The sequence below is a fragment of the Pelophylax lessonae genome, assembly GCF_965119305.1.
Source record: "Pelophylax lessonae genome assembly, chromosome: 2".
Taxonomy (NCBI): domain Eukaryota; kingdom Metazoa; phylum Chordata; class Amphibia; order Anura; family Ranidae; genus Pelophylax; species Pelophylax lessonae.
The window spans coordinates 560,784,116-561,072,473 of NC_138769.1; the positions used below are offsets into that span (position 1 = coordinate 560,784,116).

The window sequence follows — 288,358 nt, forward strand, 5'->3', positions numbered from 1 at the left end:
AATGTAAAAATCTAATTTTTTCATCATTTTTGGCCAATTTGTATTTTGCCACATATTTTTGGTTAAAAAAATCCCAATAGATGTATTTTGATTGGTTTGTGCAAAAGTTATCCCGTCTACAAACTAGGGGAAAGATTTATGTCATTTTTAACTAGTAATGACTGCGATCAGCGATTTTTAGCGGGACTGCGACATTGTGGCGGACAGATCTGTCCCCTAACTGACATTTTTGACACTTTTGGGGGGACCAGTGACATTAATACAGTAATCGGTGCTAAAAATATGCACTGTTACTGTAATAATAACACTGGCAGGGAAGGGGCGATCAAAGGGTAAAATGTGTACCTAGGGGGTGATTCTAACTGTGTAGGGGCCAGACTTGGTGGATTGAAACAGGGCTCCTGTGTTCAGAAATAACAGGAACACAGGAGCCCTGTTTCAATCAGTGACAGATGAGCGGTGTGCCGTGTTTACAACGCCCCTCCTACTTCTGTCAGTCCCTGCAGCGATCACCGGGTTCCTGGCGGCCATCGTGGCCACCAGAACTGTTGCGTAGCTGCAAGGCTAGAGAGTGGGCGCGCAATCATGCCGCTGGCGGCGCGCGTGGCCCCGAGACCCAATCCAGCGAGCTGCCGTAAAGGTACGGCGGTTTGTGCCGGAGAGCCAGCCTGCCACAATATTGCTGCGGCTGCTGGCCTTTAAGCGGTTAAAGCAAAAGAGACAAAGCATGTCTCTTCAAATCCTGCCTGTTTGACATTTTTTTTTTTTTGTTTTTAGCTAAGTTCCACTTTAATTGAATTGAACCGATATAAACTGATGTGAACTAAACAGAACGGATATAAAATGAACTGAAGTGCAAACTTGATGTTAAAGGATGAGTTCACCTTTTAGAAAAAAAAGTATAGTAAATGCACATTTTTTGCAGGTAATCTCAGGCTCCTGCAGACTGTCACGATAGCTCTCTTCCTGGGATACAGGCGGGCAGTTACTTAAGAGGAGGAAGATCAATGAACTATGAGAGCGCTCACCAGCACCCTTCGCAGTTCAGTGAGAATGTGAGAGAACCACAAGCTGTCAGCAGCAATGGAAAATGTGAATGAATGACATGGCTGTGTGGGTGGATCCCTGCATGATCGCACTGTTTTTAAATTGTGACAGTGGGTATAGGGAGTGGAAAAAGTTGTCACGGAGGAGGGGATCAGGGGGTGCATGCTGAACATGTTACACCCAGTGCTTTAAGTGGGGCGGTACGCACCGGTACTCAGTACCGCCACTTCCAAATATAGCTCTTGAGCATACCGCCACCTCTCCGTGTGCCCAGAACGTGCTTTTAGCGTACCGGTACGCAGTGGCATCACTAGGGGGGGGGGCAGATGGGACCATGGCCCCCCAACATTAGTCTGTGCCCCCCCAATTAAAACCAAGACAGACAGAACAGTGCAGGTGCCGCCGGAGTCGCGGCGCCTCTACAAACAGGCCGGCGCCCGGCGGAGGGGGCGTGCACAGCGGCATGACATCACGCGGCCCACGCCAGCAGAGGGAGAGTGCGCGCAGGCGCATCTGCGCACCAAGCCCCATCAGCCCATCCCAGGCCTAGAGAGCGCGGGACTAGACAGGCATGGCGTGGACGCACTCACTGGACGGACTGACTGGGATAGAGTCAGAGTGTCGGTCTTGGGAGTCGGTCGATGGTCGGTGTGGTGAGAGTAAGACAAGGCAGCAAGCATATGCCAGCACCCAGACTGCAGTCGGCGAACACCACAGAAAATTTGGGTGTTCAGCGAAAACCTGAACGGGTGATGTTGGGGCCAAACTTATGCTCCGCCTGAACTTTTCGCCCATTCCTAATTATGTAGGTAACACGATATAGTTGTACTTTTCAATTGACTTAAAAGAGAAGTATGGGGTTTAGTTTTTCCCCCAATTATATTTACCTAGGTGAATGCAGCATTGGTCCGATGTTACATCTGTCCACCGGTGTCTCTACACTGAGCGATCGAACACCGCCGATCGCTCGGTTCTGACAGCTTCCCGAGCAGACAGCTGCTGACTGTCAGTCACAGCTCTCTGCTCTGCCCCCTCCTCGCTCATTGGAGCGCTGGGCTGTGGAGGGGTGGGGAGCGGCCGGCTCAGGCTCTCAGTGGCTCGCGGAGAGGCTTAGCCGAGTGTTGGTCCAGGCACCTGGCAGATCCCGACTTCCAATGTCATGATGACGCAGAGCCTGGACTGACTTCTGTGATGTCAGCAGAGAGCAGACTTCAGCCAGCTCTCTGCTGAAAACAGATAACAGGACAAACTGCTCTCCTATGACCCATAGGAGATGTACAGCCGAACGAGCTTTGGCTATACTTCTCCTTTAAAATGAAACCAACGGCTCCACACATTATTTGTTTACCATTCGGTTCCAATTATCACCGGCAGATGGCACTGTGCTGGAGTTTAGAATGTAAACGAACCTTCTTGCCCTGGCACAAGCAGCAGAGGGCGCTGTGCCTGCTGCTAGTAGGCGGGCCTTGGCTTCCCGCAGCAATAAGAAAAAGGATCGAGGGAAAGAGGCGCAGAGTGGGTGCTTACAGCGGCCTTCTCTAGTCAGTCCTGCGGCAGATACCGCCTCATGAAGGGATATCCATGCTGACTGACCGCAGGACATGGGAGTCCTCGAAATTACTGACCAGGTGAGCCGTGCTACGTGCACAGCCGTTGAGCGCAGTTTTGCGGCCTAGTCAGCGCTGCAGGCCTTGGTGTGTGGAACCAGTTCTGCAGCTGCGATGTGGTGGGAGAGGGGAGGGCGAGTGTAGTCATGGTAACCCTGTGCCGTTCCCCTGTACGGGCGTGTGCGTGGTGGGGTGGGGGGGCGCTGTACACGGAAACCTATATTTGTACATTGTCAGCTGCGTGATACTGCGGGGCAGCCTGGCCGTGCTCCATCCTCTCCGGGGCCCCAGGCTGGCCTGGCTCTGTCCGCTTCCTGCAGTCATCCGTCACGAACAGGGGGTGGCGCTGCGCTCTGGTGACAGACTGCAACCTCATCGTCTTCCCTTCTCTGTGTTTATCGGGATTTCCGGCCCCCCACACTGGCTGCAGGGCCTCTGGAGGATCAAGGGCTTTACAGAGCAAGTCCAGCCTCTTCAGGAGGCGCCTAGATTTAGTTCTGATTGGATGGTAGTCACTTCAGCTCCTTTCTGATGTCACTCACATACGTTTTACCACTTGACCTCTGCAAGCTTTTCTTTTTGACCAGGCTATTTATTTATTTTTGCTGTTAGGCACTGTGCTACTTTAACCACTTCAGCTCTGGTAGGTTTTACCCCCTTAATGACCAGGCCATTTTTTGCGATTCGGCACTAAGTTACTTTGACGAAAAATTGCGCAGTCGTGCGATGCCGTACCCAATTACAATTGATGTCCCCCCCCCCCCCCCCCCCACAAATAGAGCTTTCTTTTTGTGGTACTTGATCACCTGTGCAATTTTTAGATTTTGCGCTCTAAGCAAAAAAAGCAACAATTTTGAAGGAAAAAAAAAAAATATACAATATTTTATTCTGCTATAACACATTCCCAATAAAACATTTTTTTAACAGTTTAGGCAAATTTGTATTCTGCTACATATCTTTGGTTAAAAAAAAAAAAAGAAAAAAACGCAAAAAGCGTATTTTAATTGGTTTGCGTAAAAGTTATAGCGTTTACAAACTACAGGATAGATTTGTGGACTTTATTTTTTTTTTTTTTTATTAGTAATGGCGGCGATCAGTGATTTTTAGCAGGACTGCGACATTGCGGCGGACAGATCAGGTCCCGAACTGACATTTTTGACACTTTTTGGGGACCAGTGACACTAATACAGTAATCAGAGCTAAATATTATGCACTGTTACTGTATAAATGACACTGGCAGGGAAGGGGTTAGTACTGGGGGTGATCAAATGGGTTAATGTATGCTTACTGACTGTGGGGGGGGCTCTGTGACAGGCACACACGGGGCCCCGGGTGTTTCAGGTTAGCTGAAACTTCCGATCGCTCTCTCGCTGTCATTTTTTGTGAAGATTGCAAGAGGCCGGCGGCGATTGCCACCACTTCTCCCTTGGTCTGGCCCCACTGCGGGAGGGCGGCGTGTGCGGCCGAGACTACGTGCACATAATCACGTAGATCTACGTGATTATGCACAGCCGAGCCGCCCTGCCGCAGTAAATCTGCATGGGGCGGTTGGCAAGTGGTTAACTGACATTTGCAACACTGCACTTTAGAAATTTTACACAAATAGAGCTTTTTTTTTTTTTTGGTGGTATTTGATCAACCCTGGACTTTTTATTATATAAACGAAAAAAGACCAAAAAAAAAAAAAATCAATATTCTGACTTTCTGCTACAGCTTCCAATTAAAAAAAAAAAAAAAAAAATATCTCTTAATAAATTTAAACTAAAATGTTTTCTGCTATACGTCTTTATTGAAAAAAAAAAAAAATCCCAATAAGTGTATATTGGTTTGTGCGAAAGTTATAACGTCTATAAACTATGGTACATATACTGAACATTTTATGTAGCTATTATTATAATTTTTATTATTATTAGGCCTCATGCACACAGGGCGTCTTTACAGCTGCTTTTAGGAGCGTCAGACGTGTTTTTTTTTCTTTTTTTATTTGCAGCTTAACCACTTGCCGACCGCTGCACGACTATCTACGTCGGCGGTCAGCCCCTCACAGGCAAAGTGACATAGGGCTACGTCACTATCTTGTGAGGTTCTAGGGAGCGAGCGAGCGCACGCCGCCGGAGGCGCACTCCCGCGTGGTCACGGACCCCCCCCCCCCCGCGCGTGTGACCAGCGGACCCGATGTCCGCCGGTCACTCTGCGATCGGCGGGGGAGAGGGAGAAAGTCAGGCGGCTTGTGTAAACAAGCCGCCTGTCATTTTCCCCTGTGTATGAAGGATGATCATACAGTTCTACTATGTAGAACCGTTGATCACTCTTCATACATCTGAAGCTACAGCCAATCACAGTAAAAAGCAAATACCCCCTGGTCGTTTAGCAGCTAAATCCTCCGGGGCTTAAGTGGTTAAAAACGCTCCTCCATGTTATTCTATGGCCTCATGCGCGCACACACATGCTTTTAGGAGCTGCAAGTGGCATAGGCTTTTATAAGCTGAAAAAAAAAAAAAAAACCCGGAGCCAGTGCGTTTTGGAGCAGCAGCGTTAGGCTGTAAAAATGCTTAACGCTGCATACAGTGTTAGGCTTCATGTACACGGGACGCTGGAAATGGCCATTTAGGAGCAGTTGGGCGTTGTTTTTTAGAAGCCCCTGAACCCAAATACATTTTATCTTATCTGTCCATGTACACAGGGTCGTTTACAGTCATTTGCAGGCAGTTGAGTTCAGGGACTTTTTTTGCGTTCGAACGTGTGTTTCCCGGCGTTTGAAACGCAGAAACGCGGCCAAACGTGACTGAACGTGATGAACATACGTTCAGCCACGTTCTACGTTTTTTTTCTTCCATTCAAAATCAATGGTTCCCTATGGGAGCCTGTTGATTTGAATGGAAGTCGAAACAGGATGATCCGACTTGCGGCACGACTTGCCCTGTGAGAATCTTGAGGGGGAACTCAAAATGGGGGAAAAAAACGGCGTGGGGGTCCCCCCCAGGTTCCAAACCAGGCCCTTCGGGTCCGGTATGGAATTTGAGGGTAGCCCCATGCCGAAAAAAACGGCGTGGGGTCCCCCCCAAAATCCATACCAGACCCTTATCCAAGCATGCAGCCCGGCAGGCCAGCAAAGGGGAGGGGACGAGCAAGCGGCCCCACCCCCCCTGGACCATACCAGGCCACATGCCCTCAACATGGGGGGGTGTTGGTGCTTTGGGTCAGGGGGAGCTCTGCACCCCCCACCTCAAAGCACCTTGCCCCCATGTTGATGGGGACAAGGGCCTCATCCCCACAAACCTGGCCGGTGGTTGTGGGGGTCTGCGGGCAGGGGGCTCATGGAATCTGGAAGCCCCCTTTAACAAGGGTGGCCCCCCAGATCCCGGACCCCCTCCCTATGTGAATGGGTATTCACCCCATAAAAAGCAGTGTATGGAAATAATGACAGGAGACGTTTTGGAAATTTTATTAAAATTCTTCATCTGGACTTCTCCGCTCCGGTCTTCTCCTCTCTTCTTGTCTTCTGCTCTTTTGCTGTCCAGTCTTCTGCTCTTTTGCTGTCCAGTCTTCTGCTCTTTTGCTGTCCAGTCTTCTGCTCTTTTGCTGTCCAGTCTTCTGCTCTTCTTCTTCCTCCTGTCCTCCTCCGGCGATTATTCCGATCTCTGCAGCTTGTTATATAGCCAATGTGGGCGTGGCCTCCCGGTGACGTCATCGGGAGGCCCCACCCCCTTATGTCACAAATGACGTCATCTGTGACATAAGGGGTGTGGCCTCCCGATGACGTCACCGGGAGGCCACACCCACAATGGCTATATAACAAACTGCAGAGACCGGAGACCGGCATAATCGCCGGAGGAAGAAGAAGAGCGGACAGCAAAAGAGCAGAAGACGAGAAGACAGGATGAAGATTTTTAATAAAATTTCCAAAACGTCTCCTGTCATTATTTCCATACACTGCCTTTTATGGGGTGAATGGGTAGGGGTACAGTGTACCCCATACCCATTCACATAGGGAGGGGATCTGGGGGGCCACCCTTGTTCAAGGGGGCTTCCAGATTCCGATGAGCCCCCTGCCCGCAGACCCCCACAACCACCGGCCAGGGTTGTGGGGATGAGGCCCTTGTCCTCATCAACATGGGGGCAAGGTGCTTTGAGGTGGGGGGTGCAGAGCTCCCCCTGACCCAAAGCACCAACACCCCCCCATGTTGAGGGCATGTGGCCTGGTATGGTCCAGGGGGGGTGGGGCCGCTCGCTCGTCCCCTCCCCTTTGCTGGCCTTCCGGGCTGCATGCTTGGATAAGGGTCTGGTATGGATTTTGGGGGGGACCCCACGCCGTTTTTTTCGGCGTGGGGCTACCCTCAAATTCCATACCGGACCCGAAGGGCCTGGTTTGGAACCTGGGGGGGACCCCCACACAGTTTTTTTTTTTTTTTTCCCATTTTTTGCGTGGAGTTCCCCCTCAAGATTCTCACAGCGCACGTCGCACCGCAAGTCGGATCATCCTGATCCGACTTGCGGTGCGACTTCCATTCAAATCAATAGGCTCCCATAGGGAACCATTGATTTTAAATGGAGGCAGAAAAAACGCTGCTAAAAGCAAACGTGGCCAAACTTGCAATAACGCAAATGGAAAAAGCTACTGAAAGCACGTTTAGCAGCTGCTTTTTCCCGGTGTCAGAACTAGCCTTGCAGCACGTTTTTTCTAACGTCCCGTGTACATGGAGCCTTAGGCCACGTCAGACTTTTTTAAGCGGTAGTAGTTGGATTTGAGGTTGGGAAATGGAAGAGGGCTAAACATGGCTAAAACGTGCATTAACGCCAATACAAAACGCTTCTAAAAGCACGTTTTTACAGCTGCTTTTTCCTGGCGTCAGAACTGACTTTGCAGCTTGTTTTTTTTTTTTTTTTTTAAACGCCCTGTGTGCATGAGGGATTTATTATTTATACTTTTTTTTTTTTTTTTTTTCATACTAGTAAAGGTGGTATCAGTGACCTATAGGGCCTGGCCTGTGATAATGTAGCATGCAATCTGACACTGGGTGGGAACTGACACTATCAGTGAGACTAATAAAAGTGATCAGTAATAATACTAAGCACTTGTCACTGTACTAATGACACTGGCTGGGAAGGGGTTAATGTCTGGGGCTAACAGTGTGTAAAGTGTGCCGTTTTTACTAATGGATGTGTTCCTTTTTTCCCTCCTGCTTTACATCACTGCTCCTGTATATAGAGCCCTATGTTTCACAGCCATAAATCATTGGCTGGGGCCTGCTGACTGACTTGTGCTGTACCGAATCACAGCACAGATGGGGTGGCACGCACTCGCCCCCTACCCGAAAATGCTGGATCACATGCATAATACGATTGCAATGTTTTTGCTATGGGGGGCTCCCCTACTGGTTTGAAGAAAAAAATAAAAGAACAGTTAAAGGAGTTTAAAAAACTAACAAATTATTTTCTTTTTAATATACGGTCATCGGTTGGTATTCCTGATCACCGCTGGTCATATGATGATGCACTGGTGACAGTGGGTTCCATTTATAAAGCGGTATTTTCTTCTTTAAAATTTTCGCTAAAAATCTCATTGTTTTTTGACATTCACTAAAATACCGCATGAGTTATTTTATGAAGTCATGTGGTATTTTAATAATTAAGACGTGGCAATGGAACGCCTGTCGGTAGCCAGCTATTTTATTAACCGTAGTAAATGCCATGTTGTTAAAGAGCGGGTGGCCACTGCGTCCTTTAAGAACCAATGAGTCATCACCTGACAGCAGGTTCCCCGCTGACAGCTGAATGTAAAAAAAAATAAATATCAGCATTAAAAAATCAGGGGATACTGGTGTGTGGTCATCCCCCCCCCCATATGCCGTGTGTGTTGTTGTGTTTTTTTTTTTTTTTTATTATTTATTTTTTTTATGCCAGTCATTCTTTCTGTTGCATTCAGCTGTCAGTGGGGTATCCCGGCTGACTGCTGTTGACTCAGTTGTTAAGGATGCTCCTTAACAGCGAATAAGTCATCGGCTGTCACAAAAAGAATTGCCATCATTAAAAAAAAAAAAAAATCATGGACATGACAGTTACTAGTTAAGGATGCCCGCTCCTTATCAATTAGTACACATTCCCTAAATACTGTATGTCTGGGCAACTACTTAATTTCCGCATGTATTTAATTATTTCCTGAATTTCCTGTGAATTGAGGTTAATGCCTGTTCATGTGGTATTTAGCAAGCGTGTCAATTGACACAGGGAGGCGCTCAGCATCGCCACCTTCTCACTGGCTGTGATAACAGTAGTGGGAGGCAATGGCTTTTTTGGGGCCAAAAACACACATTGAGGCACCAAAATGGTCTGTGTATTTTTCCTGAGGCATTAATGCACAGGTATGAATAAGCCCAATAGAAATCCTCCTGTATGTTGGACAAATAGGGGGCCATTATGTGTGCAGTAATAAGTGTAAATGCAGGTCTCAAGACTATGCCTTTGATGCACCTTGGTGCCCTTGTATACAGGTCCTTTATCAGAAACCACTTATTCTGCTTAGTAACATGGCTTCATTTGTGTTTCAAAAGGTGGCTATGTGCTGGAAGATGGTTTTTGTGTAATTTAGTATTTTGGGAACATTGTGTACAAGTGTGTGGCAGGAATGATTCTGCATAAAATGATGACTGGTTGTCTCTGGTGTGTATTATTATGTCTGAACTATATAAATATTGGATACAAGTAAAGTAGCCACTCTGAAAATATGTAACATTGTAAAAATTGGCATGGAAAAACATGGGTATGTTGTCTCTAACATCATTCAGCTGTTTGCTTTCATTTCGTGGTAGTTTGTGGTAATGCAGAGACCGGTGGTGTGTGAATGTGCTCACGATGCTTGGATTCACGCAGCTTGGGACCCCTTTGAGGAAAGAGGAGGGGTTGGATGTCAAAAGTGCTGAAATTCTGTTTACCAATCTTCTCTGCTGTATGAACTTGTTAGGCTCCATTCATATGAGCAAGTACATATGCTGCAACTTCCAGCTTTTCCAATCTCTGGGTTCCTGCAACTGGAATTGATTTGTGTGAGAAGCTGCAGTGACTTTTCGCACAGCCAAGGAATTACCTACAGTAATGTGGCTGGATGTACTTTGTGTCCAACTACAATCATCACAGGGAATTCCGGGTTGTGCGAACAGTAACCAATGGCTGCAGCAGCTACTCGCACAAACCTTTCAATTCCAGCTACAGAAATTTGCTGATTCTTACCACTGGAAATCGCATTGTTCATGTGAATGGAGCCTAACAGGTTCTTGCAGCCTAGAGAACATTGGTAAACTGAATTTCAGTGCTCTTCACACCTAACCCTTTCTATTTTCTCATTTTATTTTCTTTCTGACAGTTATTTTAGCTTCTCAACTTGCTGCTCTGTGTTTTTTCTACATTTGCACTTGTTCATGTAGTATGGTTTTTTTTTTTTTTTTTTTTTTTCCCCATATCGTTTTTTTTATCATTTACGGACTGACATTCTTCACCATTGCTGATTCCTCTTTAGACTTTCTTTCAATCTGCACATTTTCCTGCTCACTTTTTATGATTTTTCTTTATCTGCCTCTGTTACTCTTTAACCACTTCAATACCAGGTACTTTCACCCCCCTCTTGCCCAGGCCAATTTTCAGCTTTCATCACTGTCACACTTTGACAATTGCGCGTCATGCAACACTGTACCCAAAACATTTGTTTATCATTCTTTTGAGACAAAAAGAGCTGGTGGTAATTAATCACCACTGTTGTGGTGTTTTTTTTTTTTTTGCTAAACCAATCTGGGGGGGGGGGGTGTGGATCGTCTCAGTTTCTGATATACAGTGCCTTGCGAAGTATTCGGCCCCCTTGAACTTTGCGACCTTTTGCAACATTTCAGGCTTCAAACATAAAGATATAAAACTGTAATTTTTTGTGAAGAATCAAAAAGTGGGACACAATCATGAAGTGGAACAAAATTTATTGGATATTTCTAACTTTGTTAACAAATAAAAAAACTGAAAAATTGGGCGTGCAAAATTATTCAGCCCCTTTACTTTCAGTGCAGCAAACGCTCTCCAGAAGTTCAGTGAGGATCTCTGAGCCCCCGTTCACACTGGGGCGACCTGTCAGGCGACCTGGTCGCCTGACAGGTCGCCGTAGGTCGCCTGGCATAGAGAAGCTGTGGACCCGTTCTAATAGGAGTGACACAAGTTGCTCCGACTTAGAAAAAGGGTCCGGAGCTTCTTTGGGGCGACCTGCATTGACTTCAATTATATGAAGTCCGTGCCGGCCGCTCCGAGGTCGCGGTGCGAGCAGCGCGCCGCGACCTGTGTGGTCGCCCCGGGAAGTCGGATCGCCCCAGTGTGAACGGGGCCTGAATGATCCAATGTTGACCTAAATGACTGATGATAAATAGAATCCACCTGTGTGTAATTAAAGAGGAAGTAAACCCTCCTCTACAACTTGTACCTATAGGTAAGCCTATGATAAGGCTTACCTAATAGGTACTGTAAATATCTCCTAAACATGTACCGTTTAGGAGATATTTACCTTACATGCAGGCTGCAGCCAGTGACGTCACTGGCGCATGCGCTCCTGAAGGAACGGCCGCTCGTGACGTTCCTTCAGAGTCCTGTGCCGTGACTGTTGGCTCTCGCGCGCGTGTCGGAAGACGGGCGACTGGACATGTCGCCCGTCATAGAGGTGAGTGAGCGGCACGGCGGGGGCTCTTTCTAAGGTAAGTATTGCATAATGAGCTAGTATGCGATGCATACTAGCTCATTATGGCTTTCCTTTCAGGGTGAAAAAAAAATGCACGGGTTTGCAACCTCTTTAAGTCTCCGTATAAATGCACCTGCACTGTGATAGTCTCAGAGGTCCGTTTTAAAGCGCAGAGTGCATCATCAAGAACAAGGAACACACCAGGCAGGTCCGAGATACTGTCGTGGAGATGTTTAAAGCCGAATTTGGATACAAAAATATTTCCCAAGCTTTAAACATCCTTTAAACATCCCAAGGAGCACTGTGCAAGCGATAATATTGAAATGGAAGGAGTATCAGACCACTGCAAATATACGAAGACCTGGCCGTCCCTCTAAACTTTCAGCTCATACAAGGAGAAGACTGATCAGAGATGCAGCCAAGAGGCCCATGATCACTCTGGATGAACTGCAGAGATCTACAGAGGTGGGAGACTCTGTCCATAGGACAACAATCAGTCGTATACTGCACAAATCTGGCCTTTATGGAAGAGTGGCAAGAAGAAAGCCATTTCTTAAAGATATCTCTAAAAAGTGTTGTTTAAAGTTTGCCACAAGACACCTGGGAGACACACCAAACATGTGGAAGTAGGTGCTCTGGTCAGATGAAACCAAAATCAAACGGGGGGGGGGGGGGGCAAAGCAAATAAGCGCAAGTTCCACTTTTTGGTGGAACTCCGCTTTAATCCTAAAAAGCCTTCTGTGTGCAGCAGCCCACCTAATACCTTCCTGAGTCCCTCTCCATCCAGCGATGTGTGGTGTGTGTGAGAGAGAGAGAGAGAGAGAGAGAACTGGACAGGAGGGTGGAGCCAGGAGAGCTGAAGAGGAATCCGAGGAGGATCTGGGCTGCTCTGTGCAAAATCACTGTACAGGGCAGGTAAGTACAACATGTTTTTTTTTTTTTTTTGAGGAAAAAAAAAACTTGACTTTAAAATTTATTTTTTAATGTCTGCTTGCTTTTTAATCCTTGTAAGACTTCTGTGCCTTATTACATCCACAGGGTAGAAACGTTTACTTTTTAATGAATACTCTGTTTGCTTTCCCCATAGCATCCACTGGTCCAAGCAATATTTAATCGCAACTTAGAAGAAATACAACTACTTTTGAGCCAGAAGGAAAATGTCAACGTTTTGGTGAGATTTGCTTTTTCAGATCATGTTGTCTATGATTGTAGTTTATTAGGGGGGGAGGAAGACTGCATGGTGTCCTTTTATCAGACTTTATTTTAAAGTGGTTGTAAACCCTTATGTATACCTACTAAAGTGACTAGCCTCAGGTGATACATTGAGGTGAAACAAATCTTTTGTACAGAACTTGCACCTGTTTATCTTCAGTCCTTTCTCTACAACCTCCTAAAGCACACCGTTTACACAGCACTTCTGAGCTTTAGAAGGTAGGGGGCAAGGATGCGATGTCCCACACAGCACCGCATACAGCAGGGAGTTGAGCAAAATCTCAGACCTGAGTGGAACGCACACACCTCACTCTACACAGTCTCGTTAGGAAACATGCACTGCTGAGATTGTCAATCACCTGCTGTGTGCTTGGGGGTTGGGCCTTTGAATCAAGGCAAGTTCACACTATAGAAGGATATGCTTTGTTTTTCCTATTTTAGAAGTTTTTATAACCAATTTAACCATACAAAGAAGCTCTGGGCACCAAGTACAGGAGTACAGGCTGGGAGCTTCCTTACTGCCCACTGTATCTATCTTCGCGGAGTCGCACACACTAGGGGTGGCTTAGCCGGAAAGGCGTCATAGGATGGGCAGCGCTACTGGGTGGCGGCCATCATGGACTACATTCCTTTTGGAGTCTTCTGAGAAGGGACATTGCCAACAAGGAACTGATGCGACCTGTAGTTCCACAGCCTGCTCTCCCCAAGAGTAGGACTGCAAGTCGCAGCAGAGCCTGCAGTTTTGGATTACCAACAGCAGCAGTACAGCACAGTTGGGGACTACAAGTCACAGCAACACAGTGCAGATATACAGGTTTCAGCAGTGTCTTGTGGTGGAACTACTGGTCACAGCAAGTATATGGAGACCCTTCTAGGAGTTAGGTGATGGTGTCCTAGCAGTCTGACAGCAGTTCAACTTCTAGGATACCAGCACACTGGTGGTCTTGTGACTTGAAGCCTCTCATCTGACTGGGACCACTATTTACTAGCCAGGGTCCCTATTTACTCTGTACAGTATATTCCCTGGAGGTCAGTATCTTCTTTGTTCTATATCCATCTGGTATCTCCACTACTCCAGGCCACATTTCTTTGTGGCAAGGGAGCACTCTTTCTGGTGTTTTTTTCAGCAGCAGCTTTCCAGAATACTTTCCGTTTATATCCAAGGTGATCCAAACCAGCATCATTCTCCCTCTTTTCCCCCTCCTCCTTATTACAATGGGTCCAGGGAAAGACCAGATAGAGGAAGATGAGCATGTCTCTGGTAGAAGGAACGAACGAACGTGTAAGAATCCTTATCCAAAAACGCTTCTTGGGCACCCCAGGATCAGCGTTTTATCCTTTTTGAGTTTTCTCATGAAAGTAGTTCAGACTATTTTATAGTTGCTGCTTCATGAGTTGGGAAGGTTACATGATCGGGATCATGGTGTCCGCCACTGCATTCCCAATCATCCATGTACATACTCCTTTAAAGTGATGATAAAGGCTTGATTTTTTTTTTTTTTTTTTTTTTCTTTTTTTATCTATCTTTTAAAAGTGAGTATACCTCTTGCATTTTTGTAAACATTTTATTTTATCTTTTCATGTGACAACACTTTGCTACAATGTAAAGTAGTGAGTGTACAGCTTGTATAACAGTGTAAATTTTCTGTCCCCTCAAAATAACTCAACGCACGGTCATTCATTTCTAAACCGCTGACAACAAATGCGAGTATGAAGTGAAAGTGGATAGTAATGCGCTTCAATAGTAAACCAACAATATTAATGTGTAAAACCATCAAATCTTGTAGGTGCAAAAATAGTGCACAAAATTGGAGGACTTCAGAATCATGTGTAAACAAAATACAGTTTATCAATTAAAGTCCATAATCAAACATGTGCAAATAATATGTTCAGTGGCGAGTCCACATTTAGATGGTGACTGTGTTCAAATTCCAACGTAGTGAATGGCCTCTTACCATGTGTTGGACAAAACAGCCTCCAAATAAACTTGACAATGTGATAATAAAATAACGCCCAGTGATAAAGATGGACTCTTACCAGAGATGATGGAGGTAAAAAGTAGGTAGATGATCCCGTGTTAGCAGGACTGAAGAGGTGGAGCACTCTCCTTGAGGATCCTCCAGATCACGTCCACCCACAGCATCCAGAAAAAAACTTGGTACGGCTCAAGATGAAATGGCCCAAAGATGCATTCCCAAAAGAAAGAAAGGGACTAATAGTGCATTATCCTTTAAAACCAAATTTAATAAAGGCAAATACACTTACAGCAATCCAAGTTAAAAAGATGCAACAAGCTGAAGAACGTCACGGCCGTCTGCAGAACGGTATCGTGACAAAATGACAGCGCGACCAGCTCCTTCCGACGCGTTTCCACACAAGGGGTCGTCTACTGGGACTCCAGTAAACTGCTGTATAGTCTTGGCCACCGTGCTGCAGCTCAGCTTCAGGGTCTTGGCAATCTAGGCCATAGGCAATCTTGGCCTAGGCCATCTTTATGTAGAGCAACCATTCTTTTTTTATTTTTTTTCCGATCCTCAGAGTTCTTTGCCATGAGGTGCCATGTGGAACTTCCAGTGACCAGTATGAGAGAGTGAGAGTTAGAACACCATATTTGACACACCTGCTTCCCATTCACACTGAGACCTTATGACACTGGGGAGGGAAAATGGCTAATTTGACTCAATTTGGACATTTTCACTTAGGGGTGTACTCACTTTTGTTGCCAGTGGTTTAGACATTAATGGCTGTGTGTTGAGTTATTTTGAGGGGACAGAAAATTTCCACGGTTATACAAGCTGTACAATCGCTACTTTACAATGTAACAAAGTATAATTTCTTCAGTGTTGTCACATGAAAAGATATAATAAAATATTTGCAAAAAATTGTCTCACTTCTGTGAGATACTGTATGTGTGTGTGTGTATGTATATATACACACATTAACCACTTAAGCCCCGGAGGATTTGGCTGCTCATAGACGAGGGCCTATTTTGCGATTCGGCACTGCGTGATTTTAACGGACAATTGCGCGGTCGTGCGACGATGTACCCAAATTAAATTGACGTCCTTTTTTTTCCCACAAACAGAGCTTTCTTTTGGTGGTATTTGATCACCTGTGCCATCTTTAGTTTTTGCGCTATAAACAAAAAAAGAGCATCAGTTTTGAAAAAATAACAATATTTTTCATTTTTTTTTATATGAAATTCCCCCAAAAAATGTAAAAACTTTTTTTTTTTACATTTTAGGCCAAGCCACTTCATAATCTTCACTAATGGGGTAATTGACCTTTGCTCCGCAGGAGTAGCTAGGCAACAAGATTTGTTAATATCAAAGCTTTTAGCATATCACACCCCTAGGGGGTGGTCCCCTCAGTCAATACCTCCCTGCTTCCTGCATTCTCAACTCAGTTTCTAATGCCTAGCTTAGGAGTAGCTGGCTGATCCTGTGTTGGGGCTTTCAGTCTCAGCCTTCTATCCTCTTTGATTTTATTTTGAGTATTTTTCTCTTTCTTTTACTTAGCTGTTCTTTTTTTTCAGCATTAGTTTAGTTTCTTCGGATGAAGATGATCATGCGGAGCTGGGTCTCGGACTGGCCGCCCTGGATCCCAGGGTTCAGGGCCAGGGGCTTCCCAGCCTGCCATCGAGCGTTCAGCTCAGGTTTTCCCTGGCATATTGAACGACCCATCCCTGTTCGCTGCAGGGATGCTGCCTGTGAGGTGGCTACCTCACCGGAAGCCATTTGCGGTTTCGCACCGCAGTTCCACTGCGTCCTGGCTGCGACACTCCCTGTCCTCGGTGCAGCGGTTTGGTCGCTGGAGAAGGCTCCCCACGCCATCCGGACTGGTAAGTGCAATTCTATGTGGGGACCTGTCTGTTTTGGGTGTCAGTCTGTGACTGTGTGACCCTGCATGTCTGTGTATGTGCTGAGCTCCCTGTCAGATTCCTGTGTGGAATAGCTGCCTTTCTGTGGGCTGAGGGGGGGGGGGGGGGGCCTCTCCCGCTCTGCTATGTGATTGTATGGGGCAGACTGGATTTAGACATGCTGTGCGGCGGCCGCTACTGTGGCCCGCCATTTTTTTGCGGCAAAATTATGGTGACCGGCCCTGTGTGGTACGGCGCGGTGTTTTGGCGCCAAACGCCCCCATTTTGGCGGCGATCGATCGTACGGCCACATGTCGGCGCCATTTTCTCATTGCCTAATATGTCTCAGCCGAGCGGCCATGTTTGTGTAGCCTGCAATAGGCTTTATAGGGCGGTCAGTCATTGCATCATTTCCTTTTGCTCTGGAACAGCGATCGGTGGCAGCAGCCTGTGTGGTCTCTCCAGGTTTTTACCTTTCCTTTTCCTGTATTTCCTTGCTCAGTGTCCTTATCCCTGTGGGGGTCGGTACATACAGTAGTGTGCGGTGGGCTATGCTCGCCGCGGTCTTAAAGGGGCAGTCCTCCTTTTTTTTTTTTTTTTCCAATTATTGCTGGGGCATGGATTCTCAGGATTGCAAGTTTCCTCCCACCTTGGTGGGGGGCCAAGGGGCTGCTGCATCCCCCGAGGGGGCTGATCTGGCTGCTATTGTGGCGAACTTGGCTTCTCAGGTGCAGATGCTAATGGCTGATCGATCCGCAAAACGGCCCAGATTGTCTATTTCCTCTGATTCAGAGGACGATGGGGCTGCTATGGCTGGAGTGCCCTTCTCAGGGTCTCGCTCATCTCTGGACCTTGGGGGGTCTGAGGGGGAGGCTGAGGTAGAAGGGGTTGATAATTCTCCCCCTGGCTCGCCTGAAGAGCTTGCACTCATGGATGAGTTGGTTGCTTCTATCAAGGAAACACTGCGTTTGCAGGATGAACCATGTCCTCCTGCTTTGATGTCCTCTTATGGGACGCAAAGGAAACGCAAACAGCGCAGGTTTTTCCCCGCCCTGCGGAATTTCAGCGTGCTGTTGATGAGCAATGGCACAATTTAAAGAAGCCCTTTACTGTGCCAAGTAAGTTCAAGCTGCGTTATCCCTTTACACCCACCACTGATGAGCGTTGGTGTGTGCCGCCTCAGGTGGATCACGCGGTGGCGGTTTTGAATAAATCTACTGCGATCCCTGCTGAGGATACCCCGGTGTTCCGGGACCCTACGGACAGGAGATTGGAGTCTCTTGCCCGTCATGCTTATACGGTTGCTGGTTCTATGCTGAAGCCTATTTTTGCTTCCATTTTGGCAGCCCAGGCTATTGCGGATTGGGCGCAGGTGCTCAGGCGCGCCCTGGTGGCTGACTCTGCTCCACCGACAACATTGGCTATGGTGGATCAAATTCATCAGGGTGTCATGTATTTGTGTGATGCGGACTTGGATTTAGTCCCTTTGGCTGCACGTCTCTCAAGTGTGGCGGTATTGAACCGTCGACTGATATGGCTAAAATGTTGGTCGGTTGACCAATCCTCTCGCAAGACTCTAGCTAATCTTCCCTACGCGGGATCTCGCCTTTTTGGCGAGTCTTTGGATACTCTGATAAAGGGTATTTCCGGGGGTAAGAGCACTCTCTTACCCCAAACTCACAAGAATAAGTTTGTTCGCGGTAAGAAGAATACCTCGTTTAGACCCTCTCAGGGGTCCTTTCGTGCCTTTCGGTCGCAATATAAGGGAAAGCCCTTCAAGGGCCAAGGCTCCCAGAAGAAGCCGTGGGCAGGTAAGCAGAAGTCCGACCAGTCCGGGTCCGCTGCCCATGCAGATTCGGCCTGAAGGGGCGCCCTCACCCGGTTCTGGGGTGGGGGGACGTTTGCTCGGTTTTCTTCAACCCTGGCTGGCCCGCATTCGGGACAGGTGGGTTCAGGAAATCGTTCGATCCGGATGCAAGATCGAGTTTCTCTCTCGGCCGGCGAGCAGATTTTTTCCCTCAAATCTTCAGCTGTCTCCGGAGCGCTTGCAGGATCTGCACCTGGCGGTGCGGGACCTGCGGGCCCAGGGAGTGGCGGTTCCGGTGCCTCATCGGGACAGATTTCGGGGGTTCTATACCAATCTGTTCACTGTGCCCAGAAAGGAGGGCAAGGTACGTCCGATTTTGGACCTAAAAGCTCTGAACCGCTTTGTGCGGGTTCGCAAGTTCCGCATGGAATCCCTGCGCTTGGTGGTGGCTGCCCTGGTTCCGGGGGAATTCATGGCCTCCATCGACTTGAAGGATGCGTACCTACACATCCACATTTTCGAGGGTCACCAGAAGTACCTTCGATTCGCCACTGCGGAGGATCATTACCAATTTGTGGCGTGCCTTTCGGTCTCGCTTCGGCTCTGTGGGTTTTCACCAAGGTGCTTGCGCCGGTCCTGGCTTTACTGAGAGCCCAGGGCATCTCTGTCTTGGGGTATCTGGACGATATCTTGATTCGGTCTGCGACCAGTCAGGGCCTGGTGAACGACCTGTCCATCACGATGCAGACTCTGCAGGAGTTCGGTTGGACGATAAATTTTCCGAAGTCAACACTGGGTCCTTCGGTTCGTCTTCCCTACCTGGGGATGATCCGGGACTCTGTTCAAGCGAAGGTCTTCCTGCCGGAAGACAAGCTCCGGACACTTCAGGACGAAGTCAGGTCCCTCAGGGACAATCAGTGCTCGTCCCTCCGGACGGGTATGAGGTGTCTGGGATTGATGGTCTCGGATTTCGAGGCGATTCCCTTCGCCCAGTTTCACTCACTGGATCTTCAGGCGGAGATCCTGGCCAAGTGGGACGGGCGTCCGCAATCTCTGGATCTGCGGATTTCGTTGAGCCGCCACACCCGAAGGGGTCTTTTGTGGTGGCTCCAGTCCCCGGCGGTGTCGGGGGGGCAAGTCCTTTCGTCCTTTGTCGTGGACGGTGATCACCACGGATGCCAGCCTGTCGGGCTGGGGTGGTGTTCTGGGCGTTCTGTCCGCCCAGGGAATTTGGTCGGAGGAGGAATCCTCCCTTCCGATCAACATTCTGGAATTGCGAGCGATAAATCTCTGCCTTCTGCATTGGACGGACAGGCTTCAGGGCCGTCCGGTTCGGGTGCAGACGGACAATGCCACAGCTTTGGCCTACATCAACCACCAAGGGGGCACCAGGAGTGCCCGAGCGGCTCGGGAAGTAGCCGAAATTCTGTCTTGGGCCGAGACGCACGTCCTGGCGATATCTGCAGTTCACATTCCGGGGGTGGAGAACTGGCAGGCGGATTATCTGAGTCGCCAGACCCTGGACCAGGGGGAATGGTCCCTTCACCTGGATGTCTTTCAGATGTTGTGCGCGAAGTGGGGTTCCCCAGATGTGGACCTGTTCGCGTCTCGTCTAAACAACAAGGTGGAAAGGTTCGTGGCAAGGACACGCGATCCTCGGGCAGACGCCTCAGACGCGTTAGTGGCGCCCTGGCATCAGAATCGTCTGATGTATGCCTTTCCACCGATTCAGCTGCTGTCCAGGCTCCTTCGCAGGTTGGCCTCGGAACCGCACACAGTGATTCTGGTGGCGCCGGACTGGCCTCGCCGGTCTTGGTACGCAGAACTCATGAATCTGTCGGTCGACGCTCCGTGGCGTCTGCCTCTTCGAGAAGATCTTCTGTCTCAAGGACCGATATTCCATCCTGCTTTAGTCGCTGGCTTTAACGGCCTGGCTGTTGAAAGCCAGGTCCTGAAGGATAGGGGTCTCTCCCCTGTGGTCATTCCCACTTTGATCAAGGCTAGAAAAGCCTCTTCGGGGAAGATTTACTACCGTACTTGGAAGGCGTATTTTGCCTGGTGTGAGTCCAGGGGGTATTCCCCTCGCTCATACTCGGTATCGAGAGTGTTGGCTTTCCTTCAAACAGGCGAGTACCAGCGTTTGGCGTTGGCCACGATTAAGGGTCAGATTTCTGCGCTGGCCGTTCTCTTTCAACGCCCTGTGGCGTCTAATTCTTTGGTTAGCACCTTTGTTCAAGGGGTGCGACACTTGGCCCCTCCTCGGAGGGACCCTTTACCTCCATGGGACTTGAACCTTGTTCTGTCCGTGTTGCAGCATGCTCCCTTTGAGAAGATCAGGGAGATCTCGTTGTCTCTGTTGTCCAAGAAGGTTGCCTTTTTGGTGGCGATCACTTCGGCTCGCAGGGTATTGGAGCTGGCGGCCTTGTCCTGCAGCTCTCCCTACTTGGTGATTCACTTGGATAAGGTGGTCCTACGACCTAACCCTTCTTTTCTTCCGAAGAGGATCTCGGAATTTCACCTCAATGAGGACATTGTCTTACCTTCGATTTGCGCGAATCCTAAGCATCCAAAGGAGGTGGCTTTGCATTCCTTTGATGTTGTTCGGGCAATCAGAGTTTACCTGTCATCGACAAAATCCTTTCGCAAGTCGGATTCTCTATTTGTCCTTCCAGAGGGTTCTCGTAAGGGCATGGCGGCGTCGGCTGCGACCATCGCCAAATGGATCAGACAGACGATTGTGCAAGCCTATGCTTTGAAGGGGAAGGTTCCTCCTTTCCCTGTGAAGGCGCACTCTACCAGGTCTCTGAGTACTTCTTGGGCCTATCGTCATCAGGCTTCTGTGGCCCAGGTGTGTAAGGCGGCGACTTGGTTGTCCGTTCACACCTTCTCAAAATTTTACAAGGTGGATGTTCAGACATCGGCAGATGCTTCTTTTGGCCGCAAAGTTCTTAGTGCGGCAGTGCCTTAGGGTCCCCTGTTTGGGTCCTTGGCTGTTGGGGTGTTTTTACCCCTAGGTTACTTGTTCATCCTGGGTTGTTGCTTCTGTTGAGCACGTTTTCCTGTTGCCCAGTTGGTTCTCTTACTTTGGTAAGGTTCTTTTTTCTGATGTGGGTACTGCGTTGCTTTAGGCGCGGCTGCGTTTTTTTCCCACCCCTCATGTCTACACTGCTCTGGGACGTCCCCATTAGTGAAGATTATGAAGTGGCAGCGACTGTCGGAGGACTCAGAGAAAGGAATTTTACGGTAAGATTTTACAAAAATTCCGTTTTTTTTTTTTTTTTTTTTTTTTTTACTTTACATTTTAGGCCAATGTGTTTTCTGCTACATATGATTATTAAAAAAAATCGCAATAAGCGTATTTTGATTGGTTTGCGCAAAAGGTTATTATCTACTAACTATGGGAAAGATATTTGTCATTTTTATTGGTGTGTTTTTTTTTTTTTTTTTTTTTTGTGGGACTGCGACATTGCGGCGGACAGATCGGACCCTTGACTGACATTTTTGACACTTTTTTTTTTTTTTGGGGGTACTAGTGACATTACTACAGTAATCAGTGCTATAAATATGCACTGTTACTGTAAAAATGACACTGGCAGGGAAGGGGTTAACTTTATTGGGGATCAGTGGGTTAAGTGTATCCCTAGGGGCATGATTCTAACTGTGGGGGGGGGCGTGGCTTCTGATGTAACCACAGAGACATACGATCCTACATAGCAGGATCGTATGATCTCTGCTGGTACACCAGGGAGAATGACAGGCGGCTTTGTTTACATTAGCCGCCTGCCTTTCTCCCTCTCCAGCGGGAGATCGTGAGTGACCGGCTGACATCGGAGCCAACGGTCACTCGCGCTGGGAAGGCAGGGAACGGGAGCGCGCCTCCGGCGGTGGGCGTTCGCCCGCTAGAGGCTCGTGGGCGAGCGACGTAGCCCTACGTCACTTTGCCTGTACGGGGCTAACTGCCGCAGTAAATAGTCGTGCGGTGGTCGGCAAGCGGTTAAAAAAAAAAAGAGAACTCCTTATACTCTATTTGTACAGTGGTTTTGCATAGTGCAGCATCAGTCTATATTTGGCTTTGGCAATTTTCTTCCAAAGGCCGTTGGCAGCCTGTTCCCTGGTGCGTAACTTCTTCCAGAGGATGCGACTCTTGGTTCTTCCGGTGCGACCTCCGTCACCAACTGGGACCTTGCTTTGGTGCACTCGGTTCTTCAAGTCCCTCTGTTTGAGAGTATCGAGGGTATCCCCTGCCTACCTTATTAGAGAAGGTGGCGTTCTTGGTTGCTGTCACTCTACACGCAGGGTGTCGGCACTGGCGACATTGTCCTGTGGTTTTCCCTATATGTTGGTTCATGGGGCCAAGTGGTACTTCGTCTGGATCCATCCTTTCCTCCGATGGTGGTTTCTAGTGTCCACTTGCTCGAGGACATTGTATTACCATCTTGTGCCCTAAGCCCCCACATCCTAAGGAATGTGTGTTGCATACTCTGGATAGATTTCGGGCACTCAAGGTGTACTTGGCGACTATTGAGTCTTTTCGTAAGTCAAGCTCGCTCTCTGTACTCACGGATGGCCCAAGAACAGGGCTGCCTGCGTCTGCTGCGTCTACTTCCAGATGTATCGGACAGTTGGTGGTGCAGGCTTACTCAATTAAGGGTCAGCTCCCACCTTTCCCTGTTTGTGGCGCATTCTACTCGAGCGCCTGGTGCTTCCTGGGCTTTTTGCCAAACAGGCATCTGTGCCTAAAGTTGCAAGACAGCTACCTGGTCGTCTGTTCACACCTTTTACCACATTTTTGGAGGTGGATGTACTGGCATCTGCAGATGCCTCTTTTTGGCTGGAAAGTTTTTGCTGGCTGCTGTCTGGAGGGCTTTTGGCCTTCCTTGAGGGTGTTTACTGTTTGTTTCAGGTGGGCCTCATCTTTTGTTCTGATGAGTCCTATGTTGCCTGGTCAGCTATGTTTAGCCTTGGGGATTTGTTTTTTTTCCCACCCCCTTTATTTTATGGCACTGCTTTGGGAGGTCCCTACTGATTATGGATCGGAGAACTGTGTCCGTCAATGAACAATAGAGAACTGGATTTTTGACTTGCCATAAAATCCTTTTCTCTTAAGTTCATTGACGGCTGCAGTACCAGCCCCTCTATTTTGAGTTGGGTTGTTTTTTACTTTTTCTGACACTGCTTTGGTACAAAACTGACATCCTATGCAGGAAGAGAGAGGATGTACCCTCCGAGATTGCCCAAAGGCATAGCCAGAACTTTATCTGTCTAGTATCCTTCTCCTGTAGGGGGCAGTATAACCCTACTGATATGGATCAGAGAACTGCGTCCGTCAATGAACTTAAGAGAAGGATTTTACGGTAATTCAAATGTCCAGTTATTTCGCTTTTGTTCATTGATGGTCAGTCTTCTGATCTTCATATCAGTAGGGTTATGCTGCCCGGTACAGGAGCAGGACACTAGGCAGAAGTAGGTTCTGGCTATGCCTATGGGCAGTCCCAGGGGGTATACCCTCTTTCCCTGCTATAGGATGTCTGTTTTAATCTGCCTGGTCAGGAGAAAGGACCTACCTAGTTCCTTGCTGGGATCTCTGGCCCTGGCAAATTTCTTTTTTTTTTCTAGTTCGCTTTTTCTCTGGATTTTTTTTCCTGTGAGATCTACAAGAAACTATGCTGGATCTGGGCGACTGGCTGGATATATAGATCCAGTGATCACCCCTGCCGGCCAACGAGCGTGCGCAGACTTTAGCTCTGCGCTAGGTCAGCCGTGACATAGTCCCACTGGACGGGGACTGCCCCTGTGAGTTAAACATCTCACCAGGATGCACACGACAGGGTCTAGGCTTATGTTGCAGCTTTCCAATTTGGCCGACAGCTGCCCCACTTCGGTGGCGTGGGGTCCTGTCAGGAGATGGCACCTACCTGTTCCTGGCTTGGTGAGTAAATGTTCCCCCATCTTCCCCTATCGGGTTTTCGGGTGGACGCAGGCCCCTCCCTTAGGACGGTCAGACCCTCACAACCACAGGTTCCCCTCTGTCCTGTAATGCACCCCCCACCTACCTGCCCCTCCTCTTACTACTGGGGCTATTTGGACGTTTGTAACTACTCCTGGGGGCTGGGTCCGAGCTTCAGGCCGCAAATGCGGGGGGGTGCGCTCTCGCCGACGGACGACCAATCCTGCGGGGGGGGGGGGGGTTTCTACCTGTCACTCCAGGGCCCACCTTCCAATCAATCCTCAATGGCTCCGCAGGCTGCGCAGTAGTGATTGACCGATATCGGTTTTTCGTTGCCGCTACCGATATTTTGGCCATTGCATATCGGTATCGGCTGATATGGACCGATATTTTGAACATTTAAAGTTTGGCAAAATAAACACAAATCTGTTCGAGCCGGTTCACACTGGGGCGACCTGTCAGGCGACCTGGACGCAGGTCGCCTGCCATAGAGAAGCTGTGGACCTGTTCTAATAGGAGCGACACAAGTCGCTCCGACTTAGAAAAAGGGTCCGGAGCTTCTTTGGGGCGATCCGGAGCGACCTGCATTGACTTCAATTATATGAAGTCCGTGCCGGCCGCTCCAAAGTTGCGGTGCGAGCTGCGCACCGCGACTTCACAGGTCGCCAGGCAAAGTCGGCTCGCCCCAGTGTGAACGGGGTCTTGCTGAACATGTTTACCATTTTTAACTCTGCAGTCAGCGCAAATTAAACAGCTAGAAAAAAAGCTAGACAGTGGATTGGAGGAGTCACTGCTGCAGTAGTGCACTCGCCGCAATGATTTTAAATCACTAACTGCAGTAAGTGCAAAACTGCTAGAGAAAAAGCTAGACGGTGGGAGTCAGTGGACTACTGCTGCAGTAGTATACTCACTGCAAAAATTTTTAAATCGCTACTGCACTTCTGCAGTGACTGCACTGCAGTAGTGATTTAAAATGATTGCAGCAGTGAGTGGCGCACTACTGCAGCAGTAGTCCACTGACTCCAATCCATTGTCTTGCTTTTTTTCTAGCAGTTATACACTGTAGCACCAGTGGATTGGAGTGGACACTAGTACTATACTACTACACTTTCAATACTCCCAGTTAAAGTGGAGTTCCGCCTCCCCCCTCCAAAAATTAAGTCAGCAGCTACACATACTGTGGCTGCTGACTTTTAATATTAGGACACTTACCTGTCCTGGAGTCCAGCGATGTCGGCACCGCAGCCGATGTTTCCGTCGGGTGCTGCTGCCGCCATTGCCGGTAAGGGAACCCGGCAGTGAAGCCTTGTTCCTTCACGGGCGGGTCCCTACTGCGCATGCGCACTGCACATTCCTACTGGCTTGGCAGCGGAGGAGGAAGGAGGGGGCCGAGCTTCCGATGGAAAAAACAGGTACCCATCCCCCCTGAAAGGGGCCAAATGTGGCGGGGAAGGGGGGGGAGAAACAAAAGAGCCAAAGTTCCACTTTTGGGTAGAACGCGGCTTTAAGTAGAACAATATTACAGTGCACAAAGCATAACATTTCAGCATGTTCACCAGTTAAACGGCTTCTGTTTCTTCATAAATTGCTGCCACTTCACTAAAAACACGCTCACTTTGTACCGAGGAAGGAGGAGCAGAAAGGTATCTTCTAGCATGAGAAGCAAGTGTTTTGTAGCGTGCCTCCAAAATTTTCTTTCCACCACTGAAGAGGATCACCACTTCTGTCAATTACTGGTTCCTTCAAATAGAGATGAAGTTCATCATCCAGGCTCATTATTGCAGATTTGGAAGAATCCTCCGCATGAGGTCCCAATAAAACACTGAACATGGCATCTATTTCACCACAATGAAGTTTCTCTTCTGACCGTTGTCTTTTTGAAATTTTTTTCTCATTTTGAATCATCCTGCTCTTCCACGTTAGAAACCTGCTCTTCTTAACTTTTTCTTTTCGGCAGGAACCTCCGTCACCTCCTGTTGAATATCTTCTGTCAGCCATTGTTTTGCGTTGGCCAATACATTATCAGAAGAGAGAGGATGGTTCTTGTATCGAGGATCCAAAGGACCTGCAAGCACAACATTTTTATTCTCTTCATGCTTCTCAAAACGTTTGGCGAGGCTGTCCCTCATGACCTGCCTACATGTTTTAGTGCCATGTGTGTTGGGTCCTTCATTCTGTTGAGGAAGCATCTTCAGCACTCTCACACATGGGATGACAGATGACACAGATGAGTCGTAATGACTCTCCTCTAGTGTCAGTTCCTCTATGGGGAGGATGGTCTCAATGACATTGGCTTCAATGTCCCACTGATCAGCAGTAGGGCAAGAATATCATCCAAATTCACCTGAATATATGGTAAGAGCTCGCTTCTGCTCCAGCATTCTTTGCAGCATGTTAAGTGTTGAGTTCCATTGTGTTGGAACAGCTTTAATCAAGTTGTTTTTGGGTAGGCCAAAGTCTTCTTGAATGCACCTTAGTCGCTGCTTGGCAAGGATTGAATGGTGGAAATAGCCTGCGCACCTCTTCAGCATGCTAATTATGTCAAGCAAAGCTCTCTGGTTTGACAGACCATCGTTTGCCACAAGTTGGAGGGTGTGTGCCATACAACTGAGGTCTGACAATTGAGCAAGTCTCATTCCTTTCACCATTTTCTGCTCCGCTGTCTCGAAGCACAAGCATCACTCGGTCTTTGGTGATTCCCCGTTCTTCTAGCATGCCTAGAAACCTTTCTCCAATGTTACTCCCCAGTGTGGGATCCTTGCATCACTTTTTTTGTATTCAACACCAAATGCCTTGTTGTCCATCCGCTGTCAATGAAGTGGCATGTAAGACTCATTAGTAATTCTGTTTGTCCTGACCAGCAGTCAGTCGTGAATGAGAGTGAGTTGCCAGCATTCTCTGGTTTCAGAATAGCCATCTTAACGACCTTTTGGTGAATCTTTCCCAGCATTTTGGTTTGATACTTGTCACTCTTCAGTGTGTACCTTGGCTCAACTATGGACATCAACCGCTTAAATATAGAGTTCGACACCTATGTAAATGGCTGGTTATCAGTGACCTGTTGAGACTGTGATTAGTCTGTCCAGCAGTTGGGATCTTTCATCCGATTTTTAGCCACCTGTTTTTTTTTTTTTGTTTTTTTTTTCTGAAACATATCTGTTATTATTGCCTGGGATAGTGATGTTTCACCTTGTGATTCATTTTGTTTTTTTCTGTGCTGCATGATACATTTCAACATGATGAACTCTAAGATGGGCCCACAGATTACATATTTTTGGTTTTTGCAGTTATTGATCCCATGCTTACATTGTTTGTGCAGGTGTTGCACACCGCTGCTGCTTTTCCTGGAGATGGAGATGAGAAATAGTCCCAGACCACACCAGTTTAACACCTCGGCGGCTGTGTTAAACACACTGTGTACTGTATGAGAATCACTCTGTCCTGACTCCAGTATGTGGCTGTGGCAGCTGTGCTAAACACACTGTGCACTGTGACTATAGTGTACACTCACTGTCCTGACTCCAGACGAGGCTTATGGAGGGGGCCTAAGAAGGCAGATGACGTCCCAGTGTGCGGAGGCGTGTGGAGCTACATACGCAATGACGTCACGACAATATCGGCAATCGCCGGGGCCAATTCAGATATATCGGGGAAAGTGCATATCGGCCCACGATATATCGGCTTTGCCGGTAATCTGTCGATCCCTACTGCGCAGGGCCACCATTTTCTTGTAGTTCATGGATCCCAGCTGTCAATAGATGCACTTTTGGCGGTCCTGGAATCGTTTGTGTCCCAGGTGAAGGTGGCCTTTGAAAGGCGAGGTGCTAAAAAACATCCTTTGCCTACCCCTGCCTCATCTGATGTCTCAGATTCTGAGTCTGACTCAGTCACCGCAGATGCAGGTCTCCCTGCCTGGCCTACCTCGCCCCCTGTCTCCTCTGACAGTGAGGATGACATCTCTACCTCCATGACTGCGCAAGAAAAGCGCTGGTGGACGCACTAGTTGTATCTGTGCGTGAGACCCAAAAAATGGAGGACACAGCTGCGACTGAGGCGCAGGTTACGTTTGGCACTCACGAGCCATCCAGAGTGGCAAAGGTTTTTTTTCCCCTTTCCTGCGTTTTTTGACATCATGCTCAAGATGGAATGGGAGTGCCCAAAGCGTTCCCCTGGGGTGCCTAAGTGGATTGATATACGCTATCCCTTTTGAGGAGTCCCTTTTATAAAGAAGTGGACTGTGCCACCTATGGTGGACCCTCCCAGTCTCCAGACTGAATAAAGCTACCATCATCCCAGTGGAGGATTCCCAATCCTTTTAAGGATCCGGCGGATAGAAAGGCGGAGTCTATGGCCCGCAAATATGTACTCCTTGGCGGGGTCTGCACTCAGACCGGTGTTTACAGTTGCCCTGGTCTCGCAAACATTGAATGGGCTAAGTTACTACGGTGTGACCTGGAGGGGAAACCTCTTCCTCCTGCCTTTTTAAGGAGCTGTTGGGTCAGCTAGTGCAGGGGCTGCAATTTGTTTGCGATGCCGCGCTAGATACTGCTCCCATATTGGACCGACTGTCGGTTTCGGCAGTGGTCCTCCGGCGTATACTTTGGTGAAAGTGCTGGTCTGCGGATCAGACCTCAAAGAAGGCCTTGACTGATCTACCTTTTCAAGGCGATCACCTGTTTGGGGCTTCCCTGGATGACATTATTAAAAGTCTCACAGGGGGTAAGAGTACCTTTCTCCAACAGGCTAACAAGGGTAAGGACCCTCATCGCAGACGGGGTCCCTCCTTTTCAGCACACAAGTTTTTTTATCCCTCTGTGTCAATCGATAAGGCAAAGCCCTTCAAGACTCCCTCGGGTGGTTCCAAGCGACCTTGGTCTGGCAAACAAAAATCTAGCTTCTCCAGACCTGAGGACAAGGCCACTTGGTCCTGAAGGTGCTCCCTCACCCGTATCTGGGGTGGAGGGATGTCTTTGCCGGTTCTCGGACCTCTGGCTATCCCAGATACAAGACAAATGGGTTCAAGAGGTCGTCATATGGTCCGGTTACAAGATCGAGTTTCGATCCGTCCTGCATGCCCAGAAGCTGTGCAGGGATGACGCTGCAGCCCCGGAAGTGACGGCGGGGCCGGCGCAGTGCATCGTGGGACCGAAGAGGACGCAGAAGAGGATCGCGCTGGCTTCAGGTGCCCACACCTGAGATGGCAACGCTGGAGAAGAAATTTTGAAAGTGAGTATTTCTTCTTGCAGGTAAGTGCGAACCGGGACAGATCAGAGGCTATCCATTGTGGAATGTACTAGCCCTGACTGTCACGGGGGGTTTTTTCATTGAAAATGTTTTTTTGTGGCCGGAACTCCGCTTTAAAGCGAGGAAAGCGACTTCTATGAAGATCTATCATCGTACATGGAAGTCTTATATTGCGTGGTGTGAGGTCTCTTGGGGTTCCTCCTCGTTCTTACTCGGTGGCTCGGATCTTGGCTTTCCTTCAACGGGAAGTTGATCAAAAGTTAGCCTTGAGTACTATCAAGGTTCAGGTTGGGACCTTAATTTGGTGCTGTCGGTTCTCCAGAAACCTGCCTTTGAAAATATTTGGGAGATTCCTCTGCTTATCCTTTCCCAGAAAGTGGCCTTTTTGGTGGCTATTAGTTCTGCACGCAGGGTGTCGAAAATGGCGGCGTTGACCTGTCGTTCTCCCTATCCGGTGGTTCACAGGGATAAAGTGGTACTTCGTCCGAATCAGTCCTTCCTTCTGAAAGTGGTTTTCACTTAACCACTTACCGCATACTAACGTAGGTCTACGTCGGTAAACTTTGCGGTAGTGTACCGGGATGATGCCTCTAGCTAGAGGCACCATCCCGGTACCGTGGTTTAGAGCCGACGGCTGGCTTTCCGTCGGTACCGACCGATGCGGCTCGGGAGCCGCTCGATCGGTACCCGGGGGGGCGGGAGGGGACGTCCCCCCACCCCCCCCCCCTCCCGCTGCCTTCCGTGGCTTTGCCCGGGGCTCCCGTCCCGCCGGAAACGGCATCGATCGGGTCTCCGATGACGTAACCCGGAGGCGGCGTCCATGACGTCACTTCCGGGTTACTGTGCTGCAAAAGGCGGCAAATTTGAAAAACGGCTGTATGCAAAAATGCCGTTTTCGGCGTTTTGCATACAGGGAAGTGTAGTGGAGGGGTCTAGGGTCTTTTAGACCCTCGATCCCTCCATAAAGTGTACCTGTCACTACATATTGGTGTCACAAGGGATGTTTACATTGCTTGTGACAGCAATAAAAGTGATCAGATTTTTTATTTTTTTTTTAAGGCTCCATGTACACGGGACGTTGTTAAAAGTCCCTTTGAATGCTGGAATTTTTAGGACGTTTGAAACGTCCGTTCGGTCGCGTTTGTACCCGCGTTTAGCGGGCGTTTAGCGGCGTTTACGGGCGTTTGCGTTTTAGAAGCGTTCCTAGAGGTAAAAAAAAATTATTCCCCTTTAAAATGGAAAAACGCTAAACGCGGGTCATCGCGTTCGGACGCGTTCAGGCGCGTTCGGACGCGTTTGTGCGTTTGAAACGCCGGGAAACACACGTTCGAACGCAAATAATTGCGTTCTAAAAAAAGTCCCTGAACGCAACTGCCTGCAAATGACTGTAAACGACCTGGTGTACATGGACAGATAAGATAAAATGTAGATGGGTTCAGGGGCTTCTGAAAAAAACGCCCAACTGCTCCTAAACGGCCATTTCCAGCGTCCCGTGTACATGGACCCTTAAACTTTAATAAAGTTAAAAAAATAAATAAAATAAATGGGGAAAAAAAAAAAAAAAAATTTAGCCGCCCCCGTCACCGTTAGCTCGCGCACAAAAAAAAACGTATACGGAAGTCGAGCCGCAAATGAAATCGCTGTTCAAACCACACATGTGAGGTATCGCCGCGATCGCCAGAGCGTGAGCAATAATTTAAAAAAAAGAGCTACACTCTAACTCAAAACTGGTAACCGTTAAATAAATTTAAAGCGTCGCAGATTGAGATCTCTATTGACCGTAGTTTGTCGCGATCCCACGGGGGGGCGCAATTTTAAACCGTAACATGTTGGGTATCTATTTACTCGGCGTGACATGTTCTTCCACAATATACAAAAAAAATGGGCTAACTTTACTGTTTAGTATTTTTTAAAATTAGTGAAATGTGATTTTTCAAAAATTTTCCAAAAAAATGGTGCTTTAAAGACCGCTGCGCAAATACCGCGTGATAAAAAATATTACAATGACCGACATTTTATTCTCCAGAGTCTTTGCTAAAAAAATATATATAATGTTTGGGGGTTCTAAGTAGTTTTCTAGGAAAAAATACTGGTTTTAACGCGTGAACAAAAAGTGTCCGAAATGGGGCTGGGGCTTAAGTGGTTAAATGAGGACATTGTTACCCTTTTTACCCTAAGCCTAAAGATCTTAAGGGAAATTGCATTACATACTTTTGGATGGGGTTTGGGCTCCCAAGGTGTACTTGGCAACTATTGAGACTTTTTAAAAGTCAGATTCGCTCTTTGTACTCACAGATGGCCCCAAGAAAGGGCTGCCTGCATCTGCTGCAACTATTTCCAGTTGGATCAGACAGTGGTGCAGGCTTATTCAATTAAGGGTCAGGTTCCTCCTTTCCCTGTTAAGGTGCATTCTACTCGGGCGCTTAGTGCTTCCTGGGCTTTTCGCCATCAGGCATCTGTGCTTCAGGTTTGCAAGGCGGCTACCTGGGTGTTTTGAGTAAAGTGTAGATTTTAATTGACCAGCAGAGAATGTCTTTTGTATAGGAATTAAGAAAGTGTGTGCATATGATCAGGGCAGTCCAAAAAAAGTTTTCCTGACTTCCAAAAGAGGGAGAATTAAGAAATTCTTAATCCTATTTTTTTCTGAGGTTCTAAACCTTCTTCACTTAATGCCGTCAGTATTTTGATTAAAGGAATTTTAAACATGCTGTTTTGTATTGGTGACTGCAACATTTCCTGAAGGTTTGACTTTGGTAGATCTGTGTGGTCCCATGCTTTTGTAGCTTTTTTTTTTTTTTTTTTTTTTTTAAATTGATTTTTATTTTACAGGACCAAGAGAGACGCACTCCTCTGCATGCTGCTGCCTACTTAGGAGACATCCCAGTGATGGAACTATTGATACAGTCAGGTAAATTGTCTTCCTGGTTTTTGCAGACATGTCACATAATAGAAACCTATCATCAATTGGACCTAGTGCAAATCTGACCTAAAATGTAATTTTGTATTTCTTTCTAAATTTCGTAGGTGCTAATGTTAATGCAAAGGATTCAGTTTGGCTAACTCCTCTGCACCGAGCTGCAGCAGCAAGAAATGAGGCAAGTTTTATATATAACAGTACCTTCTCGTATTCGTGTCACTAAACCTGTTATTAGTAGGAAGTATTGCTCAGCACCTCTATAAAATCCAAACTTTCTCTTTCCTTAATTGACAGACACAGCTCCTGATTCTTCTTAACCATTGGGTTATACTGCTTCCTACAGAAGTAGGATACTAGGCAGGAAAAAGCTTGACTATGCCTATGGGCAGTCCCAGGGGGTATACACCCACTCTCAGCTATAGGCACTCAGTTTTGCAACAAGCAGTGTCAGAAGAAAGCCAAGTCCACAGAGTTGGTGCTCTGTCCGTCTATGGACAGAGAAATGGTATTTTTTTTTTTCTGCCTAGTCAGGAGTAAGGACCTAGTTCCTTGCTGGGATCTCTGATCCTGGCAATTTTTTTCCTATCTTTATTTTGTTCTTGTGAGAATCTACAATGAACTGCCGGACTGGATAATCTAGATCCAGAGGGATCCCCCCCCCCCCCCCAAAGTCTTGCCAGCGAGCATGCGCAGGCCTCAGCTCTGGACAGGGGCTGGCCTGCAAGTTCCCCTCTTAAGCTACCTTAATTCCATATAAACAAAATACCGTGTTAGTGGCCCATACCCCTAATAATATACAGAAACAGGAAAGAAAAGATGGGGCCAGTTGGGAGGAGGAGGATCATGAACCACACCAATTTTATATAAAATGCATATTTATTGAATACATATTAAAAACATATACATCAGGGACATGAAAAGGTCCCAAACCGAAACACAGACAGTAATTAAAAAAACACAAGTGCAGAAATACATTCCCTTGGGGGGGAATGCCGATACTTAGAACAGATGTTGAACGGGTCTCAGATGAAACACAGTCCAGGGGTCCCAGCAAGGCAACGCGTTTCGCATAAGGCTTCGTCAGTGCCAGAGAGACCAGACAAGACCGGTATTTCTGCAGTATCATATATACAACAAAGAAAAATAACAGTAAACAATAGTAGAAATATCTCATGCTATTAATTAGTAAACATATTTGAAAAATACACAGCTCAGCATATAAAGAATGTAGATGTGGCTAATACTGACCCCACTGTGTGTAGAGCTAGAATTGGCAGGGTGAACCAACAGGATCAGTAGGTCAAAACTGGTGGTTCGGGTGTAGCCTCCATTTTAGAAGTTTTCATATTTTAGCACTCCTCAGAGATATAGATACATCCTCAGGATAACTGGCATTTGGACTACGTTGTAATCCTATTTGCACCAATCGGGGTAAATGATCACTGTGATTCAAATATATATTGTGTATAATTTAATACCAGATAGCTAGGTGGTCATTTTCATAACATTAAGTAATGAACTAAAAAGATACCCACCTTACTCTGCTTTAAGTGTTTTTTTAGTGGCCTTATATCGTATTTCACTCAAGTGTTTTATATACATCTGATGGTGACATGGACAAGGTCACAACTCCCACTAGAAAAATGGAGGATAGTACAGGTATTTTATTAACGAAGGAATATATAGACTGCCCCCCTCAGATTTAAAAACGCCAAGTTATTAGAATGTATTGGCGCCCCTTATCCTAATTTTAGAGAGAAATAGTCACTGCAGATACATACCTCAGTCTGATCCAAAGAGGGGAATGATGCTGGGGACTTTAATGTGCTGTCCGCATAATTCAGGAAAAGGGTAACTGGCTCCTGCAATGTCAGGCAGGGTAAGCCTAAAGGATGTAGATTAATATTGTATCCAAATTAGTATAAAGCGCTTCATAGCTGACTAATATATTGTCATCACAAAATAAATCCATACCTTCTAGTGTGGTCCCGCTGGTGTGCCTGCCTGAGGGTCCTAATCTGCCTTGTACTTTAGATAGTACTGCCAATATTCCTAATGGCGCCACTAGCGGCATCCACTGTTGTTCTTTTCCGGTTCCGGCGGAGGTAACTCAGCCCTCCCGTTGGATATGACATACTAGGCTTCTGGGCGGCGACGCGGCGTACATAGGGCCCGGAAGTTACCGCGTGAGTGCGTTCCAAGACAAATCTATCTCAAACCAGCTGAGATACCCGCCTGACAGGGAAGTGAAGGGCTCACTTAGTCACAGCTATTAGCGGCCGATCGCCCGCCCGGTGTGTTAGTTCATTCATACACATAGTCGTAGTAGTGACATCACCGGGAGGCTGGCCGCCGGCCAGAGGCAGGATTTTTGAAACCTGCGCTGCGCCCGCGGCGGCCATCATTAATTTCGGCATCTTTAATCCATGTTTGGCCGAAATTTCGGTGCACCACTAAATGAAAGAGAAAATGGGATTTTTGACTTACCGTAAAATCCATTTCTCTGTCCATTGACGGACACAGCACCAACTCTGTGGAGTTGGCTTTCTTCTGACACTGCTTGTTGCAAAACTGAGTGCCTATAGCTGAGAGTTGGTGTATGCCCCCTGGGACTGCCCATAGGCATGGTCCAACTTTTTCCTGCCTAGTGTTCTACTCCTTTAGGGGGCAGTATAACCCAATGGTTAAGAATAATCAGGAGCTGTGTCCGTCAATGAACATCAGAGAAATGGATCTTAAGGAAAGTCAAAATTTTTTTTTTTTTTTCCTAAATCTTCACCTCCTTTTTGAGGATGGTTACATTTTTTTCAACATGATCCCAGTGTAACTATGAATGTAGCCACTGTCCAGTGCTCACTACCAACATATAGACTACAGGTATATGCATACAGCACTGGCATGCAAAAACAAATGCTTTTACATGAACACATTTGTAGATTTATTTTGTAGGACTGACTGGATTGAATGGCTTTGAATCGTGGTGCATGCACAATAGAGACTGGTTGCTGGGGATTGTAGTTTGATCAGAGCAATGCACATGACCACAAGGAACATGCACTGGTCATTTTTATAGAGCGGTAGTTAGGAGATAGATGCTGTTGATGTTGCACATGGAAGTCCGGTTATACCATCAAACAAAAGAATACATCGCTCGGAGCAGTGGAACCATCAGGTAAGTGGAAACGTCTGTCAGGTGCACAGGCTGGGGTGATCTCTCGAAACGCCATGAGACTGAAATCTCAAGCAAAAGGACAGCCAGCAACTCTAAGAATTTTTAATGCTTTATTTTCACTTCCCATTGAGTAAACAGGGTGGCTAACGCGTTTCGGTGACACACACGCACGTGCGAAAGTGTGTATTTGTATAATGTGTATGAGATTGCTCTACCCCTGCATAAATCAATGATTCAATCAAATGCTGTGCTGACCAGTAAAGGTTCAACAGCTGTTGGAAAATTGGAGAGGGGAAGGAGTCTCCAGTCTGTTACCTTGAAACGGATGACAGTAATAATACAAAATGTATGTGTTTAAAATACATAAAGCCTAAACCGGTCTTATGCTAGATTATTTTAGAAAAAGATTCACATCAGAACAATCATTCATTCCCACAGGCATTCTCGTTTGGAAGTTAAATATCCACCATACCTCACGAGATAGGAGCTTATGGTGGATATCGCCTCCAAGAAGACAACTTCACCCTTTCCAATCCTAGAAAAGGATACATTGGATAAATTCTTGTCAATACTATATGTGGCTCCTTGGAATTGTTCACTTATTCTAGTTGTCAACTGTCTGGACGTGCATCTCCTATACGGTTTGTGACCAGAAATGCATTCCACAGCATAGATAACATTACTAGTGCCACAATTAATATACTCTCTAATTGAGAATTCTTTCCCAGTTGCACATGAAAATATACCTCTATGCTGTTCAGAATGCTTGCCACAAAAACGACAAAGATTTATACCGCAAATATACAAACCAGTAGTCTGCAACCAGGTTTTAAATTGGTGTCTAGATTCATATAGGCTCGGGGATATGTTGGCTAAAAAATCTGCAACCTGCTGAAATTAAAGGGGCCATATCTTTATCTGTTGAAAGTAAAGGTAAGTACTTGAATATGATGATCTTAATTAAACCAAATTCTAATTAATAAGTGGTGACAAAAGTAACAGGGTTTTTATCAATACTAGACACTGGCATTTGTTTAGTATTGCTTTTATTTCTTTTACTGCGCCAATCATGCACCAATTTTCTAAGGGAGATATTCTATCTCTTTCAGAGGCCAGGTCAAATGCTCCACTGATGCGCTGTTCATTATACTGTCTCTCTTTGAGTCTTGAAGTGATAATCTCACATTGATTCACAAACAAATCTTCAGTTGAGCAGCTGCGCCTTGCCCTGACACTCTTATTGGTATGAAATGCATCATATGTACTGGATGGCAACTGGAATTAAGGCATTTCCTGCACATTCCTTGCGATAAGTGTGAGTGAGGACAGTACCATGGGCACTATCCCCTACTAGGGTTAAATATAAAAAAAATGAAAGTATCCTCTGAACATTCAGAACTGAATTCAAGGTTCAGAGGATTATCATTGACGTAAAAAGCAAAGGATGTCAGGTCCATACCATAACTGTCCCAGATCAAAAGCAGTAGCTGATGAAACGCGTTAGCCACCTTGTCTGTTTACTCACTGGGAAGTGACAAAGCATTGGAAGTTTTACAGAGTTGCCAGCTGTCCTTTTGCTTGAGATCGGGTTATATTCCAAAACAGGGGTCTCCAAACTTTTAACTTTACGGGCCACATCATATATTTTCCACATAGTTGCTGGCCGAAAAAGTAATTTCTAAATAAATCAGCAGCAGCCTCCAGCTCTTCTGGGTTTGGATGCTGTTCTTCCCTGCGCAGAGCCCTTAATATGATTTGTAAACATAGGGTTTTTATTTTAAAATCACAAACTTGTCATACTTGCCTGCTCTGTGCATTGTTTTTGCATTGTTCTTTTGTATATATAATAACTTTATTTATTTATTTTTTTTTTTTCATACTGTTGTCAAATAACTTGTTTGGCAGGGATCAAGAACAACTGACTGGCGACCATAGGAAAAAAATAATTTTATTACAATTTATTTTATTTTTTTCATACTGACCAGAGCAAAATAATGTTACCATAGTAACTTTTTACTACTCTGGGGAAGTGATCAGGACAGTGGCGGAACTACCAGAGTTGCAACAGTCACCATTGCGACTTGGCCTTGGAGTTCCGCCTTTGTGGGGGGCCCGACCGCCTGTCAGTCCATTCGTTCTTTTGTTCATTCAGTCCGTTCGTTCATTCATGGGGGGGTGTGGGTGGCCGCTGAGCGAAGATGGAGCTGAGCACTGGTGCCTCAGGAGTCTGGAGCCCCGCCTCTTCAGGGGGAGAGATAAGCCATGTAGGGAGGAAGACTACGCTGAAAACAAAAGTTAGCTAACCAGCTGACACCAATATAGTTAAGGGGGAGTAGCTCTGCCTTCTGCAAGGAAATCCCATGGAGGCACGTGTTAATGCTGAGGGAGTATTGACTGACTGACAAGGTAAATGACAAACTGCTAGTGCAACTGCAAATCCCTATCCCCCCCCCCCCATTACCTCTACAACAGATAGAAATGAGCTCTGTGGTGGTGGTGGGGGGGTCAATAAGAGGCAGAAGTGTGTGGGGGGGGGGGGGCAATAAGAGGCAGAGGTGTGGGGGGGGGACGGATGGCATCATCGCGGTCACTAATCCCACCCCATCACCACTACCGCTGTCACTAATCCCACCCCCCCCTCACCACCACCGCTGTCACTAATACAACCCTCACCACCACCGCTGTCACTAATCCCACCCCTCCCCCTCACCACCACCGCTGTCACTAATCCCACCCCCCCCTCACCACCACCGCTGTCACTAATCCCACCCCCCCTTCACCACAAACGCTGTCACTATTCCTACCCCCCCCCCCTCACCTCCACCGCTGTCACTATTCCTACCCCCCCCCTCACCTCCCACCGCTGTCACTACTCCTACCCCCCCACCGCAGTCACTAATCCTGCCCGCCTCACCTCCACCGCCGTCCCTAATCCTGCCCGCCTCACCTCCACCGCCGTCACTAATCCTGCCCGCCTCACCTCCACCGCCGTCACTAATCCTGCCCGCCTCACCTCCACCGCCGTCACTAATCCTGCCCGCCTCACCTCCACCGCCGTCACTAATCCTGCCCGCCTCACCTCCACCGCCGTCACTAATCCCGCCTGCCTCCCCACCACCTCTGCTGCCACTCATCTCACCCCCTTCACCACCACCCCCGCCTCTCATATCATCCCACTGCAGCTGGCATTGATCCAATCCCACCACCACCGCTGCCACTCATCCCATCCTTCACCACTGCCACTCATCCTATCCCACCACCACCGCTGCTGCTGATCCTATCCCACCACCGCTGCTACTGATCCTTTTCCTTGCGCATTGCTTATAGCAGTGAATTTAATTGTTATACGTAAGTGTATTACTGAATGGAATGGATTCATTCTGTTTGTTTTGTTATTACCTGTGATTAGCCAGAGCTAATCCCATGGTAAAGATGAGCTGTGATTGACCCTATCTGTACCATATGATCACATTGACCAATCGCAGCTAGCAACGCAATTGTACTGCCCAAGTGAATGCAGTCGGAATAGGTTTATGGTGATTAGGAGCACCTGGGTCACTGTGTATTCTATTACTTTTACCATAGTGATTGCTGATCTTGTTGAAATTATTATTTTTTTTTTTTTGCAAAGTTTTTTTAGATTACTTAAAAATCAGCAGTTCTACCTCCAATGTGGTCCTTTTGAGATGTACACTACTGTGCAAACGTTTTAGGCAAGTGTGAAAAATGCTGTACATTAAGAATGCTTTCAGAAATGTGTTACTTTCCATTTTGTTGATATAAATTCACTGAACAGAGGAGAAATTCAAATCAATCTTTGGTGTGACCACCCTTTCCCTTCAAAACCGCATCAATTATTTTCAGGTACGCTTGCACACAGTTTTTGAAGGAACTTGGCATGTAGGTTGTTTCCGAACATCGTGAAGAACTAACCAAAGATCTGTGGACATAGGCTGCCTCAAAATTCTTCCTTCTGTTCATGTAATCCCAGACAGGCTCGATTATGTTGAGATCAAGGCTCTGAGGGGGTCAAACCAGGACTTCCAGACTTGCTCTTTACACTGAAGATCATTCTTAATGACATGAGCTGTATGTTTTGGGTCATTGATTAGTTGCAAAATAAATTTGGGGGGACAATCGCACTCCTCCCTGATAATAGGGCATATATGATAAGTATTGATCCTGAGTGGATCTTCAGCTTTGTTTGCAGAAATGAGGCCCCAAACTTGCAAGGAACCTCTACCATGCTTCCCTGTTGCCTGCTGACACTCATCATTGTACCACTTTCAGCCCTTTAGTGATCAAACTGCCCCTTGCTACAGCCAAATATTCCAAATTTTGACTTCAGAGGACCTGCTGCCATTTTTCTGTACTCCTGTTTCCATTCATATTTGACTTGCTTGGCTTTATTTCCACATTAGAGGTATGGCTTTTTGGCCGCAATTTTTCAGTGAATACGACTTTTGACCAGACTTCTGTGGCCAGTAGATGGGTGCTACTGAGTCCCACTGGTTTCCTCCAGTTCTGTGCTGATGGCACTGTTGGACATCTTCCGATGTCGAAGGGAATGAAGCATGATGTGTCTTTTATCTGCTGCATTTAGCTCTCTTGGCCGACCACTACGTCTACAGTCCTCTGTGTTTCCCTAGTCTGCTTTGGAATCTTTGCCTGGGGGAGACCTTACTGATGCAGACGCTTTCTTTTTGCTGTGCTCAGTCTTGCCATAGTGAATGACCCCTGACATGAAACGGTATTCCACAACTCCGCTAGTAACAAACATTTGGCTTTTACTCACCCAGTTTTAAAACTCCTACACAGCTGTTTCGGTTAACCACTTCCGGACTGCCCACTGCAGATATACGTTGGTACTTTGACTTTAAATACCGGGGTTATGGCAGCAGATCGCACATGCTAGGAGGGAGGCGTAAAGCCGAAACGTGCCAGCATTTGTCATGTTGTCATCGCTATCCATGTTGGAATAAAGAATTTTACTTGGAAGAAGCCTTTTCGTTTTGTCGGCTTTATTCGTATAACAGCTGCCATAACCCCTGTACTTTTTGAATCTACGGGCGGTCCTCTTCCACACAAGGGTGGACCCAGTGGCGGATTCGCGGGATCACCCTTGCGGTGTGGTAGGAGAGGTTTTTCTTTTTTAGTGTAGATGTGAAATCTGAGGTCTTTTTGACCCCAAAACTCACAATAAAGCGGTCCTGTCATGCTTATTTCTATAACAAGGGATGTTTACATTCCTTGTAAAAGGAATAAAAATGATCAACTTTTTTTTTTTTTAAACTGTAAAAATAAAATTTAAATACGGAAATTTTTTTTAAAAGCGCCCTGTCCCTGTTAGCTCGTGCGCAGAAGCGAATGCATATGCAAGTCCCGCCCACATAGGGAAACGGTGCTCAAATCACACATGTGAGGTATCGCCTTGATCGTTGGAGCGAGAGCAATAATTTGAGCCCTAGACCTTCTCTGTAACTATAAGTTGGTAACCTGTAGAAATTTTTACAGTGTCCCCTATGGGGATTTTTAATTACTAATGTTTGTCGCCATTCCACCAGTATGCGCAATTTTGAAGCATGACATGTTAGGCTGAGTAAATAGATACCCAACATTATCTTTCACATTCTAGAAATAAATTGGGCTAACTTCTTATTTTTTTTTTTTAATTCAAATCAAAAAAGTTAATTTTTTTCCAAAAATATTGCGTTTATAAGACTGCTGTACAAATACGATGTGATAAACAATATTGCAACAATCTCCTCCATTTTATTATCTTGGGTCTCTGCTAAAAAAAATGCCCTGCTGGGTTTAATTGGTTAATCATAAACCTGACTCTCTAATCCTAAAAAATCCCTGACTTCATGAAAGTGTAAAGCCTCGTACACACAATCAGATAATCGGACTACTTTTTGTCCGTTTTTTTGTTGCATTCTAGTCTCCTACCGAAAGTGAAGAGGTTACTCAACATGCAAAAATTCTCAAACTACAGAATTCAACTTCAGAAGTGTTGTCATGTGTTGAATTGTTTTGTATGTGTTCTTTTGTTTCTGAGCATGCGTATTCTTGCTGTTACAATGGTTTGTTTGTTTATTTGGACAAAAAAACTGTATTAATAAAACGAAAATTGGACATGTTCACATACGATAAAAATTTTCATCAAATTCGGAATCTGCTGTCGAAAGCACCATACTAACGATCCGAAAATTTGGCAGATCAGGTGAAATTTTACTTACAATTTTCCTGTTGTGTGTACGGGCCTTAAGAATTGATGCTGGTTTGAAGCCAAGAAGTAGTCGCACCAAATTTTGATTTGATTTAGATTTTCTGTTCCCTCCCTTTTTTGTAAATTGTTAAAAATAAACAAATGTATCTCTAAAAGCATTCTTACTTTACAGCATTTTGTTTACACCTGCCTAAAACTTTTGCACAGCACCATATTTCAATTATCATTTTACATTTGACAGCCAAGTCTTGTTTTAAAATATTTTTGTTCTACTGTTTTTTAAGATGTTTGTTTTTTTTCCTCTTACAGAGGGCTGTGTCCTTGCTCGTAAAACATTCTGCAGATGTCAATGCTCGAGACAAGAACTGGCAAACTCCACTACATGCTGCTGCTGCTAACAGAGCAACTAAATGTGCAGAGACCTTAATGGGTCTGGTTAAAAATGTTAACATCGCAGATCGCACAGGACGTACTGTACTTCATCATGCTGTGCTTGGTGGCAGTGTCGAGGTGTGTATTTATCACTCAAGCTTGTCAGTGTGCATAACCCTATTATATTGTACAAGCAGTGGAGAAAAATCACAATACTACATTTTGTAATTTTGTACTTTTGCAGATAGTACTGATGTTGTTGAACAGAAGGGCACACCACAGCATATGTGACAAAAAGGAGCGGCACCCTATCATGTATGCATCTTACCTGGGTAAGTGAAAATTCGTACATTCTTCGATTTGGCCAGCAGAAGTTGAGCAATATATATATTAAACCTATATACCAATAATCCCACCTGATTTTAAATCCATATTCTAGGACAACTACAGCAGTATGTGCAATTAATGAATCCTCCCCCCACAAAATGAAAATTACATTTGGTCTCCAGCAGACTAAAAGGGTCTGTTTGATTTGATACAAATGTGATAGGTTGTTTTGTTGTGCCCTCATGTTATAGTTTTGGTAAAGCTAAATGCCATTGTACAATCAGATTTCAGTGTGTGCGTGTGCGTGTGTGTGTGCGTGTGCGTGTGCGTGTGCGTGTGTGTGTGTGACTCCCTGCACTTTATAGCTCCTGTCGTGACTTTGAAAGTTTACCTTGTTAACGATATTTCTGTGAAACGCATGTTCTGTCTTGCTAAGTTATTGTCAGATCTTCCATTTCATATATATAGTTTATTTTATGTATCTTAATTTTGAAACCTAGGTGCAGTACCCTGTTACCAGTATAAACATACTTGCTGCATTTATTTTATTTTCAAAAACCGAGGATCTAATTTTAGTGTGTGTGTGTGTGTGTGTGTGTGTGTGTGTGTGTGTGTTTTGTGTGTCCTTTTTTTTTTTTTTTTGGAATGCGGGCACATAAATCCTGGGGAACTGGGTGTCTCATGTCTGACATTAGCTTCACAGTAGCAGTCTTCTAATAGTGATGTTTTTTTTTTTTTTTCAAGCCAAAACTGTTTTAAGATAATCCCGATGCCTCATTGCATCGGCTTGGGGTATAGCATCACTGCACCAGGATTGTTCCGCTGGATTCTCGCATCCTAGCTGAAGAAGTTGAGTTTATTAATTCAGTTGTCTGAAACCATATCCCATACAAATGTTTACTCAATTGTGGTCCAAATATAGTTTTTCATAAACTTGGATACAATTTTGTCTGTAGGCTAACTTCATCCAGACATGTATGTTTCAGTCTTGGGTAGTTGCTTGCAATCGAATCCTATTCCTGCTTTATAAATGTCTTAGTACCTGTCCTGGACCATTGGGTGCCATTTACAAATCCCTACTTTCGGTGCCTTTTCTGCGGAAGGGCGAACTTTGCGGGACTAAGCATTGATTTCATCTGCTGGGTGGTGTGTTACGCGTGCACACACTCTCTACTCTTGCCTGCCATTTAGTGTAGATAAAGCACCCTTTTCTACCGCTCCAGTCTGCTAGTGACAAATTAACTTCTTCTTGGTTTGTCTCTGCTGCCTGCTTACAGGGACCTGGATACGTTCGGCCATCACTGACCACCTGGAATATTGCCCTCTGCTTAAATGACTCCATCCTTGGAGTCTTCCTTGGCTCCATTGGGTGTGGTTCTTTCAGTTTTATTCTGAATGACTTTATGGGCCAGATGCAGCATTATTGCTGACTGCAGAGGTAGTCAGTGTGTTTCCATAACTTCCCCTGCAAAATCTTTACCTGATTTGTCTGCAGCATTAGTGGCCCTGAGTCTTAAAGGTGTTATAAAGTCAAAGTTTTTTTTTACTTTAATGCATTAGGATAAAAAGCCTTCTGTGTACAGCAAACCCTCTAACATCTAACACTTACCTGAGGTCCCTCTCTGTCCTGCGATGTCCACGAGTGTTTGCTGTCCAAGATTCTCCCTCCTAATTGGCTGAGACACAGCAGCGGGGCCATTGGCTCTCGCTTCTGTCAATCAAAGTCAGCTAGCCAATCGGGGGAGAGGGGGGGGCGGGTCTGTGTGTCTAAATGGACACAGGGAGCTGTGGTTTGGCTCAGGTACTCCCATAGCAAGCTAGGGAGGGACCAGGTTCACAGAAGGATCCGAGAAGAGGATCCGGGTTGCTCTGTGCAAATCCACTGCAATAGAGCAGGTAAGGTATAACATGTTTTGTAAAGTCCCGTTTTTCTTTTTTCTAATAACAAAATAACCACTTTAAGCATTCCAAGACTATCGGATCTCCCAAGTTCTTGGCTGGTGCTACTACTGATAAGTTGTCAGCTACTGTCATTACTCTTGGGTATAAAGTCACTGTAGCATATTGACTTGGGTACCACCACTTTATTGAAGGATAGGCCTGCCTTTTTTACAGCATTGGTTCATTCAAGCTCCCCAAGACTATTCTGGTATGTCTTCCAAGTCTCTGTAAAGAACGCAAGAAACAAAATGGTCGTCCCTCCCAAGTGACTATCTGCCCTGTAAAAATAAGCTGCTTTTGCTGTGAATCTGGCAGTTTTCCATTTTCACAGAGCCTTAACTATCCCTCTGAGAGGGGAGCTTGTTTTCAAGGACCCCATTGACAAGCAACAACTTTTTCTGTGGTAGACTCAGCCTTGCAACCTTCCTTGGCTGCATTTTGAAATGGGAGTCACATGACCTTGGGGAGGGAAAATGGGTAATTGGGCCCAATTTGGACATTTTCACTTAGGGGTGTACTCACTTTTGTTGCCAGTGGTTTAGACATTAATGGTTGTGTGTTATTTTGAGGGAACAGCAAATTTACACCGTTATATAAGCTGTACACTCACTACTTTACATTGTGGCGTGGCAAAGTATCATTTCTTCAGTGTTTTGTCACATGAAAGGTTATAATAAAATATTTACAAAAATGTGAGGGGTGTACTCACTTTTGTGAGATACTGTATATTGACCTTTCTGCTATTCGGCCTAGGTCACCATTTGGCCTTGAGTATCAAGGGGGTTGATTCAAAACTTGCGATCTTGTTCCACAAACCGCAAGCTTCACACAGATTTTAGAGCTTTTATTACAAAATAAAGTTTTATACTTGCCTCCTGTGTGAAAGTGTTGCACCACGGCCCTTTTACCTCTTCTGAAGTCCTCCCCCAGCGCTCTAGCCCGCTGCTGCCTGTGCCCCTATAGCAAGCTGTGTGCAATAGGGGCAGATGCGCTGGCATGCTCCCAAGCCAAACTGTGTGCGTCCTTCAAAATACAGCGTGGCTTTGCCCCTCCACTCCCTTCTAACAGAATTTTGACTGACGTGGCTCCCGCTGCTGCTGGAGTTTCCTCTAAAACTAGGAAGTGTGCCGAGAAGAGCTGCAGCCGAGTACAGCACTGGATTGAGAGAGGACTCTGGAAGTGTTTGGGGGGGGGAGGTGGTCTCAGCTAGTGGTAAAAACGCTTTTTACCTTAATGCAGGGAATTCATTTGGGTAAAAAATGTTTTGACTTTGGGACCACTTTAAGACCTTTTGTACAGTTTCTCATGTGACTCGCCATGTGCGCTCTCTTGTGACTCCGTGGGATGTGAATTGCGAATCTCAAAACACACATAAAAAAACCTAACCAGAATGTTCCCACTCTCAATAACAAGATTGCTGTACTTTTTGCAACTGTACTTTCAGGCGGGTGTCTGAACTGGCAGTTTTGTCCTGTGGAAAAACCTTTCTGGTTTTTACGCAGGGATAAGGCGATTTCGTCCTTTTCACCCAGACATTTTGTTCTCCACCATATCTCAGCGGGGCCCACCATATCTCAGCAGGGCCCCCAAGCTTATGGTCTAGATCTCTACCAGATCTGTGGTGTGCTTTTTGTCCTGTGGCTATTATTTCTCAGAATTTCAAGGTTGCCACCTGTTTTTCTATTCGCACATTCTCAAAAGTTTAACCAGTAGGATGTTTGGGCCTCTTGATTTCAGCTTTGAGGTAAAGTCCTTCTGGTGCCCCTTTTTGAACTGCTGGCATTCACCAATCCTGTGTGTTTCTGTAGGCCTTTTATAGTTTTGTTGTTGGCCGCCCAACATTCCTGTGTCCATCAATAAATTAAAAATAATTTATTATTTATTTTTTTGTACTTCCCTCTGTTCCCCCTCCTTTTTTTTTTTTTTTTTAAATATATTGAGAACTGCTTCAGGAGAGCGAGAGAGAGGGCCAAGTAAATTCTGACTGCTTAGAAGGGGAAATGCATGTGGGTGCTTCAGGCTGAATTAAAATGTTTCACCTCATCAAACACCTAATATCTACTGTTGCCCTTTGATAATTGCCTATTTATCAGATGCACTTTGCAACTTCTTTACAGGACACCTGGAGATTACAAAGCTGCTGATCTCTCGGGGAGCAGATGCTATGTCAAAGGATAAAAACGGTTACACACCCCTCCATGCAGCTGCTTCTAGTGGAAGGATTGACCTTGTGAAGTATTTACTGAAATTAGGTGTTGAGGTAAGATGATAGATTTCATACATTTTGCTTCTGTTGATTACAAAGCTGGTAGAAGTGATTCAACGTTTTACAGTACAAACCTAGATCTTAGGTTTGTGTGTGTTTTTTTTTTTTTTTGGGTCATATAAAGTTCAGCTTGTGGGAAAAATAAATGCACATATTTTGCAGGAAAAAAATTGCATTTATTATATTTTTTTTTTATCCCATAAGGAGCCTGGGAGGCATTGCACCAGTGGTCAATAGATCAGGGGTGCAATTTCAGACTCCTGCAGACAAGCCATGCAGCTTTCAGCCTTTATCATATGTGCTTACTGTTTACAAGCTGCAGGGCTTGTGAATGAACTACGAGACCGCTCATTCTGCTCTGCCTGTGTGTGCAGCGCTGTTTATACCTCTAAACAGGAGCACACACAAACTGGAAACTTCAGTGGGACTCCATAGGTCCCATCAGGCTCAGGGGGCATCTGCATACCTGAAGTTGGCCAGTACAGCCAGGGCACTGTTAGTGAAATAAGAAAAGAGGAGACCCTCCTTTTTTTTTTTGTAAAGCCTCGTAGGAGCATTTAAGTCACACTACAAGTATCTTCTAAGCCGCAAAAAAAAAAAAAAGCTTGCTTTAATGTCTCTTTAACCACTTGCCGACCGCCGCAAGTAAATTTACTGCGGCGGTCAGCCCCTGCCAGTCAGAGTGACGTTAATTAACGTCACTAGCCTGGGAGGGTCTGGGGAGCGAGAGCACGCCCGCGGAGGCGCGCTCTCGCGCGGTCACGGACACCCCCGCGCGTGTGACTGGCGGACCCGATGTCCGCCGGTCACTCGGCGATCGTCAGGGGAGAGGGAGAAAGTTAGGCGGCTTGTGTAAACAAGCCACCTGTCATTCTCCTCGGTGTAAAAACACTGATCAGACGGATCTACTATGTAGATCCGTTGATCGGTGTCCTTACACCTCAAGCCACAGCCAATCACAGTAGAAAGCATGCCCCTAGGGACACACACAGCCCCTCCCTCCCGAATAAAGTTAACCCCTTCACTACCAGTGTATTTTTACAGTAACGGTGCATATATATAGCACTGATTACTGTAGACATGTCACTGGTAACCCCAAAAGTGTCAAAAATGTCAGTCAAGGGTCCGATCTGTCCGCCCCAATGTCGCAGTACCGCAAAAAAAATCGAGATCGCCGCCATTACGCGTTAAAAAAAAAAAACAACAAAAATGACAAAAATCTTTCCCTTTGTTAGTAAACGCGATAACTTTTGCGCAAACCAATCAAAATACGCTTTTTGCGATTTTTTTTTTTTTTTTTTTTTTTTTTTTTTTTTTTTTTTTTACCAAACATAGGTAGGATAAAACAAATTGGTTGAAAATGTTAAAAAATTTTGATTTTTACATTTTTTTTTGGGGAATTTCATATAAAAAAATGTGAAAAATATTGTTGTTTTTGCAAAATTTACGCTCTTTTTTTGTTTATAGCGCAAAAAGTAAAAAGCGCACAGGTGATCAAATACCACCAAAAGAAAGCTCTGTTTGTGGGAAAAAAAGGACGTCCAATTCGTTTAGGTACAGCATTGCACGACCGCGCAATTGTCTGTTAAAGTCACGCAGTGCCGAATCGCAAAATACCCCCTGGTCGTTTAGCAGGAAAATCCTCCGGGGCTTAAGTGGTTAAGAGCACTAATCTTTTAGATGAATAACAGGTAAAATTTTTAACTCATTTCGGACCGCCCACTGTATATATACGTCATTAGTTTGACGTTAAATACTTGTGGGTATGGCAGCGGCTAGCTGCCTTAACCCCAGTATTTTTACTTATTATTTATTATTTTTATACAGTGTGCGATCCTCTTTCACATATAACTGGTCCTGGTGGCGGATTCGCCACAGGATCACTTTTATAGGCAGCGGGAAAGGTGTCCCTCCTCCTGCCACTTCCTGGCCGTTACGGGAACTATCCGATCCCCCGGAACGATTGAAAGGAAGTCGAGTGAGGGCAAGATGCCCCCCCTATGACTCTGGCCTTGGAGGACCAGAGGGACATCTGACGTCCCTTCCCCTTAACGGCCTTTAAAGGGCCAAATGTAAAACTTTATTTTTTTTTTCCTCCTTTTTTTTTCTTCTTTTCAATGTAAATGTGAAATCTGAGGTCTTTTTGACCCCAGATCTCGCAATAAAGAGGACCTGTCATGCTTACTTCTATCACAAAGGGATGTTTACCTTCCTTGTAATAGGAATAAAAGTGCTCAAAAAATAAAGGGACGGTAAAAATAAGATTAAAAAGTAAAATAAGAAAAAAGCAAAAAATAAATGTAAATGAGCTCACGCGCAGAAGTGGACGCATATGTGCAAGTCGCGCCTACATATGTAAACGGTGTTCAAACCACAAGTGAGGTATCGCCATGATCGTTGGAACGAGAGCAATAATTCTAGCACTAGACCTCCTTATGTAACTCTAAACAGGTAACCTGTAAAGATTTTTAAACCTCGCCTATAGAGATTTTTTAGTACCGTAGTTTGTTGTTGTTCAACGAGCATGCACAATTTTGATGCATGACATGTTGGGTATATATTTTGTTCTCTAAGGTCTCTGCTAAAAAAAATTATATAATGTTTAGGGGGTTTTAAGTAATTTTCTAGCAAAACGATACTAATTTTAAACTTGTAAACAAGTGTCAGAAAATGGTCTGGTCCTTAAATAGTTAATTAAATATTACACCGTACCGGAAAGTTCAGAAAACCTAGTTTGTAAAGCTTGTACTTTACAATTACCTACAGATTTACATACCACTTTAGGCAGAGCTTAAAAATACATTTAATGCTGCAGTTTAAAGAGGAAGTAAACCCTCCTCTACAACTTGTACCTATAGGTAAGCCTATGATGAGGCTTACCTATAGGTACTGTAAATATCTCCTAAACATGTACCGTTTAGTAGACATTTACCTTATATGCCGCCAGTGACGTCACTGGCGCATGCGCTCTGAAGGAACGGCCGATCGTGCCGTTCCTTCAGAGCCCCGTGCCGTGACTGTCGGCTCCCGCGCGCGTGCGCAGGAGTGACGTCACCGCGGCTCCGGCCAATCAGATGGCCGGATGCCGCGATCCCGGAAGATGGGCGACTGGACATGTCGCCCGTCATAGAGGTGAGTGAGTGGCACGGCGGGGGCTCGTTCTAAGGTAAGTATTGCATAATGAGCTAGCATGCAATGCATACTAGCTCATTATGTCTTTCTCTTGCAGGGTGTAAAAAAAAAAAAAAAAAAAAAGTTTACAACCTCTTTTAGTGTGATTTTTTTTTTTTTTTTTTTTTTTTTTTTTATTGCATGGTTATGTTGCTCCAGCTTGGACCTATGTACATATGCATATCTCATAAGTGATTAAGCCCTGTGTAAGCTGCAAGTCGCCAGTAATCACCACTACTACATTCGTAGCAGCGGTCTTCTGGGTCCAGTGCTGTGCGGGTGCCTATCTGCATAGTAGCCACAGGGGATTGCTCACTCTGCACTGTCGCCTTTTAGAGAGCCAGAAGGGAGATGGACATAAAGTAGAACTTCCCTCTTTAGGTGACGTTCCATTTTAAGCCTAGTCTACTTAATCAATAAACCCGGTCATACCTGTGAGCCTTTTGGGCTCCTCCTGGAAGCTTGGCTTAAAAAAAAACTCCCAGTTGACAATCCCTATGCCCTATCTTGTTAGAATGCAAAAACAGTTTGTTTTTCACTCCTTGGAGTGAACGTCGAAACCTTTTGGGGCAGTTTACCAGGGAAGCCTGAATGGCCTGTAGGTATGACAATAACATGATGGCTTTACAAATCTGTACAGTTTAATACAAACTGGACCTAATTGGCTGCATAGGCTATTTTCTATAGAAGTTGAACTTGGCCTCGTAAAAATAGAAAAGGTAATAAAATACTAATTAAGTATGATTTTAAATGTATTTATATTACGTTAACAAACTGTTTTTTCTTTAGATTGATGAGCCCAATTGCTATGGAAACACTGCCCTACACATTGCCTGTTACATGGGTCAGGATGCTGTGGCCAATGAACTAGTCAACTATGGCTCCAATGTCAACCAGCCCAATGAGAAAGGTTTTACCCCTTTGCATTTTGCTGCTGTTTCCACAAATGGGGCTCTGTGTCTGGAGCTGCTAGTAAACAATGGAGCTGATGTCAATTATCAGGTTGGTTTTGCTTTTATTTATTTTTTTCTGATCCCACCCCCCTATAGATTAGTGGTTTTACCTATCTGAGTATCAGTTTTAGTTTATACTGTACAAAGAAAGTTCCATGTGTATGTGTTAGCATCCAGTACGCAATCATTTCCACATTAAAGCCAACCGAACTTGGGCATCTCCTAAAATTAGAATGTCATCAAAAAGTTAATTTATTTCAGTAATTCAATTCAAAAAGTAAAACTCATATATTTTATATAGATGTGTTACACATAGTGATATGTTTGAAGCATTTCTTTGAATTTTGATGATTATGGCTTACAGCTAATGAAAACCTAAAATTGAGTATCTCAGAAAATTAGAATATTACTGTAGCACTGCCCCCTAGAGGACTGCTGGATATAATGCTTTCTGGATTTCCCTGGGTTACCCGTAGCAACTGGTTGCAGAAACGTATCACTTAAGTTCTTGGCTCAGTCAATAATCACTCCAGGGGATGTTGTTTTATAGTTTTATTGAGAACTTGGATAGGAGAAGGGATGAGTGGGATACTCAACTAATAACTATTCATAGTATTGAGGACAACTGGCTTTAAGATGTGGCAAGGCCGCTGCTTCACTCTGCCACTGAAGTGAAGATATTTTAAGTGTTCCTGCTTGCAATTCTCTTCAGGATTCTAAACTTGGCCACCCCTTTTCTCTCTCACTGTGTGTGCTGACACCCGTCCATTGACTCTATCCTCTGGAGTGGTCCCCTTCCTGGGCAGACCCCCGGGCAAGTCCCTCTGTACTCACGAACACGGTTTTTCCAGAGTTACTGCTGCCTCCAACTCCACCAGTCAGCTTTCCTGGACCTCTGGATTCAGCTCCTTCCAGGACCTGGCTTCCTGCCCAAAGACCCCCCTGCCTCATGTGCTCCTGGCTTTAATACCCTATCCCATAATGCACCACTATGTGCCAAACCCATGGGACGGTATCAAAGCCTGTGTGTCATTGGCTGGGTTTCCTCTATTGTCCAATGTTCCTTTTCATTGGATACAGTGGGGATACTCCCTCAGCCCATATGAATCGCACATGGAACACATAGAACAGGCCTATCTAATAGATCCAGCTCCCTGATAAGCAGAGAGCTCCTATGCTTTACCTACTGTTTTCCTGTTAAGCAGAGAAAGCTAAAAACTATCCCTACTATCTAGCACCTGACTAGGAGGGTGCTACATTACATAGGTCCATATGATGAAGGGAAAAGTCCACAATAAATAAGTGTCCACTCCACAAAGAGGTGTAAGAAACTGTAAACCAAAAGAACCGCCACCGAGCCCAGAAATCACACTGCCTCTTACTAGATAGCCGGGACCTCTTTTCGGTGGGGAAACACACAGATGCGGACCATATGCGGAGGAATCGCTCAATGCTGTCCTGACTACCACAATGTAAGCATTTTGTAAATTGGTGTGTGCAATAAAACCACTTAGACATATTACGCTATGAGGTTTGCCCTTTTTTTGTCTTTACCTGAGCCATCCAGTTCTGGAGGGGAATTTTACTTGTCACCCTATAAAATTGGAGGAGTTGTATGATCACCGATCTGACTGCTTTCCATGACCTTTGTAATGAAGGTCCCAGCTATCCGGTAAGAGGCAGTGTGATTTCTGGGCTCAGTGGTGGTTCTTTTGGTTTACAATTTCTTACACCTCTTTGTGGAGTGGACACCTATTTATTGTGGACTTTTCCTTCATCATTTGGACTTGTGCATCTGCCACCTATTAATTAGATTAGAGCTACACCCTTAATGTTTGCCTATTGTTGATCTACTCCTCGATTCAAGATCTGTGTCAGCTGCTTTTCGCTCTTGATTATATTATTGTGTTTTAGATCATTTTTAGCGCAGCAATACCCTTGTATATTGCATAGGACCAATTAAAAAAAAAAAAAAAACATTAATACAGAAAATCAGAAATGGCTTACTGAAAAGTATATCCATGTACAGTATCGTATGCACTCAATACTTAGTCTGGGCTCCTTATGCATGAATTACTGCATCAATGCTGCGTGGCATGGGGGTGATCAGCCTATGACACTGCTGAGGTGTTATGGAAGCCCAGGTTGCTTTGATGGTGGTTTTGAGCTTGCCTGCATTATGGGGTCTCGTGTCTCTCATCTTCCTCTTGACAATACCCCACAGATTCTCTGAGGTTTAGGTCAGGCGAGTTTGCTGGCCAGTCAAACACAGGGATACTTGACTGTGGAAACTTCACACTGGACCTCATGCAACTTGAATTCTGTGCTTCTCCACTCTTCCTCCAGACTCTGGGACCTTGATTCCCAAATAAAATGCAACATTTTCCACAGTCCATGATGATTTGGGGAGCCATGTCATCTGCTGGTGTTGCTCCACAGTGTTTTATCAAGTCCAAAGTCAGCGCAACCCTCTACCAGGAAATTTTAGAGCACTTCATGCTTCCCTCAGTTGACCAGCTTTATGGAGATGCTGATTTTCATTTTCCAGCATGATTTGATACCTGCCCACACTACCAAAAGAACCAATACCTGGTTTAATAATCATGGTATCACTGTGTGCTTGATTGACCAACAAACTCGCCTGACTTAAATCCCATAGAGAATCTGTGGGGTATTGTCAAGAGGAAGATGAGACACAAGACCCAACAATGCACATGAGCTGAAAGCCACTATCAAAGCAACCTGGGCTTCTATAACACCTCAGCACTGCCAAAGGCTGATTACCTCCATGATGTGCCGCATTGATGCAGTAATTTATGCAAACGGAGTCCTGACCTGAGTATTGAATGCATACTATACTGTACATGGACATACTTTCCAGCAAGCCAACATTTCTGTATTAAAAATGTAAATTCCCTTTTCTCTGTCACTCATTCATAGACGCAGGACTCATATCTTTTTTTTAATATTTAAAATTTTAATTGCATATAATTTTACAAAACATTTCTCAGTATAAAGACAGTTGAGAGAGACACATTTTCCAAGTATAAGTATACTCTAGGAAATAAGCAACAGTTATTACTTATAAACTTTATATTACTTTATCCCCTAACTACCTCTATCCCCCCCCCCTCTCCCTCCCCTCTAGTCCCATCCCTTCTCTACCCATCTTGCCTTCTTCCTCCTGTTTCCCCGGCCATAACAATGTTTATGCATTAATTTCGGTATACTTCGGTGATTTTTTTAAGGACTCATATCTTGATATCCGTAGGGTTATACTGCCCCTTCAGGAGTAGGACACTAGGCAGAAAAAAAAGTTCTGGCTATGCCTATGGGCAGTCCCAGGGGGTATACCCTCTTCACTTCCTGCTATAGGATCTCAGTTTGTTTCTGCCTAGTCAAGAGTAAGGACCTAAGTTCCTTGCTGGGATCTCTGGTCCTGGCAAGCTTTTTTAGATATTCCTTTTTTTAGCTAGTTTTTTTTTCTCCGGATTGTTGCTGTGAGATCTACAAGCAATTATGCTGGATCTGGGCGACGGGCTGGATGTTGAGATCCAGTGGTCAACCCAGCCGGCCTACGAGCGCGTGCAGGCCCTAGCTCCGCGCTGGGTTGGCCGCGACATAATCCCACTGGACGGGGACTGGCCCGCGAGTTAAACATTTCGCCTGGTCGCATACGACCGGTCTTCGTCAGAGTCACAGCGTTCCTATTGGCTGACATCCCCCCCCACTACGGCGGTGAGGGGTTTCTGTCAGGAGCTGGTGCCCGCCTGTTCCGGTATGGTGAGTAAATGTTCCCCCTTTTCCTCATGTCGGGTTCTGGGGTGGACGCGGGCCCCTCCCTGGGACGGTCGGACCCCCAATTTTCCGGGTTTCCCTCTGTTCCACTGTGCACCCCCCACCTATGGTGCTTCCCTACCTCCCCCCCCTTCCCCCCTCCTGGGGGGTCTCTGTCGCTACTGGGGATATGTGGGGAGACTGGATCTGCATGCAGGTTGCTGAGGGGGCGGGGGGGCCCGCCGGTGCAGATGGCTGTTGTGCAGGGAGGGTTCCTACCTGACTCCCCAGGGCCCACCTGCCGGTCGATCATCTGTCAGTCAGGAGGGGGGTCCCCCCGGGGGCCTCCTTTACCGCCACAGTCGCGCGGGGCCACCATTTTCTTGTAGCCTCCGTGTGCTTCACATGGTGGCCATTTTGGTACACCCAGCTCGTTTTTTCTCGGAGCGGGGCTTCTGTGGGAGTTCCTGGAGGCGTGTGAGGGGGTGGAGCCCCTCCCTAGACCCAGGCACATCACTCTACAGGCCTTCCCTTTGTGAGGACAAGCGCTGCCGAGAGTGATCCTGGGATTTCTGGTGCATCTTCCTGTGGGTGGTGAGACTTTGGGGGTCTTTCTCTCCCTCTCTGCGGGGTTTTCTAGGCACGCTGCCTGGCCACTGGGGGGCGCTGTAGCGCTGGGAGAATTTTTTTTTTTTTTTTTTTTTATTAAAAAAAAATAATAAAATTTCCCGTTGTCAAATTTTGCTAAGGGGTTCCTTTGGTGTCCCATAGACCCTGCTGATCATGTGTTTCCACCTGATCCCCTCGTGGTGGCTGCAGGGCCCTCCAGTTCCCAGCTCACTATTGATGCACTTTCGGTGGTCCTGGAGTCATTTGTGTCCCGGGTGGGGGTGACCTTTTAGGGGCACAGTGCTAAACGACGACCTCCGCCTACCCCTGCCTCGTCTGCTGCCTCAGATTCGGAATCTGAACCAGTCGCTGCTGGCGCAGGTCTCCCCCCTGGAGCTGTTGTCTTGCGCCAGTCTCCTTTGATGGTGAGGGTGACCTTTCTGCCTCCGCTGTCGCGCAAGATAAGGCGCTGGTGGATGCGCTGATTGTGTCTGTCCAGGATACCCTAAAGCTGGGGGACGCAGATGCGACGGTTAAGCAGGTTGCCGTTTGCACTCGCAAGCCCTCCAGGGTGACAAAGGTTTTTCCTTTTCCCGCATGCCTAACGTGGATTGCTCGGCGATATTCATTTGAGGAGTCCCTCATTAAAAGAGTGGACGGTGCCGCTTACCCTCCTTTTGGGGGATCTAGTTGATCGTAGGGCATAGACTGTATCTCGCATGGTCTGCCTTCAGGTTCCTACGCTGTGACCTGGAGAGGAGAAACCTTCCCCCTGCCATGTCAGAGTTACTGGACCAGATGGTGCAGGGGCTGCGATTTGTTTGCGACGCCACACTGGATACTGCTCCAATGCTGGGGCGTTTGTCATTTCGACGGTGATCCTCCGGCGCATGCTGTGGCTGTAGTGCTGGTCGGTGGATCAGGCTTCTAACACAGCCTTGACTGGTCCCCCCTTTTTAGGGGGATCACCTGTTTGGTGTTACCTTGGTTGATATCATCAAAGGTCTCGCTGGGGGCAAGAGCACCTTTCTCCCACAGGCTACCAAGGGGTAAGGATCAAGAAGGTTTAAAACCTGGTAGAGAAAATGGATTCTCCTCCTTGCAGCCACTGCAGTCAAGGAGTTATTTGACAGTGCCTAGCGGTCTAGTTTGGACCGGGAACCCTAAGCAACCACTTAAAGTGAAATCCAAAAAATAGAAAATTAGATGGTATAGGCCAATCTCAGAAAGGTTGCATAAGAATGGGCTCACAAAGGATAACTGTGCAAAACTCAATTTTATTGGTGATGATTATTTATAAATATCACTGAAATCCACACCAACATAGTGTGTTAATTGCAGATGTAACTTGGTGACCCTGAAGACCCTGGTGGGTGTCAGGATGGTGTAAGACGGCTCTACACACGCCACTGCTCCACCCTCTCCAAACGTCCAGTAAGGCCCAATTTTCAGATGTGGGGAGTGATCAGTCACTCAAGAGACTTGATGTTACTCCTACCTTCTCTGAAAGATAGGTGCCTGGCATGCCAACTAAGTATGAATTCAGGATGTCATTCCGAATCAAAATAGAAATTCCTTAATTCAAAAGCTGTATGCTGTATGGCATATCTGCTGTGTGGCCTCGATTCATAAATGCCTAGAGCGGTGCTAAGCTAGTAGTCCAGTGCCATAAACCATGAGATGTATCATATAACATGAAATAGCTGTTTGGTTTTGATAGTATATCCAGAGAACATAAAGTTCATTCTAAATTGGTGGAAATTAAACTGTCCACTCCACCATTGGTAATCTCGCACAAAGTTCAAAGTGTGGAATGTGGTATGCTCAGGCAGCTGGATAGAGATGTCACATACATTGGAGGATATCTTGACCTCGGGTATACACAGTGGGTGACTGGGAGATAGAGCAGTTGCAGACTAAATGTCAGATGGTAAGGGTACAAGGGGCACATATATCCGGGCTATCTGAGTGGTCCGTAACTAGAGGCTTTCCATATCAAGGATAAGTAGATCGCCAGTAAGTTCATCACTTTATTCCGGCAATCAGGTAATGTCCTACTGGGAAGTAAGTAAAGCGTCTTACCAGTTTTCCTCCTTGGTGCCTCCACAGATCCAAACTTTCCAGTGGACAGCAGTCCATGTACAGCTCCGATAGTCAAACACAGATATGGACAATTGTGCTCACCGCAGTACCGCTGGCTGCCTCCTCTGCTCTTGGTTAACTCCTGTTCCACGGAGAGAGTTGTTTGCTCCCGCTTAGTCGCTGCACCGCACTCGGGTCCGGAACCCGGAAGTGTATCCTCTGTTGTGACGTAGTCGCAACAGCTACCGTGTCTGGCTTGGTCCACAAAGCGATGGGCGAAAGGACATGGGTGGGACGTTGGCGTGTGACGTCAACGCATTTCGCGTGCGTGACGCACGCTTCCTCAGGACGTCATGACGTTGACTGGTCCTTGTTTAAATACCCGTGCTCTTCAATTAATTATACTTCGGATTGCAAACACCAGTGGAGGTTAAGTCTGAGGCCATCTGGTGATACTTTAAGATATTGCCAGTCATGTTTGTTGAATATTCTAATGTCATAAAGTTACCATGCATCTAATAAACAATTGTCTAAAACAGCAAGCATTTGCCTAAAATTTAAGGAAGAATGCAGGTACATTATTAACCTTGATGTAGACATAAAGACATCTGTTTCTTACTGGGCGTAATTTTCATCAGCTAACTCATACTGATACAATTTGGAATATTTGGCCAAGTCGGGCAGGGATTATTGCATACGTAAGGCAACATACAGTTTGCCCACTCCATAATTGATGTGGACAAACATGGGGCTACAGTTAAAGGAGACCTTGAGGGTTTTGAACAAGTGCGGGGACACATTAATTTTTGAATAGAGACCTTTAGAGAAAAATCCTATACTTTTGTTTTTTGTTATTGTAGTCCTATAGAGGAAGAAATTTTTTAACATGCAGCCTAGAACCCTGAGGTTACACAGATTAATTTTACTGCGTAATCGATAGTTGTTGTTTTTAACACTTAGTTTTGGCACATATGTTATTTCTATAGAATCTCAACAAGAGAGAAATAAAGGTACATAGACATAACATTAAGAACGATAACGTTATAATTATCTATATGTGTCGTATCCCTTACCTTTTCTAAATAATCTTAATGAAGCCTTGAAAACTTGGTTATGGATCCAGAAAGATTTTTAGACTCAGTTATGGATCCAGAAAGATTTTTAGACTTTTTTAGATTTTTTTTTAGATTTTTAGTTCATTGAGTCCAAGTGGTGTCAAAGTACATAATCTAAAAATCCACGCTTTTTCTTCGCGTAGAAGCACTTTATCATAGTCTCCTCTACGGGGAGAGATGTTGAGGGCCCAAAAGCCTTTGACCTTAAGTCCTTTTGGATTACCGTTATGTTTTTCAACGAAGTGTTGCGCTAAGGGGGTCTCCTCTTTTAGCCGGATGCTCTTAATATGTTCCCCTATCCTGGTACGTAATTACCTTTTTGTTTTGCCTACATATAGTTTATTGCATGGACATTTAATTTGATATAGTAGGCGCGAGGTGCCACAGTTGATGAAGGAGGTTATATTGAACATCTTAGTGCCTGTAGAGTCAGCAAAGGAAGTTGTTTTTTCCACGAATTTGCATATATTGCAGTGTCCACAAGGAAACATCCCCTTGAGTTTCGGTAGATCTGTCAACCAGTTTCTTTGGGACTTCTTTTTGGTGAACTCGGAGTGAGTGAGCTGATCCCCTAGGTTTTTTGCCCTTTTTGCAACCATCAAAGGCTTGGGGCCTACAATTCCCTGTAGTCGGTCTGTTTTCTGTAGGATATGCCAGTGGCGCTCAAGTATTTTTTGGATCTCTTGCCACTAATTACCATACCTCGTGATTAATCTTGTGGGGGCTGGGATACCTTTACCTGTACTGGGTATGGGTGTTAGAAGTTGATCCCTAGTTTTTTGCCCTGCTCTACGTTTTGCTCTCCGAAGGGTACGATGGGAGTACCCCCGTTCCCGGAATCTAAGGTACAGTTTTTTTGGCTTCTTTGAGATATTCACTGTACTTAGAGCATTTTCGCTTTAGCCTAATAAACTGCCCTACTGGTATCCCCTTCTTAAGGGGGTCCGGATGTGAACTATCTGCCCTCAGAAGCGTATTTGCAGCCGTTTTCTTTCTAAAAGTAGCGGTTACTAGGCTACCCCCTTCCAGGCAGATGTTAAGGTCCAGAAAGGAGATCTGTTTTGAATCCATTTTGTAGGTGAGGTGAATGTTACGACTGTTGTTATTGAGTTCGCCCATGAACTCATGGAGTTGGGACAGCGTGCCACTCCATACCAGGAACACGTCATCTATGTACATCAGCCAGGTCAAAGCATGGCTGAGGTACATAGATGAGGTGTACACCGTCTCTTCCTCCCAGAAACCAAGACGAAGGCAGGCATACGATGGGGCCCAAGGTGCCCCCATCGCTGTGCCTCTTACCTGCTGAAAATATTGTCCTAAAAATTGGAAAAAGTTATTTGACAATGCTTTTGAATTAAGGAATTTCTATTTTGATTCGTAATGACATCCTGAATTCATACTTTTTTGGCAAGCCAGGCACCGATCTTTCAGAGAAGGTAGGAGTGACATCAAGTCTCTTGAGTGACTGATCACTCCCCACATCTGAAAATTGGGCCTTACTGGACGTTTGGAGAGGGTGGAGCAGGGGCGTGTGTAGAGCCGTCTTAACACCATCCTGACACCCACCAGGGTCTTAAGGGTCACCAAGTTACATCTGCAATTAACACACTATGTTGGTGTGTATTTCAGTGATTTTTTTTTAAGGACCCTTGTCGCAGACGGGGACCCTCCATTTCAGCTCACAAGCTGTTTTTTCGTTCCTCTGGAGCGGTCAACAAGGCTAAGCCCTTCCGGGCCTCACGAGGTCATGCGATCGGGGTACAAGACCGAGTTTCGATCGGTTCAGCCCGTGAGGTTATTCTCTTCCATTGTGAGGTTGTCCCCGGATTGCCTATGGGCTCTGTTGCGGGCTGTACAGGACTGGGTACAATTAGAGAACGTTTTTTCTGGGTTTTTACTCGCATCTGTTTGCGGTGCCCAGAAATGGTGGCCTCCCTGCATCGGGGGACCTTTTGGCCTCTATTGACATCAAATGTGCCTACCTCACATTTCCCTTTTGAGCAGGACACCAACGTTTTCTGCGCTCTGCAGTGGGAGAGGACCATTATCTGTTTGTGGTGTTACCCTTTGGTCTCGCCTTTGCTCCCCGGGTCTTCTCAAGGTTTGGGCTCCGGTTCTGGCACTGTTGCGGCAACGGGGGATATCGGTCCTGGGCTACCTCCAGAAAATCCAAACAGTGACTCGGCTGTTGCTGTCCACCAAATGATCGTCCCTTCGGACCTGCTGGAGCGTTCTGGGACTGATGGTGGCGTCTTTTGAGGCGGTGGCTTTTGCTCAGTTTCATACGAGGACCCTCCAAAGGGAGATCTTCTCAAATGGAACGGGAATACCGATTCTCTGGACAATCTGTTCCTTTCTGAGTGAGCGGACCAGGGGGTCCCTGCTATGGTGGCTTCGGTTTCCATTGCTCAGTCGAGAGAAATCCTTTCTTCCGATCTATTGGACGATTGTCACCACGGATGCCAGTCTATCCGGGTGGGGAGGGGTTCTCGGCAGGTTTTCTGCTCAGGGAATCAGGTCCCTGGAAGCATCCAGGTTGCCGATAACTGTATTGGAACTGAGAGCGATCAGGCTTTGCCTGGTTCACTGGACCGAACATCTTCGGGGCTGTCCAGTGCAGGTTCAGTCAGACAATGCCACGGCCGTGGCTTATGTCTCTCACCATGGAGGCACCAAGAGTGTCCTTGCGGCCTTGGAAGTGGCCGGCATCCTCGTTGGGCAGAATGCTTGTTCCAGCTCTTTATGCTGTTCACATTCCAGGCGTGGAAAATTGGCAGGCGGATTTTCTCTCAGCCGACAGACCTTCGATCAGGGGGGGTGGTCTCTTCGTCCAGAGGTGTTTCACCTGTTGTGCCTTTGTTGGGGCACCCCGGATGTGGATCTGTTGGCGTCCCGGCGCAATAGGAGGGTGTAGGGGTTTGTAGCCCGCTCCCGAGATCCTCTGGCAGACGCCACAGACGCGCTGGTGGCCCCGTGGGGGCGGTATCAGTTGCTGTAGGCCTTTCCTCTTAAGTTGCGGCTGAGGCGGCTTCGCAGGATAGAGGTGGAAGGAATTCCGGTCATTCATGTGGCCCTGGACTGGCCTCGTCTCGTCGCGCCTAGTACACCGCTTTGGTCAGGCTGGTCGCAGACACTCCTTGGAGGCTTCCTCTCAGGGAGAATCTGCTGTCTCAGGGGCCGATCTTTTATCCTGCTTTACGGTCGCTGGCTTGGCTGTTGAGAGCCAGGTGCTGAAGCACAGGCGATTGTCTGCTTCAGGTATGCCTACTCTGCTTAAAGTGAGGAAAGCGACTTCTAGAATGATCTCTCATCGTGCATTGAAGTATTGTATTGCGTGGTGCGAGTACCTCGGAGTTCCTCCACATTCTTACTCGGTGGCTCGGGTCTTGGCCTTCCTTCAATGGGGGGGGGGGTTGAGCGGAAGCTGGCTTTTGAGTACGATCAAGGGTCAGGCCTCAGCCTTCGCTATTTTCTCCCAGAGGCTACTGGCCACACATTCCCTGGTGCACACTTTCATCCAGGGGGTGCGGCACCTGGTTTCTCCGGTGCACTCTTTCTTATCGCCCTGGGACCTTAATTTGGTGCTGTCGGTTCTCCAGAAACCTCCCTTTGAAATGTACTAGGGAGATTCCCCTGCTTACCTTATCCCAGACGGTGGCCTTTTTGGTGGCTGTTACTTCTGCACGCAGGGTGTCGGAGCTGGCTGCGTTGTCCTTTTTGTTCCCCCTATCTGGTGGTTCATGGGGCTTAAGTGGTTCTTTGTCCGGATCCGTCCTTCTTTCCTAAGGTGGTCTCTGTTTTTACTTAAATGAGGATTTTGTGTTGACTTTCCTTTGTCCTCAGCCCAGCCATCCTAAGGAATTTTCACACCTTGGATGTGGTTCGGGCATTCAGGGTGTACCTGGCCACTGCTGACTCTTTTTCGCAGTCGCATTCGCTCTAAATGATCGCGGATGGCCCTAGGTAGGGGTTGGCGACTTTCTCCGGGTGGATCAGGCAGACGGTGCAGGCTTGTTCGATTAAGGGTCAGGTTCCTCCTTTCCCTGTTAAGGCGCACTCTACTCGGGCTCTTCTGCTGCTTCCTGGGTTTTCTGCCATCAGGCTTCTGTGCTTCAGGTTTGCAAGGCGGCTACCTGGTCGTCTGTTCAGACCTTTACTACGGTTGTTGGGCTGGCATCTACGGATGCCTCTTTTGGCCACAAGGTTTTGCAGGCTGCTGTTTGAGAGGACCCTTGCTCTACCTTGGGGGTTCTGTTTTTTGTTTTCAGGTGGGTCTCATCTTTTTGTTTCTGATGAGTCTTGTGGTTCCTGGTTGGCTATGTTTTTGGCCTTATGGAATGTTTTCTTCTGCTATCCCACCCCTCAATTGTGGCACTGCTTTGGGACGTCCCTACAGATATCAAGATATGAGTCCTGCGTTTGTCAATGAGCGACCGTGAAAACTGGATTTTTGACTTACCGTAAAATCCTTTTCTCTTAAGCTCATTGACAGATGCAGTACCCGCCCCTCTATTTTGAGTTGGGTTGGTATGCTTTCTCTGACACTGCTTTGATACAAAACTGACATCCTGTAGCAGGAAGTGAGCGGGTATACCCCTGGGACTGGCCATAGGCGTAGCCATAACTTTTTCTGCCTAGAGTCCTACTCCTGTAGGGGGCAGTATAACCCTATGAGTCCTGCGTCTGTCAATGAGCTTAAGAGAAAAGGAATTTACGGTAAGTCAAAAATTCAGTTTTTTTTTTTTCCTTGGTCTTATGTAATTTTCTAATTTCTCTTCTGTTCATTGACATTCGTTTCATTTCTTCTTTAACCCTCGGGTTATGCTGCTTTCCTTAGGAGTAGGACACTAGACTGAAAATAATTGACTACGCCTATGGGTAGTCCTAGGGGGTATACTCCCACTTCCTGCTTTAGGACTTCCGTTTTTTTCTGCCTAGTCAGGAGTAAGGACCTAGTTCCTTGCTGGGATCTCCGGTCCTGGCATTTTTCCCTTTTTTAAACTGAATTTTTTTCTTTTTTCTGTTCCTGAGAGAACTACAGTCAACAGCTGGAGTTTCTACAATGAGGTGTAGATCAGCATTTGGCCCTGGGCACCATCAAGGGTCGGATTTCCGCCTTGGCAATCTTTTTCCAATGGCTGTTGGCCTCTAATTCCTTAGTTCACACTTTTTGTTCAGGGGTATGCCACCAGGCACCTCCGGTTAGGTCTCTGTTGCCTCCATGGGACCTCAACTTGGTACGGTCAGCTGTTCAAAAACCGCCTTTTGAAAATATTTGTGAACTTCCTCTGCCTACCCTGGCACAGAAGGTGGCCTTCTTGGTGGCTATCACTTCTGCACGCAGGGTGTCGGAGCTGGCTGCATTGTCCTGTCATTCACCTTACCTGGTTGTTCCCAGGAACAAACTGGTGCTTCATCCCTGTCAGTCATTCCTTCCTAAGGTTGTCTCGGGTTTCCATTTAAATGAAGACATTGTGTTGCCTTCCTTGTGTCCTAAGCCGAAACATCCTAAAGAAATTATACAGTGTTAATCCTGCAAGCTAAAATGGGTAGCATAATTCTAAGTAATGGGGCGGGCACAGCACTCTCTCATAAGTGTAAAGCAGAATAAAACAAAAAAGTGCAGTGCAAAACAAATGAGGAAAATAAATCCAGAAAATGTGTGCAATAAATACAAAGTGAATAGTGTCAAATATTATAAATGTGAACACATAAAAAATAGGTTAAAATATTCACAATAATGAAAATAAGGTGCAAATCGTGCACATATATTAATAATAATAATAATAATAAATCTCTATATATTTTCACTTGGTTTTATATAGTTACACCTATTGTGTTCACTTCTGCACACTCTGCACTTGATATCATTGCATACAGGGTGGTTACTGTATACATATTTTCAGTTGCATTTATATTCACTAATTTTGGTGTGCACGATTTATTTTCATTATTATATGTGCACGATTTGCACCTTATTTTCATTATTGTGAATATTACTTTTAACCTGTTTTTTTATTCACATTTATAATATTTGACACTATTGCACTTTGTATTTATTTGTACACATTTACTGAATTTATTTATTTTCCTCATTTGTTTTGTGCGGCACTTTTTGTTTTATCCTAAAGAAATCGTTTTCCATTCCCTGGATGTGGTTCGGACAATCAGGGTTTACCTGGCGGCGGCTGAGTCATTCCTAAAATCAGATTCCTTGTTTGTCCTTCCGGATGGACCTCGTAAGGGGCAGGCTGCATCTGCGGCGACCTTTTCCAGATGGATCAGGCAGATAGTGGTGCAGGCCTATTCCATTAAGGGTCAGGTTCCTCCTTTCCCTGTCAAGGCACATTCTACGAGGGTGCTTGGCACTTCTTGGGCATCAATAGTACAGGTTTGCAAGGTGGCCACCTGGTCGTCTGTACACACATTCTCAAAGTTTTACCAGGTGGATGTACAGGCATCTGCCTATGCTGCATTCAGCCACAAAGTTTGGCAGTCTTTTGTTGCAGACGCTCCTGCCTCTTGAGGTTGTATTTTTTCCTGGTAGGTAAGCTCCAGTTGTTCCTGGTTGAGCTCCTGGTTTACCTGGTTGGCTGAGTTTAGCCCGTAAGGGCAATATGTTTTTATTGCTGTGTTTTTTCCACCCCTTATGTTGACACTGCATTGGGACGTTTCTAGGGTCAAAAAAGATATGAAGCGGTGTCAGTCAATGAACGAAAGAGAAAACTGGATTTTTGTCGTACCCTAAAATCCTTTTCTCTGATGTTCATTAACGGACACAGCACCCACCCTTCTGATTTGGGTTAGGTATTCTTTTGACTCTGCTTGTTACAAAACTGAATTTCTATAGCAGGAAGTGGGAGTATACCACGTGGGACTGCCCTATAGGTGTAGTCAATTATTTTCTGCCTAGTGTCCTACTCCTAAGGAAAGCCGCAGAAGATATGTAGTGGTGTCCGTCAATGAACATTCGAGAAATGGTAACCCAAAAATCCAGTTTTTTAAAATACTGAATTTTTGGTTTTCACTAGCTGTAAGCCATAATCAATAAAGTTAAAAGAAAGAAATGCTTGATATATATCACTGTGTGTAACGCATCTATATAAAATGTGTTTCACTTTTTGAATTGAATTACTAAAATAAATTAACTTTCTCTATCGTCCTTTGACAGACGCAGCTCTCTTCACTATTGGGTTATGCGCCGTCTACAGGAGTAGACTAGGCAGTAAAACATTTCACTGGACACGCCTATAGGCGCTGTCCCTCACGGCCTAACCCCAGACACACTGTGCTCTCAAATCAGTTTATTGCTGCCTAGTTAAGGAGTAGGACCTAGGTTTCCCGCTGGGACTCCGGTCTCAGTTTTTATTTTTATTTTTGAGAATGTTTAAGTTTATTTATCTTTACTCACTATCGCTAGCTAGTGTCAGGGGGATCCTCCTGGTGAACTACAAGCGACAGCTGGGCTGAGGTTTCGCGCTGGATAATCTAGATTCTTAAGGTTTCCCAGCCTGGCCAACGAGTGTGAGCAGGTTTTGGTCCGCCCAGGCCTCGCCACAACGGAGCCCAGGTGGATGCTTTGCCGGGACGCATCTTCCTGGAATGCCCTGAGTCGCAGCGTACCTCTTTTGGCTGGCAGCACACCCACTCTGGGTGTGAGGCGAGCTGCTTCGGAGCGGAGCCCTCCCGGTCCATGGTATGGTGAGTGATGCAAAGCCCCCCCATGTCCCTGAAACAGACCTCTGAGGAGGAGATGTGGGCCCACTCCTGGGGATAACAGGGCTGTGTTTCTCTGAAAGATCCCCCAGGCCTATCAGGACAGGCCCTGCCCTCCCTGCTCCTGTTCGGGGCGCTATTGTCGGTGTCTGGCGCCTGGGGGGGGGGGGGGAGGGGGTGTTTTAATAAATGTTACATTGTCCTAGGTGGATTCCCGCGGTGGCCTCATGCCTGGGTCCTTACTGCATGGCAGCGCTGGCGGCCACCATTTTAAGTGTGGGCATAGGCTCTTTCTGTGTAAGGGCAGCGGCCATTTTCCCTAAGCTTCCTATACTTTACTATTGGCACCGTTTTTTTGTAACCTGAGGCTACACAGGCAGTGTGCGGCCTCTAGTTGTGATATGTCACTTCCTGTCAGACGTTTTCATGCTGGAGATTACACTACAGAGCAGTTACTTCTCAGAGGTGATAAAGTAAGGGGTTTATTTCCTTTGGGTATTCCTCGGGCACACTTTTGCTCCTGCCAGCCTTTAAAGGGGGATTCCGGATGCAACGCGGTATATAGGTGTGGACCGCTATCTCAATTTAAAGGGACAGTGCACTCTTTTTTTTCTGATACTTGCAAAATGGAGTCCCAAGGTTAAAATTCCCCCTTAGACTTTATTAGTGCGCATGCCGGACCATCTGGATCGCAGTCTCTCATGTCTGTCTGCAGCTTTGAAAAATCTGGCGTCCAAGGTGGACTTTGTGATAAAACAAGTCGCTACCCAGACACGGCCACTGCCTTCTCAGTCCTCTGATTCAGAGCTTGATATGGGCGCCATGGACAATCCCATCCCTGAGGGATCCCTTTCCTTGCAGTCAGATGGTCAGGAGGATATGTCCTCCTCAGCTGCAGCGCGGGAACACGTTAAAGTGGAAGCACTGATTTTCAGTAAGGGAAACCTTGAAAATGGATGAAGAGCCCACACAGTCAGGACAGCGGGTAGTTTTTGGCTCCCGCAAAAGCCCAGAAGTCGGGTCAGGTGCTCCCTTGTCTCGAAAACTTTCACGATATGGTGAATGAGCAGTGGCGCATTAAGCAGGTGCTAGTGGTGCAAAAGCGCTTTATACGCCTTTATCCCTTTGCTGACTCAGTCTCAAATAAGGTGGATCCCCCTGTTTCCAGAACAAATCTACTGTGGTACCTGTGGAAGTCTCCCCGGTGTTTACGGATGCGGTGGACTGATAGGTGGAATCACCTGCATTCGCGTCCGTCCTGGTTTCAAGATGGTTACAGAATGGGTTGCAGTGCCTAGGGGAAACTTGACCGCTGAGGCCAGTTCCCCCAGCTCTGATGAGCTCACGGACAAGATGGCCCAGGCCCTGGTGTACCTGTGTGCTGTGGCCCTGGACGCAGCTCCTCTGGTTGCCAGAGTGTCAGTGGTGGGGATTGCCATACGCCGCATGGTGTGGCTGCAGAGCTGGTCGGCGGACCAGGCTTCTAAGAAGGCCTTGACTGATCTCACATTTGTGGGTGAACGCCTGTTTGGGGACTCCTTGGATGAGTTAATCAAGTGCCTAACAGGGGTAAGGGGGTTCTCTGCTACCCCAATCCTCGCAGTAAGGCGTTTTTTTTTTTTTTTTTTCTTGCCGCAAGGGCTCGAGTAAATGGTAAACTGTTCAGTGCCTCTGGAGGAAACAGGAAGGCTTGGTTGGGTAAGCCCAAGACTAGCCAGTCCGGTTCAGCAGACAAATCCTCTTCTACATGAAGGGGCGTCCTCACCCGATTCTGGGTGGGTGGGGGGACATCTGCGTTCCTTTCAAGAACCTTAGACGTCTCTGATTCGGGACAAATGGGTTCACAAACTAATTAGTTCAGGGTACAAGATCAATTTTCGGTCTCGCCCAGCAGGTTCTTTCCATCAAATCTCCGGATCGATTGAAGGATCTCAGGGAGGCAGTGCAGACTCTCCTTGCACGTAGAGTCATTGTGTTGGTTCCTCAGCAGGAACGATTTCAAGGTTTTTATTCAAACCTATTCACAGTGCCCAGAAAGGAGGGCAAGGTGCGTCCAATTCTGGACCTCAAATCCCTGCACCACTTTGTGCAGGTGCAGAAATTCGGGCGGTGGTAGCATCTTTACATCAAGGGGACTTTCTGGCCTCCATAGCTGTATCTCCGTTTCGCGATGGCGGAGAAGCTCTTTCAATTTGTGGCATTGTCCTTTGGTCTAGCTTCTGCTCCCAGGGTATTCACCAAGGTTTTGGCCCCGGTGCTGGCTTTGCTACTCAGAAAGGAAATTGCGATCCTCGGCTATCTGGACGATCTCCTGTTGAGGGCTCGCTCTCATGTCACCCTGTCGGGCAACCTGGCATTTATGGTTCAGACACTTCAGGAGTTCGGGTGGACCATCAACTTCCAGAAGTCTGCGCTGACTGTCAGTGCGCCTGCACTACCTGGGCATGATCTTAGACTCCTCTCAGGCGAGGATTTTTCTCCCAGAGGAAAAACATCAGACCTTGCAGGGCGAGATCAGATTGCTATTGGGCAATGATCCCTCCTCCCTGCGGACATGTACGAGGTCCTTGGGGCTGATGGTATCAACTATCGAGGTGGTCCCATTTGCTTAATTTCACACAAGGCCTCTACAAACAGAGATTCTTGTCAAGTGGGACAAGGACCTGCAGTCCTTGGACAGAATATGTCTCCGATGTCTTATGCGGTCGGCGCTCTCTTGGTGGCTTCTGTCGCCCTCTCTGAGCAAGACCAGGTCCTTTCTGCTGCTGTTGTGGACGGTGATCACCATGGATGCCAGCCTGTAAGGCTGGGGTGGAGTACTAGACACTCTTTGTATCCAGGGAACGTGGTCGCCGGAGGAATCCTCCTTACCGATAAATGTCCTGGAGCTAAGGGCGATCAAACTCTGCCTGCTCCATTGGACGCCTTGGCTGCACGGAATCCGACAATGCCACAGCTGTGGCCTACATCAATCATCAGGGGGGCACCAAGGGTGTTCGGGCGGCCAGGGAAGTGGCCGAGATCCTGATTTGGCCCGAGGCACATGTTGCGGCTCTCTCCGTTGTTCACATTCCAGGTGTGGAGAAATGGCAGGCGGATTACCGGAGTTGCCAAGTCCTGGATCAGGGGAAATGGTCCCTGCATCCGGATGTTTTTCGTCTCCTGTGTGCCTGATGGGAAACTCCGGAGGTGGATCTGTTCGCATCTCGTCTGAACAAAAAGGTAGAGCGAGTTGTGGCCAGGGCTCGAGACCCTCTGGCTGACGCCACAGATGCGTTGTTGGTGCCTTGGAACCAATATCGGCTGATTTATGCCTTTCCTCAGATACAGCTCTAGTCCAGGTTCCTCCGCAGGTTGGCTGTAAACAGGTGCCGGTGATTCTGGTGGCCCCAGACTGGCCTTGCCGGTCTTGGTATGCAGACCTGGTAAAGATGGTCGTCGAGCCTCCCTGGCAGCTGCCTCTGAGAGGATCTGCTGTTTCAAAGGCCGATCTTCCATCCTGCTTTATGGTCGCTGGCTTTAACAGCGTGGCCGTTTTGAAGGCCAGGTGTTGAGAGACAGAGGCCTCTCTGATTCTGTGATTCCTACCTTGTTTAGAGCTAGGAAGGCTACCTTCAGCAAGATTTATCATCGTACTTGGAAGGTGAATATTGCCTGGTGTGAGTCACAAAAGTTGCATCCTCACTCGTTTTCGGTGGCGAGGGTCTTAGCCTTCTTGCAGAAGGGATTTGAGCAACGCTTGGCTTTCGGTACCATTTTAAAGGTCAGAGGTCGGCCTTAGCCATTTACTTCCAACGCCCCCTGGCGTCTAATTCCTAGATCCGCACCTTTATTCAAGTGGTGCGTCATCTGGCTCCGCCGAGGAGATCCCCTTTGCCGCGGTGGGATCTGAATTTGGTGTTGTCCGTTAAACGGTTGGTTAAGTGTGTCACTGGCGGCAAAAGCACTCTGTTGCCCCAGAATCCTAGGGGTAAGTCCTTCCGCGGTAAGCGGGGCCCCTCCTTTAAACCAAACCAGGGGCCCTTTCGTGCCTTCAAGGCGCAGGGCAAGGGGAAACCCTTCAAGGGCCAGGGTGGCCAGAGAAAGCCCTGGGCGGGCAAACCAAAAGCTGCCCAGGCTGGTGCGGCGGCCCAGTCCACCACTGCCTGAAGGGGCGCCCTCACCAGTTTCAGGGGTGGGGGGACGTCTGCGCGGTTTCCTTCGACCTTGGGTGCTCCGGATTCCGTACAGGTGGGTTCAGGAAATCATTCGAACAGGTTACAAGATCGAATTCCTTTCGCGACAGGCGGACAAATTCTTTCCCTCAAATCTTCATTTGACCCCAGATCGGTTACAAGATCTTCATCGGGCGGTGCAGGATCTGCTCACCCAGGGGGTGATTGTCCCGGTGCCACATCAGGACAGATTTGAGGGGTTTTACTCGAATCTGTTCACTGTGCCCAGAAAGGAGGGCAAGGTGTGTCCGATTCTGGACTTGAAAGCTCTGAACCGCTTTGTGCGCGTTCAAAAGTTCCGCATGGAATCGCTCCTCTCGGTGGTGGCCTCTTTGAGTCCGGGAGATTTCCTGGCCTCCATCAACCTGAAGGATGCGTATTTACACCTCTCCATATTCGAAAGTCATCAGAGGTACCTCCGATTCGCTATCAGTTCGTGACGTTCCCTTTCGGTCTCGCTTCGGCTCCAAGGGTCTTTACCCAAAGTGCTGGCTCCTGTTCTGGGCCTGTTGAGGGCACAGGGCATTGCGGTCTTGGGATATCTGGACGATCTCCTGTTAAGATCGAGTGCCAGTCAGAGCCTGATGCGCGATCTGTCCACTACGGTTCAGACGCTCCAGGAGTTCGGATGGACCATCAACATTCAAAAGTCGACTTTGTCTCCTTCGGTTCGTCTCCCATATTCGGGAATGGTCCTGGACTCCGCCCAAGCGACGGTGTTTCTGCCGGAGAACAAGCTCCGGACCCTGCAAGACGAGGTCGGGTCCCTCAGGGACAAAGAGTCCTCGTCGCTCAGGACCTGTAGGCGGTCCCTGGGATTGATGGTGTCTGCCTTCGAGGCGATACCGTTTGCTCAGTTTCACACGCGGTCTCTCCAAGCGGAGATACTGGCCAGATGGGACAGGCATCCTCAGTCCTTGGACCTGAGGGTGTCTCTGAGTCGCCAAACCAGAGAGGATCTTCTGTGGTGGCTCCAGTCTCCGGCCGTGGCGAAAGGAAATTCCTTCCGGCCGCTGTTGTGGAGAGTGATTACCACGGATGCCAGCCTGTCGGGCTGGGGTGGCGTCCTGGGCAACCTGTCTGCCCAGGGCACTTGGTCGATGGAGGAGTCCTCTCTTCCGATCAACATCTTGGAATTGAAAGCGATCAGGCTGTGCCTGTTCCGTTGGTCAGATCGTCTTCCGGGCCGCCCTGTACGGGTGCAGACGGACAATGCCACTGCGGTGGCTTACATCAACCACCACGGGGGCACCAGGAGTGCCCGGGCGGCCCAGGAAGTGACCAGCATTCTGTCTTGGGCCGAGACTCACGTCCCGGCGATCTCGGAAGTTCACATTCTGGGTGTGGAGAATTGGCAGGCCGATTATCTGAGTCGCCAGACCCTGGACCAGGGGGAATGGTCCCTGCACCCGGAGGTGTTTCAGAGGCTGTGTGCGAAATAGGGATCCCCGGATGTGGATCTGTTCGCTTCCCGGTTGAGCAACAAGGTGAGAAGGTTCGTGGCAAGAACGCGCGATCCTCTGGCAGACGCCTCGGATGCGCTGGTGGTGCCTTGGCACCGATATCATCTGATGTATGCCTTTCCTCCGATTCAGTTGTTGTCCAGGTTCCTCCGCAGGTTGGTCTCTGAAACTACGTTGGTGATTCTGGTGGCACCGGACTGGCCGCACCGGTCTTGGTACGCGGACATCATTCAACTAGCCATCGAGCCTCCATGGTGGCTCCCGTTACGAGACGATGTCCTGTCTCAGGGACCGATCTTCCATCCTGCTTTACAGTCGCTGCCTTTAACGATGTCACTGTTGAAAGCCAGGTCCTGAGAGACAGTGGTGTCTCCTCGGAGGTCATTCCTACCTTGCTCAAGGCACGGAAGGCCTCGTCTGGTTAGATTAATTACCGTACCTGGAAGGCTTATTTTGCCTGGTGTGAAGCCAGGGGCTTCCCTCCTCGTTCCTATTCGGTGGCGAGGGTGTTGGCTTTCCTACATTCTGGTGTGGACCAGCGCCTTGCGTTGACCATGATTAAGGGCCAGTTGTCCGCACTGGCTGTTTTTTCAGCGCCCCTTGGCGTCTAACTCTTTGATTCGCACCTTTTGTTCAAGGTGTGCGTCATTTGGCCCCTCCTCTGAGGGCGGCTCTACCTCCATGGGACTTGAACTTGGTTCTGTCCGTTCTACAACGTTCTCCTTTTGAAAACATCAGGGAAATTTCTTTGCCTCTGCGGTCTAAGAAGGTTGCCTTTTTAGTGGCGATCACTTCTGCCCGCAGTGTGTCGGACTTGGCGGCTTTGTCCTGCCGCTCCCCTTACCTGGTGGTTCATAAGGATAAGGTGGTCTTGCGACCTAACCAGTCTTTCCTTCCAAAGGTGGTTTCTGACTTTCACCTTAATGAGGACATTGTTTTGCCTTCGCTCTGTGCGGATCCCAAATATCCTAAGGAGTTTGCCTTACATTCCTTGGATGTTGTCCGGGCAATCAGGGTTTGCCTGTCATCCACTGAATCCTTTCGGAAGTTGGATTCTCTTTTTTGTCCTTCTTGAGGGACCTCGGAAGGTTATGGCTGCGTCTGCGGCGACCATTTCAAAATGGATCAGATGGACGATTGTACAGGCCTATTCGATTAAGGAACGGGTTCTGCCATTCCCTGTCAAGGCGCACTCTACCAGAGCGGTGAGTGTGTCCTGGGCCTTCCGGCATCAGTGGCACAGCCCCCATAGGTGTGTCTATGTAAATTGCTTTGTTTTTAACAAGTCTTATGCCTAGCTTGCTCCTATGGATTAAGAGGTCAATACACATTGGTGAAGACTGTATGAGTGGGCGGCGACTGTCAGAGGACTCAAAAGAATTTTTACGGTAAGATTTTACAAAAATTCAGTTTTCCCACCCCTCATGCCTACACTGCTTTCGGACGTCCCAATAGTGAAAAACCATTGAGAGCTACGTCTGTCAAAGGACGATAGAGAAAATTTGGATTTTTGTAAGAGTCCTTTGACAGGCCCAGCTCCCGCCCCTCTAAAATGTGGTTGGTTCTTCTTTCACTGCTTGATACAAAACTGATTTGAGAGCACAGTGTGTCCTTTTTTTTCTTTTTTTTTTTTTCTTTTCCCTTTTTATCATAAACTTCCTTTATCATCCATTGACAGATGCAGCTCTCATACTACTTAGTCATTGTTTTATGCTGCCCCCTGCAGAAGTAGTACTAGGCAGGAAAAAAAGCAATTCACTATGTCCACGGGGCTGTCCCTATAGGCATAACCCCACACACCCTGCTCCAGCAAAACAGTTTGTTTCTGCCTGGTGAAGGAGTAGGACCTAGGTTTTCTGCTGGGACTTCGGTCTCAGTTTGGAAAACAAGAATATTTTGTTTTATTTATCTTTGCTCACTTTGCTAGTTAGTATTCAGGGGATCCTCCTAGTGATCTACAAGCAATGCCGGCTGAGGTTTCGCCCTGGATAATTTAGATACTTAAGGTTTCCCAGCCTGGCCTACGAACATGAGCAGGTTCTAGGCCTCGCCACAACGGAGCCCCTTTTTGGATGGGGAGGACGAGCCTGCGAGTGGATGTCTTGCTGGGACGTGACGACCTGGAAAGCACTGAGTCACAGTGTACCTCTCGGCTGGCAGCACCCCCACTCTGGTTGGGAGGTGATCAATCCGGAGCGGAGCCCACCCGGTCCATTGTATGGTATGATTAACTGCAGCCCCTCCTTGTCCCTTGGTGGTCTTGGGGGAGGGGGGGGGGAGAACGTGGGCCCTCTCCTGGGGATTAATTGTACCTGGACTTAAAGATCCCCCAGGCCTGTCAGGCTACCCAGCCCTGTGCCCTGCCCCCCTCTCCTGCCCCCTGGGGGGCACTATTGTTGTGGCGCCTGGCACCCTGGGTGGCTGGAAATGGTACCTTTTCCTGCTGGGTCTGGTTCTAGATCCCTTGTAGCCTTCATATTGGGGTTCCCTGACCGCATGGTGTGCCGCCATCTTTGGTGTGGGCAATAGAACTTTTTTTTTTTCCCCCATTGACTTGTATGGGGACAGCTATTTTCCCTGTGCTTCCCATAGACTTGCATTGGCAGCCATTTTTGTGTAGCCCTATAGAGCTACACAGGCAGCGTGATCTTCCTCATACCAGGCTGATATCATATCCTGTCTCTCACTTTCCTGCTGCACAGACCGATTTCCGGAGTTTTTTTTCTGAAGGTGGTAAAGTACTGAGGTCTTTTGTGGGCATATCCCTGTGCACTCTGCTATCTGTATATATTTAAAGGAGACTCCGCAGTCCGCAGTGATAGGGGGATTGCCTTGAGGCGCATGGTTTGGCTGAAGAGCTGGTCGGCTGACTAGGCTTCCAATAAGGCCTTAACAGATCTTCCTTTTCTGGGAGAGCGATTATTTGGCGACTCCCTGAATGAGTTGATGAAGGGTCTGACTGGTGGGAAGAGTACTCTTCTTCCTCAATCCTCCAAAGGTAAAGCACCCCGTGATAAGTGGGGACCTTCCTTCACCGCTCATAGACGTTTTTTTTCGTGCCTGTGGGGCGCAAGAAAAAGGTAAGCCGTTCAGAGTTTCTGGAGGGACTAAGTCTGGTTAGTTCTGGTTCTGTGGACAAGTCTGCTTCAGCATGGAGGGGTGCCCTCACCTGGTTCTGGGGCGGGGGCACTTCTGCGCTTCTTTCAGGTTCACGACAAGTGGGTTCACAAACTGATTCATTCCAGGTACAAGATCGAATTTCAGTCCCAGGTTCTCTGTCAAATCTTCGCCGGTCTCCGGGTCGTTTGAAGGCTCTCCGGGAGGCTTTGCAGGATCTCCTTGCTCAAGGAGTGATTTTGCCGGTTCCTCCGAAGGAACGCTTTCAATGTTTCTATTCAAACCTGTTCACGGTGCCCAGAAAGGAGGGCAAGGTGTGTCCAATCGTGGATCTCAAGGCTCTGAACCGCTTTTGTGCGGGTGCAGAAATTTGGAATTGGAGTCCATTCGGTTGGTGGTGGCTGCATCTTTGAATCGGGGGAATTTTCTGGCCTCCATCTATATCAACGATGCATATTTACACGTCTCCATCTTCGAGGGACACCAGCGATGCCTTCGCTTTGCAGAGGAGCATTTTCAATTTGTGGCGTTACCTTTTTGGTCTCGCCTCCGCTCCCAGAGTTTTTACCAAGGTCCTGGCCCCGGTGTTGGCCTTGTTACGTCAGAGTGGGATTGTGATCTTGGGATATATGGACGATCTCCGGTTACGAGCAGACTCTCACTCGGATCTGTTGGGTGACCGCTCAATTATGGTTCAGACCCTTCAGGAATTCGGGTGGACGATCAGTTTAAAAAAAATCTGCTCTGACGCCCTCCGTACGGGTGACTTATCTGGGGCTGACTCTAGACTTGGCGAAGTTCTTTCTTCCATTGGAAAAACTTCAGAAGTTGCAAGGGGCGATCAAGTTGCTGATTGAAACCGATTGGTCTTACCTACTGACTTGCATGGGAGCCCTGGGTCTGATGGTATCGACCTTCTGAATTGGTCCCGTTTGCTCAGTCTCACTCGAGGCCTCTGCAAAAAGATTCTGGCAAATTGGAACAGGAATCCACGGTCATTGAACCAGAAGATACGTTTGAGCCATCTTACGAGGTCGGCTCTATCCTGATGGATCCAGTCGCCAGCTTTGTGTCAGGGCAAGTCCTTTCTGCCGCTGTTCTGAATGGTGGTCACCACAGACCCCAGTCAGGCTGGGGTGGAGTGCTGGGGAAGCTCTGTGCCCAGGGGACTTGGTCGACAGAGGAGTCTTCCTTGCCGATCAATATTCTGGAGCTCAGAGCGATCAAGCTTTGCCTGTTCCACTGGACGAGTTGACTACGTGGTTCTCCGGTTCGGATACAATCGGACAATGCCACGGCTGTGGCTTACATCAATCATCAAGAGGGAACCAAGAGTGTCCTGGTGGCCAAGGAGGTGGCCGAGATTCTGGTATGGGCAGAAGACAATGTTACGGCTCTTTCCGCAGTCCACAATCCGGTTGTGGAGAATTGGCAAGCGGAGTACCAGAGTCATCACGTGCTGGACTCCGGAGGTGGATCTGTTTGCATCTCGCCTGGACAGAAAAGTCCAGAGGTTTGTGGCCAGGTCTCGGGATACTCTGGCCGATGCCACAGGCGCTTTGGTGGCTCCTTGGAGCCAGCATCGAGTGATTTATGCCTTCCCTCCGCTCAAGCTCCTGCCGAGGTTTCTTTCGTAGGGTGGCGGTGGAAGGAATTCCAGTCTCTCTGGTGGCTCCAGACTGGCTTTGTTGGTCTTGGTATGCAGACCTAGTAAAAATGGTCGTCTATCCTCCGTGGAGACTTACTCTGTGGGAGGATCTGCTGTCCAAGAGACCGATCTTCCATCCTGCTTTACGGTCACTGGCTTTAACGGCATGGCTGTTGAAAGCGAGGTGTTGAGGGGTAGAGGTCTTTCTGACTTGGTGATTCCTACACTTTTGAAGGCCAGGAAGTCGATGTCCAGGAAGATCTATCATCATACGTGGAAATCGTACATTTCCTGGTGTGAATCGCTGCACCCTTGCTTGTTTTTCCTTTTAGCTAGGGTTTTGGCCTTTTTCCAAAAAGGGGTTGAGCAGCGGTTGGCTTTGGGCACTTTCAAGGGCCAAGTGTCGGCCTTGGCCATTTATTTCCAACGTCCGTTGGCTGCTAATGCCCTGATTCGCACCTTTATTCAGGGGGTGTGTTAGTGGACTCCCCCGTGGAGATCTGTTACCTCCATGGGATCTCAATCTGGTTTTGTCCGTTCTTCAAAAGCCTCCTTTTGAGAACATTAGAGAGATTTCTCTGCTTTGTTTATCCAAGAAGATTGCCTTTCTGCTGGCAATTACTTCTGCACGCAGAATGTCTGTTGGCTCTGTCCTTTCGTTCGCCTTATTTGGTGGTCCACAGAGATAAAGTGGTGCTGCACCCTAAACCGTCTTTTCTTCCTAAGGTGGTGTCAGATTTGCAATCAAGACATTGTGTTGCCTTCTTTATGTCCTAAGCCTCAGCATCCCAAGGAAATTGCCTTGCACGCTCTGGATGTGGTTCGGGCGATAGGGTTTATCTTGTGGTAATTGAGTATTTTAGAAAATCAGACTCTTTGTTCTTACCGAAGGACCTCGTAAAAGTTTGGCTGTGTCTGCTGCGACTATTTCCAGATGGATCAGGCAGACGGTTGTTCAGGCTTATTCACTGAAGGGTCAGGTTCCTCCTTTTCCTGTGAAGGCACATTATACTAGAGCGCTGAGTGCCTATTGGGCTTTTCGTCACTGCAATAAAAGTGAAACAAACATCAATGAATTAGGGTGCATAAAGTCCAAAACAAAATCTGTAGCAGATATAAAGATATCCAGGTGAAATTCCACAGCAACTTCAAGTGCAGGTGATCCCACCACCAGGTTAAGGACCGGCCCCTTACCAGAAAGTAGAAATTAAGGGCGTATAGGAAGAATCCAAATGAGGGAAAGGCGCTTAGATGTGGAAGGAAGCTAAAGAGCACCTCTCAAATGAGAGGATTAGCCTCTTACCGGATCGAGGATGGTATAGGGCTAATCATAAGCTCTCCTGGGTGGTCAGCATCTTCTATCCTGGGCAACCTCAGTCTGGATAATTCCCCTCTGGAGTCAGTCAATTTATCCCCATGGTATCTCATAGAAATAGAGACCAGACAATTGTGCAGTACCTTGTTGCTATTTATTAAAAAAAATTACAGGGTGCACTTACATGAGTCGTGTAAAATCAAGCCTCAGGACTGGACCGAAGAGAGGGTAACCGCGGCCGCCTGCAGTGCGGTCTGCGGCAATGGGTGATTACGATGCGGCGCTCCTCTCTGACACGTTTCCTCCTAAAGCGGACGTCAACGGAGACAGGAGATGGCACGCATCGTCATCTCCGCCCTTAAGTCTGGAAGTGCCGGGCGCACTTCCGGTGTCTGCAAAGGATGTGCCTCCGTTCACTATAAACAAGGAAGTCATCTTTTTAACTTATAATCTTCACATAAATCACTGGTTGAACGTGGGTGATCTACATCGGATGGTATTAAAACAAGTACCATAAGTCCATAATTAGAAAATACTAATTCTGGATATTATCGTTTATATATTCAACGCTTCCACCGGAAGTTGCACTCTCTCCAGATCTATAATAACTGGTATACATCAAAGGTTAAAAAGATTAAAAAGAAGGAAATATCCTGCAATTAAATATTAATGTAGACAAATGTCTCGCATCACAATTTAAAATATCTGATACTTAAAACAAATAGGTTAATATATCCACTATAAAAACCGATAAAAATGTCATATGACATATAATATTTAATGTTAAAATAAAACTCTTAGGGAAAAAATTCCACAAAATTTCAAGATAAAAAATACTAAGACGCATAGGGTCTAAAGTATGCAAGAAATATAAACAGGAACTGGGATTGATCAAAAGATGGGAGGATATCTAATGGATGGGACATACGGTGTAAGCGCTATGATCTCCTTCAGGTTCTGGGCCTTCCTAAATCTCATTTGTGGTCCTGTAGGAAGGACTAGGCCCAGAACTTTGTCCTGTTGTAATATACCCCAGTGTTTGCGGAAGACATAGTTCATCCACCTGTAGTTACTGGAGAATTGTGTAACGAACGCAAAATCAAACTTTTTCTTTGGCATTTCCTTGTTCCGGGGAATAACCAATTCTGTTTGTCTACAATCCTCTAGTTCTCGGATATCTTTTTCCAACATGGTAGGGTCATATCCCTTTTCTTCAAAATGCTTTTTCAAGGTATCAACTTGCGTGTAGTAGTCAGTGGTTTCAGAGCAATTTCTCCTTATTCTCCTAAATTGCCCTTTAGGTATTGATTTTAGCCATAGAGGGTGATGGCAGCTGTCTAAGGAGATGAAGCCATTTTTGTCTGTAGGTTTCCCTGGTCACAGTTTGTCCCAACATTTCCTGACACATCACCATAAAAACCATTCGGCTTTAGAAGTGATTGTGATAGAAAAGTAAACTCCCCACTGGCGTGGAAGCAACCTTAAGAGATCTATCTCTAGAAGAGAGACCTTTTGGATATACAAACTCAGAAGCTCCCGCCCCTTCGGACATAATGTGGAATGGGACATTAATTCATTCATCAACAACAGATTCTTAGATGCATATGTCCCATCCATTAGATATCCTCCCATCTTTTGATCAATCCCAGTTCCTGTTTATATTTCTTGCATACTTTAGACCCTATGCGTCTTAGTATTTTTAACAGACACATAATTTTTTTATCTTGAAATTTTGTGGAATTTTTTCCCTAAGAGTTTTATTTTAAAATTAAATATGATATGTCATATGATGTTTTTATAGTGGATATATTAACCTATTTGTTTTAAGTATCCGATATTTTAAATTGTGATGTGAGACCTTTGTCTACATTAATATTTAATTGCAGGATATTTCCTTCTTTTTAATCTTTTTAACCTTTGATGTATACCAGTTATTATAGATCTGGGAGAGAGTGCCGATGCAACTTCCGGTGGAAGCGTTCAATATATAAACGATAATCTCCAGAATTAGTATTTTCTAATTACGGACTTATGGTACTTGTTTTAGTACCATCCGATGTAGATCACCCACGTTCAACCAGTGATTTATATGAAGATTAGAAGTTAAAAGATGACTTCCTTGTTTATAGTGAACGGAGGCACATCTTTGCAGACACCGTAAGTGCGCCCGGCACTTCCAGACTTAAGGGCGGAGATGACGATGCGTGCCATCTCCTGTCTCCGTTGACGTCTGCTTTAGGAGGAAACGCGTCAGAAGCGCCGCATCGTCATCACCCATTCCCGCGGACCGCGCTGCAGGCGGCCGCGGTTACCCTCTCCCGAGGCTTGATTTTACATGACTCATGTAAGTGCACCCTGTAATTTTTTTAATAAATAGCAAGAAGGTACTGCACTATTGTCTGGTCTCTATTTCTATGAGATACCGTGGGGATATATTGAGTGACTCCAGAGGGGAATTATCCAGACTGAGGTTGCCCAGGATAGAAGATGCTGACCACCCAGGAGAGCTTATGATTAGCCCTATACCATCCTCGATCCGGTAAGAGGCTCATCCTCTCATTTGAGTGGTGCTCTTTAGCTTCCTTCCACATCTAAGCGCCTTTCCCTCATCTGGAATTTTCTTATACGCCCTTAATTTCTACTTTCTGGTAAGGGGCCAGTCCTTAACCTGGTGGTGGGATCACCTGCACTTGAAGTTGCTGTGGAATTTCACCTGGATATCTTTACATCTGCTACAGATTTTGTTTTGGACTTTATGCACCCTAATTCATTGATGTTTGTTTCACTTTTATTGCAGTAGCATTTGGACTTTTACACTGTTGATTGACTCACTTATTTTGTTCTTTCTGACATATCAGAGTACTCATCAGTTTATTCACCATATGTATTAGTTGATAGTTTACCTAATTGTTGCACCCTATTGCATTTGTTCACTTCAACCTGATTGGTTGACACTTATAAGTTTAGCGCACCTGCTTTTTTCATATCATATATCACATTCCCCGATTTGGTTCTAAGGTTGCAGCTTTACTTTATTTTATTCAGTGCACTTTTTCTATATACACATAATGCTTTTTATATTTTAATAACAAACTATTTATGCCAGGCGCAGCATAATTTTACTTGTATAAGCAGGAGAACGCACCGTGGTCAGTTCTCTAGCTATGCTGGGAACTCTGTGTACTCTCCTCCAATGATCAGACTTGTTCTGACACGCCACTGCTGCACAGCCATCCACAGGGAAGCTCAGTGTGCTGCTGCTCCCCCCAGCTCTTATGCAGCTGAGAAGAAAGGGAATGTGATCACTTCTAAAAAAAAAAAAAAAAAAAAAAAAAAAAAAAAATATATATATATATATATATATATATATATATATATATATATATATATATATATATATATATATATATATATATTACATATAATATTTTTTTTTTTCAAAATGTTAATTATATTTTATATATTTATATCTTTACAAAAAACTTTTTCCATTCATTTCTATTCTTAACTAAATTGGTTGTTTTACAAGGTGATCATTCACAATCACTTTAAGATTTAAAAATGTAGCATAGACACTGGTTTACCAGTTTGGTAAATGGGTTTGGCATTGTATAACTATTACCAGAATGGCACTGTTGTTTTAGTTGTTGTAGTTAGCAGCTCACAGACTGCTGCAACAGTCTCCCACTCTCCTAATTGTAATAACTGATGCTTCATGAATGGCTTATTCAGAAAGTATGGCTTATTCAGAAAGTAACAGCCACTCCTAAAACCTAGTCTCAGCAGTCCAAATGTCAATTGTTCCCAAATTGAGGTTCCTTTTATAGGGTAGTGTGCCCCTTTATGTAATCCTGCCAAAGGATTGTTGCAGATAGTAGGAAGGTGATTTTTCTCTGCACCAGAGGGAATGGCTTCCTATCTTTTCAATAACTGGAGATGGAATTCAGCTACCAGGTTGCGGTTGCCATTGAGAGGCTGCTGGTGTGTGATTTAGTTTGACCGTTTTATTTGTTCAACCACATAAACTACCATTAAGTGATGGTTTTGCAGTCTGGGTTTTCATAGAAGACCTAGTATAAGCTATAATTTACCTTTTTATCTTTATCCCTTGTGTTTGCAGAGTAAAGAAGGAAAGAGCCCTTTGCACATGGCTGCCATACATGGAAGGTTTACACGTTCCCAGATTCTGATTCAGAATGGTATGTTTCTTCTCCTTTACAGAGCCAGCTTTTCTAATGTGACCATGCCTTTTTTCATGACTGTCTGTTTCACATGTTCTCTGCAGGTGGTGAAATTGACTGTGCTGATAAATATGGCAATACTCCTCTGCATGTTGCTGCTAGATATGGGCATGAGCTGCTAATTAGTACGTTGATGACAAATGGTGCTGACACTGCAAGGTGAGGTTTCACAGCTTCCGATTTATGTAAAAACCGCAAAAAGGAAAAAAAAGTGCTTATAAAGTGTCAGCTGGGTTTCAACTTCAGTTTAGTGTATCTAAATCTGTTAGTACATCTAACACAGTCTGTCCCCAGACCGACAGTGCTGCTCTCCAAAGGTTCCCCTTTGCTCCCTTATCCAGAGTACACTCTAATAAAGGAGGTATGTTACTGGCCAGATCACCAGGTAAAAACAGGTGGAAAAGCCTAAAAAAGAAACCCAATGCTGCTGCCACATCCAATGATTGGTAAGCTGCAATATATTACATGTTTTCTTTTTTTGGGATTAATGCCACTTTAACATGATCCTTCTAATATGGCATTGTTCTTTGTTTGGTGGATGTTGACTCCTATAAAAGTCAGGATTTTTTTTTTTCTTAGAACTTTAAGGATGAATTGCACAATGAAACCTGCAGGTATAGAGGTCATTGGGGTTTTTTTTTTCCTTTTTAACTGCTTGCTAAGAATATGTAAATAGTTGAATGTCCATACTCTGGTCATCGTGGTACCTTTTTTAAGGGTCTGGGTAGCTGTAGTCTGAGAAACATTTTGAGTTTGCTGTCTCTGAACCGGTATCTCTGCAGCATAAAACAAACTAAATAGAGCTGGACATGTGATCGGGTGCCTAAAGAGATTGTATTCTAACCAGAAATTCACTATGTGGAGAGCCATGGTGCAGATATTCTGGAATTCATTGGGGAGCCTCCATGTCGTTTTACTGTCCTTAGCCGTTCACCTTAGCCTGTTGCCATGTTACATCTCTATTTGGATTCAGAATTCTAACAGTCAATATCTTGAGAGACTGTCTTGGAGGTGTCACAGTCCCCTGCCAATGATTGATATTTACTGGGAGGTTGTTTCAAACCTTATTGATGCCTTCTGTTCCTCTCTAGTTTAAGACATGATCTTTTTTTTTTTTTTTTTTCACTGCCTAAATCCTTTTCCAGTAGGCTGAGTCTACTCAGATCAAGGGTCTGAACTTGTTGCCAGATACTCTGGTAGGCTCTTTATTTTGGTTGTTTTTAGCAAGTTTTACACTGTACCTGCGAGTTTACCATTAGGCACCCACAGGCTCTCAAACCCGTTCTCTTAGAAATGCCAGCAAGACACTACTCTACTTTTTTGCCTCTCAGAATTCCCCTCAACAAAATTGCAGTTGTTGCAATCCATACACCTCTTTCTCTTTTTCTTATCTGCTTGTGTTTTTCTGTTCCTCCCCCCAGAGTTCCTACGTAGATCCTTTTTGCTAACTAATACTTTTTTATGTGGAGTTTTTCTCCATTTCTAGCAAGGCCTAGATAATAGCCCCAAGACAGACTCCCTCTCTATTGTGCCTTGATCCTTACTCCTCTCTAGAGAGAGCCTTAACCATTTTTTCTGAAACTTAGTTACAATCCAAGACACAGGTGAAGTCTTTGTAGATTCTGAGTCATAACCTTTAGGTGTTTGGATAAGCCTTTGATGACCCACACACACAACACTTCTCCACTCCATGAGTCCTCTGGGTTTTTTTTTTGTGCTTCTGTCTTCTTTTTCAAATTCTCTTGTCAACTCCTCACTGCCTTCTAATGCCACTAATTTAAGCAGTGAATCTGGATCAGCGCAATCTTGGGAGCCATACCTGGACCCCACACTATAGGGACAACCTGTAATGTTGCTCCGAGCACTGAAAATCACCGTGGCTCTTTGTGCAATACAGTAGTCGGCCGCAGGGCGCTATACAGGTCCAGGGCCGTGGTCCATCCTTATGGAACCCGGTCCCTGAAGACCCATTATTGGGTATATCCACCAAGAGAAGTGAAGCCTGGACTTATATAATGTTCAGCATCATGTACAGGTAAGACAGGATAACCCTGTATGCTTCTGACTGTTATATAAGACTAGGGTGGAGTTTTAATTTTATTTACTAGTTTTGCCTGAAACTCAACAGCTAAGAGCTTAGTTTCAGGTGACATGACTAGGGGTGAAATATCATCACAGTTCACACACTTTACCTCCACTTCCTCCTCAAGCCCTGTCGTACTCAGGCACTTCCTCCTGCCCTTTTGCAACAAGGTTCGCTACAGGACAGACTACATCTGGATTGTTGCGTTCTACTTCTGGACACACTTACCTTATATTCCACACCCTACTCCATGAGCACCACCAGGGAAATATCCTTGCACGTAACTATTAGACCAGAGACCAGGCGAAAGGCAGCCTTTGGAAAACCGCAGGTGAACATAACTCTGCTGAAGGCCAGCACAACACTGAAAAAGCAGTAGCTGGCTCGAACACACGTCTCTGCATCCGATTCTAGCTCTATTTCAGGCATACTCGAACCAGCCTACCTGAAACTGAATTTTCTGCATCTGTGACACAATTCCTCAGACAAATGTCTTTAATGCATCCATCATTGCTCAGGGTTCAAAAATACAAAGAAACGCTACACTCTTCTGAGTCGGATCTTCCTAGGCATGCCCTAGATGAGGCACACAGGAAAGGGAACGATGATGACGTTGAGGCTGTATTGAAGAAAGCTGCAGAAGATTTTCCTTCCCCAGATTGTTGCTTTATTGAAGAGGTAGCGTCGTGCGACATGCTTGCTAACGTGAAAAAGCTCGCCACTGCTGTCCGTAAAATCCTTGGCATTGTGCAGGTTAATTCTCCTGTCTTGCCATACCCCTTTGGATACAAGGAGACCTGCAAAATCTTAAAGACATTCCCTGTTTTATAAACAGAATGTGCAATCTGACAATTGAATCACTCCAGAAAGGATTAGCCTCTCTGAGACCAGGGAAATGCGTGGCATTTGTAGACATCAAAAATGCTTATCTGCATCGTTCCATTTATCTACTTCATTAGCACTTTCTTGGCTTTGCAGTGGCAGACAATTACTTCCAGTTTGTAACACTGCTTTTTTCTCTATTCTGGCTTACAGAGTATTCACGTAGGTCATTATGGTAGCCACCTTCAAGGATGTACTGTTTGCCCAATTTAATTCAAGAACTTTCTATCTCAACATCTCTAACTTGGTTAAAACTTTTGCAAACTGGTACTGACTAGTATGCCAATGTTTCTTTTCTCCCTCAGTTTATCTCCATCACTCAGCTAATGTGACCCCAACGCTGATAGATGGACAGAGGGACAAACAAGAATGCTATGCAGATAACTAAAATCCTCATCAACTGATGATGCCTTCGTTTGTTAGGACGCCAGCAGCTAGAAGGTTGTGTTTGTGCACAATGAAGACCTGTGGCTTTGTGTAACTAAAAGGCAGCCTTCATCCACACACCAGCTTGTATACAAGTTTTGAGCAATTTTTAGGCTGTTTGCCAAAGCACCCCAAGGTGCCTTGGCACCCTGTTTGAAAAAGGCTGGCTATTATCAAACAACAAGGGGGCACCAAGAGTCCTGTAGCCTTGAAAGAAGCAAACCAGATAATCGCATGGATGGAAACCTACTGTCCAACCATCACTGTGGTCCACGTCCCAGGATGGAAAACTGGAAAGTGGACTACCTCAACTGCCACTCCCTGGATCAAGGGGAGTGGGCCCTTCACCTAGACATCTTCAATCTGATATATCAGAAATGGAGGACTCCGGATAAAGACGTCTAGCCTCCAGATTCAACGACAAGTTACCACTGTTTGTAACCAGGACCAAAGAACTCCTGGAGCTAGCCTTGCATGTGGTGAGAATTCTCTGGTCCCAGTTCAGGGGCCAGTGGCTCCTGCTGCTGTCAATCTCCCCTGTGAGGAGCGAGAGAGCATAAAGAGCCACTGTTCAGGGCAGAGAGCTGGATTGAGATCAGGCTCAGATAAGTGTAAGGAGGAGCTGGCAGGGAAAGCTGCACACTTTTTTTTTTTTTTTTCTATTAAAGTGGTGCTAAAAGGCAGAAGGGTCTTAATTTTTTTTTTTTAGCTTTAATGGCTATAGTGGTTGTACATTTCTGACATGTAATGTGAACAAAGTATATCCTTCTATGATGTGTACCTGTCTGTCTGGAATGCTAAGTGTCAATTTTTGCTGTTGCCTGGTTCCTCTGCTATCTGCACGAGTCGCATCTGACAGGTTTTCCTGGTAAAAAAGGTGACGGGGAGGGAGCTCCAGCACACAACCTGTGATTGACACCCTCGGCTCTGTTCCTGTGAGAAGGGTGGTGTGTCCATTCCCTCCAATCAGGTCTCCACAGATCTCTGCAGGGTATAACTTCAGTTCCCTGCCCCCTGCTTTCTGAAAGCTCAGTGAAGCTCTATACTTTCTGCATTTTAAATGGATGTGTAGAAGAGAAGACTGCAGGTAAAGAGATGCAACTTATACTGGCGCATTTGTTTTAGCTCAACCAATCATTTCACAGGGTATATGTAAAGGTTTACAACCACTTAGAGCGCTCTGAAAGGACATGTCTTGGTCTTGTGTGTTCTATTTCAAAGACCTGGCTTTATTGTCCCCTGTAAAAACTTCTCTTCAAGGTGTATCTTACATTAAAGTGGTTCTAAAGGTAATTTCAATACTTTTTTTGTTTGTAGGAAGAATGTTTTATTTGAATATTAATTAGAAGTTACACATGTTGACCTACCAAAGAAAAGTAATATTGTGTTGTATGCATCCTGATCAAGTAGTCATCTTAGGCTTTTTGTCTTTTACAGACGTGGCGTTCATGGCATGTTCCCCCTGCACTTAGCTGTTCTTTATGGGTTCTCAGACTGTTGCCGTAAGCTACTTTCCTCAGGTAAGTGGCTTTTGTGTAAAAAATGCAGTTTGTTACTGTTATGATTTAATTTTGCTATTCTGAAGTTACCGTTGTCTTCTTTGTAAACTTTTATATCCTTAACATAACCCTTTCTGTTTGCCCTTGTAGGGCAATGCAAAAGGGTCCACTAATGCCCCCCTTCTGCACAGCATTTGCTGAACTTATCTTTCTCCCCACAGCTTTTTTTAAACCACAGTACTGAGAAGGAAGGCCTTCTATAAGCTCTAAACAAACTTAAAAAGCTCACACAGGGCTGGGGGGTTATGGATTACTCCCTATGCTTCTATGTGAGCGTGCTTAGCTAATCACTAGTTTTTTGGGGTTTTTTTTGGGGTTTTATTTTTCTCGACTAACAATAATGGGTTTATGAACTACTTTACAGTCTCTTAACAGTCAATATTCCTTTTTCAGGTCAGTTGTACAGTATAGTGGCCTCGCTGAGCAATGAACATGTGCTTTCTGCCGGCTTTGATATCAACACACCTGACAACCTCGGGAGGACCTGTCTCCATGCTGCTGCTTCAGGAGGGTGAGCCACTAATGAATTGTTACCCTAGCTACTTTATTACCTTTTTATTGATATATATTATATTATATTATATATTATAAAAAAAAAAATTATAGAGAGACCCAATTCACAATTCATGTGACAACACTGAAGGAATTATACTTTGCTACAATGCAAAGTAGTGATCTTGCAGCTTGTTGAACAGTGTATATTTGCTGTCCCCTCACAATAACTCAACATACAGCCATTATTGTCTAAACAGCTGGCATCAAAAACGAGTACTCCCCTTAGTGAAAATGTCCAAATTGGGCCCAATTAGCCATTTTCCCTTCCTGGTGTTGTGACTCGTTAGTGTTACAAGGTCTCAGGTGTGAATATGGAGTAGGTGTGTTAAATTTGGCGTTATCGCTCTCACTCTTTCATACTGGTCACTGGAAGTTCAACATGGCACCTCATGGCAAAGAACTCTCTGGGGATATGAAAGAATTGCTGCTCTACATAAAGATGGCCTGGGCTATAAGAAGATAGCTAAGACCCTGGAACTGAGCTACAGCACGGTGGCAAAGACCATACAGCTGTTTAACAGGACAGGTTCCACTCAGAACAGGCCTCGCCATGGTCAACCAAAGAAGTTGAGTGCACATGCCCAGCGTCCTATCCAGAGGTTGTTTTTGGGGTAGAGACGTATGAGTGCTGCCAGCATTTCTGCAAAGGTTGAGGGGGTGGGGGGTCAGCCTGTCAGTGCCCAGACCATACGCCGCACACTGCATCAATTTGGTCTGCGTGGCTGTCTAAAGAGAATGCACAAGAAAGCGGGCAAACTGTTTGCTGAAGACAAGTAGACTAAGGAAATGGATTACTGGAACCATGTCTTGTGGTCTGATGAGACCAAGATAAACTTATTTGGTTCAGATGGTGTCAAGCGTGTGTGGCGGCAACCAGGTGAGGAGTACAAAGACAAGTTGTCTTGCCTACAGGCATGCATGGTGGTGGGAGTGTCATGGTCTGGGGCTGCATGAGTGCTGCCAACACTGGGGAGCTACAGTTCATTGAGGGAACCATGAATGTCAACATGTACGGATACATACTGAAGCAGAGCATGATCCCCCTCCCTGGGCCGCAGGGTAGTATTCCAACATAACGACCCCAAACACACTTCCAAGACGACCACTGCCTTGCTTAAGAAGCTGAGGGTAAAGGTGAAGGACTGGCTAAGCATGTCTCCAGACCTAAACGCTATTGAGCATCTGTGGGGCATCCTCAAATGGAAGGTGGAGGAGCGCAAGGTCTCTGACGTCCACCAGCTTGGTGATGTCCTCATGGAGGAGTGGAAGAGGGCTCCAGTGGTAACCTGTGAAGTAGAGCTGCACGAATAATCGTATAAAAATTACGATCTCGATTCCCCCCCAACTATCTTAACATGACATTTGCTCGATTCTTTACATAGCTGTGAGGGAGCAGAGGACAGCTGTCAAAAAAAAAAAAAAAAGTGCCTCCCACAAATGCCTATCAGTTGAGTATAAACACAATGAATACAATGTATCTTTTCGTCTGCGGAGAAGGGAAATTTAACCTCTTGAAGACTAAACCTTTTTCTGGCACTTGTTGCTTGCAAGTTAAAATCTGTTTTTTTGCTAGAAAAGTACTTGGAACCCCCACAGATTTATATATTATTTTTTTTAGCAGACCCTACAGAATAAAATGGCAATTGTAATATTTTATGTCACATTGTATTTGTGCAGCAGTCTTTCAAACGCAATTGATACACTTTAATGAATAAAAAAAAAAACGAAACAGTAAAGTTACCCCGATGTTTTTTTTTTTTTTTTTTTATGTAAAAGATGTTACGCAGAGAATCGTGATCTTTATTCGAAGCAAAAAAAATGTGATTCTCATTTTATCCAGAATCGTGCAGCTCTCCTGTGAAGCGCTGGTAAACCCCATGCCCAAGAGGGTTAAGGCAGTGCTGGAAAATGGTGGCCACACACAATATTGACACTTTGGCCCAATTTGTACAATTTCACTTAGGGGGGTACTCACTTTTTGTTGGCAGTGGTTTAGACATTAATGGCTGTTGAGTTATTTTGAGGGGACAGTAAATTTACACTGTTATACAAACTGTACCCTCAGTACTTTACTTTGTAGCAAAGTGTAATTTCTTCAGTGTTGTCGCATTCATTTTTTTTTTCTTTCTTTCTTTAGAGTTGAGAGAGATTAGAACACCTTCCTAGTTTTTAATGCTGTCTGTAGCTCTGTTAGGGGGATTCACTCTGTTTGTCCTGTTTACACTTCTCAATAAAAGTGAAAGCAAATAAAAATCTCAAATTTTGGGTTGTCCCCAGTGCAGTAATAGAGGGGAGATCTTCCAGTGGGCACCCTAGTTCTGATGACAACCAGGGTTTTACTTTGGAGGTAATTTCCCTAATTTCCTGTTTTGGCTGTAGGACAGGAAGTGAAGGGAAATCATCTTCTCAATGGGACACAGGTGGCAAAAAAACAGAACCGGGATTATAACCCTCCCTTGCTTTATCTAAAATGGGGGAAAAAATAAAGTTTTGCCTTTTGAGTTATACATTAAATAAATATGTACAACATACCAATTTAATCGTATGAGGAAACTTACAGTGGGTATAGAAAATTAATCCCCCCCCCCAAGTTTTTTAAAACTCATTTGGTTTTGCTTTGCAGCCTAAAATGAAGAACGTTTAATCAAGCTGTGCAATTTTGAACATCCAAGTGAAAGATAGATAAAACCCTCACAAGTCAGGGGAAAAAAGTCACTGAGTTGGAAAAAGGATCACCCCCTAACTAAAAATGGTCAGATAAGTCTAACATTTGTTTATTTGACCTCAACACCAAGCAATATGTCTGGTGGAAATCTATTAGAGCTCACCATCCAAATAACACAATTCCTTAAGTAATGTAGGGAGGTGGTTATATCCTGTTATTGGGGGGTCTTCTGCAGCAGGGACTAGAGGATGTGTCGGGATAGAAGGAAATATTGATGGGTTGGTATAAAAGGAAAAATGGTTGGGACAAAATACCATCAAATTCTTGAGGAAAATCTGCTGCCTTCTGCCAGAAAGTTGTCAATGGGAAGAAGGTTTACCTTCCAACATGACAATGACCCAAAGCACACAGCAAAAATTACCACACAGTGGTTGAACGAAAAAAGGGTAAATGTCCTTGCATGGCCTGGTCAGAGCCCAGATTTAAAACCCATTGAAAATCTGTGGAATGACTTGAAGATTGAAGTCTATTAACGGTCACCATCAAATTTTCCTGAACTTGAGCAGTTCTGCAAAGAAAAGTGGGCAAATATTGCAAAGTCTAGATGTGCAAAGTTAGTAGAGACCCATCCCAACAGGCTAAAGGCTGTAATTAAAGCAAAAGGGAATTCAGCAAAATACTGACACAAAAGGAGGGGTGATCCTTTTTTCAACTTAGTGATTCTGTTTTTGATTTTTTTTTTCCCTGACAGGTTTGTGTTATATCTGTCTCGCGCACAGGCATCATAGGTTGGACTTGTGTCTTTTTTTTAAACCTCACTATGTAACTTGGATGTTCTAAGTAAATGCAGCTGGATAAAACAAAAACTGTCTACATTTTAGGCTGCAAAGCAATAAAATGGGATTTTTTTTTTTTTTTTTAAAGGGGGTGGATTCATAACACAATGCATACCATAACAGTTATACTTATTTTATTACCATCTCTGTTTTCAGAAACGTTGAATGTCTTAATTTGTTGACTAGCAGTGGCGCAGATCTGACAAGAAGAGATAAATTTGGAAGGTGAGGTTAATCTAACACATGGTTCTCATAGGTTAATGTAGATTTTGTTCATGATTAAAGGGGAAGTCTCACCCTAACACTAGAATCCGTACATCTACAGGCACCCACAATGGAAGACTAACCTATCTAGCCCTGTAAAGAAGAAATCCTTGTACATACCATTTCTCTATCATCCATTGACAGATGCAGCTCTCATACTTCTTATCCATTGGATTATGATGCCCCCGTGCAGGAGTAGTAATAGGCAGGGAAAAAAGCAATTCACCAGGCCCACGGGGCTGTCCCTATAGGCATAACCTTACACACCCTGCTCCAGCAAAACCGTTTGTTTTTGCCTAGTGAAGGAGTAGGACCTAGGTTTCCTGCTGGGACTTCAGTCTCAGTTTTTTTATTCTTTTAAGAATGTTTTTGTTTTATCTTAACTCACTTTGCTAGTAAGTGTTCAGGGGGATCCTCCTAGTGATCTAAAAGCAATGCCGGCTGAGGTATCGCACTGGATAATTTCGATCTTTAAGGTCTCCCAGCCTGGCGTATGAGCGTGAGCAGGTTATAGTCCCGCACTAGGCCTCGCTACAACGGAGCCCCTTTTTGGATGGGGACGAGCCTGCGAGTGGATGTCTCGCTGGGACGCAACGACCTGGAACGCCCTGAGTCGCAGCGTACCCCTCGACTGGCAGCACCCCCATTGCAGCTGAGAGGTGGTCTGCCTGGAGCGGCGCCCACCTGGCCCATGGTATTGTGAGTAAATGCAGCCCTCCCTTGGTGGTCTTGGGGGGGACGTGGGCCCTCTCCTGGGGATAATGGGACCTGGACTTCCTAAAAGATCCCCCTGGCCTGTTAGGCTACCCTGCCTTGTGCCCTGTCCCCCGCCCCCTGGGGGGCCCTGTAGCTGGGGCACCTGACTTCCTGGGGGGAGCCCAGGAACCGTTTTTTGTGTCTGTTTTGGTATCACAGACGGTTACGGAATGGGTGAAGGTTCTGAAGGGGAACTTGGATCCTGACTTGGTTCCCCCGGGGCTGATAGAACTTATGGACCAGATGGCTCAGGCCCTGGTGTTCCTGTGTGATGCATCCTTGGATGCGGCTCCCATGGTGGCCAGAGTGTCTGGTGTGGGGATTGCCCTAAGACACATGGTTTGGCTGAAGAGCTGGTAGGCTGAACAGGCTTCCAAGAAGGCTTTGACAGATCTTCCTTTTCTGGGAGAGAGATTATTTTGCGACTCGCTGGATGAGTTGATGAAGGGTCTGACTGGTGGAAAGAGTACTCTTCTTCCTCAATCCTCTAAAGGTAAAGTACCCCGTAATAAGCGGGGGCCTTCCTTCACCACTCATAGATGTGTTTTGTCATGCCTCCGAGGGTTCAAGAAAAAGGTAAGCCGTTCAGAGCTTCTTGAGGGACTATGAAGCCCTGGGGCACGCCCAAGACTAGTCAGTCAGGTTCTGCAGACAAGTACTTTTCAGCATTAAGGGGCGCCCTCACCTGTTTCTGGGGTGGGGGGGACGTCTGCGCTTCTTTCAGGAACCCTTGACTTCCTTCATTCAGGACAAGTGGGTTCACAAGCGGATTCATTCTGGGTACAAGCTCGAATTTCGGTCCCGGCCGCAGAACTGGTTCTTTCAATCAAATCTTTGCCTGTCTGCAGATCATTTGAAGGATCTCTGGGAGGCTGTGCAGGATCTCCAAGGTGTGATTGTGCCGGTTCCTCCGCAGGCACACTTTAAAGATTTCTATTCAAACCTGTTCACAGTGCCCAGAAAGAGGGGAAGGTGTGTCCAATCCTGGACCTCAAGGCTCTGAACCGCTTTGTGCAGTAGTTTTGAATGGAGTCCTTTTCGGTCGATGGTGGCATCCTTGAATCAGGGATTTTTTGGCCTCCATCGATATCAAAGATGCGTATTTGCACGTCCCCATCTTCGAAGGACACCAGAGATTTCCCCCCTTGGCAGAGGAGCATTTTCAATTTGTGGCATTACCTTTGGTCACACCTCCGCTCCCAGAGTTTTCACCAAGGTTCTGGCCCCGGTTTTGGCTTTGTTACGTCAGAGCGATTGCGATCTTGTGGTACCTGGACAATCTCCTATTACCCCCACCCCCCCCCCGGCAGCGGTCTTCCTTCTATTGGAAAAGCTTCAGAAGTTGCAAGGGGCTATCAGGTTGCTGATGGAAACCGATCGGTCTTCCTTAGACTTGCATGATAGCCCTTGGTTTGATGGTATCAACCTTAGAGGCGGTTCCGCTTGCTTAGTCTCACTCAAGGCCTCTGCAAAAAGAGATTCTGGCAAAATGGAACAGGCATCCACGGTCGTTGGACCAGAAGATACGTTTGAGCCATCTCACAACGTCAGCTCTATCCTGGTGGATCCAGTCGCTAGCTTTGTGTCAGGGCAATTCTTTTCTTTTCTGCCGCTGTTCTGGACGGTGGTCACCATGGACGCCAGCCTGTCAGGCTGGGGTGGAATGCTGAGGAAGCTCTGTGCCCAGTGGATTTGGTCGACAGAGGAGTCTTCCTTGCCGATCAATATTCTGGAGCTCAGAGCGATCAAGCTTTGCCTGTTACACTGGACGAATCGACTACACGGTTCTCTGGTTCGGATACAATCGGACAATGCCTAGGCTGTGGCTTACATCAATCATCAAGAGGGCACCAAGAGTGTCCTGGCCACCAAGGAGATGGCCAAGATCCTGGTATGGGCGGAAGACAATGTTCTGGCTCTTTCCGCAGTCCACATTCCGGGTGTTGCGAATTGGCAAGCGGATTACCTGAGTCATCGGGTGCTGGACCAAGGGACATGTCCCTTCATCCGGAGGCGTTTCATCTCCTCTGTGTCCTGTGGGGAACTCTGGAGGTAGACCTGTTTTTCTTCTTGCCTCAACAGAAAAGTCTAGAGGTTTGTGGCCAGGTCTCGGGATCCTCTGGCCGACGCCACAGACGCTTTGGTGGCTCCTTGGAGCCAGTGTCTGCTGATTTGCCTTCCCTCCGCTCAAGCTCCTGCCGAGGTTTCTTCGCAGGGTGGCGGTGGAGAGAATTTTGGTCGTTCTGGGGGCCCCACACTTACCTCAAAGTCTTGGTACGCAGACCTAGTAAAAATGGTCGTCGATCCTCCGTGGAGACTTCCTCTGCTGGAGCATCTGCTGTCCAAGGGACCGATCTTCCATCCTGCTTTACGGTCGCTGGCTTTAACGGCATGGCTGTTGAAAGCGAGGTGTTGAGGGATAAAGGTCTTTCTGACTCTGTGATTCCGACACTTTTGAAGGCAAGGAAGTCGACGTCCAGAAAGATCTATCATCAATCATACATTTCATGGTGTGAATCGCTGCAGCTGTACCCTCGCTTGTTTTCTGTTGCTAGGGTTTTGGCCTTTTTACAAAAAGGAGTTGAGCAGCAATTGGCTGGGCACCATCAAATGCCAAGTGTCGGCCTTGGCCATTTACTTCCAACGTCCGTTGGCTACTAATGCCCTGATTCACACTTTTTTATTCAGGGGGTGCGTCATCTGTCTCCCCCGTGGAGATCCCCGTTGCCTCCGAAATTTTGCTTTCTTTATCCAAGAAGGTTGCCTTTCTAGTGACAATTACTTCTGTGCGCAGAGTGTCCGAGTTGGCGGCTCTATTCTATCGTTAGCCTTATTTGGTGGTTCACAGAGATAAAGTGGTACTCCGACCTAATCCGTCTTTTCTTCCTAAGGTGGTGTCAGGTTTTCATCTCAATGAAGACATTGTGTTGCTGTCCCTATGTCCTAAGCCCGTGCATCCCAAGGAAATTGCCTTGCACTCTCTGGATGTGGTTCGGTTGTTCAGGCTTATTCACTGAAGGGTCAGGTTCCTCCTTTCCCTGTGAAGGCGCATTCTACTAGAGCGCTGAGTGTCTCTTGGGCTTTTCGCCATCAGGCCTCAGTAGTGCAAGTTTTTGAAGCAGCGACTTGGTCGTCTGTGCACACTTTTACAAAATTCTATAAGGTAGATTTGTTGGCATCTTTGGATCCTCCTTTTGGCTGAAAGGTTTTGCAGGCTGCTGTGTCATAATCGTTTTATTTCTCTTTTAGGGTTTTTTTTTTTCTTTCATGGGTGAGCTCCTGTTGTTCCTGTTTGAGCTTCATGTTACTCAGTTGGCTAAGTTTAGCCTTTGAAGTTTGTTTTACTATCTGGTTGCCTTCTCCCCACCCCTCATGCCTACATTGCTTTGGGACGTCCCAATGGATAAGAAGTATGAGCTGCATCTGTCAATGGATGATAGAGAGAACTGGATTTTTGTAAGAACTTACTGTAAAATCCTTTTCTCTTTAGTCCATTGACAGACGCAGCACCCACCCCTCTGATATGGGAAGGGGTTTTGTGTCTGCTTTCACTGCTTGCAACAAAACTGTTTTTCTCTTGCGTCCTCCGACAGTCGCCGCCCATTCACACAGTCTTCACTAATGGGTATTGCTTCCTCTCCACAGGAGTTTCTAGGCATAAGACTTGCAAAAGAACAATCCATCTACATAGTCACACCCATGGGGGCTGTCCTTCTAGTCCAATAGCCATCCCAATTCAGTTTGTCTTCTGCCTAGCTTAGGAGTGGATAGGATTCCCTGTGCTGAGGCTACAGTCTCAGCCTTCCTCTTTTTCTTTATGATTTATTTTCTGAAAATGTCATTTTTCTTTACATTGCTAGCTGTTTATTTTATCAGCGCTAGTTAGTTGGATCTTCGGATGAAGACGGCGTTTGCGGAGCTGGGAATTAGACTGACCGTCCTGGTTCTCCAGGAAAGAGGGTCAGATGGAATCCCAGCCCGCCATTGAGCGTTTCGCAGCATATGTGTTCGCCCTGGCCTCGCAAACTACCCATCCCTGTCCATCAGGGATGCAGCCGTGTGAAGTGGCTACCTCACTGGACACAGCATAGGTTCGTCCGTGCACTACTAGTGTCCTACGGTTCTGGCTGGCGGCATTCCCCTGCCATCTGAGGGTGGGCGGTTTCCCGCTTGATATGAGGCACCCCACGCCATCGGTTACAGGTAAGTACATTCTGTGTGGGGCCTCTGTCTGGGGTCAGCAGTCCTGCGTGTCTGTGGTGTCCCCTATGTCTGTGCGTTTTGGGCTCCCTGTTCCCGGTCCCTGCTGGGGTTTTATTCTCTCACAGCAGCGCTGTGTGGGGGATTGGGGGGGTCCCTCTCCTAAGGTCACTTTAGGGTGCTTGGAGGTGCAGACACATGCGGCGACCGCTGCAGGGTTTAAAACCGCCGGTCCACCATTTTAAGTGTGGGCAGCATGTCTGGGGTCATTATGGGCGTTTATACAGCATGCTATGTAGTGATTTTGGCGCCTTGCGGCGCCATCTTGCGTGTGGCATTCGCTCGTTCAGAGCACGTGTCGGCGGCCATTTTGCCAAAGCCTCCCATTAGTTTCAATAGGCATCCATTTTCCCTTGGCCTGCAGCTTAAGTTCAGCCTCCAGCGGTGACATCACTTCCTTCTTTCTCACAGAGCTGACCGAAGGAGCTGGTAACACACTGTGGGGTTTCTGTCCTGCTGTTCTTTTCCTGTCCTGCTTTGTGCAATCTTCCTGGTCAGTTTTGTCCCTGCGGGGGGGGTCTGTGTCTCAGTCTCTATAGCGGTGTGCTGCGGGGGTCCGCGGCGCTCTTAAAGGGCCAATTAAAAAAAAAAAAAACTTTTTCACAGTTTCACACGCGATCTCTCCAAGCGGAGATCCTGGCCAGGTGGGACAGACTTCCTCAGTCCTTGGACCTGAGAGTGTCTCTGAGTTGCCAAACCAGAATGGATCTCTTGTGGTGGCTTCAGTCCCCGTCAGTGTCGGACAGAAAATCCTTCCGGCCAATTCTGTGGACGGTAATAACCACGGATGCCAGCCTGTCAGGCTGGGGTGGCATTCTGGGCAACCTGTCTGCCCAGGGCACTTGGTCGGAGGAGGAATCCTCCCTCCCGATAAACATTTTGGAACTTTAGAGCGGTCAGCCTGTGCTTGATCCAGTGGTCGGAGCGTCTTCGGGGCCGCCCTGAACGGGTGCAGACGGACAATGCCACTGCGGTGGCGTACATCAACCACCAAGGGGGCACCAGGAGTGCCCGGGTGGCCCAGGAAGTGACCAGTATTCTGTCTTGGGCCGAGACTCATGTCCCGGCGATATGGGCAGTGCACATTCTGGGTGAGGAGAATTGGCAGGCAGATTATCTGAGCCGCCAGACCCTGGACCAGGGGGAATGGTCCCTGCACCCGGAGGTGTTTCAAATGCTGTGCGCGAAGTGGGGATCCCCGGATGTGGATCTGTTCGCATCTCGGCTAAACCACAAGGTGGAAAGGTTCGTGGCAAGAACGCGCAATCCTCTGGCAGACGCCTTCGGATGCGTTGGTGGTGCCTTGGCATCAGTATCGTCTGATTTATGCCTTTCCTCCGATTCAGTTGTTGTCCAGGTTCCTTCGCAGGTTGGCCTCGGAACAATCACTGGTGATTCTGGTAGCGCCGGTCCTGGTACGCGGACATCGTTCACCTGGCCGTAGAGCCTCCGTGGCGGCTGCTAGTGTGAGAAGATCTGCTGTCTCAGGGACTGATCTTCTGCCTGCTTTACAGTCGTTGGCTTTAACGGCATGGCTGTTGAAAGCCAGGTCCTGAGAGACGGGGGTCTCTCCTCAGAGGTCATTCCTACTTTGATCAAGGCTAGAAAAGCCTCTTCTGGTAAAATTTATTACCGTACATGGAAAGCTTATTTTGCCTGGTGTGAGTCCAGTAGTTTCTCTCCTCGTTCCTACTCGGTGGCGAGGGTGTTAGCTTTCCTCCAGACTGGTGTGGACCAGCGCCTTGCGTTGGCCAAGATTAAGGGCCAGGTATCTGCACTGGCTGTTCTTTTTCAGTGCCCTGTGGCGTCTAATTCCTTGCTTCTCACCTTTATTCAAGGTGTGCGTCACTTGGCCCCTCCCAGAAGGGAGCCCTTACCTCCATGGGACTTGAACTTGGTTCTGTCCGTGTTACAACGTTCCCCGTTTGAAAACATCAGGGAAATCTCGTTACCTCTGCTGTCTAAAAAGGTTGCCTTTCTGGTGGCGATCACTTCGGCTCACGGAGTTGGCGGTGTTTTGCCGTTCCCCTTACCTGGTGGTTCATAAGGATAAGGTGGTCTTGCGACCTAATCCGTCCTTTCTGCCAAAGGTGGTTTCGGATTTTCACCTCAATGAGGACATTGTTTTACCTTCGCTTTGTGCGAACCCTAAGCATCTAAAAGAGGTTGCCTTGCATTCTCTGGATGTTGTCAGGGCGATCAGGGTTTACCTGTCACCAAGGGGACTTTTTGGCCTCTATCGATATCGAGGACGCATATCTGCACATCCCTGTTTACGCTGAACACCAGCGTTTTCTTTGCTGTAGGAGAGGAACACTATCAATTTGTGGTGTTACCCTTTGGTCTCGCCTCCGCCCACAGGGTCTTCACCAAAGTGTTGGCTCAGGCATTGGCACTACTGTGACAGCGAGGGATTGCGGTACTAGGGTACCTGGACAATCTCCCCTTAAAAGCAGACTCCCACTAGTTCAATCACTGTACGGACTCTGCAAGAGTTCGGTTGGACCATCAATTTTAGAAAATCTGCTCTGGTCCCAGCTTCCAAAATGGTTTATCTGTACTCTTGTACTTGGAAAGCTGTGCGACCAGGGGACCTGAAAGTGTCCAGACTTCTGATCAATATTCTGGAACTCAAAGCGATAAAGCTTTGCTTGAGTCACTGGACAAAATGGTCTGCAGGGTTGTCCAGTTTGGATCTAATCCGACAATACCACAGCTGTGGTTTACGTCAATCATCAAGGGGGCACCAAGAATGTCCTGGCGGCCCAGGAGGTGGCTAAGATCTTAATATGGGCAGAGCATTTTGTTCCAGCCCTCTCCGCCGTGCATAAACCTGGAGTAGAGAACTGGCAGGCGGATTACTTGAGTCGTTAGGTGTTGTATCGGATGGCTTGGTCCCTGCACCTGGAGGTGTTTCACCTGTTGTGTGTCCGGTGGGGGACACCCGATATAGACCTCTTAGTTTCTCGGCTCAATGAAAAGGTACAGAGGTTTGTAGCCAGGTCTCAGGATCCTCTGGCTGACGCCACAGATGCACTGGTGGCTCCTTGGGGTCAGTATCGGCTGATATATGCGTTTCCTCTGCTGAAACTTCTGCCGAGGTTTCTGCGCTTAATAGAGGTGGAAGGGATTCTGGTTGCTCCGGACTGGCCTCGCCGGTCTTGGTATGCAGATCTGGAAAGGTTGGTCGCTGATGTTCCTTGGAGGCTTCCTCTCAGGCAAGATCTGTTTTCTCAAGAGCCGATCTTCCATCCTGCTTTACAGTCGCTGGCTTTAACGGCGTGGCTGTTGAAAGCCAGGTATTGAAGAATTAGGGGTTTTTCTGACACAGTGATTCCTACACCATTTAAGGCTAGAAAATCTACCTTCAGGAAGATATATCATCGTATGTGGAAATCGTACATCTCATGGTGTGAATTGATAAAAGTGCATCCACGCTGCTTTTCAGTGGCTATATTATTGGCTTTCCTCCAAAGAGGGGTTGAGCAGCAGTTGGCCTTGGGTACTGTGTCGGCTCTAGCTGTGTTTTTTCAACGCCCTTTAGCTACGCATTCTTTGATTCGCACTTTTATCCAGAGAGTTTGTCATGTGGCTCCTCGATACAGTCCCCGTTACCTCTGTGGGATTTTAACTTGGTACTGTCTGTCGTTCAAAAACCTCACTTTGAAAACTTAGGGAGATTCCTCAGCCACCAAAAAAGCTAACTTCTGTAACAGTGTAAGCAATTGCCTCTGCCACAAAGTGTCTGAATTGGTGGCGCTGTCCTGCCGTTCTCCTTCTCTGGTGGTCCACAGAAATTAAGTGGCCTAACCAGTCGTTTCTTACTAAGGTGGTTTCTGATGTCCATTGAATGAAGACATTGTGGTGCCTTCACTCTGTCCAATGCCCAAGCAATCCAAGGAAAATGCCTTGCATTCTTTGGCTGTGGTTCGGGCAATTAGGGTTTGCCTGGTGGTTACTGAGTCTTTCAGGAAATCAGACTCCCCTTTTGTCCTCACGGAAGGACTCTAGAAGGGATTGGCTGCTTCTGCTGTGACCATATCCAGATGGATCAGGCAGACGGTGGTACAGGCATATTCACTTAAGGGTCAGGTTCCACCTTTCCCTGTGAAGGCCCATACTGCTAGGGCGCTGAGTGCCTCTTGGGCCTTTCACAACCGGTAATACAAGTTTGCAAGGCGGCAACTTGGTCGTTCTTTGCACACGTTCACTAAATTCTACAAAGTAGATGTGTTGGCATCCTTGGATGCTTCTTTTGGCCGCAAAGTTTTGCAGGCTGCTGTTTAAAAGAGCAATTTTTTTTCTCTGAGGAAATATGTTGTTTCTCTGTGAGCTCCATTTGTTCCTGGTTGGCTAAGTTTAGCCTTTGGGGAATTACGTTCTTTCTCTGCCTTGTTTTTCCACCCCTCATGCAAATACTGCTTTGGGACATCCCAATGGTTAAGAAGAATATGGAGCTGTATCTGTCGATGAACAATAGAGAACTGGATTTTTGACTTGCCTTACGGTTTAAGTACCCACTCCCACTTTGCTCAGATCGCCTAGGCGATTCAAGCAGAAGCTGCCTGCCTAACCCCCCCCTCCCTTTTGCCTAAAGCATTCTAGGACAAGTCACAGGTCCTAATAGGCTGCGTGACCATTCACTGAGAGCAGAGCGGCTCGCTCATATGCAATGAGTAGCCAGCTGTGAAGTCGCAAGGAGTCACAACCAGCTTCCCACAGTAAACATGTTAGTGCTGGCAGCCCAAAGACCCCGGCCCTGGTGAAAATGCCACTGGATCCCTGGACAGGTAAGTGTTCTTTTGGTAAAAGTTTGTAGCTGCTGACTTTTTTTTATTTTTTTGGAGAAGTACTGAAGATTCCTATTTATTGCACAAGGTTTTGGCACTTCTGTTTTTTTTTTTTCTCATTGCTGGATCTCCCTGATAATCAGGAGCTGCAGGGCCAAGTACATTACTTATACACATTTCACCTCTGGATCCATTTTGGGACTTGATGAACTGATCCATTGATCACCTGTTTGGCTTGGCACACAAAGTACTGTGCAATGCTTTTGTTATATTGTTTGTTTCTTCACACTGCAACCTATAAGGCAGCAGTACTGGAATGTCAGCTTCTCTCCTCTTTGTTGGCAGAGATGAATAGAGCATTGAGAAATATTTTCCAAACCCCCCTTAATCTACTTTTCTGACCACCTAGTGCCAACATTGTCTGCACCACTCATTCTCCCACATTAGAACCAGTATAGAATAATGTTGCTTTTTATAGTGTCATCTTTAATATACCTGTTCAATTTGTGTTTAAGCACTGTTAAAGCGGAACTAAAGTCTCCATACTTACCTATCCAATGGTCTGTCGCCAGCACCGTCTTCTGAGTGTGCTGGTCTTCAGGCCTTTTCATTGTCCAGTGAGTGATGACATCACTCCTGCGCATGGTAAGGAGGCGGTCATCCTGGAACTCGGAGAACGCATGACGCTATTAGCTGAGCTGCGCATGTGCAGCTCAGTTTACAGTGTCCGAGGAGATGGCGAGCAGGCAGGTAGGGGCATTTTATTGAAGATGAGACTTGTCGCTCCTGCAATAAAAGCCTGCATGTTTGCAGCTTTTTTTTACAGCAAGACTTTAGTTCCGCTTTAAGTGTGCACAAGGAAGACCTTTTTAAACCCTTTACCTTATATTTTAGGACTCCGCTGCACTATGCCGCTGCTAATGGCAGCTACCAGTGCACAATGACTCTGGTGAATGCTGGCGCTAGTATTAATGTGGCAGACTATAAAGGCTGCACTCCCCTACACTATGCTGCTGCTTCAGATACCTACAGAAGGTGAGTACCTGTTTAATACATGTTTAATAGCTTGTTTACCTGAATGGAGAAAATGTGTTTCTTGGACTGCCAGAACCTTTCATTTGTATTTTGCTAAGCACCACGTTTTTTTTTTGAAAATTCCAATATGCCAGCTGTGCTGCAATCATGCAAAAGTGTCTCGGTCTCAACTTGTACCTATGAAAATACCATCTACTATTCATTTGCTGCTTAATAATTATTAGCAACAACGTAGTAGGAGGGCTTGTCTAAACAGCCCATTTATGTTTATATTGATTCAGACAGACTCTCACACTACACAGATGTTGGTAAAATGTGATCTATCATATGTTTGTACAGCTTTGGGTGTCTCTCTCTGTCTCTCTCTGTCTCTCTCTGTCTCTCTCTGTCTCTCTCTGTCTCTCTCTGTCTCTCTCTGTCTCTCTCTGTCTCTCTCTGTCTCCTTTCTCCTTTCTCTTTTCTCTTTCTCTTTCTCCTTTCTCTTTCTCCTTTTTCTCTTTCTCTTTCTCTCTCTCTCTCTCTCTCTCTTTCTCTTTCTCCTTTCTCCTTTCTCCTTTCTCCTTTCTTCTTTCTCTTTCTCCTTTCTCCTTTCTCCTTTCTCCTTTCTCTTTCTCCTTTTTCTCTTTCTCTCTCTTTCTCTTTCTCTCTTTCTCTTTCTTTCTCTTTTTCTCTTTCTTTCTTTCTCTCTCTCTTTCTCTTTCTTTCTCTCTCTCTCTCTCTCTTTCTCTTTCTTTCTCTCTCTCTCTTTCTCTCTCTTTCTCTTTCTTTCTCTTTCTTTCTCTCTTTCTCTCTTTATCTCTCTCTCTCGATATACAGTGGATATAAAAAAGTCTACACACCCCTGGTTAAAATGTCAGGTTTATGTGATGTAAAAAAAAGACAAAGATAAATCATTTCAAAACTTTTTCCACTTTTTTTTTTTTAAATGTGACCTATAAACTGTACAACTCAATTGAAAAACGCAAATCTTTTAGGGGGGGAGGGGGGATAAAATAAAAAAAAAATAGAATAATGTGGCTGCATACGTGTGCACACAACCTCTTATAACTGGGAATGTAGTGGTGTTCAGAATTAAGCAATCCTATTCAAACTCCTATTAAATAGGAGTCAGTACACACCTGCCATCATTTAAAATGCCTCTGATTAACCCCAAATAAAGTTCTGCTGTTCTAGTAGGTCTTTCCTGACATTTTGTTAGTCTCATCCGATAGCAAGAACCATGGTTTGCAAAGCGCTTCCAAAGCATCAGAGGGATCTCATTGTTAAAGGGTATCAGTCAGGAGAAAGGGTACAAAAGAATTTCCAAGGCATTCGTTTTTCCATGGAACACAGTGAAGACAGTCGTCATCAAATGTAGTAAATATGGCACAAAGTCGTCCCTACAAAATTAATGAAAAGATGAGAATAAAACTGGTCAGGGAGGCTACCAAGAGGCCTACAGCAACATGAAAGAAGCTGCATGAATATCTGGCAAGTACTGGCTGTGTGGTACATGTGACCACAATCTCCCATATTCTTCATATTTCTGGGCTATGGGGTAGAGTGGCAAGATGGAAGCCTTTTCTTACGAAGAAAAACAAATATCCATGCCTGGCTAAATTTAGCAAAAACACATCTGAAGTCTTCCAAAAACATGTGGGAAAATGTGTTCTGTTCTGATGAAACCAAGGTTGAACTTTTTGGCCATAATTCCGAAAGATATGTTTGACGCAAAAACACTGCACATTACCAAAAGAACACAATACCCACAGTGAAGCATGGTGGTGGCAGCATCATGCTTTGGGGCGGTTTTTCTTCAGCTGGAACAAGGGGCCTTAGTTAAGGTTAAGGGAATTATGAACATTTCCTAATAGCAATATTGGCACAAAACCTTCAGGCTTCTGCTAGAAAGCTGAACATGAAGAGGAGCTTCATCTTTCAGTATGACAACGACCCAAAGCGTACATCCAAATCAACAAAGGATTGGCTTCACCAGAAGAAGATTAAAGTTTTTAAAGGCCTAGTCCGAGCCTAGACCGGAATCTAATTGGAAATCTGTTGGGTGATTTGAACAAGCTGTGCACAGGCAATGCCCTAGAAATCTGACAGATTTGGAGTGTTTTTCAGTGAGTAAATATTGGCAAGTCAAGATGTGCCATGCTGATAGACTCATACTCAAAAAAGAGTGCTGTAATAAAATGAAAAGGTGCCTCAACAAAGTATTAGTTTAAGGGTTTTCACACCTATGCAGTAAGATTAGCAGAAGCCCTTGCTCTTCCTTTTGGGCATCTGCTTGGCTGGGATCAGTGCACTTGTGGCTTCGCTTCCACAAAAATTTAGGCCGCAGTCTACTAAGCCATGCGGCCAGCTTGGTTCCTCCCTTGGAAGGGGTGGCACTATGGGGGCGGTTTATTGTTTGATGGCAGCCATGCCACCATTATTGTGGAGGGCACTTGCCCCTTTTTTTTTTTTTAATGCTGCGTGACCATCGAGTACCCTGCCTGCACGTCTGCGTCACGGTTGGCGACCTCCTTTTATTTCCTATCATGCAGGGCTCGGAGGGGTCCAGTATTTGTGGGCCCTTGATCGGCGTCCCCTTTGTGGGATCGCAGTCGGCGGCCCCTGATTGTCAGTTTTCCCGGGTGAGCTTAGTATATAGCGCCCTCCCCTGCCTCATCGGTCTCATCCGATCCTGACTCTTTCGGCTGCCGCGGACGTGAGTCACTCTACTGGGTCTGCGTCCACACACCGAGTGCTCAGAAAGTGAGGATGATTCCTCTGCTCCTGTAGCCATGCATGAAAAGGTCCTGGTGGATGCATTGATTGTGTCAGTGCGTGAAATTTTAAACATGGCGGAGATGCTGCGTCGGAGGCGTGGGTCACTACTGCCACCACAGGTCGTCTACAGTGGCAAGGGTGTTCCTACTTTGACAACATTTTCACAGAACAGTGGGGTTGTCCAAAACCCTTTCTTGTGGTCCCTAAGAGTTTTGTTATGCGGTATCCTTATGAGGATTCCCTGCTTAAAGTGGATGGTCCCACCTGTAGTGGACTCGCTGGTTTCCATGTTCAATAAAGCTACCTTAATTCCGGTTGAGGAGTCCCCGCCCTTTAACCACTTTACCGCCGGAGGATTTTGCTGTCTTCCGTCCAGGCCACTTTTTGCGATTCGGCGCTGTGCGACTTCAACTGACAATTGCGTGGTCGTGCAACGCCGTACCCAAACGAAATTTACGTCCTTTTTTTCCCACAAACAGAGCTTTCTTTTGGTGGTATTTGATCACCTGTGCGATTTTTATTTTTTGCGCTATAAACAAAAAAAGAGCGTTTTATTTTGAAAAAATAACAATATTTTTAACATTTTTTTTTATATGAAATTCCCCCCCAAAAAGATGTAAAAAACAATTTTTTAAAAAAATTTTGGCCAATTTGTTTTCTGCTACCTATGTTTGGTAAAAAAAATCGCAATACGCGTATTTTGATTGGTTTGCGCAAAAGTTATTGCGTTTACTAACAAAGGGAAAGATTTCTGTCATTTTTGGTGTTTTTTTTTAACGCGTAATGGCGGCGATCTGCGATTTTTTTTTTTTTTTTTTTTTTTTTTTTTTTTTTTTTTTTGCGGGACTGCGACATTGCGGCGGACAGATCGGACCCTTGACTGACATTTTTGACACTTTTGGGGGTACCAGTGACATTACTGCAGTAATCAGTGCTATATATATATATATATGCACTGTTACTGTAAAAATGATACTGGCAGGGAAGGGGTTAATTTTATTGGAGAGGGAGGGGTTAATGTATGCCTGGTGCTTACTGACGTGTGGGGGGGGGGAGGTGACTGAGTGAGTCATGGACAGATCGGATGTCCAGCTATGCTGAATAGTCCGATCTGTCACTCCCTGTCACTATGGAGATCCGCCCGCTTGTGTTTACACAGGCGGGCGGATCTCCACACTAGATCCCCCGGCGATCGGCTGCTCCTCCCCTGGCCCGACTCCCGCTGTGAATGAAAACAGCGGGAGCGAGCCTCCAGCGCCGCCCAGAAGGGGGAGTGTCTGACGACGACATACTACGTCGTCAAACGATAACGAGCCACTCTGCCGCAGTAATATTAGTGTGGGCGGAGGTAAAGTGGTTAAAGATCCAGTTGATTGGGGCGGGCTAGAGCCTCAGCTCTCCTATGTTTACTGTGGCTGGTTCAGCACTTAGGCCATTATTTTCTATTGCCCTGGGGTCTCAAACTCTAACCGAGTGGCCTAAACTTTTACGTCAGGACGTGAAGGAGAAACCACAAAACCCCCCCCGCCTTTGCGGAGCTGGCGGATCAGTTGGTTCAGGGGCTACAGTTTATCTGTGATGCTTCTTTGGATGCGGCTCCTTTGATTTCTAGGCTGACTGTATCAGAAGTGGTCCTTTTGGCATATTATCTGGCTGAAATGCTGGTCTGCGAAGAAGACTTCCTTGGGTGATGTCATTAAGGGTCTCACAGGGGGGGGGGGGGGGAGAGTACTCTTCTTCTGCAGGCTACCAAGGGCAAGGAGCCCTGTCGTAGACGTGGGCCATTCTTCTCGTCTCATGAGGTTTTTTTTTGTCAGGGTCTCAAGACAAGGGATCAAAGTCCTTCAGGGCCTCCACCGCAGGTTCCTAGAGGACCTGGTCTGGCAAGCCACGAGCAGGCTTTTCCAGACCTGTGGACAAGGCTTCCTCTGCATGAAGGGGCACCCTCACCTGTTTCGGGTTTCCAGATCCATGGACCTCCCTTGTACAGGACAAGTGGGTCGACCAAAAGTCTTTGGTCTGGCTAAGAGATCGAGTTTCGGTCTTATCCTATGGAAAGATTCTTCACCTCCAACCTGCACTTGTCCCCCAGATCACTTACGGGGTCTCTTTGGGGCAGTGCAAGACTTGTTACTTCAAGGGGTGAGTGTCCTGGTTCCAACTTCAGGTTGTTTTCAGAGGTTTTACTCAAACCTGTTTACAGTTCCCATAAAGGAAGGCAAGGTACGTCCAATTCTGGCCCTCAAGGCGCTAAACTGCATTGTGCGGGTACAGACGTCCTGAATGGAGTCCATTCGCACAGTAGTGGCATCCCTACATAAGGGGGATTTAATCGCTTCCATCAACCTCAAGGATGCCAAACTTCACATTCCAATATGTGACAGTCACCAGCTCTTCCTCTGCTTTGCCGTGGGTGAGAAGCATTATCAGTTTGTGGTGGTATGCTTTGGTCTCGCCTCTGCTTCTCGGGTCTTTGCAAAAGTGTTGGGCCCAATGCTAGCATTGTTGCGTCAGCTGGGGATCGTGGTACTGGGGTACCTGGACGATCGTCTTCTGCGAGCGGAGTCTGACTGCTCTGATGGACAACTTGGAGATTACTCTGCAAACTCTGAGGGAGGTTAGTTGGATTTTGATCCTTCAGAAGTCTGCTCTGGTTCCATCCACAAAACTGGACTATCTGGGTCGCATCAGCCAGAGTGTTTCTTCCACTGGAAAAACTTCAGAAATTGCAGGAGGAAATTCAGCTTCTGTTTTCCAGCAAGACAGTCATCCTTCAGGACTTGCATGCGGGTGCTGGGCCTGATGGTGTCTTATCTTCGAGGCGGTTCCGTTTGCACAGTTACACACGAGATCTCTGCAAAAAGATTCTGTTGAAACGGGACAAGAATACACAGTCTCTAGAGGTGGCTTCATTCTCCAGTACTTCGACAGGCAAAATCCTTTCTTCCCCCAGGACGGTTGTACAACCTGGTCGTGGCTTGAGTCGCAGTGTTCCTCTTGGCTGACAGCACCCACATTCTGGTGGAGAGGTGATCTGTCTGGAGCGGTGCCCACCCAGTTCCACGGTATGGTAAGTAGTTGCCCCACCCTCTCTCCCTTGAGGGTTTTGGGTTCCCCCTACTCCTCCCCAGCCCCTCTAGGGTCACTGTGGGTCTTCTTGGCTTGGTTCTTCACCACTTTGACAGGGCTGTTCTTTGCTTCCTTTATACTGGACAGTGGTCATCACGGATGCCAGCCTGTCCAGGTGGGGGAAGCGTTCTCTGCATAGATTTTGCTCAGGGGGTCTGGATTCTGGAGGAGTCCAGACTGCTGATCAATGAACTGGAACTTCGAGTGTTCAGACCTTGTCTGGATCTTTGGACAATTGTCTTAGGCGAATCCAATCAGACAATGCCACGGCTGTGGCCTATGTCAATCACCAAGGGGGGCACAAGAAGTGTCCTTGTGGCTCAGGAAGTATCCGGCATTCTAAGGTGGGCAGACCACTTATTTCCAGCCCTTTCAGCTGTACACATTCCAAGTAAGGTACAGAGGTATGTAGCACGGTCTCGGGATCCTCTAGCTGACGCCACAGTGGCTCCTTGGAGTCAGTATCGTCTGATTTACGTCTTCCCCTCCCTCTCAAACTTCTGCCAAGACTCCTGTGTAGACTCAAGGCAGTAGGGATTCCAGTCATTCTAGTGGCTCCAGACTGGCCTCACCAGTCTTGGTATGCCGATCTGGTACGGCTGGTCGCCGATGCTCCTTGGGCACTTCCTCTCAGGGAAGATCTGGTGTCCCACGGACCAATCTTCCATCCTATATTAAAAAAGGGTGTCTGAAGCTAAAAAAACTACATGCACCCGCCCGGCGCTCTCAATTCCAATATACATCTAAAACAATAAAGATATATATAAAATTGAAGATAAAATAGTGGTGTAGGAAATCAATAAATTCTTGTGTACCTCTGTACGTTAGCAGCCACTGTAAACAAAAAAACTCTATATACAAAAATGTGTCAATACAGATCACGGTATGTAGTAATGGTCCCAAATTTGCAACACATTCAGCAGCGCTTAATCATACTATTACTAGGATGAAATCATTCCATGACAAAATGTCCAAATAGCATGAAAATAATGCAAGTGTCCAGTCTTTAAAACAAGGAAAAAAACACTTTGTCAAGATGAAGGAAGCTTCTTGGTTCACACACACCCGTGCTCCTAAGCTCAGGATTAGTAGCCTTCACCACACCTTTAGTGCTCCCTTTAGGAATGGACACTCACCACATCTCCGTTTAACAGCCTGTATGCTTAAGCCGCATGAGCCCTTGCCCTCGGATATCGGTCGCCTCCAGCAACTCCAGACCACCTTTAGCCACCTCCTCCAATTCAGGGCAGGCACCGTATAACAGCCAGTTCAGAATGCAAGCAGACAACAGGGAACAGAGGATAGTGTAATCTTGCCAATGCTTTTATTTCATCTGAGGTTGAAGTCCACTTGACGAAACGCGTCAGGGCGCACGTACGTCGTTACCAGGGAGACCATGGCTGCTACCAGCTGGCGTTCCGGAACTCGCGCGGCGCCGCGAACTGTTACATTCATGTGGAAGGAGACGTCACAGCTCGCGGACGGTGAGCAGCGGTAAACCCGGTCTTTCAACCTTATATGCCTGTACAAGTTTTTTCAGATGTAAGCAGATTGATTGAGGGGTCTGGGGGAATTGTATGTTGAAATAAAAGCATTGGCAATATTACACTATCCTCTGTTCCCTGTTGTCTGCTTGCATTCGGATCTGGCTGTTATACGGTGCCTGCCCTGAATTGGTGGAGGTGGCTAAAGGTGGTCTGGAGTTGTTGGAGGCGACCGATATCCGGGGGCAAGGGCTCATGCGGCCCCCGCACGACTATATACTGCGGTGGCCAGCCCCGGCCAGGCAGAGTGACGTACCGGTACGTCACTTGCCTGTCGCTTCCTTGTGAGCCAATAGCAGGCGAGCGCACGCCTGCGGAGGCGCGCGCCCGCCGCGGCTCGTTCACAGGGAAGTTAGTGCATGTGACCGACGGACCCGATGTCCGCCGGTCACTCTCCGATCGTCGGTACAGAGGGAGAAAGTCAGGCGGCTGATGTAAACAAGCCGCCTGTCATTCTCCCCTGTGTAGAAACAGTGATCAGACGGTTCTACTATGTAGGACCGTTGATCACTGTTCCTACACTAGTAGCCACAGCCAATCACAGTAGAAAACACGCCCCGAGGGACACACTTAACCCCTCCCTCCCCAATAAAGTTAACCCCTTCCCTGCCAGTGTCATTTTGCAGTAACAGTGCATATGTATAGCACTGATTACTGCACTAATGTCACTGGTAACCCCAAAAGTGTCAAAAATGTCAGTCAAGGGTCCGATCTGTCCGCGCGCAATGTAGCAGTACCGCAAAAAAAATCGCAGATCGCCGCCATTACACGTTCAAAAAAAAAAAAAACACCAAAAATGACAGAAATCTTTCCCTTAGTTAGTAAACGCAATAACTTTTGCGCAAACCAATCAAAATACGCTTTTTGCGATTATTTATTTTTTTTTTTTTTTACCCAAACATATGTAGCAGAAAACAAATTGGCCAAAAATGTTAAATTTTGATTTTACATTTTTTTTGGGGGGGAATTTCATATAAAAAAAAAATGTGAAAAATATTGTTATTTTTGCAAAATGTACGCTCTTTTTTTGTTAGCACAAAAAGTAAAAATCGCACAGGTGATCATATACCACCAAAAGAAAGCTCTGTTTGTGGGGGAAAAAAAGGACGTCAAATTAGTTTAGGTACAGCGTCGCACGACCACGCAATTGTCAAATTCACGCAGTAAAAAATCGCAAAAAAAAACCCTGGTCGGAATGGGGGTAAAATCTTCCGGGGCTTAAGTGGTTAAGCATACAGGCTGTTATTAAAGTGAGATGTGGTGAGTGTCCATTCCTAAGGGGAGCACTAAAGGTGTGGTGAAGGCTACTAATCCTGAGCTTAGGAGCACGGTTGTGTGTGAACCAAGAAGCTTCCTTCATCTTGACAAAGTGTTTTTTTTCCTTGTTTTAAAGACTGGACACTTGCATTATTTTCATGCTATTTGGACATTTTATCATGGAATGATTTCATCCTAGTAATAGTATGATTAAGCGCTGCTGAATGTGTTGCAAATTTGGGACCATTACTACATACCGTGATCTGTATTGACACATATTTTTGTATATACAATCTTCCATCCTGCTTTAATGGCTTGGCTGTTGTAAGCCAGGTGCTAAAGGATAGAGGTTTGTCTGAATCTGTGATTCCTACGCTGTTGAAGGCTAGACAATCTACCTCTAGGAAGATCTACCATTGTACTTGGAAAGATGTACATTGCGTGGTGTGAGTCTCTTGGGGTTCTCCCTTGCTCCTTTTTAGTGACTTGTATCTTGGCTTTCCTCACAGGAGGTTGAGCAGCGCCTGCCCTTGAGTACTATCAAGGGCTAGGTTTCGGCCTTGGCTGTTTTCTTTTAATCCAGGGACACTTGGCTCCTCCAGTGTGGTCTCCATTGCCGCCTAGGGACCTCAATTTGCTTTTGTCAGTTCTCCAGAAACCTCCCTTCAAAAATATTTTCGGGAGGTTCCACTGCTTACGTTGTCTCAGAAGGTGGCCTTTTGGTGGTTATTACTGGTGGTTATTACTTCTACGCGCAGGGTGTCGGAGCTGGCGGCTTTGTCTTGTCCACCTTACCTATTGGTTCTTTGTCCCTGTCCATCGTTCCTTACAAAGGTCGTCTGATTTCCATTTGAATAAAGACATTGTGCTACCTTTTCTATGTCCCAGGCCTAAACATACTAAGGAAATTGCCTTGCATTCCCTGGATTTTGTTCGTGCCATCCGGGTCTACCTGGCAGCTATGAAGTCTTTTAGGAGGTCCGACTCACTATTTGTACTCACAAATTTACCTTGTAAAGGGTTGGCTGTTTCAGCTGCGACAATTTACAGTTGAATCAGACAGACCGTGATTCAGGCCTATTCAATTGGGGGTCAGGTTCCTCCTTTTACCTGTTAAGGCGCACTCTACTCGGCCTAGGAGGCACTCAACGTCCTTCCGTCATCAGGCATCAGTGATTTCAGGTTTGCAAGGCGTCCACCTGGTTGTCTGTGCTCACTTTCTCAACGTTTTATAAAGTGGTTGTATTGTTATCTGTGGATGCTTCTTTAGGCTGCAAGGTTTTTCAGCCTGCTGTTTAGAGGACCTGGTCCTCTGAGGGTGTATTGTTTTCAGATAAGCTCCATGTTAACCTGGTTGGCTATGGTTAGCCTTGGGAATTTTTTTCTGCTTTTTTTTTTTTTTTCCCCCCATCCCTCATGTTTAACACTGCTTTGGGATGTCCTATTGGATAAGAAGAATCAGGAGCTGTGTCCGTCAATAAACTCAGAGAAAAGGATTTTACGGTAAGACAAAAATCCAATTTTTTTTACTTGCAGTAAAATCCATTTTCTTTTTCGTTCATTGACGTACAGAATCTTCTTGACCATTGGGTTATGCTGCCCCCTACAGGAGTAACACACTAAGCAGGTAAAAACATTACCGCGCCTATGCAAGCCGGGTGCTGTAGGATAGAGCCTTTTCTTAATTGGTGATTCCTATGCTGATATAGGCTAGCATATCTACCTCTGGGAAGATCCACTATTGTACTTAGAAGGGTACATTGCATAGTGTGAGTCTCTTTTGGTTCTTCCTCATTACCTATCGGTAGCTCAGATTTTTTTTTTTTTTTTTTTGCTTTTCTCTTAGCGTTTGGCCTTGAGTATCATCAAGGGCCAGGTTTCTGCCTTGGCGTTTTTCCTTCAACCTTCTTTGTCCACATTTTATGTGGTGCAACCTTTTGTTAGGAAGTTCGACAATTGGTTCCTCCAGTGCAGTCTCTATTGCTGCTAAGGGACCTCAATTTGGTGCTGTTTTTTTTATTTTCAGACACCACTCTTTAAAAATTTTCAGGAGGTTCTTCTGCCTACATTGTCACAAAAAGTGTCCCTTCCTTGCTGGCTAATAATTATGTGCGCAGGATATCGAAACTGGCGACGTTGTCTTGTCATTCACCCTATCTGGTGGTTCAGAGTTAAGGTGGTTCTTCGCACCTGTCTGTCGTCCCTTCCAAAGGTCGTCTCTGATTTTCATCTGAATGATGACCTTGTGTTTGCTACTTTGTGTTCCAGACCTGAACTTGCCATGCATTTCCTGGATGTGGTTTGGGCACCTAAAGTGTACCGGGCAGCTTGGAGTCTTTTGAGAAGTCAGTCTCAGATTTCCAGATAAGTAGGACAGACAGCGGTGCAAGCTTATTCAATCAAGGGTCAGGTTCCTCCTTTCCCTGTTAGGCACATTCTCACTTAGTGCCTCTTGGGCCTTCCGCCATCAGGTGCCAGTGATGCAGGTTGGCAAGGCAGCCACCTGGTCGTCTGTGCACACTTTCACAAAGTTTTATAAAGTGGTTGTGTTTGCATCTGTTGATGCTTCTTTTGGCCGCAAGTTTTTGCTGGCTACGGTTTAGAGGACCTGGTCCTCTTTGAGGGTGTATTGTTGTTTTCAGGTGAGTTCCAGTTGCTGGTTGAGCTCAATGTTACCTGCTTGGCTAAGTTTTTAGCCTTTTGGGAGTTTACTCTCCTGTGTTTTTCCCACCCCTCATGTTTGACACTGCTTTGGGGTGTCCCAATGGTCAAACATGATTATGGAGCTGTGTCGGTCAATGAACGAAAGAGAAAATTGGATTTTTGTCTTACCGAAAAAAAACCTTTTCTCTGATGTTCATTGACGGACACCGCACCCATCCCTCTATCGAATTGGATTATATTTCTTCTGACACTGCAACAAAAGTAAGTGCCTATAGCAGAGAGTAGGATTATATCCCCTGGGACTGCCCCATAGGCGTGGGGAATTTTTTTCCTGCCTTGTGTCCTACTCCTGTAGGTGGTAGCATAACCCAATGGTCAAGAAGATTCTGGAGCTGTGTCCATCAATGAACATCAGAGAAAAGGATTTTATGGTAAGACAAAAAATCCAATTTTTTACAGGGGTGTGTCGATTTTTTTATTATGGGTGCACCGATCCGACTTTTCTAGTCCCGATACCGGTGCCTGGCTTTTTGTTTCTACCAAAACCGATCCGGAACTATTGTTTTGTTATAACAATTGTGCATTTATTTTAAAATCTAAAATATATGTAATCAAACTCAAAATTAAAAAGAATAAAATGTAGCCACAAGAAAAAAAAAACTGTTTTATCGCTTGAACATACAATAGCAATCAAACAGTAAACATGTAAAAAATATAAAGTGCAAAATCCTGCAAACAGGAATTTAAAATGCAACATAGCAGCTGAACCAGAGAAATTCTCAGTGAGAATAAAATAAAAAGTTGGTCGAACAACAACTTGATCACACATCCAAATAGCATTGTAATTTGTAACATGTAGTCCTGTGTCACACCACCATCACAATTTGATTATGGCGTGTGACAGTGACACTGGACTACCTGTTTACATTACAATGACACACACGTGAGGCTGATGAATGACGTACCGTATTTTTCGCTCCATAAGACACACCTGACCATAAAAGGTACCTAGTTTTTAGAGGAGGAAAACAAAAAAAATAAAAATATTCTGACTCAAATTTATATATATATATATATATATATATATATATATATAGATAGATAGATAGATAGATAGATAGATAGATAGATAGATAGATAGATAGATAGATAGATAGATAGATAGATAGATCAACCGATTATATAGAGGGCCGATATGTATGTATATGTGTGTGTGTGTGTATATATGTATTTATGTGTGTGTGTGTGTGTATATGTATAATATATATATATATATATAGATCAACTGATATATCGAGGGCCGATGTGGACTTTTCCTGATATATCGCAATCGGCTTTTGATTTGGAGATATTGCCGATATTTCGGGAAAGTGCATGTACCGGGGTGATACCTGCAGCTAGAGGCATCACCCCGGTACCGGTGTCCATAGCCGACGGTCGGCTGTCTTGTAATGACAACAGATGCGGCTATGAAACCGCTCAGCTGTCATTCCAAGGAGCGGGAAGGGATGTCTATTTTGGCAGTATCGAGGCCGATATCCGATCCTAATATCGGATCGGTGCACCGCTATTTTTTATATCCACTGTATATACAGGTGCATCTCATAAAACTAGAATATCATCAAAAAGTTTATTTCAGTAATTCAAATGAAAAAGTGAAGCTTGTTTATTTTCTATTGGTGCGTTACACACTGAGTGATCTGTTTCAAGCATTTCCTTTTTAATTTTGATGATTATGGCTTACAGCTAGTGAAAACACAAAATTCAGTGTCTCAGAAAATGAGAATATTACAGAAGACTAAAAAAAAGTATTTTTTAACATAGAAATGTTGGCTTACTGAAAAGTATGCCCATGTGCTGTATAGTATGCACTCAGTACTTGGTCAGTGCTCCTTTTGCATGGATTACTTCATCAATGTGGTGTGGCATAGAGGTGATCAGCCAGTGGCACTTCTGAGGTGTTTTCTCTTACGTCCTCCGACAGTCGCCGCCTCTTCATATTCGTCACATATGGGGTATTAGACTTTGCTCCGAAGGAGTAGCTAGGCAACAGAATATGTTAACATTAAAGCTTTTAACATATCCCACCCTCAAGGGGTGGTCCCCTCAGTCAATACCCTCCTACTTCCTGCAACCATATCTCAGTTTTAATGTCTAGCTTGTCAGGAGTGGCTGGCTCTCTCTGTGCTGGGGCTTTGTGCCCCAGACTCTTTCTTCTTTTTTTATTTTTTGTTTGAGTTTTCTCTCTACCTTTACTTAGCTGTTCTTTTTGTCAGCATTAGTTAGTTCTTCGGATGAAGAGGATCATGCGGGCTGGGTCTCGGGCTGATCCCCCTGGTCGCAGGTCGTGGGTCAGTGGCTTCCCAGCCTGCCATCGAGCGTTCAGCCAGGTAACGCTCCTGGCACAGTGAACGACCCATCCCTGTTCGGTGCAGGGATGATTGGTGAGGTGGCTACCTCACTGGACGCTGTGCGGTTTCTTAACCCCCATTCTGTGCGTCTTGTATGCGACTCTCCCTGCCTCATGTGCAGCGGCTTGTTCGCCTGTGCGGGTCCCCCACGCCAATGTGAGGTAAGTGTATTTATGTGGGGAACTGTCTGTCTGGGGGGGTGTCAGTCTGGGACTGTGTAACCTGCCTCTATTCACACTGTTTGTCTCCCTATCTCTCGGCTGCATGCTGTGGGCTGCAAGGGGGGGGGGGGGGGAGCTGTGTGACACTGTGTGTGTGTCAGCCTTGTCAGTGTGAGAAGCTGTGTGCTGTGGGGCATGTTTTGTGGCATGTTTGGGCATTATACAGCGATCGCTGCGGCGATCTGACATGTTTTTTTATATACAGACATGTGTGCATTACTGTACTGTGGAGCGGCGGTTTCGGCGCCAAACGGCGCCATTTTGCCTACACTCGCTCCGGCCGCATGTTCTACATGCATGGCGGCCATTTTCTTGTAGCCTCCCATAGGCTTTCATAGAGCGCCCTGGCAGCATCACTTCCTCTTCTCCAGGAACACCGATCGAGGCAGCAGCAGCGGCGAGGGTCTCCTCAGGTTATATCCTTCCTATCCATTGCCTGTGTCAGTTTTATTGTCCCTGTGGGGGTCTCATTGTGCTTGTGTGTGGTGCGGTGGGCTGCGCTCGCCGTGCTTGTTAAAGGGGCAGTTAACCCTTTATTATCCGGCATTTGTTATAGGGGCAATGGATTCTCAGGAGGGCAAATTTCCTACCGCCTTGGTGGAAAGCCAGGGGACCGCTGTTTCCCCTCCAGGGGGGGATTTAGCCACTATTGTGGCTGGCCTTGCTGCTCAGGTGCAGATGCTGGTGGCTGCTCAATCTACTAAAAGACCCAGAGTTGCTCTTTCCTCTGATTCTGAGGGTGAAGGTGATGGGGTTGTTATGGCGGGGGCCTCCTTATCGGGGTCCCGCTCCTCCCTGGATCTAGTGGGGTCCGAGGTGGAGGCTGAAGTTGAAGGGGTTGATAATTCTCCCCCTGGCTCGCCTGAAGAGCTTGCAATCATGGATGAATTGATTGCTTCCATAAAACAAACGCTGCGTTTGCAGGATGAAGTGTGTCCCCCCGCTGCCTTGGCGGCTTATGGGACGCAGAGAAAACGCAGGACGCCGCAGGTTTTTCCCTGCAATGATGATTTTCAGCGCGCTGTTAAGGAACAATGGCGCAATCTACGCAAACCTTTTGCTGTACCAAGTAGGTTCAAGCTGCGTTATCCTTTCTCGCCTTCCACTGATGAAAGGTGGTGTGTGCCACCCCCAGTGGATCACGCAATTGCGGTTTTAAACAAATCCACTGCGATTCCTGCAGAGGATTCCCCTGTGTTCCGTGATGCCACGGATAGGAGATTGGAGTCTCTTGCCCGTCATACTTATTCTGTTACGGGTTCTATGCTTAAGGCTCTGTTTGCCTCTCTCATGGCGGCCCAGGCGGTCGCAAGTTGGACGCAGATGCTTAGGCGCGTCCTAGTGGCCGATTCGGCCTCGCCGGCGACCCTGGATATGGTGGATCAAATCCACCAGGGTGTCATGTATCTGTGTGATGCGGACTTGGACCTAGTCCCGTTGGCTGCGCGTGTGCACAGCGTGGCGGTGTTGTCTCGCCGCCTGGTTTGGTTGAAATGTTGGTCGGTGGACCAGTCTTCACGTAAGACCTTAGCCAATCTGCCTTATGATGGGTCTCGCCTTTTTGGGGAGTCCTTGGATGTGTTGATTAAGGGGATCACCGGAGGTAAGAGCACTCTCTTGCCCCATTTCCCCAAGGCTAAGGGGGCTTCTGGGAAGAAGAAGCATTCTAATTTTCGGCCCCCTCAGGGGTCCTTTCGTGCCTTTCGGTCGCACTACAAGGGCAAACCGTTCAAAGGTCAAGGCTCTCAGAAGAAGTCCGGTCAATCCGGATCCGCAGCCCATAACAGTGCGGCCTGAAGGGGCGCCCTCACCCAGTTTTGGGGTGGGGGGACGCTTGCTCGGTTTTCTTCAGCCCTGGTTGGCCCGCGTGCGGGACAGATGGGTTCAGGAGATCGTTCGATCTGGTTACAAGATCGAGTTTCTCTCTCGGCCGGAGAGCAGATTTTTTCCCTCAAATCTTCAACTGTCTCCAGAGCGTTTACGGGACCTGCACCTGGCAGTGCGGGACCTGAGGGCTCAGGGAGTGGTAGTTCCGGTGCCTCATCGGGACAGATTTCGGGGGTTTTATTCCAATCTGTTCACCGTGCCCAGAAAGGAGGGCAAGGTTCGTCCAATTCTGGACTTGAAGGCTCTGAACCGCTCTGTGCGGGTTCGCAAGTTCCGCATGGAATCCCTGCGGTCGGTGGTGGCTGCCCTGGTTCCGGGGGAATTCATGGCCTCCATCGATTTGAAGGATGCGTATCTTCACATCCCCATTTTCGAGGGTCACCAGAGGTTCCTTCGATTTGCCATTGCGGAGGATCACTACCAGTTCATGGCGTTGCCTTTTGGTCTCTCCTCGGCTCCGCGGGTCTTCACCAAGGTGCTTGCACCGGTTCTGGCATTATTGAGGGCCCAGGGCATTTCTGTCCTGGGGTATCTGGACGACATTCTGGTTCGGTCTGCGACCAGCCAGGGTCTGGAGAAGGACCTGTCTGTCACGATGCAAACTCTGCAGGAGTTTGGTTGGACGATAAATTTTCCAAAGTCGACACTGAGTCCGTCGGTTCGTCTTCCCTACCTGGGAATGATTCTGGACTCGGTGCAGGCGAAGGTCTTCCTGCCGGAAGACAAACTCAGAACTCTTCAGGAGGAAGTCAGGTCCCTCAGGGACGTTCCGCACTCGTCTCTGCGGACGTGCATGAGATATCTGGGATTGATGGTCTCGGCCTTCGAGGCGATTCCCTTCGCCCAGTTTCACACGCGGGGTCTCCAAGCGGAGATCCTGTCCATGTGGGACGGGCGACCTCAATCTCTGGATCTTCAAATATCGTTGAGTCATCGCACCAGAAGAGACCTTCTGTGGTGGCTCCAGTCCCCGATGGTGTCCGGGGGCAAGTCGTTTCGTCCTATCTCGTGGACGGTGATCACCACGGATGCCAGCCTGTCGGGCTGGGGTGGTGTTCTGGGCGTTCTGTCCGCCCAGGGAACTTGGTCGGAGGGGGAGTCTTCCCTTCCGATCAACATTCTGGAATTGCGTGCGATAAATCTCTGTCTTCATCGCTGGACGGACCGGCTGCAGGGCTGCCCGGTTTCGGGTGCAGACGGACAATGCCACGGCGGTGGCCTACATCAACCACCAAGGGGGCACCAGGAGTGCCCGAGCGGCTCGAGAAGTGGCCGACATTCTGTCTTGGGCCGAGACTCATGTCCCGGCGATAACGGCGGTTCACATTCCGGGGGTGGAGAACTGGCAGGCGGACTATCTGAGTCGCCAGACCCTGGATCAGGGGGAATGGTCTCTCCACCCGGCTGTCTTCCAGATGTTGTGCGCGAAGTGGGGTCTTCCAGATGTGGACCTGTTCGCGTCTCGTCTCAACAACAAGGTGAGAAGGTTCGTGGCAAGGACGCGCGACCCTCGGGCAGACGCGTCGGACGCGTTAGTGGCCCCGTGGCATCAGTACAGGCTGATGTACGCGTTTCCACCGATTCAGTTGCTGTCCAGGTTCCTTCGCAGGTTACACTCGGAACGCAGCACGGTGATTCTTGTGGCACCGGACTGGCCTCGCCGGTCCTGGTACGCAGACCTCGTGAATCTGGCGGTCGACGCCCCGTGGCGTCTGCCTTTTCGAGACGATCTCCTGTCTCAAGGACCGATTTACCATCCTGCTTTACAGTCGCTGGCTTTGACGGCCTGGCTGTTGAGACCGAGGTCCTGAAGGAGAAGGGTCTCTCCCCAGAGGTCGTTCATACTTTGATCAATGCGAGGAAGTCTTCCTCGGGGAAGGTTTATTACCGTACTTGGAAGGCCTATTTTGCCTGGTGTGAGTCCAGGGGGTTTTCACCCCGCACGTACTCGGTTTCCCGAGTGCTGTCCTTCCTTCAAACGGGTGTCGATCAGCGTTTGGCGCTGGCTACGATAAAGGGTCAGGTGTCTGCGCTGGCCGTTCTGTTTCAACGTCCCGTGGCTTCCAACTCCTTGGTTGGCACTTTAGTTCAGGGTGTGCGGCATCTGGTTCCTCCTAGGAGGGATCCTTTGCCCCCTTGGGACTTGAATCTCGTTCTGTCTATGTTGCAACGTGCTCCTTTTGAACAGATCAGGGAGATCTCGTTGTCTATGTTGTCCAAAAAGGTCGCCTTTTTGGTGGCGATCACTTCGGCTCGCAGAGTGTCGGAGCTGGCAGCTTTGTCCTGCAAGTCTCCGTATCTGGTTGTTCATTTGGATAAGGTAGTCTTGCGACCTAATCCTTCTTTTCTTCCGAAACGAGTTTCGGAATTCCATCTTAATGAGGATATTGTCTTGCCTTCGCTGTGCGCGAAGCCTAAACATCCAAAGGAGGTGAGATTACATTCTCTGGATGTTGTTCGGGCGATAAGGGTTTACCTTAAATCGACTGAGTCTTTTCGAAAGACGGACTCCTTGTTTGTTCTTCCAGAGGGTCCTCGGAAGGGCATGGCGGCGTTGGCCTCTACCATCGCCAAATGGATCAGGCAGACCATTGAACAGGCCTATGCCTTGCAGGGGAAGGTTCCCCCTGTGCCTGTGAAGGCGCACTCTACTAGATCTCTGAGTACGTCTTGGGCCTGTCGTCATGGGGCTTCTGTAGCCCAGGTGTGTAAGGCGGCGACTTGGTCGACCGTGCACACTTTCACAAAATTCTACAAAGTAGATGTTCAGGCATCGGCGGATGCTTCCTTTGGCCGCAAGGTTCTTAGTGCGGCAATTCCCTAGGGTCCCTTGTTGGGGACCTCTGGCTGTTGGGATAAGTTTTTTATCCCCTGGTTATTTGTCTTTTCCTGGGTTGTTGCTCCTGTTGAGCACTTGTTTTTCCTGTTGCCCAGCTGGTTTCCTTCCTTTGGTAAGGTTCCTTTCTTTGATGCGGAGACTGCGTTGCCTTTTCGGCGCGGATGCGTTTCCCACCCCTCATGTTTGCACTGCTTTGGGACGTCCCCATATGTGACGAATATGAAGAGGCGGCGACTGTCGGAGGACGTAAGAGAAAACGGAATTTTTGTAAAATCTTACCTGTAAAATTCCTTTCTCTGAGTCCTCCGACAGTCGCCGCCCCCGCCCCTCTTTTGGGGTTTGGTTGTATACTCTACTGCTATTCCACTAAAACTGAGATATGGTTGCAGGAAGTAGGAGGGTATTGACTGAGGGGACCACCCCTTGAGGGTGGGATATGTTAAAAGCTTTAATGTTAACATATTCTGTTGCCTAGCTACTCCTTCGGAGCAAAGTCTAATACCCCATATGTGATGAATATGAAGAGGCGGCGACTGTCGGAGGACTCAGAGAAAGGAATTTTACAGAAATTCCGTTATTTTCAGCTCATCTGCATTGTTGAGTCTGTTGTCTCTCACCTAAAACCCCCCAGATTCTGTATGGGGGGTTAGGTCAGGCGAGTTTGCTGGCCAATAACGCACAGCGATACCATGATCAATAAACCAGGTATTGGTACTTTTGGCAGTGTGGGCAGGTGCCAATCCTGCTGGAAAATTAAATCAGCATCTCCATAAAGCTGGTCGGCAGAGGGAAGCATGAAGTGCTCTAGAATTCCCTGGTAGAGGGCTGTGCTAACTTTGGACTTGATAAAACAGTGGGGCAACACCAGCAGATGATATGGCTCCCCAAATCATCATAGACACTGGAAAATTTTGCAATTCATTTGGAAATCAAGGTCCCAGAGTCTGGAATAAAAGTGGAGAGGCACAGTATCCAAGTTGCATGAGGTCCAGTGTGAAGTTTCCATAGTCAGTGATGATTTGGGGAGCCATGTCATCTGCTGTCCACTGTGTTTTATCTAGTTCAAAGCCAGCGCAGCCCTCTACCAGTAAATTCTAGAGCGCTTCATGCTTCCCCCTGCTTTATGGAGATTCTGATTTCATTTTCTAGCAGGACTTGGCACCTGCCCACACTGCCAAAAGTACCAATTCCTGGTTTAATGATCATGGTATCACTGTGCTTGATTGGCCAGTAAACTCGCCTGACCTAAACCCCATCGAGAATCTACGGGGTATTATCAAGAGGAAGATGAGCTATGCCAGACCCAACAATACAGCTGAGCTGAAAGCCACTATCAAAGAAATCTGGGCTTCCATAACACCTCAGCAGTGTCACTGGCTAATCGCCTCTGTCACGCCACATCGATGCAGTAATTCATGCAAAGCGAGCGCCGACCAAGTGTTGAGTACATACTATACTGTACATGGACATACTTTTCAGTAAACCAACATTTTTGTATTAAAAAATCCTTTTTTTAATGGTCTTCTGTAATATTCTAATTTTACTGAGATGAGCAGAGGCATCACAAAGAAGAGCAGAGCTGCACAGAGAGAACAAGGCAAGGTATCATGGGATTGAAGAAGTACTACAGAGGAGAATCTTATCTGTACTGATTGAGAGAGGTACCTAATAAGGGTAATCTAAAAGCAGCATTTGAAATACTTGCAACTGGCAGTAGCAGCTTTGCAGGGACTAAAGATAAAAAAAAAAAAAAAAAAAAAAAGGGTTTTTTTTTTTTTTTTTTTTAAATCTGCACAGTACTTTTTTTTTTTTTTTATTAATATGGGCTCCCCTTAACTGGAACATAGGACGTTTTTTAAGGTAAACTAACCCTTTGACACAGCTGTGTTTGTTTGTTTTTCTGAGTCCCTTGTAACCTTTATTACCTGGTGATCTGTCGGCCACTAAGTCCATTTTTCAGACCAAGCTGTCCAGCAGTGGCAGTTAAGCTACGAGAGGGGTTCTTACAATGCTCTAATTTAATTCATCTAGGTAAACTGTTATCACAAAAGGAAAAACATTTTTGCTGTAACTGCTTAATAAACGTTTGTTTGGCTTCATGTTATTTATATAAGGGTGGCTACGTTGCTTCTCCAGATACAATGGAGTGAATGTAGCCACGCTAAGACAGGAGGCGTGGTATTGGCCAGTTACCAGATTAAACTAAAGGAATAAAGGCTTGGAAAAAGCAGTGTTTGGCAAGCCGCAGTATATTTTTGTTTTTGTGTTTGGTTATTCTTTGAATCTGAATATGGTGTAAAAGCTCATTTTGAGTGTAAATTTCTCTGTGATGGCCCAGCAATGTGTGGATCTTTTCCTCGTTGCTGAAAAATGTTCACTGCTCACTCTGTAGGTTGTATTTTATTTTTGATGTATACTGAGACTATGTGTTTCATCTTAAAACTCTATAGCATGTCACTTTTTGTTTTTGTAGGGTTTCTAATACGGTTTCTAAGGCCTCAACCCAGTCAGAACAGTCCAGGTAACATTAACTCTTACACTGTATTTATTAGCATTACATTGGGCAGACCCTTGTACCATCTAGTTGATAATAGGTCTAAAGATGGGTGTACAATCGAATTGGATAGGGTATGATCAGCCTACGTGAAAAGGGCCTTGTTTTTACACTATCTAGATTCATTTCAGTCTGCTTTTCATCCTGACATGTGGGTAAAGGCCAGCAATGAAATACTAGTTTTCTTTTCTTCATAGAAGAGGGGACAGTTCACCCCGGCCCATTTACTCTCTGCTCGCCCCCATTTTTTCCACTTATTAGGCCTTTTGTACACTGCTGCCTGAAAACGTTCAGTTTTTAGGCATTCAGCCTTTTTTCTTTTTAACTAATCTAAATGCACCCCATTTTTTTTCCAATGTGACTGTACAGGAGTTGTCAGCATTTCCTAAGCTTCATGTTTGGTTGCTTCCACGGATAGAGCAGGAGGGCATTCTTTTCTATCTGGTGGCCTCAGATTGGCCATGCAGGGCTTGGTTCACCAATCTCGTTCAGCTGGTTGCAGACTTAACTTTGTATCTTCCAATCTGCCTGGATCACCTATCTCTAGGTCAGATTTTCCACCCTGTTTACAGTCGCTGGCTTTAAAGATTTGGCTGTTTAGAGCCAAAGTGCTGAAGGGCTAGGCCTTCTCCCCAGCTGTTATTTCAGTGCTTAGGGCTTGGACACCTACTTTTCAATTAATCTATTCTCTTAAAGGATAAGTTCACCTTTGGTAACATGTTGCATGTTCCACACATTTTTAAGGTGGAACGTGTAACATGTCCCCAATGCTGCAGTTGCTGCCCAATTTCCCTCTCCTCCCTGTTACTGCAGTACAGGGAGAAGTTCCCCGTACTAGCTGTCAGTTTTTGAAATCAGGACGGCCACGTCATTCATACACAGAGCCTTGTGTATGAATGAACTACAAGTCCATCCTTTACGGTGTCAGCTTGTTGTTCTCAAACTACCACAGCGCTGTGGAGTAACGGCCATGGTAGTTAATTGATTCTTCCAGTCCCTGAGCTTCCTATTAATCTATATGGGCAACCATTTTTGTGTAGCTTGTGTTATGCAGAGCAGCGTGACCTTTCTTCAGGTGACATTACTTCCTGTGCATTTGTTTCCTGCTGCTGACTGAGGTCACTTCCTGTCTTTCTCTCCATGCTGCTGGAGCGATCAGGAGGAAGCTTTGTCTGAGGTGGTACAGAACTTTGGGGTCCCTGCAGACATATCCTTGCACGTTCTGCTGTCAGTTTGGTTTAAAGGGTTTCCCTGCAGACCACTGTTTTTGGTGGTGGCTGCCGCGATTGGCGCTCTTAAAGCGACGGTACTCCGTTTTTTCAAATTGCACTATGGAGTCCCAAACTGTGTTATCACCCTCAGACCCACTCTGTGCGACTCCTGGACAGTCCGGATTGCAGTCGCTGGCTGCGATTTCAGCAGCTCTTGTAAGCCTGGCATCTAAAGTTGATTTAGTCATGAAAAAGGTTGATAGCCGTAAACGGCTGCTGCCTTCTCCATCAATGGAGGTGTCATCTGATTCAGAGGCTGAAGTGGTTGCCCCAGACGCTCCCCTACCTGAGGGGTAGTTGTCGTCGCGCTCAGATGGTGAAGAGGTCTTGTCGTCTTCAGCTGCAGCGCGGAAACGTGTTTTCGTGGAAGCCCTGATTATTTCAGTACAGGATACCTTAAAATTGGCTGAGGAGCACACGCCGGCAGGAACGCAGGTGGCTTTCGACTCCCAGAAGTCTCAGAAAGCTGGCAAGGTTTTCCCTTGTCACGACACTTTTCGCGATATTTTGAATGACCACAAGCACGTGTTAGTTGTGCCAAAGCGCTTTAAACGCCAGTATCCTTTTGCTGAAAAGGTTTCCAACCGTTGGACGGTGCCACCTAAAGTGGACCATCCTGTCTCCAGATTAAACAAATCTACCCTTGTGCCTGTGGAAGATTCTCTGGTCTTTACGGACCCGGAGGACATGCGGGTTGAATCCCTTTCCCTCCATCTTCACGTGTTGGCAGGTTACATTTTGAAACCGGTTTGTAAGTTTTAGTCTCACAGACGGTGCGGAATGGATTAGGGGTTTTGCGGGAGTCTTTGGACCCCGAGACTGTTCCTCCAGAACAGCTGGAATTTTTGGACCAGGCGATCCAGGCTCTGGTGTTCTGTCTGATGCGTCTATGGATGCGGTTCCCCTGGTGGCCAGGGTCTGGGCCATGGGCATTGCCTTGAAATGCATGGTTTGGCTGAAGATCTGGTCGGCTGACCAAGCTTCTAAGAAGGCCCTAGCTGACCTCCCTTTTCTGGGACAGCGTTTGTTTGGCGACTTATTGGATGAGTTGATCACAGGCTTGACTGGCGGGAAGAGTATTCTTCTTCCTCAGTCCTCCGAGGGTAAGACTCCCCGTACTAAGCGGGGGCCTTCTTTTACTGCTTACAAGCGGTTAATTCGTGCCTCTGGGGCGCAACAAAAAGGTAAGCCGTTCAGAGCTTCTGGAGGGGCTAAAAAGCATTGGGGCAAACCCAAGGCCGGTCAGTCAGGTGCTGCTGACAAGTCATCTTCAGCATGAAGGGACACCTGCGCTTCTTTCGGTACACCTGGACTTCCTTCTCACCTGTCTCCAGGGCATTTGAAGGATCTGCGGGAGGCTGTGCAAGATCTCCTGGCTCAAGGGGTGATTGTGCCGGTTCCTCCACAGGAACGCTCTCAAGGCTTCTATTCAAACCTGTTCACCGTGCACAGAAAAGAGGGCAAGGTGTGCCCAATTCTGGACCTCAAAGCTCTGAACCACTTTGTGTTGGTGCAGAAGTTTTGAATGGAGCCTATTTGGTCAGTGGTGGCATCATTGAATCAGGGAGATTTTCTGGCCTCCATCGATCTCAGATGTGTATCTCCACGTCCCCATTTCCGAGGGACACCAGCAATTCCTCCGCTTTGCGGTGGCAAAGGAGCACTTTCAATTTGTGGGCTTACCCTTTGGTCTCGCCTCAGCTCCCAGAGTATTTACCAAGGTCCTGGCCCCAGTGCTGGCCTTGTTACGTCAGCGCGGTGCCTCAATTGTGGCATATCTGGACAATCTCCTGTTGCAAGCAGATTCCCACTCAGCTCTGCTGGGCAACATCTCTATCACTATTCAGACCCTTCAGGAATTCGGGTGGATGATCAATTTAAACAAATATGCTCTGACGCCTTCAGTACAGGCTGACTCTCGACTCTGCTCTGGTGAGGGTTTTTCTTCCCCTGGACAAACTTCATAAGCTGCAATAAACAGTCAGGTTGCTTCTGATGGAGGCCAATCAGTCCTCCTTGCGGGCTTGCATGCGGGCCCTGGGTCTGATGGTGTCGACCTTCAAAGCAGTCCTGTTTGCTCAGTCTCACTGGAGACCTTTGTAAAAGGAGATTATGGCGAAATGCAACAAAGATCCTCGGTCACTGGACCAGAGGATTCCCTTGAGCCATCCTACAAAGGCGGCTCTTTCTTGGTGGCTCCGGTCTCCTGTCTTGTCGGGGCAAGTCCTTCCTGCCAGTGTTTTGGATGGTGGTCACCACCTGACAGGCTGGGGTGGAGTGCTGGGGAAGCTCTGTGCCCAGGGGACTTGGGCGACGGAAGAGGCTTCTTTGCCGATCAATATTCTGGAGCTGAGAGCGATCAAGCTCTGCCTGCTTCACTGGACGATTCGGCTACGTGGCTTTCCGGTTCGGATTCAGTCGGACAGTGCCACAGCCGTGGCTTATATCAATCATCAAGAGGGCTGCTCTGGCAGCCAAGGAGGTGGCCGAGATTCTTATTTGGGACGGAAGTCAATGTTTCGGTTCTTTCCGCAGTCCACATTGCAGGTGTGGAGAATTTGGCCTGGCGGATTACCTGAGTCATCAGGTGTTGGATCAAGGGGAATGGTTCCTTCATCCGGAGGTGTTTCATCTTCTGTGTGTCCGGTGGGGGACCCCGGACGTGGATCTGTTTGCATCCCGCCTCAACAGGAAAGTTCAGTGGTTTGTGGCCAGGTCTCAGGATCCTCTGGCCGACGCCACAGACGCTCTGGTGGCTCTTTGGAGCCAGTATCGGCTGATTTATGCCTTTCCTGCACACGTACTCCTGCCGCGGTTTCTTCGCTGGGTGGCGATGGAAGGCATTCCGGACGTTCTGGTGGCATCAGACTAGCCTCAGCAGTCTTGATACACAGAGCTGGTAAAGATGGTCGTGGATCCTCCATGGCATTTTCCTCTGCGGGAGGATCTACTATCTCAAGGACGGCTATTGCATCCTGCTTTACGGTCTCTGTCTTTAACGGCCTGGCTGTTGAAAGCAAAGTGTTAAAGGATAGAGGTCTTTCTGACTGTGATTCTGACTCTTTTGAAGGTACATTTCTTGGTGTACTCGGTCCTTTAGGAAATCGGACTCTGTCCTTACAGACGGCCCTCGCAAGGTTTGGCTGCGTCCGCTGTGACCATTTCGAGATGGATCAAGCAGACGGTTGTTCAGGCTTTTTTCAGGCTATTCACTCAAGGGTCAGGTTCCTCCTTTCCCTGTGAAGGCTCATTCTACTAGAGCGCCGAATGCTTCTTGAGCTGTCCGCCATCAGGCCATGTTTGTAAGGCAGCGACTTGGTCATCTGTGCACACCTTTACCAAATTTTACAAGGTGGTTTAGCCTTTGGAGTTTGGACAGACGCAGCACCCGCCCCTCTGATGAGGTTGGTTTTTGTGTCTTCACTGCTTGCAACTAAACTGATTGTTTGTTTGTTTTTTTTTTGTTTTTTTTTACCGCTTGCCGATCGTCTCACGACTATTTACTGCGGCTGTCAGCCCCTCACAGGCAAAGCGACGTAGGACCACGTCGCTAGCCTGTGACGCTCTAGGGAGCGAGCGCGCGCTGCCGGAGGTGCGCTCCCGCGCGGTCACGACACCCCCCCCCCCCCCCTCGCGCTGTCCGCCGGGCACTCGCGATCGTCCGTTACACCGGAAGAAAGGCAGGCGGCTAATGTAAACAAAGCCGCCTGTCATTCTTCCCTGTGTAAGAATGGAGATCACACGGTTCTACTATGTAGGACCGTTGATCTCTGTTCTTACACTAGTAGCCACAGCCAATCACAGAAACACGCCCCTAGGGACACACTTAACCCCTCCCTCTCCAATAGAGTTAACTCCTTCACTGCCAGTGTCATTTTTACAGTAACAGTGCATATGTATAGCACTGATTTCTGCAGTAATGTCACTGGTAACCCCAAAAGTGTCAGAAATGTCATCTGTCCGCCGCAGTCCCGCAAAAAAAAAAACAATCGCAGATCGCCGCCATTACTCGTTAAAAAAAAAAAAAAAAAAAAAAACAACAAAAATGACAAAAATCTTTCCCTTAGTAAACGCAATAACTTTTGCGCAAACCAATCAAAATACGCTTTTTGGGATTATTTTTTTTTTTTTTTACCAAACATAGGTAGCATAAAACAAATTGGCCTAAAATGTTAAAAAATTTTGATTTTTACATTTTTTTTTTTTTGGGGGGGGAATTTCATATAAAAAAAAATGTGAAAAAATATTGTTATTTTTGCAAAATTGATGCTCTTTTTTTGTTTATAGTGCATGATCAAAAAATCGCACAGGTGATCAAATACCACCAAAAGAAAGCTCTGTTTGTGGGGAAAAAAAAGGACATCAAATTCGTTTAGGTACAGCGTCGCACGACCGCACAATTGTCCGTTAAAGTCACGCAGTGCCGAATCGCAAAATAGACCCTGGTCAGGAAGGGGGTGAAATCTTCCGGGGCTTAAGTGGTTAACGGATACAAAAAAAGTGCCCTATTTTTTTTATAAAATGTGAACCTATCGTTTAACTGGGAGGCCTATTTTGCTAATTGCAAGTCTCTTGGGGTTCCTCCCCACAAGTTTTAAGTTGCCCACATTCTTGCTCCAAAGGAGCGTGGATCGCTGACTGGCCCTCAGTATGGTTAAGGGCCGGGTCACTGTCAGCCACTCTTTTTCGCCATCCTTTGGCTCCCTTTTGGGATTGTCCAGTATACCTCTTTTCGGCTTTGGTAACCATTTCTTCAGTCTGTTGAGTGTCTGGGCTTGTGGCTTTGTATTAGGACAAGGTGGTTCTTTATCCTAAGTTGCCTTTTTGCCAACATGGTGTCAGCCTTTTCATCTCCCCTATGATATTTTCTTACCTACTTTTTGTCAATATCCCTCTCAGCCGAGTGCAGCGATGACTCTCCATTGCCCTGATGTGGTCAGAGTCGTTAGAGTTGTGCTGTTGGCGACAGTGCTATTCAGAAGTCTAAATCATTTTGAAGGGTCCTAGACAAGGTCTTTGGTTCCCAATTACTGTGCATTCTACCAGGGCACCTAGCACGTCCTGGGCATTTCATTATTCTGCTTTTGTTCAGGTTTGCAAGGCAGCTGCTTGATCCCCAATCCACATTTTGCTCAGGTTTTCTAAGGTGGGACGTAGCTGCCTCAGTGGATCGCAGCTTTGGCCGAAAGGTTTTGAAGGCAACAGTTTGTGTTCCACCTGGGGTTTCTTCCCCAGGCAGGGCCCAGCCCTTTTATTTATTTTAGGCACTGCTTTGGGATGTCCCATTCATGAAGAAGCAAAGCTGTGTCCTTCAATTAATGATAGAGAAAATTAGATTTTTATTCTCCCTGTGAAATCCTTTTCTTTGAGTTCATTGAAGGACACCGCACCTGTCTAGTCTTTTTTTTTTTCCAGTGTTTTTTGTGTTCTTGTCTTGTACTGTAAAAGGTTGGTTTGGTCACCATCAGAGCATTGCCCCTCAGTCGTGCTTTTAGTTTTAAGTTGCACCTAGCATCCTGCACTCTTAAGGTGGTGGCATCAAACCTATCTGTTAAGAAGTAAAGCTGTGTTCTTCTTAAACTCAGAGTAAAAAAACTCCAGTTTTTGGACATAGGCCTACAACCCTCATATTCTGACCTCACCAGGCTGTCTGTTTTATGAGCAGAGAGGCCCCTCTACTCTCGCTTCCTTGAACAAACTGGCCTTGGCATTGGTCGACATCTCTTACCCACCTAGTACTGGAAAAGATCATATTGCTCCTGTTTAGTTGTATTTCCTCTTAATGTTTTCCTTCCCACATATGCAGTCTGTAGGTACTTGCCTGCCCATCCTAGAATACATTTTTAATAAATATAGGACTACTCTACAGACTCTCATCCATAAAACTCCAGCATCCCCTAATGCCCTGATATTCACTGATATGGGATATTTACAGTTATGTGCTGGGGAATAGTTGTATCCCTAGCACATGTGACTTACTGCTGGCGTTTACTGCTGTGGGTACTGCTGAGAGTGAGGAGCGGCACTGGAGAAAGCATGCAGAGCTGATGCATTCTGTATCTCTCGGACTCCTCTCACAGGCGGAGTGCATTTGATATCACTCCACCTGTGACAGGATGGAGTAGGAACTATACAGGAAGCATTGGCTCCGTTCTGTCGCAGCTGACACCGACAGCAGGGACATCGCGCGGCACTTGTTAGGGAGCCGCAGCCTGCGGGAGAGTCTTGTCGCAGTGTACCCTAGGCCGATAATTCTAGTTGCCAATGCGACCTGGCGCCTGGGGTTTGTCAAGCCCTGTGATGGATCACTTCTCCCACACTTGGTAATCTTTCATGGGAGGTAGTTCTCACCTAGCGTGGTGATGGGGAACCCCATCCTAGAACTTGTTTTTTCTCACGCTGCACCCTCTTCTGTTTTGTAATTGCAGAATACCCAACCCTGGTACCCGGCAGGTCTTGGTTAAGACTTGTATATCTTCCTAAACTCGTGGCACTTCTTGTGCACTCCATTTTGAAAGAAGTTGCATTTCTTGTTGCTTTTGCAATTTTCTGTACTTTTTTAGATGCCATTGCCCACACAGAGCCCTCCTTTGTGTTCAAAGAGGTTATTTGCCCTGAAAGGAACTTTCTTCTCTGTTAATCCTAACAGCCATAGTTCTTCCTTGCCTCCGTCTGTGTTCTTTCTTGTCTCCTCCTGTTTCTTCAGCTTCATGTGGATAAAGCATCCTGGAATCCAAACCTTCATTTCTGAAAATGGGGTACTTGAGTTCCTTACAGCATCTTGCATTGGTTCTTCTCAAGAGTTGCAGGGCCCCAGCCTGTTTTTCTGTTAATGTTTTCAAAACAGTTTTTTGACAGTTGGCTCTTCTGATCCGTGCACCTGTTAACTGTTTAATGGGGTCTGTTGATGCCTCTTGCTCTTCCTGCGGGCCTATTGCTGCAGTTTTGGCTGTTTTTGTTTCCCACCCCTCAATATATAGTTTGACACCCCACGAGCTAAGCATTCCTTCTTGCATCCTGCACTGTACGATTAAGATAATAGGATAATGTACCTGTAAATTTCATTATTTGGGATACAGGTCCCTCCCCTCTTCCTCTGTAATCTCCTTATTGCTTGCTTTAAAAAAAAAAAAATGGAGCCTCAGAGTGGGCCCCTTATGAGTTTTATATGGGAACACTAGGCGACAGTTACCAGCAAAGCTTTTGTAAGTGTCCAGTCACCTGGTAACTCATGGTTGCCTTAAAGTTTTTTTCTTTTTTACTGGAGTAACAAAACATCCTTGTGTGTTGTTTGGAACATTTGTGTAAGCTTGGATTTATAGAATACTGGAAGAGGTGGTGAAATATGTCAACTCAAATTAGGAATAAATTACGTATCTCAGATGAACAAAGGTATAACCATGTTTATGTTCTGAACAACTCTTTATTGTGGTTTTTTTTTTTTTTTTTTCTCCTTCAGATCAACAGACTCTAACTCTGTCACAAGACAGGAGTCAGGAGAAGATGAGAAAGCTTCACTGGAAAAGGAGGCTTTCATGTAGGTGTTTTCTTAAAGTGGTTCCAAATTCTAAACATTTTGCTTTAAGGTAAAAAAAATGTTTAGGTACCAGTATGCCCCCTCACATCCCCTCCATCCTTATATTTAGCCCTGTCTTGAGCCAGTGGTGTACCCATCTGTAGCGGCTCTCTCCCTTCTCTCCCAGGCTTGGCTGAGAATAGCGGGAGCCATTTCCCGAGGGACCGAGTTGCACTTTCTGTGTCTTTGAACACAGGAGCCAGCGTGGTTTGGTTTGGGATCCTGCTTGCAGGTGTGCCACTATAGGCAGTTAATCTCTATGGTGGCACACAGAGAAGGAGAAGCCAGGAGCAAAAGCGGGGGACCTGCTCTGTTCAGAGCCCTGATTCTCTTCTGTTTCTTATAAAAAAAAAAGTTGAAAGGGATTGTAATGCAAACATTGCAATCAATAACACAATTATAGCTATCCCTTTTTGATAGTATTTCTGTAATAGATTTCATTTCTTCCAGTGCCTTAGAATACCTGCTGGACAACAATGCCGACCCTTCACTTCGTGATAAACAGGGATATGCTGCTGTTCATTATGCAGCTGCTTTTGGCAACAGACAGAACTTGGAACTAGTGAGTGTCTATTACTTTTGTTTATCACCTAATGCTAATAATCCTTGTATTGATGGCATACAACTCCGCTCTTTATTCCTGATTGAAAATGTCTTTGTGTATTCCAGCTCCTAGAGATGTCATTTAACTGCCTGGATGATGTGGAAAGCACTGTACCAGTTAGCCCTTTGCACTTAGCTGTAAGTATGTTTCTCTTTTGATTACTTGTTGACTCTTCCTAATAGTGCTGTTCAGCTGAATTGCGTTTTAAAATTTAAAATTTTAAATGCCTGAAGTGTATTTTGCACAGTAGCTCATGACAAATTTCTTCCCCACTACTGCTATCTTCAGCTAGTAAGGGGTGTATTTATAGTAAGCAATGCATTTATTTCTTTATAAATCCAGTCTGGTTTTTCTTCTCTCACAAACTATCCTTTAGCTCTGCAGCAGGTGTTAGATATTTGATAAACCATAAGTGAGCAAACAGTAAGTGCTGCTTGTTTCTGAGAATTTGTGGCACTCAAAAAGTTTATGGAAGCATAAGGTCCAGCAAAGCCAAGCTCCTCCCTTGCTAACACAGCTGTTCTTGAGAAAAGGAAGTCATAGTACCAACTCGCCATTCTTTGGCCAAAATGCTTCAGAAAGAGAGGCGCTTGCTAGGCCCCTGTACTTGTAAAATTTTCATGCCCAAGGATTCTTGTGTGTGCTTTTTCTTCTGTGTTTCCTTTGTTTGTTCTAGCTACAAAATAAATAGCGTAAATAACTACCCCTAATGGCTGATGCTGCCTTCTAAAACTAGAAATGCACATATGTTAACACAAAGTCCTAAAGTTGTACAGCAGGCTGAATGCAGCAATGCATCATACCAACATCCACCAAAAGCTAATATATCTGTTTTGCATTGACCTACCCTTTTTGTGTATATGCTTAAAGTAAGCCTGGGCTTTGCCCTTGTCCTGGCTATAACTGCTCCGGCTGGCAGGAAATGAGATTACAAGTATTGAGATTTACTCAACTAAGCAAAATGTAAATTTTTTTTAAAAAATATTTTAACTGTACAGTACACAGAGTTGACATTTCATAGACCCTGGGTTGTAGACTGGTACCTTCAGGTGATTGCAAACTGGCATGCTTTTGAGGGCATCTCCCTATAACCCTACCCCATTCTTCAGATTTGTGCTATAGATTTAAGGGGGTTTGACTTCTCTCTTACAGAGAAATCGTCCTTGGCTTAACTAGCTTATTTTTTTACTTTTGGATTCTTCAAACAGTTCTTCGAAAATCTCTTCATGGTCTTCTAAAATAATAGAAGCTAAAATAATAGAAGCAGGGTATCTAGAGCAGTACCTCAACAACCTTGGTAAAACATTGGGAGCCGTACCGGGACCTCACACCATAGAAACAGCTTGCCAAAATGTTTTTTTGGGCACTGGATCCTGCTTGGCACATATTGTGATGCTTGAAACAACCACACTGTCTTTTTCCAGTGCCGCCTGTATTTCTCCTGAGGTTACCCATGGGATTTTCCTTGTCTTCCCAACAATTCTTCTAGCAGTTGTGACTGCAATCGTTCTCGGTCTACCTGACCTTGGCTTGTTATCAAGAGATTCCTAAATTTTCCCCTTCTTAATAGGTGATTGAACAGTACTGACAGGCATGTTTAAGGCTCTGAATATCCTTTTTCTCTTATGTCCTCTGACAGTCGCCACTCACTCATACAGTCTTCACCAATGGGTATTGACCTCTTATCCATAGGAGCAAGCTAGGCATAAGACTTGTTAAAAACAAAGTAATTTACATAGACACACCTATGGGGGCTGTCCCACTGGTCCAATACCCCCCTGCAATCAGCCATCCCAACTCAGTTTGTCTTCTGCCTAGTTAGGAGTGAGATAGGCTCTCCCTGTGCTGGGGCTACAGTCTCAGCCTTTTCTTCTGTTCTTATGATTTTATTTCTGAAAAATGTGTTTTTTCTTTGCACTACTAGCTGTTTATTTTATCAGCGTTTAGTTAGTCACTTCTTCAAGATGATGACGGCGTTGTGGAGCTGGGAGTCGCATTGGTCGTCCTGGTGTTCCAGGACAGTGGGCCTTATGGAATCCCAGCCCGCCATCGAGCGTTTAGCGGGCTATGTGTTCTCGCCCTGGCTCCGCAAACGACCCATCCCTCTCCTCAGGAATGCAGCCTGCGAGGTGGCTACCTCGCCTGGGCGTCTCCCCACGGTTCTCCATACACTGCTAGCATCCTGCGTTTTTGGCTGACGGCACCCCCGCCATCTGAGGGTGGGAGGTTTACCGTCGATGAGAGGCACCCCACGCCGTCGGGTACGGTAAGTACACTCTGTGTGGGGCCTCTGTCTGTGGCTGGCAGTCCTGTGTGTCTGTGTTATCCCCTCATGTCTGTGCGTTTTTGGGCTCCCTGATCCCGGTCCCTGCGGGGGCTCTCTCACAGCTGGTGCGCTATGTGGGTTTGTGGGGGTCCCTCTCCTATGTCACTTTATGGTGCTTTTGGAGGTGTAGACACGTGCGGCGACCGTTGCAGGGTTAAAAACCGCCGGTCCGCCATTTTAGGTGTGGGCAGCATGCTGGCTTCACCGTGGGCGCTTATACAGCAGTGTATGTAGTGTGTTTTGGCGCCTTGCGGCGCCATCTTGTGTGTGGCAATGTGTTTTTTGCACGTGTTCTGAGCACGTTGGCGGCCATGTTACCGAAGCCTCCCATTACTTTCTATGGGCAACCTATTTTCCTTGGTCTGAAATCCTAGTTCAGCCTATTGCGGTGACATCACTTCCTCTTTCTGCATAGAGGAGATCGGCAGGCGTGTAGCTAACACTTGTGGGGTCTGTCTGGCTGTCTTTTTTGTGGGAATACCTCTGGCTGTCAGCTTATTCCTGCTTGGGGGGTCGTTTTGCATAGTCCCTCATAGCGGTGTACTGCGGAGGATCGCGGTGCACTTAAAGGGCCAGTACTTAAAAAAACTTTTTTTTTTTTTATTATGGAGTCCCAGGACTGCAAATTTCCCCCAGCCTTGATGGAGGGTTCAGGGTCATCTGAATCCTCTGCACTTGCGACTTTGACGTCAAAAGTGGATTTTCTGATGTCCGCACAGCGTACTGGAAAAAGGCCTAGGCTCTCTCTTTTTCATCTGATTCTGAGTCTGACATGGTTGCCGTAGGTAGCGTGCCCCTTGAAGGGTCTCGCTCTTCTCAGTCTGAGGGGGAGGCGGAGGTTGTGGGGGTGGATGATTCCCCCCCTGGGAGGACCGCACAGCTATGGATGCGCTGATCCTTTCCATTAAGGAAACACTACATTTAGAGGATGAGCCCAATAATCTGGGGATAGTGTCCTCTTTTGGTACACACAGATCCCGTAAGGCGGTGCAGGTTTTTCCTTGCCCCACTGAGTTTCACGCAACTGTGAATGAACAATGGCGTAACTTAAAGCGCACTTTTGTGGTGCCCAAAAAGTTTCAACTTCTTTACCCCTTTGCGTCTCCTACGGATTCGCGCTGGTGTGTGGCTCCTACTGTGGATCACACTGTGGCCAGGTTAAACAAGGCCACTCTAGTACCCACCAAGGATTCTCTGGTGTTTAGGGATCCTACGGATAGGAGGCTGGAATCTCTCTTGCCTGCCATGCTTACATGGTGGCGGGTTCCATGCTGAAACCTATCTTCGCCTCTGTAATGGTGGCTCAAGCCGTGGCGGATTGGACCAAGGTGCTTAGACGCACCCTCGTGGCTGATTCTGCTCCCCCTACTACACTGGAGATGGTGGACCAGATTTATCAAGGGGTCATGTATTTGTGCGATGCGGCCTTAAATGAGGCCCCGTTAGCTGCGCGCCTATCCAGTGTCGCGGTGGTAAACCATCGCCTGATTTGACTGAAAGTTGGTCTGCTTACCATACTTCCCGGAAAACGGTGTCCGACATCCCCTATGCGGGGTCTCGCCTTTTTGGGGAATCCCTGAATGAGTTGGTTAAGGGTGTCACTGGCGGCCAAAGCACTCTGTTGCCCCAGTATCCTATGGGTAAGTCTTTCCGCGGTAAGCGGCGCCCCTCCTTTAGACCAAACCAGGGGCCCTTTTGTTGAGACCAAACCAGGGGCCCTTTTGTGCCTTCAAGGCGCAGGGCAAGGGGAAACCCTTCAAGGGCCACAGTGGTCAGAGAAAGCCCTGGGCGGGCAAGCCAAAAGCAGCCCAGGCTGGTGCGGCAGCCCAGTCCGCCACTGCCTGAAGGGGCGCCCTCACCCGTTTCAGGGATGGGGGGGACGTCTGCGTGGTTTCCTCCAACCTTGGCTGCTCCGGATTCCGGACAGGTGGGTTCAGGAAATAATTTGATCGGGTTACAAGATTGAATTCCTTTCGCGACCAGCGGACAGATTCTTTCCCTCAAATCTTCATTTGACCCCAGATCGGTTGCAAGATCTGCATCGAGCGGTGCAGGATCTGCTCGCCCAGGGGGTAATCGTCCCGGAACCGGGACAGATTTCGGGGGTTTTATTCAAATCTGTTCACTGTGCCCAGAAAGGAGGGCATGGTGCGTCCGATTCTGGACTTGAAAGCTCTGAACCGCTTCGTGCGCGTTCAAAAGTTCCGCATGGAATCGCTCTGCTCGGTGGTGGCCTCTTTGAGTCCGGGAGATTTCCTGGCCTCCATCGACCTGAAGGATGCGTATTTACACATCCCCATATTCAAGGGTCATCAGAGGTACCTCCGATTCGCTATCACGGAGGAACACTATCAGTTTGTGGCATTACTTTCGGTCTCGCTTCGGCTCCAAGGGTCTTTACCAAAGTGCTGGCTCCTGTTCTGGGCCTATTGAGGGCACAAGGCATTGCGGTCTTGGGATATCTGGACGATCTCCTGTTAAGATCCAGTGCCAGTCAGAGCCTGATGCGCGATCTGTCCACCACGGTTCAGACGCTCCAGGAGTTCGGATGGACCATCAACGTTCAGAAGTCGACTTTGTCTCCTTCGGTTCGTCTCCCATACTTGGGAATGGTCCTGGACTCTGCCCAAGCGAAGGTGTTTCTGCCGGAGGACAAGCTCCGGACCCTGCAGAACGAGGTCGGGTCCCTCAGGGACAACGAGTCTGTCGCTCAGGACCTGTATGCGGTCCCTGGGTTTGATGGTGTCAGCCTTCGAGGCGATACCGTTTGCTCAGTTTCACACGCGGGCTCTCCAAGCGTTGATCCTGGCCAGATGGGACAGGCATCCTCAGTCCTTGGACCAGAGGGTGTCTGAGTCGCCAAACCAGATTGGATCTTCTGTGGTGGCTCCAGTCTCCGGCTGTAGCAGAGGGGAAATCCTTCCGGCCGTTGCTGTGGACGGTGATTACCACGGATGCCAGCCTGTAGGGCTGGGGTGGCGTCCTGGGCAACCTGTCTGCCCAGGGCATTTGGTCGGCGGAGGAGTCCTCTCTTCCGATCAACATCTTGGAGTTGAGAGCGATCAGGCTGTGCCTGCTCCATTGGTCATATCGTCTTCAGGGCCGCCCTGTACGGGTGCAGACGGACAATGCCACTGCGGTGGCTTACATCAACCACCAAGGGGGCACCAGGAGTGCCCGGGCGGCCCAGGAAGTGACCAGCATTCTGTCCTGGGCCGAGACTCACGTCCCGGCGATCTCGGAAGTTCACATTCCGGGTGTGGAGAATTGGCAGGCCGATTATCTGAGCCGCCAGACCCTGGACCAGGGGTAATGGTCCCTGCACCCGGAGGTGTTTCAAATGCTGTGTGCAAAATGGGGATCCCCGGACGTAGATCTGTTCGCGTCCCGGCTAAACAACAAGGTGGGAAGGTTCGTGGCAAGAATGCGCGATCCTCTGGCAGACGCTTCGGATGCGCTGGTGGTGCCTTGGCACAGATATCGTCTGATGTATGCCTCTCCTCCGATTGAGTTGTTGTCCAGGTTCCTTCGCAGGTTGGTCTCGGAATCAACGTTGGTGTTTCTGGTGGCACCAGACTGGCCGTGCCGGTCTTGGTATGCGGACATCATTCAACTAGCCGTCGAGCCTCCATGGCGGCTCCTGTTACAGGACGATCTGTCTCAGGGACCGATCTTCCATCCTGCTTTGCAGTCGCTGGCTTTAACGGCGTGGCTGTTGAAAGCCAGGTCCTGAGAGACAGGGGTCTCTCCTCGGAGGTCATTCCTTCCTTGCTAAAAGCAAGGAAGGCCTCGTCTGGAAAGGTTTATTATCTTACCTGGAAGGCTTATTTTGCCTGGTGTGAAGCCAGGGGCTTCCCTCCTCGGTCCTATTCGGTGGCGAGGGTGTTGGCCTTCCTACAAACTGGTGTGGACCAGCGCCTTGCGTTGACCACTATTAAGGGCCAGTTGTCTGCACTGGCAGTTCTTTTTCAGCGCCCCTTGGCGTCTAACTCTCTGATTCGCACCTTTGTTCAAGGTGTGCGTCACTTGGCCCCTCCTCGGAGGGCGCCTCTACCTCCATGGGACTTGAACTTGGTTCTGTCCGTGCTACAACGTTCTCCCTTTGAAAACATCAGGGAAATTTCTTCGCCTCTGCTGTCTAAGAAGGTTGCCTTTTTAGTGGCGATCCCTTCTGCCCGCAGAGTGTCGGAGTTGGCGGCCTTGTCCTGCCGCTCCCCTTACCTGGTGGTTCATAAGGATAAGGTGGTCTTGCGACTTAACCAGTCTTTTCTTCCAAAGGTGGTTTCTGACTTTCACTTTATGAGGACATTGTTTTGCCTTCGCTCTGTGCGAATTCCAAACATCTTAAGGAGTTTGCTTTGCATTCCTTGGATGTTGTCAGGGCGATCAGGGTTTACCTGTCGTCCACTGAATCCTTTCGGAAGTCGGATTCTCTTTTTGTCCTTCCTGTTCGATTAAGGAACGGGTTCCCCCCTTCCCTGTTAATGCACACTCTACCAGAGCGGTGAGTGCGTCCTGGGCCTTCCGGCATCAGGCTTCGGTGGCCCAGGTGTGCAAGGCTGCGACTTGGTCGTCTGTGCACACCTTTTCAAAGTTCTATAAACTTGATGTTCTGGATTTAGCAGATGCCTCTTTTGGCCGCAAAGTTCTGTGTGCGGCAGTACCTTAAAGGGACCCTAGTTTTGCAGGGCCCTGACTGTTTGTTTGGGGTTGTTGTTTTCCCCTTGTTTTTTTGCTTTCCTGGGTTATTCCTCCAGTTGAGCTTTTATGTTACCGGAGGATACCTTTCTGTTCACGTAAGGTTCCTTTCTCTGCTTTGGGTGCTGCGTTGCCTTTTCTGACGGTTGCGTTTCCCACCCCACATGTCTACACTGCTTTGGGACATCCCATTGGTGAAGACTGTATGAGTGGGTGGCGACAGTTGCCCCCCCCCCCCCGCCCCTCTATTGGGGTTCTTTGGACTTTAACTGCTTGCTACCAAACTGAGTTGGGATGGCTGATTGCAGGAGGGTATTGGACCAGTGGGACAGTAGCGCCCTAAGCAGCATGGTCCGGTAAGTACAGTCCCCCCCGTCTGGTTAGCGGACGTGTGCTCCTCCATAGGTGAGTAGGACCCTCGGGTACCCATACCTCCTACCACCCTCCTCCACTATGAGGGGGTCACCTGGGACCTTTCCCTTCCTACCCTGACCTCTCCCTACCCTGGGCTCCGGACCCCCGGGACACTTTTAGTGGGGGGGGTCCCCCTATGTAAGTCGCCTCAGGTGCTATACATGTTGGGGGGGGGGGCGGCCTCGGAAGGGGGGTACATGGTTGCACTTCATACCGTTACCTTGGGAGGGTGGGGGGGGTGTGTCATCCGCCAGGATGTTCCCTGCCAGGATGACCCCTGCCAGGATGACACCTGCCAGGGCCCCCAGGCCTGTTACTAGGGTAGGCCTCACTAGGCCCGAGGTCACGTGCTCATCGGCGTGAAGCCACCAATATGCCGTGGCCTGCAGCCTTAACAGGCCTCAGCAGCCTGCCTGGGTATCCCTATCACTGTAATGCTGGGGGCCATTTTGCTGGAGCCGGAGACAAAACCGCACAGGAACTTCTGGCTCTTGTGGGCGGGGGCGTTTCCTCCTACCTTCTCTTCTCCATGCTGCTGATGGCCCTTGCTGTGTTCTCCATGTGGTAATTACTCTATTGGAGTTTAATTACCCTGGCCTTAACCTTTTCATCTTCAGAGGGGTTTCAGGCCTGTAGGTGGCTTAGGATTATCCCCCCAGGTAGCGCTGGGTGCATCGCGATTGCCTCTTAAAGGCGCAGTGCAGACTTGCTGGGACCTGTGGTGCCTTTGTAACCTCACTTAGCCTCAGGGGCGTTGATATTTGGCGATTGGGCGCAGATTGCTCCCTCTTAGGCCATTGCTCCTGTTTTCAGGAGAAGCTTCTGCTTAACCCATTGCGGTGCAGGTTCTGGTGTTTCCCCGTTTCCCTGTCTGCACTTTACATTCTTACTGTGCAATCCTACTGTTTGGCCATATGTCTAAGATGGATACCCCAAGTTTGTCTGCGACCCCCGATGATACGTATCGTTGAGGCCCGCTATTGATGTTCATGAGATGACTTTATTGTCTGTGATGCAAGAAATGTCCAGAAAAATGGACAAAGCATTTTCAAAGAAACGCCCTCGGCCCTCGCCTGTCTAATCTCAGATTCTGAAGCCGATATGGTCGCCAGCGACGCAGACCCCCTTTTGGAGGATGCGTCCCTGCATTCAGATTTTTCTGACGCGGAAGAGGATGTTTCGACACCTGCCTTGGCACAGGAAAAGGCCCTGGTAGATGCTTTAATATTCTCAGTGAGGGACACCCTAAAAATCACGAATGCGTTTTCTCAATCGCAAGGAGCCTTGGTATCATTTGGATCCCTTGGGGCAAAGAAATCGGCGAAGGTTTTCCCTTGTCCCGAAGTCTTGTCTGCCTTAGTGGAGGAACAATGGCGGCGACCAAATTGCTCGCTTGCAATTCCCAAACTTTTGGCTAGACGCTACTCGTTTGAGGAAGCATTCTTAAGCAAATGGACGGTCCCCCCCTCAGGTGGACCCCCAGATATGCGGTATTCACAAGGCCACAGTTTTACTGGTGGCAGAATCCTCATCTCTCCCTGAACCGGTTGACAGACGTATTGAGGTCTTATCCCAACACCTGTATACAGTAGTAGGATCTATTCTCAGGCCTGCCCTGACTACTATTCTAGTCTCTCAGACTATGTTTGAACGGGTAAAGGTTCTGAGAGAGGCACTGATGGTAACCCCATTACCGTCATCTGCCCTGGAACTCGCTGACCAATTATCGCACACTCTGCAATTTGTATGCGATTCTAACCTGGACGTTCTGCTCCTCGCTGCCAGAGCGTCAGTGGTAGGTGTGCTCATCAGACGTGCGACCTGGCTAAAGTCCTGGTCGGCCGACCAGGCTTCTAAGAAGCTTTTGGCGGATCTTCCCTTTTTAGGGTGATCGCCTTTTTGGTTCCTCCCACCCACTTCAGGGGTGGGAGATGTGTCTGTTACTTCCTGGATCCTCGTACCTCACAGTTGCACGACAGGTGGGTCCACGAGGTAATTCAGTCCGGGTACAAGATAGTTTTGTTCCCATCCGCCAGACAGATTTTTTCCCTCCAATCTTCAGCTGTCCCCAGACCGCTTGCGGGGCTGCAGTAAGCGATTCGGGATATGCTGTCACAAAGCGTGATTGTACCAGTTCCTCATCAGGAAAGCTTTTGAGAGTTCTATTCAAACCTGTTTACTGTTCCACGGAAGGAGGTCAAATTGCGTCCAATCTTGGACCTCAAAACTTTTAACTGCTTTGTGCGCGTCCAGAAATTTTGCATGGAGTCCCTGAGGTCAGTGGCGGCGTTCTTGCATCAGGGGGACCTGCTGGCCTTGATCGATATCAAGGATGCCTGTCTCCATGTCTCTTTTTGCCAGGGTCATCGATTCCTCCGCTTAGCGGTGGGCAAGGACCATTTTCAATTTGTGGCAGTATGGTTTGGTCTCACCTCTGCTCCCAGGGTTTTCACCAAGGTGTTAGCCCCTATCCTGGCTCTGCTACGACAGAGGAATAGCGATTCTGGGGTACATGGACGATCTTCTCCGAGTGGACTCGTCTGTGACATTGGAACGGGATTTGGAGGTGACCATTCACACTCTGAAGCATTTCGGTTGGAATCTCAACCTTCAGAAAAATGCCATGGTTCCAACAACCAGACTGGAGTATCTAGGGATTATCCTAGATTCAGCAAAGGTATTTCTACCTCCTGTGAAGTTACAGAAGTTAAAGGAAGCTATTCTGTCGCTGCTGGCTTGCCACCTGGTGTTCTCAGGTCATCTATGCAGGTGCTGGGCCTGATGATGTCCTCCTTTGAGGTTGTACCATATGCTCAGGCCCACACGAGACTTTTGCAACAGGAGATCCTTGTCAAATAGGACAAGGATCTTCTATCCCTGGACAGTCTGATTCGTTTGAGTCGGAGATCCAAGGACTCCCTGAATTGGTGGCTCAGCTCTCCGAATCTTCTCCAAGGGAAATCCTTCCTTCAGTATTCTGGACGGTGGTGATGACAGATGCCTGTCTGACCGGTTGGGGAGGGGAGTGCTGGGCACCCTAATTGTTCAAAGGGCCTGGACGTTGGAAGAGTCCAAGCTCCCAATCAACGTTCCGGAACTGAGAGTAATCAAGTTGAGCCTGTTCCACTGGACGGACAATCTCAAGGGGTGTTCTGTCTGAGTTCAGTCTGACAATGTCACGGCAATGTCAATCATCAAACGGGCACCACGAGTGCCCCTGGCGGCTCTTGAGGTAGCCGAGATCCTGCGCTTGGCATAGGACTACGTCCGAGCCCTATCCGCCGTGTATGTTCCCAGCATAGACCATTGGCAGGCGCGGACTACCTGAGTCGTCAAACCTGGGATCAGGGAGAGTGGTCCCTGCATCCACAGGTGTTCCACCAGCTGTGTCTCCGGTGGGGACCACAGATGTGGACCTGTTCGCCTCCAGACAAAACAGGAAAGTTTCAAAGTTTGTGGCTTGGTCCAGAGATCCTCTGGCTGATGCAGTAGATGCCCTGGTGGCTCCCTGGAACTTGTACGGGCTAATTTATGCTTTTCTTCCTCTGAAACTTTTATCTTGCCTGCTACGCAGGGTCGAGTTGGAGGGGATTCTGGTAATTCTAGTGGCTCCCGTTTGGCCCCGGAGATCCTGGTACGTCGACGTGATTCGGCTAAAGGTCACAGGTCCGTGGACATTTCCTCTGCTGGAAGATCTTCTATCTCAGGGTCTGATCGTCCATCCTGCTTTACAGTTGCTGGCTTTAACAGCTTGGCTGTTGAGAGTAAGGTGTTAAAAGGACAGGGGTCTGTCTGATTCTGTGATTGTGTCTGAATGAATCCGCGCTAAGGATGTCAGAGGATAAATTGGGTGTGTGCACAGGTAAGCTGCAGCCTCCCTTAAACTATAGCCGGAAAGCTATATAAGTATGTATGTAAATTTGAAGGGGATGGCGCTGCTTGTTCTATAAGGTGCAAATAGGTATATAAGAAATATAAAAAATATTGTGTGTTAAAACACAGATATGATTGAGGAATAAGTATATAAATATATGATGCAAAGGTAAAACTCAATGATCGAGGTAAAAGATCAAGATAAGATGGTATTAGGAATATAAAAAATGAATATAAAAAATGACCACCAGAGGGCGTAATACAAAGTGCAAGGTGCTACAATAAATGGGTATGTCCTCGTATATACCTAGAATAATATATAATAAATTTGTCACAGTACAATTGAAAAGAAAGTAACCTTAAATGATTAAAAAATGCTGATAAATAGGTGATAATATAAATGGTGATAAGTGAAATGGCAAATAGTGCTAAGTGAATCCTAAATAGATAGTGGAAGTGTACAAGAAAAATAGTGTTAAACAAAATAACTAACTAAGGATTTGGTCTTTGTTGAGACACCTCTTTTTTTGACACTTGAGTTGGTGATAAGAAAAGCACATTAATTTATCACTATTAAGTGTGTTTTGGAGGATATACTCACTAACCCGTTAGGATTTGTTCTAAGTTTTTGTTTACAACATATTCACCTTTTATCTATTGTTTTTAACCTGCACTTTTAATAAAATAATTTCTCTGTCGCTCATTGACAGACGTAGTCCTCCTTGATTAATATCAACTCGGGTTATACTGCCCTCTACAGGAGCAGGACTAGACAGGAAAGAAAACGTTCTGGCCACACCCTAGGGGCAGTCCCAGAGGGTATATCCTCTCACTTCCTGCTACAGCAAATCAGTTTTCTCTATCGCTCATTGACAGACGTAGTCCTCGGTGATTCAACACCCTCGGGTTATGCTGCCCTCTACAGGAGTAGGACTAGACAGGAAAGAAAATGTTCTGGCCACACCCTAGGGGCAGTCCCAGAGGGTATATCCTCTCACTTCCTGCTCTAGCAAATCAGTTTTTTTCTGTCTAGTTAGGAGTAAGGACCTAGATACCTTGCTGGGATCTTCTGTCCTGGCAGGATTTTTTTCTTAGAAAAGATTTTTTAGACCGCTTTTTTTCTCCAGTGTTCCTGTGAGATCTTCAAGCAAGAAAGCTGAACTGGGCAACAGGCTGGATGTTGAGATCCAGTGGTCACCCCAGTTCAGCCTACGAGCGCGTGCAGGCCATAGCTCCGCGCTGGGTCGGCCGCGACATAGTCCCACTGGACGGGGACTGACCCTGCGAGTTAAACGTCTCACTGAAACGCCAAAGACCATGAGTCACGGCGTCCGTATTGGTCGACAGCCCTCCTACCTCGGTGGAGAGGGGTACTGTCAGGAGTTGGCGCCCGCCTGGTTCCGGTATGGTGAGTAGTATGTTCCCCCTTTCCCCCTGACGGGTCCTGTGGTGAACGCGGGCCCCTCTCTGTAATGGTAAGGATGGGTTCACCTCTATCCTATAACATGTCACAGATCCCCCTAATTGAGTGTGATTTTTGTGTACAAGAAGCCAGGAGGCTTGGTTTGGGAGCTGACAATCTAATTGTAAAAATGTGAAAATGATTGTAGTCAGTGGCAGTACTAGAACTTTACTGTGATAGTATAAGGTATCCTACCTGTCAGTAGCCACAGGGCGATGTCTATACATGTATACTGCATTCCAGATCATTCCTCCAGCTAAGCAGATGCCTCCCGACGGCCACAGACCGCATACGGCCCGCCAGGGTCCGGTACCGCCGACCACGCTGACCACCATGAGGGTGAAGGGTTGTGAGGCCGAGATCCTTCTGCAGACATGCCGCTATTCTGTGCAGGCCGCCGCCATTGTCTGGTAGATCGCACGAGGCCGCCATTTTGGTGTAGCCTCGTGTCTCCAGCATGGGGGCGGCCATGTTTGAGGTGACTCAAACACCTCATGGAGCCAGGGGGAGGCGCCGGCAGGCGTGTTAAGGGGCGGAGCCGCCTCCTTTACCCAGGAAATAGGGCCAAAGACTTCCTGTCTGTAACAAGACAAGCACTGAGCAAGCTGATGAAAACTTCTGTGCATCAGGGATGAGCCTTGGGGTCTCTCTCTCTCTCTCTCTCTCTCTCTCTCTCTCTGTGGGGTCCAAAAAGGCAGGTAACACTGAGGGGCGCTGTTGCGACTGGGGGACACAAAAAAAAAAAGAAAAAAGTTTTTTACTTTGTCATTTTTTGTCGCTGGCAAGTGTCTTGTATAATCATTGACCCTGCTGCATAGGTATCCCCACCTGATCCCCTCAAGGTGGCCGCAGGACCCTCCAGTACCCCACTTGTTTTTAATGCATTATCGGCAGTTTTGGAGTCTTTGGTATCCCGGGTGGAGGTGGCCTGTCAGGGACGGGGGTCAAGAAGCGACCCCCGCCTACCCCTATTGTTTATCAGATACTTCAGATACGGATTCGGAGCTAGTCAATGCAGTTGCAGGTCCCTCTTAGGGGGCTGTTGTCTCAGGTAATATCTCCTCAGCAGTGAGGAGCACGTTTCTGCCTCCGCCATAGCACAAGAGTGGTGGATGCACTAGTTGTGTCCGTCCGGGAAACCTTTAGTCTTGAGGTTACAACGGCAGAGGTAGCTGAGACTGAGATTCCTTTTTGGTACTACCAAAAGGGCAAAGGATTTTCCATTACCCAAATGGGGTCGTTTTGAAACGAACCCCTGTTATTTCCAAACGCATGGCTAGGTGCTATCCGTTTGAGGAATTCCTCTTTATAGGATAGACGGTACCACCTGCTGTCTTGCCACAGACTGTTAGGATAAAAGGACCTCGTAACTAACAAGGACCTTCCTTTTCTGCTCATAAAGAGTTGTTTGTTCCGCGAGGGCGGGCGATAAGGCGAAACCCTCCAAAGCCCCTTTAGTGGGGTTTCAAAGGGTGCTGGTCGGCTAAACAAAAAGTCCGGCTCAGCCAAGCCTGAAGATACAGCCTGATGCGCCCCTAACCCATCTCTGGGGTGGGGGGGATGTCTTCACCGGTTTCTGGAGGACACAGGATCGAGTTTCGATCACTTCCACCGGTGCGATTCTTCCCTTCTAACATTGAACGGTTTCAGGGGTTCTATTCAAACCTATTCACAATGCCCAGGAAAGAGGGCAAGGTGCGTCCAAATCTGGACTTGGGAAGAAATAGAGTCCATCCGTACAGTGGTGGCCTCCCTGCATCAGGGGGATTTCCTGGCGTCCATAGACATTTAGGAGGCCTATCTTTATATCCCCATCATCGCAGGACATCGTTTTTTCGCTTTCCCAAAGATCATCCCTGGTTCCCACCAGGAGACTGAACTATCTGGGCCTAAGGTTGGATACATCCTGGGCAAGAGAGTTTCTCCTTGCGGAGAAACTCCAGAAGGTTCAGTCAACGATTCGGATGTTGCTGTCCGTCAATTGGCTGGGACTGATGGTGGCCTTCTTAGAGGCAGTACCGTATACCCAGTCTCATACCCGAATTCTCCTGAAGGAGATTCTTTTTTAATGGAATCAGAATTCCGATTCCCGGGACAATCTGATCCGGTTGAGCGAGCGGACCAGGAAGTCTCCGATGCTCAACCAGGGGAAGTCATTTCTTCCGATAGTATCCAGATTACCAATAAGGGTATCGGAACTGAGAGCGATCAGATTTTGTCTGATTTACTGGATCGAGCAGCTCTAGAGCAGCCCGATTCGGATCCAATCGCATATGGCCTCTTCATCCAGAGGTTTTTCACTAGCTGTCCCTTCATTGGGACATCCCGGATGTGGATCTGTTGGCACCTTGGCTTAACAGGAAGGTGCGGAGGTTTGTAGCTCGCGCCGCGATCCTCTAGCGGACGCAGCAGAAACGCTGATTGCCCCGTGGGGGCAGTATCAGCTACGGCATGCCTTCCATCCTCTCAAGTTGCTGCGGGAACTTCTTCGCAGGATAGAGGTGGAGGGAATTCCAGTTATTCTGGAAATTCCGGACTGACCTCGTCGAGCCTGGTACGCCGACTTGGTGAGGCTAGTCGCGGACGCTCCTTGGAGACTTCCTCTCAGGGAGGATTTGCGGTCTCAGGGACCGATCTTCCATCTTGCTTTACAGTCGCTGGCTTAATGGCCTGGCCATTGAGACCCAGGTACTGAAGGACAAGGGAGTGTCAGCTTCAGTTATTCCTACCTCCAGTTAAAGCAAGGAAAGCGACTTCCAGCACATGGAAGTCTTATATTGCATGGTGTGAATCTATTGGATTTCCCCCACATACCTATTCGGTGACCCGAATTTTGGTCTGTCTGCAACAAGGGGTTGAGCAGAAACTATCCTTGAGCACGATCAAGGGTCAGGTTTTCGGCGTTAGCAATCTTCTTTCAAGAAACCTTTGGCTAATCATTCCTTGGTGCGGAATTTCATCCAGGGGGTGCGACATCTGGCTCCGCCAGTGCGCGCACCCTTACGGCCTGGGATCTTAATTTAGTGTGGTCGGTTCTTCAGAAACTTCTCTTTGAAGATATTAGGGAGATTCCCTTGCTTACATTATCCCAGAAGGTGGCCTTCTTGGTGGCCATTACTTCTGTACGCAGGGTGTCAGAACTGGCCGCATTATCCTGTCGTTCCCCAGATCTGGTGGTTCATAGGGATAAGGTGGTTCTTCTTCCGAATCCATCCTTCCTTCCTAAAGTGGTTTTCGTAAGACGGACTCACTTTTTGTGATCACGGATAGCCCTTGAAGGGGGTTGCCTGTGTCTGCCGCGACCATATCTACATGGATCAGTCAGACGGTGGTACAGGCTTATTCTATTAAGGGTCGGAATCCTCCGTTCCCTGTTAGGGCGCACTTCACTCGAGCGCTCAGTACTTCCTGGGCCTATCGCCATCAGGCGTCAGTGGTCCAGGTATGTAAGGCGGCCACCTGGTCGTCGATACATACTTTTACAAAATTTTATAAGATTGATGTGATGGCATCGGCGGATGCCTCATTTGTCCGCAAGGTTTTGCAGGCCGCAATTTGAGGAGACCGGTGGTCTACCTCGGGGGTTTTTTTCTGTTGAAAAATTTCTGTTGAGTCTCATCATTGAGGATGAGCATTGTAAACTTCTAGTTGGCACCGGTTGGGCCTTCTAGATTGGATTTGATTTCCATTTTCCCACCCCTCATTTGTGGTACTGCTTTGGGACGTCCCGAGGGTGTTGAATCACCGAGGACTACGTCTGTCAATGAGCGATAGAGAAAAATGGATTTTGGTAAAATCTTACCGTAAAATCCTTTTCTCTTCGCTCATTGACAGACGTAGTACCCGCCCCTCTGTTTTTGAGTTGGGTTGGGTTAAATTCTCTAAACACTGCTTTGTGACATAACTGATTTGCTAGAGCAGGAAGTGAGAGGATATACCCTCTGGGACTGCCCCTAGGGTGTGGCCAGAACATTTTCTTTCCTGTCTAGTCCTACTCCTGTAGAGGGCAGCATAACCCGAGGGTGTTGAATCACCGAGGACTACGTCTGTCAATGAGCTAAGAGAAAAGGATTTTACGGTAAGATTTTACAAAAATCCATTTTTTTCTGTCTAGTTAGGAGTAAGGACCTAGATTCCTTGCTAGGATCTTCGGTCCTGGCAGGATTTTTTTTAGAAATACTTTTTTTAGACAGCTTTTTTTCTCCAGTGTTCCTGTGAGATCTTCAAGCAAGTACGGTGAAACTGGGCGACGGGCTGGATGTTGAGATCCAGTGGTCACCCCAGTTCAGCCTACGAGCGCGTGCAGGCCATAGCTCCGCGCTGGGTCGGCCGCGACATAGTCCCACAGGACGGGGACTGACCCTGCGAGTTAAACGTCTCGCCTGGACGCCAATGACCAGCAGAGTCACGGCGTCCGTATTGGTCGACAGCCCCCCACCCCGGTGGAGAGGGGTTCTGTCAGGAGTTGGCGCCTGCCTGGTTCCGGTATGGTGAGTAGAATGTTCCCCCTCTCCCCCTGTCGGGTTTGTTGGTGGACGCGGGCCCCTCTCTGGGATGGTCGGACACTCAGTTTCTGGGTCTCCCCTCTATCCTATAACAGGTCACAGATCCCCCAATTTTGAGTGTGATTTTGTGAATAGAAACCAGGAGGCTTGGTTTGGGAGCTGACGATCTAAAGTCACTATATGACTGTAAGGGTGACTGAAGTCAGTGGCAGACTACTAAAAGGCATTACCATGAGGATAGAGGTATCCTACCTGTCATAGTGTGTACACGGGCCGATGCCTATGCCTGAGTTACTGCAGCCACAGATCACTATCCCTCCAGAAAGCCGGTCACTTCCACAGGCCGCACAGCCTCCCGCAGGCCGAGGCATTCCCGTAGGCCGCACAGGCCGAATGCACACCTCCCGCAGGCCGCTGCTAGCTTGCAAGCCGCCGCTATCCTATACAGACCGCCACCATTTTTTCTTGCAGATCGCACGAGGCCGCCCTATTTGCGTAGCCTCGTGTCTCCAGCATGGGGGCGGCCATGTTTGAGGTGACCAAACACCTCGTGGAGTAATTGGGAGGCGCTGGAAGGCTGTAAAGGGGCGGAGCCGCCTCCTTGGCCCAGGGAAAGCAAGCCAGAGACTTCCTGTCTGTAACGGACAGTGCTGGAAGCAAGTTGATAAGAAACTTCTGTGCATCAGGTGAGCCTTGGGGTCTCTCTCTCTCTCTCTCTCTCTTTCTGAGGGGTCCAAGCAGGTAGACTGAGGGGCGCTATTGCGCTGGGGGACTAAGTTAAAAAAAGAAAAAAAAAATGTTTTTTTCTTGCAATTAATTTTTTTGTGTTTGCTGGCAAGTGTCTTGTTACATGAACCCTGCCACACATGTATCCCCCACCTGATCCCCTCGGGGTGGCCGCAGGACCCTCCAGTACCCCATTTGTGATGATGCATTATCAGCAGTTTTGGAGTCTTTGGTATCCCGGGTGGAGGTAGCCTGTCAGGGACGGGGGTCAAGAAGAGCGACCCCCGCCTACCCCTATGTCATCTGATACTTCAGATAAGGATTCTGAGCTGGTCATTGCAGCCCCTTTTCTGGGGTTGTTGTCTCAGGTACGGTCTCCTCAGACAGTGAGGAGGACGCTTCTGCCTCGGCCATAGCACAAGAAGCGTTGGTGGAAGCACTAGTTGTGTCTGTCCGGGAAACCTTAAATCTTGAGGTTACACCGGCAGAGGTAGCGGAGACTCATATTCCTTTTTTGGTACTAGCAAGCCTACCAAAATGGCGAAGGGTTTCCCTTGCTCAAATGGGGTCGTCCGTAAACGAGCCCCTGCTATTTCTAAACGCATTGCTAGGCGCTATCATTTTGAGGAATCCCTCATTACAAAGATGGACGGTACCACCAATAGTGGACTCACCGATTTCTAGACTAAATAAAGCCACTGTTATCCCGTTGGATTGACAGAATGGGCCCCACCCATCTCTAGGGTGGGGGGACGTCTTCACCGGTTTCCGGATCCAGGGCTTTCCAGAATCCCGGATAAAGGGGTTCGCAAGGTCATATGGTCGGGATACAAGATCGAGTTTCGATCACTTCCACCGGTGCGATTCTTCCCTTCCAATATTTCGACATCCCCGGGTCGCTTAAAAAGCTTTGCGGGGGTCAGCTTGATGCAACAAGCAGTGGTAGTTCCCATTCCTTGGAGGAGTTCTAGTCGAACCTGTTCACAATGCCCAGGAAAAAGAGCTAGGTGCGTCCAATTCTGGTCTTGGAAGAGATGGAGTCCATCCATACAGTGGTGGCCTCCCTGCATCAGGGGGATTTCCTGGCATCCATAGACATTTAGGATGCCTATCTTCATATCCCCATCTTCGCAGCACATCAGCGTTTTCGTTGCTTTTCCCAAAGATCATCCCTGGTTCCCAAAAGGAGACTGAACTTTCTGGGCCTAATTTTGGATACATCCTTGGCAAGAGTTTCTCCATGCGGAGAAACTCCAGAAGATTCAGTCAATGATTCGGATGTTGCTGTCCGTCAACTGGCAGGGATTGATGGTCGCCTCTTTAGAGGCAGTACCGTTTGCCCAGTCTCATACCCGAATTCTCCAAAGAGGAGATTCTTCTCATCTGGAATCGGAATCCCGATTCCCTGGACAATCTGATCCGATTGAGCGAGCGGACCAGGGAGGCTCTGGTCTGGTGGCTTCGGTCTCCGATGCTCAGCCAGGGGAAGTCATTTCTTCTGATAAATTCCAGGTTACCGATAAATGTGTTGGAACTGAGAGCAATCAGACTTTGTCTGATTTACTGGACCGAGCAGCTCCAGGGCAGCCCGGTTCGGATCCAATCGGACTAGGCCTCGGTCATGACTTATGTCGATCACCAAGGGGCACCAAGAGTGCCCTGGCGGCCATAGAAGTGGCCAACATTCCTATTGGGGGAACAGTTGTTCCAGTTCTCTCCGCGATATTTATCACTGGAGTGGACAGGCAGATTATTTCAGCCGTCAGATTCTGGATCAAGAGGAATAGTCTCTTCATCCCAGAGGTATTTCACCAGCTGTCCCTTCATTGGGGCACCCCGGAGATGGATCTGTTGGCAGGTTGGCTCAACAGGGCTCGCGCCCGCGATCCTCTAGCGGACGCAGCAGACGCGCTGAGCGCCCCATAGGGGAAGTATCAGCTACTGTATGTCTTCCCCCCTCTCAAGTTACTGCTGAGATTTCTCCGCAGGATAGAGGTGGAGGGAACTCCAGTTATCCCGGTAATTCCGGGCTAGCCTCGTCAAGCCGGGTACGCCGACTTGTGCAAGACTAGTCGCGGACGCTCCTTGGAGACTTCTTCTCAGGGAGGATCTGCGGTCTCAAGGACCGATCTTCCATCGTGCTTTACAGTCGCTGGCTTTAACGGCCTGGCCATTGAGACCCAGGTACTGAAGGACAAGGAATTGTCAGCTTCAGTTATTCCTACTCTAATTAAAGCAAGAAAAGCGACTTCCAGCAAAGTCTATTATCGCACATGGAAGGCTTATATTGCGTGGTGTGAATCGTAGGAGTTTTCCCCCATGTACCTATTCGGTGACCCGAATCTTGTTTTTTTCTGCAAAAGGGGGTTGAGCAGAAACTATCTTTGAGCACTATCAAGGGTCAGGTTTCAGCGTTGGCAATCTTCTTCCAGAAGCCTCTGGCTACTCATTCCTTGGTGCGGAATTTCATCCAGGAGGTGCAGCACTTGGCTTCGCCAGTGCGCGCGCCCTTACCACCCTGGGATCCTAATTTGGTGTTGTCGGTTCTTCAGAAATCTCCCTTTGAAAATATCAGGGAGATTCCCAGATTATCCCAGAAGGTGGCCTTCTTGGTGGCTATCACTTCTGCACGCAGGGTGTCAGAACTGGCTGCATTATTGTGTCATTCCCCATATCTGGGGATTCATAGGGATAAGGTAGTTCTTCATCCGAAGTCATCTTTTTTTCCTAAGGTGGTTTTCAGACTTTCATCTGAATGAAGATATTGTGCTACCTTCCTTGTGTCCTAAGCCCAGTCATCCTCGGGAATGTGCGTTGCATTCCTTGGATGTGGTGCGGGCAATCAGGGTATACCTGAAGACTACGGAATCGTTCCGTAAGACGGATTCACTTTTTGTGATCACGGATGGCCCCAGAAAGGGGTTGCCTGCATCTGCCGCGACTATCTCCAGATGGATTAGACAGACGGTGGTACAGGCTTATTCTATTAAGGGTCGGAATCCTCCGTTCCCTGTTAAGGTGCACTCCACTCGAGCACTCAGTACTTCCTGGGCCTACCGCCATCAGGCGTCAGTGGTCCAGGTGTGCAAGGCGGCTACCTGGTAGTCGGTGCATACCTTTGCAAAATTTTATAAAGTTGATGTGATGGCATCGGTGGATGCCTCATTTGGCCGCAAGGTTTTGCAGACCGCAATTTGAGGAGACCGGTGGTCTACCTCGAGGGTTTTTTTCCGTTGGAATTTCAGTTGTCTCATTGTGTGATTGATGAGCCTTTAAAACTTCTAGTTGGCACCGGTTGGGCCTTCTAGATTGGATTTTGATTTCCATTTTCCCACCCCTCATTTGTGGCACTGCTTTGGGACGTCCCGAGTTGATATTAATCAAGGAGGACTACGTCTGTCAATGAGCGACAGAGAAAAATGGATTTTTGTAAAATCTTACCGTAAAATCCTTTTCTCTTAAGCTCATTGACAGACGTAGTACCCGCCCCTCTGTTTTTGAGTTGGGTTGGGTTAAATTCTCTAAACACTGCTTTGTGACATAACTGATTTGCTGTAGCAGGAAGTGAGAGGATATACCCTCTGGGACTGCCCCTAGGGTGTGGCCAGAACGTTTTCTTTCCTGTCTAGTCCTGCTCCTGTAGAGGGCAGTATAACCCGAGTTGATATTAATCAAGGAGGACTACGTCTGTCAATGAGCTTAAGAGAAAAGGATTTTACGGTAAGATTTTACAAAAATCCATTTTTATAAGCACTTTCTATTTATTTATTATCGCACCTTTATTTGATCCACAATATTACATCAGTATATATTAAGTGGGGCAGCACTGTGAGATTTACTCACCCTTTGCACCAATTATCATTGGCACTACATACCACCCCACGTCTTGACCTATGAGTCATATTTATAGGTAGCGCCTGTACCAGCCTTCACGCACTTTTATTCTCTGTGTACTTCCAACGCCCTTTGGCTACGTACTTTGTTTCGTACATTTCTTCAGGGGGTTCGCCATTTGGCTCCCCCCAGGATGTCTCCGTTGCCTCATTGGGACCTTAATTTGGGACCTTAATTTGGTTCTATCGGCTCTTCAGAAATCTCTTTTCGAGAACATAAAACGCATTTCCTTGCTCACCTTGTCACAGAAAGTTGCCTTTTGGTGGCTATCACCTCTGCGCGCAGGGTTTCTGAACTAGCGGCTCTATCTTGCCGCTCTCCTTTTCTGGTAATACACAGGGATAAGGTAGTGTTACGGCCTAATCCGTCGTTTCTTCCTGAGGTGGTTTCAGACTTCCATCTGATTGAAGACATAGTGCTTCCGTAACTCTGTCCGAAACCTTCACATCCTAGGGAATTTGCCTTGCATTGCTTGTATGTGGTTCGGGCGATGCCGGTGTATCTGGAGACTACGGAGTCCTTTCGTAAGTCAGACTCTGTGAATACGGATGGACCCCATAAGGGGGTGTCAGTAATGCAGGTTTGCAAGGCGGCCGCTGGTCGTTTTGTACATACGTTCACCAAGTTTTACAGAGTGAATGTGTTGGCATCCTCGGATGCATCCTTTTGGCCGCAAAGTTTTGCAGGCCACCTTTTAAGGAGCTGTCTACTTTTCCTTCTCCTTTATGGTTTTGCTACAATTGAGCCCCAGTTGTTGCTTGTTGGGCTCCATGTTATATAGTTGGTTATGTTAGCCGTGGGAATTGCATTCTTTTGTCCTTTCCCGACCCCTCAGTGGTTACTGCTTTTGGATGTCCCATTCGTCTATGATTTAAAGCAACAGCTGCGTTTGTAGGTGGACAAAAGAGAAAATGGAAAATTCTTAAGTGAAAAATCCCAAGAATTGCATGCATGGGGCTTCTACCGCCTCAAAAAGAACCTCCATGCTTACTTTCAATGCGAGATTTAAACACAAAATATCCACAGTCTACTCCAAAGCCCTTTTCCCAATGAAGTTGCACGCTCATGCCTAGGAGTCGGGGGCTGTCTGTTTTGCCTTTCTCTTGGTCTCGGACCCGTGGGTTCAGGCAGTGATTTCAAATGAGTACCTGGACCTAAAATCCCTAAACAAATTGCCTTCAAATTCCTATGGAAAAACGCAAGAACAGAAATTGCCTGAGAATACCTAGCATCCGTAGACATTCAAGATGCCTTTTTGCAAATTCCCATTTACTTCCCACATCAGTGCTTTCTGCTCTTCACAGTAGGAGACAGAAACTTCTAGTTTGACACACTGCCATTTGGCCTAATTTTCCCCTACCAGAGTATTTAAAAAGTACTGCATTTGCCCTCTTAAAAACTCAGGGCATTCAATGATAGGCTATCTAGAACATCTTGAAGGGCTCCTCCCCATTTCAACTCTGTAAATGTCCATGTCCACAGGGCTATTCAGGTGCTTCAGGCTTTCAGCTGGGAAATTAATTTTCAAAAATTTGCTTCCTTTCGCCGGGAATACTTAGCCTCATTCTAATCAAAGCCCAAGCAAAACTAGTTTTTCCAGAAAACAAACTGGCCTCTCTGGTTTCACACTTAAACCTTAGTGGCTCTAAATGCTTGAATGGAAAAAAACATGTTCAGCTCCCCCATCCCCACTAATGCTTAAGCCTGATCTTGATCCAGCGATGTGCACAACAGGAGCTGCACCACCGAGACTCTCCCTCATTGGCTCAGACACAGCATTGGAAGCCATTGGCAGACACAGCTCCTTTTATCTTCGTGAATGTTGGGTTATACTGCCCCCTACAGGAGTAGGACACTAGGCAGGAAGAAAACTTTAAAAAAACAGAGAGAGGTGCCTCTAAGAGTAGACTGTAATGCTTTAATACACAATTCACAATAGCAACTCACATGGAGTAAATGGAGATGAGCATGATAATACAGGACAGTCAAGTAGCTGTCCCCCATCTACCTCTGGAGGGTTTTGGGGTGGATGTGGTCCCCTCCCAGGGACGATCGGACTCTCCATCCCATGCAGCCCCCCTCAGTGGTCCTCTGCGGACTTGTTACCCCCCCCATCTGCCCACACCACCCTCCCCCTCTATAGGGTGGACATACCTTCTCATCCCCTAGTGCTGACTCTTGGTTCTTTCTCTTCCTGATCGCTGCATGGTATGCAGTTTGTTTTGGTGCTGTAAGTGCCTGATCAGTGGTGGTGTGTGTGTGTTTTTTTTTTTTTTTTTTTCCGTGGGGTTCTCTCTCCCTCTCTCTGCTATAGCCGTGGTAGTGCTCTGTGCTGAGCCCTGTGGTACCCCCAGCACAGTGGGTGTGTCCCTAGCAGTGTTATACATTTTTTTGTGTGGGTCCCCCTTTTCACTAATGTAGTCCCTACACATTTCCCCACCTGATCCCCTCTTAGAGGCTGCCGGGCCCTCCGGGTCCCAATGATCCCTGACTGCACTGAAAGCGTTCCTGGAGTCCTTAGTATCCAAGGTGGATTTGGTCTTTGGAAAACGGGCTTGCAGAAAGCATCCCTTGTCTTCACCTGCTTCATCTGTCTCATCAGATCCTAAATCTGATTCGACCACCGCAAATGCGAGTTACCCTTCTGGGTCTGCATCCACGCACCCTGCGTGCTCAGATAGTGAGGATGATTCCTCTGCTCTTCTAGCCCTGCATGAAAAGGCGCTGGTGGATGCACGGATTGTGTCAGTGCGTGAACCTCTAAAGATGGAGGATGCGGCTGATGCTGCATCGGAAGCGCCGGTCCTTTTGGCACCCACAGGCCCTCAAAGGGTGTGACGGTGTTCCCCTTTCCCGCTTACTTTGAGAATATTGTCACAAAACAGTGGGGTTGTCCAAAACGCACATTTACAGTCCCTAAGGGTTTTGCGATGCGGTATCCTTATGAGGATTCCTTGCTTAAAAAGTGGACTGTCCCACCTGTAGTGGACTCGCTCGTTTCCAGTTTAAATAAAGCAACCTTAATCCCAGTTGAAGAGTCTTTGGCCTTTAAAGATCCGGCTAATAGGTTGGTGGCTCTGACCCGCCATATGTTCACTGTGGCTGGTTCTAGCCCTTAGGTCGGTTTTTACTATTGCCATGGTGTCGCAAACTCTGACCGAGTGAGCTAAACTTTTACGCTGGGACCTCGAGGGGGAACTGCTTCCTCCTGCTTTTTGAGCTGGGGTTTCAGTTGGTCCAGGGGCTACAATATATGTGATGCATCTTTGGATGCAGCTCCCTTGATTTCTAGACTGGTTGAAATCCTGGTCGGCGGACCAGACTTCTATGAAGGCCTCATCTGATCTCCCATTTGTGGGGGATCGCCTGTTTGGAGCTTCCTTGGATGATATTAAGGGGGAAAGAGTACTCTTCTTCCGCAGGCTTCTAAGTGCAAGGACACCTGTCATAGATGCGAGGCCACTCCTTTTTGGCTCTTAAGAAGCCTTTTCTTCCCTTAGGGTCTCAAGGCAAGGAATCTAAGCCCATCAGGGCCTCCACCGGAGGTTCCAAGAGGACTTGGTCTGGCAAGCCACAAATGGGTTCTTCCAGACATGCAGACAAGGCTGCCTCTGCATTAAGGGGTGCCCTCACCCGTGTCTGGGATGGGGAGGACGTCTTCACTGGTTTCTGGATCCGTAGACCTCCTTGGTACAGGACAAGTGGGTCCACAAAGTCATTCGTCCAGCTACAAGATCAAATTCGGGCTTATCCTTCGAAAAATTATTTCCTTCCAACTTGCGCTTGTCCCCAGATCACTTACGGGGTCTCTTTTGTGGCAGTGCAAGACTTGTTACTTGAAGGGGTGATTGTCCCAGTCCTGGCTGCGGACAATTTTCAGGGGTTTTACTCAAACCGGTTTAGAGATCCCAGGAAGGAAGGCAAGGTACGTCTAATTCTGGACCTCAAGGTGCTAAACTGCTTTGTGCGGGTACAGAAGTTCTGAATGGAGTCTATTCGCACGATAGTGGCATCCCTACATCAGGGGTATTTTCTTGCTTTTATCGACATCAAGCACGCCTACCTTCACATTCCAATATGTGCCGGTCACCAGCGCTTCCTCTGCTTTGCTCTGGGCAAAGAGCATTAGCAGTTTGTGGCGTTACCCTTTGGTCTCGCCTCCGCTCCTCGGATCGTCACAGAAGTGTTGGCCCCGGTACTAGCAATGTTTCGTCAGCGGGGGATCGTGATACTGGAGTATCTGGACTCTCACCTCCTGCGAGCGGTGTCTCCGAATGCTCTGATGGATAAATTGGGGTTCATCTGCAAAATCTTGAGGGAGTTGGGTTGGATTTTGATCCATCAGAAGTCTGCTCTGTTTCTGTCCACAAGAATGTACTACCTGGGTCTGACTCTGGACTCACTCAGCCAGAGTATTTCTTCCTCTGGAAAAACTCCAGCAGTTGCAGGAGGCAATTCAGCTTCTGTTGTCCAGCAGACGGTCATCCCTCCGGGCTTGCATGCGGGTGCTGGGCCTGATGGTGTCTGTTAGCACAGTTTCACACGATATCTCTGTAAAAAGAGATCCTGGTGAAATGGGACAAGAATCCTCAGTCTCTAGACAATGTGATCTTGTTGAACCGGGGTACGAGAGGGTCCCTGATCTGGTGGCTTTGTTCTACGGCACTTTAACAGGGAAAATCCTTTCTCTCCCTGTATTGGATGGTTGTCGCCACGGTGCCCTGGCGGTTCGGGAAGTAGCCGCTTTTCTAAGGTGGGAAGATTGATTCATTGATTTTGTTCCAGCCCTCTCTGCTGTACACATACCAGAGGTGGAAAATTGGCAAGTGGATTACTTCAGTCGACAGGTGTTGGACCAGGGGGAATGGTCCCTTCCTCCTGAGAGGTTTCTTCAGTTGTGTCTCCGGTGGGGTACTCTTAGTAGGGATCGACCGATTATCGGCAGCACGGATATATCGAGGGCCGATATGCGTTTTCCCCGATATATTGGAATCGGCCTCAGCGGTGACCAATATTGCAGTGACGTCATTGCGTATGTTGTGCCACGCGTCTCTGCGCACTGGGGGTCTGGAACAGCTTCTGCGGCCTTCTTAGCCCACCTCCCTCAGCCTCGTTTTGGAGTCTCACAGTGCGCACAGTGTATTTTACAGCCGCCGCGGCCACATACTAGAGTTTGCACAGTCGGGACAGTGAGTGATTCTTTCTCAATCATACAGTACAGTGACCAGTCACAGTGCACAGTGTGTATAACATAGCCACCACGGCCACCCACAGCTGCCCGGTGCCAGCCAGCCAGCCACCTGCACACACCCACAGGCCTGTGCCAGCCAGCCACGGGCCCTGCCTGCACCAGCTAGCCAACCACATGCCCTGGGCCTGTACCAGCCAGCCACCCACCACACAGGGTGTCAGCCAGCCACCCACCCACCAAACAAAGGGTGCCAGACAGCCACCCACAACAGGGTGCCAGCCAGCCAGCCACCAAAGGGTGCCAGTTTTTTTTTTTTTTTTTTTTTAATTTTAAGCCTATATTCAATTTCATTAGTGTCTATCAAATTTCAATGGAGATAGAAAAATTAAAAGTTAGGTCTGGGACTATTTCTCATCTCCATCCCCATGAAAAGCAGCAGAACTGTGCAACACTTGCAGAAACAATGTAAGCATGGGATCAATAACTGCAAAAATACGTTAAATCTTTGCACCCATCTAAGAGTTCATCATGTTGAATTATATCATGCAGCACAGAAAAAAACAAAATGAATCAAAGTGAAACATCACTATCCCAGGCAACAATAACATATGTTTCAGAAAAAAACAGGTGGCTAAAATCGGGTGGAAGATCCCAACCGCTGGACAGAGTAATCACAGAGATGATGGTCATTGATAACCAGCCATTTACTGTCTGACTCTGAATTTAAGCGGTTGATGTCCATACTTGAGCCAAGGTACACACTGAAGAGTGACAAATTTTATCGTACTGAAATGCTGGAAAAGATTCACCAAAAGGTCTTTGAGAAAGTAAAGGCTATGCTGCAACCAGAGAATGCTGGCAACTCACTCTCATTCACGACTGACTGCTGGTCAGGACAAACAGAATCATTACTAATAAGTCTTACATGCCACTTCATTGACAGCGGATGGACAAAAAGGCATTGGTGTTGAATACAAAAGTGATGTAAGGATCCCACACTGGGGAGTACGTTAGAGAAATGTTTCTAGGCATGCTAGAAGAATGGGGAATCACCAAAGACCGAGTGATGCTTGTGCTTTGAGACAGCGGAGTGAACATGGCGAAAGGAATGAGACTTGCTGAAGTGTCAGACCTCAGTTGCATGGCACACACCCTCCAACTTGTGGTAAATGATGGTCTGTCAAACTAGAAAGCTTTGCTTGACATAATTGGCATGCTGAAGAAGTGCGCAGGCCATTTCCACCATTCAATCCTTGCCAAGCAGGGACTGAGGTGCAGTCAGGAAGACCTTGGTTTACCCAAAAACGGCTTGATTCAGGCTGTTCCAACACGATGGAACTCAACACTTCACATGCTGCAAAGAATGTTGGAGCAGAAGTGAGCTCTTACAATATATTCAGGTGAATATGGACTTGGAGGACATTCTTGTCCTGCTGTTCAGTGGGACATTGTAGCCAATGTCATTGAGACCCTTCTCCCCATAGAGGAAGTGACACTAGAGGTGTCATTATGACTCCTCTGTGTCATCTGTCCTCCCATGTGTGAGAGTGCTGAAGATGCTTCTTCAACAGAATGAAGGACCCAACACACGTGGCATTAAAACATGTAGGCAGGCCATAAGGGACAGCCTCGCCAAATGTTTTCAGAGCGTGAAGAGAATAAAAATGTTGTGCTTGCATGCATTTTGGATCCTTGATACAAGAACTATCCTTTCTCTTCTGATGTATTGACCAAGGCAAAACAATGTCTGACAGAAGATATTCAACAGAAGGTGCCGAAAAAAAAGAAAAAAAAGTAAAGAGAGGGTTTCTAATGTGGAAGAGCAGGATGCAGGAGAAAAATATCCAAAAAGACAACGGACAGAAGAGAAACTTTGTCATGGTCAAATAGATGCCATGTTCAGTGTTTTTTTTTTTTTTGGAGCCTCATGCGGAGGATTCTTCTGAATCTGCAATAATGAGCCTGGATGACGAACTTCATCTCTATTTGAAGGAACCAGTAATTGGCAGAAAGTGATCCTCTTCAGTGGTGGAAAGACAATTAGGCACGCTACAAAAGACTTGCTTCTCGTGCTAGAAGATACCTTTCTGCTCCATCTTCCTCGGTACCAAGTGTGTGTGTTTTTAGTGAAGTAGCAGCAATTTATAAAAAAGAAAAGAAGTAGTTTAACTGGTGAACATGCTGAAATGTTATGCTTTCTACACTATAATATTCTACTTAACTGGGAGTATAATATTGTTCTACTTAACTGGGAGTATTGGAAGTGTAGTGGTATAGTACTGGTGTCCACTCCACTCCAATCCCTTCCACTGTTTGGCTTTTGTCTTTTTTTTTTTTGTCTTTCTTTTTTAGCAGTTTTGCACTGACTGCAGTTAGTGTTTTAAAATTATTGCAGTGATTGCACTATTGCAGCTGTAGTCCACTGACTCCTCCAATCCACTGTCTAGCTGTTTGTTGTCTAGCTTTTTTTCTAGCAGTTTAATTTGCACTGACTGCAGTGTTAAAAATGTTAATAAACAAACATTAACATGTTCAGTAACAGATTTGTGTCGAAATTTGTTTTTTTGTTTTTTGCAAAACTTTAAAGGTTCAAAATATCGGCGCATATCGGCCGATACTGATATGCATTGGCCAAAATATCGATATCTGCATCAAAACCGATATCAGTTGTTCACTACTCCCGAGGGGGACCTATTGACCTCTTGTCTCAAAATGAAGATACAGAGGTTTGTGGCATGATCTCGGGATCCTCTGGCTGATGCCACAAATGCCCTAGTGGCTCTTTGGAGTCAATATCGTCTGATTTACGTTTCCCCCCCCCCTCTCATACTTTTGCCAAGACTCCTGGGCAGGATCGAGGAAGAAGGGATTCCAATCATTATAGTTGCTCCAGGCTGGCCTCGCTGGTCTTGGAACGCCAAGCTGGTATGGCTGGTCGCCGATGCTCCTTGGAGACTTCCTATCAGGGAAGATCTGCTGTCCCAATCTTCCATCCTGCTTTACAGTCGCTGGCTTTAACGGCTTTGCTGTAGTAAGCCAGGTGCTGAAGGATAGAGGCTTGTCTGAATCAGTGATTCCTACGCTGTTAAAGGCTAAAAATCTACCTCTAGGAAGATTTACTATCGTACTTTGAACACCTACATTGCGTGGTGTGATTCTCTTGGGGTTCACCTTCGCTCCTTTTCGGTGGCTCAAATATTGGCTATCCTCCAACAGAGGATTGAGCAGCGCCTGGCCTGTAGTACCATCAAGGGCCAGGTTTCAGCCTTAGTGGTTTTCTTTCAACTTCCATTGGCCACACATTCCTTGGCCTTTTTATCCGGGGAGTTTCGATACTTGGCTCCTCCAGTGCGGTCTCCATTGCCACCATGGGACCTGAATTTGGTGCTGTCAGTTCTTCAGAAACCTCCTTTCGAAAGTCTTCGGGAGGTTCCCCTGCTTGCGTTGTCTCAGAAGGGGGCTTTTTGGTATCTATTACTTCTGCGTGCAGGGTGTCGGAGCTGGCGGCTTTGTCTTGCCGTTCACCTTACCTGGTAGTTCTTCGTACCGGTCTGTCGTTCCTTCCAAAGGTCGTCGGAGTTACATTTGAATGTAGACATTGTGTTGCCTTCCCTATGTCCCAGGCATAAACATTCTAAGGAAATTGCTTTGCATTCCCTGGATGTGGTTTGAGCAATCAGGGTGTACCTGGCAGCTAGGGAGTCTTTTAGGAAGTCAGACTCACTATTTGTACTCATGGAAGGACCTCAAAGGGTTGGCTGCCTCTGCTGTGACCATTTCCAGATGGATCAGGCAGACAGTGGTTCAGACCTATTCAATTAAGGGTCAGGTTCCTCCTTTTTCTGTTGAGGCACACTCTGCTTGGGCGCTTAGTGCTTCCTGGGCCTTCCGTCATCAGGGTCAGTGATGTAGGTTTGCAAGGCGGTCACCGGGTCGTCTGTACACACTTTCACAAAGTTTTATAAGGTGGATGTGTTGACATCTGCAGATTCTTCTTTTGGCTGCAAAGTTTTGCAGGCTGCAGTTTAGAGGACCTGGTCCTCTTTGCAGGTTTTTTTTTTATTTTTTTTTCAGGTCAGCTCCAGCTTATGGTTGAGCTCCATGTAACCTTGTTGGCTACAGTTTAGCCTTTGAAATTTTTTCTGCTGTTCCCTCCCCTCATGTTTGACGCTGCTTTGGGATGTCCCAACGGTCAAGAAGAAAAGGAGCCGTGTCCGTCAATGAACGAAAGGGAAAATTGGATTTTTGACTTACCGTAAAATCCACTTCTCTGATGTTGATTGACGGACACAGCACTTTTCGCTCTGTGGTGTTGACTTTCTTCTGACTGCTTATAACAAAACGGAGTGCCTATATCTGAGAGTTGGGGTATACCCCTTGGGACTGCCCCAGAGGCGTAGTCAAGTTTTTTCTTTTTTTTTGCTGCCTAGTGTCCTACTCCTGTAGGGGGCAGTATAACCCAATGTTCAAAATAAGGAGCTGTGTCTGTCAATGAACATCAGAGAAAAGGATTTTACAGTAAGTCGAAAATCACATTTTTCATAGACCAGGGAATTACCCTTGTATGATTTCTCCTTCAATATAGCCTTCTTGTTGGCTATCATGTTGGTTAGACATGTCTCTTAAGTTAGTGACTATTATAAAGAGCCATGAAAGGAGCATTTTTTTCCTATGGGCCATTTCACACCACATGGAGTCCAGTGCATTTTTCTTTCTGTATCAGAAACTCATGGATAGGTTATACGGTTTACAATAACATAATTAACACTAGTGCGGTCAGTTCCAGTGCATTCTAGTTCCAGAAAATAAGTAGAAAATGCTGCATTTTTTTTTTTCTGCACTGAACTGTACTGGAACGTGGTAAAACACATCAAAAAAATGCACTGGAACGCACATGCCTCAAATTGGGGTCAAGAAAAAGAGGGGAAAAAAATGCACCGGAAAGCATCAAACACATGCAGTAATGCATCCGGACTGTGTTTTTTATGGTTGGTTTTAATCTTCCACATCAAAAGGAACTCTGTTGGCACTCCATAGCCCTAACCTTTGTGAAACTACTTTCAGAGAGACATGCAGCAGTGTTCTCTGGCTAACAAATGTAATACAGTATCTTGAGCTCTTTGCTTTTTTGGCAAGACTTTTTTGCATTTAAGTTTTAAAACGGTAAATACTGTTTTTACTTTTTCTTGATATTTTTTCATGGCAATATTTTACTTTTGTCTTATTTTAATGCTTCCATGTGTTAACTTTTGACTCATGCAGTTGTTGCACTTGGGATCTTTTTAACCTCATTGATTTCATATATACAGGCCTACTATGGTCACTATGATGCCCTGAAAACTCTAGCAGAAACGCTGGTGAACCTGGACGTACGTGACCACAAAGGCCGCACTGCTCTTTACCTCGCCACAGAAAGGGGATTCACAGAGTGTGTGGAGGTTCTTATGAGCCATGGGGCCTCTCCACTCATCAAGGACCGTAAGAAAAAATGGACACCATTGCATGTAGCAGGTTAGGACCTCAAACTGTGGTTTATATCATGTAACGTACAATTTTAAGTAGTTATAATCTTTAGTCTGTGAGTCAGAACATGTTTAAGTTTTATTGGTAAATTGATGTTTTCTATTTCCCCCCAAATGATTAGCTGCCTCTGGAAACACTGATGTTCTGCACCTGTTGATTGATAGCAGTGAGAGACTGGACATTACTGATGTAACAGATGCACATGGCCAGTAAGTTCTTTCTACTTTTCTAGTAGACTGCCTAGTCTGGCCACTGAGAGGGGGGGGGGGGGGTTAGATAGCTAATGATACTGATATGAACAAATGTTAGGTAAGTGGTATTCCACCCATGTGCTCCAGTTGGATTTAAAATTGTCTGTCATCTTGTATGGCAGTGAGGTGTTTTTGTTTTTTTTATTGTTGCACGGTTTACATTTTCGGAAGAGTAAAATTGCATTAGCTGTGGTAAACTGTTTTAGGCGATCTGAACAGAAGTTTGAGCCAATACCTGTCAAAACTAGTTACCCACACCCATAAAAAGTTTCCAAAAGTGGTAGATGATGGGGGGAGGGAGGCGGGGGAATGAAAGTGAAACTTCCCTTTTTAGGTAACGTTCCGCTTAAATCACAGTGATTTGAAAGCCTGTTTAAATGCAAGAAATCATTCTATTCTATTTTTGTAAACCTTAAATGTGTTTTATGCATCTGCCACTTGATTTACTTGTGGAAAGAATTTTCTGCAGAAGGTATTTCAGGTAGATGTTTTAGGTTTTATGGAATGCCTAGATGTTGGATGATGTTGGGACTAGGGAGACCCTTGGGGTATGTGTCCTTCTTGTAGGTTGGATTTTGTCAGGATGCAGGAAAGCTATGCAGTATATACCCTACATTTAGGCTGTACTTTGTTAGGATACGGGAAACCTCTGAGGTATATGGTCTTGGAGGCAGAAAAATATACATGTTGTCCAAAAAATAAGAAACCTCTCCTCTTGGAAGTAAGAGATGGGAAATGCACTTCAACTTATATGCAGTTGTGTGTTAGTGGTATATTAAACATTCCAATTTGACTGGTCTTATTTGCTTTATTTAATTTAATTTATTAGATCTTTGGTTTATTTTCCTTGGATTAGAATTGTATATATTGCTTAATTTTATTGTACAGTATTTCCCCCCCCCCCTTTTTTTTTTTTTTTTTTTTTTTTTTTTTACTGTTTTTAGTTGATGTTTCTTATTCTCCTGACTGTCCTAAGGTTTATGATGAACCAAGTTTAGATTTGCTTGAAGGTGGGAAAATTGGTGTTTGGGAAAGGAGTTGTGTAATTTTTTATTTTTTTTTGATTGCAGGTGTTTGGTGGCTAGTATGGGGCCTAATTATGACTGCAGAAGGCAGGGACATAATATAGTTGCCACCTACAGTAATTTATCAGTGTAAAAGTGTATCCAAGTTCAAGAACAAAAATACAATGTATTGCAGCATACAAATCTATTGATGTGTGGTGTCTGCATTCATTTTTACGCTTATTTTCCTTTTTTTTTTATCACCTAAGGGACACTTCTTTTCTTAGGGTGTCAATGCTCACTCGCTGTACTTTTGTTAAGAAGCAGAGCTGTCTCCTTCAATCGGTGGCTGTTGTCTCCTGGGCTTGGTCAACCATCTAGCCTTTTTCGTTGGGCCTCTAGAACACTTTTGGGTCTACAACGGTTTTATGCTAGAAAAGCCGTTGTTTTGGCATGGAAATCAGATAGGCCCCCTTACTTTGGAGAGCTGGAAGAGTTTAGTTAATTTAGTGTTCCCATTGTATAAAATGACATCTCTCTCTCGCAAGGTTGTCCCAAAAAAGGTCTTGGACATTTGGATTGAATCTCCCTCCACTACTAATGCTAGAGACGATACTGTGCTTGACTAAAGTGGATGATGTGTAAATTCTATGTTCCCTAAGGAGGAGGGGCTATACAGGGGTTGACCTGGTGTGGTTCCCCCCCGGTACCCTATCTTTACCTTTTTCTTATCTTCCTGGGACTATGTTGCTCATACTGCACTTTATTATTTACTGTGTTATAGTCTTAATTTTCTAGCTTATTTTTCTTAAACCTGTGCCTGCCTTCTACCTTCCTGATTGCCTACATTGGTCATGTGATGATGCTTTCTTCGTTAATCGAGGGGTACTGTAGTTGGGATTGTTTTGTTTTTATATATTCTATTTTCTTTTGAGCCGGGGAATGCCCAAGAAACTACTTTTCTTAAACTAATGAAAAACCATTTCGAAAAAAAAAAAAAAGGAGCAGGGTTTTTCACCCTTGGACAGGACTATGGATTACCTCGTACATAAAATGTCCTGGAGTTGTTCTGTAGTTCATTGAACTGTAAACATTGTAACTGAAAACCAAAAGGAAGGTAGTAGCTCACTAGCTTGTGAATCAGGAATCAACATGAATTTTTGCACAGATATACCAAAGTGCCTTTAATTATATATTTAACAGACCAAAGGGTAACCGCTTGGTTCTTACAGCAGAGTTCCACCTCCCCCACCAAAAATTAAAACTCAGCAGCTACACATACTGTAGCTGCTGACTTTTAATATTAGGACATCCATCGGCTGTCAGGTGCTGACACTGCCATTGCCGGTAAGGGAACCCAGCTTCACGGGCGGGCCCTGACTGCGCATGCATGAAGCGCGCTGTGCATTAAGTTCGGCTCGGCGGGGGGGGGAGTAGGAGGGGGGGGAGTAGGAGGAGGGGGCCAAACTTCCGAGGGATAGCGCCGTGGCGCAGTCTCCCAGAAGTGGGGAAAGGTACCTGTCAAAACAGGTACCCCCCCTTTGCCCTCTGAAAGGTGCCAAATGTGGCACCGGAGGGGGAGAGGAAGTAAATGAGCGGAAGTTCCACTTCTGGGTGGAACTCCACTTTAAGTAAATCTGGCCACTGTAGGCAGCAACCACCTCCCTTACATTCTTCTTTTTTTTTTTTCTCTAGTTTTTAAACATATGGAGTGTATTTCTAATTCTACTATTTTTGTGCTTAAAAGAACTCCCTTAATGCTTGCTGTGATGAATGGACATGTTGACTGTGTTCACCTGCTACTGGAGAAAGGAGCCACTGTAGATGCTGGAGATAAAAGAGGAAGAACCACACTTCATAGAGCAGTAAGCAGCATTTATACATGCAAAGAGAATTTCTTGATTTATTTTTTATGCAGCACTTGATTTTGGGTACTAACATGATGTCTTATGCCACTTTTTGTAGTCTGTAACCGGTTGTGAAGACTGTGTGGGTGCTCTGCTGGACCATGATGCCTTTGTGCTTTGTCGGGACTACAAGGGACGCACTCCTATTCACTTTGCTGCATCTTGTGGCCATGCAACACTGGTGCATGTGTACTTGCAGGCTGCACTCTCTACAGACCCACTGGATGCAGTGGTGGATTACAACGGATACACTCCCATGCACTGGGCTGCTTACAATGGTATAGTATACCCTGTTCTCTTATTCAGACTTGCACAAAATGGTCACCTTAATTATTTTAAGGATAGCATTTTTATGAAGTTTAACAGTTTTGTGTATAGAAGGTGGCATTCTCATCAGGTGCAGCTTCAGCAGAAACTTTATTTTAGATTTAGTCGGAAAAAGAAAATCTGTTTTATTCCTATCCACCCCTATTTGGACAATTTTACCATTTTGTACCTGAGACATGGTACAAAGAATGTAGCGTGAGAACGGTACCCCCTGCACAGAACACACTGACATGGCTCCCTTAAAAAGGTTGTAACCCTAAAAAAAAAAAGATTTCCTCATAGCATAGCAGAATAAACAGCACAGTGCTTGTGCTGTCGAATCTGTCCCTCTCTATGATGTAAAAAACCTGCTTGAGCCTGCCTGTCCCCCCCTGTCAATGTTCTGACCATGGTAATCATGGCTGCTGATCCAAGATAACTGTGGTCAGCTTGCGTGCTTCCAACATCCTGCTGCTCTCCTCTCTCCCCCTCCCTCCCTGCCTGTCACCTACTGTGTGTGTTGATCTGCTCCCCACCCCTCCCCTCTCCTTCTGCTATTAGTAGCTGGCTGTAAAGTTAAAAAAAGCTTACTGCCAGCCCCTCTGTTCTTCTAAGCTGTACTACCGCTGTGTACATATTTGTATAAAATTATGTCTGTAAATACCATATTTCATTTGGTTTCTGGCTGGTCACTTAACCTCAGGCCGCTCTCCTCCCCAGATCTAAGGCATGCAGCTGTAGGGGCTGAGCAAGGCAAGTGATGGTTATGTGACCTCCCCACTGACTTCAGAGTGGGATCTCAGCCCCTTCCACTGTATCCCTTAGATCAGGGTAGGAGAGTGGCCGGAGGTCAAGTGACCAGCCAGAAAGCCACTGAATTAAGGTATTTACAGGCACAATTGTATACAAACCTGTACACTGGGTAGTGTAGCTTAGTAGAACAGAGGGGCTAGCAGTAATGTTTATTTGACTTTACAACCACTTTAAGGGTCTGATTAGTTCTGCATCCCTGCCCTTTGCCAGTATTTCCACTATTTTAGAGGCAACACCCCCCCCCCCCCCCCCACTTCCTTTTATGTCAAATTAGAAACTTTTTGCAGCCATATCTGAGCTGTGCGATAAGCTGTTGGGCGGTTCTCATTGGCTTCAAACACCTGGGAGACAAACATGGCAAGCATGAGTGCTCTCCTTCCCCTCCTCCCCTTTTAAGGGAGGATTTGGCATTGGAGTAAATTCTTCAGGATGAGAAAGATGTGGAAGCTGTTCACCATGGCTTTTTCAGTCTTCTTGATTCAGAGCCAGATATAGTTGCCACGGACAGTGTACCCCCTGAGGGGTCTCAGTCCTCTCGGTCGGATGTGGAGGAGGAGGAGGAGGAGGATTCCACCTCCGGTTCAGCAAGAGAACGTGCTGCAATGTCTGCGCTGATTAGCTCTGTGAAAGACACGCTAAATTTAGATGAGCCCCACCTGTCGGGTAAGCGGTCTTCCTTTGGGACCCGCAAAGCCCAGAAGTCGGGACAGGTTTTCCCTGCCCCGCTGAGTTTCACGAGACCGTGAATAACCAATGGCGCAATTTAAAGCGCAATTTTGTGGTGCCCAAGCGATTTCAGTACCGTTATCCCTGAGTTGATCAAAGGCCTTATGGGTTGGAAGAGTACTCTTCTACCCCAATCCACCAAGGGCAAGGCATCGCGTAATAGATGGGGGGCCTTCATTTACTGCTCATAGGCAGCCCTTTCGTGCCTCAAGAGTCGCAGGAGAAAAGGAGCTAAGCCATTCAGGTCTTCTGGGGGGTCCCAAGAAGACATGGTCGGGTGAGCCGAGAACAGGCCAATATGGATCTGCGGACAAATTCTCGTCTGATGAAGACGCCCTCACCCGTAGCTGGGGTGGGGGGGACGTCTTTGCTTCTTTCCAGAACCATGAACTTCCTTGATTCAGGACAAAAGGGTCCATGAACTGATCCGCACGGGTTAAAAGATCGAATTCTGGTCTCGACCGTCAGACAGGTTCTTCCCGTCCAATTTATGCCTATCTCCAGACCAGAGGGATCTAAGAGAGGCGGTACAAGATCTGCTGTCGCAAGGGGTGATTGTGCCGGTTCCTTCTCAGGAACACTTTCAGGGGCTCTATTCAAACCTGTTTACTGTGCCTAGGAAAGAAGGCAAAGTACGTCCAATCCTGGACCTCAAGGCTCGCACGGTAGTAGCGTCTCTACACCAAGGAGACTTTTTGGCCTCCATAGATATCAAGAACACATATCTACATGTCCCAATTTACACTGGAAGCCAGCGTTCTGTTTGCTTTGCTGTGGGAAAAGAGCATTATCAATTTGTGGGGTTACCCTTTGGTCTCGCCCCAGGTCTGCACCAAAGTGTTGGCATCACTGTGACAACGGGGGATTATGGTTCTGGGGTACTTGGACGATCTCCTATTAAGAGCAGACTCGCATTCAGCCCTGTTGGGCGACTTGACAATTACTGTACGGAGTCTGCAAGAGTTCGGTTGGAACATCAATTTTAAAAAATCGGCCCTGATACCATCCTTAAGATTAGCTGTGCCTGACTGGACTCCGGGGAGGGTTTTTCTTCCCTTGGACAAGCTGCAAAAGTTGCAGGGGGCGATTTGTTTGCTGTTAGCCAGTAATCTGTCCTCTCTGCGAACTTGCATGCAGGCCTTGGGTCTGATGCTGTCAACCTTCGAGTAGGTTCAGTTTGCGCAGTTCCACACGAGACCCTTAAAAAGGGAGATTCTTGTCAAATGGAATATAGATCCAAAGACCTTGGGCACTAGGGTTTGGTTGAATCGCAACACAAGGACTGCCCTATTATGGTGGCTTCACTCGTTAGCACTACTCCAGGGCAAGTCCTTTCTTCCACCGTATTGGACTGTGGTAAGTCCTTTCTTCCACCGTATTGGACTGTGGTAACCACATATGCCAGCTTGTCCGGCTGGGGAAGCTCTGCGTCCAGGGGTCCTAGACAGTAAGAGTCCAGACTTTGATCACTATTCTGGAGCTCAGCGCGATAAAGCTTTGCCTGAGTCACTGGACAACTCGTTTACGTTCCCTTGGACTGCACCTGAGGCAGTCCAAGGGAGTGTACCATCACTTCCTGCTATAGGACTTCAGTTTTTTTCTGCTTAGTCAGGAGTAAGGACCTGGCTCCCTGCTGGGATCTGTGGTCCTGGCATTTTTTCCTTTTTAAATGGAATTTTCTCTGTTGTTCACTGACGGACGCAGTCTCTGTTCTTCATAACAGGAGGGTTATACTGCCCCCTACAGGAGTAGGACACTGGCAGAAAAAGTTCTGGATACGCCTATGGGCAGTCCCAGGGGGTATACCCTCTCTCCCTGCTATGGTATATGTCAGTTTTAATCTGCCTAGTCAGGAGTGAGGACCTAGTTCCTTTGCTGGGATCTCTGGTCCTGGCAAGAGTTTTTTTCACCAGATTTTTTTCCTGTGAGATCTACAAGCTAAGCCGGATCTGGGCAATGGCTGTATATATAGATCCAGTGGTCACCCCAGTCAGCCAGCGAGCGTGCGCAGACCACAGCTCTATGCTAGGTCGGCCGCGACATATTCCCACTGGACAGGGACTGGCCCTGCAAGTTAAACGTTTCGCCAGGTCGCATATGACCGGGTCTAGGCCCAAGTTGCAGCGTTCCTATTGGCCACTTCGGCGGAGAGGGGTTCTGTCAGGGGATGGCACCCACCTGTTCCCGGTATGGTAAGTAAAATGTTCCTCCCTCTCCCCCTGGCGGTTTTGGGGTGGGCGCAGGCCCCTCCTTAGGACGGTCGGACTCCTCTGTCCTGGTGCACCCCCCCCTTACCTGCCCCCCTCCCTTCCTCCTTCCCACCCCCTCTTACCTGTCTCCCCACCACCACCTTCTTTGGCTAAAATGCTGGTCTTCAAAGAAGGCCTTGACTCATTTACGTTTTCAAGGTGATTGCCTGTTTGGGGCTACCCTTGATGACCTTATCAAAGGTCTTACAGGGAGTAAGAGTACATTTCTCCCACAGGCTAACAAGGGTTCTCCCACAGGGTAACAAGGGTAAGGACTCTCGTTGTAGACGGGGTCCTTCCTTTTCAGCAAACAAACTTTTTTTGTTCCTCAGGGACAAGTGATAAAGGATCAAAGTCCTTCAAGACCTCCTCGGATGGCTCGAAGCGACCCTGGTCTGGCAAACAGAAATTGGGTTTCTCCACACCTGCGTATAAGACCCCTTCGGCATGAAGTTACGCCCTCACCCATATCTGGGGTGGGGGCATCTTTGCCGGTTCCCAGACCTGTGGCTATCCTGTGTACAAGACAAGTGGGTTCATGAGATGATAGTCCATTTACAAGATCGAGTTTCGATCTGTCCCGCCTGTAAGGTTTTTCCCTTCCAATGTACGACTGTCCCCGGATCGCTTACAGGCTCTCTTTGGGGGCTGTGCAGGACCTGTTACAACAAGGAGTAATAGTTCCGATTGCGTCTTCGGAACATTTTCAGGGCTTTTACTCAAACCTGTTTATGATCCCCAGGAAGAAAGGCAAGGTGCGTCCAATCCTGGACCTAAAGGCACTGAATTGCTTTCGTGCAAGTTCAGAAATTCAAAATGGAATTAATTTGCACGGTGGTGGCTTCCCTACATCAGGGGGATTTAATCGATTCTATCGACCTTTAGGACGCCACCCTTAACATTCCAATGCGTGACAGTCATATCCTGGCCTCCATAGACATCAAAGATGCCTACCTTCACATTCCTATGGTGGCTTCGTTCCCCGACGCTAAATCTATGAAAATCCTTCCTCCCCTATATTGGACAGTGATCACCATGGATGCCAGTCTGTCCGGGTGGGGAGGTGTTCTAGGCAAGCTTTCTGCTCAAGGGGTCTGGTCTTTGGAGGAATCCAGGTTACCGATCAATGTTCTGCAGCTGAGACCGATAAGGCTTTGCCTAGTCCACTGGACGGAGTACCTTCAAGGCTGTCCAGTGTGCATTCAATCGGACAATGCCACGGCTGTGGCTTATGTCAATCACCTAGAGGACACCAAGAGTGTCCTTGCGGCCTAAGAGGTGGAGAACCTCCTTTGATGGGCGGAACGCTCTGTTCCAGCTCTTTCTGCCGTTCACATTCTAGGAGTGGAAAATTAGCAGGCGGATTTCCTCAGTCGGCAGACCTTGGATCCAGGGGAATAGTCTCTCCACCCGGAGGTGTTCCAGCAGTTGTGCCTCCGTTGGGGCACTCCACAAGTAGATCTATTGGCGTCTCGGATCAACAGGAAAGTGCAGAAGTTTGTGGCCCATTCTCGGGACCCTCTTGCAGACGCCACAGACACGCTGGTAGCTCTGTGGGGTCAGTACCAGATGATTTATGCTTTTCCTCCTCTCAAGTTGCTGCCAAGACTACTTGGCAGGATGAAGGTGGAAGATATTCCAGTCATCCTTGTGGCTCCGGACTGGCCTCGCCGAGCTTGGTATGCCAACCTGGATAGGCTAGTCGCAGACGTTCCTTGGAGACTTCCTCTCGGGGAGGATCTACTGTCTCAAGGGCCGATCTTCCATCCTGCTTTACAGTCGCTGGCTTTGACAGCTTGGCTGCTGAAAGCCAGGTGCTGAAGGACAGGGGATTGTCTGCTTCAGTGATTTCCCACTCTGCTTAAAGCGAGAAAATCGACTTCTAGAAAGATCTATCATCGTACGTGGAAGTCGTATATTGTGTGGTGTGAGTCTATTGGGGTTCCCCTTCGCTCTTACTCGGTTGCTCGCATCTTGGCCTTCCTTCAACGGGGAGTTGATCAAAAATTGGTCTTCAGTACTATCAAGGGTCAGGTCTCGTCCTTGGCAATTTTCTTCCAGAGGCCATTAGCCACCCATTCCTTGGTATGTAACTTTATCCAGGGGGTGCGACACTTGGCACCACCGGTGTGACCTCCGTTGCCACCTTGAGACCTTAATTTTGGGCTGTCGGTTCTCCAGAAGCCTCCATTTGAAAATATTCGGGAAATTCCCCTACTTACCTACTTTGGATGTGGTTCGGGCAATCGGGGTGTATTTGGCGACTACTGAATCTTTTCGGAAGTCGGATTTGCTCTTTGTATTCACGGATGGACTAAGGAAAGGGCTACCTGCTTCTGCTGCGACTATTTCCAGATGGATCAGACGGTTGTGCAGGCTTATTCAATTAAGGGTCAGGTTCCACCTTTCCCTGTTAAGGCGCATTCTACTCGGGCGCTTAGTGATTCTTGGGCCTTTCTCCATCAGGCATCTGTGGTTCAGGTTTGCAAGTAGGCTACCTGGTCATCTGTTCATACCTTTACAAAGGTCAATGAAAGTTCAAGGTCTATCGTCAATGAACGATAGAGAAAATTGGATTTTTGTCTTACTGTAAAATCCTTTTCTCTGAACTTCATTGACGGACACAGTACCCGCCCCTCTATTTTGCGTTGGCTTGGTATTGTTTTCTCTGACACTTCTTTGATACAAACTGACATCCTATAGCAGGGAGTGTATACCTCCTGGGACTGCCCATAGGCGTAGCCAGAACTTTTTTTTCTGCCTAGTGTCCTACTCCTGTAGGTGGCAGTATAACCCTACTGTTATGAAGAACAGGGACTGCGTCCATCAATGAACTTCAGAGAAAAGGATTTTACAGTAAGACAAAAATCCCCCTTTTTTTTTTTTTTTGTTTTCGGTATAGTTTTGTATGACCTGCAATCAACAGCCGGACTTGGTGATGCACTGGATATCCTAGATCCTTATGGCCTTCCCAGTCTGGCCTGCGAGTGCGACCCAATTATTAGCTCTGCGCTAGGTTGGCTGTGACATAGTCCCACTGGACAGGGGCTGGCCGGTGAGTGAAACGCCTCACAAGGTCGCATAGCCTTGGTCAAGACAACAGTCATGACCAGAGTCTCAGACTACCTTTGGCTGCAGCACCCCCATTCCAAGATGGTGCGGTGGACTGCCGAGTGTGGTGCCCACCTAATGCCAAGGTGTGGTGAGAAGTGTCCCCCCTCTTTTATCTGAGAATTGCTGGAGTGGTTGCGGGCCCCCCTGGGGGATTGTAGGCCCCCCCGTGTCCTTCCTCCCCTCATGCTCTCCACCCTCTCCCTAGCGCGGTTCCCCTGCCTTGGTCATCCTCACCTGGCCCCAGCCCTCTCCCATAGTTCCCCTTTGGGGTGCACGGGTGTTTTTGGTCGGAATTGGTGCTGGGCCAGAGGGCGGTGGAAATGTGGCCCCCTTTTCGTGGACATTCACTTCTGTGGGGTCCCGCGCAGCGCAGCTATTTCGCCCTGAAATGGTTTTCTTCAGCCTCCATGTATGTGTAGTCCCGCAGCCATGTTTTGGGTTTCCCATTGTAGTCTATAGCGGCGGCCATTTTCTTGTAGTTCAGTGCGGTGACGTGTAGCAGAGGCCTCTTGTGTCAGTGCTTCCTCTTTGATCGCACCGTTGCAGGTTGTTTTGCGCTCTGGATCCAGCTTTGGGTGCATGGTGGTGAGTCTGTGGGTATACAGTCCTTCCTCTGCTTAATACTGTGCCGTTGGTGCGCTGATCATTGTGGTGCTCCGAGCAGGGTGCCGATTTTTTTTTTTTTCCTTCTAAAAAATAAATACATTTTCTTTTGTGCACAGTGCGGCTCTGATTTAACATGAATTTAACATGGGGCCCCTGGAACTGGGTCTCAGCCTGCCCTGGCGGCCCTGCAGTCATTTACGTCAAAGGTTGATGATATGGCCCTGGAAAGGCTGCCTAGCAAGACGCGTCCCCTACCTTCACCTGTATTCTCTGTCTCCTCAGAGTCTGAGGTGGATTTGGCCTGCCACGGATTAGTCAGCCCACTGGGTTTGCGTCCACACACGCTGAGTGCTCTAATAGTGAGGATGAGTCCTCCTCCTCCACAGCCGTGCATGAAGGGTAGTGGAGGCCCTAATTGTGTCAGTGCGGCAAACTTTAAAGTTGAAGGAGTCGGTGACGCTGGTGCGGTTTTGCACCCGCAAATCTTCCAAGGTTACTAAGGGGTTCCCCTTTCCTGCCTATTTTGACGAGATTGTCACTAGTCAGTGGGGTTACCTGAAACACATGGTTGGAATACCGAAGCACTTTGCTAGGAGATATCCCTTTGAGTAGTCTTCTTCTGAGGAAACTTATTTCTGGCAAGGTTCTTTCCTTCCAACTTACGTCTGTCTCCCGATCGGCTGCAGGGCCTCTACGGGGCAGTGCAGGACCTGTCAGCACAAGGAGTCATTGTGCCGGTTCCAGAGTCGGAACATTCTCAAGGCTTTTATTCAAATCTGTTTACCGTTCTCAGGAAGGAAGGCAAGGTCCTCCCGATCTTAGACCAGAAGGCTCTGAACCATTTTCTGAGGGTACTAGGTTACCTGGATGATCTGCTTCTGCGTGCAGAGTCTTCTTCGGCTCTGGAAGTCGACTTGGACATTACTGTGCAAACTCTATAGGAGTTCGGATGGACACTGAATTTTTCAGAAGTCTGCTTTGACTTTGTCCACCAAGCTGAACTACTTGGGTCTGACGCTTGATTCAGCATTGGGCCGAGTGTTCCTTCCACCGTCGTCCTTCGCTCAGGACTTGCCACCTTTTGAGGCGGTTCCGTTTGCTCAGTTCCATACCAGACCTCTGTAAAGAGAGATTATTGCCAAACGGAATAAGGATCCGCAGTTGCTGGACGATCTGATCCTGTCGAGTCGGGGTAAGAGGGGGTCTCTGATATGGTGGCTCAGCTTCCGGGCGCTTCACCCGCGAAAGTCCTTTCTTTCCCTGTATTGGACAGCGATTTCCATGGATACTAGTCTGTCCAGGTGGGGAGGTGTCTTAGGAGTATTCTCGGCTCAAGGTCTTTGGACTTGAGAGGAGTCCAGTCTGCTGATCAACATCCTGGAGATTCGGTGATCAGACTTTCTCAGTGGACGGCTCGTCTGTAGGGACGCCTGGTGAGGATACTATCAGACAATGCTACGGCGGTGGTATGTGTCAATCACCAAGGGGGTACAAGGAGTAACCTGGCAGCCCGGAAAGTTGCCGGCATCCTGAGGTGGGCAGAACTGTGTTCCAGCCCTCTCTGCAGTGCACATTCCAGGGGGAGAGAATAGACAAGCGGATTATCTCAGTCGGCAGACGTTGGATCAGGGAGAATGGTCTCTTCCCCAGGAGGTGTTTCATCAGCTGTGTCTCCAGTGGGGGACCCCCGATGTGGACCTGTTGGCCTACCGTCTCAACAGGAAGGTGCAGAAGTTTGTGTCAAGGTCTCAGGATCCTCTGGCAGATGCCCTGGTGGCCCCTTGGGGTCAGTATCGCCTGAGCCTTTTCCTCCAATACAACTTCTGTCGAGACTGCTATGCAGAATCGAGATAGAAGGGATTCCAGTCATTCTGTTGGCACCAGACTGGCCTCGCTCTTATTGTGCAGGCCTGGTAAGGCTGGTAGCCGACGTTCCTGGGAAACTTCCTCTCAGGGAAGATCTTCAGTCTTGGGGACCAATCTTCCATCCTGCTTTTACAGTCGCTGGCTTTAACGGTCTGGCTATTGAAAGCCAGGTGCTGAAGGACAGAGTGCTGTCGGTGTCGGGGGGGTTCCAGTTCCTTTTCTGTCTCACCTGTTGGAGTTTCTACAACTTGGTGTAGATCACTGTTTGGCTCTGGGCACCATCAAGGGCCAGATTTATGCTTTGGCCACATTTTTCTGAAGACCGTTGGCGGCACAGTCCTTGGTTCACACTTTTGTGCAGGGAGTTCGCCATCTGGTTCCTCCAGTGTGATCCCTGGTACCTCTGTGGGATCTCAATTTGGTACTGTCGGTACTTTAAAAGCCTCCTTTTGAAAACATTTGTGAACTACTCTTGCTCACTCTGTCGCAGAAGGTGGCCTTTTTGGTCACTATTACTTCTGCCCGTAGGGTGTTGAAGTAGGCTGCATTGTCCTGTCGGTCTACTTACTTGGTGGTTCACAGGGCCAAAGTGGTGTTACGACCCTGTCGGCCGTTCCTTCCTAAGCTTGTCTCTGGGTTTCATTTGAATGAAGATATTGTGTTGCCGTCCTTGTATCCTAAGCCAAAACATCCTAAAGAAATTGCCCTGACTACATCCAAGGAACGTAGAGCAATTTGGGTGTACCTGGCAGCTACGTGGTTGTCTGTACACACATGCAGTTTTTTTTAAGGTGGATGTACTTGCATCTTCGGAGGCTGCTTTTGGCCGCAATGTTTTGCAGGCTGCAGTTTCAGAGTCTCCCGCCTCTTGAGGGTGTAATTTTGGTCCTTGGTGGTGAGCTCCTTTTTTTTTTTTTTTTTTTTTTTTTTTTTACCTGGTTGGCTATGTTTAGCCTTGTTGGGAATTACTGTATATGTATTGCTGTGTTTTTCCCACCCCTCATGTTGATACTGCTTTGGGACATCCCAAGGGTCTAAGAAGACATGGAGCTGTGTCCGACGGTGAACGAAAGGGAAAACTGAATTTTTGTCTTACCGTTCAATCCTTTTCTCTGAGGTTCACTGATGGACACAGCACTGCCCTTCTGACACTGCTTGTTACAAACTGAAGTCCTATAGCAGGAAGTGATGGTATAGCCCCTGGGACGGCCTCAGGGGCGTAGCCAAAATTGTTTCCACCTAGTCCTACTCCTGAAGAGAGAGCAGCATAAGCCCAAGGGTCTAAGAAAACATGGAGCTGTGTCCGTCAGTGAACCTCAGAAGAGGATTTTACGATGAAACAAAAATTCAGTTATTTTAGAATTGGGTGCCTCGAGATTGTGCAGAAAAACAAATTTTAATTGAATGGTTTTACAAAATGCAGAAACATCCACACATGTAGGAAAACCAACATTAGAGGTGATTTATTCTCCCAAAGCAAATACACCATTGCACACCGGTGATAGGGTCAGGGAAGGAGCAAAGAAGGATTCTGTGCAGGGGCCTGACATCCTTCTTACTAATCCATAACGTCATTGGTTGTTAGGATTACACTTTGTGTAACTAAAAGGCAGGTTTGATCCACTGATATCCAGCCCATTCTGAGAGTTCAACAAGTTCCTAAAAATACAAAAATTCAGGATGGAGTTCACCTGGTCAGTGATTGCTTGACTTCATCACTGTGGATATTAAGGAAGCCTACCTGCACATCCAAGTTTTATTTAAGGCCCCTTTCACACATACGGTCCGTTCAGTTTATCAGTTCAGTCACGTCAAAATGTATCCGGTTTTTCATCCGTTTTTTTTTTTTTTTTTTTTTTTTTACATCCACTACCAATGCAAAAACGGATGAAAAATGGATTGTTGTCCGTTTACATCCGTTTTTCGTCCGATCCGTTTTTTTTTTTTTTGACGGATGAAAAATAGGGCATTCATCCGTTCCAAAAAACGGACATTGACGGAAGCGGATGAAAACTGATGTTAACGGATGATCATCCGCTGTCATCCGTTTTTACATAGAGATGCATTGATGTCCGTTTTTCATCCATCAACGAATGGATGACAAACGGACTATATGTGTGAAAGGGGCCTAAGCCTCGCTTGTATTGAAGATTGCCACATCCTGACCAACGCCGCTTCCTGGTAGTGAGGAGATAGGGGTTGCAAGCGTTCGGAGCATCCGTGCTCCTTCGTCGGGCCTCGCTGAGGACACTCCGCCGCCGCTCAAACCCACGGACAAGCTGCTGAACAACTGCTTCCCCACGGATACACCGCCACCCGGCTACCTTCCTCCACTGCACCTACCTAGGAATTGAACAGACAAGGACTCACTGCTCAAGGTGGTGTAATTGCCTGATGACTCACACCGGTGCATGCCCCGGCTCGCCTCCGTGAAAACTTGATAAAGGAAAAGGAATTGGCAGCACTCCAGGTTGAGTCAAAATCCAGATTTATTGACTGGACATCCAAATTATGACAATCGTGACAAGGTAGACGCGTTTCACACACTGACTGTGTGCTTAATCATTACTACCTACCTAGGAGAAGAAGTTAGATGATCTCGCCATGCCCACCTTACAAGTTCATCCTTACCTCAGAGTAAGTTGCTACATTCATTATGTATCAATAAATTTATGCTACACTAAGCCGGCGCTGCGCTCTCCTGCTTTTTATTCCTCAGAGCCCCTCGATGCTCCAGCTGGCAGCCGCCAAACGTGGCCCCCCCCCCACCACTTATTGGATTCCTTTCTCCTCTGCTCCACACCCCCCCCCCTTTCTTTTGTCCCCCTCCTCCTTTGTACTACCTACCAATACTAGAAAGCGCCATGACATCACCCACATTCTAGACAACCTGATCCTGTTGAGCCGGAGTACGAGGGGATCCCTGATCTGGTGGCTCTGTTCTGCGGTGCTTCAACAGGGAAAATCCTTTCTCCCCCTGTACTGGATGGTAGTCACAACTGATGCCAGACTCTATGGGGAGCTGTCTTGGGTACGGATCCAGCTCAGGGGGTCTGGACTCAGGAGGAGTCCAGTCTGCCGATCAATATTATTGAAGTTCGTGCGATCAGACTTTACCTAATTCATTGGATGGATCGTCTGCAGGGGCGCCAGGCAGACTTGTATAAAGTACTCGAAATTTCTACTTGAGTAAAAGTACAAGTGCTCGATCAAAAAGTGACTTAAGTAGAAGTGGTAGTGCTCGCAGAAAAAGTTACTTAAGTGGAAGTACTAAAGTATTCAACATTTTTTTTACTTAAGTATTGCAAGTAGTTTTTTCAAAAAAATTGCTACTTAAGTACTAAAAGTAAAAAGTACCAGTAGTTTTGAAAAAACAATTCTACTCAAGTACTGAAAGTAGAAGTAGAAGTACTGTGTTATGTAGTTATTAAAGAAAGAAGTCAAAAGTTTGAACATCATATTGTTTTTTATTATTTCAAATGATTTATTCAAATGATTAACCTAAAGGACAATCACAATTCCTTAGGCTCTAACTTTTTGTAAACAAAAAACAGATAAAGTATGTCCCTCCCTTCCCCTTTTAAAGCATCCCTCCTTCTCTTCCCTGCATGTTTTTTTTTCTCCACAGCTTATTGGTGCGCAAAATCGTATATAAACCAATGTGATATACAACAATATATTCCAATAATGAAATAAAGGAAGAGTGTATGAAATCTAAGTCAATAAAAAGTTCAAAATATTGTGAATCCTCAAATATATATATGTGACAAAACAAGATGAATATAATTTCATATCTGCTATTAATGGGAAAGAACCTCCCAACCAGGGCCGGCCTTAGGTGTTCAAGTGCCCTGTGCAAGCTGATCCTGTGGCGCCCCCACCAGCGCCCTGCACATTTTTTCTTGCACTTTTTTTGCACTTCATTTGACTTTTCTTTTTTATGATCACTACAAACTTAGCCCCCCTTACATTCGAGACCCCCCTTACATCAGAGACCCCCCCCAACAGAGCCCCCCTTACAACGGAGACCCCCCCAACGGAGCCCCCTTACAACAGAAACCCCCCACAGAGGCCCCACTTACATCAGAGACCCCCCACACAGAGCACCCTTACAGCAGAGACCCCCCAGCCCCCACAAAGAGCCCCCTTTACATCAGAGACCCCCCACACAGAGCCCCCCTTACATCAAAGACCCCACACACAGACCCCCCTTACATCAGAGCCCCCTTTACATCAGAGACCCCCCCCCAACACAGAGCTCCCCTTACATCAGAGACCCCCCACACAAAGCCCCCCTTACATCAGAGACCCCAACATAGAGCCCCCTTACATCAGAGACCATCCCCACAGAGCCCCCCTTACATCAGAGCCCCCCCCCTCCATAGACCCCCCACAGAGCTCCCCTTACATCAGAGCCCCCCACATCAGAGCCCTCCCACACAGAGTCCCCCTTACATCAGAGCCCTCCCACACAGAGTCCCCCTTACATCAGAGACCCCCCCACACAGAGCCCCCTTACATCAGAGACCCCCCACACAGAGCCCCCTTACATCAGAGACCCCCCACACAGAGCCCCCTTACATCAGAGACCCCCACACACAGCCCCCTTACATCAGAGACCCCCCCACACAGAGCCCCCTTACACCAGAGACCCCCCACACAGCGCTCCCTTACACCAGAGACCCCCCACACAGCCCCCCCTTTACATCAGAGACCCCCCACACAGAGCCCCCCTTACATCAGAGACCCCCCCACACAAAGCCCCCTTACATCAGAGACCCCCACACACAGCCCCCTTACATCAGAGACCCCCCCACACAGAGCCCCCTTACACCAGAGACCCCCCACACAGCGCCCCCTTACACCAGAGACCCCCCACACAGCGCCCCCTTACACCAGAGACCCCCCACACAGCGCCCCCTTTACATCAGAGACCCCCCACACAGAGCCCCCCTTATATCAGAGACCCCCCACACAAAGCCCCCTTACTTTAGAGACCCCTCACACAAAGCCCCCCTTACTTCCAGAGACCCCAGCACAGAGCCCCCTTACATCAGAGACCATCCCCACAGAGCCCCCCTTACATCAGAGCCCCCCCATAGAGCCCTCCACAGAGCTCCCCCTACATCAGAGCCCCTCCACACAGAGCTCCCCTTACATCAGAGCCCTCCCACACAGAGCCCCCCTTACATCAGAGACTCCCCTTACATCAGAGACCCCCACACAGAGCCCCCTTACATCAGAGACCCCCCACACAGAGCCCCCTAACACCAGAGACCCCCCACACAGAGCCCCCTTACATCAAAGACCCCCCACACAGCTCCCCCTTACATCAGAGACCCCCCACACAGCGCCCCCTTACATCAAAGACCCCCCACACAAAGCCCCCTTTACATCAGAGACCCCCCACACAAAGCCCCCTTACTTTAGAGACCCCTCACACAGAGCCCCCTAACACCAGAGACCCCCACACAGAGCCCCCTTACATCAAAGACCCCCCACACAGCTCCCCCTTACATCAGAGACCCCCCACACAGCGCCCCCTTACATCAAAGACCCCCCACACAAAGCCCCCTTTACATCAGAGACTCCCCACACAGAGCCCCCCTTACATCAGAGACCCCCCACACAAAGCCCCCTTACTTTAGTGACCCCTCACACAAAGCCCCCCTTACATCCAGAGACCCCAACACAGAGCCCCCTTACATCAGAGACCATCCCCACAGAGCCCCCCTTACATCAGAGCCCCCCACAGAGCTCCCCTTACATCAGAGCCCCTCCACACAGAGCTCCCCTTACATCAGAGCCCTCCCACACAGAGCCCCCCTTACATCAGAGACCCCCCACACAGAGCCCCCTTACATCAGAGACCGCCCACACAAAGCCCCCCCTTAAGTTACATCAGAGACCCCCCCCATGTTTCCCTTAACCAAGATGGCCACCAGTGCCTCGATCGCACTCCGCCGGAATCCCCACCTCCCAGCGCTGAGACGTCAGCGAATGGAGACAAGGAGGAGAGGAGCGGAGTGGCCGAAGGCCGCCACACATGTCAGAGCGCCGAGAGGCGCATGTGGGAGCACTCCACGCCGGCCCAGCGGAAGCCTGGAGCGGAACAACGCTACACAAATGGCCAGAGACCAGGTACCCATGAAAAAGGGGGGTATCTTTACCTTTGCCTTCCTATAGAAAAGGGGAGGGGAGGGGGAAAGGCAGAATAGGGAGGATAATTGAAAGAGTAGGAGAGAGCAGTTAGGAGGGAAACCAAACAAAAAATGGAAAGGCAGAGAAAAGTAACGAGTAACGATGCAGCACAAAAAAAAATATTGGAGTAGAAGTATCGAAATCATCGAAAAAATTTAGTGAAGTAGAAGTAGGAGAAAAAAAATTCTACTTTAGGAAAGTACAGATACCGCATTTCGGTACTTAAGTACAGTACTTAAGTACAGTACTTAAGTAGTTCTACTTCGTTACTATACATCTCTGGCGCCAGGTGAGGATTCAATCAGGCAATACCACGGCCGTGGCATATGTCAATCATCAAGGGGACACCAAAAGTGCCTTAGCGGCCCGGGAAGCAGCCAGCATTCCAAGATAGGCAGAATGCTTTGTTCCAGCCATCTCTGCCGTGCATGTACCAGGGGTGGAAAATTGGCAGGTGGATTATTTTGGGAGAATGGTCTCTCCAACAGGAGGTGTTTCATCAAATGTGCCTCAGGTGCGGGACTCCTGATATGAACCTGTTGGCCTCTCATCTCTACAGGAAGGTGCAGAGGTTTGTAGCAAGGTCTCTGGATCCTCTTGCCAACGCCACGGATGCTCTTGTAGCTCCTTGGAGCCAATATTGTCAAATGTATGCATTTCCTCCGCTGACTCTTCTGCCGGGACTTCTGCGAAGGATCGAGGCAGAAGGGATTCCGGTCATCTTAGTGGCACTGGACTGGCCACGCAGGTCCTGGTACGCAGACCTAGTACGGCTGGTAGCCGATGTCCCTTGGAGACTCCCTCTGAGAAGATCTGTTAACTCCAGGACCGATCTTCCATCCTGCTTTACAGTTGCTGGCTTTGACAGCCTGGCTATTGAAAGCCAGGTATTGAAGGATAGAGGGGTGTCTGAATCGGTGATTCCTACGTTGTTAAAAGCTAGAAAATCTACTTCTTGGACGATTTATCATCGAGTCTGGAGGTCCTACATTACTTGGTGTGAGTCTTGGAGTGGGGGGGTTTCCCTTGTTCCGTCTGTTCCGTCTGTTCCGTCTGTGTCTAGTGTCTTGGAGTTTTTCCAAAGAGGTTTAGATTAGCGTTTGGCCTTGGGTACCATCAAAGTCCAGATAGCGGCCCTGACAATTTTGTTTCAACACCGTTGTCCATAAATTCCTTGGTTCAAACCTTTGTTCAGGGGATCCGCCACCAGGTTCCCCCTGTGAGGTCTCCATTGCCTCCGTGGGACCTTAATTTGGTGCTGTCGTTTCTTCAGAAACCGCTCTTTGAAAATATTTGTGAGATTACTCTGCTCACTTTGACACAGACGGTAGCTTTCTTGGTGGCTATTACTTCTGCACGCAGGGTGTCTGAGCTGGCTGCGTTGTCCTGTCATTCACCTTACCTGGTGGTTCGGAGACAAGGAGGTGCTTCTTACCGGTCAGTCGTTCCTTCCTAAAGTTGTCGCTGGTTTCCATAAAAAAGAAGACATTGTGTTGCCTTCTCTGTGTCCTAAGCCTAAGCATCCTAAAGAGATTGCATTACATTCTTTGGATGTGTTGCGAGCAATCAGGGTAGTTACTGAAATCGGATTCTCTGTTTGTCCTTACGGATGGACCCTGTAAGGGGATAGCTGCGTCTGCTACGACCATTTCCAGATGGATCAGACAGATTGGTGCAGGCCTATTCCATTAAGAGTCAGGAATTCTCCTTTCCCTGTTAAGGCACATTCTACGAGGGCACTTAGTGCCTCCTGGGCCTTTTGTCATTAGGCGTCAGTGATACAGGTATGCAAGGCGGCCACATAGTAGTCTGTGCACACTTTCGCAAAATTTTATAAGGTGGATGTGTTGGCATCTGCGGATGCTTCTTTTGGCCTCAAGTTTTTTGCAGGCCGCCGTTGGAGAAGTTTAGTCCTTTTTGAGGGTGTATTTGTTATTTTTGTCAGGTGATCTCCAGTTGTTCCTGGTTGAACTCTTGTTTTGCCTGGTTGGTGCCTGGTTGGCTATTAGCCTTTGGGAAGTGTGTGGGGTTTTTTTTTTTTTTCTTGCTTTGTGATTTCCACCCCTCATATTCATACTGCTTTGGGACGTTTTATCGGTCAAGAGGATATGGAGCGGTGTCCATCAATCAACGAAAAAAAAAAAACTATTTTTGTCTTACCGTAATATCCTTTTCTCTGATGTTCAATGACCGACACAGCACCAGCACCTCTATTGAGTTGGGTTTTATGTTCTTCTGACACTGCTTGTAACAAAACTGGAATCCTATAGCAGGAAGTGGGAGTATACCCCCTGGGAATGCCCTATAGATGTGGTTAAAAAAAAAAAAAAATCCGCCTAGTGTCCTACTCCAGCTGTGTCAGTCAATGAACATCAGTGAAAAGGATTTTATGGTAAGAGAAAAATCCAGTTTTCTTCCACCACAGGTAAAAGGAAAGAATTATCATTTGATTCCTCTATCATCACAGTTAGTGGTGATGGGGGAATCCATCTCACTGTGCTATTGTATTCTGACAGTAGGAGGTTTCCCCACCTTCAGAATAAAACGATCACTGTTGGCAGCTATAGTTGCTGACTGTGATCATACCGAAAAAAGGGCAGGCTGGTTGTACCAAAGTCAATCCGTTGATCGACTTCAGTAAATCTAGCCTGCCCATGGACTGAAATTTCACTCTGATCCATCTGTGGCTGGCCTTATAAATAAATCCACACAAACATATTAGGATGGGAGAGAAAGGAAGACCAATTGAAGCCCCCAAAAATTATTTTTTTTTACCCAATTTATTAACTCTTCCCCTGGCAGCTATCTTTTCATTTACAAAACAAAAATGCTGAAAAAAAAGTCTGTTCAATAAAAATGATCCGATCACGCCTGCAGCAGCTCCAGGTAAGAGGGCGAAGCAATGCAGGTCTAACACTATGGAAGCCCCAGGCTGCAGTAAGAGTCCTGCATCGGTGCAGTGGAAGGGCGCAGCCAGGCAGGCTACACACAATACTACAGATGCCCGAATACCAGGTTTCCATTAGGACTGCCCGCCAGGCGCCCAATACTAATATGCCCACCTAGTCCAGGCAGTGTGTGTGGAATGCATAGTTGCCAATATTGAAAAAAAATTCCAGGGACAATTTTTTTTTTTTTTCTGCTGTGCTCCTAGCCAGCCGCTATAGGCAGAAAATAAACTTTTAATTAGGGGTGAGGCATTCATTTGAAATGGGCGTGGTTCTAAAATGGGCATTTTGTTAAAGCTGATGTTTAGCTAAATCAAAATCTCTATAGCTTTTGTGAGCTTAGTTACCAATTGTGAAGGTTTTCCCAAGCAGCTGGATACTGGAGAAACCTTCTGTACAGGGATGCCCTATTGTCTTCTGGTCTTTGAACTTCCACTGTGGGAGTGAATAGCTTTAAACCCTCTGTGAAGCTCCCCCGAATAACAGCCGATCTACAACCAACACCCCGCCCACCAGTCACCCCCCCCCCCCCCTCCCGACCCGACCTTAGCTCCGTGCTGGGTTGGGCCCGGCATAGCCCCACTGGACAGGGGCTGGCCGGTGAGTTAAGTCTCGCAAAGACGCATAGCCCTGGTCACGATCCTGGTCATGACCTGAGTCGCAGCGTACCTCTGGCCCACAGCACCCCCATGCCAAGATGGTGGGTGATCTGCCTGGAGTGGTGCCCACCCTGTTCCAATGGCGTGGTAATTAGTGTCCCCCCCCTTCCCTTGGCTGTCTTTCCAAATAAGAATTTGGATTGTTTTATAAATTTTCGACTGATTCTATTAGTTCTACAAATTCGAAATTCATTAGAAAATTAAGAAATTTAAACAAATTTTTTCGTTGTGCACATGTCTGACTTTGTAGAGCACAAACAACTATCACATTGGTCAAAGTCGCACAGTAAAGTCGCAATGGAAATTGCACGATTTTTAAGTTGCACAAGTGTAAATGGACACCAATTAATTAATGCATATCTCCCAAGTTACTTTTGCATGAATGTAAAAACATCCAGTTATGGACTAGATTCATGCTCGGTGTGGTGTGAATTAACTCTGCTTTACTGCAAGGATTCTTATTGTTGAGGGTTGAACTAATCTCAGTCTTGTGTTCAACAGGGCACGAAGATTGTTTGGAATTGTTACTTGAACACAACCCATTTGCTTACCTCGAAGGAAACCCTTTCACCCCTTTGCACTGTGCAGTGTAAGTACTCAGCTATTGGAAATGTGTGTTCCAGACTTTTTGAAACATACTTGAAAGATTGGTTTATACTTCTAATTTTGTACTTTTCTTACAGAATAAACAGCCAAGACGGTACGGCTGAGATACTTATTGAAGCTATGGGTGCCAAGATTGTTAATAGCAGAGATGCCAAAGGGAGGTTTGTAAAAAACACATGATTAACTGAATAATTATATCATGTATACAGAAGGTGCAAATTTGTTTTTAATTGAACATTTGTTTCATCCATATAGGGGCAAAGTAACCGGTTAACTTTTATTCCCTGTTCCCCAACAACACATTCTCCTCCCCTTTGTTCCTTGTCCAACTGCTCGGAACAAGGCAAATACTTATCCAACCCTAAGAAAGTAGTTGCTCACGTCATAGCCTACAAATGGCTAAGGACTATTCCCATATCTGTTGCTTTGCTTTGGTATGAGCATAGAACTTTCGCAATAGCCTTGGTTTGTGATGGCAATCGGATGGATCTAAAAGTCCAATAAAATCGATTTAAAGCAAACCTAAATTGATGTAGCTTTACATTTTTCTTTGTGATGGTCTTCTAGAAGCCTCCTGTCTTGTCTCTAGCTTGGCTGTCGGTACATTTTGGTAGGGCACTTTGGTTAAAGTGCTAGATTTATGGAACCTTTGTACAAGAAGCGTTTAGCTTGGCCTTCGAGGGACATAATCTCTTCAGACTGATTCTTGATGATATTATCAAGAATGTTACTTGTGCGAAGAGCACCCAAGGTGCCCTTGCTCCAGTTTTTATGGCAGAACATTTTCAGGCGTTGCACTTTCCAAACTGGAAGAGTAGCAACTATTCTATAACCCTCTTCACATTCAAATATGACCTCAGTAAAACCTTGCATCTCATTGGAACATTATCTAAGGATTGCAGTAGTCTATCACTCTCCGCTACAACACCAGAGCACAGATCTACTGTTTCTCTTTGTGTTTAAATACATAGCTTCAAGGTGTAATCCCAAAACTACTGTCCCCTAAATAATATATATGTACTATGTGATACCAAAGATATAACAGATTGCAGTTCAATTGAATAAACACCCTGAATTATCTCACATACAACAGTCCTCACAATCCTATGTGGTTTATTATATTGGGAAGAGAGAAATAAAAACCGTTTGGGAAGTGCTTTTCTTTTGTAAGTAACCCTTGGCATAGTGCATGTGCTGGCTTCATTCCTTGGGGGGCTAGTTATCCAACATTTTTAGTTTGTAAACCCAAAGGTGGTATCCATCCTGTCTTGGATCTAAAACCTTTGACTATCTGACTCCAGAAATGTGTTTGGAATCCACCAAATTGGTAATCGCCTCCCTTCACCAGGAGACTTTCTAGCTTTGTGGGATACTTGGATTACTTCCTGTTGAGTGAGAAGCTGAAGCTAGGTCTGGAGCAGCATTTGGCTTCTTTTCTATTCGGCTTGAGACCGTTGGACATACACTCCTTGAATAAGGTCTTTTTCTCTTTCGTTTATTGACAGACACAGCTCCATAGCTTCTGGACCCTTGGGTTTATTCTGCCCCCTACAGAAGTATGGACACAAGGCGGAAAAAAGTTTGACTACGCCCATAGGGCAGTCCCAGGGGGGGGGTATACTCCCACTTCCTGCTCTAGCTCTTCAATTTATTTTCTGCCTAGTCGGGAGTAAGGACCTAGTTCCTTGCTGGAATCTCTGGTCCTTTTCTGTTCCACTGAGAACTACATTCCACTGCCGGATTGGGCGAGGACTGGATATCCTAGATTCTTATGGTCTTTCCAGTCTGGCCAGCAAGCGCGACCCGACCTTAGCTCCGTGCTGGGTTGGCCGCGGCATAGCCCCACTGGACACGGGCTGGCCGGCGAGTTAAAAGGCTTGCGAGGATGCATAGCCCTTGTCACGATCCTGGTCATGACCTGAGTCACAGAGTACCTCTGGCCCGCAGCACCCCCATGCCAAGATGGTGGGTGGTCTGCCTGGAGTGGTGCCCACCCTATTCCATGGTGTGGTAAGTAGTTTACCCCCCTCTCCCTTGGGGGTCTTTCGGGGTGGAAGTGGGCCCCTCCCTGGGATGGTCGGACCCCCCGGGTTCCCCCCCCCAGCCCCTCTAAACAGTCACGGTGGGTCTTTTGGCCCCCAACCCCCCCCTCCTGGGTGAGGTGGGAGCTGGCCTTGCCACATGCTCCAGAAGGGGGGGGGTTGGATGTGGATATTGCTGACGGGGTTGAACAGTGGGGGGCTAGGAGCAGGTTCCCTGCCTCCTGGGGGTTTTGTGACTGGAGCAAGGATGTCCTCTGGGCTCCCTGCGTCACTTATTGGTCTGGGGGAGCGGTTGTTTTTATCAGCGGTAAGCACCTCATGCGGCATAATCGGGCCAGAAATTTAGGCTGCAGCTTTGCGGCCTACTCGTGGCTGACAGAGCAAGCTGTCTGAGCTGCTGACCAAGCTGTCTGAGCTGCGGACAGATCGGGCCAAGATTTTAGGACGCGGCTTTGCGGCCTACTCGCGGCTGACTGACCAAGCTGTCCGAAGGGCTGATGAGGCAGTCCAAGCTGACAGAGCTGCCGTCATGCACGTGCCTTACTCGGCCGGATCGGGCCAAAAATGTAGGCTGCGGCTGACTGACCAAGCTGCTGACTGGGCGCCCTTAAGAATTTAGGCCACAGCTTGTGGCCTACTGGACCACGCGGCCGCTTTGGGGCGGCCTTAATGAATTTAGCTGAGGCCCCCAACTCTCTCCCTGGGCATCTGCCGGACTGTGGATCCGGGCAATTGCGGATGGACCGCCACTGAAGTTTATGCCGCGACCTGTTGGGCCATTTGGTCTGCCTTGCTCCCCCCTTGAACCAGGTTGCATTGTGGGGGCGCTTCATTTTTTTTGTGAAATGTAGCAGCCATTATTGTATGGGCGAGGGTGCTCTGCCTGCGTGTCCGCGTCACAGCGTGCCCCTCCCACCTTCAAAGGGGCTATGTCCTCTATGGAGGGCTACCCTCTTGCTTTTTGCGGAGACTAATAGGTGGTCCTTTTGTGGACCTTTGGCCGGCGTCTCCTTGTGGGACTGAGGTCAACAGCCTCCTTTGCTTGTTATAGTTTCAGGGTGAGCTTGGTATATAGCGACTCTATTCAGTCTGCATCCAAGCACTTTGAGTGCTCTGACAGTGAGGATGATTCCTCTTTTACTGCATAGGTGCAATAAATGGCACTGGTGGATGCACTGATTGTATCGGTGCAAGATATTTTAACCATGGGGGATGCAGCCGCTGCTGCATCAGAGGCGCCAGTCCACTTGGGGCCTGCAGATCCTCAAAAGCGGCAAAGTTCCAAAACCTGTCTACGTGAGACCTCTGATCTAAGAGAGATTCTTGCCATGTGGAGCAAGAATCCACAGTCTCTAGTCCATCTGATCCTGTTGTGCTGGGGTACGAGAAGATCCCTGATTCGGTGGCTTCACTCTCCGGCGCTTCGACAGAGTAAATGTTCCTTTCCCTATACTGGACGGTCGTCACCACGGATGCCAGCCTGTTCGAGTGGGGTAGCTTTGTTTGGCATGGATTGTGCTCAGGGGGTCTGGACTCTGGAGGATTCAGACCACCGATCGATATACTGGACGTTTCCTCCGGAAGTGTTTCTTCCGTTGTGGCTCAGATGGGAAACTCCTGTGTTGGTCCTGTTGGTCTCTCATCTCAACAGTAAGGTGCTTGGGTTTGTGGCAGATCAGATCTGTTGGCTTAAGGGCCAATATTCCATCTTGCTTTACAGTCGCTGGCTTTAACGGCTTGGCTGTCGGAAGCCAGGTGCTGAAGGCTAGAGCATTGTCTGAATCAGTGATTTCCACATTGCTGCAAGCTAGTACATCTACTTCTAGGTAGATTTACCATTGCATTTGAAGAGCGTACTTGCGGATGTGAATCCCCTGGGGTTAACCCTTGCTCCTTTTTGGGAACTCAGTTGCTTTCCTCCAATGAGGTGTTTAGCAGCGTCTGGCCTCGAGTACCATTAAGGGCCAGGTTTGGCCATTGGCGGTTTGCTTTCATTGTTTTTGGCTACGCTTTCTGTGGTTTGCACTTTTGTCCAGGGGGTTCGCCACTTGGCTCCCCCAGTGCGGTCTCTATTGTCCTCTTGGGATCCCAACTTGGTGCTATCGGTTCTTCAATAACCGACGTTGGAAATATTTGCGGGATTCTTCTGATTATTGTCCCAGAAGGTAGCCTTCTTGGTGGCTTTTTCTTCTGCACCGAGGGTGTCTGAGCTGGCAGCTTGTCTTGTCGTTCACCTTACTTGGTGGTTCATGGAGATAGTGGTGCTTCATCCCTGCCAGTCGTTCCTTCCTAAGGTTGTCTCTGTTTTCCATTTAAATAAAGGCATTGTGTTGCTTTCCTTGTGCTCTAAGCCTAAGCACCCTAAAGAGATTGCCCTACATTCTTTGGATGTGGTTCGGGCAATTAGGGTGTACCTGGCGGCGACTGAGTCTGAAAATCGCATTCCCTGATTGTCCTTACGGATGGACCCTGTAAGGGGCTGACCGCTCCGATGTGACCGTTTCCAGATGGATCAGTCAGACGGTGGTGCAGGCCTATTGCATTAAGGGTCAGGATCTTTCTTTCCCTGTTAAAGTGCATTCTACGAGGGCGCTTAGTGCCTCTGGGCCTTCCGTCATCAGGCGTCAGTGGGCAGGTTTGCAAGATGGCCACCTGGTCGAACTTGCACACTTTCACAAAATTTTATAAGGTGGATATGTTGGCATCTGCGGATGCCGCCTTTTGGCTGCAAGGTTTAGCAGGCTGCTGTTGGAGAGGATTAGTCCTCTTTGGGGGTGTAATTTTTTTGTCAGGGGAACTCCAGTTGTTTCCTGGTTGAGCTCCTGTTTTTTCCCTGGTTGTCTTCATTTAGCCTTTGGGAAGTGTGTTTATTATTATTCTTCCCACCCCTCATATTGACACTGCTTTGGGATGTCCCAAGGGTCAAGAAGATATGGAGCGGTGTCTGTCGAAAGAGAAAATAGGATTTTTGTCTTACCGTAAAATCTTTTTCTCTGATGTTTGACGGACAGAGCACCCACCCCTCTGAGTTAGGGTTTCTGTTCTTCTGACACTGCTTGTTACAAAACTGAAGTACTAGAGCAGGAAGTGGGAATATACCCCCTGGGACTGCCCTCATAGGTGTAGTCCAACTTTTTTCCGTCTAGTGTCCTACTCCTGTAGGGGGCAGCATAAACCTAAGGGGTCAAGAAGATATGGAGCTGTGTTCGTCAATAAACATTGGAGAAAAGGATTTTACGGTGAGAAAAAAAATCCAATTTTTACAGGGAGTCTCCTATGTAGCGTCCTCCTCCATTTTGTTATCCTGTGGATCTGAATCTGGTTCTCTGTGCTTCAGAAATCAGTTTGAACCTATTAGAGAGATTCTTCTCTCTACGTTCACCCATCACCTCTGCAAGGCAAGTATCTAAACTGGTGGCTTTATCCTGCAAGGAACACCTTCTGGTTTTGCATAAGAGCAAGGTGGTTTCGAGGCCCACAAGTTTTCCTTTAGGAGGCTTTTTGAGCTGCAGGCAGTAGCCAGTTGTTTGTTTTCAAGGTGGAAAACTTGTGTCCGTCAAACAAGAAAGAGGCTATCTTAATCCTATAGTAAAGTACACAGGACCAGAGTCTTAAACCATGGTTTGTATACTACAGCCTTTTGGGTGGCTGGAGACATTGCTAGGACCCCCCCACGTATCTATAATGTGCAACGTGGCTCCAGTTTTTGCTAGTGTCTTTAGGTGATGGACTCCTTTTGCTGTTGTAGAAGAGTTGTTTTTCTCTATTTTTCCACAGTTTTTCTTTCCTTGTTTAACACTTCTATCAAGATCTATCTGCTTAATGCATTATGGCTCATTAGCAGTTTCCAGATCGGTTACCCTCAGTGTATACTTTGGGAACTGTATCGAGCCACCGCGGCAGCAGGACTGGCCTGTAATGGTTGCTTTGGTTACTCTATCCTGTGTTTAACGTTTACCTTGGCATGTGGTAGAACAAGTTAGCTTCAAGGTGCTACACAGGTCCAGGACTGTGGTCCATTCCTATGGCACCTAGACCCTGAGGAACTATTCAGGGATATGCCCACCTTGAAGGGTAAAGCCTGGACTCTGAACAGGGTAAGCAGCATGAACAAGATACGACCTTTGAAAGTTGCTCAATAGATACTGGCATTTGGCCCGTTTGGGGTGCACATGCAGGGACATAAAATCATCGGTCTTTTTTTGCATGGTGCTCTCTTCCCGTTGTCAGGGGGTGTAAGGAACACTGAACTTGGAATATATGATGTGAAAACTTAAGAGTAGTGAGAATGCTTACTGCACAACAAATATTCACACATTAATATTCCTGAAGAAGCTGGTCATTGTAAAACATGTTGAGGTTTTCATTGCAGGTGGTCAGTAAAGAACATTCTTTCACTGGTTCCCGCCCGGCCTATTGCAGGATGATGCCGGTAGTAACCTCCCATCCCTCTGGGCAGACGTCATATGATATCCTCCCAGTAAAGCCGTTTGAAGCAATCGAGGATGAGGCGTGTCCCTCGGACATAGCCCATCTCTGATCAGGGTAAAGAGCCAATTAAATCTGGCTCTTAACCACGTGACCAGCTGTGTCCAATCACAGACGTTCCCAAATGTAAACAGTCCGCGGTAACTCACTGTTACCAGGTTCTCCTCCTCAGACAGCGATCCAGTGTGAGGAGGAGAACGTGGGAACAGTGAGTTACTGATTAGTGCTTAGTACTGTGCCGTGATTGCCTCAATAATAAAGAGTACCTGTCTGCAGCCCATCAGAGTACCCGAGTACCTGAGGTGCAGGTAAAAAAATGACCTGTTCAAAAGACTCATTATGCCTCATAGAATATACGTTGGGGTGTTTGCTTTCCAAAATGGTGTCATTTTGTGGGTAATTCCATGGTTACTGGTGCTCTTGGGCCTTCAAAAATGTAATTGGTAGTCAGGAAATTGGATATATAATTTATGTCTGTAGAACACCTGGAGGTGCTGCTTGGATGTTGAGCCTCTGTATGTGGCTTGGCTGTTAAAAAGCCTCACACATGTTGTATCGCCATATTCAGGACGAGTAGCAAAATGTGTTTTGGGGTGTAATTGCAAGTATGCTTATGCTGTGTGTTAGAAAAAACCTGTTTAATTTTGTGTTAAATTAAAAAAAAAAATGAATTTCTTCATTTTCCCAAGAGTTGTGGTAAAAAATGACAACTTCACAAAACCCACCATGCCTCTTACTAAATACCTTAGACATCTCAACTTTCCTAAAAGGGGTAATTTGGGGGTATTTGTGCTGTCCTGACATTTCAGAGCCTCAAGAAATGAGATAGACAGTATGATCGATTTTCAGTGATAGCTTGAATACTATACACTTTCAAACAGACTAAATAATATACACAAATTTGGGTTAATTTTACCAAAGATATATAGCAGTATAAATTTTGGTCTACATTTTTGAAGAAAAAATTTCTTATTTGCCAAAGGTTGTAATAGAAACTAAAAAAGTTTCAAAATTTTCGCTCTTTTTTTCACTTATCGCCAAAAAAATAAATGAAAACCCGCTGTTGAATAAAATACTATCAAAGGAAAGCTCTATTCGTATGAAAAAAATGATAAAAATTTTGTTTGGGAACAGTATTGCATAACTGAGTAATTACCATTCAAGGTGTGAGAGCACCAAAAGCTGAAAATTTATTCTGGGTAGGGAGAGGGTAAAAAAATGGCCCTGTATAGAAGTGGTTTAAAGGTTTCTACAATATTTTATGTTCGCACCTTTAAAATCACGCTTCCTTTTTTGTGCATCCTGTGCCCTGTACTGTAAAATTAGGATAATTGTAATTTTGACATACCTGTAAATGCAAAAAATCTTGGAGTACAGGACACAAGTCCCTCTCCTTTTTCTCAAATCTTTTTATTGCTTGCTAAAAATGGAATGGGAGAGGCGTTTTTTTTTTTTTTTTTTGTACTCGCTGTAAAATAATTTTCTTGAAGTCTTTTGACAAGACTTATACTATTCCACCCCTCAGTGTTTTATTCATGCCCTCAGTACTGCTTTGCTGCAAAACTAAAGTATAGGAGGGATTATTCTGGGCTAGCATACAGTTTTTTCAGTCCTCCTGTAGGCAGCAGTATAACCTGAATGTGAAAGACTCCCAAGGAAAAAAAAGTCAATTTTTTTTGCTCCTGGCTTTTTGGATTTACATGTAATGGCAGTTGATAATTTACCAGTGCATTTCATTTCTAGGACTCCTCTTCATGCTGCAGCTTTTGCTGACAACGTGAATGGTTTACAGCTGCTGCTGCGACACCAGGCTGAAGCTAATGCCGCTGACCAGTCAGGTCGGACACCTCTGATGATGGCCGCAGAAAATGGAAGAACTGCAACAGTGGGTAAGGTGCTTTAATTAGACATGCAACAAAGTGTTTTTTTTTTTTTTTTTTTTTTTTTTTTTAGTGAAAGACAAAGGTTTACAAACTGCATTCACAGACATAGCAAAAAAAAAAAGGCAGCTCAGATGCAGCTGAAGATTCACAATATAGACTAAATTGTAGCAAAAAAAGGCTCAGAATGCCAGGGGCCCATAGTAATAGATACATATTCGAAATCCATATAGACAACCCTTAGGGTTCTTTCACACGGGCGGTCCGTAAGTCCGTTTTTCTTCCCATTTTTTGCTGATGAAAAACGGACATAATGCATGTCAATGGGATTGCGGATGACGATCCGCTGACATCCAATTTGCGTCCTTTCCTATCCGTTCCGTTTTTTTGAACGGAAGAGAACCCTATTTCTCTTACGTCCTCTGACAGTCGCCGCCCACTCATACAGTCTGCACTTCTGGGTATTGGTCTTATCCACAGGAGTAAGCTAGGCATAAGATTTTGTTAGAAAACATTCACAAAACCTTTGTATAGACACACCTCTACAGGGGGCTGTCCCTCTGGTAGAATACCCCCAGCAAGCAGCATTCCCAAATCAGTTTGTCTTTGACTAGCATAGGAGTAGGCTGGCTTTTCCCTGGCTGGGGCTGCAGTCTCAGCCTTTTTTAATTCTTATTATTTTTTCTCTCTGAGAAAGTGATTTTTCATTACAATAATAACTTTTTATTTGTTCCTGCGCTTAGTCAGACTTCGGAAGACTACAGCGTTTGCGGGCTGGGAATCGCACTGGTTATCCTAGGGCCTTATGGAATCCCAGCCTGCCATCGAGCGTTAGCAGGCTAAGCGTACGCCCAGGCCTCGCAAACCACCATGTCCCTGTCCTCAGGGACGAGCCTGCGAAGTGGCTACTTCGCTGGGATGTCTCAACTGCGATACTCCGCGTGTTGCTAGCATCCTTTTCGGCTGACGACACCACCACCCAGAGTGGGAGGCTTCCTGTCACAGAGCGGTACCCACGTTTCGCTGGACCGGTGAGTACCATGCTACCCCTCTGTCTATGGCATTGTCTGTGGGGGTGTGTATGTGGGCTCTCTGTTTATGGGGATGGCAGTGCACATGGATCTGTAATATCCCCCTCATGTCTGTCAGTGTGGTCCCTGTGTGTCCCTGCGGGGGCGCTGTGGCGGTTCTACCGCTGTGTGGGGGGTTGCGGGGGTCCCTGAGGTGCTTCGGCAACGTTTTGGGGGTACAGACATGGTGTGTGGGGGTGGCAATCGGTGTAAAACCGCGGGGCCACCATTTTAGGTTTGGGCAGGCTGTTTGGCCTCATCATGAGGGCACCAGACATTTTCTGCAATTCTGGGCGCCATCTTTTGTGTGGGCACTATGTTCTTTATGTGAACAGCGGCCATTTTACCAGAGCCTTCTCCATAGACTTGTATTGGCAACCATTTTCTTGTGGCTCAGAGCTGTGTTCTGCCTCTAGTGGCGTGAGGTCACTTCCTTCTCACATGCAGATCGAGCTGACAGCGTTTGGCAAGGTATTGGCACACTTTTAGGGGATTTTATGGTGTTTCCTTGGCTGCATTCCTGCTGGCATTCATTCCTTTGCAGTTTTTAGTAGCACAGGCTTAGTTCCTCATTGCTGTGGGAACCGCGGTAATCGCTGATTTAAAGGGCCAGCGCCATTTAAATTCTGAAGTGCTATGATGGAGTCCCAGGATAGCAAATTCCCCCCTGCTCTGGTGGTGGGTTCAGGTACCCCTGAATCCTCTGCTATAGTCTCACTTACTGCTGCGCTTGCGACTTTAGCGTCAAAAGTGGATTTGTTAATGTCTGACCGGGCTTCTAGGAAAAGGCCCAGGCTTTCTCAGTCTTCTGATTCAGAGCCAGATATGGTTGCCACGGACAGTGTACCCCATGAGGGAGGGGGTCTCAGTCCTCTCGGTCAGATGTGAAGGGGGAGGAGGATTCCACCTCCGGTACAGCAAGAGAACGCGCTGCAATGTCTGCGCTTATTAGCTCTGTGAAAGACACGCTAAATTTAGATGATGAGCCCCACCTGTTGGGTAAGCGGTCTTCCTTTGGGACCTGCAAAGCCCAGAAGTCGGGTCAGGTTTTTCCCTGCCCCGCTGAGTTTCACGAGACTGTGAATGACCAATGGCGCAATTTAAAGCGCAATTTTGTGGTGCCCAAGCGATTTCAGTACCGTTATCCCTTTGCAGCTCCGGTGGATTCGCGCTGGACTGTGGCTCCTAAGGTGGACCACACTGTGTCCAGGTTAAATAAAGCCACTTTAATGCCCGCGGAGGATTCTCTGGTGGTTAAAGACCCGGCGGACAGGCGGGTGGAAACTCTTACCCGCCACATCTACATGGTAGCGGGTTACTTAATGAAACCCGTGTTCGCTTCCGTAATGGTCTCTCAGGCTGTTATGGAGTGGGCCAAGGTTCTTAAACGCACCCTTATTGCTGACTCCACCCCTCCCGCTACACTGGAGATGGTGGATCAAATTATTCAGGCTGTTTTATACTGTGACGCGGCCTTGGATGAGACCCCTTTAGTCTCACGCCTGTCTGCAGTTGCAGTGACGATTTGTCGCATCATTTGGTTGAAAAGCTGGACAGTCGACAAGTCTTCCAAGAAGACGGTGTCTGACCTCCCTTATGCAGGGAGTCGTTTTTTTGGGGACTCTCTGGATGAACTGGTGAAGGGGGTCACTGGGGGAAAGAGCACGCTGCTGCCACAGGTGTCCAGGGGAAGATCCTTGTGCGGTAAGCGGGGCCCTTCATTTAAACCTAACCAGGGGTCCTTTCGTGCCTTCAAGGCACAAGACAAGGGTAAGTCCTTCAAGGCCTCTGGTGGCCAGAAGAAGCCTTGGGCATGCGAGCCTAAAGCCACCCACACAGGCACGGCGGCCCAGTCCGCCTCGACCTGAAGGGGCACCCTCACCCATTTCAGGGGTGGGGGGACGTCTGCGCTGTTTTCCCGAACCTTGGCTGGCCAAGATTCAGGACAGGTGGGTTCAAGAACTCATTCGGTCAGGGTACAAGATCGAGTTTCGATCACGTCCAGCAGACAGATTCTTTCCCTCAAATCTTCATTTGACCCCAGATTGTTTCCGAGATCTCCACCGGGCAGTTCAGGATCTCCTCGCCCAGGGGGTGCTTGTCCCGGTGCCACATCGGGACGGGTTTCGGGTTTTTACTCAAATCTGTTCACAGTGCCCAGAAAAGAGGGCAAGGTGGGTCTGATTCTGGACTTAAAGTTTCTGAACCGCTTTGTGCGGGTTCAGAAATTCCGGATGGAGTCCCTCCCGTCGGTGGTGGCATCCCTGAGTCCAGGGGATTTTCTGGCTTCCATCGACCTCAAGGATGCGTATCTACACATCTCTATATACGAGGGTCATCCGAGGTACAGTGCCTTGCGAAAGTATTCGGCCCCCTTTAACTTTGCAAACTTTTGCCACATTTCAGGCTTCAAACCTAAAGATATAAAACTGTAATTTTTTGTGAAGAATCAACAACAAGTGGAACACAATCCTGAAGTGGAACGAAATTTATTGGATATTTCAAACTTTGTTAACCAATAAAAAACTGAAAAATTGGGCGTGCTAAATTATTCAGCCCCTTTACTTTCAGTGCAGCAAACGCTCTCCAGAAGTTCAGTGAGGATCTCTGAATGATCCAATTGTGACCTAAGTGACTGATGAGGATAAATAGAATCCACCTGTGTGTAATCAAGTCTCCGTATAAATGCACCTGCACTGTGATAGTCTGAGGTCCGTTTAAAGCGCAGAGAGCATCATGAAGAACAAGGAACACACCAGGCAGGTCCGAGATACTGTTGTGGAGAAGTTTAAAGCCGGATTTGGATACAAAAAGATTTCCCAAGCTTTAAACATCCCAAGGAGCACTGTGCAAGCGATAATGTTGAAATGGAAGGAGTATCAGACCACTGCAAATCTACGAAGACCTGGTCGTCCCTCTAAACTTTCAGCTCATACAAGGAGAAGACTGATCAGAGATGCAGCCAAGAGGCCCATGATCACTCTGGATGAACTGCAGAGATCTACAGCTGAGGTGGGAGACTCTGTCCATAGGACAACAATCAGTCGTATACTGCACAAATCTGGCCTTTATGGAAGAGTGGCAAGAAGAAGGCCATTTCGTAAAGATATCAATAAAAAGTGTCGTTTAAAGTTTGCCACAAGCCATCTGGGAGACACACCAAACATGTGGAAGAAGGTGCTCTGGTCAGATGAAACCAAAATCAAACTTTTTGGCAACAATGCAAAACGTTATGCTTGGTGTAAAAGCAACACAGCTCATCACTCTGAACACACCATCCCCACTGTCAAACATGGTTGTGGCAGCATCATGGTTTGGGCCTGCTTTCTTCAGCAGGGACAGGGAAGATGGTTAAAATTGATGGGAAGATGGATGGAGCCAAATACAGGACCATTCTGGAAGAAAACCTGATGGAGTCTGCAAAAGACCTGAGACTGGGACAGAGATTTGTCTTCCAACAAGACAATGATCCAAAACATAAAGCAAATCTACAATGGAATGGTTCACAAATAAACATATCCAGGTGTTAGAATAGCCAAGTCAAAGTCCAGACCTGAATCCAATCGAGAATCTGTGGAAAGAACTGAAAACTGCTGTTCACAAACGCTCTCCATCCAACCTCACTGAGCTTGAGCTGTTTTGCAAGGAGGAATGGGCAAAAATTTTAGTCTCTCGATGTGCAAAACTGATAGAGACATACCCCATGCGACTTACAGCTGTAATCGCAGCAAAAGGTGGCGCTACAAAGTATTAAGGGGGCTGAATAATTTTGCACGCCCAATTTTTCAGTTTTTTATTTGTTAAAGTTTGAAATATCCAATTAATTTCGTTCCACTTCATGATTGTGTCCCACTTTTTGTTGATTCTTCACAAAAAATTAGTTTTATATCTTTATGTTTAAAGCTTGAAATGTGGCAAAAGGTCACAAAGTTCAACGGGGCCGAATACTTTTGCAAGGCACTGTACCTCCGATTCGCAATTACGGAGGATCACTATCAGTTTGTGGCGTTGCCTTTCGGCCTCGCTTTTCGGCTCCGAGGGTTTTTACCAAAGTGTTGGCTCCTGTTCTTGCCTTGTTTTGGGTACAGGGGATTGCCATCCTGGGGTACCTGGACAATCTCCTCCTTTTTAAGGTCGATTTCCAGTGCCACTCTGTTGCGCGATCTGTCAGCCACGGTTCAAACGCTCCTGGAGTATGGGTGGACCATCAATTTTCAGAAGTCGACATTGTCCCCTTCTGTTCGTCTCCCTTACCTGGGGATGATTCTGAACTCAACCTAGGCGAAGGTCTTTCTTCCGGAGGGAAAACTCCGGACTCTGCAGGACGAGGTCAAGTCCTTCGGGGACAACGAGTTCTCTGCGCTCCGGACCTGCATGCAGTCCCTGGGCTTGATGGTGTCGGCTTTCCAGGCGGTACCATTTGCACAGTTCCACACACCATCTCTGCAAGCGGAGATTCTGACCAGGTGGGACAGGCATCCTCGCTCCTTGGAAAGGAGGATCTCTTTGAGCCCCCAAGTCAGATCGGATCTTCTGTTGTGGCTCCAGTCTCCGGCTCTGAAGGAAGGAAAATCCTTTCGACCATTGCTATGGACTGTGGTAACCAAGGACGCCAGCCTGTCGGCTGGGGTGGCATTCTGGGCAATATGTCTGCCCAGGGCACTTGGTCGGAGGGGGAGTCCTCCCTTCCGATAAATGTCTTGGAACTGCGAGCAATCAGGCTCTGTTTGCCCAGTTGGTCGGATCGTCTTCAGGGCCGCCCTGTGCGTGTGCAGACAGACAACGCAACTGCGATGGCTTACATCAATCACCAAGGGGGCACCAGGAGTGCCCGGGCGGCTAAGGAAGTGGCCGAGATTCTGTCTTGGGCCGAGACGCAGGTCCCGGCGATTTCGGCAGTTCACATTCCAGGTGTGGAGAACTGGCAGGCCGATTATCTGAGTCGCCAGACCCTGGACCAGGGGGAATGGTCCCTACACCCGGAGGTGTTTCAGATGCTGTGAGCGCGGTGGGGATCCCCGGATGTGGATCTGTTCGCGTCTCGGCTAAACAACAAGGTGTAAAGGTTCGTGGCAGGAACACGCGACCCTCTGGCGGACGCGTTGGTAGTGCCTTGGAATCTGTATCACCTGATTTATGCCTTTTCCCCGATTCAGTTGTTGTCCAGGTTCCTTTGCAGGTTGGTCTCGGAACCGAGGTTGGTGATTCTAGTGGCCCCAGACTGACCGCGCCGGTCTTGGTACGCGGACATCATGCAACTGGTCGTCGAGCCTCCCTGGCGGCTCCCACAACGAGACGATCTTCTGTCTCAGGGGCCGATCTTCCATCCTGCTTTACAGTCACTGGCTTTGACGGCATGGCTGTTGAAAGCCAGGTCTTGAGAGACAGGGGTCTCTCATCGGCGGTCATTACTACCTTACTCAAGGCTAGGAAGGCCTCGTCAGGTAAGATTTATTATCGTACCTGTAAGGCTTATTTCGCCTGGTGTGAATCCCAGGGGTTCCATCCCCGCTACTTTTTGGTGGCGAGGGTGTTAGCCTTCCTGCAATCGGGTGTGGACCAGCGCCTTGCGTTGACCATGATTAAGGGCCAGTTATCTGCACTGGCGTTCCTTTTTCAGCGCCCCTTGGCATCTAATTCTTTGTTACGCACCTTTATTCAAGGGATGCGTCATTTGGCTCCTCGGAAGAGCACTTTTACCTCCTTGGGACTTGAACTACCTAACCTATCTTTCCTTCCTAAGGTGGTTTCTGATTTTCACCTTAACAAGGACATTGTCTTACCTTCACTGTGTGCGAATCCCCCGCATCCTCAGGAGTTTGCCTTGCATTCCTTGGATGTTGTCCGGGCGATCAGGGTTTCTCTGTCGTCCACTGAATCCTTACGGGAGTCGGATTCTCTTTGTCCTTCCTGAGGGACCTCGGAAGGGTACAGCTGCGTCTGTGGCAACCATTTTCAAGATAGGTCAGACAGACGATTGTACAGGCCTGTTCGCTTAAGGTACGGGTTCCGCCCTTCCCTGTCACGGTGCACTCTACCAGAGCGGTGAGGGCGTCATGGCCCTTCCAACATCGGGCTTCGGTGGGCCAGGTGTTAAAGGCTGCGACTTGGTCGTCCGTGCACACCTTCTCCAAATTTTACAAACTTGATGTTTTGGCATCGGCGGATGCCTCCTTTGGCCGCAAAAGTTCTGTGTGCGGTGGTACCTTGAGGGGGCCCTGGCTTTGCCGGTCCCTGTCTGTTGGGGTTGTTTTCCCCTTGGTTATTTGCTTTCCTGGGTTGTTGCTCCAGTTGAGCTTTTCGGTTGCCCAGAGTGTTTACCTTTCTGTTCAGATAAGGTTCCTCTCTCTGAATTGGGTGCTTCGTTGCCTTTGTGACGGTTGCGCTTCCCACCCCTCATGTCTACACTGCTTTGGGACATCCCATTGGTGAAGACTGTATGAGTGGGCGGAGACTGTCAGAGGACGTAAGTGAGAACTGAATTTTTGTAAAATCTTACCGTAAAATTCCTTTCTCTTAGTCCTCTGACAGTCGCCGCCCCGCCCCTCTTTTGGGGTTCATGGACTATCTACTGCTTGCTACCAAACTGAATTGGGAATGAGGCTAGCCGGGGGTATTGGACCAGAGGGCAGCCCCCTGTAGGTGTGTATGTAAATTGCTTTGTTTTTAACAAGTCTTATGCCTAGCTTGCTCCTGTGGATAAGAGGTCAATACCCATTGGTGAAGACTGTATGAGTGGGCGGCGACTGTCAGAGGTCTCGGAGAAAGGAATTTTACGGTAAGATTTTACAAAAATTCTGTTTTTTCTTCCGTTTAAAAAAAACGGAACGGACGCAGAAACGGATGTCAGCGGTATCGTCCGCTGACATCCGTAATCCCATTGACATGCATTATGTCTGTTTATCATCCGCAAACAGATGGGATGATAAACGGACATACGGACCGGATGACACAAGTGTCATCCGTAAAAAAAAAAAAAAAGTGCCGGAGCGGATCAAAAAACGGTCTGTTCCGTGTGAAAGGACCCTTACAGCCGAAGGTGTGATTCCAGCACTGGCTGCCTGCCAGAGACCTGTATTCCATGGCTTTCGACAAAAAAGTTTGTTTATTATAAACGGGAGAGAAGAAACAAAAAAGTAAAGGGGGAGGGAATGGGGATTGAAGGGAAGGAGGAGGGTGGAGTGCATCAGGAAACCCACACTAGTGTGAATTAATTGGATCAGTATCTATCAGCCATGCTATAGCACTCTAGCCAGCACTATGTATTTCTAATTTTTGATTGCCAGTGTGTTGGTAATTATCTATTTTGCAGAGTTCCTGCTGTTTCACATGAAGGCTGATTTAACTGTGATGGATATAAACAAGAACACTGCTCTTCACTTAGCCTGCAGCAAGGTATTTTCTACAACATTGTATTCCATATTCTGCCCTTGAAGCCCTTATTCCACATGAAGTGAATGTTTTTGGCTAGATATAGAAATAAAAAAAACTTCTAGAATATAAAATGTCATTATCTAGTTTAGCTTATTATGCAACGTGGTACCAATGAGTAGCCATTACTAACTTTAAAGATACATTCACACCGGCGATTTTGGCTGGCGCAAATTGTAGCGGTAGGGATCTTCTCTGAGCAGCTAGGTGTGGCTAGCAGCCTTGTTCCTTAGGCCTTGCTCACACCTATGCATTTTTTTTTTTTGTGAATTTTCAGTTTTGGAGAAACACACTACAGTCCATTCAACATGGTTTACTATGGGTCACATTCACATATTTGCATTTTATGGAAAGGGCCAGGGACTGGTTTTTGGTTTTAGTCTTCAGTGGATCAAAAATGTGTATTGAAAAACGTAAATGCACCTGGAATATGCAAACTACAACCTGCATAGTTGTGAACCAGGCCTTATAATGACAGGTCACCAGCTGCTGCAGGTATTCGTGCCTGTGCAGAGAGATGCAAATAGCTGCGGCTGCTGCCGACCTGTCAATATAGGAACTAGGCCAGTGGTTGAACCTAGCCGCTCAGAGCCACAACAACAATCAGATGATTCCTGCTGCTTCAATTCACACCGGTGTGAATGTAGCCTAAGATTTTAGTCTGTGTGTATGGAGCAGTTCTTGATAGTAGTTTAAGATATTACACCTTTTCAACTATCCGTATATTCTAGTGTGACTTTGCTTTGTAAATGTGAGCTGGCTAATTTGGTGTTGTTTTTTCCCAGGGTCATGAGAAGTGTGCCTTGCTGCTTCTAGGGGAGACTCGGGACCTTGGCCTTATCAATGCAACAAACAGCATGCTGCAAATGTAAGTGATGTTAGCTGTGCAGTTATAAATCCTCTTTTCTGTAGGTTCCATGGTCATTAAATCCAACACATTTTACCATTTTTTCACACTTGCCTAACCAGCATAATTTTTAGATCATTCATGGGCGTTATGTACAGTTGTGTTAAAAATATTAGCAGTCCAACATTACGAACCAGATCACTGTTTTTGGTAAAAAATCCTATTTCTACATGGCAGATAATTTACTAGTAGGTGCAGTAGAGTAATTGTGCTGCTTATTGTGTGTAATTCATTAATTGAAAGGGGCGTGTTCAAAATAATAGCAGTGTGGATTTCAATTAGTGAGGTCCTTCAGTCTGTTAAAATGGTGTCAAAAAGGTGGCCCTTATTTAAGAACGAAGGTAGCAAACGAAGGTAGCAAATGTTTTACATGCTGGATATAGTGCATTTCTCTGCAAATCTTAGTAAATGTGTCGTTTCAGACATTGTTTAGAAGAACAGCGTACTTTTATTAAAAAGCTGATTAGAGAGGGGAAAACATATAAAGAATTTCAGAGACTGAGATAGGCTGCTTGGCTAATATGATCTCGGATGCTTTAAAATGGCACCCAAAACCAAAAAGACGTGGAAGAAAATGAAAAACCACCGTTCTAATGGAACGAAGAATAAACAAAATTGGCAAAGACTCAGCCAATGATCAGGTCCAAGGTGATCAAAGAAGGTTTACAATTACCAGAAAGTACTGTAACAGTTCAAAGACACCTATGTGAAGCCAAGCCATCTGCAAGAAGCCCCCGCAAAATCCCATTGTTGAAAAAATGACGTGCTGAAGAGGTTAAAATTTGCCAAAGAAAGCAAGATTGTTCTTTTTTTGGTCTACGGGTTACAGACAGTTTGTCAGACAACACCTAAACACTGAATTCATTCCACGGTACACTGTGAAGACAGTGAAGCATTGTGATGCAAGCATCATGATATCGGAATTTTTCTCTTACTATTGTGTTGGGCCTATTTATCGCAAATGCTTGAAGAGGTCATGTTGCCTTATGCCGAAGAGGAAATTCCCTTGAAATGGGTGTTTCAACCAGACAACCACCCTAAACACACCAGTAGGCGAGCAGCATATTGGTTCCAGACCAACAAGGTTAATGTTATGGAGTGCACCAGCCCAATCCCCAGACTTCAATCCAAGAGAAAACTTGTGGGGTGACATCGAAAATGCTTTTTCTGAGGTAAAACCAAGAAATGCAGAGGAATTGTGGAATGTAGTGCATTTTGTTTTGGGCTGGAATACCTGTTCACAGGTGCCAGAAGTTAGTCGACTCCATACAACACAGATGTGAAGCAGTTTTCAGAAACCGTGCTTATATAACTAAATATTCAGTGATTCACATTTTTCACTTTATACAGTAAGGCTCCATGCACACAGGATGTTCAGAAAAGTCTTTCTGGACGTCGATTACTGGCAGAAAACTGCTCGTTTAAATACATAGATACATTACCCGACATTTGGATGAGTATTGCCGGGAGAGACAGGATAATAGTTACTGGGGGGGAAACAACCATGGGCAGTTGGGATCTCCCTATCTAACTAATAGGCTCTATGGTCCCAACAGACCTTCCCAGTAGTACAATAGGAATGATTCCCCAGCTAATGGGAATACGCCCTATGGTTCCTACAATAACGGGCAACGTTTTTTTCCCCGAAGGAAAAAACGAATTCAAAAGAAGCATAGAATAAAATGAGGGTCCAGAGGGGGAGGAGACTCTGGTCTTAAAAGAAGGGGGGTGTAACTGACACAGGCCTCTTTAATCTCAGTGATGAAGAGAAACTAGTATTAAATGCAGGCATGACGTTTGTGCCTCCCCGCAACCTTAATAAATTTCAAGTCTTAATGGACATGCATACTAGCACATTATGCATTTACTTTGCAGGGGGGAAAAAAAAGGAACCGTTTACTTCCTCTTTAAGGACTGCACTATGCTACACGAGATTGCTTTGTTTACATATACTATTATCACTTATTAGCAAAGCGCCACATCATTAAATAATTTCATGAGGCCTAAATGTTTGAGTTTAAAAATTGAAAAAACACATATGGGGGGAGAGGGCCGCACACCCCAAACTATAATAGAAAACAAAGGAAATATCGCTTCTGGTCCGCAGCCATCATGTAGAGGGTGGAAGTCGGATGATAGAGCAGAGAACATCCGCTGACGTCACTTCTGGGCGGCGGTGAAAATTTAAAAGACGAAAACTGACAAGAGTTTAACAAATGCCAGCAGCAGATGGACTTATCTTCAAGAAAGACCACAGGATTCCAGTAAAACGACTATTCAGGTATGTCCATCAAACTGCATAAAGGTCCCTATGCTGGGATTCCTTTTCCTGGGACTGACCATGTCCAATGCCTCACCCTGTCCTGTAGATCCAAGATGAGCCAGAGCACTCTGCCTTTACCTCACCACAAACCATTTTGTATGGTAGTGTATGGCAACTGCCTACCTCATGGGGTCCTTTTTCTGTTTTTTTTGCAGGCAAAGGCCCCAGAAGAGAAAAAGGCAAAGACCAGTAGCAAAGCACGTGCCTATTGCAGTCACATGTTTCCTCCAGAATGGAAAAAAACACTCTGCCAAAAATGCATCAACAAAATGGTGGCTAAAGAGTCAGTCAGTCACATGTTTGAATCCTTTAAAAAGTAAATCAAAAGCACAACTGGTCCTCTTCGTACAGCCATAGAAAAACTGGAGGCTCCAGCGAGCTCCAGTCAGGCCAGTACCAGCAAGATACCCATCCCCTCTTACAGCGGGGATGAGGTGAATCAAGTGAAGGAGGGATCTGATTCAGATGTCTCTGATTCAGAATCCGTAAATGGCCTATGCTCTGACTCGGATGATTTACTAAGAGCCATAGCAGACACTCTGGTATCAAAGAGCAAAAAAATGGAAAAACTTGGCCAAGAAAGAATGGGAAGAACCGGAATATAAGCTCTTTACCCCAGCCGCGATTAAACGCAGATATCCCTTCACAGAGGAGGACACTAAGCCCAGGGAAAAATACCTTAAAGTAGATGCCCCCCTTGCCAAAGTCGCAAACAAATCGGTTTTCGACGACTCCAGTACTCTCGCTGATCCTATGGACAAAAATATAGAAGCACTTCTGAGAAGAGCTTTGGAAGCTGCAGGTGCGAACCTTAATCCAGCCATAGCTTGCACTTGCACGGCAAGGACCCTATTAGCCTGGCTAACACAGTTGCAAGAGCTACTAGGAGATACCCCAAGAAAGCAGCTAGTGAAAACCATTCCTATGCTAACCAGAGTGGCAGCGTTCCTAGCAGAAGCATCAGCTGTGTCCGTAAGGACATTGGCTAGAACCACTGGCCTAATCATTTCAGCCAGGAGAGCCTTGGAGAGGGGACATTGCGTCCAAAACTATATTATGCAGCATTCCTTGTGTGGTCGATCTACTATACGGACTGGACTTGAAAATGGTCCTAGATAGAACCGCAGCCAAAAAGGGGTTTCCTCATTCCAAAAAGAGCGCCAGAAGAAAACGCCCTTTAGTCAGTCAGGAGATTTAATAAGGCAGCCCTTAATAGTACAGAAAGTGGTTTGCCAGGGTACCGCCAGGAGAAGAAGAAACGGGAGACTACTCGCACATATTTGTGAGGAAAAAACCATCAGGCAAGCTAAGGCTTATACTGAACCTAAAGCCACTCAACAAAAGTAAAAGACACAAATGGTTCAGGATGGAATCCATCTACTCGGTCAGAAATATTCTCCCGGCAGGAGCATTCATGGCCACGGTAGATCTGCAAGATGCATATCTACATGTACCAATTAGAAAAGAGCTATGAAAAATACCGAAGATTTGCGGTCCAGAGCCCGGCTACCATGCTACATTTTCAATACACAGCTCTGCCGTTTGGCATCTCCTTAGCACCCAGGATCTATTCAAAGATAATGGCAGAAACCCTAAAAAGTCTGAGGCAGCAAGGCATAGGAGTTGTACTATATCTGGACGATCTACTATTCTTCGGCGAGTCAGTAGACAAGCTGTACGCCAATCTACACAAAAGCATGTCTTACCTGCAGGGCTTAGGGTGGATAGTGAACAAGTCACAGCTAACACCAAGCCAAAGGATCATGGACTTGGGCTACATACTACATGCCAAAATGACCAAGATCTTCCTAACGGAGGAAAAAATCATAAAAATCAAGGAAGTGATGGTATCTCTAGTAGAGACCAAATTCATGACTGTAAGACGTGGGCATGGCAGTATTGGGACTGATAACGTCCTCAATCCCAGCCATCACCTGGGCTTAGCTCCACATGAGACCATTACAGAATCACATTTTGGCCCGGTGGGATGGCAAGGCATCATCTCTAGAGGCAAATATCTTGTTTTCTCATGCAATCAAAAGAACACTACAGTGGTGGCTCAGGCCACTAACTTACCTCGAAGGCCGCAAATGGACACCGACTGATCCTGTGCGGATCACCACGGACACCAGTGCCCTAGGATGGGGAGCACATATGGTGGACTGCTGCACACAAGGAAAATGGAACCACCACAGGTCCCAAGCATGCTGAAACCTGAAGGTGTTAAAAGCCGTAGAGGAGGTGCTTAAATCAGACAACGCCACAAAGGTGGCATACCTGAACAGACAAGGGGGAACAAAACCACTCTGTCTCATGGAGCTGACAAACGACACTGTTATGGGCGAGAGAAACATCAGATTAATCTCTGCCATCCATCTAAAGGGAACAGACAACACACTGGCAGATTTCCTAAGCCGGAAGATCATAAGGCAGACGGAATGGTGCTTGAACCAAGAAACCTTTCTATGGACCCCCGAGTCTGGGGGGGGGGGGACCTGTTGTGGCGAAAATGAATGTATAGCTCCCAAAATTCTTCTCCCCCCAAACCCTATGCATGGTAACAAATTCAAGGGATAGGGCGAAAAGTCACCTACATCAAGCTGGATGTAGGGAAGATCCTGATAACTTACCTTGAGAGAACTAAAGGTTGGGGAAAAAAAACCACGCTATTCATTCTCCGTGCAGTCCTCAAAAGTACAATAGCTATATATATATATATATATATATATATATATATATATATATATATATATATATATATATATATATAAAGCTTGCTATTCAGACAGCCTAGCAGGCTTTAAACCTTGCCCCCCCAAGCGGAGTCACAGTCCACTTGACAAGGGCTTGGGTATCAACTGCTGAAAGAGCCGGGGCATCATCAGAGCAGATCTGCAGGGCAGCAACATGGTCGAGCTTCAATACCTTTTCCAGTCATTACTGCATTGACCAGCTGTCCAGGCAGAATCAATGTTTGGTTGCAAAGTGCTCCAGACTTTCTCCCCTCCCTAGTAAGTATTGCTTGGTACATCCTCTCAGATGCTGCCCTGGAAGACGATTAGAGAAAACAGTTGGGTACCTGGTAACTCTTTTTCTAAGAAGTCTTCCAGGGCAGCACTCATTCCCGCCCTACACAACAATATGAAAAGTTTTGTGGATTCGTAAGCCACTGAGGGTCCTTCAGTGCTTTGAGATTACTGAGGCAGAAGGTATGACCTGAAGTTTTTATAATGGTGGACTATTGTGTTTCCTTTTTCAGGTGGGAGGAAACTATCTCTCATGCTGCCCTGGAAGATTTCTACCAGTACCCAACTCTGTTTTTGGAAAAGCCTAATTTCTCTATCGTTCATTGACGGACAGAGTCCTCTGATCCATATCAGTAGGGTTATACTGCTCCCTACAGGAGTAGGACACTAGGCAGAAAAAAAGTTCTGGCTATGCCTATGGGCAGTCCCGGAAGGTACACCCCTCGCTTCCTGCATAGGATGTCAGTTATAATCTGCCTAGTCAGGAGTAAGGACCTAGTTCCTTGCTGGGATCTTTGGTCCTGGCATAAAAAGTACTTTTTTTATGTAGATGGTTTTTTATTAGCTGGCTTTTTCTCCGGATTTTTTTCCTGTGAGATCTTTAAGCAACTATGCTGGATCTGGGCGACGGGCTAGATAATCTAGATCCAGTGGTCACCCCAGCTGGCCAGCGAGCACGTGCAAACCTTAGCTCCGCGCTGGGTCGGCCGTGACCTAGTCCCACTGGACGGAGACTGGCCCTGCGAGTTAGACATCTCGCAAGGTCACACAAGACAGGCCTATGTCGCAGCGTTACTATTTGCCCGACAGACCCCCACTTCAGCAGAGAGGGGTCCTGTCAGGAGATTGTGCCCGCCTGTGTTCCTGGTACGCTGAGTAAACTTCCCCCCCCCCCCCCCCTCTTCCCTGGCGGATTTTGTGGTGGACGCGTGCCCCTCCTTGGGGTGGTTGGACCCTCGCACTCCTGGGTTTCCCTCTGTCCTGTTTTGGGTCCCGGGTGGAGGTGGCCTTGAGAGAGCGAGGTGCGCTGAAACGTTTCTCCACCTACCTCATCTGTTGTCTCGGATTCTGAGTCTGTCTCAGCCGCCACAGACGTGGGCCTGCCTGGTCTGTTACCTCGTGCCCTGTCTCCTCGGATAATGAGGATGACATTTCTACCTCCCCTGCCGCGCATGATACAGGAGCTGGTGGTTGCACTGGTTGTTTCGGTGAGATGGTCACCTGCGCAAGGATGACGCCGGCATTCTCGCGTGTCAGCGATCACAGGTGGGTGAAGGTCAGGATCAGCTGCTGTGTCTGCCTTTCCTCCTCTCAAGTTGCTGCCAATACTTCTTTGCAGGATAGAGGCGGAAGGGATTCCGGACATTCTCGTGGCTCCGGACTGGCCTCGCCGAGGTTGGTAAACCGACCTGGTCAGGCTAGCCGCAGGCGCTCCTTGGAGACTTGCACTCAGGGAGGATTTATTGTCTCCGGGGCCCATCTTCCATCCTGCTTTACGGTCGCTGGCTTTGTCAGCTTGGCTGTTGAAAGTCAGGTGCTACAGGTTTGCTTGAGTAATTCCCAACCTGCTTAAAGCGTGGGAAGCCACTTATAAGCTGATTTTTCATTGTGCAAGAATGTCGTATATTGCGTGGTGCGAGTCTTTGGGCTCTCCCTTGCTCTTACTCGGTGGCCCGGATCTTGGCTTCCCTTCAATGGGGAGTTGATCAAAAGTTGGCCTTGAGTACTATCAAGGGTCAGGTTTTCGGCTTTGGCAATTTTCTTCCAAAGACCGTTGGCCGCCCGTTCCCTGGTGCATAACTTCTTCCAGGGGGTGTGTCACTTTAGTACTTCCGGTGCGACCTCCGTCTCCAACTGGAGACCTTGATTTGGTGCAGTTGGTTCTTCACGAACCTCCTTTTGCAAGTATTCGGGGGTATCCCCTGCCTATCTGGTTGCCGTCACTCTGCGCGCAGGGTCGGCACTGGCGACCTTGTCCTGTCGTTCTCCCTATATATTGGTTCATGGAGACAAGTGGTACTTCGTCCGGATCCGTCCTTCCCTCCGAAGGTGGTTTCTAGTGTTCACTTGAACAAGGACATTGTATTACCATCTGTGTCCTAAGCCCAAACATCCTGAGGAATCTGCATTGCATACTCTGAATATAGTTTGGGCACTCGAGGTGTACTTGGCGACTGCTGAGTCTTTTCGGGAGACAGGTTCACTCTCTGTACTCACGGATGGCCCTAGAACAGGGCTGCCTGCGTCTACTGCGACTATTTCCAGATGGATCGGACAGACGGTGGTGCAGGCTTATTCCATTAAGGGTCAGATCCTATCATTCCCTGTTTCGGCGCCTTCCACTCGGGCGCCTAGTGCTTCCTGGGCATTTCTCCTTACAGGTGTCTGTGCTTCAGGTTGCAAGACTGCTACGTGGTCGTCTGTTCACGCCCTTACTACGTTTTATAAGGTGGATGTTCTGGCATCTGCAGATGGCTCTTTTGGATCCCTCTTTTTTGAATTGGGTTGGTGTTACTTTTCAGACACTGCTTTGATCTAAAACTGACATCCTATGCAGGAAGAGAGGGGAAGTACCCTCCGGGACTGCCCAAAGGCATAGCCAGAACTTTTTTTTCTGCCTAGTGTCCTACTCCTGTAGGGGGCAGTATAACCCTTACTGATATGGATTAGAGTACTGCGTCCGTCAATGAACTTAAGAGAATAGGATTTTATGGTAAGTCAAAAAATCCAGTTTTTGCTTTTTCTTCACTTTCTGTAAAGTAATAAATTTGAAACCTTTCTTCGTGTTTTGAGTTAGAGTTGACTGCAATGTTCCCAATGCGTTTGCAAATAAAAGCTGTTATAAGGATTTTGAGTTTTACTTGCTTTTTTTAAACACTGCTATTATTTTTAACATAACTGTTTACATGAAACAGGGCTGAGCTGTAAACACTGCATTAACCTTCCTAGCGGTATTCCCGAGTGGTAAGATTTTAGAGCCAAAAGCGGTAACCCCGAGTCACACTCGGGGTAGCGCTAAGAAGATCGCTGGATGCTGGAAGAGGTTTTACTTACCTTTTCTCCGGGATCCAGCGAAGACTGCGAGCGGTATGCGGCGGCGGAGCTTCCTCCCGATCGTCTGCGAGCCCCGGCTTCCGGCGACGTGACGTCCGCCGGGGGGTGGAACCGGCGGCAAATTCAAATGTAAAACACACCAAACGCACTGATACCGTTCAAAATAAAATCACATTACATTGCCCCCCAGTGCCCTTTCCTGCAGTTTTTTACTGTACTTTTTATGTAAATATATGTATATGTGTCTATATATATATATATATATATATATATATATATATATATATTTCTCTATCGCTCATTGACAGACGTAGTCCTCGGTGATACAGCACCTTCGGGTTTATGTTGCCTCCACAGGAGTAGGACTAGACAGGAAATAAAATGCTCTGGCCACACCTTAGGGGCAGTCCCAGAGGGTATATCCTCTCTCTCTCTGCCTCAGCAAATCAGTTTTTTTCTGTCTAGTCAGGAGTAAGGACCTAGATACCTTGCTGGGATCTTCGGTCCTGGCAGGATTTTTTTCTTAGAAAAGATTTTTTAGACAGCTTTTTTTCTCCAGTGTTCCTGTGAGATCTTCAAGCAAGAAAGCTGAACTGGGCGACGGGCGGGATGTTGAGATCCAGTGGTCACCCCAGTTCAGCCTACGAGCGCGTGCAGGCCATAGCTCCGCGCTGGGTCGGCCGCGACATTGTCCCACTGGAGGGACTGACCCTGCGAGTTAAACGTCTCGCTGAAACGCCAAGGACCATGAGTCACGGCGTCCGTATTGGTCGACAGCCCTCCAGCTTCGGTGGAGAGGGGTACTGTCAGGAATGGCGCCCGCCTGGTTCCGGTATGGTGAGTAGTATGTTCCCCTTTTCCCCCTGACGGGTCTTGTGGTGAACGCGGGCCCCTCTCTGTAATGGTAAGGATGGGTTCCCCTCTATCCTATAACATGTCACAGATCCCCCTAATTGAGTGTGATTTTTGTGTACAAAAAGCCTGCAGGCTTGGTCTTGGCAGCACTGGAAGCTTACTGTGTTACAAGAAGTATCCTACCTGTCAGAAGTCACAGGACAGGGATGCGGCTTGCCAGGTCATTCCTCCAGCTGAAGCAGGTCTCCCGACGGCCATGCGGTTCCGCCAGGGTTCGGTACCGCCGGTCAAGCTGATCTCCATGAGAGAAAGGTTTTGCGATGCCTAGTTACTGCAGGACGCCGCTATGCTGTGCAAACCGCCGTAGATCGCACGAGGCCGCCATTTTGGCGTAGCAGCATGGGGGCGGCCATGTTTGAGGTGACTCCAACACCTCGTGGAGCTAGGGGAGGCGCCGGAAGGCGTGCAGAGGGGCGGAGCCGCCTCCTTTCTTCCTGGGCAGCCAGCCAAAAGACTTCCTGTTTGTGGACACAGCGCTGTAACCTGTTGCAAGTAAACTCTGAGCATCAAGTGGTGAGCCTGGGGGTCTATCTCTCTCTCTCTCTCTCTCGCTCGATAGGGATCCCTAGCAGGTAACACTGAGGGGCTTTTGTGGCGCTGGGGGTCTGGAAAAAAAAAAAAAGTTTTTTATTTAAGTTGGATTGAAGTTTCCGGGTAGTTACTGGAATAATCATGAACCCTGCCACACAAGTACCCCCACCTGTTTCCCTCGAGGGGGCCTCGGGACCCGCCGGTGCACAGAGCATGGATGCATTTACAGCAGTTTTGGAGTCTATGGTGGCTCGGGTGGAGGCGGCCTGTCAGGGACGGGGGTCAAGAAAGCGACCCCCGCCTACCCCTATAATATCTGACACCTCTGACTCAGATTCAGAGATGGTCACTGCAGCTGCAGGTCCCTCTGCAAGGGCTGTTATCTCAGGTAAAGCTCCCTCAGACAGTGAGGAGGACGTGCATTCTTACGCCATAATTCAGGAAGAAGCATTGGTGGACGCACTAGTTGTGGCGGTGCGGGAAACCTTAAGACTTGAGGTTTTACCGGCAGAGGCAACTGAAACAGAGATTCCCTTTGGTACTAACAAGCCCATCAAAACGGTGAAGGTTTTTCCTGTACCCAAGTGTTTTGGTAATAAAATTAAAGGAGAATGGGAGCATTCTAAACGTACCTTTACTATTTCCAAGCGTATTGCTAGACGCTATCCGTTTGAGGAATCCCTCATTAAAAAATGGACGGTACCACCAGTGGTGGATCCACCTATTTCCAGGCTGAATAAAGCCACGGTTATCCCAGTGGAGGACACTTCGTCCTTTAAGGATCCGGTGGATCGGAAGATGGAAGCAGAGTCCCGCACATCTTCTCTCTGATAGGGTCAGCATTTAGACCAGTAATTGTTATTGGTCTAGTTTCCCAGACACTTACGGAATGGGCGAGATTGGTACGCCAAGACCTTAGGGGAAAAGATATTCCCCAGGAAACATCTGATTTGATGGAACAGATTATACAAGGGCTACAGTTTATCTTGGACACTACTCCCCTATTAGGGCATGCATCTATGTCAGCGGTAATCCTCAGACGTGTGCTGTGGTTAAAATGCTGGTCAGCTGACCTAGGTTCCAAAAAGACCTTGACGAATCTCCCTTTTCAGGGGAATCGCCTATTTGGGGCCACCCTAGATGAAATCATTAAAGATGCCACTGGGGGCAAGAGCACTTTCTTGCCACAGGCTGCTAAAGCTAAGGGACCTCGCAACAAGCGAGGACCTTTCTTTACCGCCCATAAAGGGTTCGCACGCCCGGCTGGAACAAGCGGAAGACTCCTCCAGGAGGGTTCAAGAAAGGCTGGTCGGACAAACAGAGGACCGACTCAGCCAAACCCGAAGCAAAGGATTACACAGCCTGAAGGTACGCCCCCACCCGGTTTGAGGGTGGGGGGACGTTTTCACCGGTATTCAGGACATTAGATCGAGCATCAACTACTACTACCGGTGCGATTCTTCCCTTCCAACATTTAAGTGCTACAGGGAGCGGTAGTCACCGTTCCCTGAACAGATCTTTTACTTTACCTTTTCCTAAGATTAGTCTCAATTCCCCACAGGAATCGGATCTGGTTGACCAGACAGACCAAGAAGCCTCTAGCCGGGTGACTTCGGTCCCTGAGATTCAACCAGGAGAGATCACCGTTCCTGATAGGAATCAGGTGTCGGATAAATGTGTGGGAACAGAGAACGACCAGACTTTCTCGGATGGTCGGGGCCAGATAGCTCTAGGGACGCCTGGTTCAAATCCCGTCAGTGCCAGTGGTCCTAGAAATTCTAGGCTGGCCTCGCCAAGCCGGCCTGGCCGACTTGGACTTGCTAGTCGCGGACGTTCCGTGGGAACTGCGTCTCAGGGAGTGTCTGCGGTCTCGAGGACCAATCTACCATTGTGCTTTACAGTCGCTGGTTTTAATGGCCTGGCCATTGAGACCCAAGTACTGAAGGACAGAGGGTTGTCAGCTTCAGTCATTCCTACCCTTATTAAAGCAAGGAAAGCGACTTCCAGCAGAGTCTATTATCACACATGGAAGACTTATATCGCGTGGTGCGAATCTTTAGGATTTCCTCCACGTACCTATTCGGTGACTCGAATATTGGCCTTTCTGCAGAAAGGGGTTGAGCAGAAGCTAGCCTTGAGCACCATCAAGGGTCAAGTTTCAGCATTAGCAATCTTCTTTCAGAAACCTTTAGCTACCAAGTCCTTGGTGCGGAATTTCATCCAGGGGGTGCGGCACCTGGCTCCACCAGTCCGCGCGCCCTTACCGCCCTGGGATCTTAATTTGGTTTTGTCGGTTCTACAGAAACCTCCTTTTGAAAACATCAGGGAGATTCCCTTGCTTACATTATCCCAGAAGGTGGCCTTCTTGGTGGCTATCACTTCTGCACGCAGGGTGTCAGAACTGGCTTCTTTATCATGCCAGGCCCATACTTAGTGATTCATAGGGATAAGGTAGTGCTTCATCCTAAGCCATCCTTTCTTCCAAAGGTGGTTTCAGATTTTCATCTGAATGAAGATATTGTACTACCTTCCTTGTGTCCTCAGCCCAATCATCATCGGGAACATGCGTTGCATTCCTTGGATGTGGTTCGGGCAATCAGGGTATACCTGAAAGCTACGGAATCGTTCCGTAAGACGGATTCACTTTTTGTGATCACGGATGGCCCCAGAAAGGGGTTGCCTGCATCTGCCGCGACTATTGCCAAATGGATTAGACAGACGGTGGCACAGGCTTATTCTATTAAGGGTCAGAGTCCTCCGTTCCCTGTTAGGGCGCACTCCACTCGAGCGCTCAGTACTTCCTGGGCCTTTCGCCATCAGGCGTCAGTGGTTCAGGTATGTAAGGCGGCCACCTGGTCGTCGGTACATACCTTTACAAAATTTTATAAAATTGATGTGATGGCATCGGCGGATGCCTCATTTGGCCGCAAGGTTTTGCAGGCCGCTATTTGAGGAGACCGGTGGTCTACCTCGAGGGTTTTTTTTTTTCTGTTTGAAAATTTTTTTGTTGAGTCTCATCATTAAGGATGAGCATTGTAAACTTCTAGTTGGCACCGGTTGGGCCTTCTAGATTGGATTTGATTTCCATTTTCCCACCCCTCATTTGTGATACTGCTCTGGGACTTCCCGAAGGTGCTGTATCACCGAGGACTACGTCTGTCAATGAGCGATAGAGAAAAATGGATTTTTGTAAAATCTTACCGTAAAATCCTTTTCTCTTAGCTCATTGACAGACGTAGTACCCGCCCCTCTGTTTTTGAGTTGGGTTGGGTTAAATTCTCTAAAGACTGCTTTTGTGACATAACTGATTTGCTGAGGCAGAGAGAGAGAGGATATACCCTCTGGGACTGCCCCTAAGGTGTGGCCAGAGCATTTTATTTCCTGTCTAGTCCTACTCCTGTGGAGGCAACATAAACCCGAAGGTGCTGTATCACCGAGGACTACGTCTGTCAATGAGCTAAGAGAAAAGGATTTTACGGTAAGATTTTACAAAAATCCATTTATATATATATATATGTTTGTGTGTATATTTTATATATATATATATATATATATATATATATATATATAATTTATGTGTATATATATATATAATTTATGTGTGTGTGTATATATATATATATATATATATATATATATATATATATATATATATAATTTATGTGTATATATATATATATATATATATATATATATATATATATATATATATATATATATATATATATATATGTAATTCTTGTGAATGAGCAGCCCAAACCAACTGTATACATTATATATATATATATATATATATATATATATATATATATATATATATATATATATATATAATGTATACAGTTGGTTTGGGCTGCTCATTCACAAGAATTGCATGCAAAATAATGGTATCGCTTTCAGCACCTAAAATCCAAAAGAATCATACCGCCAGGGAGGTTAAGGGACATGGGTGCAGTAAACCTGTTGATGCTTGAAAAGCTGAAAGAGCAGCACTAATCCAAAGACCAAAGAGTAAAATAACCGAGTTAGGCCTCTTTCACACGGCGCGGACCGCATTGCGATCCGCTCCGGCACTTTTTTTTTTTTTACGGACACGGATAACGCTTGTGTCATCCGGTCCGTATGTGCGCATATCATCCCAATCCGTTTGCGGATTATATACGGACATAATGCATGTCAGTGGAATTGCGGATGACACCGCTGACATCGGATTTTGCATCCTTTCCATTTTTTAAACGGAAGAAAAATAGGGTTCTGTTCGGTTCCAAAAAACGGAACAGAACTGAAAGGACGCAAATCCTATGTCGGCGGATGGTCATCCGCTGACATCCGCAATCCCATTGACATGCATTATGTCCGTATATCACCCGCAAACGGATGGGGTGATATACGGACATACGGAATGCCCGTATGAAAGAGGCCTTAAATTGGAAAGAGTGGGAGGCCAAGATGTCAGTTCATATGCATAGGGCACTTCATGCTTAGGATGCAGAATGTCTGATTTACTTGCCCTCTTCAGACTTTCCCTTGACCACTTAATTCCTAAAAGCTACTTGTGGTCACAATGTGTACCTGCCTCAAAGCAGAGTTCCCCCCTTTTCAGCTGCCTATTCTCCCCCTAATTCTCCCCCTATTGGTACTACTGCACCAATATTGTTTTAGCAAACACTCTGAAAAATAAAATGGCGGTCGTTGCAATATTTTTTGTCACACTGTATTTGTGCAGCGGTCTTTCAAACGGCATTTTTAAAAAAAATATTTTTCACTGCATTTAAAAAAAGAAAACCGTAAAGTTAGCCCATTTTTTTTGTATATTATGAAAGACTATGTCATGCTGAGTAAATATATACCTAACATATTACGGTTTAAAATTGCGCACACCCGCGGAATGGCGACAAACTATGGTACATAATAATCTCCATAGGCGAATCTTTAAAATGTAACGGTTACCAGTTTAGAGTTGCAGAGTAGCTCTTTTTTTTAGAATTATTGCTCTCGCTCTGGCGATCACAGCAATACCTCACATGTGTGGTTTGAACAGCGCTTTCATTTGCGGGCACAACTTATGTATGCGTTTTCTTTCGTGCACGAGCTCACATCGACAGGGGCGCTTTAAAAAATATTTTCTCCCTATTTATTTTATTTTTTAATTTTAGCAGTTTAAAAAAAATAATACATCTGATCACTTTTATTGCTGTCACAAGCAATGTAAACATCCCTTGTAACAGTAATATGCAGTGACAGGTACTCTTTATGGAAGGATCGGGGCCAGACCCCTCCACTGCACTTCAATGTATTCAAAATCCGAAATCTGCATTTTTGAATACTGACAGTTGTTTAAATTCGGTGCCTTTTATCCGCGGAGTAACCCGGCCATCACTTCCGGGTTACTGCATCGGAGAATTCAGGTTTGATTGTGCCGGCTGGTTGTTTGGGCAGAGCCGCGGAAGGCGGCGTGACAGGGCATCCCTTCCCACTCACTCTCGAGCGGCATAGGCTGTTTTCACCTGAAAGCCGATCCCCGGCTCTAAAAAAAAAAAAATGGTACCGGGATGATGCCTCTAGCTGCAGGCATCACCCTGGTACAACCACTTCTCTGAGCCGACGTATGGCTGCGTCGATTCTCGGGAAGTGGTTAAATCAAAGTTGTATTTAGAAAGTTGTTTGCTGATTAATTTTACACAAGACATCAAACATGTACTTTAAACATTTCAGAAGCTCAAAGCAGACTTATATTGGATGTTTCTCTAAACTGTATCTGTAATTTCCTGTTAGGCCGCTCCACATTGCTGCTCGAAATGGGCTTGCATCTGTTGTCCAAGCTTTGCTTACAAGAGGAGCTACTGTTTTGGCTGTGGATGAGGAAGGTGAGGATTGCACCAATGTGGCTCTTGCAAAAATACTATTAGGTATTTACAACATGTGTTTTTTTTTTTTTTTTTTTCTCTATGCTGGCCATTGGGCTAAACCAGATAAATCCAACGGTTCCTCCGTCCATGCTAAAGTGGGTGGATAGAGGATCTCCTGCTGGCTATTGTTTTCAGCAGCGGCAATTCAACTGGCTGCTGAATACCCAGACAGTGTCTGCATCTAAATGCAGGCACTGTTTAGCCAAAACTTTTCTGACCTGCTCCTTCGACAAAAAGCCAAGCAGTGGGGTGCTGACTGGGCCCCACCCACAGCTCAAATTCTAACACTGTGTGACCACCTTAGGAAAGATCTTTAGGCTAAAGTAAACGAGTGCTTTTATTTCTCCCAATTTAATGTGAAAGGCCACATTCACAACTTTGTTACCTTAAACATGGACAGCTGGCTTGCTGTAAAAAAACAATTTGAGATTTCTGGCCTATTTCTATCCCAATTATAAAAGTCACCATGAAAAAAGAAGCGGGTGGATTTTCCCATTGGGGATACAGCAATAAAATCTGACAGGTTGCCTATCCTTAAGGGGGGGGGGGGGGGAGTACAAACTAGTGATGCTCTCTCTAACATCCTGGCACAGCAGTGTTTCCACTTTTTGCTATGGAGTTTATAAATTAATAAGATATTTTCCTGCTTCATGGTGGGAGAACAGAAAAACAAATTACCCAAAAAAAGTTAGCAGCCTAGGCAATCCGGCCGGGAGTAAAGACCCATCAAAATCCGGTACCAGCACTCACCCCACACCCCAAAATGTTTTTTCCAAAAGTTGAAGAGGATGGGGGAGGAAGCTAAAAAGAACTAATGGTTTAATATCACACAAGTTCTGATGAAGCTGTCAACCATATTTAAGACAGGTGCTGCCGTTGGTCAAGTATTACAGTGCTAGCTGTTGGGCTGTTTCTGGCTTTGGGTCAATGTCGCAAGCTTGCAGATTAAAGTTTGTGCTCTTGCTCTACATACTTTCAGGTTTTTCCCTTGGAAAGTATGGAATTGGCATGAGTGCTTGGAAACTAACATTTCTGTATTGTTTCTGTATGCTTTTCCTTTTGTCAGATGTGTGTAAGTTAACAATTTATCACCGACCACCTCCCGGCCCTTTTAAGAGTTCTAAAAGCTTGAGGCGGGCATTCGGGTCATGTGACTGCTGTTAGAGTAAGTCACAAGTCAAATCAATTGCAAGTATGCATCGGGAACTTACTGATCCCCCATCGCCGCCTACCGTGCAGGGAGCGCTTTTAACTGGGCAGGATACATGCGGCCGCTCGGTGTCTAGGCCCACCTACTGAGTGGCCGCATATAATGGCGTGCAGCCGGCGTCGAGAGGTTAAAGGAAACTAGCCCTTAAGAATTTGTGGCGTCTACCTTTGCGGACCATTCCTTTTGAAAATTCTAGTTGCCTGCCTGTCATGTTAACACATTGGCTTTTTGAGACTCTCACCTGTAAAAGGTATAGAGATGACAGGTTCTGTCACTTTTTTTTTTTTTTTTTTGGCACTCCTTTTCAGCATTCCTATTTCAGCACTGACTTGCAGTATTGATGCCAGGCAACAAGCATATTCGAGGAGGCCAAAAGTCAAGGTTACTGTAATTAAAACCTTTCAGAATGGAAATAATTGAGCTGTCATTATTGCTTTGGTTTAAAAGTACGGATTCTAGCGCCATGTTTTTCATTGCTATGCAATGCCATTTAGTGGTACAGGTACACGAATGCTCATTACAGGTGCTCAGACAGTTAACTCGCCCATGTAGTGAAGAAAAGATGAGAATGTTGGTGACGGAAGACGGAAGCTCCCTTATTTGAAACTGTGTAGGCTGTGAGTCAACTTTTAGAATGAAACATAATTGTGATATAAGAAAATATTCACCTAGGAGTGGTTTTAATTATTAAGAGCCTGTAATTTTTGCATGACGTTTCTTTTTTTTTCATTTTTGACAGCAGGTCACACCCCGGCCTTGGCCTGTGCTCCCAACAAAGACGTAGCGGATTGCTTGGCACTTATCCTATCCACCATGAAGCCTTTCCCACCAAAAGATGCCATCCTCCCCTTCAGCTTCAACCTCCTGAAGAACTGCGGCATCGCTGCCAAGACTGCCATCCCCAATGGTGGTAGTTGCCCCTACACAAAGGATCGGCACAGTTCCATTGCCATGGATGGCTGCTACACTGAGTAGCTCTACCCGCCCTGCGGGTTACCCAAAACCTTACTTTTATTTATTTAGGATAAAGTATAGGGCACTTTTAAAGGAGAACAAGACACAGCATGTATGAAGTATGAGCTGTGCCTGGGTCTTTTTTATTTTTAGCTGCTCTTTTGAGCTGTCCTGGCCTGCACTGAAGCTTACGTAGTATTGTACCTTCCTGTATTTAGGAGGGAGGCCCGGGTTGGGTGGAACGGAGTTTTACTGCTGGGTACTTTTTTATTTCGTGGTTCTTGAATCAGTTGCCGAAGCTTTCTCAATCTTGTGTTGTTGAAGGTGATTGAGACCTCCATTGCTGTATTTTGGAGGTTTCCCCTGTGCAATTCATGTCTTTGCTGCTGTAAGATCATGAAAGCCATTATACTGTTGAAGGGTCACCAGGCCTTAATATTTATTTCAGGGGCAGCTCAATAATTCTGTTTAGGGTTATGGGACTACATGGGCAAGCGGCACCTTAACTTCATTCTAAATCTATTCTTTCTTTCCACTTTTCTACAATACTTTAGAAACTGTTCCTTAACAATCCTCCTGTCTCATGCCTAACATAAATACTAGGCACTGCAAAATCTAATGCTTTTCTCTTTATGCAATTGTGGTGCTGCATTTTAGCCAATTGATAGATCCCTGGTTGACATTCCCACTATGCACTGCTGCAAAATCCCCCTGCCAGCTAGGCACTTTAGTGATTCTGAGTTTTAGTGCTTTATTCTTTGGTCTTCCCATCATCTGTCACCATTAGTTGTGATGTCTGCCATGCCATCAGTATTTGAAATATTTCTAGTACTGCGTCAGTCCTCTAGGGACACGTAACTTACATGGCTTGGACTGGTACAAATAATTTTTCTTTTACCTATCCTCACTAGGACGCTGATTGCTGCAGTCTCCTTTTCAGAGCATAATTTGCACTTGAATTGCTTTCAACCTAAAGTCCTAATAGGTGTGTGAGCGAGTATGTGTGTAATGTTTCAGTACTAGATGTTTACTTAAGTTTGTGATGTGAAATGTTTTGAATATGGGTGTTCTCAGAATGTAAGAATGGTGCTTTTTTTTTTTTTTTTTTTTAAATTCCCTCATGAAATTGTACTCCTTGATTAAGCAAGTAGTAAAATTGAATGAATCCAAACCTTTGTTCTGTACAACGCAATAAGGCGAGGCAGATTAGACAACTTTAGTTATTAACGTTTCCGTGACTGTTACAAAGTTTTATGGTAACTATGGCATGAGTTAATTCACAGTGGGTTATGGAAGTGTCCTCCAAATCTATTAATTTATGACTTGGTATGGATTTTAATGGATTTTTGTTCCTTTTAACTACCAAAAATTTTTAGTCAGTTGCTAAAAGATAAAGATGGCTAAAGGGATCAATTGTTTTAAATAAGAAAGATGATGGTGCTATAAACTTTTTCATTTTAAAGTCCTTTATTCCCCTGCCTGCCCATTTCAAACCCTTGCCACTTTTAACTTAGTGTAATGTTTTAATAGGTTAAATATTCTGTGTCCTACTGCATTTCACCAGCAAAATGATCAAGGAAAACTATTCCGCAGTAAGATGTCAAGGTGGTATTTTGAAGAATACTTGATTCACTTAATACATCCTATTCTTTAGCTAAAATGTAAGTTCAAAGTCCAAGATGAGCTTTAAATACTCCAGATTCAAAAACTTAAGTTTTAAGTAGTCTTCAGTAAAACTACACTTTGTTTACTGTGTGGTGTGCAAAATAAAAGGCCGTTGAGAAGGCAACATCTATCCTGTTTCTGTCCTCCCTTGAGTACATTGTTTTTCGTGTGCCAGTAATCAGCCAAAAAAATATTTTGCCTTAATTAGAAAAATTGTGAAAGTGCTGTCATTTGTTCAATCACTAAAAATCAACGTCTCCTGATTTTCTTTTATCACAGAAAATATTTGGCACTTGAGATGGTGCTTTGTAACCACTTTAGGAAAATTTGAAAGGCTAGTTAATAAAGCAACGTGCTTCAGAAGTCTACCTGAAGCTCACATTCCATTCCCCCAATTTTGATTCATTGTAAACACAGGAGGAAATGACATGCAAATGTGTGGACAGCTAGCCTTACTCTTGCCATAAATTTACCCAAGCCAAGGGGAAGTGCTGTTCAGAGCTGTAAAGCCCTAGCTGCTGTGCCTAGGTAAACCTCAGACTTAGGACTAATGGTCCTTGATCTGCATCAGCAGAGTGCAAGGAGACATTCACTCCCTGATATCTCAGTAAAGAGAATTGGTCACTGGCATCATGCTATCACATAGAGCATTCTCAGACCCCTTGTTTTAGCAATAAAATTAAGTAAAAAGGGTTTAGTAAAATAAAAGCCAACCAAAATTGCAGTAAGCCACCTTCCCTCACATACATGAAATGGGAATGTAAATGCAGGCATGCAAATGTACGTAAACAATTGTGCAGCACACAGTTGGTTTTGCCACACACACCAGAGAGGGATAGTTCAAGGACCATCATTTACAGTTAATTTGGCTCTAAAAAAGTGTAAACAATAGTTTTCGATATTTAGCAGGTGCACGCAATTCTGAGGCTTGACATATTTGGTGTCTATTTACTTGACAATGTCATCTTTTATATTTAACAGAAAATGTGTTTTTCGCTTAAAATATAAATTTAAGAAAACAGTACTGCAAATATCATGCAATAAAAAATTTGCAGCTCCCGTCCTTTTATTCTATGTGGTCCTCTGCTTTCTGGAAATGTATTTTGGGGGAAGAGGGTTTAAGCACATTTTTCATTTAAACGAAAGCACAATTTAGTAACAAAATTGTAAAATGCAAACCTTTGTTCTGGCACCAAAACGAAGGCTACATTTTTCTAGCTAATTAAATTCAACTGAAGGCCCTCTCTAGCAGTAACTAACTTTTGTAGGTCAGACATCCAGCTTTGTTTGACAGGACAAGGACTGTTACACTTGCTTTTTATGAAACTTTGGTTTTCCAAAAATTTCACTGAATAAACCTAGATGCGCTTTTTTTTTTTTTTTTTTGGATATTGGGTGATTAAATGTGTCCTTTCGGATTTAAAGGTACACATTCCGCCTGCTATCTTTGCCAGGGTATATTCAATCTATTCTCACTGTTTAAGACCTGTGCTTGTCTGACTCTCATGTAGAAGCCCTGTCCTGAGTGTATCAGTGTCAGGGACTTGCAGGGGCAAGAGTGTTCCCGGCAGGCTTTGCCCCAACCTTTTTTTCACCTAAAAGCTAAATGTGAGAAATACAGGTAAGCACAGTTCTGTCATTTTAACATGGATTGAATTGACACCTTTATTTCCATAACTGCCCAGTATAGACATATTTTTGTCTAACCATTAGTTTTTCTGTTTTTAATGATGTAGGTGGCATTAACCATAAAAATTGCACTTTAACTGTATTTCCCCTTTTTCTTCAATGCAATGTGTTCATTATAGATGCTTACATTGGACCTCTTGTTTATCCCTATTCCATAACAAAATCATCAGTTTGCCCCTGAATATTGTTATCTGTGTTTTTACAGTCAGTTCTATGGATTGAGAAAACTTGACCATATGCTACAGTTTTTATGAATGAAGTGAAAACTGGATTAAAATTTTTAGTTTTAATATAATGATAAACTTTTAAATATAAGATGAAATGGATTTTGCAAAATGGCAGCTTACATTGGGGCAGAACTCTAAGCAAATATAAAAACTTTAAGAGGACCTCACCAGTAAGCTAGTGCTACAGTGCAGTGAGAAGAGCAGGTTGAAGGTACCTGAATGTCCACACTGACAATGACAGAAATGTGGTTCACATACGTGGTCAAAATTGCAAATATGGCAGGCAAAGGGGTTCAAATATGTTTTGGGAGCATGTTTGGCCGAGGTTTCAACGTATGTACTTTGAATATGTTTGACATTACAGCATTAAGTGTATATATATAATGAAAGAGAACAGTATTTTCTGTTCAGTCATCACCACTTCAAAGAAGTTTAGGTAAACATAAACAAAAAATATATATATGGGGCAGAGGAATTTGCACTGTTTAGGACTATAATAGTCCTTTAAAAATATGCATCCCTCTGTAAGAAGTATCTTCCTTGTTCACTGTAAGAAATTAACAAGTTTAAATTTAAAAAATAAACAAAAGCAGCCTGTTTAATCTTTGCAGCAGACCCAAAACTTATGTATATGGAATATTTATCACTGAAAAGGAGTTCTGTTTTTCACAAACATTTTAATTGTAGAAAAAGAAAAAAAAAAATCACTGTAGTAATGTTCTCTTCTCACGTATCCCATTATTTATTAATTGTTAAAGTGTTACTTTTTTTTTATTTTTATTTTTTTAGTCAACACAAATTACCTCAGTTTGCTGTTGGTGGTAAAACTTGAATGGCTTACCCTACTCAGTACTGACTGCGGGGTAGTGTCACGCAGGCCAGTTTCATTATGTGTTTGCATTTAGTAATCTGCACTATTTTGTCTTGCATATAATTTCTATTGTGTGCCTTCTTAAAATGTAGCATAATCAGTAGATTTTTTTTTTTTTTTTTTGTGCAGAGTGAAAGGACTAGGAATGTATGTCTGTAAAGGGAATTAAAAGTGTTTTTTTTTTTTTTTTTTCCTCTCTCTCGCAGTGGAGAGCAGGAGAAAGTATTATAGGACTGCCTCTGGCAATATCATATCATACATTTCAAGCTTTCATCTCTGGTAAAATGGGTCCAAAGATGCTAAGTGATCATGTTAAGGGCTACATTGTTAGTTTTGTGCAGTTTTTGTTCTTCGAGGATACTAGTTTGAATTTTTGCCCCTCACAAGGTTTTTTTGCCGTACTGAAAATGGTGGACTAGCTCTCTAGGTGGTTAACCACTGCCCCATATTGTGGGAGTGATGTTATTCATTTTATAGTTTTGCACAAGATGATGGGAGAAAAGACCTATATGGTCTCTCTCTGTTCTCTTGCACTCTGATCCTGCTTTTTGTTTATAGAACCCGCTAGTCACCTGTTTGAGAGGAGCCAGCCTTTCTAACTGCTGTACTCAATCATTTCACTTCTGTTCTCCTTGCCACTCCCTTTGTGGCTGCTTTGATGAATGGCGTGTTAAATGTTTTTTGTTTTGTGTTTTTCTCCCCTGCACTTTTTTTTTCCTTTCTTGCCTTCTTTCTGCATGTTGAGAAATGACAATCAAAGTTCTGTAAAAGGGCTTTTAGCAGATTCTTTTCTCTGGCCTGGTTGTACCAATTTCTCTCTTGCCCCTTTTCTGGTGGGGGCATGTTGCAGCAGTCTTGCCCTTCCTCGTTATTCCATTCCACCTTGGAAACAGTTCTACCTGGTCTTGTTCTCCTTTAATGACATATATAAAATGTGCATTGGCAGCACAGCTTGACAATTCTAAGTAATAATTTTTGAGTGTTTATATATTTTTTTTTTTTGGGGGGGGGGGGGGGTGCCGGGCATGGGTTAAGCAAAGAAAGATGCATTATTTTGCTATCAGAGATGTCATGTCTGGTTACCTGAGTGCATTGTTTACAGGGCTGTCGTGAAACTTCCATTCCAAATTTCCCTGGTCCCATCCTACCTCCCAAGCTGCAGCCATTTTCCTTGGATACTCTATGTGGAAATGGTTACTAAAGTATGTTATGCTTTTGGAATATTGCATTTCACACAACAATTTACTATGCCAAAGTACGTTAATTTCCCTGTTCTTTCTGGCCTGGTGTGTTTCTCTTTGCTTACTTTGCTTAATTGGAGGTTGGTGATATTAGGACCCAGTTTTGGGTCTTCCCAGTTGTGCCACTTTCACAATGGAAGTTTCTTTCAGCTCCTAATGCAAAGCACTTGCTTCATTAATAAGCACTTTCTCATGACTCTTTTGCTGCTGCTGGTACCTTTTTGGTGCAATGCTGCTGTTTTGCAGCGAAGGTCCATGCAGCAGTGTAGAGTTAAGGTAATGGTAAGGGTCTGATTTCCCTTGGGAACACAAGTAAAGGCTGACAGGAAGGAATGAAGGAGTAAATGAGATAAATACTCTACTTCTGTGTTGCATCATAAGTGGAGGAGCAATGTCATTTGAAAGAAAAGTTTGAAATGTATTAAAGCGATTGAGAAGGAAATTGAAAAGAAAAAAAAAATACAGCACAAATGCATTTCACAAACAGGTTTACTTGCACTGCCACTGTATAAACGAAGGAGCTACATCCATTTGGATAGCTGTTGTGAGCCATATTGCTGAATGTATCCTCTGACGTGCTCTACAAAGATCTAAAATTTAAACTGAAATATGGTTGCCGCTTGGTTTAAAACAATGGTTGGCTGCTGTTGATTTGAAAGAGGCCAGCTGCCTTTTTTATTTTATTTTTTTTAATACATATTTTAATTTTACCTTGTACTCAACAGTAGTCTAGAAATATCTTGTTGCAGACACCCGCATCCACAACTTTGAAAGCAAATTGTTATTTGCAAAGGCACTGTGTTCCTTTTCCTGACTTCTCTTGTACAGCAGCCTATTAAGCTTTACAATGTACTGTACACCTCTCGAGAAGCCAAAACTTTCATGCCCTTGCAGTTTGTACAGGGTTAAGGCTGCAGATGTTTTTCCCACATTGCATTATACTGGACCAAAGCAAAACTACTGGGGTTTTCTCAAATTCAAAAAAGTTACTTTGCTGAAATCTAAACCAGGATTAAATTAAAGTCGGAGGTTGGTTTAAAAGTCAGCAAAGATTAATAGTTGTCATTGTAAAATAGACTACATGCATTTGAATTGTGAAGTCACAGACATAATTGCACTGCTGGGTAAATATTGTCTAAAATGAATTCAAATGACTTGTAGCCCAGTGAGTGATGTAAATCTAACCTGCCCTAGCGATATTTCTAATTCGCCAAGAAATTAAAGGTTTAAGGCAAAGCTTGTTCTCTTTTTTTTTTTTTTATCATATAATTGCAATAAGACTTTGCATATACATTCTTAAAACTAACCAAAATTATAGACAGCATTAGTGATGTTCTCATCCCCTTTTACCATTTTTTTTTTTCACACTTTATTCGCAAACTAGAAGCTAAATGCAGGAACTAAACTTAGACCAGATAACGCTTATTGCTTTTAATATCCATACTTTATCACAGTGTGGAGAGATCTGGTGTCAACCACTATATTTGTGCTTTAGAATTGCCTAACATTTACACATCTACATCCCAAAGCACAAATGGGCACCAGACCTCAGTAGTTATCCTAATGTCCAAAGTTGACAGTATTGCATGTATTATGCACCAGTTGAATTTATCATACTTGTTTTGATAAATATTTATTTTTGCCACATTTTTGTCTTGCAGCAACTTGTAACTTGTTGATGCCACACAGAATTAGCTGTGCTGCAACTCTACAAGTTAATTTTATCTCCAAATACTTTGCTTAACTCCCCAAATGTGGCATGTTTCCTCTATATTACAATGCACGGCTCACCCAGAAATTAAACAGGGATGCCTTTTGTGTAGATACCAAAGCAAAACACTGAGCTGTTCTAGAACACATAGAGTGAATGTCCCCTACATATTTATCCATGAGCTGCTGGAAGGGCCAGTGATGTTGTTAGAGTTTTGATTTGTGTCGTCGTGTTTTTAACTACTTATAACTAGTACCCCCACTGTGGCATTGGCGTGAGTGATCAATTTGGTGGTGGTCAAGTGCTTTTAATTGTTTTTAAAACTAGAAGCCTCAAAAGTTTTTATTTTATGAGTACTATATTTGGAAGCACAAAAACTTGGCCTGTATGGATGTTTTAATCAGAAAATTCTTTAAAAACAAGACCTAATCTTCTCTTGTCTCCAGCAGTAAGACGTTCCTAGCCTCCGCACTACCTCCATGTTCCCATTGCCACTCTTCTTACTTTGCACATGCCCTCTGGTGACAAGTCCAGAGTCTGGAATTCTATGCGGCAATAAAGTCATGAATAAAGCTGCATTGCAATCATTATATATTTCTCTTTTCAGCTGAGATTATCTAAGGAAGCCTACAGGGAGTAGTCCTGCCTTTAACTGTGTGTGTGTGTGTGTGTATATGTATATATATATATATATATATATATATATATATATATATATATATATGTGTGTGTGTATATGTATATATATATATATATATATATATATATATATATATATATATATCTCATTACCCTGTTTGTAAATGCTGCACCCCTTATAAGAGTTTAATCTCCACCTCGAGCCCCCCTTAGCCGGGCCTGAGATTAATGTAACAGACCTCATTCTCACAAGTCAGGTAAACACTGAACTCGTCCTATGATTCTTGATAGACTATTCCTTTTTACATCTGACAGGACATGTGCACAACATATGAACACTAACTGGAGTCTAGTGCTTCCAACATTTCCCATAGTGTATGGTGGTGGGGACTCTGCCATACACCCCAGTTTACCATGTTGTCTTTGCAGTTTAACATTTTGTTTCTTTACTGCCTCAGCATGCTACTGGTCTTGAACATGTACACTTGTGTTTTCTCATTAACCTCTTCCAATACACAAGGAAACAAAGCCTTATTTTATACCAGTTTTACTTCAGCTGTTAAAAGTGAACCAGTGTTGATGAGGAAAAAAAGAGGGCCACTTAACAATGTATTGCTGCTTTATGTATATATTCTTTATTGCAAAGACAGTTTATGTGCTCTACGTCCATTAGGTTTTGTGTCCCACATTAGCTTTAGGACTGAAAAAAATGCCCTTACACAAAAAGAGAATTAGAAAGCTAGCTGCAGAGATCTTAATCAGGAGAGTGCTTCCTCTTTGACTCATCAGTTTTCTGTTTTTCTTCTAGTTTTCAATTTTGGAGGGTGGGGAGAACGCTTAGTGTAAACTTTTCCTTGTATTATCCCTGTGTCTGAATAGTGCCATAGATGAACAACTCAGGAACATGTAATGGCAAAGCATATATTTGTAAATTTCTAACCTATTATTTAGAACAGATGTTCTGTGATCCTAGAAAGTCTAGTGCTAAATCTGAACAAAAACTGGCCTTTTTTTTTTTTTTTGCTACTAAATGTGAGTTTCCTTGAGCTATGCATCATATCTTAAAGGTTGGAGATAAAACTCCCATAGGTATTAACTGATTCTTGCTAAATTGTGTAGACTAGTGGTTGCCAAACCTTGCTCAACTGTGAACTAACATTATGGCATTTGTGGCATCTAATTGCCACCTCTACAATTTCTTGCAAGCCCCACCAACAAAATTCAGTTATGACTTTTTGTTCTCCAAAGTGTCTACCAGAACACTTAGAAGCCCTTATAGATTTTCACTTTCAGCCAATGCTTAAAGCTGAAGTTTAGCTAAAGATTATTTTTAGCTCTTAAACTTTATTGACTTAGCGTGCCTGTCATGAAGTTTGTCCTACCATGTGCATGCAACTGGACCCTGGAGAAATCTTCACTGCAAGAATACTCCTGAACTTCTGCCACACAGGATTAATAGCTTTAAGTCTCCGACCTAAGTCAAGCGGTAGTGAAGTCTGCTTTTTAATTTATACCTACAGGTAAGCCTATAATAAGGCTTAACTGAAGGTAGGTTAAATATCTCCTAAACGTTTATTGGTGCATGCACACTGTGCTCACAGTGGACGCTGCCGCCCATTCAGAGCTCTGTGCCGCGGCCATGACTCCCCTGCATATGCGCTGGAGTGACATCACCGTGGCTTGGTCATTTAAACAGCCACAGCCCACAGGGAAGACTATTATAATGTGCTTGTATGCGGTGCATGCTGGCACATTATGACATCTTTTAGGGCCCCAAATTTTGTTTTTGTTTTTTTGTGGTTTACTACTGATTTCAATAGAAAAAAATCCTGATGGGGACCTGCACCCTTTATTTATTTTATTGCTTTTCACTGCCTGCAACACATTTTGTGAATAGGGGTGAGTATTCTGCGACTCACCAGACCCTCCCACATTCAAAGATAGTGTTACAAGCACTATAAGCAATAAAAAAACAAAAAGATTTTTCAGGAAGTGGGTGGTTTCCCATCTTTCTATTGCATTCATTCTGAGGACTTGAAGAAGTCCAGCTGCCTGCATAATGCAGACTTTTGTTACAGATCGGTTGGGTCAATGAAGCTGTAGGGTAAAAAAAAAAAAAAAAATTGTAGCTAAACATCAGCTTTAAGATTGTGTGTTTCTACAAGGCTGTTCTACACAAAAATTAAGAACCTTTTGGGGATTTCATCAACCATAAGGATGTACCATCAGTGGCACATATTCTTCGGTTTGGGGAAATTTGGGTCTAGACACCCCTGGATCTGGAAAACTAGTCACCAGTTTTCCACAGTAGATTGAAGGCTCTTGCACATAATTGTACTGTTACACTCCTGTGGTTGAAATGAACTTCATTCTGTGGCTTTGCGTAGCACAGCTTAACTCTGCCATCTTTGAATTTCAATGTTGCTGACCACTGTTGCCTTCATAGACCATTGGCACAAAGGCAGAACAAGGTAAAAACCAAAACAAGCCTAGACCCAGTAAAACTTAGTTCATTCTAACCCTGCCTTCCTTTCACTCACCCTGTGACCATGTTAACAGACTATTAAGTTAACTTTCACTTTAATATGCCTGACTTGCAAAGAAGCCTGTGAGCACAGCCTTGAAAAGCATATTTTAGAGTATAGTTTGTTTTTTTCCCCACTATAAAACTTTTCAGTGGCAATTAAGTGATGAATGAGAACCAATTTTATACATTCATACTAAAGAAAACTGCTTTCTATCTGGTTACTGTGGATCACAGCTCTTCTGTTAGAGAGGGCCCTGAAATTTATTAAGCCATACTAGTAGATACCTCTGAATCCTATTCCTCCTGTCCAGGAAGATGACACCGTATAAGAATGTTTAACATACACAATAATAATTTAGCATTTTGATTTTCAGTTCCAGTGTCTTTTGATGATACAATAGCTTGTTGTGGGTTAACACTAACGAGAAAAGTATTCAGACACCACAAAGGTTTAAAGTGGGTCACCAGTTGCTCAGAATGCTGCAGGAATTCTGTTTTCTGTCGTCTCACTGCCCATGCTTGCGTGTGAATAAAAAATGCATTGGAAGTGCGAAATCTGACCTGGCAAAACATTTCCGTAACATCCACGTTATTCTCTAACTTGATTAGGCACAAATAGTGTTGCACACCAATTCACACTTGTATTAATTTATTGTATCTAACAGATACCAATTACCATTCATCTGTTCTTTCAGCCAAGTCCTACCCATAACATCATGTATTCAGCTTTCCTTGCATCCAGTTGCTGAACCAAGCAGCGGAATGGCAAGAGACCCCAGTACTTCTAGGTATGTGGAGAATAGAGACTTGATCCTCCTCCAACAAGACCGCATTAATGATTGCCCACACCTCATCTAGCACTTAAAGCTGAACTTCAAGCAAATTGGTAAAAAGATTAAATAAAGAAGCTCTTTAGGATTACTATTTGTCTGTTCATTGTTGAGAGTTGCACGTTCCTGTCACACAATACAGCTGACCGGGAGACCTGACTTTGTGTTACTGCAGTTAAATACCACAGTGGTCTTGTCACTGCCTGCAACCGGTTATTAGACAGTGAAGGAGAAGCAGTAGATTGATGAGCTTATCTGCTATTCGGCTTCCCATTCCTGTAAGCTTATTCCTGGTTAGCACCTAGGCACCACAGCAAAACTAAATGGTTCCTTGTGCTGCTTTGTCCTTTACCAGTCTGAGAGCCCCTGTACAGAGACTTGCTAAATACGAAGTTAAATGCAGGTACTTGCACCAGTTGCTTTAAAAAAAAAAAAAAAATGTTATACACAAATACTTTTTTTGTTTTTTACCCGGAGTGCAGCTTTAAACGCAATATATTTCCTGCCTCCAGTGGTCGAACAGAACAATGGGGTAGTGAAATGAAGAAGTTTGTACAGCAGAAGAGTGGTAGAATTTAAGTGAACCTGTTGTATTGTCCTTGAGCAAAGCACTGGTTTACTTTACAGCGTGAGCTGTTTTTGGAAGACAAGCCTTTTGCATGCCAACCACAGCATCCAGCCTAGCACTTTCCCCTAGTTCTCCCAACTTTCAGTTTCTTTCACTGTTGTGAAGCAATAAAAAATAAAATAAAAAGATTAGATGATTGGTCCCAGTCAAGAAGCAGAACACTTGACACATTTTGATCGATAGAGCCCTTAGTTTGTATCTCCTCATTTTCCCTTGTGAAGGATAATTGTGCAATCAGCACAAGGGTTTTATTTAATTTTCCTATTGCATTCTGTTTTATTTTTAAGAGGATTTAGTCTTGAATGCCCAATGCTGTTTATATCTATCAAGTTATTGCAATCATCGTTAACCAAGTAGCATCCATTAGTAACTGTTGCTTTACCCTGAAGTGTGGCATTTTCAAACTCATCACCAGCATAGCATTTATGCCAGCCTCGTTTAGTAGACCCCAGTGCATGTCTGTGGGACAGTTATTGAAGTTGTGTAATTACACCCCTTGCACTGGTGTTATGAATGTTGCTGTCTTTATCCATGCATTGTGGTGGCACCAATTTTGTGTTTTCATGGTTTTGTAGCAGAAATGTTTACCCAGCACAATTGCTGCTTAACTTTGTACTATCGTTTATTAATAAACAATATGGTGGGGATAACTTGGTTTTTCAAGATTGAAAGATATTAGTGCTATTGTCAAAGAATAAAATCTGATAATCACATTGGCTCCAATTTCCGCCTAAGCTTTTGGCATAAGCTTGAGAAACAGGCAGCTATTGTCACTTTTTGTCCATAAAAAGAGGGAACCATAGTTTCTAGCATGGGAGCCTGGGAACAGTTAATATTTTGGATTTTCTTTGTAAAATCCATTGTTTCAAGGTTAGAAATAGCAGATTATACTGGACCATGCAGATCAAGAAAGGAAATTCTTTGCACAACACCTAGACCTCTTGAGACCTTTACATTTTGTGTGTGCGTGTGTATTCGGTTTTTTGGGGGGCATTAATGGCTGTAAGTATTCAACATGTATGTGTTGATGTCTGAGTAGGAATAAATGTATTCCTCACTAAAGTGGCAGGATGGGTTTAATTGCACTTTCATGGCAGAAAACAGGATTCTGCTGGATGTAAAGCTTTCTTTCTAATGTGTGTTTTTTGATTTATTTTTTTCTTTCTTAATCATGTCAGTGAGATGATATTCCACTTGTGTGACTATAGTGTTTGTAGACTTTTCTCTAGTGTACGGCATGTAGAGTATTCTGGCACTTTTCTGCCTAGCTTGCATCAGTCAACATATTGTGAATAGTCTTTATTGTTCGGAAGTGCATATATCAGTTTCTTGTGGGGTCATTTTCTGACTTAAGTCAAAAATCACAGTATCGTGTTAAGTGCCTAGGAGGGGGGGGGGGGGGGGGGAGAGGAGTCTGTTGTGCAGCTGTCAAAGTTTTTAAAGTGGACCTGAATTGTCCCTATACTCAATGGAAACAGCAATTTGGGCAGTACCAATACAGCTCATCGGTAGGCTGATCACGACCAAACAAAATAACATTTAGGTTTTTGTGAAATATTGTTACATTAAATTAGCATGTGCATTAAAAAAGCAGATTTAAGCACTTCTGGACCGAAAGACTTTCCCCCTTAATGACCAGGCCATTTTTTTCGATTCGGCGCTGTGTTACTTTAATGGACATTTGTGCGGTCTTGTGACGCTGTACCCAGATAAAATTAATGTTTGTTTGTTTTTTTTCCCCACAAAGAGCTTTCTTTTGGTGGTATTTGATCACCTGTTTGATTTTTTTTTTTGCGCTATTAACAAAAAAAGTGCAACAATCCTGGGGAAAAAAAATGTTTTCACTTTTTGCTAAATAACATTCCAAAAAATAAAAAAATCGAATTTTCTCATTTTAGGCCAATTTGCATTCTGCTACATATTTTTTGAAAAAAACTCCCAATCGTATTTTGATTGGTTTGCGCAAAAGTTATCACGTCTTCAAACTAGGGTAAAGATTTATTTTTTTACTAGTAATGGCGGCGACCAGCAATTTTTAGTAGTAAAGCAACATTGCGGCGGACAGATCGGACCCCTAACTGATTTTTTACACTTTTGGGGGGACCAGTGACATTGCTACAGTAATCAGTGCTAAAAAAAAATGCAGTTTTGCTTTAATAATGACACTGGCAGGTAAGGGGTTAACCCAGGGGCGATGAAAAATCAATACAGAGACCTGTGTTCCTAAATAGAACACAGAAGCTCTGTATTGATTCCTGAGAGAACAATGGCCTGCTGTGTTTACAACCGGAGACCGGCGTTCTCTCTTCACGGAGCGCAATCGTGGGTGCCCGGTCCCGTGGATTGGCTTCCCCACTGGCAAGTGGGCGCACACCCCCAAGATCGCGCTCGCGGACCGCCGTACAGGCAAGGTGATTCGCGGGAACCTGCTGCCGTATAACTGCAGCGGCTGATCAGCAATTGGTTAAGGTTTGGGTGCCAACATATACAGTCCATACACTGTTGAAAAGGTTGGTCTTTCAGTCATCGAATGATTATCAAAAACTTTGTGAGCGATTTCTAAATAGCGTTTTGTTAAATATTTTTGTGGTCTACCTTAATATTAAATTTATCCTGAAATAACGATTGGGTACATTCATAGGTGCGTAAAGCAAGTTTGCTTATTCCCACCTAATTTGGTTTCAACAAGTTTTATATATTTGACTTTTTATTTTGCCTACGCTCTTTTTTCATTTATAGCACCTTAAATGCTGTATGTGTATTGCATTGATTAGGCACCATTCTCTAAATCATTGATCCAGCCCATAAAATGTCTGCTTCCTTAGTATGTGTGCCACAGCTCCACTTGAACTTTGCAAAGCCAACTTTCATCATGACCGTGAAACAGCAGATGATAACTTTTTAGTCTTGGAAAGAAACCAGTTGTGGAAAAATGTGCCTGCTTCCATGCTGACCTTCTGAAAATGCTAGGTGCCTGACTATGTCTAGCCTAATAATTTATTTCTACTTGACTAATTCATGCAGCACGCTTTTCTAGGGCAGTGGCTAAAAGTTATGAAGCCTCAGATGGCCTCACAACTAAACTATTCAGAGGGTCAGCTGTGGCAGCCTACATTTTTATCTCACCACAACATTCCTCTTATTAAACCTCTTTCTGGGTTTCGACAGCTGACTTTGTCAGTAGGAACAATTTTCAAGAATTAATTTCTTCCCTTATCAAGCAGTGTTTGTTTATGAAGGCGTTTCTGATATGTTCACCTACAAAGACTTTAAAATATTAGATTACGAATGCACTAATTTTTGAAGTGATAATTTCACTTCACAAGTCAATCAAAGCAATCTGATGTAAATAACCATGTCATGATATTGAAGGTTGATGTCCAGATGACTTAACCATTATGTAATAATTCCCATCCCTTGTAGACATTGTCAAGATAAACCTGTATTATAAGGCAACAATATTTTATCTTTATTATGGGCTAAATTAGGAATCTTGTTTGACACTTCAAATGGGATTTCATAATAACCTTCTAGAAGTCCCTTTTATGTAACTGTAGATTTCCTTATTTTGGGTTGTAGAGAATGAGCCTTCTATTTTGCCTCAAGCAGAACGTTGTAATATTTGTCTTAGTAATATTGTACAGTATTAGTAGTAGTGATAGTACTGTTGAAGCCACCCCAAAATACACTCTAGCTACAATACAAGACATTGCCAGACACCTTTTTGCCTTTTGACTCCCACAGACAGGATACCCTGGACCTGGGATTGCAAAACATGTTTTTGTTTTTATTTGGTTACGTTCCCCCACCCCTTTTTTTCTTTTTTTTTTTTAAGGTTGGTTCTTGGTGATTTTGCCTGCTAATTGTTTCTTTTTGAGAGGGGTTTTGTCTATCCTATTATCCTGTATTGCAAATAAGAGTCCCCTCTAACCCTACAGGTTATTTGTGTTTTGTTACAGCTGGGTAATGTTGCTGTGATGGCTGTTCACTGCCTCATAGTTATGGTATATCATAGTAACGCAACTACTGAGTGCCTATGTGGCCTCCCTTGCTGTGGCTGTGCCTTTTCTACCCCACTTGCAAATGTTCAGTCTTCTAACAATGTTACTCTGACAGGGCCAGGGTGGGGGGAACAAGGGAGAATGTGTGCAAATTATTTTTGTGTTTTTAAGTTGTGGGAGTTCAAACTTGGGGATCATTTTAATAGGAGAGTTCATTAAAACTTGATCTCTTTTCTATAAAAGTTCCCTGCCACCAAGTCCTGCTGCTCATATTGTGGCTTTGAATCAATTATGTTTATTAAAAAGCTTTAGCTTGTAATATGTGTCATGTCTTTTTTTCTTAAAGCATACCTCCAAATGGCCAGCTCCATGGAACAACCAAATAGTCAAGAATGAGATGATGGATCACTCAGATGTACCTTTGTATTATAGCATGGGCCAGCTTAGAATGTTTTTTCCCATATGTAGAATTGTTTCACCTAACGCAGCCAGTGCATGGGGTTATGTAGGAAGTTCAAAGTACTTGCTCCACCTTTCAGTCCTACTATAATGCTGAAAGCAGGGTAGGGGAGATTGACTCCATATGGTTTTGGACTCCATGTAAAGAAGTTCTAAAGCCCAACTCCAGCCAGCACTGAAACATGTTTTTGCCATTGGTGTCTCTGAGGGAAAGATTTCTTACATCCCAGCCTGAAAGTAAGTAAAGTGAGATCACTGTAACGGGCTCACACAATTTGTAGAGGACTGGGAAGGTGTTAGAACAATGCTGTGATTGAGGTTAATGCCTTGCTTTCCTGGTGGCTAATGCACCTCCCCACCCTCTTAGTTTTGGACAAATCAGCGGGCAGGAACAGGGTAGGGAAAGTGTTTTTTTCTCTTACGTCCTCCGACAGTCGCCGCCCATTGATAGTCTTCACCAATGGGTATTGACTTCCTCTCCCTAGGAGTAGCTAGGCAAAAGACTTGTTAAAACAAAGGCATTTACATAGACCCACCCATGGGGGCTGGTCCAATGACCCCCCTGCAATAGCCATCCCAACTGTTTGTCTTCTGCCTAGTTCAGGAGTAGTCAGGCTTCCCTGTGCTGGGGCTACAGTCTCAGCCTTCTAATTTTTGTTTTTTATTTTCAAAAAATGTCATTTTTTATTTGCATTACTAGCTGTTTATTTTGTCAGCTTTTAGTTAGTCGGATCTTCAGATGAAGATGGAGTTTGCGAAGCTGGGAATCGGACTGGTCGTCCTGGTTATCCAGGACAGAGGATCAGATGGAATCCCAGCCCGCCATCGAGCGTTTCGCAGGCTATGTGTTTGCCCTGGCCTCACAAACGACCCATCCCTGTCCTCAGGGATGCAGCCTTGTGAGGTGGCTACCTCACCGGTCACATGCACGGTTCGTCCGTGCACTCCTGGTGTCCTGCGTTTTTGGCTGGCGGCACTCCCCTGCCATCTGAGGGTGGGCGGTTTTTCGTTTGATATGAGGCACCCCACGCCATCGGGTACAGATAAGTACACTCTGTGTGGGGCCTCTGTCTGGGTGTCGGCAGTCCTCTGTGTCTGTGGTGTCCCCTATGTCTGTGCATTTTGGGCTCCCTGATCCCGGTCCCTGCGGGGGGGGGTTTTCTCTCACAGCCAGCGCTGTGTGGGGGATCCCTCTCCTGTGTCACTAAGGTGCTTGGAGGCACAGACTCGTGTGGCGACCGCTGTGGGGTTAAAAATCGCCGGTCCTCCATTTTAGGTGTGGGCAGCATGTCTGGCTTCAATGTGGGCGCTTATACAGCATTGTGTGTAGTGTATTTTGGCGCCTTGCGACGCCATCTTGTGTGTGGCAACGATCATTCCAAGCACATGTCGGCGGCCATTTTGCCGAAGCCTCCCATTACTTTCAATAGGCATCCATGTTTCCTTAGCCTGCAGCCTCTGTTCAGTCTCTGCGGTGACATCACTTCCTTCCTTTACTCAGGAGCGACCGAAGGAGCTGGTAACACACTTGTGGGGCTCTGTCCTGCTGTCCTTTCTTTTCCTCCATTGTGCAATCTTCCTGGCTGGTTTGTCCCTGCGGGGGGTCTGTGTTCCACAGTCATTGTAGCGGTGTGCTGCGGGGTCCGCGGCGCACTTAAAGGGCCAGTACCTTTAAAAAAAAAAAAAAAAAACCTTTTCTCTATCGCTCATTGACAGACGTAGTCCTCGGTGATTCAGCACCTTCGGGTTATGTTGCCTCCACAGGAGTAGGACTAGACAGGAAATAAAATGCTCTGGCCACACCCTAGGGGCAGTCCCCGAGGGTATATCCTCTCTCTCTGCCACAGCAAATCAGTTTTTTTTCTGTCTAGTCAGGAGTAAGGACCTAGATACCTTGCTGGGATCTTCGGTCCTGGCAGGATTTTTTTCTTAAAAAGATTTTTTAGACAGCTTTTTTTCTCCAGTGTTCCTGTGAGATCTTCAAGCAAGAAAGCTGAACTGGGCGACGGGCTGGATGTTGAGATCCGGTGGTCACCCCAGTTCAGCCTACGAGCGCGTGCAGGCCATAGCTCCGCGCTGGGTCGGCCGCGACATAGTCCCACTGGAGGGACTGACCCTGCGAGTTAAATGTCTCGCTGAAACGCCAAGGACCATGAGTCACGGCATCCGTATTGGTCAACAGCCCTCCCGCCCCGGTGGAGAGGGGTACTGTCAGGAGTTGGCGCCCGCCTGGTTCCGGTATGGTGAGTAGTATGTTCCCCCTTTCCCCCTGACGGGTCTTGTGGTGAACGCGGGCCCCTCTCTGTATGGTAAGGATGAGTTCCCCTCTATCCTATAACATGGCACAGATCCCCCTACTTTGAGTGCAAAAAGCCAGGAGGCTTGGTTTGGGAGCTGACAATCTAATTGTAAATATGTTAAAAGATTGTAATCAGTGGCAGTACGGTAATCTTACTGTGATAATATAAGTATCCTACCAGTCAGAAGCCACGGACATGTAGACTGCTTTCCAAGTCAGGTCTCCAGCAATAGCAGGCCTTCCGGCGGTCCACCAGGGTCCGGTACCGCTGACCAGGCTAATTCCCCATGTAGAGAAGGTGTTGTGATGCTCTGAAGTAACGCCGCTATTCGTTACAACCGCCGCCATTGCTTGCTAGACCGCACGAGGCCGCCATTTTGGCGTAGCCTCGTGTCTCCAGCATGGGGGCGGCCATGTTTGAGGTGATCCAAACACCTTGTGGAGCTAGGGGAGGCGCCGGAAGGCGTATGGAGGGGCGGAGCCGCCTCCTTTCTTCCCGGGCAGCCAGCCAAGAGACTTCCTGTCGATTCGAGACAGTGCTGAGACAAGTGCAGTGGAAAACTCTGAGCATCAAGTGGTGAGCCTGGGGGTCTATCTCTCTCTCTCTCGCTCAATAGGGGTCCCTGAGCAGCTAACACTGAGGGGCTTTGTGGTGCTGGGGGTCTAAAAAAAAAAAAGTTTTATTTTGGATTGAATTTTCCGGGTAGTAACTGGAATTATCATGGACCCTGCCACACAAGCACCCCCACCTGTTTCCCTCGAGGGGACCACGGTACCCGCCGGTGCACAGAGTATAGACGCATTTACATCAGTTTTGGAGTCTTTGGTGGCTCCGGTGGAGACGGCCTGTCAGGGACGGGGGTCAAGAAAGCGACCCCCGCCTACCCCTATATCATCTGACACCTCTGACTCAGATTCAGAGATGGTCACTGCAGGTCCCTCTGCAAGGGCTGTTGTCTCAGGTAAAGTTCCCTCAGACAGTGAGGAGGACGTTCATTCTTCCGCCATAATTCGGGAAGAAGCATTGGTGGACGCACTAGTTGTGGCGGTGCGGGAAACCTTAAGACTTGAAGTTTTACCGGCAGAGGCAACTGAAACAGAGATTCCCTTTGGTACTAACAAGCCCATCAAAACGGTGAAGGTTTTTCCTGTACCCAAGTGTTTTGGTAATAAAATTAAAGAAGAATGGGAACATTCTAAGCGTACCTTTATTATTTCCAAGCGTATTGCTAGACGCTATCCGTTTGAGGAATCCCTCATTAAAAAATGGACGGTACCACCAGTGGTGGATCCACCTATTTCCAGGCTGAATAAAGCCACGGTTATCCCAGTGGAGGACACTTCGTCCTTTAAGGATCCGGTGGATCGAAAGGTGGAAGCGGAGTCCCGCACTATCTTCTCCCTGATAGGGTCAGCATTTAGACCAGTAATTGTTGTTGGTCTAGTTTCCCAGACACTAACGGAATGGGTGAGATTGGTACGCCAAGACCTGAGGGGAAAAGATATCCCCCAGGGAACATCTGATTTGATGGAACAGATTATACAAGGGCTACAGTTTGTCTGTGACGCAGCCTTGGATGCTACCCCCCTATTAGGGCATGCATCTATGTCAGCGGTAATCCTCAGACGTGTGCTGTGGTTAAAATGCTGGTCAGCAGACCTAGGTTCCAAAAAGACCTTGACGAATCTCCCCTTTCAGGGGAATCGCCTATTTGGGGCCACCCTAGATGAGATCATTAAGGATGCCACTGGGGGCAAGAGCACTTTCTTGCCACAGGCTGCTAAAGCTAAAGGACCTCGAAACAAGCGAGGACCTTTCTTTATCGCCCATAAAGGGTTTGCACGCCCGGCTGGAACAAGCGGGAAAGGCAAGACTCCTCCAGGAGGGTTCAAGAAGGGCTGGTCGGACAGAGGACCGACTCAGCCAAACCCGAAGCAAAAAAAGAAGCCTCTAGCCAGGTGACTTTAGTCCCTGAGGTTCAACCAGGAAAGATCACCGTTCCTGATAGGAATCAGGTGTCTGATAAATGTGTGGGAACAGAAAACGACCAGACTTTCTCGGATGGTCGGGGCCAGATAGCTCTAGGGACGCCTGGTTCAGATCCAGTCAGCGCCAGTGATCCTAGAAATTCTAGGCTGGCCTCGTCAAGCCGGCCTGGCCGACTTGGACTTGCTAGTCGCGGACGTTCCGTGGGAACTTCGTCTCAGGGAGTATCTGCGGTCTCAAGGACCAATCTACCATCGTGCTTTACAGTCGCTGGTTTTAATGGCCTGGCCATTGAGACCCAAGTACTGAAGGACAGAGGGTTGTCAGCTTCAGTCATTCCTACCCTTATTAACCGCCTTAGCGGTAATCCCGAGCGTGACTCGGGGTTGATTTTTCATTGCAGGAACGGTAACCCCGAGTCACGCTCGGGGTGGATTGCAGAGAGCGCAGCGGAGCTTCTCTTACCTTATCCTGGCGATCCAGCGATGATCTCTCATTGCTGCGACCGCCAGCCGAGAGTCCCGCCGCTCCTCCGTCCCTCCGTCGGTACGATCACTTCCTAGTTCCGTTCCCTGCAGCAGCAATGCTGCATGGGAGCGGAACTAGGGAGGGAAATTCAAAAAAAAAAAAAAAACGTTACACAAAACACACTTTATATTATATTATATATATATATGCATATATATATATATATATATATATATATATATATATATATATATATATATATATATATATATATATTTATATATATATATATGCATGCATGCATATATATATATATATATATATATATATATATATATAATATGCACACACACACACACACACATATATATATATATATATATATATATATATAAAATTATATTATTGATTCAATTATAATTCATGCGTTATATATTATATATATATATATGTGTGTGTATGTGTATATATATATATATATATATATATACACACACACACATATCTGTATATAATATATAATGCATGAATTATAATCTAATCAATAATATAATTTTATTATATATATTATATATTAAATAATAAAATAATATTATTGATTTGATTATAATTCATGCGTTTGTGTTTCAAATTTATCACATCTGGGATGTCTACTAGAGTCTTGTTTTGGTCAGGTTTAAGTCAGTAATTACTAAGAATTGTAGGCCTATAATACATAACGCCAAATTTCCATGAAAAGAATTGTACCGCTTTTGGTATGTAATTCCAGACATAATCATACCGCCAGGGAGGTTAAAGCAAGGAAAGCGACTTCCAGCAGAGTCTATTATCACACATGGAAGACTTATATCGCGTGGTGCGAATCTTTAGGATTTCCTCCACGTACCTATTCGGTGACTCGAATATTGGCCTTTTTGCAAAAAGGGGTTGAGCAGAAACTAGCCTTGAGCACCATCAAGGGTCAAGTTTCAGCATTAGCAATCTTCTTTCAGAAACCTTTAGCTACCAAGTCCTTGGTGCGGAATTTCATCCAGGGGGTGCGGCACCTGGCTCCACCAGTCCGCGCGCCCTTACCGCCTTGGGATCTTAATTTGGTTTTGTCGGTTCTACAGAAACCTCCTTTTGAAAACATCAGGGAGATTCCCTTGCTTACTTTATCCCAGAAGGTGGCCTTCTTGGTGGCTATCACTTCTGCACGCAGGGTGTCAGAACTGGCTGCTTTATCATGCCAGTCCCCATACTTAGTGATTCATAGGGATAAGGTAGTACTTCATCCTAAGCCATCCTTTCTTCCTAAGGGGGTTTCAGATTTTCATCTGAATGAAGATATTGTACTACCTTCCTTGTGTCCTCAGACAATCATCATCGGGAACACGCGTTGCATTCCTTGGATGTGGTTCGGGCAATCAGGGTATACCTGAAGGCTACGGAAACGTTCCGTAAGACGGATTCACTCTTTGTGATCACGGATGGCCCCCGAAAGGGGTTGCCTGCATCTGCCGCGACTATCGCCAAATGGATTAGACAGACGGTGGTACAGGCTTATTCTATTAAGGGTCGGAGTCCTCCGTTCCCTGTTAGGGCGCACTCCACTCGAGCGCTCAGTACTTCCTGGGCCTTTCGCCATCAGGCGTCAGTGGTCCAGGTATGTAAGGCGGCCACCTGGTCGTCGGTACATACCTTTACAAAATTTTATAAAATTGATGTGATGGCATCGGCGGATGCCTCATTTGGCCGCAAGGTTTTGCAGGCCGCAATTTGAGGAGACCGGAGGTTTTTTTTTTTTCTGTTGAAAGATTTTTGTTGAGTCTCATCATTGAGGAAGAGCATTGTAAAACTTCTAGTTGGCACCGGTTGGGCCTTCTAGATTGGATTTAATTTCCACTTCTCCTACCCCTCATTTGTGGTACTGCTTTGGGACGTCCCGAAGGTGCTGAATCACCGAGGACTAAGTCTGTCAATGAGCGATAGAGAAAAATGGATTTTTGTAAAATCTTACCGTAAAATCCTTTTCTCTTAGCTCATTGACAGACGTAGTACCCGCCCCTCTGTTTTGGAGTTGGGTTGGGTTAAATTCTCTAAACACTGCTTTGTGACATAACTGATTTGCTGTGGCAGAGAGAGAGAGAGGATATACCCTCGGGGACTGCCCCTAGGGTGTGGCCAGAGCATTTTATTTCCTGTCTAGTCCTACTCCTGTGGAGGCAACATAACCCGAAGGTGCTGAATCACCGAGGACTATGTCTGTCAATGAGCTAAGAGAAAAGGATTTTACGGTAAGATTTTACAAAAATCAATTTTTTGCAATGAAATCCCAGGACCGCAAATTCCCTCCAGCCTTGGTGGGGATTCAAGTTCTTCTGAATCCTCTACTCTGACTAATTTGGCTGCTGTTGTGGCGACTTTGGTGTCCAAAATGGATGTGCTGATGTCTGAACGTGCTGCTAGAAAAAGGCCTAGGATTTCTTTTTCTAATGATTCTGAATGTGACATGGTTGCTGTAGGTAGCGTGCCCCTTTCAGGGTCTCACTCTTTTTCAGGACCCGCAAGAGTCTGAGGGGGAGGCGGAGGTTACAGGGGTGGATGATTCCCCCCCTGGGACGCCGGAGGAACGCGCAGCTATGGACGCGCTGATTTCTGCCATTAAACTACATTTAGAGGATTTGCCTAATCCTCCAGGCATTGTGTCATCTTTTGGTACACACAGAACCCACAAGACGGCGCAGGTTTTTCCCTGCTCCGCTGAGTTTCATCACACTGTGAATGAACAATGGCGCAATTTGAAACACACCTTCACGGTGCCTAAAAAGCTTTCAACTTCTCTATCCTTTTGCGTCTACTACGGTTGCACGCTGGTGTGTGGCTCCTCAAGTGGAGTACGCTGTAGCCAGATTGAACAAGGCTACTCTGGTTCCTACCGAAGATTCTCCGGTATTTAGGGATCCTACGGATAGGAGGCTGGAATCACTTGCCCACCACACCTATGTGGTGGCGGGTTCTATGCTCAAGCCTATTTTCGCCTCTGTCATGGCGGCTCAGGCTGTGGCGGACTGGACCAAGGTGCTCAGACGCACACTCATGGCTGATTCTGCCCCCCCCCCCCACTACCGTGGAGATGGTGGACCAGATTTATCAAGGGGTCATGTATTTTCATTGTATTTCAATCTTCATTTGACCCCAGGGCGGTTACAAGACCTGCACCAAGCGATGCAGGATCTCCTCGCTCAGGGGGTAATCGGTCCCAGTGCCTCATCGGGACAGGTTCCGGGGGTTTTACTCGAATCTGTTCACTGTGCCCAGAAAGGAGGGCAAAGTGCGTCCGATTCTGGACTTGAAAGCTCTGAACCGCTTTGTGTGCGTTCGAAAGTTCCGCATGGAACCGCTCTGCTCGGTGGTGGCCTCTCTGAGCCCGGGAGAATTCCTGGCCTCTATCGACCTGAAGGATGCGTATCTACACATCCCCATATTCGAGGGTCATCAGAGGTACCTCCGATTCGCTATTGCGGAGGAACACTATCAGTTCGTGGCGTTACCTTTCGGTCTCGCTTCGGCTCCAAGGGTCTTTACCAAAGTGTTGGCGCCTGTTCTGGGACTGTTGCGGGCACAGGGCATTGCGGTCTTGGGTTATCTGCACAATCTCCTGTTAAGATCGAGTGCCAGTCAGAGCCTGCTGCGCGATCTGTCCACTACGGTCCAGACGCTCCAGGAGTTCGGTTGGACGATCAACGTTCAGAAGTCGACCTTGTCTCCTTCGGTTCGTCTCCCGTATTTGGAATGGTTCTGGACTCTGCTCAAGCAAAGGTGTTCTTGCCGGAGGACAAGCTCCGGACCCTACAATCCGAGGTCAGGTCCCTCAGGGACAACGAATCCTCGTCACTCAGGACCTGTATGCGGTCCCTGGGGTTGATGGTATCGGCCTTCGAGGCGATACCATTTGCACAGTTTCATACGCGGTCTCCAAGCGGAGATCCTGGCCAGATGGGACAGACTACCTCAGTCCTTGGATGTGAGAATGTCTCTGAGCCACCAAACCAGAATGGATCTCTTGTGGTGGCTTCAGTCCCTGGCTGTGTCTGAAGGGAAATCCTTCCGGCCGTTACTATGGACGGTGATTACCACGGATGCCAGCCTGTCAGGCTGGGGTGGCGTCCTGGGCAACCTATCTGCCCAGGGCACTTGGTTGGAGGAGGAATCCTCCCTTCCGATAAACATATTGGAATTGAGAGCGATCAGGCTGTGCCTGCTCCATTGGTCGGATCGTCTTCAGGGCTGTCCTGTATGGGTGCAGACGGACAATGCCACTCCGGTGGCGTACATCAACCACCAAAGGGGCACCAGAAGGGCCCGGGCGGCCCAGGAAGTGAACATTATTCTGTCTTGGGCCGAGACTCATGTCCGGCGATATTGGCAGTTCACATTCCGGGTGTGGAGAATTGGCAGGCAGATTATCTGAGCTGCCAAACCCTGGACCAGGGGGAATGGTCCCTGCACCCGGAGGTATTTCAGATGCTGTGTGCGAAGTGGAGATCCCCGGATGTGGATCTGTTTGCGTCTCGGCTAAACCACAAGGTGGAAAGGTTCGTGGCACCTCTGGCAGACTCCTCGGATGCGCTGGTGGTGCCTTGGCATCCGTATTGCCTGATCTATGCCTTTTCCTCCGATTCAGTTGTCCAGGTTCCTTCGCAGGTTGGCCTCGGAACAAACACTGGTGATTCTGGTGGCACCGGACTGGCCGCGCCGGTCCTGGTACGCGGACATCTTTCACCTGGCCGTCGAGCCTCCATGGCGGCTGCCAATGCGGGAAGATCTGCTGTCTCAGGGTCCGATCTTCCATCCTGCTTTACAGTCACTGGCTTTAACGGCATGGCTGTTGAAAGGCAGGTCCTGAGTGACGGGTCTCTCCTCAGAGGTCATTCCTACTTTAATCAAGGCTAGAAAAGCCTCATCTCGTAAGATTTATTACCAAACTTGGAAAGCTTATTTTGCCTGGTGTGCGTCCAGGGGTTTCTCTCCTCCTTCATACCCGGTGGCGAGAGTGTTGGCTTTCCTCCAATCTGGTGTGGACCAGCGCCTTGCGTTGGCTACGATTTAAGGGCAAGGTTTCTGCACTGGCTGTTCTTTTTCAGCGCCCTGTGGCATCTAAATCTTTGATTCGCACCTTCATTCAAGGTGTGCATCACTTGGCCCCTCCTAGAAGGGAGCCTCTGCCCCCATGGGACTTGAACTTGGTTCTGTCCGTATTACAACGTTCCCCGTTTGAAAACATCAGGGAAATTTCATTACCTCTGCTATCTAAAAAGGTTGCCATTCTGGTAGCGATCACTTCTGCTCGCAGAGTGTCTGAGTTGGCGGCGTTGTTTTGCCGTTCCCCTTACCTGGTGATTCATAGGGATAAGGTGGTCTTGCGTCCTAACCAGTCCTTTCTTCCAAAGGTGGTTTCGGATTTTCACCTCAATGAGGACCTTGTCTTACCTTCGCTCTGTGCGAATCCTAAGCATCCTAAAGAGATTGCGTTGCATTCTTTGGATGTTGTCAAGGCTATCGGGGTTTACCTGTCGTCGACTGAATCCTTTCGAAAATCGTATTCTCTTTGTCATTCCTTAGGGACCTCGGAAGGGTATGGCTGTGTCTGAGGCGACCATTTCAAATGGATCAGACACACAATTGTTCAAGCCTATTCGTTGAGGGAACGGGTACCACCCTTCCCTGTCAAGGCGCAATCTACCAGGTCGGTGAGTACGTCCTGGGCCCTCCGGCATTAGGCTTCTGTGTCCCAGGTGTGCAAAGCTGCGACTTGGTCGTCAGTGCACACTTTTTCAAAATTCTACAAAATTGATGTTCTGGCATCAGCTGATGCCTCCTTTAGCCGCAAAGTTCTCTGTGCGGCAGTACCGTAGGGGACACTGGTTTTGTTGCGGGTCCCTGGCTGTTGGGGTTGTTTACCCCCTTGCTTATTTGCTTTCCTGGGTTGTTGCTCCTGTTGAGCCTTTTTGTTACCCAGAAGGTTACCTTGCTGTTCGTGTAAGGTTTCTTTCTCTGATGTGGGTACTGCGTTGCCTTTCTGACGGTTGCGTTTCCCACCCCTCATGTCTACACTGCTTTGGGACATCCCCATTGGTGAAGACTGTATGAGTGGGCGGCGACTGTCAGAGGACGTAAGAGAAAACGGAATTTTTGTAAAATCTTACCGTAAAATTCCTTTCTCTGAGTCCTCCGACAGTCGCCGCCCCCGCCCCTCTTTTGGGGTTCTTGTACACTTAACTGCTTGCTACCAAACTGAGTTGGGATGGCTATTGCAGGGGGGGTATTGGACCCGTGGGACAGCCCCCATGGGTGTGTCTATGTAAATGCTTTTGTTTTAATAAGTTTTTGCCTAGCTACTCCTAAGGAGAGGATGTCAATACCCATTAGTGAAGACTGTATGAGTGGGCGGCGACTGTCGGAGGACTCGGAGAGAGGAATTTTACGGTAAGATTTTACAAAAATTCCATGGTGTTTTTTTTTTGGACAATTTCTAGTCCTGTGAGTTAACTTATAAATAGGCAAATCGGCATTCCCAGACATTTCCCCACGAGGACACTGGGTGATAAATGTGAAGTAAGTATGTAATAGGTAATTCAGTATAGCAAAGCCGCTGCTTGAAGAAAGTGTCTTCTGAAAACTGCCAGTAGGTTTGGGAGGTGGTTTTGAGTACATCTTCAACCTGAAAATGTCCTACTAGCTCATCTTTAATAATACCAGCCCATACCAGAACCGTACCTCCACCTTGGTGTCTAGTCGAATTGGAGCTCTGTACCTGTTACTGATCCAGCCACAGGCCCATCTATCTGGTCTGTCCAAGAGTCACGGTCCATAAAACCTTTGAAAAATCTGTCTTTAGAGATTTCTTGGCCCAGTCTTGACATTTCAACGTCTGTGTCATGTTAAGTGGTGGTCGCGTTTCCGCCTTTCTTACCTTGGCCATGTCTCTGAGCACTAAACACGTTCTGGGCACTCCAGGTAGGTTGCAGTTCTGGAATAACACAGCACTGGAGGATGATGGGTTCCTGGTGGCTTCACGTTTGATTCTTTTCAAATTTTGGCAGTTAAATTGGGTCTTTCTCAACACGTTTCTTACCACCCTGTTGACTTTTTACAACAAAACGTTTGGTTCTGTGATTACACCCCTGCATTCCTCTGAAAACTAAAAAATTGGAAAGTATGTCGGCTAAATCTCTTTTCTCTTACGTCCTCTGACAGTCGCCGCCCCTCAATAGTCATAAGAGGGTATTGATCTCTTATCCATAGGCGCAAGCTAGGCATAAGACTTGTTAAAAAACAAAAACAATTTGCATAGACACACCTGTAGGGGGTCTGTCCCACTGGTCCAATTCCCCCCTGCTATCAGCATTCCCAACTCAGTTTGTCTTCTGCCTAGTTAGGAGTTAGATAGGCTACCCCTGTGCCGGGGTTACAGTCTCAGCCTTTCTTCTGTTTTATTATTTTTATTTTATGTACAAGTGTTTTCTTTCACTTTCTAGCTTTTTATTTGTTTCCTGCGCTTAGTCGGATCTTCAGAAGACTACAGCGTTTGCGGAGCTGGGATTCGGACTGCTTGTCCTGGTGTCCCAGGACAGAGAACCTTATGGAATCCCAGCCCGCCATTGAGCATTTAGCAGGCTATGCGTACGCCCTGGCCACCTCGCTAGGATGTCTCAACCGCGGTTTCCGTGCATTGCTAGAGTCTTGTTTGGCTGACGGCACCCCCGCCATCTGGGGTAGGAGGCTTCCCGTCGCAGAGAGGCGGCCACGCCATCATGGAACGGGGAGTACATTCTGTGTGGGGCATCTGGGGATGACAGTCTGCTGGTGTTGGTGCTCTCCCCTCATGTCTGTGTGTCTGGGGCTCGCATTCCTCCTGGTCCCTGTGGGGGCACTATCGTTTCCAGGACGCTCTGTGTGGGATTGTTGGGGTCCCTAACCCCTGTGGCACTGTTTTCTGTGTTTTTTTACTGGGGTACAGGCATGTGTGGGCGGCCCGCAGCTGTGAAATACCGCGGGACCGCCGTTTTGGGTATGGGCGGCAGCTCTGGCTTCACTGAGGGCACTTCCGCAGCCATTTTCTATGTAGTGTATCGCGCCCTTCGGGCACCATCTTGTGTGTGTCACATTTGCTTTATAAATGTGTTTGGCAGCCATTTTCCCAGAGCCTCCCATTGATTCCTCTAGGCAGCCATTTTTCTTTAGCCTGAGTCCTATTTAGCCTCTAGCTGTGTGACATCACTTCCTTTCCTCATGCAGACGGATTGTCAGCAAGCGTGGTAACACTTCTGGGGGTCTTTTATTGCTGTTTTTTTTTGGGGGGGGGGATATCTCCTGGCTATCAGTTTTATTCCTACCTGTGGGGTATTTCAGTCTAGTGCCTATTGCATTGCGGTTTAAAGGGCCAGCGCCATAACCGCTTTTATGGAGTCCCAGGACAGCAAATTCCCCCCAGCGTTGGTGGATGATTCAGGTACGTCTGAATCACTTGCGACTTTAGCGTCCAAGGTGGATATATTGATGTCTGGGCGGGCTTCTAGAAAAAGGCGTAGGCTTTCTCACTCCTCTGATTCAGAGTCTGATATGGTTGCCATGAACAGCGTACCCCCTGAAGGGTCTCAGTCCTCTCAGTCGGAAGGGGAGACGGAGGATGTGGAGGGGGATGATTCCCCCCCTGGGACAGCCAGAGAACGCGCTGCTATGTCTGCGCTTATTACCGCTGTAAAAAATACACTACATTTAGAGGATGAGCCCAACCCGCCGGGTAAGCGGTCTTCTTTTGGGACCCGTAGAACCCAGAAGGTGGCACAAGTGTTTCCTTGTCCCGCTGAGTTTCACAAAACTGTGAATGAACAATGACGCAATTTGAAGCGCAATTTTGTGGTACCAAAACGGTTTCAGCTCCGTTACCCCTTTGCGTCTCCTATGGATTTGCGCTGGTCCGTGGCCCGTAAAGTGGATCACACGGTGTCCAGGTTGAACAAGGCCACTCTTATGCCCACAGAGGATTTTCCGGTGTTTAGGGACCCTACGGATAGGCAGATGGAATCTCTTGCTCGCCACTCCTATATGGTGGCGGGTTCCTTGATGAAACCTATTTTCGCCTCCGTCATGGTGTCTCAGGCTGTGGTAGATTGGACCAAGGTGCTCAGACGCACCCTTGTGGCTGATTATGCCCCTCATGCTACTTTGGAGATGGTGGACCAGATTATTCAGGCTGGTCTGTTCCTGTGTGGCGCGGCCTTGGATGAGGCCCCTTTAGCCGCACGACTATCTGCTTTTGCGGTGATAACCCGTCGATTCGTATGGCTAAAGAACTGGTGTCTGACATCCCTTATGCGGGGAATTGCCTTTTTGGGGACTCCCTGGACGAATTTGTTAAAGGGGTCACTGGGGGCAAGAGCGCTCTGCTGCCCCAGAATCCCAAGGGTAAGTTTTTCCGCGGCAAGCGGGGCCCTTCCTTTAGACCAAATCAGGGGTCCTTTCATGCCTTTAAGGTCCAGGACAAGGACAAGTCCTTCAAAGGCCATGGTAGCCAGAAGAAGCCTTGGGCGGGCAAGTCAAAAGCTGCCCACGCTGGCACGGCGGCCCAGTCAGCCTCGACCTGAAGGGACGCCCTCACCCGTTCGGGGGATGTCTGCGCGGTTTTCTCGAACCTTGGCTGCTCCGGATTCTGGACAGGTGGGTTCAGGAAATAATTCGATCAGGTTACAAGATCGAATTACTTTCGCGTCCAGCGGACAGATTCTTTCCCTCAAATCTTCATTTGACCCCAGATCGTTTACAAGATCTTCATCGGGCGGTTCAGGATCTCCTCGCCCAGGGGGTAATCGTCCTGGTGCTGCATCGGGACAGATTTCGGGGGTTTCACTCAAATCTGTTCACTGTGCCCAGAAAAGAGGGCAAGGTACCTCCGATTCTGGACTTAAAAGCTTTAAACCGATTCGTGCGGGTTAAAAAATTTCGCATGGAATCCCTCCACTCAGTGGTGGCCTCCCTGAGCCCAGGAGATTTCCTGGCTTCCATCGATCTCAAGGATGCGTATCTACACATCCCCGTATTCGAGGGTCATCAGAGGTACCTCCGATTCGCAATCGCGGAGGAGCACTATCAGTTTGTGGCGTTAACCTTTCGGTCTCGCTTCGGCTCCAAGGGTGTTTACCAAAGTGTTGGCTCCTGTTCTGGCCCTGTTACGGGCGCAGGGAATTGTGATCTTGGGATATCTGGACGATCTCCTGTTAAGATCGAATGCCAGCCAGTGTCTGTTATGCAATCTGTCAAGTTCGGGTGGACCGTCAATGTTCAGAAGTCGACTTTGTCCCCTTCTGTTCGCCTCCCTTACTTGGGGATGGTCCTGGATTCCTCCCTAGCAAAAGTCTTTCTGCCGGAGGACAAGCTCCGGACTCTACAGAACGAGGTCAGGTCCTTCAGGGACAACAAATCCTCATCACTCAGGACCTGCATGTGGTCCCTGGGGTTAATGGTGTCTGCCTTCGAGGCGATACCATTTTCACAGTTCCACACACGATCTCTGCAAGCGGAGATTCTGGCCAGGTGGGACAGGCATCCTCATTTCTTGGAAAGGAGGATCTCTTTGAGCCACCAAGCCAGAGAGGATTTTCTGTGGTGGCTACAGTCTCCGGCTCTGACGGAGGGAAAATCCTTCCGGCCATCGTTGTGGACGGTGGTCACCACGGACGCTAGCCTGTCGTGCTGGGGTGGCATTCTGGGCACTGTCTGCCTGGGGCACTTGGTAGGAGGAGGAATCTTCCCTGCCAATAAACATCCTTTAATTGCGAGCGAGCAGACTGTGCTTGCTCCGTTGGTCGGCTCATCTTCGGGGCCGCCCTGTACGGGTGCAGACGGGACAACGCCACTGCGGTGGCTTACATCAATCACCAAGGGGGCACCAGGAGTGCCCGGGAAGTGACCAAAATTCTGTCTTGGGCCGAGACGCAGGTCCTGGCGCTTTTGGCAGTTCACATTCCAGGTGTGGAGAACTGGCAGGCCGATTACCTGAGCCGCCAGACCCTGGACCAGGGGGAATGGTCCCTGCATCCAGAGGTATTCCGGATGCTGTGTGCGCGATGGGGATCCCCGCATGTGGATCTGTTCGTGTCTCGGCTAAACAAGGTGGGAAGGTTTGTGGCAAGGACGCGCGATCCTCTGGCAGACACCTTGGATGCGCTGGTGGTGCCTTGGAATCAGTATTGCCTGATCTATGCCTCCCCCCCCCCCCCCCCGATTCAGTTGTCCAGGTTCCTTCACAGGTCGGTCTCGGAACCGAAGTTGGTGATTCTAGTGGCCCCGGACTGGCCGCACCGGTCTTTGTACGCGGACATCATGCAACTGGTCGTCGAGCCTCCATGGCGGCTCCCGTTACGAGACGATCTACTGTCTCAGGGGCCAATCTTCCATCCTGCTTGACAGTCGCTGGCTTTAATGGTGTGGCTGTTGAAAGCCAGGTCCTGAGAGATTGGGGTCTCTCGTCGGCGGTCATTCCTACCCTGCTCAAGGCTATGAAGGCTTCGTCTGGTAAGATCCATTACCGTACCTGGAAGGTTTATTTTGCCTGGTGTGAGTCCAAGGGCGTCCATCCTCACTCTTTTTCAGTGGCGAGGGTGTTGGCCTTCCTGCAATCTGGTGTGGACCAGCGTCTTGCGCTGACCACGATTAAGGGTCAGTTGTTCACTGGCAATCCTTTTCCAGCGCCCCTTGGCATCAAACTCTTTGATACGCACCTTTGTTCAAGAAGTGCGTCATTTGGCTCCTCCTCAGGAGAGCCTTTACCTCCTTGGGACTTGAATTTGGTCCTGTCTGTTTTGCAACGTCCTCCCTTTGAGAACATCAGGGAGATTCCTCTGCCTGTGCTGTCACAAAAGGTTGCCTTTCTGGTGGCGATCACATCTGCCCACAGAGTGTCGGAGTTGGTGGCTCTGTCTTGCTGCTCCCCTTACCTGGTGGTTCATAGGGATAAGGTGGTCTTGCGACCTAACCAATCATTCCTTACTAAGGTGGTTTCAGATTTTCCCCCAACGAGGATATTGTCTTGTCTTTGCTGTGTGCGAATCCTAAGGAGTTTGCTTTGCATTCCTTGGATGTTGTCTGGGCGATCAGGGTGTACCTGGCATCTACTGAATCCTTCAGGAAGTCGGATTCTCTCTTCATCCTTCCCGAGGGCCCTCGGAAGGGTATAGCTGCGTCTTCGGCAACCATTTCAAAATGGATCAGACAGACAATTGTACAGGCCTACTCAATTAGGGAACGGGTGCCACCCTTCCCTGTAAAGGCACACTCTACCAGAGCAGTGAGTACGTCCTGGGCTTTCCGACATCAGGCTTCGGTGGCCCAGGTGTGCAAGGCAGCGACTTGGTCGTCTGTGCACACCTTTTCCAAATTTTACAAACTTGATGTTTTGCAATCGGCAGATGCTTCCTTTGGCTGCAAAGTTCTGTGCGCGGCAGTGCCTTGAGGGGGACTTGGCTTAGCCTGTCCCTATCTGTTGGGGTTTGTTTTCCCCTTTGTTGATTTTGCTTTCCTGGGTTTGTTGCTCCTGTTGAGCCTCTCTGTTACCTTTCTGGTTCAGATAAGGTTCCTTTCTCTGACCTGGGTGCTGCGTTGCCTTTTGTGACGGTTGTGCTTCCCACCCCTCATGTCTACACTGCTTTGGGACATCCCATTGGTGAAGACTATTGAGGGGCGGTGACTGTCAGAAGACGTAAGAGAAAACTGAATTTTTGTAAAATCTTACAGTAAAATTCCTTTCTCTGAGTCCACTGACAGTCGCCGCCCCCGCCCCTCTTTTGGGGTTTTTTGGACTATGTACTGCTTGCTACCAAACTGAGTTGGGAATGCTGATAGCAGGGGGGTATTGGACCAGTGGGACAGCCCCCTACAGGTGTGTCTATGCAAATTGTTTTGTTTTTTAACAAGTCTTATGCCTAGCTTGCTCCTATGGATAAGAGGTCAATACCCATTGGTGAAGACTATTGAGGGCCGGCGACTGTCGGAGGACTCAGAGAAAGAAATTTTACGGTAAGATTTTACAAAAATTCTGTTTTCTCTTTCGTTCAGTGATGGACACAGTGCTTCATAGGGTTATATCGCCCCCTACAGGAGTAGGAAACTAGGCAGAAAAAACAACTCGGCCACGCCTATAGGCAGTCCTAGCTGATATACACCCCTCTCTGCTATAGGCCTTCAGGTTTTTTCTGCCTAGTCAGGATTAAGGACCTAGCTCCCTGCTGGGATCTTTGGTTCTAGCATTTTTTTTTCTATTTTTGGCCCCCTTGAGATTTTTCTTTTTTCGGTGAAGATATAAAATCAACTGCCAGGCTGGGCGATGGACTGGACATTTGGATCCAGTGGTCCCCCCAGCCCAGCCATCAAGCGCGTGCAGACCGGAGTTCTGCGATGGGTGGGCTGCAACATAGCCCCACTGGATGGGAGCTGGCCAGTGAGTTAAACTCCTCGCAAAGTCGCATACGACCGAGTCCTGGCCCAAGTCGCAGCGTCCCTCTGGCCGACAGCCCCCCATTTCGGTGGTGAGGTGTTCTGTCTGGAGCAGTACTCTCCCTTTTTTGTGGATCGCTGAGTACAAGTCCCCCCTCTCCTCCTGGATGCGGCATTGGATGGAAGCGAATACCCCCTCCTGGGATGGTCCGACCTGTGGGTTCCCCACCTCCCTTCCAAGCCCCCCCCCCCCTTGTGTGTGTGTGTGAGCTCCCTGTGCAGCCCCCCTTGCCCTTTCCCCCTCAGGAAGCCCTGAGGGGGGGGGGTTTGCCTTGCGGTGTGGGCCTGTGTACTGCTTTGGGACCCATCGCCAGTGGGGCAGACTTTCCTGGGGCACTGGCCAACTTGTGGTGCTTGCTGCCCGGGTCCCTCTCCCACCATGGCGTGTTGGTCCTTGCCTCCAGGGACAGGTGTCATTGCTCCTGGGAGCCTCGTTGTGCGGTGCTTAGAGGACATTTTTTTGCCTCCTGTGGCCATGTTTGGTTGGTCTGGCATTCACCGCAGTGGCGCTTATGCTAGTGGGGTAGTGGATATGGCCTTGGGGGTCCCTCCTCCTTTCACTGGTGCTGACTTTTGGGTTTCCTTTTCTCTTGGACCCCACACATGGATCCATGGCTATCTCTGGTGTTGGAGACCAACGCTCCTCCAATGGTGATGGTGAGTCCTGGTGGGGGTCTCTCCCTCTCTGCTGCAGGTTTCAGGGTGCACTGACTCTAGGTACCCCTGCGGTAGTGTGGGGTGCAGTGGCCCTGGTTAGGGTAGTCCCCTGGTGGTGCCAAATGTGTTTTCTGTTGGGTTCTCCGTTATTACTCATGGAGTATCAGCATGTTTCCCCACCTGATTCCTCCCCCCCCCCCCCCCCATTGTTTCCCAAGTGGAGGTGGCTTTTGGGCAGAGGGCTAGCAAAAAGCGCCCTCTCCTGCCTCCTCTGTCTCGTCAGTTCCTGAATCTGGCGTGGTCGTCGCAGATTTGACCACCCTGCGGAGCTTAACGCCACGCTTCCTAAACCGTCAGATGGTGAGGATGATTCCTCCACTACTGCAGCGGTGCAGGAGAAGGCACTGGTGGACGCACTTGTTACATCTTTGCATGAGCCTTTAAAGATGGAGGATGCAGCTGTGGATATGGCCGTTCCTTTTGGCACTTACAAGCCGGCTCGCACGGCAAAAGTGTTTCCTTATTCCTTCTATTTTAACAAATTTGTCTACAAAGATTAGGAGCACCCAAAATGACCTTTTGCGGTCCCTAAACGTTATGCGGTGCGGTGTCCCTGTAGAGGAGTCCCTTCTGAAGAAGTGGACTGTTCAACTGGTGGTGGACCCTTCTGTTTCCAGGTTGAATAAAGCAACCATGATTCCAGTAGAGGAATCCCCAACCTTTAAAGATCCGACTGACAGAAAAGTGGAGTCTGTGGCCCGCAATATGTTTACAATTGCTGGCTCATTATTGCGGCCTGTATTAGCCACTACCCTGGTGTCTCAAACACTGAGTGGGTAAAATTTTGTGCCACGGTCTGGATGGTGAGCAGATTCCCCCTGCCTTTTGTTGAGTTGCTGGACCAGTTGATCTGCGATGCATCTCTGGATTTTCTAAGCTCTCTGCTTCGGCCATGGTGCTTCGGCATGTTAAGTGTTAGTCTACTGACCAAACATCCAAAAAAGCCCTAACTGATTTGCCCTTTAAAGTCGCTCGCCTGTTATGGGCTACTCTGGATGACCTCATTAAGAGTCTCTCAGGGGGAAAAGTACCTTTCTTCCACAGTCTGGAAAGGAGCCTCGTCGTAGCGGGCGCACACAGTTTTTTCATCCCTCGGGCCGCTGACAAGGGTTCCAAACCTTTCAAGCCCTCCTCGGGAGGTTCCAAGGGGCCTTGGTCGAGAGCAGGTTTTTCTAGACCCGTGGATAAAGCCCCTTCCACATGAAGGTTTGCCCTCACCCATGGCTTGGGTGGGGGGGACGTCTTTGCTGGTTTCCAGCCCCGTGGACCTCCTTGGTGAACGACAAAATGGGTCCACAAATGGATTCCGTCCAGTTACAAGATAGTTTAATTCTTGCCCTTCAGAGAGGTTCTTTCCATCCAACGTGCATCTGCCCTCCAATCTGCTGCAAGCTCTCTTTTGGGGTGGTGAAGGACCTGATGCTTCAGGGAGTGATGAACAGTTTCAAGATTTTTATTCAAACCTGTTTACGGTCCCGAAAATGGAAGGCAAGGTTTGTCTGATTCTGGACCTCAGGGCATTGAACCGTGTTGTGGGGGTACAGAAATTCAGAATGGAGTCTATTCGAATGGTGGTGGCATCCCTCCAAGGGGATTTCATAGCCTCTATCAACATCAAAGATGCTTACTTGCACATTCCGACTTCAGTGTTTCCTCCGCTTTTGCTGTTGGAGAGGACACTATCAGTTTGTGGTTTTATTCTTTTGGTCTTGCCTCCACTCCTCTGGTCTTCATGAAGGTGTTGGCTGGGCATGGTTGTGCTGGGCTACCTGGACAACCTTCCCTTGAGAGTCCTTGCCTGCATTGACTCACGACTTGAGGATCACAATCCAGAACTTACAGGAGTTCTGGTAGTTCAGAAGCCAACCGCAGTCTGCCCTGATCCCATCTAGGAAATTGGATTACCTGGGTCTGACTCTGGATTCAGCTCTGGCCAAGAATGTTCCTTCCTCGGGACAAACTCAAGAAGTTGTATTATGAGATTCATCTGTTGCTGTCCTACAGGTGGTCCTCCCTCTGGACTTGAATGTGAGTGCTGGGCCTAGTGTCTACCATCAAGGCAGTCCTGTTTGCACAGTTCCATATGAGGTTTCTTTAGAAGGAAATCCTGGTGAAATGCAACAAATGTCCTAAGTCTATAGACAATCAGGTTAGTCTGAGACGGGAAGCCAGGGGTTCCCTGGTCTTGTGGCTTCACTTTCCAGCACTTTGGCAGGGCAAATGCTTTCTCCCCTTATATTGGACAGTGGTCAGGACAGATGCCAGCCTGTCGGGTGGGAAGGTGTCCTGGGGCCGATGCCAGCTCAGGGTTGTTGGACGCTGGAAGAATCCAGACTACCGATCAAGGTCTTGGAATTTCAGGCGCTCATGCTTTGCTTGGATCACCTGACAGATCTGCTCTGGGGGCTCCTGGTTCGTATCCAGTCAGACAATGACACAGCGGTTGCTTATGTCAGTCAAAAAGTGTTCTCTGATGGGCAGAACGCTTTGTTCTGGCCTGCTCCAATGTGCACATTCCAGGGATAGAAAATTGGCAGGCGAATTACCTCAGTCGACCAGGCTCCCCCCAAGGGGAGTTGTCTCTTCATCCAGATGTGTTTTTAACAGAAAAGTACAGAGGTTCGTGGCAAGGTCACTAGAGCCTCTGTCAGGTGCGACGGCTGCTCTGGTGGCTCCAGTATCGTCTGATTTTATGCCTTCCCTTCTCTAAAGCTTCTTCCGAGGTTTCTACACATCGAGGCTGAAGGGATTCTGGTGACCCCGGACTGGCCTCACTGGTCTTGTTATGCCGACTTAGTGTGACTGATCGCTGACGTCCCGTGGCTACTGCCTCTCAGGGAGGATCTGCTGTCAAGGGCCGATCTTCCATCCTGCTAGACAATCACTGGCTTTGACGGCCTGGCTGTTGGGAGCCAGGTGCTGAAGGATAGAGGTTTGCCTGGGTCGGGGATTCTGACTATGCTAAAGGGGAGGAAGTCTACCTCCTAGGAAGTTTTACCATTGTAAGTGGAAAGTGTACATTATGGGGTGTGAGTTGCAGTCTCGATCCTTTCCTTTTTTTGGTGGCTCGGATTTTTTCCTTTCTTTAATAAGCTATTAAGCAGAAGTGGGCCTTTAAATACCATCAGGGGCCAGGTGTCTGCCTTTGTCGTCTTCTTGCATTGGCCCTTGGCTATGTGTTCCTTGGTGTGGCAGTTCAACACCTGACTCCACCAGGGTGGTTTCCATTACAGCTGTGGGATTTGAACTTGGCCCTCGGTCCTCCAGAAGCCTCCCTTTGAATATATTTGTTAGATCCCCCTGCTTATGCTGTCACAGAAAGTGGCTTTTTTGATAGCGATCACTGCTGCTTGCCGGATGTTGCAACTGGCGGAGTTATTTTGTACCCTGTCATGATCAGGGGTCAGGCTCAAAGACCAGTTGTTATAGCAGTGGAAGCTCACACGGGAACCAGCAGGTTAGGAACACAGGCAGGTCACCCTTGGCAGATGACGCAGGCTCACTTGAGGTGCGAAATCTAAGTACTAACCGGTCTTCCCCAGAGCTCCTGATGGTGGAGACAGATTTTGCTGCTGGTCAGGATCGCCCCACCAGGAGGTGAGCAGGCCAGGGTCCAGTAGCAGATTTAGCAGGTAGGGATGAAGCGGAAGCGTAGTCAAGGATCAAGTCAAAGTTCGGTAACAAATGGTAGCGAAGATACAGACAGTAGCAGGAGAGACAAAAGCGAGATATTGGTTGGAGAATATTCTGGCAACCAGGAAGTGCAGAGACATGGCTTGAATCCGAAAGGTAATGGGAGGAGCAAAAGGTTCAAGTCAACTAAGATTTCATGGCAGGATCATTCAAGGAATTGTCTGGGAAGCTCAGCAAGCCGAGACATCGCCAAACACAGCAGAGGCCCCAGGCTTAGATCCTGACATACCCCCTACTTGGTGGTCCACAAAGTTAAGGTGGTTCTTCATCCACGCCACTTGTTCCTAACTAAGGTCTGTGCCTTCCATTTGAATGAAGACATTTAGTTGCCTTCCTTTGTCCCAGGTTTGCTCATCCCAAGGTATTTGCGTTGCATGCCCTGGATGTGATTCGGCTGATTTAGGTGTATCTGGCAGCCACGGAGTCTTTTTTCAAGGGTCAGACTCGCTATAATTGATCATGGACAGGCCAAGAAAAGGGCTGTCTGCTTCTTCTGTTACTATTTCCAGATGGATCAGACAGTGATTCAAGCCTATTCTATCAAGGGTCGGCACACTCTACTCGGGCGCTTAGTGCTTCTTGGGCCTTTCGGCATTAGGTGTCAGTGATGCAGTTTTGGAAGGTGACTACCTGGTCAACAGTGCACACTTTCACAAAATTCTACGAAGTGAATGTTTTGGCCTCTGCGGATGCTTCTTTTGGCCGTAAGGTTTTGCAGACTGCTATTAAGAGGGCCTGTTCCCTCTTTGGGGGTGTATTTTACAGGTTCTGCTCCTGATGTGTTTTTATTTAGCTCGTTCCCTGGATTGGCCTCTTGTATTTTAGCCTTGGGCTTTTTTTTTTTTTCCCACCACTCATGTTTTTGGCTCTGCTTGGGGATGTCCCTATTCTGAATATGGAGCGCTGTGTCAGTGAAAGAACGAAAGAGAAAATAGGATTTTTGTACTTGCCATAAAATCTATTTCTCTTACGTCCTCCGACAGTCGCCGCCCACTCATACAGTCTTCACCATTGGGTATTGACTTCCTCTCCACAGGAGTAGCTAGGCATAAGACTTGTTAAAAACAAAAGCATTTAACATGGACACACCCATGGGGGATGTCCCACTGGTCAATACCCCCCTGCAGTAGCCATCCCAACTCAGTTTGTCTTCTGCCTAGCGTTAGGAGTAGATAGGCTTCCCTGTGCTGGGGCTACAGTCTCAGCCTTCTAATCTTTTCTTATGATTTTTATTTGCAAGAATGTCAGTTTTTTCTTTGCTTTACTAGCTGTTTATTTTGTCAGCTTTAGTTTAGTCGGATCTTCGGATGAAGATGGGTTTTGCGGAGCTGGGAATCTGTCTGGCTGCCCTGGTTCTCTAGGGCTGAGGGTCAGATGGATCCCCAGCCCGCCATCGAGCGTTCAGCTATGTGTTCGCCCTGGCACTAAGAACGACCCATCCCTGTTCGCAGCTGGGATGCAGCCTGTCAGGTGGCTACCTCACTGGACACATCTGCGGTTCAGTGCTGCAGTGTCCTGCGTTTTTGGCTGACGGCATTCCCGGTCATCCGAGGACAGAGGCTTTCTGTTTAATAGAGGCACCCCACGCCATCCGGTACAGGTAAGTACTTTCTGTGTGGGGGCCTCTGTCTGGGGTGGCAGTGCTGTGTGTTCCCTCATGTCTGTGCGTTTGTGGGGCTCCTTGATGCGATCCCTGTGGGGGTCTTTTTTATTGCACTGCTGGCGCTGTGTGGGTTTGGGGGCCCCTCTCCTGTGTCACTTCGGTGTTTTTGAGGTGCAGACTATGTGTGCGGCGGCCGCTGCGGGTAAAAACCGCGCGGTCTGCCATTTTGGGTGTGGGCAGCATGTCTGGCTTCACTGTGGGCTTTTTTTAACAGCTTGCTATGTAGTGGTTTTGGCGCCATCTTGTGTGTGGCAGAACGATCCTTCCGAGCACATGTCGGCGGCCATCTTGCCGAAGCCTCCCATTACTCCCTATGGGCAGCCATTTTCCCTTAGCCTTGCAGCATATAGTTCTGCCTCTGGTGACCTCACTTCCTTTTCCTCTGGAGCAGCGATCGGTGTGGTAACACTCTGTGGGGCTCTGCAGACTGTTCTTTCCATATTTACTCGGTTTTATCCCTTCTGGCTCAGTTTTGTCCCTTTTGGGGGGGACTGTGTACACAGTACATATAGCGGTGGGCTGCGTGATCCGCAGCGCTCTTAAAGGGCTAGTACCTTTCACATTGTGTTTTTTCTGCAATGCAATCTCAGGACAGCAAGTTCCCCCCCAGCCTTGGTGGGGGGCCCCAGTTCTGCTGAACCCCCGTTCTACCTAATTTGGCCGCTGTGGTGGCGACTTTAGTGTCCAAAATGGAGGTGCTGATGGCTTAACGGATTGCTAGAAAAAGGCCTAGGATGTCTCTCTTCTGATTCAGATGGTGATGTGGGTGGTGTGCCCTTTTCAGGGTCTCGCTTGTCCCTGGACCCGCTGGGATCTGAGGGGGAGGTGGAGGGTTTAGATGATTCTCCCCAGGGGTCGCCTGAAGAACGTGCAGCTATGGATGCGTTGATTTCTTCTGTTAAAGAAACACTACATTTGGAGGATGAGCCCAATCCTCCGGGCATTGTGTCCTCTTTTGGTACACATAGGACCCGCAAGTCGGCACAGGTTTTTCCCTGCCCCGCTGAGTTTCATCACTCAGTGAATGAACAATGGCGCAGTTTGAAGCGCCCCTTCACGGTGCCTAAATGGTTTCAACTGCTCTACCCCTTTGCGCCTTCTACGGATTCGCGCTGGTGTGTGCCCCCCCAGGTGGATCACACTGTGGCCGTGTTGAACAAGGCTACCCTGATTCCCACTGAGGATACCCCGGTGTTCCGGGATCCTACGGACAGGAGGTTGGAGTCTCTTGCCCGCCATACCTACATGGTGGCGCGTTCCATGCTCAAACCTATTTTCGCTTCTGTCATGGTGGCTCAGGCGGTGGCGGATTGGACTAAGGTGCTTAGACGCACGCTAGTGTCTGAGTCTGCCCCACCTGCTACGCTGGACATGGTGGACCAAATTCATCAAGGGGTCATGTATTTGTGCGATGAGGCCCCTTTGGCTGCGCGTCTGTCTAGTGTCGCGGTACTGATTTGGCTGAAGAGCTGGTCGGCTGACCAGACGTCACGGAAAACGGTGGCTGATTTTTCCCTATGCAGGGTCTTGCCTTTTTGGCGAGGCTTTAGATACTTTGGTGAAAGGAGTCACTGGGGGCAAAAGCACTCTGCTGCCCCAGAATCCGAAGAACAAGCCTTTTTGCGGCAAGCGGGGTCCCGCCTTTAGACCCAATCAGGGGTCCTTTGGTGCCTTCAAGACACAAAACAAGGGCAAGCCCTTCAAGGGCCAAGGTGGCCAGAAAAAGCCCTGGGCGGGCAAGCAAAAGTCCAGCCATGCTGGTGCGGCGGCTCAATCCGCCTCTGCCTGAAGGGACGCCCTCACCCATTTCAGGGGTGGGGGGACGTTTGCGTGGTTTCCTCCAACTTTGGCTGCTCCTAATTCCGGACAGGTGGGTTCAGGAAATCATTTGATCAGGATACAAGATCGAATTCCTTTCGCGGCCGGCGGACAGATTCTTTCCCTCAAATCTTAATTTGACCCCAGGGCGGTTACAGGACCTGCATCAAGCAGTGCAGGATCTCCTTGCCCAGGGGATGATTGTCCCGGTGCCTCATCGGGACAGGTTTCGGGGTTTTACTCAAATCTGTTCACTGTGCCCAGAAAGGAGGGCAAGGTACGTCCGATCCTGGACTTGAAAGCTCTGAACCGCTTCGTGCAAGTTCGAAAGTTCCGTATGGAATCTCTCTGCTTGGTGGTGGCCTCTCTGAGTCCAGGGGAATTCCTGGCCTCTATCGACCTAAAGGATGCATACCTGCACATCCCCATTTTCGAGAGCCATCAGAGGTACCTCCGATTCGCCATAGCGGAGGACCACTATCAGTTCGTAGCGTTACCTTTTCGGTCTCGCTTGAGCTCCAAGGGTCTTTACCAAAGTGCGGGCGCCTGTTGAGGGTACAGGGCATTGCGGTCTTGGGATATCTGGATGATCTCCTGTTAAGATCGAGTGCCAGTCAGAGCCTGTTGCGCGATCTGTCGACTACGGTACTGTCACGGGGTAATGTGGCAGAGCCTGACGTAAGAGGAGTGGCTTACCGGGTAACTGGCATGGCACAGGTTCACCAGAGGCGCGGAGTCTTAAGTGTTAGCCGGTTTTCACCAGGGCCCCAGATGGTGGGGGTGGATTTGGTTGCTTGCTAACACCAGGTCGCGGTCCCCCGGATTCCCTGGTGGAGCCAGGATCAGGTCCAGGACCAATAGCCGGTAGCGGATAAACAGATCAGGATCAGGCAGGAGAATAGTCAGGACAAGCCAAGGTCAAGGCGGGCAGCAGGTAATCAGAATCCAAAGACATGCCGGGTCAGGTAAACAGGAACAGCAGAATACAAACAGGCACAGGAAACAGGAGAGCTGAAGATAACACAGCAACTTCCTGTTGTGACAGCTGTGTTTTTAAATAGGCCGATTTGGTAGCCTCGAGCTATACTGAGGTAGCCTCTGACTACTGCAAGGTAGCCTTGAGCTATTGTAAGGTAGCCTCTAGCTATTCAAGGTGCCTCTTCGTACGCGCAAGCGCATAGGCATTCGCCGGTTGGCGGTGCCAGTGCGCCTGCGCAGGGTATTGATTCCCTGACATTGCCCCCCCCCCTTAAAGGCAACCTCCGGGTGCCCAAAAGATTCCTTTTGTGGGGATGGTTGTGGAAAAAAATTTCGGATTAATTCTTGGGCATGGAAATTCTGTACCGGTTCCCAGGAGTTCTCTTCGGGGCCGTAGCCCCTCCATTTAAACAAGTATTGTAACTGATTCCTCCGTCTTCTGCAGTCTAGGATGGCCTCCACCTCAAATTCTTAGTCCCCGTTGATGGTGACAGGAGCAGGTGGTTCCGAACTTCTACCTGGAAAGGAATCGGGTACTGCAGGTTTCAAAAGTGATACATGGAAGACCGGATGGATCTTGAGGGAATCGGGTAGAGTTAGTTCGTATGATACCTCATTTAATCTCCTCTTCACCGGGAACGGGCCAATAAACTTGGGTGCCAGTTTCTTGGAAGGGCATGTCAATCGGAGGTTGGTAGTGACTAACCATACCAGGTTGCTAGGTTGAAGAACCAACTCACCTCTCCTCCTTTTTTCAAAGGCCTCTTTATTGGCGGTCTGAGCCCTGGTCATGGCATCCTGTAACAATTTGTTGTTCTCTTTAACCGCCTTAGCGGTAAACCCGAGCGTGACTCGGGGTAGGAATTTTCTGCTATTAGCGGTATCCCCGAGTCACGCTCGGGGTCAATGGGCAGAGCGTGCAGACAGCGCAGCGGAGCTTCTCTTACCTTATCCTGGCGATCCAGCGTTGAGCTCTCATTGCTGTGACCGCCAGCGAGATCTCCGCCGCTCGTCTGTCGGTAGGAGGACTTCCTAGTTCCGTTCCCTGCAGCAGCAATGCTGCATGGGAGCGGAACTAGGGAGGGAAATTAAAAAAAAAAAAAAACGTTGCACAAAACACAACACATTTTATATTATATATATGCATATATATATATATATATATATATACACACACACACACATTTATATATATATATAAAATTATATTATTGATTCGATTATAATTCATGCGTTATATATATATACACACACATATATAATATATAGCGCATGAATTATAATCTAATCAATAATATAATTTTATTATATATATTAAATAATAAAATAATATTATTGATTCAATTATAATTCACTTGTTTGTGTTTCAAATTTATCACATCTGGGATGTCTACTAGAGTCTTGTTTTGGTCAGGTTTAAGTCAGTAATTACTAAGAATTGTAGGCCTATAATACATAACGCCAAATTTCCATGAAAAGAATTGTACCGCTTTTGGAACAGAATTCCTGACAGAATCATACCGCCAGGGAGGTTAAGGAACTCCATGATATCCCGGACTGCTGGCACTGTAGGTTCAGGAACAAAGCAGGGCAAGAAGGATGGGTGAAACCCATAGTTAGCATAGAATGGGGACTGACCTGTAGCCGAGTGTTTGGCATTATTGTATGCGAACTCCGCTGACGGTAGTAACGAGACCCAGTCATTTTGAACAAAGGTGGTAAAACATTGGATATATTGCTCGAGGGTCTGGTTGGTCCTCTCAGTCTGCCCGTTAGTCTGGGGATGGTATGCGGAGGACATTGACAACTTGATCTTCAATGAGTCACGTAAAGCTCTCCAGAAGCGAGAAGTAAATTGAACACCTCTATCCGACACAATGTCCATTGGAACCCCATGGAGTCTTACAATCTCTTTGATGAAGACCTGCGCTGTCTCGAGCGTGGAGGGTGTGCCCTTCAGTGGTATGAAATGAGCCATTTTCGACAGACGGTCCACTACCACGAAGATTGCAGAATAACCGTCTGAAGGAGGAAGTTCCACAATGAAATCCATGGCAATCATCTTCCATGAAAATGGAAAAAAGTGCGCTCATAGTAAGATTGTGCTGCTACCAAGATCCAATGTGTGGAAATAAATGTTTGTGAAAAATAATTGGTGCGCTACAATGTGATAGGAGTTCATATAAATATTAACATATAAACATAAACAAATGCAATGTGCATACACCACGTGATAACAATGATGAGTGAAAGTAGAAATTATGTACGATCAACACTGTGACCCACAAAAATCCAAAAAGAATAGTCCAAAACTCAAATATATTGTCCACCAAGTGCAATGCCACATATACAATGAAAATAAAGATGTGCTGAGTCTACAGCCCGATGACACCGACTGTTCAATGTTTCTGCTGAACAAACTCAGTCTCCAACACGTGGTGATGTGAAAACGAAAAATGAACTGGTGATGAAGTGATGTGCCAAGTTGGTGACAGTTTCCCACACCTTCTAGATGTGCTTCTTACCAGATAAAGATAATAAAGGGCATATATAAGTGATCGCTACCAGACAGTCTCCGTGGAAGCCTATTGAGGAGAAACGCCGTGTCAGAAGTAGGAGTCGCTGCGCCGCCACTCTACACACCGACGGTATTGTGCTGCAGACAATCCACGGTATTGATCGTTACAGGCATCATTAACAACAGATTTTTGTAAGTGTATTTCCATTTTAAATAAATTTTATTCTGGGGATAATGCACTATCTGTGGCCTTCCTTGCTTTTCTTTCACACGGGGAAATGCTGTGGATGGTAAACCGATGACAAGTGGCAGGAGAAACTTCCCATCATTCCAGTTCAGGAAGACAAGGGTCATTTTGATATGCTCTTCAACTCTTTACATCTGGTAAGCAGCTGTCTGAAATTTTGGTGAAGGGATATTGATTCACCCTAAGCTGTTTGGAGGTGTCATCAGAAGTTTCTGGGTAGCGATCACTTATATATGCCCTTTATTATCTTTATCTGGTAAGAAGCACATCTAGAAGGTGTGGGAAACTGTCACCGACTTGGCACATCACTTCATCACCAGTTCATTTTTTGTTTTCACATCACCACGTGTTGGAGACTGAGTTTGTTCAGCAGAAACATTGAACAGTTGGTGTCATCGGGCTGTAGACTCAGCACATCTTTATTTTCATTGTATATGTGGCATTGCACTTGGTGGACAATATATTTAAGTTTTGGACTATTCTTTTTGGATTTTTGTGGGTCACAGTGTTGATCGAACATAATTTCTACCTTCACTCATCATTGTTATCACGTGGTGTATGCACATTGCATTTGTTTATGTTTATATGTTAATATTTATATGAACTCCTATCACATTGTAGCGCACCAATTATTTTTCACAATCATCTTCCATGGTCTGTCAGGGACTGGTAGTGGTCTGAGCAGGCCCCATGCCTTGTTTCGGGTTGTCTTGCTTCGTGTGCAGATAGTACAGGAGGAGACATACTGCTTACAACATTTCTCTAAGTCGGGCCACCAGAATGTGCGTTTAACCAGATCTAGGGTCTTGTGGATCCCAAAATGGCCAGCCATCGGGTGGTCATGACAAAGTCCCAGGATGGACACCCGGGCACTTTCTGGAACAAAAATTTGATCTCCTCTCTGTAGCAATCCATTACTGGGTACCAGTACAGTTCCAGGAGGATGGGGAGCATTTATTGTGGCTTGTCTCAGAGAGGTAAGAAGGTCAGACTGTAATAGCAGGAAATTACCATTGGTCAAGATGGTGTCAGGTACAAGGATTCCTTTAGAACTGTCGTACATTCGGGAGAGAGCATCGGGTTTTGTATTCTTGGAACCGGGTCGGTACGTTATGTGGAATAAAAACCTGGAAAAAAAAAGTGCCCATCGTGCTTGGCGAGGTCTCAAGCGTTTGGCCGTCCTCAAATACTCCAGGTTCTTATGATCAGTGTAGATAAGTATGGGATGTGCCACCCCTTCCAACAGGTACCTCCACTCCTCCAAGGCGGTCTTGATGGCAAGGAGTTCCCGGTCCCCTACATCATAGTTCCTCTCCGCAGGAGAAAGTTTACGGGAGAAAAAAGCCACCAGATGGATCAGGTCCTTGAGGCCTTGACGCTGGGAGATGACTGCTCCTACTGCGATTCCCGAGGCGTCAACTTCGAGGATGTAAGGTTGGGCAGGATCCGGGTGGCTGAGGATAGGGGCCGAAGTGAACAGTTCCTTTAGAGTTGTAAATGCGACTTGAGCCTCGGGAGACCAGTGGAAACGGGTACCCTGTTTGGTGAGCAGGGTAATAGGGGCGATGATAGAGGAAAACCCCTTGATAAATTTCCTGTAGAAATTTGCGAATCCTATGAAACGCTGAATCCCCTTCTTATCCACGGGTGCGGGCCAATCCAGGATGGCGGAGACCTTCTGAGGGTCCATTTTGACCCCTTCAGAGGAGATTACTAGACCGAGGAACTGGATACTCTGCTGTTCAAACTCGCATTTCTCAGGTTTTGTGTAGAGCCTGTGTAGCCTGAGTCGGTGGAGTACTCTTTTAACGTGTTCTCGTGCTGGGCCAGGGAGGAAGAAAAGACCAGGATATCGTCCAAGTAGACAATCACAAAGATGTCCAGATAGTCTCTGAGGACATCGTTGATGAAGTGCTGGAAGGTGGCCGGGGCATTGCAGAGTCCGAAAGGCATTACCAAGTACTCATAATGACCGAATCGGGTGCGGAATGCTGTCTTCATTCGTCCCCCTCCCTGATACGGACCAAATTGTAGGCTCCCCGCAGGTCCAGTTTGGTAAATATAGCGGCGGTTCTTAATCTCTGGAAGAGTTCAGGAATCAAGGGTAGGGGGTACCGGTTCTTGACCATAATTTTATTTAATTTGCGGTAGTCCACACATGGCCGAAGTGAATGGTCTTTTTTCTCTACAAAATAGATCCCAGCTCCTGCCGGAGAAGTAGAGGGTCGGATGAATCCCTTCTCAAGATTCTCTGTTACATAGTCCTGGGTACCCAATTCCCGTTCAGACAAAGGAAAGATACGTCCGAAAGGGATCTCGACCCCCGGGAGTAACTCAATCGGACAATCATAGGGGCGGTGGGGGGGTAGTCTCGGCCCCTTGTTTACTGAAGACATCCAGATATTCATGATAGGGTAATGGGACAGAGGAATGTATCTCCTTATCAGTGTCCATACAAAGTAGAGTGCTAGGAGCACTATAGCATACTGGCAGGCAATGATTCTGGCAGTAAGGGGACTGGAACTTGACGTCTCCAGAAGTCCAATTTATTTGCGGGTTGTGCGCTTGTAACCAGGGTAACCCCAGAATAACGGGGAACAAGGGAGAAGAGATGGCATCCAGGCACAACAACTCCTTGTGATCTTCGAGGGTGACCACAGGCAATGGAGGGGTTTCTTGAGTTACTGGCCCAGACTTGACGTGGGACCCATCCGCTAGGAAAATGGAAAGTCCTTGCGACTTGCGAAGTGGGATGCGCTGTTGTGCAGCAAAGGTGAGGTCAATGAAGCAGCTGCATGCCCCGGAATCAATTCTAGCGGTGACCAGGATCAGGCCTTCTGGAAGCTGGAATGAGATAGAGAGCCAGGGGAGTGGTATTGTTGTCAGAAACTGGGTAACTTGAGGGAGATATAGAAAGACACTTGCGCATCTTCGCTGGGCATGTGCGTACAAAGTGTCCGGCTTCTCCGCAATACAGACACAGATTGTTCTGATGTCGCCGTAAGCGTTCTTCTGCCGATAAGGAGGGACGCATGAGCCCAAGTTGCATCGGCTCTGAAGTATGCGATTCAGGAGTAACCGGAGCTGTGCTGCTGGGAGGGGAACCAGAGGAGAAGGTGTGGACGGGATTAGGGACCCTTGGCATCATCCAGACCGGGCGGGTCTGCTACTTGGATCTCTCTGCCCTGCGTTCACGGAGCCGGCGATCTATCTGTATGGCCAAGGCGATTAATGCCTCCAGGGTTTCAGGTATGCCCACTTGGGCCAGCTCATCCTTCAAACTTTCTGACAGACCCAGGCGGAACTGATGTCGCAAGGCTGCGTCGTTCCAGTGAGTGTCCGTACTCAGACGCCTAAAGTCATTGACGTAATCTTCCACGGCTCTATGGCCTTGTTGAAGTGCAGTGAGCGCGGTTTCTGCGGTAGCAGTACGCTGCGGATCTTCATACAACTGCGCCATTGCATTAAAAAAAGCCGACATGGTGTCCAGCTGGTTAATGCGCTCTTCAAGCAGGCGGTGAGCCCAAGACTGAGGTTCACCATGAATCAGAGATATGATGAACCCCACCTTGGTTGCTTCCAGGGAGAAGGTTCGGGGTTGCAGGGAGAAGTATAGCTTGCAGGCATTGCGGAAGGCTCGGAACTTGCTCCGATCCCCAGAAAACCTTTCCGGCGTAGGGACCCTTGGCTCAGGAGGCAGCATCACCACCGTTGGACCCGAGGGATGCCCAGAGGAAGCCATGGAAGCAGCAGAAACTGCAGGATCCGTGGAGGAGGTTAGCGACTGAACACGACCCTCCAACTGGGTATAGCCCTCCTGCAGAGACTTAACGACTTGGGTAAGGGCTGCGAGATGCTGGCAGATGTCGTCCATAGGAGAGGCTCCTCTAGCAGGCTCAGTCATGGCTGTGTTATACTGTCACGGGTTCATGTGGCAGAGCCTGACGTAAGAGGAGTGGCTTACCGAGTAACTGGCGTGGCACAGGTTCACCAGAGGCGTGGAGTCTAAGTGTTAGCCGGTTTTCACCAGGGCCCCAGATGGTGGGGATGGATTTGGCTGCTTGCTAACACCAGGTCACGGTCCCCCAGATTCCCTGGTGGAGCCAGGATCAGGTCCAGGACCAATAGCCGGTAGCGGATAAACAGATCAGGCAGGAGAATAGTCAGGACAAGCCAAGGTCAAGGCGGGCAGCAGGTAATCAGAATCCAAAGACAACCTGGGTCAGGTAAACAGGAATAGCCTCTGACTATTCCAAAGTAGCCTCGAACTACTGCAAGGTAGCCTTGAGCTATTTTAAGGTAGCCTCTAGCTATTCAAGGTTCCTCTTTGTACGCGCAAGCGCATAGGCATTCGCCGGTTGGCGGCGCCAGTGCGCCTGCGCAGGGTATTGATTCCCTGACAGGTACAGACGCTCCAGGAGTTCGGTTGGACCATCAACGTTCAGAAGTCGACTTTGTCTCCTTCGGTTCGTCTTCCTTATTTGGGAATGGTTCTGGACTCTGCTCAAGCGAAGGTATTTCTGCCGGAGGAAAAGCTCCGGACCCTTCAGAACGAGATCAGGTCCCTCAGGGACAACGAATCCTCGTCACTCAGGACCTGTATGCGGTGCCTGGGGTTGATGGTGTCAGCCTTCGAGGCGATACCATTTGCTCAGTTTCACACAGGGTCTCTCCAAGCGGAGATCCTGGCCAGGTGGGACAGACTACCTCAGTCCTTGGATCTGAGTGTCTCGTTGAGTCGCCGGACCAGAATGGATCTTCTGTGGTGGCTTCAGTCCCCGGCTGTGTCGGAAGGAAAATCCTTCCGTCCGTTACTGTGGACAGTAATTACCACGGATGCCAGCCTGTTGGGCTAGGTTGGAGTCCTGGGCAACCTGTCTGCCCAGGGCACTTGGTCGGTGGAGGAATCCTCCCTTCCAATCAACATCGTGGAATTGAGAGCGATCAAACTGTGTCTCTTCCAGTGGTCAGATCGACTTCGGGGCCATCCTGTACTGGGATAGACGGACAGTGCTACCGTGGTGGCTTACATAAACCACCAAGGGGGCACCAGGAGTGCCCTGGCGGCCCGGGAGGTGACCGACATTCGGTCTTGGGCACTAGGCTCATGTCCCGGCGATTTCGGCAGTTCACATTCCGGGTGTGGAGAATTGGCAGGCAGATTATCTGAGCCGTCAGACCCTGGATCAGGGGGAATGGTCCCTACACCCGGAGGTCTTCCAAATGCTGTGTGCGAAGTGGGGATCCCCGGACGTGGATCTGTTAACGTTTCGGCTAAACCACAAGGTGGAAAGGTTCGTGGCAAGAACACGCCTCGGATGCGCTGGTGGCCCCTTGGCATCAGTATCGTCTGATGTATGCCTTTCCTCCGATTCAGTTGTTATCCAGGTTCCTTCGTAGGTTGGCCTCGGAACCGAACTTGGTGATTCTGGTGGCACCGGACTGGCCACGCCGGTCCTGGTACGCGGACATCGTTCACCTAGCAGTCGCGCCTCCTTGGCAGCTGCCGATGCGAGAAGATCTACTGTCTGAGACCGATCTTCCATCCTGCATTACAGTCGCTGGCTTTAACGGCCTGGCTGTTGAAAGCCAGTTCCTGAGAGACAGGGGTCTCTCCCCAGAGGTTATTCCTACCTTAATCAAGGCTAGAAAAGCCTCATCTGGTAAAATGTATTACGGTACCCGGAAAGCTTATTTTGCCAGGTGTGAGTCCAGGGGGTTTTCTCCTCGCTCATACTCGGTGACGAGACTGTTGGCTTTCCTCCAGTCTGGTGTGGACCAGTGCCTGGCGCTGGCCACGATAAAGGGCCAGGTATCTGCACTGGCTGTTTTTTCAACGCCCTGTGGCATCTCATTCCTTAATTCGCACCTTCATTCAAGGTGTGCGACATTTGGCCCCTCCCCGGAGGGAGCCTTTACCTCCATGGGACTTGAACTTGGTTCTGTCCGTGTTACAGCGTTCTCCCTTTGAAAACATCCGGAGATATCGTTGCCTCTGCTGTCTAAGAAGGTTGCCTTTTTATTGGCGATCACTTCGGCTCGCAGGGTGTCAGAGTTGGCGGCGTTGTCTTGCCGCTCTCCTTACCTGGTGGTTCATAAAGATAAGGTGGTCTTGCGACCTAACTCGTCATTTCTCCCTAAGGTGGTGTCTGACTTTCACCTTAATGAGGACATTGTTTTGCCTTCGCTCTGTGCGAAGCCTAAGCATCCTAAGGAGGTTGCCTTGCATTCCTTGGATGTTGTCCGGGCGATCAAGGTTTACCTGTCGTCCACTGAATCCTTTCGGAAATCGGATTCCCTCTTTCTCCTTCCTGAGGGACCTCGGAAGGGCATGGCTGCGTCTGCGGCGACCATTGCCAAATTGATCAGACAGACGATTGTCGAGGCCTATGCTTTGAAGGAACGGGTTCCACCCTTCCCTGTTAAGGCGCACTCTACCAGATCGATGAGTACGTCCTGGGCCTACCGGCATCAGGCCTCGGTGACACAGGTGTGCAAGGCTGCGACTTGGTCGTCGGTGCACACCTTTTCCAAATTCTATAAGGTTGATGTTCTGGCATCAGCTGATGCCTCCTTTGGCCGCATAGTTCTCTGTGCGGCAGTGCCATAGGGGACCCTTGTTTTTTTGTGGGTCCCTGGCTGTTGGGGTTGTTTATTCCCTGGGTTATTTGCTTTCCTGGGCTGTTGCTCCTGTTGAGCCTTTTCTGTTGCCCAGAAGGTTCTCTTACTGTGCGTGTAAGGTTCCTTTCTCTGATGTGGGTACTGCGTTGCCTTTTATACGGTTGCATCTCCCACCCCTCATGTCTACACTGCTTTGGGACATCCCATTGGTGAAGGCTGTGTGAGTGGGCGGCGACTGTCGGAGGACGTAAGAGAAAACTGAATTTTTTTAAAATCTTACCGTAAAATTCCTTTCTCTGAGTCCTCGGACAGTCGCCGCCCCTGCCCCTCTTTTGGGGTTTTCTTGTACACTTACTGCTATGCTACCAAATTGAGTTGGGATGGCTACTGCAGGGGGGTATTGACCAGTGGGACAGCCCCCATGGGTGTGTCTATGTTAAATGCTTTTGTTTTTAACAAGTCTTATGCCTAGCTACTCCTGTGGAGAGGAAGTCCAATACCCATTGGTAAAGACTGTATGAGTGGGCGGCGACTGTCGGAGGACTCAGAGAGGAATTTTACGGTAAGATTTTACAAAAAGTTTTCTCTGAGTTCATTGACAGACACTGCATCAACCCCTCTATGGAGTTTAAATACTTCTGATACTGCTTGTTACTAAACTGAAGAGGGGGGAATGTAGACCAGCTAGGACTGCCCACAGATATAGCCAAGTTGTTCTGCCTAGTGCCTACTCCTGTAAGGAGCGATATAACCCTATGGAGCGCTGTGTCTGTCAATGAACTCAGAGAGAGGATTTTATGGCAAGTACAAAAAACCTATTTGCTGGCCCATTTTGCCTGAGGAAAAGCTGCTGCCTAATACTTATGCACACCTTGATATAGGATGTTAATCTCCTTTTAGGCCACACCCTCCCTCATTACACAAATACACATCACCTGATATGCTTAAATCTAAAATGCATTTAAGTTTCTACAGCTTGGAGTTGTACAATATGCATAAAAATTTGGCAAAATACTTGCCTAATTGTGCACACCGTATATACCCAGTAGGACCACCCTGGGAGATACCAAAAGGGTAATTTGCCTACAAATATTAGTAGGATCAACAAAAGTGAGGCAGGTTGCTACCTGATAAGTAAAAGATAACTAAAACCATATGCTAACATGTTCTAGGGGCTACCTGGCAATGAGGACAGATGGGGAAACTTTTGAGGATAAATATTGTGTAACCTTTTGTGGGGTGTAATTTTATTCTATGTAGAAATTTTAGTCTAAATAATATGCTGAGGAGATAACTACATTAGAGCACTTCTCAAGACAATCTTGGCCATACCTCTGTGTTAAGAGTACGAATATCAAATTTCCACTGTTCCCACAACCTATCAATCTTAGGTGAATCTACACAAAGTAGGGAAGTATATAACAAGGCTTTTTAAAGAGTACTGTGAGATAGAAGACTCTGTTGGATCAGCTTTTAGTACAGGCGGAGGTAGAAACTGGGACTGAGAAGCGTTGCGGATTTGGAAATACCAGAATAACATCTGGTTTGACAAGTGAAACTTGGAGGCAAAATTCCAGAATGGAGATTGTTCCAGTGAGCATTATGTCCAAAATGCTCTTAAAATGAGACAATGAGTTGTTTCCCTCACCCCCCCCCCCCTTTTGCCTGGCTGTGGCCCGCACTCAGTTGTCTTAGCTGGACCCATAAGCCCAGAATATGCTCCAAAACCATGGAAAACTAAATTGCTCAGCTCTGAAAAAGATCCTAGATAGACAGCTTCCAAACACACTGCTGCATTAGATCCAGATTGTGCAAACCACCACCTAACTGTAATCAGGACAGCAGCCCAATAATAGGTTTGGTAAAGCTAACCCACTCTTTTGGAGAAGCCCAGTACCTTGAAAAAGTATTCATACCCCTTGAAATTTGTTACAACCAAAAATGTAAATGGATTTTATGTACTAGAACAACCCCCCCCCCCCCGAGTCAATACTTTGTGGAAACCACCTTTCGCTCAGATTGGATGGAGAATGCCTGTGAACAGCAATTTTCAACTCTTACCACAGATTTTCAATTGGATTTAAGTCTGGACTTGGGGCCATTAGAACACATGAATATGCTTTTATAAGTGTGTAAAGGTGCACTGATAAATATATATATATAAATAAGCTGCAACTAAAGATCCAAATGTACTGGAATAAATCATTCGTGAAAATAAGTCTGGTGCGCTAAATTCTAAAGTGTCATTCCCAAGTGAAATAACTTAGTGACAAAATAAATATGATAACAGTATACTAAATTATCTATCAAATAATCCACCAAAGTGAGAAAATTCATAAATGTGTTCACATAAAATATTGTGCACATTCCTTCTGATGGGGGCGTATCAAAAAATGTTTAAACAAATTTCCGGTTCAAAGTCCAAAGCCTTGAATGCAAAATAAACGTGCAAAAACTTGTTGCTGGATAAAATTAAAACAGTGCTCCCGTGTTGACATGACAATTCAAAATCCCACCACCTAGCAAGTTTGCTTCTTACCAGCAGATTTAAAAAGTAAGGGCGAAAAGGCAGCCACCTCCAGAGAATAGACCCCTCGTGATAGGAGAAATATGTACCCTCTTCCCACACCTCTCAAAAAGGGTGAATGGGCCTCTTACCAGATGCTGAAAATTCTTAAGCATATGATAATTCTCTTATTGGTATTTCTTCCTCCCGTCACTCCTGATCCCCTCTGGGGTAGATATGCTGAGAATCTCCTGTGGTCTCGCACTCCATCTGGTCCCAAAATACTGCCATGTTTGTGCCGAAGCCTGGTGCTGCTAGCTCTGCTGGGTAATTCTGCCTCGCACGGGCCTGGGGAGGGGGTCGCCGCTATACAGCCATAGTGGCCATGTGGATGGTCTGTGATGGACTCCTAGAACCTGCTACTTGGAACGAGAACAACCAAATAAATGAAGTCTTCTATAACGTGCCGACACCCTCACTACGTTATTTCTCTCATTCCACCTGCTACCGACTACCGATCAATGTCTTGGAATTTGAGGGGCTCATGCTTTGCGTGGATCGCTGGACAGATCTGTTCTGGGGGCTCCCGGTTCGGATCCAGTCAGACAATGCCACAGCGGTTGCTTATGTCAGTCACCAGGGTGGAACAAAAAGTATGTTGGCGGCTCTGGTGGTCTCCGGCATTGTCTGATGGGCAGAACGCTTTGTTCTGGCCCGCTCCAATGTGCACATTCCAGGGATAGAAAATTGGCAGACAAATTACCTGTCGACCAGGCTCCCCCAAAGGGGAGTTGTCTCCATCTAGATGTGTTTTAACAGAAAAGTACAGAGGTTCGTGGCAAGGTCACTAGAGCCTCTGCCAGATGCGACGGCTGCTCTTGTGGCTCCAGTATCGTCTGATTTTATGCCTTCCCTTCTGCAGGTGGAATGAGAGAAATAACGTAGTGAGGGTGTCGGCACGTTCTAGAAGACTTTATTTATTTGGTTGTTCTCGTTCCAAGTAGCAGGTTCAAGAAGTCCACCACCGACCATCCACACGGCCACCATGGCTGTATAGCGGCGGCCAGTAGCGACCCCCTCCCCAGGCCCGTGCGAGGCAGAATTGCCCAGCAGCACTGGCAGCACCAGGCTTGGCACAAACATGGCAGTATTTTGGGACCGGATGGAGTGTGAGACCACAGGAGATTCTAAGCATATCTACCCCAGAGGGGATCAGGAGTGACGGGAGGAAGAAATATCAATAAGAGAATTATCATATGCTTAAGAATTTTCAGCATCTGGAAGGAGGCCCATTCACCCTTTTTGAGAGGTGTGGGAAAAGGGTACATATTTCTCCCATCACGAGGGGTCTATTCTCTGGAGGTGGCTGCCTTTTCGCACTAAATCTGCTGGTAAGAAGCAAACTTGCTAGGTGGTGGGATTTTGAATTGTCACGTCAACACGGGAGCACTGTTTGAATTTTATCCAGCAACAAGTTTTTGCACGTTTATTTTGCATTCAAGGCTTTGGACTTTGAACCGGAAATTTGTTTGAACATTTTTTGATACACAGCCATCAGGGGAATTTGCACAATATTGTGCAACACATATTTATGAATTTTCTCACTTTGGTGGATTATTTGATAGATAATTTAGTATACTGTCATCTTATTTATGTTTGTCACTAAGTTATTTCACTTGGGAATGACACTTTAGAATTTAGCGCACTAGACTTATTTTCACGATGAATGCTTTTACCTAAACCATTCCATTGTAGTTCTGGCTGTATGTTTAGGGTCGTCGTCCTGCAAAGTGAACCTCCCAATTAGAATTAAATCGGACAATGCCACGGCTGTAGCATATATCAATCACCAAGGGTGCACCAAAGGTGTCCTAGTGGCCAAAGATGTGGCTGGCATTCTAAGGTGGGCAGAACTCTGTTCCAGCCCTCTCTGCTGTGTACAATACCGGGGTGAAAAAATTGGCAGGCGGACTAGCTTAGTCAACGAAACACCTCCGGGTGAAGGGACCATTCACCCAGACACAGTGCCCAACAACTGTTCTCCGGTGGGGGACCCCCGATGTGGACCTGTTGGCCTCTTGTCTCAACCTAGACCTAGGTTCAGGACCCTCTGGCAGATGCTCTGGCAGCCTCTTGGGGGGGCTGGTATCGTCTGATTTATGACTTTCCCCACTACAGCTTCTGCCAAGACTTTTGCGCAGAATCAAGGCAGAAGGGATTCCAGTGGCCCCAGACTGGCCGCGTTGGGCCTGGTACGACTGGTAGCCCATGCCCCTTGGCGGCTCCCTCCAGAGAAGATCTTTTGTCTCAAGGACCGATCTTGCATACTGCTTTACGGTCACTGGCTTTAACGGCCTGGCTATTAAAAGCGAGGTATTGAAGGATAGGGGGTTGTCGGATTTGGTGATTCCTACTTTGCTAAAAGCTAGGCAATCTACTTCTCAGAAGATTTACCATCGAGTTTGGAAGTCGTATATTACTTGGTGTGAGTCTTGGTGGGTTTCCCCCTGTTCCTTTTTGATATCATGTCTACTGGAGTTTCTACAAGAGGTGTAGATCAACGTTTGGCCCTGTGTACCATTAAGGGCCAGGTTTCAGCCAGGGCAATTTTCTTCCAAAGGCTATTGGCCACAAATTCCTTGGTTCACACCTTCGAACAAGGGAGTTCGCCACCTGTCTCCTCCGGTACGGTCCCTGGTGCCTCTGTGGGATCTTAATTTGGTACTGTTGGTTCTTCAAAAAAACCACCCTTTGAGAGTATTCTTGAAACTCCTTTGCTTACCTTGTCGCACAAAGTGGCTTTCTTGGTAGCTATTTCTTCTGCATGCAGGGTCTCTGAGTTGGCTGCGTTGTCCTGTAGGTTGCCTTACCTAGTGGTTGACAGGGACAAAGTGGCTCCATCCCTGTCAGTCATTCGTTCCAAGGTCGTTTCGGGTTTCCACTTAAATGAGGATGTTGTATTGGCTTTGCTGTGTCCTGAGCCAAAGCATCCAAAAGAAGTTGCCCTGCATTCTTTGGATGTGGTCTGGGCCATCAGGGTGTACTTGACGGCACCTGAGTCGATTCGCAAATCGGATTCCTTGTTTGTTCTTATGGATGGTCCTGGTAAGGGGCAGGCTGCGTCTGCTGCGACCATTTCCAGATGGATCAGGCAGATGGTGCAGGCCTATTCAGTTAAGAGTCAGGTTCCTCCTTTCGCTGTTAGGGCACATTCTACCAGGGTGCTTAGTGCCGTCTGGGCCTTCCTTCATCAGGCGTTAGTGGTCTAGATTTGCAAAGCAGCCACCTGGTCATCTGTACACACTCTCGCCAAGTTTTACAAGGTGAATATTTTTGCATCTGCAGATGCATTTGGCCGCAAAGTTTTGCAGGCCCCTGTGGCAGACTTCTGCCTGCTGAAGGTGTTTTTTTTTTTTTTTTCTGGTAGGTGAGCTCCAGTTGTTTCTGGTTGAGCTCCTGGTTTACCTGCTTGGCTAAGCTTTGCCCTTTTTGGAATTATGTTTATTGCTGTGTTTTTCCCACCCCTCATGCTGACACTGCTTTGGGACGTCCCATCTGTCAAGGAAGATATGAAAATGGATTTTCTCTATCGTTCATTGACGGACGCAGTTCTCTTATCCATATCAGTAGGGTTATACTGCCCCCTACAGGAGTAGGACACTAGGCAGAAAAAAAGTTCTAGCTACGCCTATGGGTACACCCTCTCTCTTCCTGCATAGGATGTCAGTTTTAATCTGCCTAGTCAGGAGTAAGGACATAGTTCCTTGCTGGGATCTTTGGGCCTGGCATAAAAGTATTTTTTAATGTAGACTTTTTTAGCTAGCCTTTTTTTTTCCTGTGAGATCTTCAAGCAACTATGCCGGGCTGGGCATCTAGATCCAGTGGTCACCCCAGTCTGGCCAGCGAGCGCATCCAGGCCCTAGCTCCGCACTGGCTCGGCCAGGACATAGTCCCACTGGATGGTGACTTGCCCCGTGAGTTAAATGTCTCGCCATGTTACACACGACAGGGTCTAGGCCTATGTCGCAGCGTTCCTATTTGGCCGACAGCCCCCACACTGCGGTGGAGAGGGGTCCTGTCAGGAGATTGGCGCCCGCCTGTGTTCCCGGTACGGTGAGTAAACGTTCCCCCCCTTTCCCTGGCGGATTTTGGGGTGGACGCGGGCCCCTCCCTGGGATGATCTGACCCTCACACTCCTGGGTTTCCCTCTATCCTGTGCAACCACCCCCCTCCCACATGTGGGACTGTTTGGGCTGGGACCTAGTGTACAGGCTGCATGGGGATCCTCAGTCGGTTCCTCCAGGGCTTTCTGTTGCAGGATGGTGTAGGAGGGCTGGCGGGGGTCCTGTTGCCGCCATTTTGTTGTAGCCTCGTCTGCTATTATGGCGGTGGCCATCTTGGTACACCCATTTTCGGCTATTTTGTGGTGAATTCTCTGCTGATAATCTAGGATGGAGTGCCTGGAGGCATTTCCCGGGGGGTGGATCCCCCCCCTTCACCCTGGGCAGTTCCCATTGCTCACTCCCTTATGGGAGAGCTTGCTCCTTCCAAAATGCAGTCTCAGGACTAGCCGTGTGACAGTGGGTTCTGGGGGCCTCTCTCTCGTTCTGTGGGCGCGCCTGACCTTCGGGGGGCGCTGTACCACGGTGGAATCGTTATTTTGCAAAACAAAACAAAAAAAAAAACATTTTTTGACCATGTGACCCCACCTGACCCCCTCACGGAGGCCGCAGGGCCTTTCCGGAGCTCCACTGTCCATCAATGCATTTTCAGCAGTTCAGGAAGCATTTGATCTCGGATGAAGGTGGCCTTGAGAGGGCGAGGTACGCAGAAACGTTTCTCCACCGACCCCCTGCCTCATCTGATGTCTCGGGTTCGGAGTCTGACTCAGACGGGGGCCTCCCTACCGGGTCTGTTACCTCGCGCCTGGTCTCCTCGGATAATGAGGATCACATTTCTACCTCCCCTGCTGCGCATGATACAGGCACTGGTGGATGCACTGGTTGTTTAGGTGCGTGCCACCCTACTATTGGAGGACCCAGCGGCGGCTGCGTCTGGAGCGCGGGTTGCATCTGGCACACATGCATCCGGAGCAGCCTAATTTGCTAGCATGCTCATAAAGCATGTGACCGTCTGAGACATTCCCCTGGGGTGTTTACCCGGCTGCTAGATGTTACCCTTTTGATGAGTCTTTGGTAAGGTGGACTGTACCGCCTAAGGTGGACCTACGGTCTCTAGGCTGAATAGGACTTCTGTTGTTCCGGTGGGGGTATCCCTGTCCTTTAAGGACCTGAGGGATAGAATGGTGCGGGCTGTGATTGCCTTTGAAACGAAGACTCTGTGGGCATAATTCCAACACCATGATTAGGTGAGGAGTGAGTTCCTCCTGCCCTGAGGGAGCTGTTGTACAACTGGTGCGGGGGCTGTAATTTGGTGCTATGCCGCGCTGGGCACGGCTCTCTTATTGGGTCACCTGTCAGTTTCGGCGGTGGTTAGCCAGTGTATCCTTGGCCCGGGGGGTTGGTCTGTGGAATGAGCTTCTAAGGGGGTCTTAATGGATCTCCCTTTTCCAGGGGATTGCCTGTTTGGCACTGGCTTGGATGACATTGTATAAGGGTCTCACGGGGGGGAGAGTACTTTTCTTCCACAGGCTAACAGGGGTAAGGGCCTTCATCGTGGATGGGGTCCCTCCTTTTTGGCTCACAAACAGTTTTTGTCCCTCAGGGACAGTCAATGTGGCGCAGTCCTTCAAGACTTCTAAACGACCCTGGTCTGGGGAACCAGAGATCATTTTTTTTTCTAAACCTGCGGACAAGGCCTACTCAGCCTGAAGGTGCGTCCTCACCCATGTCCAGTTGGTAGATCGAGTTTCGATCCGTTTTTTCCGTTAAGGTTTTTTTCCCTTCCAATGTACGGCTGTCTCCGCATTGCTTGCAGGTGCTCTATGGGGCAGCTCAGGCTCTAGTTCAGCAAGGCTGGACCTTGATGGTTCAGTGCGTATCAAAAATTCTAGCTGGCGCACGATGGTGGCTTCTCTACATCAGTGGGGTTTCCTGGCCTCCATAGCCATCAAAGATGTCTACCTTCACATCCCGTTATGTGCAGGACACCAACAGGTTCTCTGTTTTTGCTGTGGGGAAGGATCTCTATCGGATTTGTGGCGTTACCCCTTGGTTTACGCTTCTGTTCCTCGGGTCTTCACCAAGGTGTTGGCTCCGGTCCTGGCAGCAGGGTGTATCAGTCCTGGGTTCCTGGCGATCTGCTTCTCCATGGGGAGTCCCCTACGGTGCTGACGGCAAATTTGGAAGTCGCCATGAGAACTCGAGTAGTTCGGGTGGGTTCTGAACCTTCAGAAGTCACCCCTGGTCCCTTCCATGAGACTGGACTATCTGGGCCTGACTTTGGCCTCGTCCTCAGTCAGGGTGCTTCTCCATCTGGTGAAATGACTCTTTGAACTTCAGACTGTGGTTCAATGGTTACTGTCCAGCACATGGTCATCCTTTCGGACCTGCATGCAAGTTCTGGGACTGATGGTATCGTCTTTCGAGATGGTCCCTTTCGCTCAATCCTTCTTAAGGATTCCCCAGAAGGCGATCTTTCTCAAATTGGACTAGAGTCCTAACTCTCTGGTCATCCAGATCCAGCTGAGCCAGGTGACCAGGGAGTTTTGATCCAAAATCCTTCCTCCCCTTTTTCCTGGACGATTGTCACCGTGGATGCAAGCCCCGGAGGAGTCCTTGGCAGGTTCTCTGCTTAGGGAGCATGGTCCTTGGAGGATCCAGGTTACCAATTAATGTCCTGGAGCTGAGAGTGATCCAGCTTTGACTAGTTCACAGGACCGGGCACCTGCAGCTGTCCAGTGTGCATTTCATCGGACTATGCCACGGTCGTGGCTTGCCATCACCAAGGGGCACCAAGGGTATCCTTGCGGTCTTGGAAGTGACAGACATTCTTCATTGGGCGGAGCGCCTTGTTACAGCTCTCGCTGCTGTTCCCTTTCCAGGTGTGGAAAATTGGCAGGTGGATTGCCTCAGTCGCCAGGCCGTGGATGCATGAGAATGGTCCCTTCATCCGGAGGTTTTCCAGCGGTTGTGCTTTAGTTGGGGCACTCCAGACGTGGATCTGTTGGCATCACATCTACAGGATAGTGCAGGGGTTTGTGGCCCGCTCACGGGACCCTCTGGCAGATGCACTGGTGGCACCATGGGTTCTGCCTTGGGCAAGAACGTATGCTAAGTTCAACATGAACGATGCCGAGAAGTTTAGCATGGTCACCTGCGCAAGGATGACGCCGGCATAGTCACGTGAGTGCGATCACGTATGGGCCAAGGTCAGTATCAGCTGCTGTCTGCCTTCCCTCCTCTCAAGTTGCTGCCAAGACTTCTTTGCAGGATTGAGGCGGAAGGAATTCTGGTCATTCTCGTGGCTTCCGAACTGGCCTCACGAGCTTGGTGCGCCGAGCTGGTCAGGCTATAGACGCAGGTGCTCCTTGGAGGCTTCCTCTCAGGGAGGATTTGTTGTCCCTAGGGTCCATCTTCATCCTGCTTTACGGTCGCTGGCTTGTCGGCTTGGCTGTTGAATGCCAGGTGCTGAAGGGCAAGGGATTGTCTGCTTCAGTGATTCCCACCCTGCTTAAAGCGTGGGAAGTGAATTCTAGGATGATTTTTCATCGTGCGAGAGAGTCGTATATTGCGTGGTGTGAGTCTCTTTGGGCTCCCCCTCGCTTTTGCTCGGTGGTCCGGATCTTGGCTACCCTTCAACAGGAAGTTGATCAAATCTTGGCCTTGAGTTTTCTCAGGGGTCAGGTTTCGGCTTTGGCAATTTTCTTCTAAAGGTCATTGGCCGTCCGTTCCCTGGTGCGTAACTTCTTCTAGGGGGTACGACACTTGGTATTTCTGGTGCGACCTTTGCACCAAAACAAGGTCCCCAGGTGGTGACATTTGGTTCTTCAGAACCTCCATTTGCAAGTATTCAGGGGTATCCCCTGCCTACCTTGTTACAGAAGGTGGCCTTCTTGGTTGCTGTCACTCTGCGCGCAGGGTGTCGCACTGGCGTCACTGGTCTTTCCTTTTCTCTATATCTATATGTTGGTTCATGGAGACAAGTTGTACTTCGTCCAGATCCATCCTTCCCTCTGAAGGTGGTTTTAGTGTTCACTTGAATCAGTATATTGTATTACCATCTTGTGTCCTAAGCCCGAACATCCTATGGAATGTGCATTGCATGCTCTGGATATTGTTCGGGCACTCAAGGTGTGTTTGGTATCTACTGAGTCTTTTCAGGAGTCAGGTTCACTCTCTGTACTCACGGATGG

The 288,358-nt window shown here is 47.0% G+C and overlaps 1 protein-coding gene across 2 annotated transcripts; it reads left to right on the top strand.

The window, feature by feature from the left end:
- The first annotated feature begins 2,486 nt into the window (after nucleotides 1-2,486).
- Nucleotides 2,487-225,612, top strand: ANKRD52 (ankyrin repeat domain 52). Of its 2 annotated transcripts, XM_082245880.1 has the most exons (29): nucleotides 2,487-2,675; nucleotides 12,446-12,529; nucleotides 32,257-32,335; nucleotides 32,452-32,522; nucleotides 42,055-42,255; nucleotides 42,362-42,449; nucleotides 46,503-46,645; nucleotides 50,612-50,824; nucleotides 81,955-82,033; nucleotides 82,120-82,234; nucleotides 86,904-86,986; nucleotides 87,419-87,536; nucleotides 91,238-91,306; nucleotides 102,046-102,186; nucleotides 123,369-123,416; nucleotides 132,180-132,257; nucleotides 132,747-132,858; nucleotides 132,966-133,037; nucleotides 165,299-165,500; nucleotides 165,634-165,721; nucleotides 168,515-168,632; nucleotides 168,733-168,952; nucleotides 188,664-188,751; nucleotides 188,846-188,929; nucleotides 197,042-197,187; nucleotides 205,561-205,643; nucleotides 206,465-206,547; nucleotides 222,211-222,302; nucleotides 224,297-225,612. In XM_082245880.1, exons 1-29 carry the CDS (start codon nucleotides 2,649-2,651, stop codon nucleotides 224,527-224,529), a joined length of 3,258 nt encoding a protein of 1,085 aa, XP_082102006.1. In that variant the 5' UTR covers nucleotides 2,487-2,648; the 3' UTR covers nucleotides 224,530-225,612. The 2 variants fall into 2 exon arrangements, with proteins under 2 accessions (XP_082102006.1, XP_082102005.1); XM_082245879.1 differs by lacking the exons at nucleotides 2,487-2,675; nucleotides 12,446-12,529; nucleotides 32,257-32,335; nucleotides 32,452-32,522 and having other exon boundaries at nucleotides 42,059-42,255; nucleotides 224,294-225,612.
- Nucleotides 225,613-288,358: the final 62,746 nt, after the last annotated feature.

Coding starts and splice junctions, on each gene's coding strand:
- ANKRD52 (XM_082245880.1), top strand. CDS start 2,649: ATGGGAGTCCTCGAAATTACTGACCAG. Junction 91,307..102,045: donor AGAAGAGATAAATTTGGAAG/GTGAGGTTAATC, acceptor CTTATATTTTAG/GACTCCGCTGCACTATGCCG. Junction 188,930..197,041: donor AGCAGAGATGCCAAAGGGAG/GTTTGTAAAAAA, acceptor TTTCATTTCTAG/GACTCCTCTTCATGCTGCAG.